This window comes from Osmerus eperlanus, chromosome 5 (assembly GCF_963692335.1).
Source record: "Osmerus eperlanus chromosome 5, fOsmEpe2.1, whole genome shotgun sequence".
NCBI classification, from domain to species: domain Eukaryota; kingdom Metazoa; phylum Chordata; class Actinopteri; order Osmeriformes; family Osmeridae; genus Osmerus; species Osmerus eperlanus.
This window is the reverse complement of record NC_085022.1, coordinates 1,768,699-2,026,190: the sequence shown is the minus strand read 5'-3', so window position 1 is coordinate 2,026,190 and position 257,492 is coordinate 1,768,699. Positions and strand designations below refer to the sequence as shown.

Sequence of the window (257,492 nt, the reverse complement as noted above, 5' to 3'; positions counted from 1 at the left end):
CCATTCCTGCTGGTCTGGCTGGGGTGCAACTAGCCTGGCAGGAGGCTCGAAACAAGGTGTTTCTCTCTGATAGGCTCTCCCTGTCTCTTTGCCACTTTCACACACCTGCTGCCGCCTTCACGTGGAGATTGATAGGTCGGTTATGTTAGAGAAGTGCATTTTTGCACGTTCGTGAGTGTAACGAAGTGAGAACCGTGAAACTCACTCCTCAGGTATGTAAGAGGCCAGCCGCGTCAAAGAAGAGCTAGCTTTTCTTTGGCGTAGTTGGTAGTGGTCGCGCTTGGCAAGTCAGAGGTTGTGCGTTAGATCCCAGCGAGTGGCGAACGACACCTTGATATGATGGCGGAGCGAGGCTATGTATGTTACATACCCTCACATGAGACTTTGTCATCCACCGTGTTGTGGCTCTAATCTGTGTGCCCAGTTGGTTTGTTAGTAATTAAGTATCAAGTGTTCTGCTTGGAAATGTCACTATCACTGTCTGTAGTAGCCTAGGCCTATATGTTTTGTACTAACCTATAAGATCTGTTGTAAATATGTGGTAAAAATCTATTAAGTCTCAAAGCCTTTCACCTGACAATAGCTATGCCAAAATGACAATAGAGGACCTGATCTCCAACTTCACGTTTTCAACACTCGAGTTGGAAGGGTGAGGCTGCTTGGAGGCGGGTACAGGACGTGCTCTGCTAACTACTCACTCACGCGCCCGCTCCAGCTCTCGCGCCTCTCATCTTCGGTCCTCACAACCGGCGCTGAGCTCCTTACATCCTTTCTGGCTCGCTCATCTCTCTCTCCGTTACCACCGGACGGCACCGACACACCACCGATTAGTCGAAGCTGTGGAGATGACTCTGTGCTAACACGAAGTCACATGTGGTAATGGTGAGAATTTTTTAATGATTGTTGTTTTAGTTAATAGTGCGCGTTTCGATTTTCTTTTCTCTCACATAGAACTATGTTGCTTGACTCGCTGTACAGCATTAGGAAAGACAACAGCGCAGATGGGTGATGATAACGGATAAATAACCGTCTGAAAAAAAATTATTTCTATACTGTCACTGTCTGTTTATTAATTTTATTCTGTTTGAAGTATATGCGGACAAGGCTCATGTCAAAACAAAGCTGACATTTCTAGACGGTGTGCACTTTTCTTAGGGATTCAGATGCCCGCTGTATCTGTTAGTCTGATGACAACAAAAAAGAAACAACATAGGCTAACAGTAAACAAAACTGCACTGGGCATCTTTACAGCTCGTCTTTTAGGGTTTCCTTCTAGAATAGCCTACCTTTTTTGTTGTTTTTTCTCACGTTGATTAAAGAATAAAAAGTAATACTGATCTTTCTCAAATTGTCAGTGTACAGTTTAACTGCGTTTCCTGCCGGGTAGTGGAAACATGTGGGACCAAATGAATCTTGTCTATCAGGTCCGTCTGTAGCCTGCAGAAACACTATCTGCGGTCCCTCGCGCGCGGTCCCTCGCTATCTCAGCTGTTCTGCCTGAGGCGATGTGCTCCGCTGTACTATGACTTCAAATCCCGAGCATGATTGTTTGTGCCCCCGTGTAACGGAAAGAAAAAGAAAAGGGACTTGTAGCGTGAGTGGCTGCAAATGAAAAGTGTGTGTGTGTGTGAGAGAGAGAGACAGAGAGAGAAGGAGATATAAAAGATAATGAGTAAGAAAGAGAGAGAAGGTTGGAAGAGAGAGCAAATCAGAGAGACAGAGACAGAGAGAGAGAGACAGAGAGAGAGAGACACAGAGAGAGAGAGAGAGAGAGAGAGAGACACAGAGAGAGAGAGAGAGAGAGAGAGAGAGAGAGAGAGAGAGAGAGAGAGAGAGAGAGAGAGAGAGAGAGAGAGAGAGGGAAAAGAAAAGGATCAGACAGATAGTGCTCTACAGTAGATACTACATGTGACTTATCCCTGGAGGACAGTGAAGACTGGACATTCACGATCCTTCAGGGGTCACAGCGAAGGAGCCGTCCAACTCTCCTCTCCTCCCTGCACTCACTTCAGACCTAATCTCCAGCCTTCATGTTTCACTACAGCTATTCCCCTTTGAGCACCTCGCGCAAAAGTCATTATCTTTCATTGTTTAGCTCTGGCAGCCAAACACCTGCTCATGTCTCTCTATAATTCACAGCCCTTCAGAAACAGGCGCCCAGATCCCCACACAGAGCAGGGCAGAGACAGTCGCTGAGGCTGTGGGCCCACTAACGTTGTTACTGTATGAAACATGGATGAGGCGATGGAAACACGGCCTGTTTGGAGCTGTTGACAGCCTCGTCTACAAGGACTCTTTTGGTGGTATCCCAGGATGACAGAAACGCCAGAGTATAACTCAGAGGGAGAAGATTAAAAAACCTACTTACATCAAATTGTTTCAGACAGTAGATTGGACTGGTTTCTCAGTGTCTGACAGGGTGAGGGGATGAGGGGGAGGAGTCACAGGCCTGGAGTAATCCCCCCCCCTCAGCAGAAGATATCATCATCTTCAGCAGATACAGTAGCCTAGATGTTTTCCCTCTCAAGTTCAGGATCAAAGCTATTACAGTCAGAAGACCTGAGAATATGTTCCATCATGTGCTGTAATTCACCCTCAGATGTTCTCCAGTTCCTGTTTCGTAAAATGGCCTAAAAACGATCAATGGATCCGGTTAATAGCTGTATTTTGTGTTGTGCTGTTGTGCTATTAGATCGTGGTGTCCGTGGCAACAGCTGAAGAGAGCATATCCATTGTTGCGATCCTGTCTGTGATTAATGGAACATCAAACGCATACAGCCCCTCTCTGTGTGATGTGTTCCTGGGAGATGAGCCTACTATAAAAAACATAAACATCATTAATGATCCGCAGACAGGAGGAGGGGAGTGGGGGGGCAGTCCTATTCAGCGTGTCTTTGATGGTCCATGTAGTCCCACATGGCAGCTATTTCTTAAGATAGGCGCTGGTAGTTGTGGTGAGGCTGAGGGGGGGTTAGGTTTGAGTTGTGGTGAGGCTGAGGGGGGATTAGGTTTGAGTTGTGGTGAGGCTGAGGGGGGGTTAGGTTTGAGTTGTGGTGAGGCTGAGGGGGGGTTAGGTTTGAGTTGTGGTGAGGCTGAGGGGGGGTTAGGTTTGAGTTGTGGTGAGGCTGAGGGGGGGTTAGGTTTGAGTTGTGGTGAGGCTGAGGCTGAAGGGGGGGGTAGGTTTGAGTTGTGGTGAGGCTGGTGGGGGGGTTAGGTTTGAGTTGTGGTGAGGCTGAGGGGAGGTTAGGTTTGAGTTGTGGTGGTCTGGCTGAAGTGAACAGATCGAGGCTCCTCACTTAGAGGAAGTCACCTCTTCTTTACTTTACCCCGGCTCTTTCAGGCCCAGGAGTTGAGAGTGCTACTTTGAGATCACATCATCACAGACTAGACGGAGCCGCAGTCGGAGCAGGGTTTAGATGTTTGGAGCTTTTCAACATGATAAAGTGTTGTCTGTTAGCTGGTGAATTCAGGTGTGGTTAGACCAGCACGCACAACAGATGTTCTGTAAGTGCACGCAGTCTGTTCTGTACAGCTGTTTATGTAGCTGTGTGTGGACGTGTATGAACTCGTTTACATGGCTCTGTGTAAATGTGAATCTGGCTCTGTATACTGTATACGTCTCTGCAGTTACCCTGTGCTTCTATCATCTTATTGCCTGAGTCTCTCCCTGCATGCACAGTTTAAATTGCTGATCTTAGTCTCCCTGGAGTCATCAGATAGTGGATGAAGAGGAGCCAGGAGGGATCTTCTCTGTTTTGCCCTGCAGGGGGATAGCACCCCCTCCTGGCTGACTGTCTGCATGTGTCCCTGGCAGCGCTGTGGAGGATGCAGGTTTGGAGGCGGCAAGATGGAGTGTTCCTGGAAGACAGTGCTGCTGCTGGTGTGTGCGTCTCTGGGGGTCCAGTACACGGCCATCCGGACCCTGAGGGAGTCCCTGCACAGCCCCTGTCAGGACGTGCACCGCTGCCAGACACACACACCCCGAGGTAGGAAACCACTTTCAGAGTCAGAGTCAGAAACTGGTTCATTACCAAGTCTGTTTTCACATACAAGCAGTGGGGTTGGAGTGGGGGGGAAAGTGGGGCTGACTATCCGGGGGGGGGGAGGGGGGAGGGGGGAATAAAACGGAGTGAAGAGTGAAAAAACGGACATAACATAAATAAGGAGGGGGGGGGGCTGTCAATCTCTTCATGGGCCCCCTGAATACAATGAATTTGCTTCGGTATGGTGGTGCTTAACAAGAAACATATAACGCAAGGACAGAAAAGGCAAGAACAAAAAGTGACAAATGAACAGTCGAAGAACAGTGTTATCAGAACAGTGTTATTAGAACAGGTGTACCAGTCAGTGTCACTTTCAGGCCCTTGTTGATGAGACCGCCTGCAGTCGTGAAGAACCTGCTCTCTAGAGAAAGTCTTCTCCAGACGCTAGAATACTATCTACTGTATTCATGATACTGCACCAGCATACACTTACACAGTAGGAACCATGGCAACACTGAGCAACAGAAGCTCTTGAAGAATGTTCACCTGGCGGTTATTGTCCACCGACACAGTAACAAACTGAACACGCCACGTACAGCGTCCGCTAAACGGCGCCCGGCGTCGACGCCTCTGACTGCCCCGGCGTTTCTTGACCATCACCTTTCCCCCCAACTCCTTCATTTCCAGGAGGTGGTGAATGCTTGATGGATTGTGAGAGAAAAAATACACTTCCTTGAAATGGGTTTTAAGCATAGATATATATATATATATATATATATACCGGACAACGGAGTCGAACGTCCGCACATGGCGGCCATCTTTCTCACCCATAACATTGTGTTGATGCTACATGTACTTTTTAAATAACCATAACTTGCTCAATTTTCAACCGATTTTTAAACGTTTTGGTTTGTTATCAACGTCAGAGATGTCGTTATGCCACTGCATACTTATGAATAATTATGTTATATATTTTTTTAAACAATAGAAGTATGCAGTGGCATAATGACATCTCTGACGTTGATAACAAACAAAACCGTTTAAAAATCGGTTGGAAATTGAGCAAGTTATGGTAATTTAAAAAGTACATGAAGCATCAACACAATGTTATGGGTGAGCGAGTTGACTGTAGCAAGATGGCCGCCATGTGCGGACGTTCTAGACTCCGCCATAAGACATCTAGTCTTTATATATATTTATGGTTTTAAGTGTCTGTTGGTGTCATTGTGATGTAATTGGGATGTCATTGTGAGCTATTCTGTTTTATTTTTGTGACAGCGTCTTTTGTCATTCACGTATATGTCCTTGCACTGCCCAGAATGTCTTCTTTGGAAACTTCTTCTGCTTTTCATTGAAATTATATTCTTTGCTTCTATTCTTTTGTTATTTTGTTTTGATGCTGTATGCTATATGTATATATATATTTTTTTTTACTGAATGTTTTTTAGATTTGTTGATGCTGCTATGTAGATGCTGCTTGCCAGGTCACAGGCATGCATCTATCCTGATGACGCTCTGCTATTCAGTGCATGTGACAAATAAACCACTCTGATTTGGACTTAGACTTGAAAATCTGATATATCCATTGCTCAGAGTAAGATGCGATACCATAAGGTTGAGAGTGGAAGTGGCTATAAAAACATCATCAAGTCAATCCACAATAAACATCAACACAGACATTTTCCTGAGGTAGCTGTTTAGGACGAATCACTGTTTATGACCTCAGGCAGAAAGCACCAGAAGGGGGCACACACACTCGTACTCTGACCAGTGTGGACTCTGCTCAGTACACCTGGTAATGAACCTCTCCTTCCAGAATCAGGGGCATTAGGATGGAGTTTGTTCTCTCACTTTGATTCTAAACTGGCTCAACTAACTTTTGGAACTATACTATATCTCTGTGTGTGTGTTTGTGTGTGTGTGTGTGTGTGTGTGAGTGTCTATGTGCTTGGTGTTGGTCTTGACTTTGAGTGCGTTCATGGGAGTTGTTCAGATGGTGTTGACATGTTGGTTTTGAACGAGACTTCAGACTGATACTTCAGAAGGGCATCAAAGTCAGTGTGGAGTGAGATCCAACTGTGGCTCTCCACGGGGAAGGGGGAGAGGGGGGAGAGGGGGGAGAGGGGAGAGAGGGGAGAGAGGGGAGAGGGGGGAGAGAGGGGAGAGGGGGGAGAGGGGGGAGAGAGGGGAGAGGGGGGAGAAGGGGATGACGATCCTTTCACAGCAGAGGATTTCCTTCATCACAGTGGGAGGGATGAGTAGGAGAAATGAGAAAGATGTCACATCTGTGGTTCCTTTCACAATCATCCTCCAATTTATCACGACTAATCTGATCTCACACACTGACTGTGCAGCCTCCATTAATCCGCTCTGTGAAAAGTTAATGTTGCTTTTGCAATCAAGTCCTCCTCTGCAGTAATTACGCTTGTTAGCTATCTGCTCTATATTTGGAGCTGCTGTTTCATAGCTCCCAGGGTAAGACCGTCAGACCTGGTTCATGCATGTTTATTATCTGAGTTATTTAAACTCATTGACTCTCTCCATCCTCTCCAACGGTTTCAGTTTAATGAACTTCCCCCCCGTCTCTGAGAAGGGTTTCATTATTTCCCGCGGTGTAAGTCAGGAAGGTGCCCAATGGGTAGTGCTTTTTACTGGTATGTTGAACCATGGCTTTTAAACTGGTGTATTACTATCAATAATGAATACAGATCTGCAGAGCTCATGTGGTTTTACTCTTATTAAACTTGTAAATTACTATCAATAATGAATACAGAGTGGCTGATCTTACATAGATTCGGTGCTATTACACTAGTATATTACTATCGATAATGAATGCAGAGAAGCTGGGTTATGTAAATCTTGTTGATTTAGTGGACGTGTCCTCTCTCCTGTCCCCAGACCACAGGGGGAGGGTGTTGTGTGACGACGGCACCCCAGCCTCGTCCCCCAGCTCGCCTCCTCGCCGCCACATCCTGCTGTTCGCTACCACCCGCAGCGGTTCCTCCTTCACCGGGCAGCTCCTCAACCAGCACCCAGGGGTGTTCTACGCGTTCGAACCGCTGTACCACATCCAGCAGGCCTTCACCAACTCCTCTAGCCGCCTGCGGCGCAGCCTGGACCGCCGGGCCCTGCTGGGGGCGTACCGCGACCTCCTCCTCAACCTCTACTCCTGCGACCTCACCTTCCTGGAGAGCTACATCCGCCCCCGACCCCAGGACCACCTGACCGGAGCCTTCTTCCGGCGTAGCTCCAGCCAGGCGCTGTGTTCCCCGCCCGTGTGCCCCGAGGCGTGGGAGGCAGGCGCGGGGGGCCTCCCTGACGAGGCCTGGTGTCCCCGGAGGTGCGGAGCTCTGAACCTGACGCTGGCCTCCGCCGCCTGCCTGGCGCGGAGACACGTGGCCATCAAGACGGTCCGCGTGCCGGAGGTGGGGGACCTGAGGACGCTGACGGAGGACCTCCGTCTCGACCTGCGGATCGTCCACCTGGTGCGTGACCCCCGAGCCGTCCTGGCCTCCCGCATGGTGGCCTTCCCCGAGCAGTTCCGCCCCTGGAAGATCTGGAACGCCACTGGCCGCCGACCCCACTACCTGGACCTGTCCCAGATCACGAGCACCTGCAGGGACATGGCGGTGTCGGTGGAGACGGGGCTGAGCCGGCCGGCGTGGCTGCGGGGGCGCTACGTGCTGCTGCGCTACGAGGACCTGGCCCTGCGGCCCGAGGAGAAGGCCAGGGAGCTGTACCGCTTCCTGGGCCTGGAGATGGAGGAGAGCGTGCGGGCCTGGATCTCCCTGAACACCAACGGAAGCGTGGTGTCGCCCTCGGACTGGAACTACCGCTACTCCACCTCCAGGGACTCCCGGGCCACGGCGGAGAGCTGGAGGCTGCGGCTGGGCTTCCACGTGGTCCGGACGGTCCAGACGTTGTGCAACGACACGCTCTCCCTGCTGGGGTACCGGACGGTGCTCTCTGGGGACGAGCTCAGGAACATGTCACACAGTCTGGTGGAGAGCAAGAGCTTCCAGCCAGACCTGTGACTGGGACCTCGGCGGGGAGACGAGGAGGCTACAGATCTGAACTGAGTAGCTGGTTATGAAACACGTTGAGCTGAACGGAGTATTTCATCTGGTGGTGGTTAGTCTGGAGCCTCTAGTGTCCTGCCCTCTCCGTTGGGGTCACATGCCATCACAGGCATCTCAAAACCTTTATGGGTTCTTGCCTCTTGACTTTTGGAAGTCTCTTAGTGAAGGGTGGTGGCTGTGTTTGCTGCTGCAGGACTGTAGCAGTGGTATAATGCTGTGTGACCACTGTCAAATGATGCTGCCTTTGGGATTTTATGCTCATATGGACATTTTTCCAGAACTAAGAGTTGTTTGCTCTCGTCTTTCTTTTTTAAAGATGAGGCGAAAGTCCTTTTCAGTCTGACCTGCAGTTAGACAGGTGTGAGGGAGACAGAGCTGTCGGAGGGAGATGAGGAGGCAGGGGGTATCATTTATGAAATGAAGATTACAGTACTTTCTCACCAATACGTTTCTCTCAGTGTTTGTAATACCAGAGGCTGAATATGTCACAGGTAACAACATCACAGGACTGCTTCTGCTTTGAACGCATCTCAACCCCATGAAGCCCTTCTGTCGGGAACATGAACTGGTCAGGTGTGAGGCACTATAACCGACTTATAGTTCAGTCACTTGCAGTGTTTATCATTATAATAATAATATATTGTTATATTATATTATTATAAAACGTTGTTTTAGTGACTTTGTGAAAAGTGCTAACATGTTTCGTCTATAAATATTGTTTATGTATATTTATAATTTTTACATATCCTGAAGTGAATTAATAAAACAGTCTTGTCCTTCAAAACCGACAGAGAAGGGCTGATCAAATAGTGAAAACTGGTTTTACTTTGTTCTTTGTCTTGAAACCAAACCTAAATCTTGTTGATGTAAAAAGAAAACAATCAATAGTTTTGCTCTTCCAAAAAAAACGGAAATGGAAAATTCTGAGATGATAGAATCGATGTTTGTGGTTTAAGAATCTCTGTGTGGTTGTCAGGCTTTGAAGACTAGCTGCAGGTGAGCCCTGTGTGAAGACTAGCTGCAGGTGAGCCCTGTGTGAAGACTAGCTGCAGGTGAGCCCTGGGTGAAGACTAGCTGCAGGTGAGCCCTGGGTGAAGACTAGCTGCAGGTGAGCCCTGTGTGAAGACTAGCTGCAGGTGAGCCCTGGGTGAAGACTAGCTGCAGGTGAGCCCTGTGTGAAGACTAGATGCAGGTGAGCCCTGTGTGAAGACTAGCTGCAGGTGAGCCCTGTGTGAAGACTAGATGCAGGTGAGCCCTGTGTGAAGACTAGATGCAGGTGAGCCCTGTGTGAAGACTAGCTGCAGGTGAGCCCTGGGTGAAGACTAGCTGCAGGTGAGCCCTGTGTGAAGACTAGATGCAGGTGAGCCCTGTGTGAAGACTAGCTGCAGGTGAGCCCTGGGTGAAGACTAGCTGCAGGTGAGCCCTGTGTGAAGACTAGCTGCAGGTGAGCCCTGGGTGAAGACTAGCTGCAGGTGAGCCCTGTGTGAAGACTAGCTGCAGGTGAGCCCTGTGTGAAGACTAGCTGCAGGTGAGCCCTGGGTGAAGACTAGCTGCAGGTGAGCCCTGTGTGAAGACTAGATGCAGGTGAGCCCTGTGTGAAGACTAGCTGCAGGTGAGCCCTGGGTGAAGACTAGCTGCAGGTGAGCCCTGTGTGAAGACTAGATGCAGGTGAGCCCTGTGTGAAGACTAGCTGCAGGTGAGCCCTGGGTGAAGACTAGCTGCAGGTGAGCCCTGTGTGAAGACTAGATGCAGGTGAGCCCTGTGTGAAGACTAGCTGCAGGTGAGCCCTGGGTGAAGACTAGCTGCAGGTGAGCCCTGTGTGAAGACTAGCTGCAGGTGAGCCCTGGGTGAAGACTAGCTGCAGGTGAGCCCTGGGTGAAGACTAGCTGCAGGTGAGCCCTGTGTGAAGACTAGCTGCAGGTGAGCCCTGTGTGAAGACTAGATGCAGGTGAGCCCTGTGTGAAGACTAGCTGCAGGTGAGCCCTGGGTCTCTGGCCTCACAGACTGGAGGTGATGTGGACGCGCTACTCAGCCAATCATCTCATTTGTAATGGACCTTTTATGTCTAAACAGAGTGAAACTCTCACAGATCAGTAAAGCTGAAGGCTTTTCCCAGGAAGAACTCACACCATAAATCAATGCGGTGGAACTATTGATTGGCTGATATTTCTAACCCCTTTGAATGCTTACCTCACATCTTTTATCCTTCTGTAGGTGTACAATACCTCTCCCCTGGGAGCGTAAATAAGCCGACTGACACGCCACAGCAAATCATACGCAGCGGCAGGAAGGCCCCCACAAGGCCCTCCGCCCTCACGGCTGCTCCAGGGCTCCAGAGGCTTACACAGAGCCAGATACGACACATCTGCACCTCCCTCATAGCTGTGCTTCAGCTGCTGACTCCAGGGAATCGTCCAGGGAAACAGCGTCTCCAGATGCCACTAAATAGAAATAGGATTGGAGAAAAGAGGGGCGGTCTGTCTGTGAACCTAATCTGTGATGGCAACACAAGCGGCCATAAAGCAGGTTTATGAGACGCTGTGCGATGTGTCTCCGCCCTCGCTGACAAGCCGAGCTTCCTGTGGTCCACGCCGGCCGTGCACTAATCACCGTCTCCTCACACAGAGACCCTCTCACTCCCTCTCTCTCGCTCCCCCTCCCTTTATCTCACCCTCACTCCCCCTCTCTCCCTCCCTTTCTCCTCCCCCTCCCCCTCTCTCCTCACCCTCTCCTCCCCCCCCTCTCCCTCCCTCCCTCTCTCCCCCCCCTCTCTCCCCCCCTCTCTCCTCCCCTCTCTCCCCCCCTCTCTCCTCACCCTCTCTCCCCCCCGTCTCTCCCTCTCTCTCGCTCCCCCTCCCTTTATCTCACCCTCACTCCCCCTCTCTCCCTCCCTTTCTCCTCCCCCTCCCCCTCTCTCCTCACCCTCTCCTCCCCCCCCTCTCCCTCCCTCCCTCTCTCCCCCCCCTCTCTCCTCCCCCTCTCTCCCCCCCTCTCTCCCCCCCTCTCTCCCCCCCTCTCTCTTCCCCCTCCCCCTCTCTCCCCCCTCTCTCCCTCCCCCTCTCTCCCCCCCTCTCTCCCCCCCTCTCTCCTCCCCCTCTCTCCCCCCCTCTCTCCCCCCCCTCTCTCCTCACCCTCTCTCCCCCCCGTCTCTCCCTCCCTCTCGCTCTCTTAACCCTGCTGACACGTCGGAGGCTTATCGACGCTGGCCACAAATGCTACCATCAGATGCACTGCTGACATGGTAAAATGCCAGTGTGAGTGTGTGTGTGTGTGTGACAGTGTGTGCGAGAGTGTGTGTGTGCTAGCAGAAAGATGACTAGCAGCAGCTTAAAGGGAGAGAGAAAATTATTTCCTTTCTTCAGCAAACAACACAAATTACCTCCTTCTGGTAAAACATTGATCATCGAAAGGTAAAATTGGAGGTATATTGACCGTAAACCTCAACTGGTTAGTGACATAAACTGGCTAAGAGCTTCAAGGAAAATGGTGAGTCCTGCATTCCACACTGTTCAGCTCTCAAACAGGAAAAGGAAGACATGTGCGTCATGTTTCATGTTGGCTGGTGGCTGAAACAGCACACCGTGTTTGAAGCAGTTTAATCATAACCCGTCTATCTGGGCTCTCTGTTCAGATCCCAGTGGTGCTGAGACAGCCCGCGTGGCTCTCGCCCTGCGCTCTCTCTGGGAGCACAGGGTCGTTAACTGGATATGGAGTGTTTAAGGGAGCAGCTCTGTGCTCCGGTATCTTTATTACGGGGCCTCACAGGCCCACAGCACACATCAGCTGCTGTCACTCACATCACTCAATCGCTCTTACTCTGCTCCACCCTCCCCTCACCTCTTACTCTGCTCCACCCTCACCTCACCTCTCACTCTGCTCCACCCTCCCCTCACCTCTTACTCTGCTCCACCCTCACCTCTTACTCTGCTCCACCCTCCCCTCACCTCTCACTCTGCTCCACCCTCCCCTCACCTCTTACTCCACCCTCCCCTCACCTCTCACTCTGCTCCACCCTCCCCTCACCTCTTACTCTGCTCCACCCTCACCTCTTACTCTGCTCCACCCTCCCCTCACCTCTCACTCTGCTCCACCCTCCCCTCACCTCTTACTCTGCTCCACCCTCACCTCTTACTCTGCTCCACCCTCCCCTCACCTCTCACTCTGCTCCACCCTCCCCTCACCTCTCACTCTGCTCCTTCCCTGACCTCACCTCTCACTCTGCCACTCTGCTCCACCCTCCCCTCACCTCTCACTCTGCTCCACCCTCCCCTCACCTCTTACTCTGCTCCACCCTCACCTCTTACTCTGCTCCACCCTCCCCTCACCTCTTACTCTGCTCCACCCTCCCCTCACCTCTCACTCTGCTCCACCCTCCCCTCACCTCTTACTCTGCTCCACCCTCCCCTCACCTCTCACTCTGCTCCACCCTCCCCTCACCTCTTACTCTGCTCCACCCTCCCCTCACCTCTCACTCTGCTCCACCCTCCCCTCACCTCTTACTCTGCTCCACCCTCCCCTCACCTCTCACTCTGCTCCACCCTCCCCTCACCTCTCATTCTGCTCCACCCTCCCCTCTCCTCTTACTCTGCTCCACCCTCCCCTCACCTCTCACTCTGCTCCACCCTCCCCTCACCTCTTAGTCTGCTCCACCCTCCCCTCTCCTCTTACTCTGCTACACCCTCACCTCACCTCATACTCTGCTCCACCCTCCCCTCACCTCTCACTCTGCTCCACCCTCCCCTCTCCTCTTATTCTGCTCCACCCTCCCCTCACCTCTCACTCTGCTCCACCCTCCCCTCACCTCTCATTCTGCTCCACCCTCCCCTCTCCTCTTACTCTGCTACACCCTCACCTCACCTCTTACTCTGCTCCACCCTCCCCTCTCCTCTTATTCTGCTCCACCCTCACCTCTTACTCTGCTCCACCCTCCCCTCACCTCTCACTCTGCTCCACCCTCACCTCTTACTCTGCTCCACCCTCCCCTCACCTCTTACTCTGCTCCTTCCCTGCCCCCTCTCCCCTCTCCCCTGCCTCTCACCCTCCTCTCAAACTGGTTCATGAGCACATCCCTCTCTCTGTCTCCCTCCCTCCCCTCTCTTTCTCACAAACACACAATCCCACACATGCAGAAACACACACTTCAAAACGTACGCCGATCCTAACAGCGCGATCATTTGAGGCAGAGAATTCATCACAAACATCAGATAACCTTGCATATTTATCATCTGGATGAGTGGTACACCCTTACACCTTCCATCTGCTAAATCATGTATTGACTCACATAAGGGTTGTTCATTGTCAACAGACAGATGTCTAGAATACTGCTCCTTAAAAATAGATTAAAGCAGAATCTCTCTCTTAGATCTCCACTGTCAGCAGTACCCATGTACTGTGGACTCAGTATATCAACCATGGATTTCCTCATACAGACAGCCACAAAGAACCTCCAGTGCATGCATGTCTAACAGCTATCCTTAAAAAGACACAAGCAGGTTTACTGAGGACAGAAGACCTGCATCCGCAGGTTCGCATCCTCGAAAATATGTTGTTGTCTGATGTCATCACTCAGTGACTGGTGAGTGGCAGACAAGGGGGGCACAGAGACGGCTAAACTGCTGTGAAGTGAGTGTGATTAGGAAGGCAGGAGGCAGACTGAACAGGCATCCTGAAGTGTAATATGTACACTGGAAGGTTTTGCTCCCTCTTAATCTTGGTTCTCTTGTTTGTTTGTTTGTTTTATCTTTTACTGATCTAGATGAGTGTTTTTTTATTAATACATTCTAGGTTTTCCATTTTCTATTTTCGGGTTGATTGTAATTTTTTGTTGATGACTTTCACCTGCCGCTTGTTGGGGCACTCGATTTATTGGGTGTGCTCCAGCCTTCGGCGAGCCCACCTTCAAAGGGGGTTCAGCTTGTTTCAAAGGGGGTTCTTAATGAATTATGCAATATGAGTAGGCTAAATACTTAAATATCACTAGAAGGGAAAAACGTAAAGGGACGGACCCACCTGCAACCGACTCAAGCAAGCACACCCTACAATGTACCCTCTCTAGTTCAGTTCAGTTTCTCATGTTTTTTGCGAGGTATTGTCTTCTGTTACTAAGCCTTTGGTTCCAGGCAATGTTTTATGACCATTCCACGTTCCGACCTTCTAGCTTGTTTCTGATCAACCGAGTATCTTGGCCTGAGTCCCTCCCTGTACTTTCGCTCTGTGTTCTGGATTTACCGGTCATGATATTCACCCCGGTCACGACTCTGGTTTTTGCCTTGCCCTTGTGTACTTTCACCTTGGATTTTCCTGCTGCCAAAATAAATGATGCGCACTGTGTAAAGATACTCCTGGGATGCCCCCCCAGGAGCAGAGTTCACCTGCTCCTGGGTGAACTCCAAGCTGGGGCCAGGTGTACTGTTAGAGTGGCCAGTTACAGTAAACATGATTGTTGTCATATAGTTTTCTACACTGCATTGCAGGCATTAACAGGCAAAATACCATGTTTGTATTCAGACTCTACTTTGTATTCAGACTCTACATTTAGGGGGCCACAAGGGGGGCAGGGTCCAAGCTTGTTGCCACAGGGGCACTGCCCCCCCCCCCTCCATCCCCTCCAAGAACTGCCCCGGCAGGGGACATGTGACACATCCGTGTGCCTACCCGTGTTGCGTTCATTACAGGTCATTGTTGCGCTTCACGGTCATACACACAGAATACATGAACACTGTAACTGCTAGCAGCATGGGGGCTGCAGCACTGCAGGCTGCAGCGCTGCAGTGCTGCAGCGCTGCAGTGCTGCAGCGCAAGTAACACAGGGAAACCCAGTGAGTTTCATAAAACAGCCTTGTTATTGTACATACATTTAAGGCTCAAGAAGCTACTGAGGATCACGTCTGGGCAGACATGCTGAACTCAGTTGTCCTTGTTCTGTAAATGGAGAAAGTGTTGGTAACCAGGCAGGTCTGGGTTCTGCTGATCCATTTTCTCTCCACGTCTGTCAGTGTTCGCAGCTAAGTGTCTCTTGTATTGAAGAGAAGCATGATGTGATTATGAGAGACAGTGTCGATCCTTCCTCCGTGGAGGTGTTTGAATGATACCGCCTTTGATTGAAGAACCAGGAAGTACATTTGAAAGTCAACACCTCTTGTCAAAAATGACTGTGTTAGCATGTTGCATTCCTGCAGGTATAAAAAAATAAAAATAAAAAGTACTTTATTTGTCATTGTCACAAAAACAACGAGACAGTAGAAGCAGCAACAGACAGAAAACTTAAAACTTATGTCAAAAGACATAAAAACTTAAGTTGCTGTGGACATTAACTGCCACAGCTAAATAATAATAAATAGCAATTAATAAATAGATAAATACATATACATTGAGGTGCATCAATAGTTGCAGGATAGAGTGTTAAGAGTGCAGTCCATGGGGGCGGGCCCGGTGGGTGGGAGGTGGGTGGTTTTGGGTAAGCTGTTGAGAAGCCTTATTGCACGAGAATAGAAGCTCTTTGCCATTCTGGAGGTGCGCGCTTTTGTCGATCTGAACCTTTTCCCTGACGGGAGTAGCGGGAACAGATAATGGGCAGGATGGGAAGGGTCTGTGAGGATGCGATTTGAACGCTGCAGGCATCAGGAGGATGAGATGGAATAGATGTCGGGCACCGATGATCCTTCCCGCTGTTTTAACCCTTGTGCTGCCTTCGGGTGGGGGGTCTGAGACAGCCATACGGTTAAAAGAAATGCTTCACAGAATGCTTCACTTTGTTTTTGTATGCGGTAAAGTTGTCCCCTAACCCTAACCCAACTTTCTCCATTGTTCTCTGTGCCTAGTGAGTCACACCTCTGTCCAGGGGGGTGACTCTTCTGAAGAGTTTTAAGATATCCATTTCAGTTAAGACACTCACGTATTAATTGGACCATTAATTGAAACCACAGACATGGAAATAGGTTTGACTCAAGAGTATAAGTGTAGATGAAGGTGAAGTGGATGCATCTAGGGAAGCACTCCCTCTAGCACAGCGAGCAAGTTTACGAGGCAGGGAGCAAATGGACTACTAATCTGCCTTGATGGACAGTGACATACAGACATCAGCAGCAGCCCAGTAATACAACAACTAGGAGTGAGTATACGAGCATCTATGCTGCATTATATTGCCACCTTATCGGACGTGGCCCAATGGGCTTGAAGCAGGCTAACACAGGTGTAGTTGATGAGAGGAATAAGGCACGCTGCCCGAGTCTGAACTAGGCTTCGCTCACAAGTCCATAAAACCTGGTCCTGACCCCCTCTGGTCCTGACCCCCTCTGGTCCTCCTGACCCCCTCTGGTCCTGACCCCCCTCTGGTCCTCCTGACCCCCTCTGATGCTCCTGACCCCCTCTGGTCCTGACCCTCTCTGGTCCTGACCCCTCTGGTCCTGACCCCCCTCTGGTCCTCCTGACCCCCTCTGGTCCTGATCCCCTCTGATCCTCCTGACCCTCTCTGATCCTGACCCTCTCTGGTCCTGACCCCCTCTGATCCTCCTGACCCCCTCTGGTCCTGACCCCCCTCTGGTCCTCCTGACCCCCTCTGATCCTCCTGACCCCCTCTGGTCCTGACCCTCTCTGGTCCTGACCCCCTCTGGTCCTGACCCCCTCTGGTCCTGACCCTCTCTGGTCGTGACCACCCTCGGGTCCTGACCCCCCTCTGGTCCTGACCCCCCTCTGGTCCTGAGCCTCTCTGGTCCTAACCAACCTTCTGGTCCTGAAGGTCCTGGGGTTCGGAACCAACATTCACGCCCCTCTGCAGTCTATGACCAGACCCCCCAGAGGACTGTGCTAGGCCTCAGATGTGGCTGTTGTTTCTTATTGACGTCTTAAACCCCCTCTCCATCCCCCTCTCTCTCTCCCTGAATTCACAGATGTGTCTTAACAGACCCACCGCTGGGAGGGGGAGGGAGTGAGAGGAGGGTGTTGGAGGGGGGAACACAACATGCTGCGTATCACCACCCACCCCTGCTGCTGTTTCTGAGGGTACCACCCCCTTCATAAAGCTTCTATTGTGAGCACTGAGGAAGGGAGACTCACAAAGAACTCCATGCTCTCTCTCTATCTCTCTCTCTCTGTGTCTCTCTCTCTTTATTTGTCTCTGTCTCACCCTGTCTCTCTGTGTATCTCTCTCTGTGTCGGTGTCTCTCTCTCTTTATGTTAATCTTCCTTCCTGCTGAAGGGGCTTGCTTTACTTTGGGCTTTTCCTTTCTTCTTTGTCCCCCCTCTGGATAAAGGTGCACCAGAACTGTCAGCAGTTCCTCAATTAATTCCACACTGGCCTCGTCTTCACAAGGAACTCATACATAATTCACAGACAAAGGGCACTGGAACAGGACTGTGCCTAACTGGGTAAAATACCTCGACCGGCTTTGCTTCTTTGGTTTAGTAGACCTGCCGTACGGTGAAAAGGCAGGGATGCCTCATTTGAATAAAGAAATAGGTTTACAGGTAATGAGAAAGACTTGAAGACTTAAAGAAGAAGGAATGGAAGTCAGTCGTGAAATAATGACTGGAACAGTTTGAGTCTCTTCTTGGATTCTGAAACATGCCAAGTTGTGTTCTTGGATTGAGTCTCTTTTGATATCTTACATTCGCCAGATTCAGCAAGTATGATTTAAGTTTCCAAGATGTTTACTTTTCTGAGAAATGGCTTCCGTCCAGTCGTATATGTTCCTCAGTATTGTCATGGCTCAGTAATGATCAAGACATACAGGATGCAAGAGTAAGATCAATGCTAGTTTATTCATGCGTGGAGAGAAAGCCCCAAGAGGGAATTAAACCTGAGACCTTCTTGCTGCAAGGCAGCAGTTCAAGACACAGAGCCACCAAGCTAATACATGTAGCTGACAGGAAGGCACAACGTTGGCAGGCTCTCATGCTATTACACAAACAAGGTCACACTACCTACAGCTGGTCATGATGAAATATCCACAATATCCTGCACTATAGTTTGATCTTCGGCTGAGCTTCCACTGGACTGGGTTGCAAATTAATAATCTCCTTCTCCTCCTCTCTTCTTTTCTCTGGCTCTCCTCTCCTGTTCTCCTTCTCCTCCTTTAGCCTTCTCCTCTCCCCTCCCCCTCCCCCTCTCTCCTTTTCTCCCCTCCTATTTACTCCTCTCGCCTCCTCCTCTCCCCTCCCCCTCCTCCTCTCTCCTTTTCTCCCCTCCTCCTCTCCCCTCCTCCTCTCCCCTCCTCCTTTCCTCTCCTCTCCCCTCCTCCTTTCCTCTCCTCTCCCCTCCTCCTTTCCTCTCCTCTCCCCTCCTCCTTTCCTTTCCTCTCCTCTCCCCTCCTCCTCTCCTGTCCTCACCTCTCCTTGGTTTATTCTCATGTTTCCAGTCACAGTCCTGGCCTCGTCCACACCTCTGCCTGCCGTGTTCACTGATGCCAACAGACGACACCGTCCCTCCCGACAGCAGCTCCATCCGTCTGTGTCACAGTAATAGAATTTCATAAATATAATCAGTGACTGTTGTGATGCAGCTCCTCCATCGTATCCCTCTCTTTAGCTCGGTGTCCAGCCCCAGGGGAGGGGGCCCCTGGAGGTGGCCGGGGAGGATGAACGCATGCAGCTGTTCATCCATCAGACGGATGTGGCATTTGAGAGAATAATGAAGCGCGAGATGATTCACGCGTCCGTTAGATGGGCTGATGGGAGGAAGATGGAAAGAGTGATAATGTCTCAGCCTCAGTGATTGGCTAATGGGAGGGTATGTCCTCTTTCCTTTGAATCACGGTGATTTGTTTTAGTTTGAGAGCGGTGCTCCCGACCCTAATTGACGTTGATCGTGCAAAACATGGCAGGCAGCATTGTTGTTTTGGAACCACCGCAAGAACCTGATGGAAATTTAACCTGAGTTGATGAACTCATCTATTAGCATTAGCATGCCAGACCATAGCTGTGGCTGCTGTTAGCATTAGCATGCCAGACCATAGCTGTGGCTGCTGTTAGCATTAGCATGCCAGACCATAGCTGTGGCTGCTGTTAGCATTAGCATGCCAGACCATAGCTGTGGCTGCTGTTAGCATTAGCATGCCAGACCATAGCTGTGGCTGCTGTTAGCATTAGCATGCCAGACAATAGCTGTGGCTGCTGAGCATCCAGTCCCTCTCTCCTCTTCAATCCGCAGGACACTCAGAGACAACTTCAGAGAGTAAACACAATATTATGTGCTTTGCCGGGAGTTTCTTTGGAAGTCCACAAGCCCAGGAGAGATCAGGTAATTATCTGTGAAAGAGCCTGTAGGGTCGGTCGGTAAAGCCCTTTCACAAGGATAATCCTAACTGAGGGAAAACATTGATCCAGATGCCCCTGCCAGCTTTTGTCCATGAGAACACTATCGACCAGGCCTCCCCAGCGTCACTCAGTCCTTGACTTCTACCCCTCAGATTTAGAAGACCATCGCAGTGCAACAGTGGGTGTACATGATCAGAACAAAGACCCTATTGATGGATCGGCTGTCTTCTCAGAGGTTAGGTGTCTAATTAGCTCAGATGAAGGCCGAGGAGATGCCAAAGCTGCTCTCTGGATGGCTGTTCTCCTGACAGGGATGATCTCTAACGGCCCGTGTAGCTCACCAAGGGAAGGAAGCAGGGAAGACCAAGACTTAAAGGCAAGACGGCTTTACTGGTTCTGTACTTTACTGTAGCTGCTGATAGCAATGGCTGAGATCACTCCCATGAAACAGTGAAGAGTGAAAGAAAGACAGGATTTATTAACGTTTGTTTTTATTTATTTTTAAATTGTTGGTTGTTTAAAACCCTTGTGTTATCTTCGGGTCATTGTGACCCATCAGTCATTGTGACCCCCCCACGTGTTGTGACAACTTCACCTCATACAGAAATAAAGTGAAGCATTTTCTTTTAACCGTCGGGCTGTCTCACACCCCCCACAGCGCAAAGGTTAAAAGAAAATGCTTTTTATTTGTTTTTGTATTGAGTAAAGTTGTCGCAGCACAACGATGGGTCGTTGTGAACCTTCGGGTCATTGTGACCCGAAGGCAGCACAAGGGTTAAGGATTAATTTATTCATTTTCTCCGCGGTACAGAAGGGATTCTGAGAAAATAGAATAGTACATCAGAAGAGTTTTCAGTCGCCTGAAGGACAGTATGTAACGCTGTGCCTTGAAAATCAAAGCAACGCATGAGGACAGTTCAATGGACGCCAAACATCTAGCATCTTCTCTGTAAATGCACGGACATGAGGCAACATCCATTCCACTAACATGGAACACACCCGCAGCACTAGTCTGACTGGATGATGTTATCCATTCTGGAAGCAGAGTGGTTCATGTTCACGGTCTGTCCTCTGTAAGTCCTGATTGCTTTAATTTGTTAAACAATGGATCGTTTCAGGCAGAGCATCTGGCATGCATGGGGAACCCAGGCCTGTCTGTGGGGAAGGAGCCAACATCTGTCATGTTTAACTAGTGTGAGCCTTCTCATCTGGCCCCCCAGGGGGGCACGTCACAGAGGTGGACCCCCCATTAGAGGAGCCCCTGATGAGCTGGAGGTTCAGGCCTTCGCCTCCAACCATATTCACACTGTTGGACTCACCCGGCTGTCTGAATTAGCTTGCTTCCTAGCCACCTGAGAAGAAGTGTGCACAAGAAAAATGCACAAGAAGTACACACAATAAGTACACACGAGAAGTATGGACCTCGTACAGACAGATGGGTGTGTCCCTTGTACAGGGGTGCAAAGATAACCTTGCCTTAACAGGAGACACCTAGTCTTCCACTTGTGCTGAGCTATACAACTCCAAGATCTCTCACTGTTCAGAGAGACACTTTATGCTTTTGGAGTGGTTTTTCTCCAATGCTGCCATTGAACAGTTGTTAGAGAGAGAGTTATCTGTTGTCGCATTTTTTCTCACCTGACAGATACACTTTTAAAAGCGTTCTGTGGTGTTTCCATGACAACGTTAACAGGATCTGGTTCGTCCACAGATCCTGTTGTGTGTGTGTGTGTGTGTGTGTGTGTGTGTGTGTGTGTGTGTGTGTGTCTGTGTGTGTCTTTTTCAGCAAACCCCTTTTGGTCATGAGAATTCATATTACTCTGCTGCATCTGGGCATTTAATCTTTGAATGTATGGTCTTATGTGGACACAAAGCAGATTATTTAACCTTTTAGAATCTAAGTGCCTGTCAGTAATTGGATGAACACAACGGTCTTGTCTCAGAGCTAGACTGTTTAGATCCCTGCCAGAATGAAGGAAGCATTTTTAAATGATGGCAGCTGCGTATGCTCTTTCTCAAATCTGATTAAAATGATAGAACCTTGAGCCTTTTGGCAGGGAAATGCTAACCCATTATATGCCAATTGGAAATTAGGTTTAACAATCTGAAGAGATGGGTGGTGTATGTGGAGTATATACAGTATATGTTCTAGGAACCCAAGACTTTTTACATTGATATTGTCTAAACATGTATTTTTTGGATTTCTTTTGGCTTATTTGTGTAGCAGTATAAAAGTGCAACGCTGAGAAAATTAATTGTTGTTTAGTATTTTTGATTATTTCTTAAAGCATTTTTGCTTTACATAATTTTTTTTATTTTTTGTGACTTTTGGACATAACTGTATATGGTGACAAGAAATATAATTTTCATCTTGCTGCACCCATTTTTCAATGTATCAAACAAGCAGTCGGTCGAAAGTCTTAAAACCATTGAAATGAAAACAAAGCGGAGGTAGAGAATACCACAGTCACTCCTGAAAACCAGTGAGACTCACCAGCAAGATCTTTAAATAGCGCAACACCTTATTCAAGTAACAGAAATGGCAGAGATGGACTGAGAGACAACAAAGAGACCGATTGCGGGCAAGTTTTAATGAGTCAGGTCAACTTTCAGAAGGTATCCGAGTTCTCTCTCCCTCAAAACACTGCAGAGACGAGGCCAGGCAGGCCATGCAGCACTGCTTGAGCCTTCCTTGCCTGTGTTAGTAATTGATCAAGAAACTGGGAGAGGCTTGTGGCCATTCACAAGCTGAAGCGTCATAGATATCACAGATGTTCCAGTCCTGTCCTGTCTATTCCAGGATGGCTCTTCAGTCACAGGGTTTTATAAAGACGAGTAACTGTGGTGTCTCATCGGTTGGGTTCAGTTATAGGAGATGAATGCTAGCCATGAAAAGAGTTATATTACTTTCTTTAACACCGAGCTGACAGGATAGAAGGCTACACATTTACTGGCCCTCAAAATCTCCATGATGGTCAAGCGTAAAATCACATTTACAACATTATCTCTCTCATGGGAAACACCAGGACCCAGGAAGAAAAAAGGAGAAAAATCTTGAATCACATGTGCCTCTGTATGAAGAGCTAATGGGATTATCGGAGGAAAGGGATGGAAGAAATAAATCACACACCATTTACTGACACTCTTTTACAATGTTCCGTGGGCACGTTTTAAATCCTTTTTTATTCTTAGAAGTACAAAACTCCCAATAATTTATTCAAGCTATGAAACATTGGAGATTGATTTATAGCCTACTCCTTGACTTAGATAAAGTCCATTTTAATCCAGCAAATAAAGGGACTCCATCTGAGAGGGATGAGTCTGAATCCTGACCGCTGTAACATCTCCACGTAGCTCTGTCCCTCCACTGTGCTTGCACTGGACACGGAACTTCTCTCCTGCAGATTCCCAACATGACGGTCACATTAACCTTCTATGCATTAACAGACATTGTCGTTAGCATGTAGTCTCGTTGTGACACCCCTTCTGCCTCTCCCAGGCTGTAAGCCTCTTCGACAGCCTTCGCCCAGTCCCTCTGATGACAGGCTGAGGCCCTGGACCGGGGGGCCACAAATCTAGCGACTTTCCGGTACTTTGACAATCTCCGTTTTTGTTGTTGAGCAGCAGCAAAATAACCTTCTACCGATTTGTGGATGACGTCTCGTTTGCCTTTGTGGTCAAGCGTTCCCAATGTTTATAGAAGTAGCCTAGGCTGTAAGATCTGTACGACGTCATCCCGTAATCTAGCAAGTATTATCCAGATTTCAGATAGCCACTAGCAACTTCTGGTGATATTTTTCTGGCAACACTGGGTGACGACTGTGACACCCTCACGACCTGTCTGCAGAGGGAGAACCCTGCGGTTCTCCTCCAATTAAACCTCCTCACCCGCTGGCCTGCACAGGCGAGTCACGCAGGCTAGAGTCTCCCCATGCAGCCGGTGAAGGCAGGCCTGTGATCATCTGGCGATAACACCATATGGACGTGTGGAGGCAGCTTGTCAGATACGCAGAGCTGTGCACTGCTGGGGCAGAGAACTACTGTCCATCACTGCAGTAACGGTGTTGTTCAGAGGGAAAGAAATGATGAGATGTCTCGACCTTTTAGGGGGGGTGAACACACATCTTTTCTAAGTAGCCTAAATTAAAATTATTTTTTAAAAAAAATCAATATAAAAGCCAACAGAAGCCTGATCCATTTCAAACCCTTCCCCCTACTGAATTGCAGATTACGTAAAATAAATATTTTCGCTTTATTGACAGTCTTCCGTGTCCAGGACATGTCAAGCCTCTAATCCTCCGACTGGAATAACAAGCATCTCTCAACAGCATTTCAAGCACAGCAAGAACGAAAGACGGCTAAACGAAGGAATACAGAAACCAGAGGATTCTGGTTTTCCTTCAGGGTCCATCCATTGCTGTGGTAGCGCAATGTAAAAAACATTTCTGGCTGAAGCATTCTTTGTTTGTAGTTTTCATGATGTGCAGGTTTTGTCAACAGGTCTAATGGAATCTGTACGATCCTATCAGATCTCAGTGCAGGATTGCATTTCTACTACCTCTTATCCATCATCTGTTCTTTTATTACAGAAAGGAGCACCTAGGGGACCTCTCATCGGGTTCTAGAAAGCTGTTGTAAATATCTTGACAGTCTTAAAGATGTTCAGCAGGTTTTGACTGCTAAAAAACAAAAATTCAGCAGAACTGTTTCATGTCAAACCCCTTTCCCGCTGGATGCGTCATCTCAGAGTAATGAGTGGTCTTGGCTGGAGGGGATGAATCCTGAGGTGAGGCCTGATCTCCCCGAGCTACAGCGGCAACTAAAGAATATATTGTGCTTATTAAAGTTATGCATTGTGCTTATTAAAGTTATGAACTTAGAAGTGTGCTCAGGCTTAAACATTGGGTCTCACACTGGGTGTGGGAAGCAGGCTGTTCTTTGTGTCTCTATCTCTTCATTTTCAGAAACAACCTTGAAACCGGGTGGAGACGGCACCCGAGCAGGTGGGACGCGCGTAGGCAAGAACAACTCCCTGACGCACGAGAGAACAAGCTGAACCCTTTTTTGATACTTGTGTTTCAATTGCACTGTATAAATATATGCTGGGGAGGGACAGATAGCCAGTTGGACTTCGTGAACCAGCCCAAACTCTGTTGCGGGTAGGGAAACTTAGACAACTCCAGAGCTCTGTACTTAGTTGATTTCCAACTGCTGCATTAAAGCTGATATTATCGGACCTCTGCGACTCCAGACCACTCTTTCTAGAACACAGATTTGTGTCATTGGATACCATCATTACATATTGGAATAGACACATAGAATTAGAATCCTTCACAACCTTTTAAGGAGTGAGTTATTTTTCCAAAACGGAAGCTAGCTAGTTTTAGTTAGCTTCCGTTACCTAGCAACCTAGCATAATACTCGTAGCAATGCTACTACCTGCTAGTGTTACTTGTTAGCCTCCTAATTGTAAATTTTGAAGCCATACTATAGCGTTTGTCATATAGTTTTTGTCTATCGGAAAATAGTCGGTTGGAATGTTCAGAATCACATATGTGTGACGCTACTCCTTAACGGGTTAAGAGAGAAATCCACCACATAACAACTACATCTGACAGAGATGAATGCTGTACGGTAAACTCAGTATCTTTCTGGTAACAACCACAAGAACACCAGCTGAACTTAAAGTCCCATTCTGTAGGATTGGCGCAATACACTTTAAAGCAATGAAATTGACTGTAATTTTACATTCATGGTTTTAAACCACAGGGATGAGAAGGGATGAAACAGCGAGATCTGTTTCAAACGAAACTGTTGGGTAGCTGTCAGTCCAGTTACTGTGTCACATGTCTGTTACTGTGTGACATGTCCTGGTAGTCCAACCCGACCTGAAACCACACTAACTAGATCATGTATGATCATTGTTGACACTTAATTATCACTGCCGTGTATGAAGGCCACAGTTAATTCATTGGATACATTTACAATGTGTTCTCTGATGATTCCCTATCAGCCCCCCACGGTGAAGAGACAAGCTGGATGAGGATCCCAGGGCACCACCAAGGGGGTTCTGCCTCCTCGAACAACAACATCCAACAGACCTGACAGGATCTTTTCTGTAAAAGAAAGAAGAAAAAAAATCAATAATAACAGAAGACCTACACCAGATAATCCGAACACATCACACCGACTCTTATCCAGCTCCACTGGCTTCCTGTGCAACACCGGAATACACTCAAGACTCTTCTCCTCACATTCAAAGCCCTCCACAACCTGTCACCCTCCTACCTCTCTGACCTCCTCCCCCTCCATCACCCCTCACGATCCCTCAGCTCCTCCTCTGCCAGCCTACTTGCCAACCCCCATCTCACCTCTCCACCATAGGAGGCTGTGCTTTTAGCTGCTCTACAGCCAGACTCTAGTCTACCATAGTCTTTCCTGTCTTTAACAGTTTTATTTGTTTGATCTGTTCCTGTGATTCCTTTCTTTTTAACCTCCACTGGTGTGGCTCATTCTCTGTAAGGTGTCCTTGTGTGTTCTGAAAGGTGCTGATACAATATATTATTATAAATTATCATAAGATATTTGTGTTAGAGACATTTAACAACATCTCGTCAGTAATTACAGTTGCCATAGATTCAAGCCTTTAGAGATTCTTGTTTTGAGAGTCGTTAAAAAAACATATGCTCTCCTCTCCCCTTCTTTCTTTCTACTCTACAGTTTAACCTTCAACCGGAGCTCCCTATGTTTTCTTCTCCAATACACAGAGATACTCCTCTCAGACGAGGTCTCTCCACACAGAGATACTCCTCTCAGACGAGGTCTCTCCTCACAGAGATACTCCCGTCAGACGAGGTCTCTCCACACAGAGATACTCCCGTCAGACGAGGTCTCTCCACACAGAGATACTCCTCTCAGACGAGGTCTCTCCACACAAAGATACTCCTGTCAGACGAGGTCTCTCCACAAAGAGATACTCCCCTCAGACGAGGTCTCTCCACACAGAGATACTCCTGTCAGACGAGGTCTCTCCACACAGAGATACTCTCGTCAGACGAGGTCTATCCACACAGAGATACTCCCGTCAAACGAGGTCTCTCCACACAGAGATACTCTCGTCAGACGAGGTCTCTCCACACAGAGATACTCCCGTCAGACGAGGTCTCTCCACAGAGATACTCCCTTCAGACGAAGTCTATCCACACAGAGATACTCCCGTCAGACGAGGTCTCTTCACAGAGATACTCCCTTCAGACGAGGTCTCTCCACACAGAGATACTCCCTCAGACGAGGTCTCTCCACACAAAGATACTACCGTCAGACGAGGTCTATCCACACAGAGATACTCTTCTCAGACGAGGTCTCTCCACACAGAGATACTCTCGTCAGACGAGGTCTCTCCACAGAGATACTCCCGTCAGACGAGGTCTCTCCTCACAGATATACTCCTCTCAGACGAGGTCTCTCCACACAGAGATACTCCTGTCAGACGAGGTCTCTCCACAAAGAGATACTCCCCTCAGACGAGGTCTCTCCACACAGAGATACTCCTGTCAGACGAGGTCTCTCCACACAGAGATACTCCCTCAGACGAGGTCTCTCCACAGAGATACTCTCGTCAGACGAGGTCTCTCCACACAGAGATACTCTCGTCAGACGAGGTCTCTCCACACAGAGATACTCCCGTCAGACGAGGTCTCTCCACAGAGATACTCCCTTCAGACAAGGTCTCTCCACACAGAGATACTCCCTCAGACGAGGTCTCTCCACACAGAGATACTCCCGTCAGACGAGGTCTATCCACACAGAGATACTCCTCTCAGACGAGGTCTCTCCACACAGAGATACTCTCGTCAGACGAGGTCTCTCCACAGAGATACTCCCGTCAGACGAGGTCTCTCCTCACAGATATACTCCTCTCAGACGAGGTCTCTTCACACAGAGATACTCCTGTCAGACGAGGTCTCTCCACAAAGAGATACTCCCCTCAGACGAGGTCTCTCCACACAGAGATACTCCTGTCAGACGAGGTCTCTCCACACAGAGATACTCCCTCAGACGAGGTCTCTCCACAGAGATACTCTCGTCAGACGAGGTCTATCCACACAGAGATACTCACACACACACAGTGACTTACACACACACACAGTGACTATCACACACACACAGTGACTTACACACACACACACACACAGTGACTTACACACACACACACACACACACAGTGACTTACACACACACACACACAGACTTACACAAACACACACACACACAGTAACTTACACACACACACACACACAGACGCATGGAGCACTCCCTCTGTAGCTGCTGCTCACTTGGGAGTGATGACGGCACCCTCTTCTTGTCTCACAGTTGCTTTTGTTGTTTCTGTTGGGGGGAAAAACTTTTTTGTTAGGGTTTCCCCCCCCCTAATATTGGAGTTCCAGTGTACTGTGGCAAAACATTACAACAAAGAAGTGGAGCGTTTCATACAAAAATGAACTTGAGAGTCGCTCTGCTTTCCTGTCCTCTGTGTCTCTCCCTGACTGACTCTCAAGTGACAAGTGAGATGTGTGTGAGGAGGTGTGCTAGGTGTGTCAAGTGTGTGGGGATGTGCTAGGTGTGTCAGGTGTGTGGGGGTGTGCTAGGTGTGTCAAGTGTGTGGGGGTGTGCTAGGTGTGTCAAGTGTGTGGGGATGTGCTAGGTGTGTCAGGTGTGTGGGGATGTGCTAGGTGTGTCAGGTGTGTGGGGGTGTGCTAGGTGTGTCAGGTGTGTGGGGGTGTGCTAGGTGTGTCAGGTGTGTGGGGATGTGCTAGGTGTGTCAGGTGTGTGGGGATGTGCTAGGTGTGTCAGGTGTGTGGGGATGTGCTAGGTGTGTCAGGTGTGTGGGGGTGTGCTAGGTGTGTCAGGTGTGTGGGGGTGTGCTAGGTGTGTCAAGTGTGTGGGGATGTGCTAGGTGTGTCAGGTGTGTGGGGATGTGCTAGGTGTGTCAGGTGTGTGGGGGTGTGCTAGGTGTGTCAGGTGTGTGGGGGTGTGCTAGGTGTGTCAGGTGTGTGGGGATGTGCTAGGTGTGTCAGGTGTGTGGGGATGTGCTAGGTGTGTCAGGTGTGTGGGGATGTGCTAGGTGTGTCAGGTGTGTGGGGGTGTGCTAGGTGTGTCAGGTGTGTGGGGGTGTGCTAGGTGTGTCAGGTGTGTGGGGATGTGCTAGGTGTGTCAGGTGTGTGGGGGTGTGCTAGGTGTGTCAGGTGTGTGGGGGTGTGCTAGGTGTGTCAGGTGTGTGGGGGTGTGCTAGGTGTGTCAGGTGTGTGGGGGTGTGCTAGGTGTGTCAGGTGTGTGGGGGTGTGCTAGGTGTGTCAGGTGTGTGGGGATGTGCTAGGTGTGTCAGGTGTGTGGGGGTGTGCTAGGTGTGTCAGGTGTGTGGGGGTGTGCTAGGTGTGTCAGGTGTGTGGGGGTGTGCTAGGTGTGTCAGGTGTGTGGGGATGTGCTAGGTGTGTCAGGTGTGTGGGGGTGTGCTAGGTGTGTCAGGTGTGTGGGGGTGTGCTAGGTGTGTCAGGTGTGTGGGGGTGTGCTAGGTGTGTCAGGTGTGTGGGGGTGTGCTAGGTGTGTCAGGTGTGTGGGGGTGTGCTAGGTGTGTCAGGTGTGTGGGGGTGTGCTAGGTGTGTCAGGTGTGTGGGGGTGTGCTAGGTGTGTCAGGTGTGTGGGGGTGTGCTAGGTGTGTCAGGTGTGTGGGGGTGTGCTAGGTGTGTCAGGTGTGTGGGGGTGTGCTAGGTGTGTGTAAAAGCACCGAAGTAGAGACTGCAGTGTACAGCCCTGAGGTCCTGCCATCGACTCACACCACAAAAACAGTCTCATCTGTTAACCAGCTCCACATCTGATGCCCCTCATCTGTTAACCAGCTCCACATCTGATGCCCCTCATCTGTTAACCAGCTCCACATCTGATGCCCCTCATCTGTTAACCAGCTCCACATCTGATGCCCCTCATCTGTTAACCAGCTCCACAAGCTGATGCCCCTGGAGAGGACGTAGGGATGACAAAGACACTGACTGAGAGTGAAGAGGTCTGTCATTAACCACTGATCAATTAACAATGAAAGATTACCACTAATGGTTACTTTATTACTTTTATACTGTTTTGAATGTTCTGAATATAATAAACAATGTTTGATCTACACCCTGCTATATCAGCTCATGAGAACATGACACTTGGTGATGTCCAGGAGAGAAATATGCTTATTGAAGACATTAGATAGTACCCAATTGCTGTAAAAGTACCAAGTCAATTAAGTGAATTGCCATGTAAATGTTCAAGACAAAATCTACATATTTATTACAGATCTGTAAGGTGATTACAGAGGTAAGGTGCAGGTGTCTGATACACAGGGGCGGTTCTACACGGGGGGCTACAGGGGTCAGTGCCCCTGTAAAAATGTCCCTGGCCCCCCCTGTGGCCCCCCTGAGCTGACTTACACGTTTTTCTTCTAGTAGTCATCATGAAACGAGGAAGGGACTTTGCAGCCTTTTTTGCCCCAGTAAATAAAAAAACATATCAAGGTATTGAGTGAGCTGAGAAGCTGGAAGAGGGAGAGCCAGAGCCGTTTTTATGAGTTTAATGTAAAGCAAAATTAAAGTATTTAATGTTAAAATATCATTTGTTTCCGTTATTTTATGTTGCCCTCTGATTAAACACTGGCCCCCCCAATAAAATTTGTCTAGAACCGCCACTGCTGATACACTCAAGCTGAGCATCTCAGAAGACTGGACAATGAATACAGGAATGAAGGTCAGTTAAATAGTATCACAATATGTTTTTTTTTACTCTCACAAGAAACGTCAGGGGGTGATAATCAACATAGCCTTTACAAGCACAGAAAGAGGATGCTGCATGTTAGATAGCTTTTGTTTAGGTCTTTAGATCGGGCTCCTAGAAATGGCCTTGACACTGCTCCTATTTTTCCTCGTTCAGCTTTGTTGATTATCACCCCCCTCCCATATTGTGATACTATTTAACTGCCCTTCATTCCTGTATTCTTGGTCCAGTCTTCTGAGATGCTCAGCTTGAGTGTATTAGACACACACCTTACAGATCTGTAATAAAAACGTTGATTTTGTCTTGAACTTGTATTTGGCAATTTACTTCATTGACTTGGTACTTTCACAGCAATAGGGTACACTAAGAGACGTCTTCAAGAGGAAGAATCCTGGGTTAGTGAAGGGACGTCAAAAGAAAGCATTATTTAACTTTTATTTTTTTCGTTTATAAACCATGTTTTTATTCTGGCATTTAAGAACAGTCAGTGCTGGGCTGGTGTCCATATATGAGGAGCAGGAGACAGGTCTTGTGCCCTCCTCAAACAGTCAGCCAGCCTTCATGGTAAGCTGGGCAGGATCTGGTCGTCACTTCATGACAAGCGTGGGTCCGGCACGTGGAGGGGCTCACAACCACAGGGAGATTGCCGATCTACTTGGACCTCTGCCTCATCTTTCGCCTTTTACACTTCAGGCTGCGCATACGCTTCTTCCTCCACTTGGCTCTCATCTTGTGTAGATGTGTCGCTAAAGTGAGGACACCAACTGAAAGAGCAAGCATTATTTAACTTTACACACCCAACTAATTAAATAGAAAGTCATCATGTCCTTGTTCCACTACTGGTTTGTAAAAATCAGTATTATCTAACAGGAAAGACAACAAGGGGTCCTTGTTAGAGAGGATTCCAGGGAATCAGTCAACACTAGCTAATTGGGTCTGATTTAACCCAATTTTTAATTACTGTGCAATATCATCCTCCCCTCCTGTTGGCTGGCATTGACCCAGACAGAATGAGCATTAAAATTATAACCTACTCATAACTGCTCTTCGCCTCTTGTTCAGCATCAGGCATAGGAGGCTGTCTACAGTATATAGGACACAGACACACTGTTGTACACACATACACTCACACAGTACATAAACACACACAACCTCAAACTGCTCTTATACAGCTCACTGTTCTGTCTGTCTTAGTAGTACATGTCTTTGCCAAAGGCAATCGTGCCTATGGTTTCTGTCTATAAAGCTGAATTAGACTTCTGAGAACTGATGACTTTCTTGCCCCCCCCCTCCCCCCAACACACACACGCTACAATACTCTACATAGTGCAGGGTAAGAAAGCCAGTGTTGGTATAATATGTCTCTCTGTTTGGTGCAAAGAGGCTGACAGGTTCACAGAGATAATATGTGTTGTATGATGAAAACAACAACGTTCTTTTGGCTTACACTGTGATACACAAGAAAACGTCATTAGGCTCTACTGCAGCTGTGCCAAACCATCCAACGATGGGTTTCAACCCTGTTACACACATCAGTCATCCAACTGACAACACATTTCATACCGTGCAGTTCAGTTCACTTCAGTTGGGCCTAAATGCCTCACACTTCCATTTATTCCAATCCAAAAAAGAGAACATTCCTTTCTGAAATTTCAAGCTGTTCACTCACAGAACAAATGCAACCAGAGCGTTATTGTAAGAATGAGAAAAATAATAATTATGAGCATGATATTAGACGTTTGTTTTTCGTACCTCTGAATCTGTTTCAACCTAATTAGGACCCAGGCATATCGACTGAGACAACCATTTTTTCCCACAATTCTCTCTTGCATGATGGCAGAAAGCGATCTGTATCTTTAGGGTGTTTTATCAGGCTTGACACTGTTCAGCGCGCCCTTCCCCAGAATAACTTTTTAATTGTGTATTTGCATAAAATTGATCAACTGAAAAAATTATACTCAACTGAATAGTTAGTAACACAGGAGCAACCATGGGGCACATCCAGTAATTTGTTATCAATTTCCTTCAGGAGATGGGTCATATCCCTTTCTTAGAGTGATCCCTTGGCAAAACGCACGATATCCCTTCCCAAGATCAAAGCCAAGTGCATTCTTTGATTGTTTTACAGCTCCCTCGATCGAATACAGCAATAATTAAAAAGGAAGAAAATCAATTCAGGATGGCTCATTGTTGTGGGCTACATTTATCAGAGGGAATGGAAACTCCTAATGAATTATGCTCTTCACAATTCTCTCCCAGGGCTGCCTCTCTGCACCCTGCAGTGTGATTTGTCTTATGAAGCTCGACATGTTCAGAAGCAATCTCAAACCTCTGATCTGGCGCCCAGGGGGAATCTACTGTTGCACATGCAGGAGTCTGTTTTCGTGTCTGGCTTGATGTTCCTTTAAGTGTTTGTGCAGTTGTTCCTGAAGAACACAGCTTTCCAAGGGCTTTTCTACTTCCCAGAGTTTCTGATCTGTCACCTCAACCATACCCCCACCGGGACGCAATTATATTACCATGACTACGCAAGAGGGTAAGACTTTCACTTAGCTTTTTGATGATGCATAACCTTATTACGGAGCCTTTGATCCTATCAGTGCTGTCTACCCCTGCATGCCGGCCCCTGCATGCCGGCCCCTGCATGCCGGCCCCTGCATGCCGGCCCCTGCATGCCGGCCCCTGCATGCCGGCCCCTGCATGCCGGCCCCTGCATGCCGGCCCCTGCATGCCGGCCCCTGCATGCCGGCCCCTGCATGCCGGCCCCTGCATGCCGGCCCCTGCATGCCGGCCCCTGCATGCCGGCCCCTGCATGCCGGCCCCTGCATGCCGGCCCCTGCATGCCGGCCCCTGCATGCCGGCCCCTGCATGCCGGCCCCTGCATGCCGGCCCCTGCATGCCGGCCCCTGCATGCCGGCCCCTGCATGCCGGCCCCTCCGCCCAGGTACGGACTGTCTGCTGTGTGACCCTCTCATCTCCAGCAGGGGCCTGTACATCAGACGGGCTCCTGTCAATCTCAGCTGAATGTTTTGTTGGCGGTCCCTGGGTGGATGGTTGTGACTCGTTTGTCATCATTGTATGAGTTTAGGCCACACAGCCTGTTGTAGGTATTTAGTCATGCGACGGTGAGTCAGATTCCAACCAAGCGGATCTCATTAGCTGGGTCATGTTAATACACGGCTGAGGATGTGATGGCTTGGACCATGTCATCTTGGTATGGACCATGTCATCTTGGTATGGACCATGTCATCTGGATCCTGGATTATCCGGACAACTAGTTGCACAACATTGCACTTTTAAACTGCCACTCAAATACAGAAGACACATTTTAAATACATTTCAGACAATATTCATGTAAAAAATCTTGGTGCCTAAGCCTTTTTCCCAGCACTGTGTGTATTTACTGATGAATCCCAACAGGGAGGCACAGCTATGACAGGTGTGAGTGAGTGAAGCCCTCAGGCAGGTGTGAGTGAGTGAAGCCCTCAGGCAGGTGTGAGTGAGTGAAGCCCTCAGGCCTGGACAGGTGTGAGTGAGTGAAGCCCTCAGGCAGGTGTGAGTGAGTGAAGCCCTCAGGCAGAGGATTCAGCGCCCGGAGAGACTGCGCCAGAGGAAACACTTATGACACAGAATGTCAAATACAAGTGCAGACTCATCTGTCACTTTTTAATCCTAGCATCCTAAGAGCTCCAACGCTCGCTGGCCCTGGGCTCATAGCTTCACTTGATAACAGCCTTGGGCTGAGGAACACCTCATCACAGAGCAAGGCCATCACGGTCTCAACAGAAAATCTTTCTGCTGATAGCTTCTTCATTGCGAGGGCGGTATAAACTAACAATTTACTGAAGTAAAGCCAACCTACTTCCTATTGGATATTTGTCAGCATAAAAGCACAACATAGCCTGGGAATACTATCTGATCTCATTCTGTACTGTCGAAGATCAGCCTATCTAAAATAAATTGGCCGTAAAGAATGATGATTGAATTTGATGTCATACTTATCTCTGGTTGTGGTAGGGTGGAGACGGTCATGAAGGTAAAATCATTTAGTTGTGGCCCAATCCCACACATCATCCTCTCAGCAGACAACCACTTAGAATGTTTCTTTGAAGTGCAAAACCTCAGGTTGCTAGCAACACTCACACAAACCTCAACATTGATTTTTCAGAAGATTGGCTTGTTGGTAGAGAAGGAAAAGACCAACAATTTCATCTTCTTTCTTTACTTCTGAAGTGTGTGAAACCTGGTCGCCAGTGACTCATGCTTCAGGGTAAAGGGATCTTCTGTGAAATTGCAACCACCCTCCCAGGTTCAGCCAGGACAAGGAGAACAAGGAACAAGGTTATAAAACTCTCATTTAAAGAATCTGCACCCAGACAGATTGGTTTTGATGGGCCTGGTCCAAAATGCATAAGGTATGCTCTTATACACTTAACACATCTAGAAATGTACCAAAACACTGTTATTGTGTGTGCTTGCCAAACGGCAAGGCTCAACCTATATTCTCTCTCATATAATAAAAAAAAAAGTTTTATCATTATTTATTTTCCCACCCTAACTCATCCTTCAGTTTTTGAACTACATAGACAATGTCTATGAAACGCACAATTACCTATAGTAGAATAGCTGCAGAAACGCAAAGGCCAGGGTGATAACATGTAGTTATCTACAGTACCAGTCAAAAGTTTGGACACATTTTCCCATTCACAAATATGTGTCCAAGTATCAACACCCTGTATTCTTTGGCTGCCTGGCTACCTATCATGGCCCGTATCAGATTCAAGACCCTGGTATTGACCTTCCGAGCAGTGAACGGGACTGCACCCGTCTACATCAAGTCTCTCCTGCAGCCTTACACCCCCACCCTTCACCTACGGTCTTCTTCAGACAACCGCCTGGTGGTCCCACCGCTCAAGACCGCCCGGTCCCAACACAAGCTCTTCTCCTGTCTGGCCCCCCAGTGGTGGAATCAACTCCCCACCTCCATCAGAGACACTGACTGTCTCTCCACCTTCAAGAAAAGGCTCAAGACGCACTTGTTCCGGGAGTACAACGGTACTTAGGAATGGTTCGCTTGACCCGATGTTAGTTTCCTCAAGGATCACAATGACTCTTGCTCAGAGACTTGTTGCTCTTGTGGTTAGTGGTAACTGATTTAAAATTGTTTGTACTCGCTGTGATATATTGTTTTTATTATTGTTGCTTGTGCCTTTGTCACTTACTTTGGTTGTTCACAATGTGTGCTTCATGTTTTGGCTACTCGCAATGTTTTGTGGCTATCTCGTTGTTATGATCAGTGACCTATGCACTTTGTAAAGCTCTCTCTTGGAAGTCGCTTTGGATAAAAGCGTCTGCTAAATGAATAAATGTAAATGTAATGTAAATTCTTTCAGTTTGCAAAGGGTAATGTTTGAATCGCAATTCAAGATACTGCCAGTGACATTGTTGGTAGATATAGGTTAGGACCATTTTTAAACAGGATTAAAAAAATGTATTTTTGATGCAATTGTTTCAACTATGTGAGGCAGCATCATAGCCTATCACCATTCCCTCTTGCACTAAGGGAATGACAACAGAACCCTGTTTCATTCTACACTTCACTCTCAGTATCTTAGTAGTAAGTAGTCAGTATCTTAGACATTCATTCATTCCTTATTTATTATAAGTCCATCTAATGGCAATTACACTATGCATAAGCCACCTTATCTTAGTATCTGATTGCACTATGTTGACCACTTCTGACTGCTCATTCTTATTCTTATATATATTTTATTTTATATTTAAATTGTTTTATTCTTATATTGTTTAGTTCTTAGAAATAGTTAAACTTTTGTACTTTTACTTAATTTAATATTCGTATATGTTTATTGTTTTGCACCTCCCTGCAACAGTAAATTCCGTGTTTGTATAACATACATGGCGAATAAACCGAATTCTGATTCTGAAAGTGTAAATGAGAAGCAAAAATGTAGGATTTTTAATCTATGCCATCTTCATAAATAATAAATATTCATACTTACTTAAAATATACAGAAATATCAGTCGTAAAATGTCACCCAAAAAACGGACCAATCTGCAACCCGACGCGAGCCCACCCTACAATTTACCCTGAAAATGTACCCTTAAAACAACAATACCGATAACAAACCAAAGGCACACAAAAAACAAAGCGAGGATGCTGGTGCACCACAAGAGGGCACTATAGCCTAGCGTGCAGAGCAAAATGGTTGTGGACAGTTTTGACATTGAGCGACTGCTAATAGGTACGTTCGATTTCATGCGTCGCCGGCGTCGCCTGCAGCCGCCTGCAGCCCGGCTGACTAGAAGCAACCAATGGCATTCTCAGCTTACTTTTTTTAACAGCCCAGTATTGAAAATTTGCTATGCTGTTGTCATTTCAAACGGAATGATTATTGGCGAGGGTCTGTAGAGCGTCGGGGACCATACACAAACGTTGCACATTGTGTCCGTTTTCATTTACTGTCGTGTGGAAACTGACTTTTACGACCTCTGATCCGGGGCGTTCAGCGACTAGATCAATAATTGTACTCACTACATAACTAGACTATCTGTTTTTAATGCAAAAAGGGTCTCACCATTACACAGACAGAACACTTTTGTGTATTTTCAATGGATTTAGTTCACTCTTTATTGGACAATTGCGAGCCCGAAAGTGCAGGTTATGTCATGTCAGCTGGCTCGCAGCAACAGCGAAATGATTAAGAAGCTTATTGGAGTTTTGAACCCTAAACACTTTAACCTTGTTGAAAGGACCAGAGCATTCAGCACAACCATATTTTTACAAGGCTGTCAGTCCGAAATTAACGATATAAAAAAGTTCATTGTCGAAAACACAGAGATCGTCAGAGAGAACAATTTGACACCAGAAATCCAATTGAGATTGTTCACCCCAAACTGTTGGTTCTGGCACGCGAGACCAGAGCTTTGGCCTTTCTCGGATCCTTTCTGGGCCATCTACTGGCCAGGCGGACAGGCGCTCACCAGGTACCGTATATAAACCAGTGTTTTTTCTTCCTAATGATCCTGAAATATTGAAGTACAAACCAATTAGTCAACTAGTGTGATGGCATTTTTTGATATAGTTACTAAGAATGTATTTTTAATAGACTGAGGTTGTGTTTAAACAAATGGATGTTGCAGTTGGTCTTAAGGTATTTATGGTGTTGGGTTATGATGCCTGATTGAGAAGCTAGGGGCACGGAGGTTGGGGGATGTTTGAGTTCTGTGGCCTAAAGGGAGATGGGTCAGTTGATCTAGCAGCCCTGACCTTTTGGCCGAGGAGATTGTGTCCTGTGTCCTGTTTGTGTTTCATTAAGGGTATCTTTACTGTCCTCATTTAGAGAAAGAGCCGTGACATCAAAAGACTTTGGTCACTTGACCTGGGGGGTTATATTGTCTTAACTGTCACTGAGCAGTGCTGACCAATCACAGAGTTCAGAAAAACCATTTGATCTAAAGTTTATATAAGGCAGGGTTTTGGGGTTGTTCTGTATCACTCTGGCGAACGACCTGTGGCTAGCACCTCCTTCGTTATGACTGATCACAAAGTACTTTGTTAAATCATGATCTGTATAAGCAAAATAAATTTATTGTAACCGCCATCTCTTGACTATTCAAATCTACACAGTGCCGCTTGAATTTCTACCATTACAACTAGACAAATTGCGAACCCATACTGTGACGTACGTCTCCAGGTATGTTCTAGGAAATCCTCTGGTTTCAAAGGGTAAGAAAGTGTTGGACCTCGGCAGTGGCTGTGGGGCGTCTGCTATTGCTGCCCAGCTCTGTGGAGCTGCTCATGTGGTAGCAAACGATATAGACCCGGGTAAGAAATCCCCACAAGCCTTTACACATCCTCAACCTAATGACCTCTTTACCAACTGCCAATCTCTCAATCATGATCAGAAACAAGGGTGTAGGTTTCGTTATGTCATACCCCCCCCCCCCCCCCTACATCACACACACACTTTTTTGTAATAAAATTATATTTAACAGCGCCATCGTCAGTGTTGTGGAAAATCTGAAGACACTGTGTGGTTAAATATTCAGGATGCCGGATTAATACAAATGATTTATTCGATACCATAAAGTACCTAACAGAGCGCTCTGTGGTCAATCCACTGGATGACACGTAACTCGGCAGAGTGATAAAGATCCTAACACATACCATGCCACAGCATCTGGTCATTCTAAACAACAGTTAATCAATATAAATGTCAGTCACATCATCCTACGCAATGATCTCCTGGACTAGAAAACAGACACGCATCTGGAGCCCACTCCTAAAACAATACAAGCATAGTTGAAACCACACAGCCTCAGAACCTGCTAACCCAAAGCTCCTTCCCCCCAGGTGATAAGAACTCTCATGCTGCAATTCTCTCAAAGTCAGGAAGTCATAAACCTCCAGAAGGTCCAGTCAACTGACCTTTGTGGGGTCATCACCTTCAGAAATAAATAGTACAGATAGCCATCTGTCCTATCATAAACAATCCCCCAACAATTCCTAACACTTTACAACCCCTCAACCTTCTACAAACTCAGCTTAATTATCTCCCCTTCCTGAAAACTAAATGTTTCTTATCAATGAACCACATTTAAAACACATTAATTTGACATGAATCCTAAAATTCTATCACATCAGTTATTTAAAAAAAATGTCCCACCCACATTTGAAAACAAACCTACGCCTCTGATCAGAGAGCATATTGGAATCATAACCCTAACTCTTGATCTTGGTGTAGTTGCAGCCGTGGCGACCCAGATCAACTGTGAGCTGAACGGGCTGGATCCCCTCCTCTGTGTCACAGACAACCTGATTGGTTCAGACTCCGGGGGATATGACCTCATCCTCCTGGGAGACATGTTCTATGAGGAAGCCCTGGCTGTCAGCCTCCGGCACTGGTTGGACCGCTGCATCCAAACCCAGGGGACCGAGGTTCTGATAGGAGACCCAGGAAGGGCCCAGTTTGAGGACCAGCGAGGCAGGAGACGGCTGCAGTGCCTGGCGCAGTACGAGCTGCCCCTTGCTGTTCAGCAGGAGAACTATGGACTCACCTGCTCCTCTGTGTGGCAGTATCAACCTCGGCTCTGACCAGTAGATATCTAGGATTCTCTTCTATTTGTTCACTAACAACACAACTATGTACTGTCTCACTGTCGATAGTCCTCTTCAAAGGTGTATAACTCAGACTGTTCTGTGAGTGATTCCTTTAAGTGCCATGACACCAGTTTGGAAAAAATACACAAAGAGCCCCTCAAGATGTTTATAAGATCAACAATGCAAACAGTACAGAGTAGATCTGTGTCATTAAACTTGTAAACCAATCAAGTGTTTGGTGGAAATTTGCCTTTAAGAAAGGCTCACAATTCAGCGTTGTCTATGAACCTACAAGCTGACACATACAAACGCAAGCAAAAGTGCTTCTACCCCATGTGCAAAGATCCTTCATCTTGGTTCTCCTTCACTCTGGTCTGATGGATGAGGGGGTCCCCCTCTAGTCCAGATGAAAGGAACACAAACATGGACTCCTTATTTCTGTCATAAATTCAAATAGAAACCCCCATTGAACCATGGTTGCCTCCCTTCAGCTCATTCCAGAGTCAAGGACTGATACACGATAACTCACTGGGTTTGGACAATAGAGCATTCATTCATTGGGTTTTTCCAGTACACAATTATTTTTGGGACTTTCTAAGATGGGTTTTTAAAGAATACAAAAGTCCATTGTATCATATCCTCTGACATTCACCAACTACTAAACCTGTGTTTCTGCTCACTGGGACCCACTTTGTCAATCACAGAAGTCACGGTGGATCATAGAACAGTATGACAAGACTGTCCGTCACCCAGTCACCTTTCAGACGTTTTGAGAGAGAGCCTCAAGTTTCCTCCCCTCACGTCCTCAGTAAACAGTCCAGGACACTTGTTGTATCTTGTCAGGGCCGGTGAGGTTGTGGAGGGCGTCTCTGGAACGATCTTAGAAGCAGAAAGAAGCAGAAAAATATTGGTCTGGTTGAGGTGGACAATAAATACATCATCACCATTTCTAGGTTTGGATTTCAGAACTCATAGGTGGGTTTCCATCACACAGGGAGTCATCACTCTGGCTGTGGAGGAAATTACATTAAAACCCCTCCTTCCCAGCCCTTCTCACGTGTCCTCTGGACACTGGTCTATAGAGACACTCAACATTCTACATTAACCTGCATGTTCCAATTTATTCCTTTAGCAGATGCTTTCATTTAAAGTGACATATGTACAATGTATTTAGAAAGTACAGCAGAAGACCAAGGATCAGAAGTGCAGAGTTCTTACAACAGCAGAGTATAACCAGAAGTCCACGTACTATCCCCTTCAGCGTGTAACTACAGAACTCCAGGAGGCGACAGACTGTGGAAGTGCACCTGTGATGTGAGGACATCCATGGAAGTTGAAGATGCGGATGTTGGGGCAGTGTGTGAGGACAGCCGTCACGGCCCGGTCAGTCAGGTTACTACACCGAGCCAGCTGCAGTTCCTGCAACCACAACAGAACATCTCAATTCATAATCGTAAAGACACAGGCACAGTACTGCAGAGGCACAGTACTGCAGTCACAGTACTGCAGGCACAGTACTGCAGAGTCACTGCTGATCAGGATAGACCCACCAATACACCTTTCAACCTTACAGCCCGACTTCCAAATTAATCATTCCCCCCCCCCCCCCCCCACACACCTTTCTATACATATTGACAAAGCTAAAACATTAACTTATTGACATTCCTTTGATCAAGCTTGATATTGTTAGTTCTAAGGTTTTCTGACAGACGTGCCCAGGAGTGCAGAGGCATGATCCAGTTTAATACAAGCTTGCAGGCAAGAAAAAACTGTGGCAACAAACTGTTGCCAAGATAGAGGTACCACATCCTCTTCTCAAAACACATCCAGCAGGCTTGCGTGTTGAAAATTTCAAGGTTCATTTTCTCAGACCGCATAGCACAGTTCTAAGTATTGGGTTGCGTTCGAATATCTGGGCTTTCGGCCAAATCTAACTTCTGTAACCACAGCTGAAGGTCTTTAGTCTTGACATTTTAAATCCGGTTCCTGCTGTGTGGTTTAAAGCTTGAGCACCTCTGCTAAGATACTTCCTCCTCCATCTGGGCAGGAAAGCGTCTAAATCATGTCACGTCAGGCCCTGTCATGATCTTGATCTCGCACACACATACTCACAAACTGACAACTCTCCCTGGCCCCCCTTTCTCCGCTTTGGCAAGACCCCTGTTCCCATATTCCTTGCCAGAGACTAGTTCAGGACATGTTTCTGCTGTGCAGATAACACAGTCCAAACCTAGGCCTTTCTTCCTCACCATTGAGTCGTCCACATGCCTGCCTACCTGCCCTATAATCAATAAACCACAACACTTGTAACAACCAATACAAATTTAACTTGTCAACCAATAAAGTGTTTAGTGGAAATTTGCCTTTAAGACAAGCTCACAATTCAGTGTTGTGTATTAACCTACAAGCTGACACATACAAATGCTAGCAAAAGTGCTTCTACTCCATGTGCACCCTTCATGTTTGTTCTCCTTCAACTTTAACCCTTGTGTTATCTTTGGGTCATTCTGACCCATCAGTCATTGTGACCCACCGTCGTATTGCGACAACTTTACTGCATACAAAAACAAAGTGAAGCATTTTCTTTTAACCGTCGGGCTGTCTCAGACCCTCCACATTGCGAAGGTTAAAATAAAATTATTTTTATTTGTTTTTTGTTTGGTAAAATTGGGTAAACACAACGATGGTTCGTTATGAACCTTTGGGTCATGTGACCCGAAGGCAGCACAAGGGTTAAATCAAATAAAGGGTATAATCAGTCACTTTAACTACAAACAACATTCACCACAAACACTCTTTTACTAACAAAAAACGTATATATAACATAACTAGAGAGGGTACAATTTCTGGGGAAATTGTAGGGTGTGCTTGCTTGCGTCGGTTGCACAGGGGTCCGTTTTTGAATGACATTTTTACAACTGATTTCTGTATATTTTATATGAAAATGCATAGTTATTATTTATAAAGATTAAATAGATTTTTAAAAAAAACAGACAAAAATGCTGCTCATTTACAACTGAAAATACGAGTGAAGTGTAGAATGAAATAGATGTCTTCTCATTTCCCCTGCAAGAGGCAGCCTCATCGTTGAATCAAAACGAATACATTTGGCAGACCGGTGTAAAAATGTACCTAATCTCTATGACTTAAACGTCATTTTAAGTTTTTCCCTTCTCATGATATTTTCAGGCATTTAGCCTACTCATTGCATTCATTCATTAATAAAGAACCCCCTTTGAAGATTATTCTACGACGTTAGCCGGCAGTAGAAGATGGAATCGCGATTCAAACAGTACCATCTGCTAACTGAAAATATGCCCCCCAAAACGTAAATAAGCTTGACATTTATTTAGTGGAAAATCACTCATTCATAAAAAGCTCACTGGTAGCGATCATTGTCAGTAACAACGCAAAATGCGATATAGCCCTGTGTGGAGAAGCTGCCCCGGTAAATTGTACTACTACGGTACAGTACTAGACTACTGCTGTGTTCGTCTTGGTAGCGATTGCGTTGGTTGAATTGGATTTAACGTTCCGTTGTACGGTTTAATCTGAAATTAATTATTTTCATGAACAGATTGACAACGTTTAGGCTGTGGCAATGAAGTTCAGGTTAGTAGTTAGATAGACTTTTGATTTAAGTAAGGGGAGTGCCGAACATGTTCTGTCGCCGTTTGACTTCCTACAGCTGTGTAGATATTTTTGTAGTGTCTCGCGTAGGCTACAGCGTTGCAGTGATACACTGGATTGAAACCACAGGTAATGATAATTTCACCCACAAATCGTTTACTTGTAATCTAATGTCATAATAAATCCTACAACGAAAATGTATATGTGAGGAATTTTTATTTTAACGATTGAAAACAGATACATCATAGACCACTGTAGTATGTGTTGCCCGGGCAACACAGGCTAACGTCATGATGCTAATACTTCAGTGAAATAGTAGACTACTGTTTCCGAAAGTAGATGTACTTCCTTAATAATATCAGCTTATATTGTACATTACACATCACAATTGTGTGTCATATCACAAAGTAAAATGAGTAAATAGTTATCACCCTGGCCTCTTTGCTTGTGGCGTTTCTGCAGCTGCCTTGCAGTAAAGCTATAGTTAGCCTAGCTATCCCCCAAGTTAACAGATGCGAAACGAATGTTCTGCCAAAGGTAGTCACGCGTGTTTTCGTGACGTTAGTGACGTAGTGACGTTAGTAACGTTAGTGACTGTGGCTAGCAAATTAGCCACCGTTAGCTTCACTTTTCGCCACAAAAACTTAACTTCAGCCTAAACCATGCAAAGGAACGTAAATTCCAATAGAAGCAACTCAATCGCTACCAAGACGAAACTTTTGACACCTACTTTGTCTATGTAGGCCAAATATTGACTGAGTTTTAGGGGGGCAAAAAGAATAATAATAATAATATATATGTGAGAGAACAAAGGTTGTGCTCTCGCCGAAGGCTTGAGCACACCCAATAAAAGATTTGTTGTAAATGACAGTACATAAGTTTCTTACTTTAAGGTTGTTGGAGCAGAGTCCTGTAGCAAGCCCAGTGACACCCACATCCGTGACCTGAATCAAAAGACCATCAGTTCATTTAGTCAGCTGTATTATCTGTGTACATGTGTGGACAAGAGAACACGAGTGCAGACAGAAGTGCTTTCACAGGCAACTTAATGGGTAACAAATTCCATAAAGTGATGCAATCGAATCAACTACTTTTTTTTATTACAGTTCACTGTGGTAGTTACCTGTGTTCCAGACAGGTACATTTAGTCATTTAGCAGACACTCTTATCCAGAGCGACTTACAGTAAGTACAGGGACATTCCCCCGAGGCAAGTAGGGTGAAGTGCCTTGCCCAAGGACACAACGTCAGTTTGCATGACCGGGAATCGAACTGGCAACCTTCGGATTACTAGTCCGATTCCCTCACCGCTCAGCCACCTGACTCCCAGGTACAGGCTGAGGTAGTTGCCTGTGTTCCAGACAGGTACAGGCTGAGGTAGTTGCCTGTGTTCCAGACAGGTACAGGCTGAGGTAGTTACCTGTGTTCCAGACAGCTACAGGCTGAGGTAGTTACCTGTGTTCCAGACAGGTACAGGCTGAGGTAGTTGCCTGTGTTCCAGACAGGTACAGGCTGAGGTAGTTGCCTGTGTTCCAGACAGGTACAGGCTGAGGTAGTTACCTGTGTTCCAGACAGGTACAGGCTGAGGTAGTTGCCTGTGTTCCAGACAGGTACAGGCTGAGGTAGTTGCCTGTGTTCCAGACAGGTACAGGCTGAGGTAGTTGCCTGTGTTCCAGACAGGTACAGGCTGAGGTAGTTACCTGTGTTCCAGACAGGTACAGGCTGAGGTAGTTACCTGTGTTCCAGACAGGTACAGGCTGAGGTAGTTACCTGTGTTCCAGACAGGTACAGGCTGTGCAGCAGCCCGCAGCTCCCGGCCAGCGCCAGCAGCGAGGCATCTCCCACGGTGGGGCAGTCCCCCAGGGAGAGCACCTGCAGGGCGGGGCAGCAGCGAGCCAGGGCCAGGACACCCCGGTCTGCCACCCCAGCACACTCCGTCAGGTCCACAACCTGCAGGCGGGGGCAGGAGGAGGCCAGGGCCCCCACCCCTACACAGGGTCAGAGCAGGTCGTCACGTGTTGCTCGCTATGCCAGCCATGCTCAGTCCTGGTACTCAGGACCCACTGCCCTGCATGTCCACCTCCCTCAGCCCTGGTCCTCAGGACCCACTGCCCTGCATGTCCACCTCCCTCAGCCCTGGTCCTCAGGACCCACTGCCCTGCATGTTCACCTCCCTCAGCCCTGGTCCTCAGGACCCACTGCCCTGCATGTCCACCTCCCTCAGCCCTGGTCCTCAGGACCCACTGCCCTGCATGTTCACCTCCCTCAGCGGGTCGTTGTCAAACTCTGCTGAAGTTTGATCACGACTTTGTTTGTTTGAATCAGGCGTGCCTGTTGTGGAAGATTACTACATTGTGCCTGATTATTTTGTCTTCACATACATTTCTGAACTGCATATGAACTTTGTCTGTTTTAATGGAGTCAGCATGTCTAGGTAATTCCTGCCAGGTTTGGAGACTGAGGAAGAATGAGGACTGTTTTTCCAAACATATGTCTGTTCCTCTGTTCGTCTTGAGGTTTAAGACGGATTGTCAAGAATTCCTCTGTAGTGGAATTTATGCAGTAAATGTATGAGAAAATAATCAGGATGCTGTGTCAAACCAAATATTTATTAACACAGAAAGAACTTTAACAAAGATCTTTGTGCTCCGTCTGTCATGAGGCAGCACACTTATCGACGTGCCTCAGGATAGTGTTGTGGTTTACTGATTATTGGGCAGAGTGGCAGGCACATGTGTGGTACTCAGGGGTGAGAGAAAGGCCTAAGTCTGACCTGTATTGTCTGCACAGCAGAGAACATGTCCTGAACTAGTCTCCATAAAGGAATGTTGTGGCAGGGGTTGGAGAGTTCAACAGCAAATAGGAAGCCAGAATAAAGAGAAAGGGCTCGAAGCAGACAGGGGGGCCAGGGGGAGTTGGCAGTTTCTGAGACCATTATGTGTGTGTGTATCTCAAATAGGCTGTTATGGGTTCAGAGATGGTAAACATGGCTCTCTAGGACAGTGAGGAAGGGAGGTGCCAAGGGCTAGCAGCTGGGAAAACTCATGATTGAAAGCCTTGTGGTTTGGTTGCCTCTGATTCCAGGATCTAGGTCCTTAAGAGTGGCAGGTCAAGCTGACCTAGCCAGGGAAGTGAGGATATCGAGGTCTCATTAAGGGTGATGCATATTGGTGTGGTGAAGGGGTGAACTAGGGTTTGAGGAGAAAAGGGAACATAGAGAGGGGGTTTTGAGTGGACATTAGAGATAGTGAGTGGGCACGCATGTTGGCTTTATCGAAGATAGTTTGGCCTTGGCCAAACGTGGGAAGAAACATCAGGAACCTTCTAGAACATTGTTTAATCATCATGCAGGGTGGGAGATATTCCTCATATCAGCCTATATAATAAGATGTTTGTGTGTCTGATTGCTTTTTGTGTCTTACGTGTACTGCTGCTGCATTGCTGAAATAAACCATCAAGCCGCTTTGACTTTGAAAGATATTCTTTCTCCAAGACTCCTTGACCTAAATCCTTCTGAACAAACTCCTACAATAGAGTGATGCCTCAGGATAGAGAGATGCTGGTCACAAAACATACAGTCTTATATAGGCGGTGTATTCTATACATCTGGTCATTCTAAGCAATAACCCATCAGTAAGAACGTCAGTCACATCCTTCCCCATAGTGATCTCAGTGAACAGATATGCAGATGCCTTATGGCCCTTTTTATCATTAGCTCACTCCTAATACAATCTTTCAGTACAATCAGAGTTGAACCATCATTAACCATCAGACCAATGGCCCCAAACAGTCTCTGGTTTTCCCTTGAATCACCATTTAGCAGATCATCACATCATAAACTCCATAAAATGTCTATCTATATCTTAAATATTTAACTTCCCTTGTAGGGTCGCCACTCTGAGTAATACTATCTATACTGTTAGCCATCTGTCCAACCACAACAACTGTTCCATTGATCAACTCTTATAACCCTTAACTCAGCTTTATTGTCCAACTGTCCAATTGTATAGGATGTCTATAAACAAATGGACACAGAAGCTTTACAGATCAAACCACACTTAAACATATAATTTTACACTCCCTTTGTTTAGTGAGAAAAAGCAGAGCTGGACCCACCTTCTGAGGAGATAGAGAGGCAGCCTCGCAAGAGAATTGTCCGGAGCTCAGGGCAGTGAATCTGTCTCAGGGCAGAGTCCGATACCGGGCAGTTCTGCAAGTCCAAATTGTGTATCCCAGCATGCAGAAGCTGAAGCCACAGGGAGAACAGGAGCATCTCTGTTCTTGTGTCTACATCATAATTTAAAAACTGACAGGGTTTTATAAGATTTCAGAGAACGAGATGTAAGCTATCAGAAATTAACCCGATACCTGACTGATGTTGAGGTCGGTGACTGTGCCATGAGATGTCATGATCCGCACCAGTCTGTCCTTGATGTGCACGGGTAAGGCGATGATGTCTTTGTGGAAGTGGTCTGCATAGGTTGCCACAAGACTTGCACATCTGCAAATAAGATCAAATGAAAATATGCATTGCTATTGTGGTGTTTTACATATTCTCCGGATCTAAGAATTAGTCAAGCCAAAAGCCAATTGTAAGGATGATTCTTTGTATTGAGGAAGAAATGCTAGAGCTATATACGAGGAAGAACGTCTTAGATGCTGTTGGGAAAATCTTTTCTCAAGGAGTGCACACAGTCGATGGAGTCAAGAGAGTTCGATAGTTTATTCTTGCAGCAAGGAGACAAGTCTATCTCTAACCGAGTTGTCCAGGTAAAAGGAATAGTTCTATAAATTAGTATAGACAAAAGCCAATTGTAAGGATGATTCTTTTTATTGAGGAAGAAATGCTAAAGCTATATCGGAGGAAGAACTTAGATGCTCCCTCAAATGGTTAATACATACATTTATTAGTGTCGAGCTGGGATCATTATAGAATCAGGCTACATTCAGTTTAGTAGAATGACCAGGTATGCATCTTGCGTTACAGTAGCCTTACACTAGGTCGTAAACAAACAGACATCTGGTTTATGGTCTCCTCCTGCCGTTGCTAACCAGCTAAGCATAGAGGCGTTTGGTTCAGAAGTCCTACTGGTACAGTACTCACATATTCGAAAGCGAGTCCACTGCCATGATATAAATTCTGAGATAACCTGTGATTGATTATTGAAGGATTGTATAACGTTACCTTATTTTTTACGTGTTTTAAGTGATAACGCCTTACTGTAGTAGCTACAAGACTGGGATTGAAATGTGAAAACAAACCGAAGGGCAATCAGGGAATCTTAGCTGCGTGTCAGATGCGCATAATTCTGGTAGGAGCGCGTTCAGTCCTGCCAAAACGTGGGAACTCGTTTACTTAACCCTTGTGTTATCTTCGGGTCGTTCTGACCCATCAGTCATTGTGACCCACCGTCGTATTGCGACAACTTTACCGCATACAAAAACAAAGTGAAGCATTTTCTTTTAACCGTTGGGCTGTCTCAGACCCCCCACATTGCGAAGGTTAAAAGAAAATTATTTGTTTTTGTATTGGGTAAAATTGGGTAAACACAACGATGGTTCGTTATGAACATTTGGGTCATGTGACCCGAAGGCAGCACGAGGGTTAAACGGAAACGATGGTGGGATTGAACCAGAGCCCGTTTACGGAGTATGGAGGATTATCGGGTCCAAAACTAAATACATAAATAATAAAATAATTGAATGGCTAAAGATTTGAGTAAATACATAATTATATAATAAAATTACTCAAATGAGACACTAACTATATAAATGGTACCTGTGTGTATATATATGTGTATGTTTTTATTTGTTCATATTTATTTATACCTTCATTTATAAATCTGTCGTCAGGGGGCGGGTTAAAGCCTCTGATTGGTTGGTATCTATAGTATCGATACCAACGTTGGTATCAGTATTGATTGACATGGCGTAATGAGATCGATACTTAAGTTTCAATTAATATCTTCTCTACATTCAGTACACAACTCCCTTTACATTAAAGTGGTTGTGCAAACACCGCTCCTCTCACTTCGCTCAAGCTCTCTTTGCCTCTCCCCCACCTCCCCTGCTATGCTGTGTATTCATCTCCCCCACCTCCCCTGCTATGCTGTGTATTCATCTCCCCCACCTCCCCTGCTATGCTGTGTATTCATCTCCCCCACCTCCCCTGCTATGCTGTGTATTCATCTCCCCATTGCATTTCCATTTTGACACCCAGCTCGTTCTGGTTATTTTATTCTATTCAATCTGATATCCAACCACTTATTTAGGTATTTTCTTTCTTTTTCAAAACTTTCCTTGTCGGATGTTAATATTGTGGTGGCGAAACTGTCTGATATTCCTTAAATAAACTCCAAAACCACGAGTTGACACAATAGCTGATGACGTGTAGTTAACAAGGGAACATTGGCCTGACAACAGGATCTAAACTTTAGACTTTAGACCCACACCCTGTTAACCACATGATATGCAGCAATATAGACTTTAGACCCACACCCTGTTAACCATATGATACGCAGCAATATAGACTTTAGACCCACACCCTGTTAACCATATGATACGCAGCAATATTAGACCCACACCCTGTTAACCATATGATACGCAGCAATATTAGACCCACACCCTGTTAACCATATGATACGCAGCAATATTAGACCCACACCCTGTTAACCATATGATACGCAGCAATATTAGACCCACACCCTGTTAACCATATGATACGCAGCAATATTAGACCCACACCCTGTCAACCATATGATACGCAGCAATATATACTTTAGACCCACACCCTGTTAACCATATATTTGATACGCAGCAATATTAGACCCACACCCTGTTAACCATATATTTGATATGCAGTAATAAAACAGCGGCACATGTTTCCCCCGTTTTTAAAAACGAATTGAAACTACTTCAATACAATATTGTAACGAGCTGAGTTAATGTGTTCCTGTTATTGTCAATCGGTTGTGTTATGCATATCAGCAAATTGATGTGGTTCTGTGTTAAGACCTATTGCGGGGGGAGGGGGGGGTTGTCTCGCGAGAGACAATCGAGACAACCGGGAAGTTTTGGGGGAGTTTTGGGGAGCGGGGTTCTGTTGGTGGCGTGTGAGCGAACTAGGAGAAGCACGGCGTGGTCACGGCCAACAGTGATCAAGTATGGAAGCAAATCGTTACCAAAATTCTAATGCAAATGCATTTCCAGAAATGCATTTGCATTTTAAGAATGTGGCTGCATTATTTGACTCATAAATGAAATTAGTAATCAATCATCCTATTTGCATTTTAATTTTCTTCTTCAAGAGTGCTCAATATTTCACTTAATTAAAATGAAAAAGAAATAGACATTTGAGATTTAATTTTCAAAACATGCCCCAGCAAATAGACACCAAAATTCAATTTGAAATGTAAAATTTGAAAATTCAAATGCATTTCCAGAAATGCATTTTCATTTTAAGAATGTGGCTGCAAAATCGTGACCACAATTCAAATTCAAATGCATTTCCAGAAATGCATTTTCATTTTCAAGAACGTGGCTGCAAAATCGTGACCACAATTCAAATTCAAATGCATTTCCAGAAATGCATTTTCATTTTAAGAACGTGGCTGCAAAATCGTGACCACAATTCAAATTCAAATGCATTTCCAGAAATGCATTTTCATTTTAAGAACGTGGCTGTAAAATCGTGACCACAATTCAAATTCAAATGCATTTGCAGAAATGCGAAATGAACGAAAAAGCATTCTGAGCGGCGCAGCAGAGTGACGTCAGTAGCCGCTCTTCTTCAGCTCCCTGCTGACCGAGCTACCCATCTTGTTCGGTAGGGAGCGGTGTGCACATCTGCATTGCATTACATTGCAAATGTGCCGGGAAATTGATTGAATTGCCGGGTCTTTAGAGCAGCGTTCCCCAACCAGTGCCCACCGGTCCGCGGACCGGTACCGGTCCGTGGGTCATTTCGTACCGGGCCGCACAAAAAAGAATTAATAACATTATTTCCTTTTAATTGATTATCAGAGTCTTAATGACGTTTTATTCTGAAAAATGACCTGATTCTCTCCTTCTCCGCGGGCCTTTTCCCCTGAGCAAAAAAGCTCTGCAAAGACGTGTGTTTACTCATTTTTTAGCAAGTTTGTGGGCTTTATTGAACGGTATCATGCGCGTCTCCTCCTCTTGACACATGACAAGTGATAGTTACCACTCAATGAAGCCTGTTTGAGACAACAACTCTATCGGTGTTTTGGATGAAGGCTATCCTGAGATCGCCACTAAAGCACTGAAAACCCTGCTTCCATTTCCAACATCAAGCGGGATTTTCTGCCATGACAGCAATCAAACAAAATTATTGAATAGGCCTGAACTGGATATAAGGAACGCACTTCGGGTGTCACTGTCGTAGCTTATAGTCACACACAACAGTGGGACTGACACATCGAAAGCTAGATAGTAACAATATAACGATGGAAAACCAGGCTAAGAAACTTAAAGATGGGTCAATTGAAAAAACGGCTGTTTATTTTACATAAAACTCCAAAAACTATTTTTCGCTCAAATCAGCTAAACTATTTTTCTCGCGCGCTCTGCGCGCTCGCATTAGGTGTGGAAGTCACTAACTAGGATCAAACCCAGAATGTACATGCATTAGCAGCGCAGCTGTCCAGGGCCTATCTTTCCTCCCAGTCCGTTCTGCCGGTCCGTGAAAATATGTCTTACATGAAAGCGGTCCGTGGCGCAAAAAAGGTTGGGGACCGCTGCTTTAGAGGACGCATCACAGACCATGGCGCTCCCTCAAATTGTGCAAACACTGTTAGAATTAGCTGAACAGGTAGAATCTAATAATATATCTGAGTCTGATGCCCGTGACCGAGTAGAACAAGTCATAGAGAGCTTGGCTGCATACTCTGCCGTCACAGATTTACACATTAATAGTAGCTCTGCCACTGTTTTAGTCATTGTTTGACATCAAGTTGCTCAGTCTGTGATGCGTCCTCTAAAGACCCGGCAATTCAATCAATTTCCCGGCACATTTGCAATGTAATTGCAATGCAGATGTGCACACCGCTCCCTACCGAACAAGATGGGTAGCTCGGTCAGCAGGGAGTTGAAGAAGAGCGGCTACTGACGTCACTCTGCTGCGCCGCTCAGAATGCTTTTTCGTTCATTTTGCATTTCTGCAAATGCATTTGAATTTGAATTGTGGTCACGATTTTACAGCCACGTTCTTAAAATGAAAATGCATTTCTGGAAATGCATTTGAATTTGAATTGTGGTCACGATTTTGCAGCCACGTTCTTAAAATGAAAATGCATTTCTGGAAATGCATTTGAATTTGAATTGTGGTCACGATTTTGCAGCCACGTTCTTGAAAATGAAAATGCATTTCTGGAAATGCATTTGAATTTGAATTGTGGTCACGATTTTGCAGCCACGTTCTTAAAATGAAAATGCATTTCTGGAAATGCATTTTCATTTTCAAATTTTACATTTCAAATTGAATTTTGGTATCTATTTGCTGGGGCATGTTTTGAAAATTAAATCTCAAATGTCTATTTCTTTTTCATTTTAATTAAGTGAAATATTGAGCACTCTTGAAGAAGAAAATTAAAATGCAAATAGGATGATTGATTACTAATTTCATTTATGAGTCAAATAATGCAGCCACATTCTTAAAATGCAAATGCATTTCTGGAAATGTATTTGCATTTGAATTTTGGTAACGATTTGCTTCCATAATCAAGATTCATCGGTTCTGCATTTAATAAACACAAGGAAGTCAGAAACCATTCCCTGCCTCCTTAATCTCATACGCAACATCGAGGAGAACATTACAATATCAACATCTGCTAACAAGAAAGCATTAAAGATTTTAGACATTTGTTCTACATGTAACATTCCATTTTAATATTTTTTATGTGCCCAATATTCCCGTACGTGTGGTTGTTGCTATGCAACGGACAAACAGCATTGTGAACTTCACGTTTGTTAGCCTAGCTAGATCTCGCACCATCTCATTCATTCTCAATGCTCATTTTATAAAAGTTGCCTTTAAAATAACAACAATGACAATGGGACACTTTCAATAAAATAATATTTAATTTAAACATTAGGCCTAAACATTCTAAATCATTCAAATGTAGGCACTGGGTATAGGCTATAGCTACTATAGTTACGAGTTACTCGATAGAATAAGGCTGTTGTTAAGATTTGGTTATATTGATTTGGATATCTCCATTAATTGTGCATCCGTGGAACACGTTTCTCATGTCCCCTTCGTCTCTGATGACTTTGCTTCCGACCACTCTTGCTCTCTTAGCCGGTGGCTCGGTGTTGGAACTTGGAAGTGCCTTCTTCAGCAAGGATATTACTCCAACGCTGTCTTTCATTGAGATTTGGTGCCCAGTAACTTTGAAGGGAGCTTTCGGATTTATGTCCACTCACTGACATGATTTCTCTTGCTTCCAACCCAGCATTAGAGAGCGTTAACCATTGATCAAAGTCATCCCCCCCAAAAGATCGAAGTTAACATGAAACATGTTGTTGATGTGATTACTGTCAAGCTTGAAATGACAACTAATAACGGTCGCATTATTTTAATAACGCACCAATATGGAACGCTCCTCAGCTTAATTGTAAACAGGTGTACAGTTACTTTTTGAGTGCGCACTAATATGGAACGCTTCCCTTTTAAGGTAAATGTAAAAAGGCGCACAGTACTTTATCGCTCAATAATGCACACCCCAGAACTCCCTCTCAACCAATCAGAATGCTTGATTTCATCCACCCGTATTATAATGAACTATACTGTTGCTCAGCAGTGGTTCCTCTTCTTTATGGCTAGGTTGGAGTTCTGCACATGCATGATTATCTAACCACTTGTTTTACTAATGTTGTGGGAAATTGATTATTGGGCAGCTAGGCAAACCAGGGAGGGTTACACCAGGTCAGGTTTTGGGGCCTAAAATGTCTGGCTTCTATCTGCGCAGTTAAGAAACCATGCGCAGTTAATAAACTCCACTCCAAACTGGTTTTACCCAGAACATGAGAAAGTATGGTGGGGGAATTGGTTTGGCAAACTAAGTATGGGAAAGGAATTAGTATCCTGAGTGTAATAGGCTGTTGTTGCTCAACAGTGTATGGTAGACTCAATCAATTGGATGGGCCCTGGAAGGAAAGGGAGGGGGTCGAGACAGGTTACAGCTGGTGGGATCAAATCATCTATGAACTTAGTCTTAAGGGACTACAGTCATGCATCCGAAGTGGTAGGTTCGGCCAGAACCGAGAGAGATGGAGGATGTAGGAACGGGTTAAGCATGTTGGGGTGAACTGGGGTTGAGATGAAGCGAAGACATGGGAAGTGAAGTAGAGGGGGCTTTTCCAGTGAGAGATTTGATCAACATTTTAAGAGCCAGAGGATGCGCACGCAGTTGTGATGTGGATAGGAACTGGTTAAAGAACCTTCTAGAATGTTTAAGAAGGTTATGTCATTATATCAGGCAGGGAGGGGGATTGTGCCACATATCTGTCTATATAATGAGATGTCCAAGGAAATGTGGTTGTCTTTTCTGCATGTATTTGTGAACGCACATCTGCCTTGCCGAAATAAACCATCAAGCTGCCTTGAGCCTTTGAAAGATATTTTGCCTTTGACTACTTTTTTCTACTACCTTCTATGGACGTCTGTTTTCTACAACACTGAGAAAGGCCCATCTGAATCAGTGCAGGGGGCCGTTCTCGGTACGTCGCTAACTCAGTTAGCTGGATTTGATTGTTGACGATTTGTCATTATGTTGGATTGTTCGGTTCTTCGAAGCTCATCCTGGACTTGCTGTCATAGCAACAGGTCCGTAAACTTAAACCTGCTTGGGAGCAGGTTTATTTTATGTAAACACGATGAGATTGAGGCTTTACAAGCAGAGGTGATACAGGAAGTCTGTCACAGACATGTCTTGTCCCTTTTTACTACAGGAACCTGTTGCAGAAGGTGCAAGAATAATAAGCTGAATTTAACATGAAACCGAATTAATTGCTCATTGCGTGATAGGCTCCTTAAGCACAGCGCGATATGCTAGCCTATACTTTTTGAGAGGATAGTCTATCGTTTTTTTGTGAAGGTGTCATTTACATAATAAATTTGTTGAAACCACATCATATGACATTAAAGATGATAAATGAAAATATGAAAATTTAAAAAAACATAGGCCTAGTTTACTGTAATAAGCGATAAAACGCGTTGTCACTCCTCTACATTTAATTTGGTCTGCTACTTTTTGCCAGCCCTCTTTCTTGGATTTTGCAGACTTTGAGGCGTTCCCTGGCGTTCTGATAAAATCTTCAAATTCGGAGCAACCTTCGAGCAAGCTGTTGCGCTGTTGCGGAAAAAACAGGGCGCTCATTTTGGCCACGGTGAGCAGCCATAGACTTATGTGAGCAGCCAATAGGAGCGTTGATTATCAAGGTTTCTACTATCGATACATATCCCCTTTTAGACCAAAGCATAACTCAATCCAGCTATACTAATTATAAACAACATGGGTGTTCGAAGAACCAAATTAGCCAGATCATGATTAGCAAGATGATGTCATCTTGGATGTGTCATTTGATCTCGGATGTAATAAGCGACGTACGGAGAACGGGCCCCAGACCTGTGATCAAAAGCACATCTCACACAGCCTGAGGGCATGCACATTTGCAACACAATGATATTTTGAATTCTGGACTACATTCCACCCTACCAGAGCCTCGTTCGTCGTAAGGGTTGAAGCTAAATTAATCAATTGTCCCTTTAGCCAGTTAACATTAGCGAGATGAGTGAGAACAGCAAATATCGGTTCGTCAACGGCTGATCCGCATCCAAATCATGTGGTTAATTTTAATCAGGCTAAACTTATCAGGGAAATTGCACGTGCACGTCCTACTTCAAAAGGCAGGAAAGGTCGATCACCAAAACCGTGATTTTCTAACGGTATGATGGCGGAAAAGACGAAAGAGAGAGCGGTGATAGGCTATTCTCGCCATCCGAGCAAACTATTATAATGAACCTGTCTCTGCGAAGACAAATGCGAAAGTTTTGGGGAAATGTATAGGCTCATCTTAAGTGCCTCATTACCCCAATCAATCAGATCACATTTCTTTAAATGTGCCTGCTGGTATAGGCTTAATGGAAATTAATAATCGAATGATATCTTGCTAGCGAAAATAATGATCTCAACTCTTTCAGAATAAGTAGACTAGATAAAAACAAGGCCAAAGAGTATCTAATTGATACGAATTCATAAGACAATTATGAGGATATAGGCTACTGCGCTTATATCATGTACTATATATGTGTATGCATAGGCCTATGTGTAAATCCCTCTTTGATTTCATTGACTGGGACATGGCCAGGGAATATGATGAATTGATTCATCAGCTGGTTAAGCGCCAAGTACACTTTTCTTACAGCAACGCATGCTGCGGCTTTGCCAATGTTTTCTGCATCGCCAAACTGTATAAAATTTTTGCTAGCCTACCTGACGCAAAAAAACTCAAGGCTATGCAGTCTGAAGCAGTTAAAGTTTCAAGTAGCTTGTCAATTTCTTCACATGTCAAGACATAAAAAGGAATCGATATGACGTTTCCCACTCTCCCACAGTGAAACATATAAAAAGCACAGGCACAACAGATAAGACAAGACATTTCGTAAAACATATAGCGTTACATATTCACATACAGCAGCATAAGCTCATAATAAAGCATAAAGCTTGCTGCGTCGTGTGATATTTGCAATGTACGGCCCGAGAAGGTCTTGCAAATAAATGAGTCCTTGTCGGCTGAATCGATATCGCTCAAACAAGAACTCATCCGTGTGAAATAAAGGATCTTGGTAATCGCGAAGAACTCTATTGGTATGGAAAGCTAATCGAACTAAAATATAGCTCCTTGGTCAACTGGGTCTCTCAAAAAGGGAGCTGCCATGTTATTTTCTGGGGGTGTGGCAAACTTATCCAGCTACACTTACGTTAGCCTGCTCTGGAGCAGGTTAGTGCTAATTGATATGTTACTATGGTGATTTATCGAAAGTTGCTTCCACGAACCAAAAAGAGGGGCGTTTTTTTTATCTTAGCCTGAAAATTAGCTCGCTAAACCGCTTAGCGAGCTACGACGAATACCACCCAGGTGTCAGAAACGACTGAATAATTGAAACCTTGTTAATGTTTATTAAAAAAAATACAATTCACAAATTTGAAAAAAGTATGTTTGTCAACATTCAATGTTTACATCGGTGCACATACATTCATTCTGTATAAAATACCAAAATATAACAGAGGAACAATTGTGATTCTAGAAAAATAAGTCACATTTACAGTTAGGTCCATAAGTATTTGGACATTGACACAATTTTCATCATTTTGGCTCTGTATACCACCACAATGGATTTGAAATGAAACAATCAAAATGTGCTTTAAGTGCAGACTTTCAGCTTTAATTTCAGGGTATTTACATCCAAATCAGGTGAACGGTGTAGGAATTACAACACATTTTATATGTGCCCCCCCCCCCCCTTTTTAAGGGACCAAAAATAATTGGACAAACTAACATAATCAAATCTAATTGTCACTTTTAATACTTGGTTGCAAATCCTTTGCAGTCAATGACAGCCTGAAGTCTGGAACCCATAGACATCACCAGACGCTGGGTTTCGTCCCTGCTGATGCTCTGCCAGGCCTCTACTGCAACTGTCTTCAGTTCCTGCTTGTTCTTGGGGCATTTTCCCTTCAGTTTTGTCTTTAGCAAGTGAAATGCATGCTCAATTGGATTTAGGTCAGGTGATTGACTTGGCCATTGCAGAACATTCCACTTCTTTGCCTTAAAAAACTCTTTGGTTGCTTTCGCAGTATGCTTCGGGTCATTGTCCATCTGCACTGTGAAGCGCCGTCCTATGAGTTCTGAAGCATTTGGCTGAATCTGAGCAGATAATATTGCCCGAAACACTTCAGAATTCATCCTACTGCTTTTGTCAGCAGTCACATCATCGATAAATACAAGGGAACCAGTTCCATTGGCAGCCATACATGCCCACGCCATAACACTACCTCCACCATGCTTCACTGATGAGGTGGCATGCTTTGGATCATGAGCAGTTCTTTCCCTTCTCCATACTCTTCTCTTCCCATCATTCAGGTACAAGTTGATCTTGGTCTCATCTGTCCAGAACTGTACAGGGTCTTTTAGATGTTTTTTGGCAAACTCTAATCTGGTCTTCCTGTTTTTGAGACTCACCAATGGTTTACATCTTGTGGTGAACCCTCTGTATTTACTCTGGTGAAGTCTTCTCTTAATTTTTGACTTTGACACAGATACGCCTACCTCCTGGAGAGTGTTCTTGATCTGGCCAACTGTTGTGAAGGGGTTTTTCTTCACCAGGGAAAGAATTCTTCTGTCATCCACCACAGTTGTTTTCCGTGGTCTTCCGGGTCTTTTGGTGTTGCTGAGCTCACCAGTGCGTTCTTTCTTTTTAAGAATGTACCAAACAGTTGATTTGGCCACACCTAATGTTTTTGCTATCTCTCTGATAGGTTTGTTTTGATTTTTCAGCCTAACGATGGCTTGCTTCACTGATGGTGACAGCTCTTTGGACTTCATATTGAGAGTTGACAGCAAGATTCCAAACACAAATACCATACTTGAAATTAACTCTAGACCTTTTATCTGCTCCTTGTCAATGAAATAACAAACTCCCATGAGGGAATAACATACACCTGGCCATGGAACAGCTGAGCAGCCAATTGTCCAATTACTTTTGGTCCCTTAACCCTCGTGCTGCCTTCGGGTCACATGACCCAAAGGTTCATAACGAACCATCGTTGTGTTTACCCAATTTTACCCAATACAAAAACAAATTAAAATAATTTTCTTTTAACCTTTGCAATGTGGGGGGTCTGAGACAGCCCAACGGTTAAAAGAAAATGCTTCACTTTGTCTTTGTATGCGGTAAATCTGTCGCAATACGACGGTGGGTCACAATGACTGATGGGTCAGAATGACCCGAAGATAACACAAGGGTTAAAAAGGGGGGGGCCACATATAAAATGTATTGTAATTCCTACACCGTTCACCTGATTTGGATGTAAATACCCTGAAATTAAAGCTGAAAGTCTGCACTTAAAGCACATCTTGATTGTTTCATTTCAAATCCATTGTGGTGGTATACAGAGCCAATATGATGAAAATTGTGTCAATGTCCAAATATTTATGGACCTAACTGTATATCAAAACAACTGTCTGCTAAGTATTCTTCTATCCTTGGCACAAGGAATTATTGGATTCTGTTGAATAAAAGTGACTTTTAGGATTGTCAGTCAACAATAATTATGTGTTGTTATGTCTTTTTATTTTATTGCACGTAAGGACATGTATTGTGAACTAGGGGTGGAATCCTGATTCAGTCTTCTCGTGATTCATATCGATTCACACATTTCAAAAAAAGAAAATAAACAAAACCTATATATTTTTTTATAACTATGAGTTAACTAAAATGCAAGAAAAACAATACATTTCAAGGTTTTGAATGCTGATGTGTGTGTGTGTGTGTGACATCGCGCTCAGAAAGAGAAACCACTGCACCCAAATGTGGTTGAGCGGAAGCAGGTGTCAAAAACTGTTGCAAACGAAGCATATACCTTTCCACAAGCTTTAGACTAACTAAACTGACATTTAAAAGTGACAGACTTCCACCTCCACATGAGGCAGGCGAAAAGTCTTGTCTCCATCCTGTAACTTGTTTAAACCGTATAAAAGAACTGCCTATTACTGTGAAGCTTTTAGACAACTCTAAACCGACACAGCCTTGTTTCCTTGCAAGAAATAAACCATTGAACTTTCCTTGAACCCGACGACTCTGTGCACTTCTTGGTAAAGAAATATACCGAACAGGAACAATCAGTCCACCAGAGGGAACAACTGTACATTCTCTGTGACGTTGACAAGGCACATACTGACAGTGTCATTTTTATTTTATAATCCTTTAATAACCCCAACAGAAATAAGAGTATACATTCCTCCTTCCAACGTAGAATGGATAAAAAATAAAATATAAATAGTAATAATAATCTATTCAAGAGGACTGCCTTCTTGCTGTCGGCCAAGGACTGCCTCATCCCTCCTGACCCACCTCGGGGTTTCCCCCTTGAGACCCTGGGAGGACACATCTCCATTTCTGGAGGTCTGGTGTGTGGGATCCTTTACATCCACATCCAGTTTTTTAACCTTACAAACCGGTTTTGACTTTTTTTCCCACTGTTGGTAAAAAACGATCCTTCCAGTCTCTAAAAAGCCGCTCTTTGACAGGACTTCTGGGCTAGGGGCTCCTTGACCTGAGAGTGAGGGTTTGCGGGGGCACCAAAGTCTAGTCTGTGAAATGATTGTGTCTAGTTGATTTAAAGGGTTCGTCTTTGCTTCGGCTAGTTTGTACATCTCCATGGTTATTCCGTGAAGAACCAAACAAGGCCAGTGTGATCATGCTCCCTTGCAAGCTACTGTTAACACCGCCAGGGCCTGTAAGCTTTTGAGAGCTGTTAGCCTCTGCTTGGTTTACCTCCGGTGACCATTTGGGCTCTGATTTGACCGGTTGAAAATCCTTGAAAAGCCAGTATTCAGACAGATCGGGCTGAAGAAGAGAGTTGGACCCAATAGTTAAGGCTCTCTTACTCATTTTACTCTTACTACTTTTTGGGACAAGTTCTGAATTTTCCAAACATAGTTTCCTCTTTCCTCTTTCAACATGGTTATTATCTAAAGGAGGTCTTGCAAGACCAAGGTTAGTCTCGCACTGGCAGGCATTGTTCCGGCCACACATTTCGCTCATTAACTTCAAGAGACAGCAATACTTTTCTATTTGACCTTCCTCCTTATTCTCTGACGTCCACTCCTTCGACTCCACATCCATCTCCTCAGATGACTCCTCCTTCACGGGGCAATTTTGCAGAGATCCATCCTCTTTCTCCTGGTCTGTTGTCTTTTCACTTTGCCCCTGCACACATTCATAAAGTCGTTTGGCCTCCTCTGGAGCCAGGACATGGATTTCTATGGACGTGAATGGATCGCTTGAACTACAGTCTTCAGAACATTCCACCTCGTCAGGCGATGTTGTCTCTGTACTGCTGTCTGTGAGACATAACTCTTGAATTTCTTTCGCATCTTTGGATTCAGGCCTGGGCGGTACATTCTCTGGCGGGACCATCACTGCATCTTGCATCTGGCCATGTGGTTGTTCAGATGTCATGGTCTCTTCGGCGCCGTGCTGCTCTGGTTGCTTCAGCTCAGGATGCTCCTCCATCTGAGAAGTTGGTTGGGTTCTCTTAAGGCAACATGGAAAGCCAAAATCGTTATCTATGTCATCTAGCTTCTCATTGGTATTCAACCACAAAGACTTATGCACCTCCTCAAAATAGACAGCACCGTGTCCGAGAATATTGAATTTGTCTTTAAGCCTATCCATGTGTTTAGGGTCGACTTGGGAAAATATAACGTGTGGTGACTTCATGTTACCACAGGACTTTGTTACAAATTCCATAAACTTTTTGTAATAGTCTGATTGCAGCATGAATAACAATCTATCGTAACTTCCACCCCAATAATGGGTTAATATTGTGCTAGCAACATCTTTTTCAATTGCACTGTCCTTCTCTGAAAAGTTTTGGCACAACTTCAGCAAATCTGTACATTTTTCTAGTGTCCAAGGGATTGTAGGAATTGGGGACAGCTCTAAAACACCCTCAGCTGAAGTTACCGAGCAATCGGTTTCCTCACTGCAAGGCACAGGTACCTCTCTCTCCTCCCCTTGCCCCTGAGCAGGACTGAGTGTGTGTTGACCTTTGGTAGTAGAATACAGTTTTAACGGTTCAGAGGCACTTGTTGTTTGGGTTGTCTTCTGTGGAGTTTTGCTTGTCATTGTATCAGTAGCCATGACCTGCTGTTCTGTTGATAGTGGTTGTACCACTGCAATGGCTTTTTGCCCATGCTGAGCAGATGGGCCTGATGCTGAATACTGTTTGAAATTAAAATGATTGTGTGTGACTAGCTCATACATGTTCATTGTTTGGGATTCATTACTTGCTGAAGGTCCTTGCTGTTGTTGCCCCTGGATATTCTCAACCGGTTTACATCCAACATTTTGTGCTTTAAATTCATTCCCACTTTGGTCATTTGTCACATAGAGCGGTGCACCATTTGTCTTCTGCTGTTCTAGTGCATGACTGTAAAGGTTACTGTTAGTAATTCTGCATTCCCTCATTGCCGTTTTGTAAGACGGCAAAGCCTCGTCTTGCCCTGCAAATTGTACATTCCTCTGGGTGCCTCCATTTTGTTCAGCATTTGCTGTGCAAGGCTGATTTGGGGTGGCATGTCCAATTATATGATGCATTTGGGGATGGTGTGTGTGTTGCAGACCTACATTTGTCCCACGAGCAACAATGCTTGCATTGTGAAAGCCGGGTATGCTCTGGAAGGAAATATAACTGGCCGGGTTGGATTGCTGTTGTTGGTTCGTGCTTGGCTTTGGCAGTATTTGTCGACTTGAAGCATTTTTAGTTGGTACACCCCGGTGGCTGTGATTGTTGGTATTAAAAGGTTGATGGTGAGATTTCTGACTTGGTAGCATGGATGGGCCACTAACAGCAGACATACCAGACTGACCGCTGCTCATTCCGTTTCCACAGCTGGCTGGCTGGTTCTGAGGCAGACACATCCTTTGCATATCAGTGGGGAAAGACATTGAACATGCTGTTGGTGTCACAGGACTGGAGGTCTGTGCACTTTGGACATGACTGTCATAGTTTGAGGAACCCCGGGATTGTGGATTATATTGAGGTGGAGTGTTTGATTGTAGCAGAGACAAAAGTAGCTGCTGTCTGTGAATCTGGTTGTTGCCATGACCAACTGTCGTAGCAGGAGTTGCCTTCAGATTTTCTCTGCAGCGTACCTGCTGTTCCCCGTGTTGTCCCCCATGCGTTGGGCCTTGCAGGCAATAAGCATTTGTGCTGTGGTGTGTGTTTATTGCTGAGGGGGAGATTTGAGGAGACCCTCGGCTGTTCACTGGCTGTGCTTTAAAATCCTCTCTGTGTTGGCGAGGAAAGTTCCCACCACAAGGCAGGGGGTGGTTTCCATGTGCTTTATCTACACAAGTGGTTTGTGAATTAGCTTTCTCCAGCATCGAGGGTGTCCTCAAAAAATGGTTTACGTTTGTATGTCCCCCTTGAGATGAAGTAGTGACCCATTTGCTTGAAGCGTTTTGATTGGATAACTGTTCAGTGGCGTAAGCTCCAATAGGGGAAGGGCACTGGCCCTGTGGCGCTTGTGTGGCCGATATCATCGGTAAATACTGTTGGAAATTGGTGGTTGGATTCCAACTATTTTGACCTCTGGTTCCATCCTGTTGATCTTGTCTGTTGACAAAAGGTTTGGAGTGTTGTCCAAAATATGCTTGACACGATCCAGCGGTGGCCCATGTAGAAGTCTCCATCCTGTTCCCCGGTCTTGGCTTGCCAGTCCTCCCTTTGCTTTGGGCTTGGGGTGGAGAGACATTTATTTCTGAAATAACCAGACAAATAACAAACACAAAATGAACTTTTGATTTTGAATGAAAAGGCAAAAGGCCTAATGTGACATTAGCCCAAATTAGATATTGACTACAAACTCAGACATATTCCCGCTTCCCCAAATTATAACCCTCACATCATTTTATGCATGTGCAATATAAGCGTAAAAATAGCAGTTTTCTAGCTCACAACCATGTGAACCAGACACAACACATGTGTTGTGTAATTTTTGTCTAAGTTTCGATCAGGTTCTGGCTCCAAGTCCAAAAACTGCTCAGGAATAGCAGTGGAGTTGGATGCAGAGAGTTTGAGCTCACAAAGTCCAAACCAACAAACTGAGCCTGGCCCCGTGTCTCCAAACTGAGGACCTGCTCTCTGGCTCTCACCTTAAATACTCTCAAAATGTCTGTCCTTGCTTTACAAGTCCTAGCCCTTTATGAAAAAAATTAACAACAAAAACAACAAAAAAAGAGTTATGGAAAACTATTTCTATTATTTTATGAAGATGGCATAGATTTAAAGCATACTTGTTACTGATGAAGAAAGATTGTAGAATGTTCTTCATAGCTTAAGTTTCCGTTTGCTGTTAGAATTAGAACCCGAAGCCATTTGTTTTGAGAATAATGTCTGGCTGATGAAGTTATTGGCTGGCTAGCCAGCTCAGCCAAACCTAAATGGCTGCTGCAGCCGCCAAATTGTTCATAGCTACAAATGGCTGAAGCTGCCACTTCATGTCTACAGATGTGTATGTTATACTGATTTACTAGATTTTTTATATTTCCAAGTCCTAAATTATTTCCAAGTACAAAAATATCGATAAAACACTAGTCCTGACACAACGACAAAACGGCATTCTAGTCCTGACAAAACGGCATTCTTACTTCCAAAAACTGAAAATCAAACAAAAGCCTGAGTATCCAATGTAGAAAATTAGGAAAGTATGTGAAAACAACACAATTACCTTTTCTGTGGGTGGTGTGCAGTGTGGGGTGTGTGTGCAGTGTGGGGTGTGTGTGCAGTGTGGGGTGTGTGTGCAGTGTGGGGTGTGTGTGCAGTGTGGGGTGTGTGTGCAGTGTGGGGTGTGTGTGTGTAAGATGTATATTAAAAAAACAGAGCCGGAGGAGGGGGGGTAATTTTTGTACATTTGCGAGAAACAACTCAGAGATTCTCAGAGATTATCAAGTCACAAATTTGCGAGAAATAAACTAGTAATTTTGTGAGAAAAAAACTGACTGAAAAAACTATTTGTGACATTATAAAGTCGCAAATTCGATTTTGTTTTAACCTACAATGGCCCTAATACACCGTTGTAGATATCTGTGGGCATCGCAGGACTGTAATAAACACAACCCCATCATTAAGGTCAGACCGGCACTAATTGGACAGCATTTTGACCGAATGTATTGGACGGGATACCTACCTACCTCCCAGTAGTAGTCAGGCAGCGCAGTGTTGCCTTTAAAGAAGGGGGTGGGATATTTTGGGATGAATCCTTTTGAACTCAAGGTAAAATTGCTAGGTTCAAAAATCACCCCTTAGCAGCCAATCACATCATAAACTCCATGACATTTCCATATATTTAATGTTGCCTATATATATAATCTATACTGTTAGCCATCTGTCCTACCACAACAACTGCTCCATTGATCAGTTAACTCTTATAACCCTTAACTCAGCTTTATAGTCCAACCCACCGCATCCTGTAAGCAGCTACAATTAGCCACAGGATGTCTATAAACAAATGGACACAGAAGCTTTACAGATCAAACCACACTTAACCCTTGTGTTATCTTCGGGTCATTCTGACCCATCAGTCATTGTGACCCACCGTCGTATTGCGACAGATTTACCGCATACAAAGACAAAGTGAAGCCTTTTCTTTTAACCGTTGGGCTGTCTCAGACCCCCCACATTGCGAAGGTTAAAAGAAAATTATTTTAATTTGTTTTTGTATTGGGTAAAATTGGGTAAACACAACGATGGTTCGTTATGAACCTTTGGGTCATGTGACCCGAAGGCAGCACGAGGGTTAAATCACATTCATTTCACACACTATCTAAAATTCCATATCCCCTCCCTTTGTTTAGTGAGAAAAAGCAGAGCTGGACCCACCTTCTGAGGAGATAGAGAGGCAGCCTCGCAGGAGAATCGTCCGGAGCTCAGGGCAGTGAATCTGTCTCAGGGCAGAGTCCGATACCGGGCAGTTCTGCAAGTCCAACTTGTGTATCCCAGCATGCAGAAGCTGAAGCCACAGGGAGAACAGGAGCATCTCTGTTCTTGTGTCTACATCATAATTTAGAAACTGTTGTGGGGTTTTATAAGATTTCAGAGAACGAGATGTAAGCTATCAGAAATTAAGCCGATACCTGACTGATGTTGAGGTCGGTGACTGTGCCATGAGATGTCATGATCCGCACCAGTCTGTCCTTGATGTGCACAGGTAAGGCGATGATGTCTTTGTGAAAGTGGTCTGCATAGGTTGCCACAAAACTCACGCATCTGCAAATAAGAGATCAAATGATAAATATGCATTGCTATTGTGGTGTTTTACATATTCTCCAGATCTATGAATTAGTCAAGCCAAAAGCCAATTGTAAGGATGATTCTTTGTATTGAGGAAGAAATGCTAGAGCTATATCCGAGGAAGAACTTAGATGCTGTTGGGAAAATCTTTTCTCAAGGACTGCACAGAGTCGATGGAGTCAAGAGAGTTCGATAGTTTATTCTTGCAGCAAGGAGACAAGTCTATCTCTAACATAGTTGTCCAGGTAAAAGGAATAGTTCCTTTTATGATAGGATCCACCGGTTTTCCTTCTATGGCGTGGAAAGTTTCATGCTTCGTTTGCAACCGTTTTTAACACTAGGGGATAAACACCTGCTCCTCATTAGAATCAGAATTCGGTTTATTCACCATGTATTTTACACAAACACAGAATTTACTGTGGCAGGAAGGTGCAGACAATAAACATATACGGATCTTAAATTAAGTAAAAAAGTACAAACTTAAACTAATTCTAATAACTAAACAATTAAAAAATAAAACAATTTAAAATATAAAATATAAGAATAAGAATTTGAATGAGCAGCATGAGTGGGCAAAAGGTGCGTAGTGCATAGTTAATTTCAGTGGGAGTCCTTGGCCTTGTTGAAGAGGCCAGTAGCAGATGGAAAGAAACTGTTCTTATGGTGTGAGGTTTTAGTTCTGATGGGCCGCAACCTTCTGCCAGAGGGGAGTAGCTGGAACAGGGAGTGTCCAGGGTGGGAGGAGTCAGCCACAATCTTCCTCGCTCACCTCAGGGTCCTTGAGGTGTGCAGGTCCTCGAGGGTAGGCAGATTGCAGCTGATCACCTTCTCAGCAGTGCGGATGATACGCTGCAGTCTGCTCTTGTCCTTGGCAGTGGCAGCAGCGTACCAGATGGTGATGGAGAAGGTGAGGATGGACTCAATGATGGCTGTGTAAAAGTGCACCATCATTTTTATGGCAGGTTGAATTTCTTCAGCTGCTGTAGGAAGTACATCCTTTGTTGTACTTTCTTGGTGAGGGAGCTGATGTTCAGCTCCCACTTGAGGTCCTGGGAGAGGATGGTGCCTAGGAAGCTGAAGGACTCAACAGTGTTGACTGGGGAGTCGACACAGGGTGATGAGTGGGGCTGTATTCTTCCTGAAGTCCACAACCATCTCCACTGTCTTAAGAGCATTGAGCTCTAAGTTGAGCTCTAAGCTCACCTGGCTGCACCAGGTCGTCAGCTTCCCACCTATAGTCAGACTCATCCCCGCCAGAGATGAGCCCAATGAGGGTGGTGTCGTCCGCAAACTTCAGAAGTTTGACGGACGGATGACTGGAGGTGTAGCTGTTGGTGTACAGGGAGAAGAGCAGAGGGGAAAGGACGCAGCCCTGAGGAGATCCGGTGCTGATACATGCAATGCAAAGACCGAACAATAAAGGTCAGCATATTTAAGCAAGGGTTGAGGTTAAGACAAAGAGGATCATTCCTTGGGTGTTTCGCTTCTGCTTAACCACATTTGGGTGCAGTGGTTCCTCTTTCTGCACGCGAAGATGTCTTGCACAGCAGTATTCTTTTCAGCCTGTATAACAACTCACACAAATATTTATAACAGTTGCTCACTCAAATAGTTAATACATATATTTATTGAGAGGCAGTTACAAACGAAACTGTACTGTACTGTTGCCAGTGGTACGTGACAGCGCCTCCTGAAAAATAGTTTCTGGTGGTGGGGTTAGTTCAAAACACTGTGGGAAGTCCGGTCATAACTTCGTGATATAATGCAGGGTTCCAGTGATCAGACGGTTGTATCCAAAAAACGTATTCTTTATTCATTAAATGACAGGATTGGAGCTGGGATAGTAGTTTATCTCTCAGATGATTTTTTAGTGAGTGTCTGTGTGTGTTTCTGTAAATACAAACATAGATATAACTAATGCAGAATAGAAAATATACACGTTATCCTCAAACCGAAACTAAACAGCGCTAGCTCCGTTTGTAGCATTGAACTGTAAACCATACATTAACACTTTCACTTAGGCTATATAATACATTTCGCTTAACAGATAGCACAAGAGGCAACTTACATTTCGGTGGACGCACACAATTCTACTTCTCCTAAATAACTTAAACTTAGCAACTCTACAATCCTGTCGATTTGTGCCTGCCAGGCTTATAGCGGGCTGTAATAAAAAAATAACCGTCACTAATGCTAGTTAGACGCTCACGCAGTAATTCTTCTTAAAGGGGCATGCCCCCTTTTCAACACCTCCACTGGCACATGAAAGTTATGGTTCTTTTGATAGTGGTAGGAAACAGTGTCTCGTGGCAGTTGCATTGGGTGTCTTGCAGAATTTTTGTTGACTGTTGCATAACTGCCCGCGACAATTTTAGAATGGGAGGACTGGCTGTAAACTTAGATTTTCTAAATATAAGTTAAACTGTTTGTGCTAACAGACCCCAAACCATTCTTTTGATGTCTAACTACAAGCTTAGTCAATTTAGACATTATGTTGCATTGGCCTATAGTGTTATGGAGTGAATGTAATGTAAAGCAGACTTGTACACACGTAATGACTTAGTAACAACTTCTTATACTCAGAGTAACTGAATTTAAGCATCTATTAGTTGAATATTCAACATCAATCCATATATACACTTAAAAAAATATGTAAAATAGTTTCAGTATCCACTTTACGAAACACACAGGATTCAGAAAGATCCGTTTTATATCTTAGTAACTGTTGTACAATGAATGTATTTTAATAGTTGTTTTAAAGTAGTTTACCGTTGGCAGAAAAGGATTTGGGTCAGGCTTGATACAATGGAGATTAGTTTGACCATTTGGGAGAGATGCCACCTGTAGTTTTATGACACCTAACTAGGAGACGTGAAGTCTAGAGACGGGAAGTCTGGGTGACCTGGGAGAGTTCTTATCACCTTGGGGGAAGAGACAGTTGGTCTGAAGACAATGCTGATTCAACTTTGATTGTTGTGAGTGAGCCAATGACAGAAGAGACATGGGACAACTGCATGTCTGTATGGTGATTGTAGATGGGCCAATGACTATTGAGAACTGTGTGTTATAGTCTATAGAAGGATGTTCTGGGGGGTTCAGGGCCATCAGCTGGGTAGTGCTGGTCTCTGCTGTTCCATTTTAGAATGCTAGATGGAGCTGTATGGAATTGTCTTTGTGTTATTGTCTTGTTTGTGTGTCGATTATGTTATGTTGGTAACGTTATTATGTATACGTCAAACTTCAAATAAACATTAACTCTGTACTTCACACAACTTCAGCTTAACGATTGACTCTCTTCAAAACTTCCACGACAAGGGCTATAATTTTAAAGAAGGCTATCCTTCATTAACGTGTCTCGTGACACTCAGTGTGTCCTAGTGTCTCGTGCCAGTGTGCCTCTCTCTGAGTTCATTTACATTTACATTTATGCATTTAGCAGACGCTTTTATCCAAAGCGACTTCCAAGAGAGAGCTTTACAAAAGAGCATAGGTCACTGATCATAACAACAAGATATCCCCAAACATTGCGAGCAGCCAAAACATGAAGCATACATTGTGGAAAACCAAATAAGTGCCAAAGGGAAGAACCATAAGAGCATGCAGTTAAACAAGTTACAAGTTCATTGGTTGAAACCAGACCACTGTTGGGCCTTACAGTTCAAAAAATACTGGTGCAATCAATGGCGGGTAAGCTGACATTCTGATTCAAACTATCAATTTGGTTTTGAAATAAGGTCAAACTAATTAGATATTTGACTGTATGACTGTATTTTACCAGCAATTGTATATTTGTCGATAGAAAATGTATAAATCTATGTAAGAGCACAAATAGTCGCTTTCCTGTTATTGTTGTCTGCCACTGCTGCGCAACACTCACATAATGTCTCCAACTGTCTCTGACATCTTTTGAGCAGAAATTGTATTTGTTGATTGAAAATGTATTTGGGTTAATACCAGAAGCGCTGCCTGCCATTTGAAGAGAAAAACATATTCACACTCAATCAAATTTCAGGAGCCTGCTTTCTTGACTTTTCCTAGATATGTGTTTTATCATCCAGTATTTTTACATGATGATGCCTGAAGTAAGGAAATATCAAGTCAATTTTGTTTACACCTTTAATGTAATGTATATACTTAAATTGGCCCTGGTCAAAATAACTATAATAATAATAATAATATCTTCTGTTCCTGTTTAATTGTTGATGTCTTTGTTAAGGTCACCATCCACATCGTCAAGAAGACTGCTGCGTTTGCTACATGGCTGAGATGTGTCTTGCCTTAGGATCTGTATTTGAGTACAACTATATATAGGTCATACAGTGTAGGCCTATGTGTAATTTTGAGATTTTAAGTTGTATTTTTTTCGTTTCTTAAATACATGTATTTTTTTATTGAGAATATTAATGGGATGCTTTGGTTCTCATTGTATGAGAGAAATGCTTGTAAGCAATCAATAACACTGTAATGTAACCTGGCGGTGCTGACTGAGAGGGAACTGCATTTTAGCCAAGTGTCATGGAAAATGGAAATCCTCAAGTTGTTGTAACCACAATCATACCTTTATTTATTTATTTTAAATTTAAAAATGACATAGTTCTTCACTGGAAAATAATGAATAAATGACACCCCTTGAATGGAAATGTAGCTGTGTAGCTAATGTTACTTATATGTTGTCTTCAGTTATTACAACTAATGATAATCGTCACGTAATCCGAAGGTTGCCAGTTCGATTCCCGGTCATGCTAACTGACGAAGTGTCCTTGGGCAAGGCACTTCACCCTACTTGCCTCGGGGGAATGTCCCTGTACTTACTGTAAGTCGCTCTGGATAAGAGCGTCTGCTAAATGACTAAATGTAAATGTCACGTCACCAGGCTCTGCTTAACAACACAATGATACATGTCAATAGAGACGTAGAAGGAGAGTCTACGACGGTGGCTTATGCGCACGCTTAAATTCAGTCACTCTGACTAAAATAAGTTGTTACTAAGTCATTATACGTGTGCTTTACAAGTCTGCTTTACATTACGGTCACACCATAACACTAAATGCAATGTCTAAATTGATTACTTTGTATGGTAAGCTTGTAGTGAGGCGTCAAAAGTATGGTTTGGGGCAGAGGCGTTGTTAGACATAACACTCTACTGGGGCACAGGCCCCTAATTCATATCCTTTTTTTTCTTTCAAGCTTGCTGCGCACAATGCATTACTAGGCTATAGAAACTCCCCTTGCTTAACCCACTATACAACAGTTCAGGGACGCAAGTTTGATATCAGCTTTGGTAGGGACATTATTTGGTTAAAGGGAGTGCGCACATTTTTTTCGCATTCATTTCAGCGCAAATACTGTTTTTTTGAGCTTCATGTAATATTGTTTTTATGTTTTATTCAAAATAAGATGAACGGTAGGCCTATCATTTAGAAACTCTTTAGTTTTGTAATGTTTCTTAGCCTACCTCAATTTTGACTTGTGTGCCGAGTCCGACACCTGGGGGGTATTCCAGAAAGCAGGTTATGCAACATAACCAGGTAAGTTAACCCACCAGCTGATTCACAATGTTGCAGCAACCAACTGGCAATGTTGCTACAACTGGGTGTCAGCTGTGGAGTTAACTTACACCCCTGGACCTGCTGCAGTGGCTATTTGGCAAGCTCAGAAGAGCACGCTGACATGGAATTCTGAATGCATATAGGTTTGGGTTTTCGGTTAAACACTTTTATAAGCGTTGATTGATACTGCGTTAATTTTCCGGGATTATCATTCTAAATTAATGCACTGACTAATACATTGTTAAAACTCAAACTTTAGATTTTACTGTGGCACAGCAGATTTATACTGGGGCACGTGCCACAGTAAAAAGGGTCTAACAACGCCCCTGGTTTGGGGTCTGTTAGCACAAACAGTTTAACTTATATTTAGAAAATTCTCCCATTCTGAAATTGCCGCAGGGCAGTTATGCGACAGTCAACAAAAATGCTGCAAGACACCCAATGCAACTGCCGTGAAACACTGTTGCCTACCAGACAACAGAACCATAACTGTCACGTGCCAGTGGGGGCGCTGTCACGTACCATTAGCAACAGTATAGTACAGTTTTTTTGCTCCTACTGCATTAGTGTCGAGAAGTCTTACAGTACTCACATATTCGAAAGCGAGTCCACTTCCATGATATAAATTGTACACGTGATTGATTAGTGAATGGTTGATAACAAACGGTTTGGTTTGTTATCAACGTCAGAGATGTCGTTATGCAATTGCATACTTTCTATTCTATTTAAAAAATAAATAACATAATTATTCATAAGCATGCAACCAAACCGTTTAAAAATCGGTTGAAAATTGAGCAAGTTATGGTCATTTAAAAAGTACATGTAGCACCAACACAATGTTATGGGTGAGCGAGTTGACTGTAGCAAGATGGCTGCCATGTGCGGACGTTCTAGACTCCGCCGTAAGACATACTAGTCTTTATATATATCTATGGGGAGAACTGCCACTCTCGGAAAACTTCCGGCTTCTGAACTGGTTGCAGTTCCACTCGAGGTTCCATTCGAGGGCGCTCATAGGCGCGTGCAGAATGAATGGAGGTCTATGGTAGCCTGGCTCTGCCCTCCTACGTACTTCCGCTCAATTTTCATTTTGCTTCTGTACTAGGTCTGGGCATTCGTACATCAGTTTTTGCCAGATACATTTTTCAGCAAACAGAGGGAGTGGCTGAGAACGATGACGTTGATGTCGCGCTTTAGTTTGCATTGTAGTCAGGGCTGGACTGGCCATCTGGTATACCGGGCATTTTCCCGGTGGGCCGATGCACTTTTGGGCCGAATCAACGGTATAATAGGTCTTTTTTGGGGCGGGGCCACGCCGGCCCATAAAGAACTGACAGCGGACCATTGGTTAATTTTCTTTATTGCACTGGCCTGGCCTCAAATCCAGGAACCCCCTTCCCCACTCCCGGCCGCAAAGGTTACGTTACCTTGCCTGAAAGCCTCGCCAATAAATGCTATTGAAGGGCGGGTCTTGGCGTGGCCATAGTGGGATTCATAATATCGCCTCCCGCCGGCCCTGAGACACGAGCTGTAGTAGGCTAATGGTGGAAGTTTAGCATCGTTAAAATGGACAAACGACCACCAAAGCGTAAGGGAGGTGCAGAAAAATTACGGGAGAAAAAGATTAAAAATCTACAGGCGAACGCCTCAAAATATGCAAAAATTTCGGACATGTTTGGGGCTGTAGCTGCTTCAACATCAGCATTACCTGTAGATAGGGTGACCAGACGCCCTCTTTTACCCATTTTTTTTTTTTTTTGTGTCCGGCAGGGATTCCAAATTTGTCCGGGATTTTGCCTCGTCGGATATTTGTGTTTCTCTGGGTCTTTCACAAACTATTATGCCCTTACAAGTTTTGGAAAGGGTATCTCCCTTACATGCCACCTTCTTGCGCGAGCTCTGACTATAAAGAGAATTTTAATTTTGATCAGATAGTGCGGCATACAATACACGACCAGAACCCCCCCCCCCACCCACCCACCGACGCAACGAAGTGTGGCAAACTCAAATCTGGTCACCCTACCTGTAGAGGATATAATTATCAAGATATATTTATAAATTATCAAGATATAGTTAATTATCAAGATAAGTTATAAAGATATAACCAATTTATACGCGAAAGTTTCCCACTTTGGCAGTATGCTCCCTGGGCGATTCAGTGGCACACCGGTACAGAGCGTGTACCACATGGGCTGAGGCCTTAGCGCAACTTCCTGGTTTACTCTGCCTTTCCTGTCTACCTAAAACTGTCACTATCCAATAAAGCAAAAATTAATTAGAAATTGGTAATAACATAAAAGTACTTGTATGTTGGATCAAAGAGTCTGATATATGACTACATGTTATTGTAATCTTGGGTCTTTTAGGATTATATGAGTAATATTTGCCATTTAAAGAGCCAGATGATTGGAGTAACATTTTAATGAACAATACTGTTGCTCAGAAGTGGTTCCTATTCTTTATGGCTAGGTTGGAGTTCTGCACATGCATGATTATCTAACCACTTGTTTTACTGAGAAAGGCCCATCTGAATCAGTGCAGACTTGTGATAAAAAGCACATCTCACACAACCTGAGGGCATGCACATTTGCAACACAATGAGATTTTGAATTCTGGACTACATTCCACCCTACCAGGTGTCAGAAACCACAGACTAATTGAAACCATTAATGTTTATTAAAAAATATATAATTCACAAATGTAAAAAAAGTATATTTGTCAACATTCAATGTTTACATCGGTGCACATACATTCATTCAGTGTAAAATACCAAAATATAACAGAGGAACAATTGTGAGTAGAAAAATAAGTCACATTTATATCAAAACAACTGTCTGCTAAGCATTCTCCCATCCTTGCCACAAGGAATTATTGGATTCTGTTGAATAAAAGTGACTTTTAGGATTGTCAGTTAATTCTATTTATATGTCATGTTTTTGTTTTTGTATTGCATGTAAGGGAATGTATTGTATTCTTAGATTAGATTCTTAGATGTATTGTATTCTTAGATTGTTTAGTTCTTAGAAATAGTTAAACTTTTGTACTTTTACTTAATTTAAGTTCTGTATATGTTTAGTGTTTTGCACCTCCCTGCCACAGTAAATTCCGTGTTTGTATAACATACATGGCGAATAAACCTGATTGTGATTAAGTCATGGCGAAAACTAAAGTAAAAAATCCAACAGTAAAATTCAAATGGGAAGTTATTAATACAAATCAACCTGTGATATACTTGTCAATATCAGTAAACTAATGGCTGCTTTTTCTTTGCTTATGATTGAAGGCATTTCTTAATGGCAATGTTGACCTTGGGAACAATCAGTCCACCAGAGGGAACAACTGTACATTCTCTGTGACGTTGACAAGGCACATACCGACAGTGTTATTTTTTATTTTATAGTCCTTTAATAATCCCAACAGAAATAAACGTATACATTCCTCCTTCCAACATAGAATAGATACAAATGTTGCCTGTGCGTAGAATTTAGTCCTCGCATTCTGAGGTTTCCCCCTTGATAGGGCCATCCATACCTGATAACAGAGGGTTGGTCATTAACAATGAATCACACATTATTGATAGGGCAAACCTCAAAGTTTGATAACTTACCCACTGTTAAATCAGTTGGCGGCACTTTGAGGTTCCAATTCTTTGAAGATAAAAGTCTTTGGTTGCAAACTGTACTCCAGAACACTGTTTTCCTTTGTAGGGTTGAAAACAGGGTTCTGACATTTACTCTTGGTTTCCTCAGAACTACTGATTGTTGCTGCATGAATCTTCGACTTCTCAAGTCTTAATTTCAATTTTTTCAAGAGGTCTGCCTTTTTGCTGTCGGGCAAGGACTGCCTCATTCCTCCTGACCCACCTCTGGGTTTCCCCCTTGAGACCCTGGGAGGACACATCTCCGTTTCTGAAGGTCTGGTCTGTGTGGGCTCCTTTACATCCACATCCAACTTTTTAACCTTACAAGGCCTGCCCCGTTTAGACTTTTTTTTCACTGTTGGTACAAAACTATCCTTCCAGTCTCTAAAAAGCCGCTCTTTGACAGGGCTTCTGGGCTCGGGGGTCCTTAACCTGAGAGTGAGGGTTTGCGGGGGCACCAAAGTCCTGTCTTCGAAATGATTGTGTCTAGTTGATTTAAAGGGTTCGTCTTTGCTTCGGCTAGTTTGTACATCTCCATGGTTATTCCGTGAAGAACCAAACAAGGCCAGTGTGATCATGCTCCCTTGCAAGCTACTGTTAACACCGCCAGGGCCTGTAAGCTTTTGAGAGCTGTTAGCCTCTGCTTGGTTTACCTCCGGTGACCATTTGGGCTTTGATTTGACCAGTTTAAAATCCTTGAAAGGCCAGTATTCAGACAGATCGGGCTGAAGAAGAGAGCTGGACCCAATAGTCAAGGCTCTCTTACTCATTTTACTCTTACTACTTTTTGGGACAAGTTCTAAATTTTCCAAACATAGTTTCCTCTTTCTTCCAACCCTTTTCTTTCTGCCCTTGTCCTCACATTTTCTTTTAGAAGTGACGCTCTCATGTTTCTGTATTAAGGAGAGAGAAGCAAGATAGTCCACTTTCTCACTTGATGGTAACTCCACTTTTTCACTTAACGGTAACTTCAAAATAACCTTAAGCTCTACCGGATTTTTACCACTTGTGTCCTCATTTACATGAATTTGAGAAGACGCCTGTAGTGCCTGTATTTCTTGTTCGGTCAATAGAGTGACCATGACATCATCATCATCCGAGATATTCATAGTGAGATCTGGTACTGGAGCTCTTGAAGGAGAACAACTTGACTGGGATTCAACGTAAGCCTCCAGGTCTTCATCCAGGTCCACAACAATGCTGTTTGGTTCATTCTCAGTTAAAACTGAAGACACAGGAGTGTTGTCAGTTTCAACATGGTTATTATCTAAAGGAGGTCTTGCAAGACCAAGGTTAGCCTCGCACTGGCAGGCATTGTTCAGGCCACGCATTTCGCTCATTAACTTCAAGAGACAGCAATACTTTTCTATTTGACCTTCCTCCTTATTCTCTGACGTCCACTCCTTCGACTCCACATCCATCTCCTCAGATGACTCCTCCTTCACGGGGCAATTTTGCAGAGATCCATCCTCTTTCTCCTGGTCTGTTGTCTTTTCACTTTGCCCCTGCACACATTCATAAAGTCGTTTGGCCTCCTCTGGAGCCAGGACATGGATTTCTATGGACGTGAATGGATCGCTTGAACTACAGTCTTCAGAACATTCCACCTCGTCAGGCGATGTTGTCTCTGTACTGCTGTCTGTGAGACATAACTCTTGAATTTCTTTCGCATCTTTGGATTCAGGCCTGGACGGTACATTCTCTGGCGGGACCATCACTGCATCTTGCATCTGGCCATGTGGTTGTTCAGATGTCATGGTCTCTTCGGCGCCGTGCTGCTCTGGTTGCTTCAGCTCAGGATGCTCCTCCATCTGAGAAGTTGGTTGGGTTCTCTTAAGGCAACATGGAAAGCCAAAATCGTTATCTATGTCATCTAGCTTCTCATTGGTATTCAACCACAAAGACTTATGCACCTCCTCAAAATAGACAGCACCGTGTCCGAGAATATTGAATTTGTCTTTAAGCCTATCCATGTGTTTAGGGTCGACTTGGGAAAATATAACGTGTGGTGACTTCATGTTACCACAGGACTTTGTTACACATTCCATAAACTTTTTGTAATAGTCTGATTGCAGCATGAATAACAATCTATCGTAACTTCCACCCCAATAATGGGTTAATATTGTGCTAGCAACATCTTTTTCAATTGCACTGTCCTTCTCTGAAAAGTTTTGGCACAACTTCAGCAAATCGGTACATTTTTCTAGTGTCCAAGGGATTGTAGGAATTGGGGACAGCTCTAAAACACCCTCAGCTGAAGTTACCGAGCAATCGGTTTCCTCACTGCAAGGCACAGGTACCTCTCTCTCCTCCCCTTGCCCCTGAGCAGGACTGAGTGTGTGTTGACCTTTGGTAGTAGAATACAGTTTTAACGGTTCAGAGGCACTTGTTGTTTGGGTTGTCTTCTGTGGAGTTTTGCTTGTCATTGTATCAGTAGCCATGACCTGCTGTTCTGTTGATAGTGGTTGTACCACTGCAATGGCTTTTTGCCCATGCTGAGCAGATGGGCCTGATGCTGAATACTGTTGGAAGTTAAAATGATTGTGTGTGACTAGCTCATACATGTTCATCGTTTGGGATTCATTACTTGCTGAAGGTCCTTGCTGTTGTTGCCCCTGGATATTCTCAACCGGTTTACATCCTCCAAAATTGACATTTTGTGCTTTAAATTCATTCCCACTTTGGTCATTTGTCACATAGAGCGGTGCACCATTTGTCTTCTGCTGTTCTAGTGCATGACTGTAAAGGTTACTGTTAGTAATTCTGCATTCCCTCATTGCCGTTTTGTAAGACGGCAAAGCCTCGTCTTGCCCTGCAAATTGTACATTCCTCTGGGTGCCTCCATTTTGTTCAGCATTTGCTGTGCAAGGCTGATTTGGGGTGGCATGTCCAATTATATGATGCATTTGGGGATGGTGTGTGTGTTGCAGACCTACATTTGTCCCACGAGCAACAATGCTTGCATTGTGAAAGCCGGGTATGCTCTGGAAGGAAATATAACTGGCCGGGTTGGATTGCTGTTGTTGGTTCGTGCTTGGCTTTGGCAGTATTTGTCGACTTGAAGCATTTTTAGTTGGTACAGCCCGGTGGCTGTGATTGTTGGTATTAAAAGGTTGATGGTGAGATTTCTGACTTGGTAGCATGGATGGGCCACTAACAGCAGACATACCAGACTGACCGCTGCTCATTCCGTTTCCACAGCTGGCTGGCTGGTTCTGAGGCAGACACATCCTTTGCATATCAGTGGGGAAAGACATTGAACATGCTGTTGGTGTCACAGGACTGGAGGTCTGTGCACTTTGGACATGACTGTCATAGTTTGAGGAACCTCGGGATTGTGGATTATATTGAGATGGAGTGTTTGATTGTAGCAGAGACAAAAGTAGCTGCTGTCTGTGAATCTGGTTGTTGCCATGACCAACTGTCGTAGCAGGAGTTGCCTGTGGATTTTCTCTGCAGCGTACCTGCTGTTCCCCGTGTTGTCCCCCATGCGTTGGGCCTTGCAGGCAATAAGCATTTGTGCTGTGGTGTGTGTTTATTGCTGAGGGGGAGATTTGAGGAGACCCTCGGCTGTTCACTGGCTGTGCTTTAAAATCCTCTCTGTGTTGGCGAGGAAAGTTCCCACCACAGGGCAGGGGGTGGTTTCCATGTGCTTTATCTACACAAGTGGTTTGTGAATTAGCTTTCTCCAGCATCGAGGGTGTCCTCAAAAAATGGTTTACGTTTGTATGTCCCCCTTGAGATGAAGTAGTGACCCATTTGCTTGAAGCGTTTTGATTGGATAACTGTTCAGTGGCGTAAGCTCCAATAGGGGAAGGGCACTGGCCCTGTGGCGCTTGTGTGGCCGATATCATCGGTAAATACTGTTGGAAATTGGTGGTTGGATTCCAACTATTTTGACCTCTGGTTCCATCCTGTTGATCTTGTCTGTTGACAAAAGGTTTGGAGTGTTGTCCAAAATATGCTTGACACGATCCAGCGGTGGCCCATGTGGAAGTCTCCATCCTGTTCCCCGGTCTTGGCTTGCCAGTCCTCCCTTTGCTTTGGGCTTGGGGTGGAGAGACATTTATTTCTGAAATAACCAGACAAATAACGAACACAAAATGAACTTTTGATTTTGAATGAAAAGGCAAAAGGCCTAATGTGACATTAGCCCAAATTAGATATTGACTACAAACTCAGACATATTCCCGCTTCCCCAAATTATAACCCTCACATCATTTTATGCATGTGCAATATAAGCGTAAAAATTTTCTGGCTCACAACCATGTGAACCAGACACAACACGTGTTGTGTCATTTTTGTCCAAAAACTGCTCAGGAATCGCAGTGGAGTTGGATGCAGAGAGTTTGAGCTCCACAAAGTCCAAACCAACAAACTGAGCCTGGCCCTGTGTCTCCAAACTGAGGACCTGCTCTCTGGCTCTCACCTTAAATACTCTCAAAATGTCCGTCCTTGCTTTACAAGTCCTAGCCCTTTATATGAAAAACAAAAAAACAACAAAAAAAAGGGTTATGGAAAACTATTTATATTATTTTATGAACATGGCATGGATTTAAAGCATATACTTGTTACTGATGAAGAAAGATTCTAGAATGTTCTTCATAGCTTAACTCTTGTGCCTTCGGGTCACATGACCCGAAGGCACAACGAACCATCGTTGTGTTGCGACAACTTTACCCAATACAAAAACAAATAAAAAGCATTTTATTTGAACCTTCGCGATGTGGGGGGTCTGAGACAGCCCGGCGGTTTAAAGAAAATGCTTCACTTTGTTTTTCTATGCGGTAAAGTTGTCGCAATACGACGGTGGGTCACAATGACTGGTGGGTCAGAATGACCCGAAGATAACACAAGGGTTTCCGTTTTCTGTTAGAACGCCTGAACTGCCTGACCTGAACCACAAGTTCCTGTGTTTTCTTGAGACCTTTTTACACCTTCTAACTCAAACTCCTCTCTCCATCTCTTTTTCTTGGCATTTTCTCTCTTTGTGGTTAAGCACCTGTGTTCAACCCCACGTTACTTTTGTATAGGTGACTGTCTAGATCTGTCTGAAACAGAAGGATAAAAGGGAGTGTTCAGCTGGATAATAATAAAAATAGTTTGACAATCTCTTGATTGTCAACCCTAACGGTGTCATCAGATTCTAGTTCAGGTCTGTACCTGCTAGGCGTACTGAAAACAAATTCTACTCTTGGTTTTCTATACCAGCCGGGAAGGCCTGCGTCAGCACCCAACATTATCTTAGAGATTTTTTAGAAGTTCCTTATAGCAGATACAAAGTTTAACTTTTCAACGTTTAACATTCAGTTTCTACAAAACGTATCCCGACGCCCATTCTATTTCCATTTTATATCACAAACAATATAACAAATCATGCAAGATGTATATGATATAAGATATGAGAAGTGCGAGTATGTATGTGTGAGATATACAGTTAGGTCCATAAATATTTGGACATTGACACAATTTTCATCATTTTGGCTCTGTATACCACCACAATGGATTTGAAATGAAACAATCAAGATATGCTTTAAGTGCAGACTTTCAGCTTTAATTTCAGGGTATTTACATCCAAATCAGGTGAACGGTGTAGGAATTACAATACATTTTATATGTGGCCCCCCCCTTTTTAAGGGACCAAAAGTAATTGGACAATTGGCTGCTCAGCTGTTCCATGGCCAGGTGTATGTTATTCCCTCATGGGAGTTCGTTATTTCATTGACAAGGAGCAGATAAAAGGTCTAGAGTTCATTTCAAGTATGGTATTTGTGTTTGGAATCTGTTGCTGTCAACTCTCAATATGAAGTCCAAAGAGCTGTCACCATCAGTGAAGCAAGCCATCGTTAGGCTGAAAAATCAAAACAAACCTATCAGAGAGATAGCAAAAACATTAGGTGTGGCCAAATCAACTGTTTGGTACATTCTTAAAAAGAAAGAACGCACTGGTGAGCTCAGCAACACCAAAAGACCCGGAAGACCACGGAAAACAACTGTGGTGGATGACAGAAGAATTCTTTCCCTGGTGAAGAAAAACCCCTTCACAACAGTTGGCCAGATCAAGAACACTCTCCAGGAGGTAGGCGTATCTGTGTCAAAGTCAAAAATTAAGAGAAGACTTCACCAGAGTAAATACAGAGGGTTCACCACAAGATGTGAACCATTGGTGAGTCTCAAAAACAGGAAGACCAGATTAGAGTTTGCCAAAAAACATCTAAAAGACCCTGTACAGTTCTGGAACAACATCCTATGGACAGATGAGACCAAGATCAACTTGTACCAGAATGATGGGAAGAGAAGAGTATGGAGAAGGGAAGGAACTGCTCATGATCCAAAGCATACCACCTCATCAGTGAAGCATGGTGGAGGTAGTGTTATGGCGTGGGCATGTATGGCTGCCAATGGAACTGGTTCCCTTGTATTTATCGATGATGTGACTGCTGACAAAAGCAGTAGGATGAATTCTGAAGTGTTTCTGGCAATATTATCTGCTCAGATTCAGCCAAATGCTTCAGAACTCATAGGACGGCGCTTGACAGTGCAGATGGACAATGACCCGAAGCATACTGCGAAAGCAACCAAAGAGTTTTTTATGGCAAAGAAGTGGAATGTTCTGCAATGGCCAAGTCAATCACCTGACCTAAATCCAATTGAGCATGCAGTTCACTTGCTAAAGACAAAACTGAAGGGAAAATGCCCCAAGAACAAGCAGGAACTGAAGACAGTTGCAGTAGAGGCCTGGCAGAGCATCAGCAGGGACGAAACCCAGCGTCTGGTGATGTCTATGGGTTCCAGACTTCAGGCTGTCATTGACTGCAAAGGATTTGCAACCAAGTATTAAAAGTGACAATTAGATTTATGATTATGTTATGTTTGTCCAATTATTTTTGGTCCCTTAAAAAGGGGGGGCCACATATAAAATGTGTTGTAATTCCTACACCGTTCACCTGATTTGGATGTAAATACCCTGAAATTAAAGCTGAAAGTCTGCACTTAACCCTCGTGCTGCCTTCGGGTCACATGACCCAAAGGTTCATAACGAACCATCGTTGTGTTTACCCAATTTTACCCAATACAAAAACAAATTAAAATAATTTTCTTTTAACCTTTGCAATGTGGGGGGTCTGAGACAGCCTAGCTGTTAAAAGAAAATGCTTCACTTTGTCTTTGTATGCGGTAAATCTGTCGCAATACGACGGTGGGTCACAATGACTGATGGGTCAGAATGACCCGAAGATAACACAAGGGTTAAAGCACATCTTGATTGTTTCATTTCAAATCCATTGTGGTAGAGCCAAAATGATGAAAATTGTGTCAATGTCCAAATATTTATGGACCTAACTGTACATGTGTGTGGTGTGTAAGATGTGTATACAAGATGTGTATATAGTGAATATATGTATGAGATGTGTGTGTGTGTGTGCGTGTGCGTGTATGTGTGTAAGACTCGTATAACTAACCGAGGCTAAGCCTTCAACCAGTTTCCAAGATGTTGCTATTGTTTTGTGGAATGTTGTATGGTTTAGGAAAAAGTTGTTGGTAAAAGGTGGCCTTTGAAATTAAGGAATGGAGCATTGATGATTACAGCATGGTAGCTGGTAATATCAAAATAGTGATGTCATTTTTTTTTTTTGACTAACTGATACCAGGGCACCAACACTGTGACCCTTTAAAAAAAACTGTGGCTTTTAAAATGCCATTGCGACCGTAATTTTTTAATGGGTCGCAAATGTATCACTGATTATTTTTGTGCTTACCTTAGGTTTTAGGCAATATGCTATGATTTGTTAAGAGCATCTATTAAAACAGTCATTTGAATTTTAAGAATACGTTTTATAACGTGCACTGAGCATTCAACACATCCAGTTGGCTTCAGCCCGGTGACCCCCCTGACCCCCTCCCGGAATGGTGTAGCCTAACGTTGATAAAAAGTATAAATAAAAACTCGTCAAGACGCACCGGGCAATCGTATATGGCCCAATCAAATCTGACGTGTTAAAATGAAGCGGACATGTTTTGAGAAGGGACGTTGAATGCTAATCGAACCATCACTTGATGTCGATTCGCCATGTCAAACAGAGCCTGTGAGTGAGAATGACGAGCCTGAGGAAGATTTGTCAGGGAAAACACACGCTGGAAAAACGATACGGACATGAATGTCGACACCAGTGGCTCCAAAAATACCAGTGGTCAGAGGTGCCATCACCAGCGTATATATTGCCAAAGTTTTTCACCAGTGCAAGGCACAACGTGTAACAGCCCATTTAAAAGTCTAATGTTTTCGTATCGCTTCAGATTCCTCATTACATAAAATGAGGTTGTCATTACAGTTTACTTAAGTTTTCTAAATTAAATAAACCTCATAAAATCTCAAATAAATTCATTTTGCACTTCATAAATGTAGGCCCACTGTATTTGGTATTGCAGTAAAACTATCCCAATCAATGTTAAAGAAAACAAGAAGGCATGTGGTTTAAAAGATGGAAAGTAATTAAAGTGCACATCTGTATGCAATACAGGTTCATTATTATCCAGAGCGGCTTACTATAAATCATTTGTGCTCCCAAATCATGTTTTGCACCAGTAACTGAAAAAGTTAGTAGCGCAAGTGCCACCAGTGGAAAAGGTTAGTGTAGAGCCCTGGATACGCAGAGTTTTTGTATAAGAGAGGCTTGTCTCCTTCTGAGGTCAAGAGGTCATGTTGTGAGGCTTCCAGTCCACCTGGATCATCTGTCCAGACTCACTGGAGACAGGGAGGAGGAAATATGTAGAAACAGGCTTCTATGAGTGATATGCAAAGTTTGTGTACATGCAATTCCTTGTACATAGGGATCAGTCAGACTTCCCTTGCCCGTCTGCAGCTTGTGCAGAACTCTGCTGCACGCCTGCTAACCCAGACCCGCAGGCGTGAGCACATCACTCCCATCCTGGCATCCCTACACTGGCTCCCTGTGTACTATAGAATACATTTTAAACTTTTGTTATTTGTTTTTAAGTGCCTGAACAACCTTGCTCCACCATATTTAACTGATCTGCTTCAGCCCTACTGCCCATCTCGATCCCTAAGATCAGCTGACCAGCTGTTGCTGACAGTTCCTAAAATAAGGCTGAAACTCAGAGGTGACAGAGCATTTTCCGCTGCTGCACCCAAGCTTTGGAATAAGCTGCCGTTTAATATCAGACAGGCCTCCTTTTTTTATTGAAAAGAATAAAGTGAAGCATTTTCTTTTAACCGTCGCGCGGTCTCAGACTCCCCACAGCGCGACGGTTAAAAGAAAATGCTTCACTTTATTCTTTTCAATAAAAAAAATTCTCTTAAACAAAAGGCAATTAAAACAGTAACAATCTGATACTACTTTAAATATATGTATGTAAACTTTTATGTCCCCTAGCGTTAATTTTGGTTAATTTAATTTATATTGATACATGTTTACTCTTAATGTAAAGTTGTGTTATATACTCTATTTCTTGTCAACTCAAATGTATTAGACATTGTTGAAATTTCTAATCATTATTAAAAAATTAAAAAAATATTTTTTTTAAGTCTCGGAGCTAGGAGCAAGGCGAGCCATTGTTCTGCGCAAGACCGGACGAGCCGGAACTGGAAAGCTGGTCCGTTTTACGCTCTCGCTTGCCTCACTGAGCACTTTCCATAGAAATGAAGATTTAAAGAGCAGGCTCGCTGTTTCTACTCTATACAAGTCTATGGCATGAACGCGCAATTATCAACTTACAACTCAACCCAGCTATACCAATCATGTAAGGTATTTTATTGTGTAACCTGTTCAAAGGACTTAATTAGCCAGATCGTGATTAGCAAGTGATGTCATCTTGGCATCACTTGTCATTTGATCTCAGATGTAATAAGCGACATGATAACCACCAGAGAATATCTAATATGGGGAGAACTTTCACTCTCGGGAAACTTCCGGCTTCTGAACTGGTTGCAGTTCCACTCTAGTTCCATATGAGGGCGCTAATGGGCGAGTGCAGAATGAATGGGGGTCTATGGAGCTATACCCCTCAAAATCCACTTTTCTCAGGCTATAATTTTTTGTCTAGTAATTTGAATGTTGAATTCGAAAAGAGGCAAAAAAATACACTGCTGGGTGTTAGATTTTTTTTAAGTCAGAAAGAGACATTTAGCCATCTAGCTCCATAGACTTAGCCTGGCTCTGCCATCCTACGTACTTCCGCTCAATTTTGATTTTGCTTCTGTACTAGGTCTCGCCATTCGGTAGGCAAGTCAGATTTTTCAGGTTGAATTTCAACCGGCCAATCAGCGAACAGAGGGAGTGGCTGAGAACGATAACGTTGATGTTGTGCTCTAGTTTGTGTTGTAGTTCCGTAATGGCGGCGGAGAAAGATGCGAGCGAAGCCATTCGGTCCGTTGTGGCAAAGCTGCCGAATATCCAACAGCTAAAGCCGGAGCAAGAACAAGTTTTGCTGAGTTTTGTTGGTGGCCATGATGTTGTGGCCCTCCTCCCCACGGGGTTCGGGAACAGTTTGATTTTCCAGCAACGGCAGCTAGCTGTTACAGTAGTGGTGAAGGAATTGGCTAAGGCGAACGCTAGCGATTGGTTATGGCAGATCAGAGTGGCTCTGGGCAACTTTTTTCATGGAACGAAGATGCACTGTGTCGTCTGTCGTATGTTCCCGTCTAAAGCGGACAAAAGTATATATTTTTACACAGGCACCGACAATTTTCGAAAACAATCCCTGACCAGCCATGCTAGCAGACAGCACCTGGTTTGCGTGACAGCTAAGCGGATGGTTGACAATCCATTTTCCAGGTCGTTGACCATGCTGGTGGTCAGGAATTTAAATGTAGATGCCCATCGTTTTATTGCACGACTTATAACAACGGCATATCACGTAATTAAGACGGGCCAGCCGTTCGCCTCGTTCCCCCAGGCTATCGAACTGCAGCAGAAGAATGGTGTCGACTTGGGTACTTAGTATCATACTGATGAAATGCTATGTAAGCTTTTATATATTAGCATTGAGGGATGTCTTCTGTATTGATGTATTCTTTCAAACTGTCACTGAATTGAGTTAGCCAATCATAGACTTGGTTACATTGATGGATTGACCTTATAGAATGCCATTTGATCTAACGTTTATATAAGGTAGCGTTTATGATTGTTCTGTATCACTCTGGCGAACGACCTGTGGCTAGCACCTCCTTCGTTATGACTGATCACAAAGTACTTTGTTAATTCATGATCTGTATAAGCAAAATAAATTTATTGTAACCGCCATCTCTTGACTATTCAAATTTACACAGTGCCGCTAGAATTTTTCCATAACAGGGACCAGAGGTTTCAGTTTCTGCCAGACAGAGTTGTGCAGAGATGGCTGTCAGCAGGGAAGAGAGCACGTCATGTTTGAGGTTAAAAGTCAATTGTTTTTCTGACTATAACATAAAAAAAAATTATCACTAGAAATGTGATTTCATTGTTGTTATTTTTATATCCAGGATATGTTTAATAAATGGTTAAACATGTTAACAGAATAACACAATTTATAAGTCTTTGGTTTTGTTGTAACAATGATAAATTACAACTTTTGGAGGGGGGGCCAGTAAAAATTGTCTTGGGGCCAGTAAGTTTCAAACCCACTGGCCCGGTGGGGCCAGTGCCAAAAAATGTTAATGTTGAGCCCTGGCTTGTCAATGGAGCGAGGCCAGTACAAATGAAATGTACGAGAGTCTGGTTAGGACCAGGCTACCATAGACTGCCATTCATTTTGCAATTTGCACTCGCCCGCGATCACCCCCAGTGGAACTCTTGGGGAACTGCAACCAAATTCGGTACAATCGGGGTTAATGGGGTGCGGACAGGCTCTTCGTAGACGGGCTCTGACGGACCCCAGACATGTAGACATCATGCATGGATGATCCCACGTAAACTACGGGCCTACATTTGGCAACATTTACATTTAAGTTTACGCCGAATTAAAATTAGAAACGTCGGGTGTCAAATAAAATGCACATTTATGCAAACAGTAAATGTTAAAATAATTTTTAAAGTTATTGTTGGCCATTAAACTACAAATTTGCACACTTGGCCAGTGTTGCAACTCTTATGAATCGGAATAAAATAGATTACATCATGATGTTTTATGCAAACACATGTAGGTCTGGGCTCTGATCACACGCCATTGCCAAGCTGCAGAGCCAAGGCGCTGTAAGGAAGAATGGGAACGACCTTGTAGAAGCACCCACAGTTTACTTCTTGGAGGACGACTGGTGACGATTTCCCGGTGAAATCGCTCTCTTCGGCCAGAGTAATATAGTCGGCACCAGGCACATAGAAGTTTGCTAGCTAGCAGTTGTGTGTGCTCCGGTTGTCGTAGTTAAACTGCTGCTGATGCAGCCAGCCAGCTAGCTCTCCAATGTTTGGTAGCAAACAGCTAAGCTGTGCGGACAACTGGGGGAGCCGTAAAACTCAACAATTTACCCAGAAAAGTTAGCTTTACCTTTCTAGTTAGTCTAAGACATTGTCTCACATGTATGCCCCGCATGCAATTCAAGTTTAAGATTCTTAGCTCTAGCACTAAGTATATGGAAAAGTGTGGGTGTGTTCCACCTACTAGACGCACTGCCAGTTGACTCCGTTGACACAGCGCTATTTTCTAGTATCTCTAGCAGTACAGCTCTGGCAGATAAGTGCCACCAGCTGGCTCAATAGCAAATCACAGAGAAGGTAGGCTAGTAGGCTTTAATTTTAAAACGGCAAGAGCTGGTTGATGCGATAGTAAGACTGCAGAGCGACCGACTTTGGGAAATCCTGTTTTCGCTTTTGGCCGTAAAACAAGGAAATATCAGTGTTTTTGACATTTAACGAACTAGAAAATCTAACAGGATATGGTTATTTGGGTGAAAATAAATCAAACCATTTATTATGCAGGAACCGACTTCAAGTATTAGAGCTAGAACTAGCCTACATTTGTTAGAGCCAACTAACATTGACAAATTGGCCCGTCCGTTAAAATTCGTAAAAATCCCTTTCACATCAAAGTTTGAGACTTGTAGCTAATGACGGAAAATACATCTTGCAGCAATGCCACAATTGTATCGTATTCTGCAGGCCATGCAAGTTAGTAGGCTACGTACTGTATCCTACCCCATTTACCAACTGTTTTTTATATTTACTTACCGATAATGCAATTTCAGGTTAAACTCTTGTAAAATCCATTGTTTTGAAATAATCTCCTCCCGTATTGGCTTCTCAAAATCCTCTTCGCAGTTAAGGTAACATTTTTATCAAACTTTTCTATTCTTACCTCAAACACTTAACAACTAGCCCTGTTTCTGAAGCCAGTAGTGGCCTAACTGCTCCACGTCGAGTCTAATCTAAAAACGAAATAAAAAATAAAACACTGAAAAGGAGGGCGTACGGAGGTCCTCCCCCTCGTGCTACGATGAGGAAGACAACAGTCTTCATATCTAGTAGGCTATGGGAGCGGACCATGTGGTGAAGAGATGGAGTAAGGTCAGGCAGGTTTCCTGTCTCTGAACCTGAAAACAGCTGGTATTTTGTGAAATATTATGGATTTTAATGGGTAAGCTGACCTAATGGACAAGCTCCAGACATAATAATGCAATCTTAGGATCTATTAACTGAGTGAATCCCTCCTTTTCTTTGTCATTTTATAAAGGTCATGTTATTTTACCACTGTATGCACGTTTGTTCACATTCCTCCTTCAGTTTACAAATTAATACATATACAGTATATTTATTCACTCAAGACCTTACGCCCTTGGTGTAGGGGCAGTGCTAGACTACAATGTGGAGGAAGTAAGACCTAACCCAAGAAGAGGCAGAGAAGGAGATGAAGTTTTTCTGACACATTATTTAATCAAACAAAACGTGACGCATTATTTGTTGATAGCCCATGATTATTGAGGCATCCTAAGCACATCCCTAATACTGCTATGGGTAGCCTGAATTACTAGTTTTATTTCATTAGAAATCCTGTTCGGTCCGCTTAGTATGTTGACTTATCAGCCATGTGGTGACTTATCAGTCATGTGGTATGTGCTATGTCCTGTAGTAAATCAGTAAAGTTAGGCCTATACAAAATAGAATGAAAACAATGATGTTGAATGTTTTGTCTGTCATCTAGCCGGTGCCAATCAAGCAATATTTCAAAGTAAGAACTGTGGTGGAATTTTTGTGAATAAAGGTCTGAGTTCAGAATAACTTGTCTTTATCTGTTTATTTTTGCAAGGAGCAGTTCTAAAACAGTACTATACGGCGTCTGGATGAGAAGGGCTCTGAACTCTTAACATTATCTGAGCACTATTTTAACCAGTAGTTCCAGACAGTTATGTAATCAGTTCAATATGTCATGTCTAACACATAGAGGAACTCCACAATGTGCAAGGAGAGAAGGGAAGCCCAAAGGAAACAGGTTGTAAAATTTAATACAGATGTTCACCACTAGAGAGAACTTAAGAGGAACTTGTGGGAGAATCTCTGTTTATGTGGGCAAAAAAGAGGCTAGTTAGTAAGCGAAAACTTAAGCAATTCTTAGGCCACAGAACATTCTAGCTTAATGGAAGTTAAAACTTAAGCGATAACTGTTCTGGGCCAAAGAATATTATAGACATCTTAAAGAAAGTAATTTTCTATCACAGACCCAATGTGAGAAGGCAGGAAACGAACACTTTAAAAGAACCTAGATTGTGGACTTATTCTGAATAACTCTGTTATTCTGCACAACGTAGATTGTCAAATTAAACTTAGTCTAAATTATCTGAGCTCACTACTAAAACTCTGTATGTAAGGATGATATTTGTATGTAAGACTTAATTATGGAAGTAGGTAAGATAGTTTATTTAGGAGCTCGGTTCATCAGACAAGCACTGCACAGAGGCATAGATTGTACAAATAACAGACTGAATGGAACAAAGCTTTTTGTCAACTAATCTGTACTGCTGGTAATCATGTTTATTTTTTATTAAAAGTACATGAAATTATACAAAGTTTCACAGAAATACAATTAAGTTACATTTATCTTAAATACCCAGCATGCCACTCAATTTTAAAATAAGGGTGTGGAATGCAACTGTAATCTACTTTCCCAAGAGGTCAAATACCAACCGACACTTTGAAACTACTTTTCTAACCCAAACTTCTCTTCAGCTACGATAAAACTGCAAACAAGTATAACATAACATGGAGTAACAAAAACACACTAATCTAAAGACATAATACTTTATGAAAAGCCTAAACAATCTCTGAAAACAGCCAAAGAACTGGCTGACGGTATGACTCCAGTCCAACCAATGACTGACCAGAGCACAAATCCACTCTCTCCTTCCTCATCTTGAGTTTGGGACGTTCAGCCCCTAACTTTCCCCTTTGACCTGAGTGTTGATAGATGCAGGAACCCTTTCCTCATTTCAAAAGTGTTATCCAGCACCTTCCAGGAACTCTTGACATCATCCTGTAAACTGGATCTGCTGTACACCAGGGATCTGGAGGAAGCAGAAGAGGAGAATGTATCAACACACAGTAGGAGGCCCGTGCTATGCTGCTGCCCAGGTGACATCGGGGAAGGTGTGTGTGTGCTCAGGTGTGCCTGGTACCTGTTGGTAGGAGGTTGTGTACACCATGACGTTCTGCTGCTGACCATCTGCAGTGATGATTCCAGCCGGCAGCTGGTTCGCTGTGAGGAGATAAGGGAGGAAAGATTGAATGGAGAGAAAGGGGGAGATGGACTGAACTCTACTGACGTGAGTAGAGGACTGAACTCTACTGATGTGAGTAGAGGACTGAACTCTACTGATGTGAGTGGAGGGCTGAACTCTTGCACTTTTTGAGGTTCATGTTGTCTAATTGTAACTTGTTTAACTACATGCTCTTATGTTTCTTTCCATTGGCACTTATTTGCTTTTCACAATGTATGCTTCATGTTTTGGCCAGCCGCAATGTTTTGAGGCTATCTCGTTGTTTATGATCATTGACCTATGCACTTTTGTAAAGCTCTCTCTTGGAAGTCGCTTTGGATAAAAGCGTCTTCTAAATGCATAAATGTAAAATGCTGTAGAAAAGATCCTGACGGCTCAACCACATGTTCACAGCAGGCTCCCCTCACAGTACCACACCCCTCCCCACCTCACACATACTCATTGTTAACCAAATGCTGGGGGTTAAACAAACACTTGAAACACCCCCAGCATTTGGTTAAAGTAGTGTTCATGTAAACTTTACATGAACACTACTTTTTATCCAAAGCAACTGTTGGAGATATTAAAATATCTCACCTGTGTGTATGCATTCTTCCCTTTTATGTTTTGATTCCGAGCAGTACCGTAACGGAAACACATGAGCCCCCCCCCCGCAGAATAACCCTGAGCCCCCCCCCCCCCCCCCCCTCTAAATGCAAGATATCGAAACTCAAGCTTTTCTTTTGAGGGAAATGTATTCGATCGGAAAAAACAGCTCAAACAGAGAACACGTATTCCAACAGAAAAACAAAAACAAAGGCTAGGGCCTATCAAACAGCTCAAATAGAACATATGTTACAACAACATAACAAATATACCTACATATAGTCGATACACCGGTAGGCTCTTTCTACAGGTTTGCAGGTGAATACACGTGCGCGTCTTTTAGCAAATCTGTGTGCAAAGTCTTTAACCACGCTCTTTACATGTAAACTGCGCCCACGTTTATTCTCTATGCTAAGGATGGCCAGACCTGACAGCCTCTCTTGTGACATGGAGCTTCTTTGATGTTTTTATCAGTTTTAGCTTGGAAAATGACCTTGACGGCCCAACAATAACACCAGTCCGCGTTGCAGGATCCGAGCTACGCTACAGTTAGCTACCTATTTGCTGCGGGCTCGCCGGTGTGTGTGACCATCTGACCTATTTCGTCACGTCACTTACCTTGCTAACAAAGAAAGCACAATTAAATATACTTTTCTTTATTTTTATATCAACTCTGGAAACACAGACAAGACAATAAGACCATAGTGTGCATCGCATGTAATTCAAATTGGATTAAACTTTTTGCCACGCGAGGCCCCCCGTCCCTGCAAGGCCCCCCCCCCCCGCAGTGAGGGGGCTGCGGGGGTAATCTCTACGGGCCTGTAATAAAACCTCTCAATCTGACTCGGAAGACGGAGGCTGTTTTGATGAGTGTGTGGTCACATTGGCCTGTGGAACCCTGGCAGAGCTGCACCGTGGCTGAGAGGAATGCTCAGGCCTGCCAAGGTTCTGTTCCGAACCAGAGACAGCTGGGTCAATTTGACATTGAAAATAAGTCTTGTGATTGTGTGTGGGCGGGGGAGAAACATGTTTGTAAGCAAAATATAATGTGTGAAGTTGATCATTCTGCTGGCTTTTTGCTTACCGTCTGTACCCCGCAAGAAGCTTCAATACAATTATATTTTGTTGATTAAAGAGTCACTCTCTGCATCTTGTTTAAAACGTTCTTGTTGTGTCTGATTAGCGACAACAAGATAAGATTGTGACGGCTCACCAAATCTTCACAGCAGCTGTGGAGTGGTGTGATCCAATAAAGCTCCCTCACCCTCACAGCAGGCTCCCTAACCCTCACCCTCACCTCATCTTCACAGCAGGCTCCCTAACCCTCACCCTCACCTCATCTTCACAGCAGGCTCCCTAACCCTCACCTCATCTTCACAGCAGGCTCCCTAACCCTCACCCTCACCTCATCTTCACAGCAGGCTCCCTAACCCTCACCCTCACCTCATCTTCACAGCAGGCTCCCTAACCCTCACCCTCACCTCATCTTCACAGCAGGCTCCCTCACCCTCACCTCATCTTCACAGCAGGCTCCCTAACCCTCACCCTCACCTCATCTTCACAGCAGGCTCCCTAACCCTCACCTCATCTTCACAGCAGGCTCCCTAACCCTCACCCTCACCTCATCTTCACAGCAGGCTCCCTAACCCTCACTCTCACCTCATCTTCACAGCAGGCTCCCTCACCCTCACCTCATCTTCACAGCAAGCTCCCTCACCCTCACCTCATCTTCACAGCAGGCTCCCTAACCCTCACCCTCACAGCAGGCTCCCTAACCCTCACCCTCATCTCATCTTCACAGCAGGCTCTCTAAACCTCACCTCATCTTCACAGCAGGCTCTCTAACCCTCACCTCATCTTCACAGCAGGTTCTCTAACCCTCACCCTCACCTCATCTTCACAGCAGGCTCTCTAACCCTCACCCTCACCTCATCTTCACAGCAGGCTCCCTTCATTGGATCAAACCACTCCACACCTCACCGTTACTCATTGTTAACCATCCAAATGATGGGGGCCAAGTCTTTTTTACAACTAGATGAACACTACTTGGAAGGTGTCATTCACATGCATTTTATCCAAAGCGGCTTAAAATGAATGACTGAAAACTGAACACTTAAACTAATGGGTTGGTAACCACTGCTCTACATTTACATTGTCATTTAGCAGACACTCTTATCCAGAGCGACTTACAGCAAGTACAGGCACATTCCCCCCCGAGGCAAGTAGGTGAAGTTCCTTTCAGAGGGACACAACGTCATTTAGCACCTTTGACATGGCTCAATATACCAAAACTAAGAAAAACATACCCACATTGTTCACCTGTGGAGGAAATCTTGGGCTTATGTATGTAAAATTCATGTGTCTTAAATAACTTCTGAATATAAGCTTCTATGTTAATTGGTAAGAGACAGGAAGGGGAGATAATTAAGTTGAGTTCAAAGGAATGCGAGGTGCTGACGGCTCTGTGGGACGGTTTACCCTGGAGGATCGGTGAGGCATCTTATATAGCCTTCTGTGCTCTATAGTCATAGTAAGGGGCTATTGAAGCAGATGTTTGATCTTTTACCATTTGAGATGCTCATCTCATGTAGCTCTATTATCTCCTAATCTGGGGAGAAATGTAACATCAAAGGAGCCTGGGACACCAAGGTCCTGAGGCTTTGTTGTCTGAGCTGTCACTATATTGATACATTGTATTCTGTAAGGGAGTGAGCCAATCACAGAAGAGACATGGGACAGCTACACTGATTGACCATATAAGATGACCATATGTTAAACGTTTATAGTGTGTATGTGATGTTCTTCACTACTCTGGCGGACAACTCTGATCGGGTCCTCCGGTATAGACGGGTCACAGAGTACTGTTTCCTGCTGTAATATTCGAATAAATAATTTGTATAAATCCGGCAAATCGTATCAATCTACAAATACAGTGTCGTCGGAAAACTTCCTTTACAAGACTCAAAGTAAATGTATGACTTGCTTCGTGGTTGGCGGGCAGCGAAAAGTATTTTTTGCCCTCCAAGGGGAGTCTCTTGGAATGTGACGTGATATGGAAAAATTCTAGTGGCACTGTGTAAATTTGAATAGTCAAGAGATGGCGGTTACAATAAATTTATTTTGCTTATACAGATCATGATTTAACAAAGTACTTTGTGATCAGTCATAACGAAGGAGGTGCTAGCCACAGGTCGTTCGCCAGAGTGATACAGAACAACCCCAAAACCCTGCCTTATACAGATCATGATTTAACAAAGTACTTTGTGATCAGTCATAACAAAGGAGGTGCTAGCCACAGGTCGTTCGCCAGAGTGATACAGAACAACCCCAAAACCCTGCCTTATATAAACTTTAGATCAAATGGTTATTCTGAACTCTGTGATTGGTCAGCACTGCTCAGTGACAGTGACTTCATATCAAGTTCCCACGGTTCTTTATTGTGGCCTCTCTCCCCAAACCAGTAGATAGTAAAACCACAGGGGTTCACCAGTCAAATGGTCAACTGTCCTTTGTGTGGGCCACTTCAAACAAGTCTACAGGAAGGGTCAGAGCAGCAGATCATAATAACAATACAGTTGAATCCACATTTGTCTCCAGACCAACTGTCTCTTCCTCCCCAGGTGACAAGAACTCTCTCAGGTCACCCAGACTTCCCGTCTCCTAGTTATAAAACTGCAAATGGCATCTCTACCAAATGTAGTTGACTCTTAATCAACTTTAGACTTCCGTTAAAACACAGTCCTCATATATGAAACACACACATTATAACTGTATTCCAAAATTTCCATGACAGACGTCACGTGAAAACTATGAATAAATGGTTTCAAATGATTTGGTCACATGTTAGCAAGACTGCTCCTACATTGCCTGAGCCAGGCCTCTGGGCGCTAGCATGTTAGCAGCAGCAACTCACCAAAGCTGTCATCTGTAAGCTCCTCCCCCAGTCCTTCTGACACAGACAGGCCTCCGAGCCCCTTCTCTCCCTTCATGGCCTTGAGACAGAACACATCACACACACGAGACGTTACACACGACAACACACACACACAAGACATCACACATACAATGTAGTGTTAATCAGGAGGGCGATTTCAGTCCATTCTAAGACAAAAAGTTGATCCTTTTCTCAAGTGCGGGTAATTGTAGCCCAGCAGTGTTTGGGTGATCTGTGGTTCTTCTGTCAGATAGACTGCTCACACGTAAGGGCTGATCATGCCTGTCTCCTGCTGGTTTTGGAAGGTGTCTGTGTCTGTGTGTGTGTGTGTGTGTGTCTGTCCATCCATCAGGCAAGTCTCAAAATTCCTTCAGTAGGATCTTGTGTGTGTGTGTTAGACTCACCTCTCTGAACTTCTGCAGGTATAGCTTCAGGGGCTCAACATACATGTCGAAGCCCAGCGTCGACATGGCAAACAAGATGTCCTCTCCGTTGATGGTCTTCCTTTTCTCCTGGTGACAGCGCTCACTCGCCTCAGACGTGATGAAGCTGATGAACTCACTCACACACTCCTGCACACACTCCTTGGCGTCCTTCGCTATCTGTTTGATGGGCAGTATGAAAAGCAGAACAATTAATCAAATAATACAGTAAAAGTCAGGAAATGCATACATTGATATGGTTTGCTTTACTTAAAGGTTGTGTAGGCAAGTTGTGCGAGGCTAGCTATTTTCCTTTTTTGCTTCAATTCCAAACCATAATATCCCTCCCTTCAAAGTCGCTCCCACAAAACTATAGTAACACGCATTGAGTGCAGGGGCAGAGTGCACACTGGTAGGTAGTGTAAGGTTTTTCTTCAGACGAGTCGGAGACGGAATATCTTTCAAAGTCAAGGTGGCTTGATGGTTTATTCAGCTATACGCAGTTGGTACATGAATGACACAAAAAGCCACACAAAAGCAACTTCATTACACACCTCATCATATTATCATGCGACATCTCATCACCTCCCGGCCTGATGAGATGTCGCAACATTTTAGCAGGTGCTTCCTATGTTTAATCAAGGCCATCCAGCCCTTCATAGAGCCAACATAAAGCGACTCACTCTCCCTGACTGTCCTCACACTCCCCCGCTCTGTGTTCCCTTTCCTCCTCGAACCCCAGTTCACCCCTTTCTTTTCAGCACAACAAGCATCATCCCCCAATGAGATCCCCATATAGATCTCCTTATCAACCAGACTTAGGTCAGCTTGACCTGCCTGTCTTTGTCCTCATTACCTCCCACGGGTAAACATTGATTTCGAAATCAGTAACCTAGACACAAGGCCGTCAAATGTGATTGTTCCCAGCGGTTCAACCCTTGGCACCCTCCCTCTTCAATGTCCTGGGATGCCATGATGTGTAGCTACTGAAGTCATAACAGCCTTTAGCACACACATTAGCCTCACAAACAGGCTCTTTTACTCCTCTTTTAGAGACCACTCTCTTGACCTTGGTACTATCGCTGCTGCTATCCCGCCTGCTACAACATTCCTTACTGAGACTTTAGTTCAGGTCATGATTCAGCTGTACAGCCACAGGCCACAAGCCAAACTCAGGCCTTCGCCCTACACATCATTAGTCAGGGTACGGCTTAATGATTGGCTGTTTATTACAGTCTTGCGACGCCCACAGGTGTCGGATTAATTTAATATTACCGTCAAACCTTTATATGTATTGATTGCTATCAAGATGTTTGATAGGTTTATTTTGGCAAATATGACAGTGCTTCTCAACAACATTGCCTACCCTGCCTTTAATTGATATCTGTAAAGATGATATTCGTAGTGAAGTTCACGGAAGTAGGTATAAACACGATTAAAAGTTTGATAGTTTATTTAGGAGCTCAATTCATGCTACAAGCACTGCTCAGAAGCACAGATTGTACAATAACATGCTAGGCCAAAAGAGCATTCTAGAATTTTCCCAGTTTTCCACAACTTCCCCAGCAACTGTCAGAGAAATTAAGGATGTAACCTTTTATTCTGTATGAAATGATAGTGTTCAGCATGCCTTGCCTACAGAAAGGGGAACCTTACCAAATGAACTCTAGGTAACACCAAGCTTATCTTTATTGAGCATGCCATAAACATGCTGATAGTCAGATTTTCTATGCATATGAAGCATGTGTCGACCTCTTGACCTCACGTAGAAGTGCACATATAGATTTAGGAATGTGCTTTGTGCAACTCTTGGAGAAGAGGAGAAGCAGCTGAGGGTCTCCAAACTCAGTTATAATCTGTTGTGGAATGTGTACTGTTTAAGGGCATGTTTTGGTGGTTACTATATCTGTACTGTCCAGCTCATGTATATAATGGCCATCTGAGAGACATGTTTTTCACTCATGCCAACCACTCTTCCTGACGTGGTGACGTGATCCGGGCAGCTCGACTAATAAACACAGTCAACTCTTTTTCATTATGGTGTTTTCCTGGGCCTCTTCTGACAGAAAATCATCTTAACACATGCTGACCCTCTGGTAAGCCTGGCAGAGTAAAAATTGTAATTTCCACCACACGCACAAACACGCGAGAAACTTCAGGATAAGCACTCTTATCCTAAAGTTGACGGATCTACGCCACTTTGACCGATCTACGTCAGATCACTGCATGGCTCCTCCTCTCACCCAGTGAAACGGTATAAAAGCCTGGAATTCATTTGCATAAGAGGTCTAGGGCTGCAACAACATTTAGTCATTTACATTTAGTCATTTAGCAGACGCTCTTATCCAGAGCGACTGGATCCACAACGAATCGATTAAATTGATTAAAATCGATTATTAAAAGCGTTGGCAACTAATTTCATTATCGATTTGTTGTGTCGCGCGATTATTACGCCACTCAATATGTCGCGGAGATGTTTGAGTATAAAAAAAGTTTAGTTGAACACTGGTTCAACTGAACACTGAGAACAAGGCTTGAGCACACCCGATTATATATACTGTATTAGAGGCTACAGTGTGAATTTGTATAATTTTTGGTCGGTGGTGTGCCGCAAGAGTTTTCCAATATAAACTAGAAAGGCATTTCCTGCTGAAAATGCGTTGGAATGCTGAAAGATGAAATTATTTTTCTTAAATTGCAGAAAATACAGAAATGAGAAAAATACCCGCAAGCTGAAATGAATGTCAAAAATGTGTGAGTCACACAAAAGAGGCAGTGTGGAAACTGAACTGCATCATCTAACAACGCTAAGAGCTGAAATACAATGCGGGAGAAGCTGAAAGCTGAACTGTTAAACAGAAGAAGAAGTAGGCCTAGGCTAGCTAAGAAGACAAAGAATATTATAGTCTTAACAGCTGAAATTATAGTTGGGATAGTAATAGCAGTAGCAGATGTAGCCTACCATTGAGTGCGTTTACTCGGCTTTCTTAGTAGGATTCAATGTGTTGATGGAATGAAACATACACCAGTAGAGCCGATACAGGAAGACACGGCGACACTTTGTTGCAAAAGGATGATGGTGCAAGTTTTGTCCGTGGAGCATACAACGATTAATAAAAAGAATCATGTAGACGCGCTTATTGAGTAATCGCATAACTAATTACACATGTAAACGGAGTAATCGTATGGCATAAACCGACAATTGCTAGTAATCGGGTTTCTCATGGTCAAGTAAACACTCAGTGGCGTAATAGAATAAAAAAGTTCCATTAGCAATAGTAGTAAAGGAGATATTAGCAGCACCTGCAGAGTCACCGCTTGTAAATTGTATTAGGTTGAAATACTATTAAACTCTGTCTTGTGACTCCACTAATCAGCTAATACCAATCACCTGCGTGAGACTGAGTGGTGCGTGTCTGTCGTTGCCACGGTGATGGTGCAGCTATGATTGCTAACGCGGTGAGGGGAGAGAATAACGCTGCGTTCACACTGCAGCGTTTTTTAACGCTCTGCATCGCTTGCCTTCTCAGTACACCACGCACAGGGGCGTGTTAGACAAGTTAATACAGAGTTGTAGTTCTCTAAGGTCACTGTTGTAGTCATGGCCAAGCGTGCAGATTTGGGTTCATGTACTCACAATATCGATCAAAATACCACTTTTACACAACATTTATGTAAGTGCAAGATTTTACTAGTGCAAGATTACAGTAGAATACATGTTACGCCACCGGTCACTCAACCAGTCGTTTGTAGGCTGGGCTAGCGAGCTAGCAGTGGCACAGAACAGTCACGTAATGTGACGAGACTGAATTTAAAAGTAGGCTATAAAAACACAGTAGGAACAATGACGACATCGGCAACCATGCACCATGCATTATTAGTTTATGTAATCTTTAAATTCAGGCTCGTCACATTAGTAACTTTGTTCTGAACAGAACTGGGTGTGCAGACACATACGAAAAGTTTCTCCTCCATCTTGAAATTGTGAAACCTAGAAATGTTTATCATGACCAACGGTTGCTACGTTACAAGAAACAAGAAACCAATCCGATTGGCCAACGCTAGCGTTTTCACGCTCCTCATTTACATAAAGTTGAGAAAATCCAACTTGCAACGCTCCGCTCCGCTCGCCTTCCCACACTGCCCTACACGAGCGTCAACGCCTGGTTTCATTGAAAATGAATTGGAAGCAGACGACGCGCGCCGCCCGCTCCGCTGCAGTGTGAACGCACTGTAACAGAAATTTAGCTAGAATCCACACCTCAAACAAGTTAACCTAGACGCAAAACTATACGTCCAATCCAAAAAATAAGGATATTTTCCGAGACCCGAGACTCTGCCGAAACCAGAGATGTCCTTTATATTTCTGTGCGGTCAGAAATACGACTCTACCGGCAGTTTCAAAATCTTGTTCTTTTTGCTTTCTCTGACGATTTTGTCACCAGATTTGCATTGGTCTCTATGGGGCGAGAGTTGGACTTTGTCTCGCTTTCGTGGGGCTCTGAACAAATGTGTACGTCTGTTGTATTCAACAGACAACTGTCTACGACCAGCACAAAATTAGCTATCTATTGAAAATTGTCAAAGGATCCTCAAGGCTCCTTTGTTTGAATGCACCTTGGAGAATTTTTTGTTATGAATTAGCAACTTCTTGCTGATGTGCATCTAAGATAAGATGTGTTAAACCGTCTTGCGGAAAGTTTCAGATAGGAGGCCTCTGTATGACAGCTAGACACTGTTTGCGTATGATTTCTTATAAACTGCCTGCATAGGATGTGGTTAGAGAACTTTCATAGAGGAAGCCACACTTTACCTTTTAGAGAGTGCAGGTTACTTGGAAACATGCACGATACCTGGATACGTGCGTCATAGCACAGTCAAAAGTTACATTTGTCATCAGTTTTGAAGCATATAAAATGATTTGTATGTCTATGTGTGACGGAGAACACGAGACTTCAGAGACAAGAGCAAGAGAAGAGAGCACCTCGAGTGCTGCCCCATCTGGGGCAGCGGGCTCACAGAAGAAGTCAGTGCGATAGACAGGATATAGCTGTCGAAGTCTTACTCTGTTAACATCCATCCATCCATCATCTTCCGCTTGTCCGGGGGTCGGGTCGCGGGGGCAGCAACCTAAGCAGGGAAGCCCAGACTTTCCTCTCCCCGGCCACTTACACCAGCTCTTCCTGGGGGACCCCGAGGCGTTCCCAGGCCAGCCGAGAGACATAGTCCCTCCAGCGTGTCCTGGGTCTTCCCCGGGGCCTCTTCCCAGTGGGACGTGCCCAGAACACCTCACCAGGGAGGCGTCCAGGAGGCATCCTTATCAGATGCCCGAGCCACCTCAACTGGCCCCTCTCGACGCGGAGGAGCAGCGGTTCTACTCTGAGCCCCTCCCGGATGACCGAGCTTCTCACCCTATCTCTAAGGGAGAGCCCGGACACCCTGCGGAGAAAACTCATTTCGGCCGCTTGTATTCGCAATCTCGTTCTTTCGGTCACTACCCACAGTTCGTGACCATAGGTGAGGGTAGGAACGTAGATCGACTGGTAAATAGAGAGCTTCGCCTTTCGACTCAGCTCCTTCACCACAACGGACCGACGCAGAGCCCGCATCACTGCGGACGATGTTGCAGAGTCGTGTCAACCAAGACAGCCCTACAACATCCAGAGCCTTAAGGAACTCCGGGCGGACCTCATCCACCCCAGGGGCCCTGCCACCGCGGAGCTTTTCAACCACCTCGGCGACCTCAGCCCCAGAGATAGAAGGGCCCCCCCCAATGTCCCCAGACTCTGCCTCCACGTCGGAACGCGTGTTGGTGGGATTAAGGAGGTCTTCAAAGTATTCCTTCCACCGATCCAGGACGTCCCCCATCGAGGTCAGCAGCGCACCATCCCCACCATATACAGCATTGACAGTGCACTGCTTCCCCCTCCTACTTTGTTAACAGTTTTAGTCAATTATTTTCATATATCCTGAAAATAATAAAAAATAAAAAATATGTAAAAGACAAGTCGTTCTCCGTCCTCCCTTGTGCGCCCCTCGCCGGACCCGGGAGATTCGCAAAGCGCCACACGCCTGGAACCGTGGTGAGTCCCCGGGAAGTGTTCAGCTGTTCAGGCTCACTCTCTCTCAAAAAACAATAGGTGCGGTGTTGTGTCCTAGAGACAACGAGTGGAATAAGAGCGAGAAGAGAGCTCTTGATCGTTTTGTCTGTAAGGAACTGTTAACTGGGAGAGAAATATAACAAAGGAATAAGTGATCGACAAAGAGTGATGTTTGCCAGGGAAGGCCAAAAACATTTGCTGTAATAAAGATCTCTTGATGTTGTATTCAAAGCCCAGCGCAACACCGTGGTTGGGTGCAGGGATTCTCGAAAGGGAGCCTCTGACCAACTCAGAACCAAACGTGCGTTCTCCGCGCACGCAGCCTATGTAAATTCGAGAGACCCCGAGCGCCGAGTGCGTAGGGTCACGCGCGAGATAGGTGAGGGCGTCGGAAGGGCGCCGTGCATGCATGCTCGCAGTGAGCCCGGCCTCGTTCCTTCGACAAAATGAAGCATGAAGAGCGAAAATTGTGGCAATGCTGGCAAACTATAAATATTCTTTCAACGACATCCGAAGCTGCCCTCCACTCTAAGCGTTTCAGTCTGCACTCTAGGGGTTAGTAACCCTAGAGTGCAAACCCTAAATGATTGAGAACACTATCACAATTTAGAATACTACAGAGTTTAAGGTATGAAAAAAACAACAACAAAAAAACTAGGTAAATAAACTCTTAAGTGGCACAACAGATACTCGTTATAGACATTATTGCAAGGTGTCCATCGATGGACCCGACCAGGAGGCTTTGGACTACAAGGAGTTCCTGAACTTGGGTACGGTGGACCGTATATCCGGCCACAAGACAGTGGAGGCGGCGTGATATGTAGCGGAGGAGGAAGTTATCTCTGACCTTCAGAGATAACTGCAGGAGCCTGCAGTTATCTCTGACCTTCAGAGATAACCGTAGGCTCCTGTTTGTTTAGTATGACAAAATTTAACTGTAACCCTTTGTTCTTTGCGGTTGTAAACCTATTAGCCTAGAAATAAGATTACTACCTATTCTATTAATTAGTATGGAAGTTTGGCAGAACAAACTGATATATGAGCAAGAGGGCCAAAGTTCAAGGCATGATGTGACAAAGTGTGTCCCAATTGTAGGCACACTGCATGCAACAGTAGTACTTTGTGAGTGCAGCTGCAGTATACTAGTACAAATAGTACAGTACAAATAAAATAAATTTAAAAATATGCGATTGAGATGCAGGGACAGTAAAGTTGTATGAGGAGCGGATTTAAATACAGTAAGTAGATTTTAATGAGTTAATTGATGGTCTGATGGGGCAGTGAACTCACCTTGCCAGTCTGAGGAACGGCGTTCTTCATGATCCGAGCCACATTAGCAATCGGAAGGTAGATATCCTGCTCCCGAAAGTTCTCTTTACTGCCACTGCCGTCCTCGTGGTCATTCAGGCTGTCGTCTCCATCATCTTTACAAGAGGAACACACAGGTGCAGGCTTTGACTGTGGAGGTGTGTCAATCTCAAAACTATCTAGTGTGGATGATAATATAATCAATACTTCTTTTGGATGAAAATACAATCAATGCTTCAGATATATCAATATGTAATGATAAGGTTGAACATATATTCCAAATATATCATTATGTCACCAGGACGTAAATGTCATTGTCTTAACCCTTGTGCTGCCTTCGGGTCACATAACCCAAAGGTTCACAACGAACCATCATTGTGTTTACCCAGAGCAAAACGGTTAAATCTAGGATTTTTTGGACCTCATGTTTGAGGTCTCTCACATTTTGAAAATCTTATGAGATTTAAAAAATATTTTAGCGTGTACCCAGATTAACCTACAAATCTATGCATGGATTGGCACCACTATACGTCTCAGGTCTTCTTGCACCCTATCACTCCGTAAGGTCACTGAGATCCCAAGATGCCAGCTATCTGGTGGTTCCTAATTTTTTTTTTTTTTTTTTTAACTGCTGGAGGCACGGTGTTCTCATATAGAGAACCTCTTCTCTGGAACAAATTACCTGTCTCAATTAGGCTGACACTGTTTCGACATTCAAAATTAGGTTAAAAACGTTTTTGTTCAGTCAGTTCTACGACTGCTTAAGTGTGTTGATGTGGAAAAAACATCATACTGTTGTAATTATGAAGATGGTTAATGATTATGGACTTAAACATATTTGTAATCACTCTTTGGTATATGCTATATTATTGGAAACCATATTTGGGTGTGCTCAAGCCTTCGGCGAGAGCACAACCTTTGTTCTCTCACATATATATTTATTATTATTTATTGTTTATTTTCGCCCCCCTAAAACTCAGTCAATATTTGGCCTACATAGACAACGTAGGTGTCAAAAGTTTCGTCTTGGTAGCGATTGAGTTGCTTGTATTGGAATTTACGTTCCGTTGCATGGTTTAGGCTGAAGTTAAGTTTTTGTGGCGAAAAGTGAAGCTAACGGTGGCTAATTTGCTAGCCACAGTCACTGACGTTACTAACGTCACTACGTCACTAACGTCACGAAAACACGCGTGACTACCTTTGGCAGAACATTCGTTTCGCATCTGTTAACTTGGGGGATAGCTAGGCTAACTATAGCTTTACTGCAAGGCAGCTGCAGAAACGCCACAAGCAAAGAGGCCAGGGTGATAACTATTTACTCATTTTACTTTGTGATATGACACACAATTGTGATGTGTAATGTACAGTATAAGCTGATATTATTAAGGAAGTACATCTACTTTCGGAAACAGTAGTCTACTATTTCACTGAAGTATTAGCATCATGACATTAGCCTGTGTTGCCCGGGCAACACATACTACAGTGGTCTATGATGTAGCGTTATCTGTTTTCAATTGTTAAAATAAACATTCCTCACATATACATTTTCGTTGTAGGATTTATTATGACATTAGATTACAAGTAAACGATTTGTGAGTGAAATTATCATTACCTGTGGTTTCAATCCAGTGTATCACTGCAACGCTGTAGCCTACGCGAGACACTACAAAAACATCTACACAGCTGTAGGAAGTCAAACGGCGACAGAACATGTTCGGCACTCCCCTTACTTAAATCAAAAGTCTATCTAACTACTAACCTGAACTTCATTGCCACAGCCTAAACTTTGTCAATCTGTTCATGAAAATAAATTTCAGCCTAAACCGTACAACGGAACGTTAAATCCAATTCAACCAACGCAATCGCTACCGAGACGAACACAGCAGTAGTCTAGTACTGTACCGTAGTAGTACAATTTACCGGGGCAGCTTCTCCACACAGGGCTATATCGCATTTTGCGTTGTTACTGACAATGATCGCTACCAGTGAGCTTTTTATGAATGAGCGATTTTCCACTAAATAAATGTCAAGCTTATTTACGTTTTTGGGGGCATATTTTCAGTTAGCAGATGGTACTGTTTGAATCGCGATTCCATCTTCTACTGCCGGTAACGTCGTAGAATAATCTTCAAAGGGGGTTCTTTATTCATGAATGAATGCAATATGAGTAGGCTAAATGCCTGAAAATATCACGAGAAGGGAAAACTTAAAATGACGTTTAAGTCTTAGAGATTAGGTCAATTTGTACACCGGTCTGCCAAATTTATTCGTTTTGATTCAACGATGAGGCTGCCTCTTGCAGGGGAAATGAGAAGACATCTATTTCATTCTACACTTCACTCGTATTTTCAGTTGTAAATGAGCAGCAAAAAAAAATGCTTTTAAATCTATGTAATCTTTATAAATAATAAGTATGCATTTTTATATAAAATACAGAAATATCAGTTGTAAAAATGTCATTAAAAAACGGACCCCTGTCCAACCGACGCAAGCAAGCACACCCTACAATTTCCCCAGAAATTGTACCCTCTCTAGTATTACAAGTTATATTATAGGAAACCAGATGCAAAGCTGTTTGCTGATTATTGTTATTCCTAAACAATAGTAGGAGACAGGAAGCCCAAAAATAAGGTTTAAATAATTAAAGGATGAGTGGGGGAGAGGAGCATGTGTATGCTTTCATAAAGGACCAGGACGCATAGCTGTAACTTATGAGACATACAGTTAGGTCCATAAATATTTGGACATTGACACAATTTTCATCATTTTGGCTCTGTATACCACCACAATGGATTTGAAATGAAACAATCAAGATGTGCTTTAAGTGCAGACTTTCAGCTTTAATTTCAGGGTATTTACATCCAAATCAGGTGAACGGTGTAGGAATTACAACACATTTTATATGTGGCCCCCCCCTTTTTAAGGGACCAAAAATAATTGGACAAACTAACATAATCATAAATCTAATTGTCACTTTTAATACTTGGTTGCAAATCCTTTGCAGTCAATGACAGCCTGAAGTCTGGAACCCATAGACATCACCAGACGCTGGGTTTCGTCCCTGGTGATGCTCTGCCAGGCCTCTACTGCAACTGTCTTCAGTTCCTGCTTGTTCTTGGGGCATTTTCCCTTCAGTTTTGTCTTTAGCAAGTGAAATGCATGCTCAATTGGATTTAGGTCAGGTGATTGACTTGGCCATTGCAGAACATTCCACTTCTTTGCCTTAAAAAACTCTTTGGTTGCTTTCGCAGTATGCTTCGGGTCATTGTCCATCTGCACTGTCAAGCGCCGTCCTATGAGTTCTGAAGCATTTGGCTGAATCTGAGCAGATAATATTGCCAGAAACACTTCAGAATTCATCCTACTGCTTTTGTCAGCAGTCACATCATCGATAAATACAAGGGAACCAGTTCCATTGGCAGCCATACATGCCCACGCCATAACACTACCTCCACCATGCTTCACTGATGAGGTGGTATGCTTTGGATCATGAGAAGTTCCTTCCCTTCTCCATACTCTTCTCTTCCCATAATTCTGGTACAAGTTGATCTTGGTCTCATCTGTCCATAGGATGTTGTTCCAGAACTGTACAGGGTCTTTTAGATGTTTTTTGGCAACCTCTAATCTGGTCTTCCTGTTTTTGAGACTCACCAATGGTTCACATCTTGTGGTGAACCCTCTGTATTTACTCTGGTGAAGTCTTCTCTTAATTTTTGACTTTGACACAGATACGCCTACCTCCTGGAGAGTGTTCTTGATCTGGCCAACTGTTGTGAAGGGGTTTTTCTTCACCAGGGAAAGAATTCTTCTGTCATCCACCACAGTTGTTTTCCGTGGTCTTCCAGGTCTTTTGGTGTTGCTGAGCTCACCAGTGCGTTCTTTCTTTTTAAGAATGTACCAAACAGTTGATTTGGCCACACCTAATGTTTTTGCTATCTCTCTGATAGGTTTGTTTTGATTTTCAGCCTAACGATGGCTTGCTTCACTGATGGTGACAGCTCTTTGGACTTCATATTGAGAGTTGACAGCAACAGATTCCAAACACAAATACCATACTTGAAATGAACTCTAGACCTTTTATCTGCTCCTTGTCAATGAAATAACGAACTCCCATGAGGGAATAACATACACCTGGCCATGGAACAGCTGAGAAGCCAATTGTCCAATTACTTTTGGTCCCTTAAAAAGGGGGGGGCCACATATAAAATGTATTGTAATTCCTACGCCGTTCACCTGATTTGGATGTAAATACCCTGAAATTAAAGCTGAAAGTCTGCACTTAAAGCACATCTTGATTGTTTCATTTCAAATCCATTGTGGTGGTATACAGAGCCAAAATGATGAAAATTGTGTCAATGTCCAAATATTTATGGACCTAACTGTATTTGTGGCCTTACGCCCAGAAGCCTAATGCAGCTGGCTGTTCAAGGTCAGAAAGAGCCTAATTGGAAGAAGTGTCTATGTAGGAAAGTACCTGTTTTGAATCCCCTGAGACAAGGGATCCGCTTTGTAAGATTACCTAATGTCTACGAAACCAACAAATATCGTACCATATTAACCCTTGTGTTATCTTCGGGTCATTCTGACCCATCAGTCATTGTGACCCACCGTCGCATTGCGACAAATTTACCTCATACAAAAACAAAGTGAAGCATTTTCTTTTAACCGTTGGGCTGTCTCAGACCCCCCACATTGCAAAGGTTAAAATAAAATTATTTTTATTTGTTTTTGTATTGGGTAAAATTGGGTAAACACAACAATGGTTCGTTATGAACCTTTGGGTCATGTGACCCGAAGGCAGCACGAGGGTTAACATACAATGGGGAGAAGACTATATAAGTTAAATTGTCCGGAGAAAACTTCAGTCTGATCCCGGGATCACGCTCACGTTCTATTGGGAATCTTTGTTACCTGAGAACCAATAAAACACTATGCATCAACCCTGCTGAGTTCCAGTGCTGTTTTTAAATCTTGAGAATTGACTGAAGACGTACAGAACTTTTGTTTCATCAGTGTGTGTGTGTACTTTAAATGTAAACCTGAAGTGTGTGTTTGTCTGTATATGTATCATATATAACTTTTAAATTACAAATAAAGCTTCTATATGTTCACGTTGTTGTGGGAAATTGATTATGTGATAGCAAGGCAAACTAGGAAAGGTTACCCCAGGTCAGGTTCTGGGGCCTAAGATGGCTGACTTCTAACTGCGTAGTTAACCCTTGTGTTATCTTCGGGTCATTCTGACCCATCAGTCATTGTGACCCACCGTCGTATTGCGTCAACTTTACCGCATACAAAAACAAAGTGAAGCATTTTAAAAGAAAATTATTTTTATTTGTTTTTGTATTGGGTAAAATTGGGTAAACACAACGATGGTTCGTTATGAACCTTTGGGTCATGTGACCCGAAGGCAGCACAAGGGTTAAGAAACCCTGCGCAGTTGATAAACTCCACTTCAAAACGGTTTTCCCCAGAAATAGTAGAAAGTATGGTGAGGGAATCGGTTTGGCAAAACTAAGTATGAGAAAGGAAATGGTACCCTTAGAAAAATAGGCTGTTGTTGCACAACAGTGTATGGTGGATTCGTTCAGCTTAAGAGGGCCTGTCAGAAAGGAAGGGGGGAGTGAGACAGGGGGCAGTGAGTAGGAGCGAATTCTCTGTGAACTCAGTCTCAAGGGACTACTGTCATTGCCAATAGTGATAGGTTGTTGCTGAACAAGACCCCAATTAGGAGTGATAGAGAGAGAAGGAAAGTCCTGTTATGATGGGATCCAAGGACACAGGCATGGGACATTGGAGGGGGAGTACGTGAAAGATGGGGGTTTCAGCTGTGGAGAAGTTCATCAACAACCTTACCAGCCAAAACAACGCATGCAAGGTGGAGGGGGAGGAAGTCAGGTTACAAGAAAGTCCAGAACTTTCCGAGATGGTGCCGTCATTATATTATACAGGGCGGGGGATTATGCTCATTTAGCCTATAAAACATGAGTGTTGGGGCATTGGTCTTTGTCTTTTTCTGTATGCGTTTGTGAATGCACATTTGCCTTGCCGAAATAAACCATCGAGCTGCTTTGTGCCGTTGAAAGATATTTTGTCTTCGACTCCTTTTTTCTACTACCTTCTACGGACGTCTGATTTGTACAACGTCGCCCCATCAAGATTTGACAAATAAAGTATACCTGTTACTGTATATTTGATACGCAGATTTTCTATACATGTGTGAGGTTGTCTCTTGCTGTGGTCAAGAGGTCACTTAGCAGGCCTTGGACAATACACATATAGATCAAGGAATGTGCTCTGGTCAACTTAGGTTAAGTGCAAGATGCAGAGAATAGTACAAGCAATGATTGATGACCGCATCACCTGTGTGTTGTTTCTTCTGTGCATCAAGTTGTGGAATGTGTACCGTTTAAGGAGATGTTGTGGTGGTAACTATATTTGTACAGTCCAGCCATATATAAAGGACTTCTGAGAGACATGTTTTCTCACTCATGCTAGCCACTCTGTTGTGGATTGGTGGCATGATCCGACGTCGAGCTAATAAAACCGAGTCAACCCTTTTTATAATTGTCGTGACTCTTTCCGGCCTGCCTGCTGAGAGATCTCATCCTTACAATATTGTTACTGTTATTGTTTCTGTTACTAGTTGGAGACGACAGGGGGCGGGGCTTCTTATTCGTATAATGATACGCAGATTTTCTATATGTGAAGCTGTCCCTAGCATGAGGTCAACAGGTCGTGCCGTGGGCCCCTGGAAGGACACATATAGATCTGGGAATGTGTTTTGTGCAACCTCTGGAGAGAGAGGATGCAGATAATAGTCTCCAAACTGAGTTATGACTATCACCTGTGTGCCATTTCCCATGTGCATCATTCGTGGAATTTGTGCTGTTTAAGGGCACGTTTTGTGTTTACTATATCTGTACTGTCCAGCCATATATAAAGGGCCATCTGAGAGACATGTTCTTCACTCATGCTGACCACTCTGTCGTGGGGAAGTCACATGATCCGAGCTCAGGCTAATAAACCAAGTCAAATCTCTCCAGCATCCCGCCTCTCTTTTCGGCCTGCCTGCCTCCAGATAGAAATACATTTTATCATACAAGAATAACGTATTTTAGAGTTTCTCTTCCCTGGAACAGATTTCATGTTCCAACCGAGGGGGGCTGGTGCTATCTTAGTGTCTAGGGCTGCATCAAATACCCTTTTTGCACTGCTAAATTGCTGCACTAGTCCACACTTGACCATTAGGGATCTCATTCTAAAATTACTGTAACTGTTAGCTGCTCCTGGCATTCTCTAATTCCTGCTCTCCTCTCTCTGTCCCCCCTCCACACATCCCCTGTGGTGTGGGGGGTTTGAGCTGTCAGCATATACCTGGCCTGCCAAAGCTCGATCTAGTCACCAACCGGAAACCAGTCTCCATGACAGACGACAGCGAGTTCCAGTCCCGGTCCCTTTCCTCACCCTTTCCGGGAGTTGTTCCTTGTCTTCCTTGAGGGTTTAGGTTGGTTGAGGGGCAGTTCTATTGGTGTATGTGAAGCGCTCTGTGACATTGCTTGTAAAAAGGGCTATACAAACACATTTTGATCTGTGTGCCTTGCGGAGCCCAGGCAGAACTTGGCTAGGCAGATAAAGACTGATAAAGACTTCTGACAAGACTGTTCTCACGAAAGCTTTTGTATTCTCTACTCTATGAAGCGAGACTGGTAAAATTGACTGGTATCGCTGATCTGGACTGAGACACCGCTGTGTATTAACTGTTTGATTTGCATCAACACTAAACTACAAAGAACTTGCACTGGCATTAACCTGGCATTCTTCTCCATCCAATTAGAACGCGACACTAGCCAGCCTATTACCCTGCAGCAGCCAGGAGGACACAGCAGTCAAGACTAGAAAACCATAGCTTAACCGTTGGTTATCAATAATAGGCCATGCCATTCATAACATACGTTTATATATTCATCTCATACACTGTTTCAATTTACAACGACTGTGGAGGAATGAAATCTATACTGTTAATCCAATGCTGCTATAACAATCAATACCTCAATTATACAAAATGTGTAATGACAATGCTGAACATATATTCCAAATGTAATCAATGCTTCAATTAGAACAGATGGACTTATGCAAACATGATGTTTCTAAGTCTGTGAAAAGTGAACCATGTTCTGAGTGTAACATTTGGTGTGAGGAGGAATGCAGAAGGTCAGCACGCTGACTAGGGAGGCGAAATGGTAGAGCCCAGGGACTGGTGCGAGCACAATGGGCCTCTCAGCTCTGGAGTAAAAGTGTCAACATCAGGTGATAAGAAGATGCATTGGGCCATGAAGGATGTAACTCTTTGCTCTTGGATGTCATCAGACAATCTGGTCTGTTCCCCCATTGGATATACTACCCACCCTCGGAGGCCCCCCCTCCACCTTGGAGACCCTGCCCCCCCTTCCCCTGAACATCTTTGACACCTAATAGGATGACCACATCCCCTCCCCATTGTCTTCTGATCACCTAACAAATACCTCCCTCTCAGGAGGGGTACAAGACCTGTGTCCCCTGGACAGGTAGACAGAATTAGGACTGGGCAGAACTCTCTGACTTCTGTCAAGACTATTCTTACGAAGACCTTCGTTTGCTGTACTCTGTGAGAATGTGACTCTTTACTCTGTGAAGCAAGGCTGGCAACATTAACTGGTATCACTGATCTAGACTGAAGACATCCTGGTATGTTATATTCATTGTTTGATTGCATCATATCTTATTAATAAACTACAAAGAACTTGGTCCGGCATTATCCTTTGTATCTTTATCCACCTATATTAACAACACTTTACAAAACCCAGCGATATCGTTCTAGTGAGCTTCACCTACCATCCTGAGTTTGGAGAACATAGTGACCGCCGGTCAGGTACTCCCCGGTAATACCCAGCTGAGAGGCGTCTGTGGTGGAACCGTCTCCATCCATCTGCATAATAACACGAGCATATTGAGGTGAATCTCACATAAGCAATCATAGGCAAATAAGAAACACGCCTTGTTACGGAAGTCGGCCATTGTGAGTTCACACTGACAAAACACAAATGTCCACGGATTTGTAATCCTTATTCCCAGTTTCCACAAACTACAGTATCGCATCCTTTGTTTCATGTCTTGACTTACAACTCGCTAGCTGTCTGACTAGCTAGCTAAAAAACATTAGTTACCGAGCCAGTCAATGCAAAACACCAAAAACTAGCTGCTAATAAAACACTGCCTTGTTTATAATGTTTGATACTGTGGCTAGCCTACCGCGCTATTATTGTGGCTGGACTACCTACTAGTTGACCCGGTCTGGTGCTTTTCAACTAGACTACTGTAGACTAGCTGGCTAAAGTTGCGCTACAGTAGTAGCTAGCTAGTTAGCAAACGAATACATTCACTAGCGACAACAAAGCAAAACAGATAAAGAAATAATAACTTACAAGTTAGCTAGCTAGAGGTAATCAACACGTGTTGTACTTGACACATTTCATTTAACTCAACCATGACTAGTATCGTCAGCCCTGGTTGAGTAGTAACATGCTAGGTAAGTCGTTTGACATTAGACAGCAGCTTATTGTGAATTTCACACAGCAGTAGCAAATGTATGTTGTGCGAAGGCCTAGTACCTAGTACAAGAGACGTCGTGAGGTCTCAAAATGTCAAGTCTGAATCCCTGCAGTCTTTATTTCATTACTACTTTCGCGCCTGCTAAATCACACTACAATCACAAAGAGATACAGTCTCAAGAGGAGATTTCGATTTGAGGTAACGAGAAATCGGATAGCAATCATTGGCCAGAGCAAGGCACAAACCTCCGATACAGCCCTGGTTGGTTAGCTTCTTGAAACGGCCGTGTGGTTGGACAGAAGATGGCTGCGAAAGAACCAGTCCCAGCGCAAAGGCGAACCTCCCCGAGTCCTGGCTGTATCACCGCTTCCTGCTTCAGCCACCAGAGGGCAGCGATGAGCCGGCCCTTCTTATTCTTTCCAGTTTTTCACCAGATTGCAAATGTTCATCACCGCCATCTACTGTTCTGGAGTGTGAGGCCAGCGTCAAATTCATACAAAATCAATAAATCATAACTCTAAATATATATATACATAACAAAACATGTCCTTAACCCACACCTTCCTGCCATCAACTCACCATCCCACTTCCTTAGCAACAGTCCTATATTTTATTTTATTTTCACAAAACAATACAGTTACACAACATTTAAAGCACAGAAACAATTTTTTGGGGGTGAAACTGGAGTTCATCGTCTATCGATTCAATATTGAACTGTGTTCCTACACACGTAAAGACAAACACACACAATCCAGACACTGACATTTAATCTGGGCATGGCATCCCTTTTATACATCCGAAAACACTTTGTACTGAACATGATGATCCTGTTTATGTTTTCTTTATATTGTAAAAAAATAAAATAAAAAGTGCATCCATTATCAGGGATCAGTCTTACAGGCTAAGTAGTGGCAGGGTCTCCAAGGAACCAGAGGAGCAAGAAGGCCAAGGCCAGGAGCCCAGTCCCCAGGAGGTCTCCCAGGGCTGTCAGGTAGGGGATGGAGTAACTGTCTGGGTCTTTGCCTCTTCGCCACAGACAGTGCACCATCCAGTCAGCTATGCAGAGCAGAGAGAAAACCTGCAACAAGACAGGTGCACAGGTGAGAGGAAGGCATCGTTCAAGGCATCGTTGGCAAAGGGAAAAAAAGGAAAACAAAGGGAGAGGGGTGAGAGAGATGAGAGGTGAGAGAGATGAGAGGTGAGAGAGATGAGAGGTGAGAGAGATGAGAGGTGAGAGAGGTGAGAGAGATGAGAGGTGAGAGAGATGAGATGAAGATTGAAATAGATGAGATGAAAATGAAAGAGATGAGACTGATGTGACTTATTTGGGGGGGACAAATGAGGACAGGTGCCCATGACACCTGAGAAGCAGTTTGAACTCTGACCTGAAGGAGGGCAGCGGTCAGAAAGAGAGCAACGAAAACAGGTGTGGGGGTGGTGTTTCCGCCCATCAGCAGGTGGATGGTGTACAGGAAGATCAGGTGACCCGGAACGACCAATAGGAGGAGGACTTGGGCGGAGCGATTATTGGGTCCTAAAGCAACAGACACAGGTATGAGGACAGGTATATGTGTGTGGGGACGCATGTCTGAGAGAGGGAGGGGGGACATTCACCTGATAAGCAAAAGGTGTGACAGGGATTGTAGCAGCTCTGCAGAGGAGCGTCTCCAGGGCTGAAGTGGAGATGCAGGTGAGTGGCAATGCGACTGGACTGAATAGCAACCAAGTTTCCCCCGATCCCATTAATAACGGGAGCGTAGACTATGATGCCTGCCATGTTGGGGTCTGAGAGCGTCTTGTCCAAGATGAGTCCTCCAGTGCTGCAGAGAGGTACAGGTTAAAGGTTGGTCTTTCCGGGGGTAGCTTGGGGAACAACATTGACAGACCCGGACATGTTGGGTCTTTGTAACACAGACGGTTTCATATTCATTTAGTTTCAGAACGATGATGACTGTCCCAGTATTTACAAAACAAAACACTTTAGCAGTATTATTAGGCATGTTTTCCCAGTGAGGACCAACCTGCTGATGACCATGGCTGTGATGATGGGCTCCCAGCCCAGGTACAGCAGGATGCGACTGTCCGGATGTCTGTAGGAGATGATCACCCACAAAGGGGTCATACCCAGGAAGAACACACCTACCAGGTAGGTCAGGTAAGGGTACTGCTCTGTAGGAACATGGGGACAGAACCACTCATCAGTCAATCCTCCAGTAGAGAGTCAGACAAACACCACCAACACCAATGTAACTCAAATTTCTGTTTAGTGGTTTGAAGCAGAAACATGGCTTATCTGATGGCCAAATCTCTTTCTGTCTCTCTTCTTTCTCCCTCTGTCTCTCCTCTGTCTCTCCTTTGAGTAACCGGTGTGAATCGGTGAAACTCACTCCTCAGGTATGAAATAGGCTACCCACGTCAACGAAGAGATAGCTTTTCTTTGGTGTAGTTGGTAGTGGTCGCGCTTGGCAAGTCGGAGGTTGTGCGTTAGATCCCAGCGAGTGGCGAACGACACCTTGATATGATGGTGGAGCGAGGCTATGTCTGTTACATACCGTCGCATCTGTCTCTCTATCTCTCTCTCTCTCTCTCTCTCTCTCTCTCTCTCTCTCTCTCTCTCTCTCTCTCTCTCTCTCTCTCACCTATACACTCGTAGAGGCCCTGACTGAGGCAGGCCAGGATAGCGAGCGTGATGAGGTCACCGAAGCTGGCAGCCATGGGCGTGGCCACGTTGTCAGGGTTGATGCCGACCCTCTTAGAGCCCATGATCACCCCCACCATGATCACACCTGCCGAGGAGACACAACCACACACTCCGACAGTGTCCCCACGCTGTTCCCTCCTCATGGCCTCCCACAGATGCAGATCAAACAGACACACAGTGTTTGAGAGAGAGAGAGAGAGAGAGAGAGAGAGAGAGAGAGAGAGATAGAGAGAGAGAGATAAGTCAGCAGGCACACTGCACTTCAAGAAGCGGAATGATCGATTATACAGTCCTTGATCACTATCTAAGTCTCACATCACACACTGCTTGGTCTTTCAAAGGGAATTTGTTCATAAGTCAAACTAAAAGAAACTAGCGTAACACTTGTGTAATACATCCTCAGGGCCTATACGGGGACAGCGTGAGTTAGGGTTGTGCAAGGTCTTATAAAGTACAGTATGTGGAAAGACACACCTTCCCTATAATTAGTCCACTGTAGCCTCACACAGGGACGCTAGCGAGGAGCGCACCAACGTAAGGAACAACACACACTCAGACAACAGAGCGGGAGAGGAGGGGGGGGTGTGTGGAGAGGACGGGGGGGGTGGAGAGGAGGGGGGTGTGGAGAGGACGGGGGGGTGTGGAGAGGGGGGAGACGAAGGAGAAGGAATGTAATGGGTTGAAAGTTTGTTTGATTAGGTGCGACAACAGTAGTGATATGGTATTTTAGGTTGTACGTAAAATGTATGTGTTTTAAGTGTGGTTTGATGTGTGAAGCTTCTGTGTTCATTGTTAAGAGACACAAATTGTGACTTGCAGCTTACAGGAGAGGGGGACAATTCAGTAGAGTTCAAAAGGTCTTAAAGTGTTAGAGAATGTTGGGGGATTGTTTGTGGCAGGAAAGATGGCTATCTATTTAATTACTTCTAAGGTTGGTGACCCACAAGGCACAGTTGGCCATTGGGGATGGTCATCCCCTGGAGTTATATGATGTGGTTTTACTGTCGCTGTTAAGGGGGGTCCCGTGGAATGGAAGCATGATAAAGACTGTTTTGAGACAGTAGGTCTGAGACTTTCTGTGGTTTTAACTGATTGTATACAGATTGTTTTGTTTTAGGAGGGAGCAGATGATAGGAAGATACATGAGACAGGCTTCATGTCTGTTCTTTAATCCAGGAGTTCATTGTGGGGAAGGATGTGACTGACGTTTATACTGATTGATTATTGCTTAGAAAGACCAGATGTTAGGAGTCTATATGAGATTAGATATTTTCTTATCAGGATCACTCTGTCGAATGACCTAGGGTTAGCATGTTGTCCTTCCATAGATTGATCACAAATATCTTTTTTATTTACCATTGGTGCTAATAAAAATTGGTTTTAATATGGCTTCCTGACTATTTTATCATACAGTTACTGCAAAATTCCACCACAGTAGACAGGTGTGTGTTTGTATTTGTGAATCAGTATCTCTGTTTACCCTGCAGCAGTGAGGCAGTGAAGGCAGTCGCCACGCTGGCTGTACACAGGAGAGCGGCGTGGCTGAGGGTCATATCTCCCTCCAGGATCCAGCCCAATATCACCGCCACCAGAGCAGCCAGTAGCCCCAGGACCGTGGCCTGGACCTGCTCAGGGACAGCAGGGGACAGTCAGGCTAAAGGAACCAGCAAAGGCTGAATGGGAGGATGGCAGGTTTTGGTTTAAGGTTTACATGCCTGCTTTAATGCCAGGTTTCCAATGACCAGGCTCCAGTCCATCTTCCCCATATTGACCTGGCAGGAGTTAACAAGAAAACATCAACATAATCCTAGTCTTCCTCATCCAGATATCATGGTGTATTATGGTGCATGACAGCTTAAGACAAATGTTGCTGCTCTGCTCAAGGGAGTCAGGTGGCTGAGCGGTTAGGGAATCGGGCAAGTAATCTGAAGGTTGCCTGTTCGATTCCTGGCCGTGTCAAATGACATTGTGTCCTTGGGTAAGGCACTTCACCCTACTTGCCTCGGGGGGACCCTGTACTTACTGTTAGTCGCTCTGGATAAGAGCGTCTGCTAAATGACTAAATGTAAATGTAAGTTCCATCCCAGTCATGTGACTGAGGTGTTTTGAGTTTCACACCGGGAATGAAAAGCAATGTTGCATAGTGGAAGACGGTGTATGTTTGTAAATGTACCAGGTTTACTCACTGCTGTTGAAAGTCTAGAGGCAAGGGTCATCTCCAGGTTCCCTTTCAGACCCAGAAGAGCAGGAACCAAGATGAAGATCTCTGTGACTTCGTGGAACACCTCCCAATGCTGTACAGGTCCACCACACAATACCATGTCGTTCATCGGCTACAGGTCTGCATGTGTCAACAAATCTGAATGTGTAATTTGAATGTTAACCAATCAAAATCATCCACATTATTTTCGCCTTCCATCCATCACTGATTCCCAATCACCTACCCCCTCCTCCCCTCCTAGTTCCTCCCCTCACCTCCTTCTCCCCCACCTCACCCCCACTTCACCTCCAAGTCCCCCATTTTCTCTGTCCCTGTATGCTTTCTTCTCTCCCCCCCTTCTCTCTCTCTCTCTCTCTCTCTCTCTCTCTCTCTCTCTCTCTCTCTCTCTCTCTCTCTCTCTCTCTCTCTATCTCTCTCTCTCTCTCTCTCTCTCTCTCTCTCTCTCTCTCTCCCTCTCTCTCTCTCTCTCTCTCTCTCTCTCTCTCTCTCTCTCTCTCTCTCTCTCTCTCTCCCCTCTCTCCCCTCTCTCCCCCCTCTCTCTGATTAGACACACTTGCACAGACAACCTCTCTTTTTTTCAGTCTATCTATGTTCTCTTTGTTTGTCTCTAACAATCTCTCTATCAAACTTTCTCCCTGTCTATCCTCCTCTCCCTGTCTCTCCTCCTCTCCCTGTCTCTCCTCCTCTCCCTGTCTCTCCTCCTCTCCCTGTCTCTCCTCCTCTCCCTGCCTCTCCTCTTCTCCCTGTCTCTCCTCCTCTCCCTGCCTCTCCTCTTCTCCCTGTCTCTCCTCTCCCTGTCTCTCCTCTTCTCCCTGTCTCTCCTCTCCCTGTCTCTCCTCCTCTCCCTGTCTCTCCTCTCCCTGTCTCTCCCCCTCTCCCTGTCTCTCCTCCTCACCCTGTCTCTCCTCTCCCTGTCTCTCCTCCTCTCCCTGTCTCTCCTCTCCCTGTCTCTCCCCTCTCCCTGTCTCTCCTCCTCTCCCTGTCTCTCCTCTCCCTGTCTCTCCTCCTCTCCCTGTCTCTCCTCTCCCTGTCTCTCCCCCTCTCCCTGTCTCTCCTCCTCTCCCTGTCTCTCCTCTCCCTGTCTCTCCTCCTCTCCCTGCCTCTCCTCTTCTCCCTGTCTCTCCTCCTCTCCCTGTCTCTCCTCCTCTCCCTGTCTCTCCTCCTCACCTGCACACGTCCAGTAGAGTTCCTGCAGACACGGTCCCCAGCCCGGCCAACAGGAACGGCACCAGGATCTGTATCACCATGGAGTGTGCCGACTCGCTCCTCTCCCCTGGAGGACTTCCCCCGGCCTCGCCGTCCTCAACGTCTCTCTCGCTCGCCTCATCGATGACCTTTGACCCCGGATAGTGTCCATTGAGGAGCAGGGGGTCTGTCTCGGTGCATGTGGCGGAATCTAGGGCCCGGGGGCCGTCCTGTGGCCCGGTGAGAGCCATGAGTGTGCAGTCTGTTGCTGGGCCCCGACAACACTCGTCCCTGCCAGACCTGATCACACCCGCGGAAACATCCGGGTCAAGGGACACCAGCAAAACTGAGCCCACACTACACAAATAGATCCTGTCGAAGCAATCAATTATACTTTTTCTAAATTGATTAATCTAAGGGAGATAAAGTATGCTATCTGTCATTTTTGTTGTGAGCATCACAAGATACTCAGATGGCATCTCACTTGTGAAGCAGAATGAGATGATGTGTCGCAAGGGGTGAGTCCAAGGTGTGATTTCAACAGAAAACACAGAAATGTGTTAGGTTAGCTGATGTCTGAACACTTAGATACAAAGCAGCCATGCATGCAGGGGAGGCATGTCCAGAGCATGGCTCTCACATGGCTGACATATGGCCCAGTCGTCTAATGAGAAGATGTGTTTGCATTTTCCTCCACCTCTCATTACTCTCGTACATAATGGCACTTTGTGCGGCATAGAGACAGTTTGACTACCTATTACTGTAGTCAGAGAAGTTAACTAAATGTCCCACATTTTGAGGAAAACGCTTTTCAGGAAATATTTAAAAAGATGTCGACTACTGAGCAAGGCACACATCAGCTATAGTAACTCTTCAGGATATATTCATCAAACATATCTAGTATTACCTGAAAAAGTAAACGCAAACAGTTGCTTCAGGAAATATGATATGGTTGCTTACCTGAAGCGAGGGAACATATAATGTTAAAGGACAAAAAAAGGTTTTTCTCTCACTTCTCTTTTCTGCCCATCTGTGTTCTCCTCCTGAACGGCTGAAGTCTCGTCATGTCTGTGGAGTCGATCTCCCTCCCTCTCTCCCTCCCTCCCTCTCTCTCTCTCTCTCTCTCTCTCTCTCTCTCTCTCTCTCTCTCTCTCTCTCTCTCTCTCTCTCTCCCTCTCTCTCTCTCCCCTCTCTCCCTCACTCCCTCTCTCCCTCTCTCTCTCTCTCTCTCTCTCTCTCTCTCCCTCTCTCTCTCTCTCTCTCTCTCTCTCTCTCCCTCTCTTTCTCTCCCTGTCTCTCATTCTCAGGCATGCACCCACCCTCTATCTCTCTCTCTCTCTCTCTCAATTTGACACATTTGCACAGACAACCTCTCTTTCAGTCTATCTATGTTCTCTTTGTCTGTCTCAAACTATAACATGCACAGCCTTTATTTACCTCTCCCACACACACACACACACACACACACACACACACACACACACACACACACACACACACACACGTATAGATTGTACATGGCTTTGACAACAACACCCTTGTCCACTTGAAAACTACAATTCCGTTTATACGGTTTTTATGTTTATTTAAGGTAGTGTTGGACCCTGCCTTACATTCCCGAACAGTAGGTGGCGGTGATGCAACTCTTAAACGTTAGTTGCAATCTGCCATAACACCAAAAGAAGAAGACGAAGAACTACATTTCCCATGACTGCGTGATCACGTGAAGTCATGAGGTAAATCATCAGATTGTCGCCGAACCTGCGGTTCTCAAGTATTAGCTAGCCTGCAACGCCAGCGCAGTGCAGTGGGGCAGGAATACAGTACAGTACGATGGCGGTGGACACTATTTCTCCTGATTGGGAATTTGATCGATTTGATGATGGATCTCAGAGTAAGTATGAGGATAAAATCGTAAGGAGCTGAACAACTACTGTGCATGATTTACCATCGCAATGCCTTTGCTGTCAAGTTATAGCTAGGGCTAACTACAGAAGGAACAGCAAACTTACTAGCTAGTCCTAGCTACTGTAGCTACTAGGACTGGCTGACTCCTGCCCTGGTTTGTCTGACTGGTTTACTTCATAATCTTGGATGTCGATTTCTCACTTTCCAAATAAAAACTTGGCTGTCGACGTATTCCAATTATTTTCACAGGCTAGCTTTACAGGTTGTTTACATGCTAGCTAGTACTGTCAGTGTCACGCAAGCATAGCAAACTGGATAACTAAACAAGCAAACTGCCTCAACAATTATCATCCACAGAGAGTAATTACGTTGTTAGTTTCACTCAAAGTAGTCTAATATTAGCAAGTGTTTCATTTTCTTGTTTTTGAATTTATCGTGAAAAAATTGCCAGAAATCACTGCTAATACAAAGTCCGACAGAGTTGACATCCCTCAAAAGGATCTTGCTTATCGTCTGCATTTCCCCAGATGTAGCCAAACTCATGTTGTATTCTGTCAATGCTCTCCGTCCTCAGAGATCCACACTGAAGTGCAGTTGAAGAACTATGGAAGGTTCCTGGAGGAGTACACCCGTCACCTGAGGGGCATAGAGGATGCTCTGGACGATTCCATAGGAGACGTGTGGGACTTCACCTTGGACCCCATAGCCCTGAAGGTCAGTATTTACAGTGGGCGCTGTTCAGATACATGCAGTCCAGTTACCATTTATGCTTCACCTGTAATACTATTCTCACAAGTGATGCTTCTCCCCTCTAGCTCCTCCCATATGAGCAGTCCTCCCTGTTGGAGTTGATCAAAACAGACAACAAGGTAAGATGGAAGCAGAATCCCTCTTAAATCCATTATTGCATCAGAGCAATGGAGATGAATCGAGAATCATAACACATTCAGCAGTTAATGTGCGCCTGGTGTAATCTGTGTTAATGACGCCTGAGAAGTGTGTTGAAAATGCCCATAACTGTGATCTGGCCACCGTCCAACTTCCTGTAATCACTTCCTCTGTAGCTGGAATACTAAACAGGAACTCCTCATTTTACAGGGGAGGCTGGGGCATGAGATACTCCTGAACAACATTAGGGCTCTTTTTCAAATGATCATAATGTGATGTCTTAAAGGCAGGGTTGGTAAATTGAGAGCTTAATGATTTGTTGTGTTTATTACTGTCCTGCGATGCCCACAGATATCCTATAGATTTAAATTTCCTATAAAAAATAAAAAAAATTATTGGTTGCTATCAGAATGTTGTTTTTTTTGTCACAAATATGGGAAAAAGTGCATCTCAGAAACGGGACCTACCCTGGCTTTAAGGTGACGTTTGGCTTCTCCTCTCAGGTTCTGAACAAAGTCATCACGGTCTACGCAGCGCTCTGTAGCGAGGTGAAGAAACTCAAATATGAGGTAAAAGACAAAGCTTTCAGCTTTACGTTGTTTATCAAGCATCGTTTTCAGTTAATTGGAGTCGGGTGGCTGAGCGGTGAGGGAGTCGGACTAGTAATCCGAAGGTCGCCAGTTCGATTCCCGGTCATGCCGACTTACGTTGTGTCCTTGGGCAAGGCACTTCACCCTACTTGCCTCGGGGGAATGTCCCTGTACTTACTGTAAGTCGCTCTGGATAAGAGCGTCTGCTAAATGACTAAATGTAAATGTAATTGAAAGACCTGAAGAATGCTAGTGATTTACTTATGGAATGCTAATGTTGTCTGAAGAATGCTGATGTTGTCTGAAGAATGCTAATGCTAATCTGTGTCTCCCCCTGTAGGCAGAAACAAAGTTCTACAACGGTCTGCTGTACTATGGTGAAGGAGGTGTGGATATCCTTAACTCAGTGTTTTTATTTCCATTGGTGTGGAAGGTTACATGACCCTGTGGTGACCTTAGGTGGTGTGCTCACTGTGTGTGTTCTGTGCCAGTGTCAGACAGCAGTGTGCTGGAGGGGGAGCTGCAGGTGCAGATGGGCAGGTTCATCTCCTTCCTCCAGGTCAGTCGGCAGAATATACACTGTGCAGAGGTCTTGGTCCCCCAAGGTTTTTTACATGAATATTGTCTAGGATTTTGTCTTCTGAATGTGTTCCGCAGTCCAAAAAAATGCAATTTTGCTGAAAATGTTGTTTGGTCTTTTCATGTACTTATTTCTCCAAGTGTTTTTGCTTCACTTGAAAATATATATTTTTTGTACCTAAGACTTTTGCACAGTACTGAAGGTTTATGGCAGAATAGTGAGTTTTATACGATCCCAGTTGGGATGGTGTGCTCACCGTGGTACCATGTGTGTGTTTCCCAGGAGCTGTCCTGCTTTGTGGCACGGTGTTTCGAGGTTGTGGTCAACATTGTTCACCAGCTGGCGGCCCTCTACAACAGCAACAAGTGAGAAACAGGGGTTGGTCACTTCCGCTCTGGAAACTAGACAAGCCACAGAACTGACTGCTTGACTCTCTTCTATCGGTAGGGGTGCAACCAAAATCATCGAGTCTTCAGGGGTTCATTTTCAGGTATTGGCTGTTTTCTTTTCCTCCACTTTTCATATCACTTCTCTCCCATGCAATAGTTTTGATATGTGTGTGCGTGCCTGCGTGTGTGCATGTGTGTGCCTGCGTGTGTGCCTGCGTGTGTGCCTGTGTGTGTGCCTGCGTGCCTGCGTGCCTGTGTGTGCAGACTGTGTATGAGCACCTGGGAGAGTTGCTGGTGGTTCTGCTCACGCTGGATGAGATCATGGAAAACCACACCACCCTGAAAGACCACTGGAAGATGTACAAGAGGTACACACACACACACACACACACACAATGACACAATGACACACATGTGGAGGTTGAGGGCAGTGCTGAATCTGCCCCCTGCAGGCTGCTGAAGTCAGTGCACCACAACCCTGGGAAGTTCTCCATCCCGGAGGAGAAGCTGAAGCCGTTTGAGAAGCTGCTGTTGAGGCTGGAGGGACAGCTGCTGGACGGCATGATCTTCCAGGTGTGGAGAACACGTCTTCTGAATGCCACAGCCAGCGTTTGTGTCCCCTGTGTGTCAGAACCAAGGCTAGGACGAGTGTGTAGGGAGTCAGGTGGCTGAGCGGTTAGGGAAGCGGGATAGTAATCAGAAGGTTGCCAGTTCGATTCCCGGCCGTGACAAATAACGTTGTGTCCTTGGGCATGGCACTTGCCTCGGGGAGAATGTCCCTGTACTTACTGTAAGTCGCTCTAAATGACTAAATGTAAATGTGTGTGAGCACTCGAACACAGTAGGAGCAAGGAGTGTAACCAAATGTAGAAAACCAGACCACCTACCAAAATACTACTTTACAGTATTTTACGAGGCAAAAGGGGGCCTCTAGTAGCCAATGTAGGTTTATCATCCTGACCCTGTGTTCCTGACCCTGTGCGTGTGCGTGTGTGTGTGACAGGCGTGTGTGGAGCAGAGGTTTGACGACCCAGGAGAAGGAGTTTGCGTGTCGAAGAACAGTGCCTTTGCAGAGGAGTTTGCCCTCAACATCCGCACCATCTTCACCAACGTCGAGTCCAAGATCGGTGAGAATACGTCCTCAACAGGAGGAGCACTGATGTTCGTGTCATGAGCTGTCCTGTGACAACAGTCTGTTTCAGCCTCTGAATGTTGACCGCTGTATTTGTGGTGTGTGTTTGTGGTGTGTGTGTTTGTGGTGTGTGTGTGTTCCAGGCGAGCCCTCAGAGATCGACCAGAGGGATAAGTACGCGGGAGTGTGTGGTCTCTTTGTGCTTCACTTTCACATCTTCAGGACGATAGACAAGAAGCTCTACAAGGCTCTGCTAGACGTCTGTAAAAAGGTACACCAGAGTGACTCCTCTCTTCCTCTCTCACTTTTTTATTTTTCTCCTCCTTTTACGATACACACGTACAGCGCACACACACACACAAACAGTACAAACACACATATACAGTACACACACAGAGTACACATGGTGCATCAGGCAGCGGAATTCCTCAGGTGTGTGTGTGTGTGTGTGTGTGTGTGTGTGTGTGTGTGTGTGTGTGTGTGTGTGTGTGTGTGTGTTCCTACCTCTCCCAGGTTCCTGCTGTCACCTTGACCGCCAACATCATCTGGTTCCCAGACGCCTTCCTCATCGCTAAGGTCCCCGCCGCCGCCAAGCTGATGGACAGGAAGAGCCTGCAGGCCATCAGAGCGCAGAGAGATGCCTTCCTCCAGCACAAGGCCCAGACACTCACCAAGTCAGTCAGCTGGGACCCAGCTCACTCTGTCATCCAGTCAAACACGGGGATTCAAACCTGTGAACTCCTGATCTGTAGTCCACTGCTTTACCAGTCTAGCAACCAACTAATCAATCTCTTAACGTTATGAATAATAATAATAAAATAATATTATTATAAATGAAGAACCATTGCAGAAGAATGTAGTTCTGCCATCTGTACTGGTGTCCTAGTGAGTCCATGTCTCCGGTCTGACCTCCAGGGACGTCCAGTCGTACTACGTGTTCGTGACATCCTGGATGATGAAGATGGAGGCCATCTTGTCTAAGGAGCAGCGTAGCGACAGGCTGGCAGAGGACCTGAGCGGGCGATGCAACATCTTTGTCCAGGTGAGAAGGGGAGGGAGGGACAGGGCTGGTGGGATGGAGGGAGGGATGGATGGAGGGAGGGATGGATGGTGGGATGGAGGGAGGGATGGATGGTGGGATGGAGGGAGGGATGGATGGTGGGATGGATGGTGGGATGGATGGTGGGATGGAGGGAGGGATGGATGGTGGGATGGATGGTGGGATGGAGGGAGGGATGGATGGTGGGATGGATGGTGGGATGGAGGGAGGGATGGATGGTGGGATGGATGGTGGGATGGATGGTGGGATGGAGGGAGGGATGGATGGTGGGATGGAGGGAGGGATGGATGGTGGGATGGATGGTGGGATGGAGGGAGGGATGGATGGAGGGAGGGATGGATGGTGGGATGGAGGGAGGGATGGATGGTGGGATGGATGGATGGATGGTGGGATGGAGGGAGGGATGGATGGTGGGATGGATGGTGGGATGGAGGGAGAGATGGATGGTGGGATGGATGGTGGGATGGAGGGAGGGATGGATGGTGGGATGGATGGTGGGATGGAGGGAGGGATGGATGGTGGGATGGAGGGAGGGATGGATGGTGGGATGGAGGGAGGGATGGATGGTGGGATGGATGGTGGGATGGATGGTGGGATGGAGGGAGGGATGGATGGTGGGATGGAGGGAGGGATGGATGGTGGGATGGATGGTGGGATGGAGGGAGGGATGGATGGTGGGATGGATGGTGGGATGGATGGTGGGATGGATGGTGGGATGGATGGTGGGATGGAGGGAGGGATGGATGGTGGGATGGAGGGTGGGATGGAGGGTGGGATGGAGGGTGGGATGGAGGGAGGGATGGATGGTGGGATGGATGGTGGGATGGAGGGAGGGATGGATGGTGGGATGGAGGGAGGGATGGATGGTGGGATGGAGGGAGGGATGGATGGTGGGATGGAGGGAGGGATGGATGGTGGGATGGATGGTGGGATGGATGGTGGGATGGAGGGAGGGATGGATGGTGGGATGGAGGGAGGGATGGATGGTGGGATGGATGGTGGGATGGAGGGAGGGATGGATGGTGGGATGGATGGTGGGATGGATGGTGGGATGGATGGTGGGATGGAGGGAGGGATGGATGGTGGGATGGAGGGTGGGATGGATGGTGGGATGGATGGTGGGATGGATGGTGGGATGGAGGGAGGGATGGATGGTGGGATGGAGGGAGGGATGGAGGGAGGGATGGATGGTGGGATGGATGGTGGGATGGAGGGAGGGATAGAGGGAAGGATGGATGAGAGTCCTGATGCTGTGTTGGTCCCCAGGGCATCCTGTATGCCTACAGTATCGGCACCATCATCAAGACCACCATGAACCTGTATATGTCCATGCAGCGGCCCATGACCAAGACCTCTGTCAAAGCTCTCTGCAGGCTAGTGGAGCTTCTCAAGGTTAGTGTGTGTGTGTGTGTATATCGTCAATGTTTGTGTATCGTTAATGTGTGTGTGTGTGTGTAATGGAAGAATTCTGTAGACACTGTATGCTCAAATAGTCAAGATGCAGTATTAATACATTATTTAATCGATACCGAAAAGTACTTGAACAAAGATCTTTGTGACTGATCTGATCTGCTGGAGGAAACGTAACAGCCACGTGATACCGGATGTAAACACAAGGGATGTAAACACAAGGGATGTAAACACAAGGGATGTAAACACAAGGGATGTAAACACAAGGGATGTAAACACACCGGGATGTAAACACAATGGATGTAAACACAATGGATGTAAACACAATGGATGTAAACACAATGGATGTAAACACAAGGGATGTAAACACAAGGGATGTAAACACAAGGGATGTAAACACAAGGGATGTAAACACACCGGGATGTAAACACAAGGGATGTAAACACAAGGGATGTAAACACAAGGGATGTAAACACACCGGGATGTAAACACAAGGGATGTAAACACAAGGGATGTAAACACAAGGGATGTAAACACAAGGGATGTAAACACACCAGGATGTAAACACAAGGAATGTAAACACAAGGGATGTAAACAATGGATGTCTTAACAGGAAAATGTCAACCAGCTGATTCAATAGCGCATACTCTAGTCTCCAACTGACCCTTTGAAGTACTACACCCTTAGGTCATAAGTCTTAATTGGGAGGATGTAGAAAATGCCCACCTTTTGTGGGTAAGCTGCCCCACAGGGTGATCAGAAGCCTCATGACAAACATTCCCCATCATCCTCCACCAGGGGGGTGTTCCAGGTAGCGGGTTTAACAAAGTCTGAGCCTAACTCTGAGCTCTGAGTGAGTGAGCCTAACTCTGAGCTCTGAGTGAGTGAGCCTAACTCTGAGCTCTGAGTGAGTGAGCCTAACTCTGAGCTCTGAGTGAGTTACTCTAAAATGGGAAACTACGACTTTTCGGTTCCAGAAAAACTGAAAAAACTGTAGGTCGGACTGATCAAGTGAAGGGGAGATGTTTGACTGATCAAGTGAAGGGGAGATGTTTGACTGATCAAGTGAAGGGGAGATGTTTGACTGATCAAGTGAAGGGGAGATGTTTGACTGATCAAGTGAAGGGGAGATGTTTGACTGATCAAGTGAAGGGGAGATGTTTGACTGATCAAGTGAAGGGGAGATGTTTGACTGATCAAGTGAAGGGGAGATGTTTGACTGATCAAGTGAAGGGGAGATGTTTGACTGATCAAGTGAAGGGGAGATGTTTGACTGATCAAGTGAAGGGGAGATGTTTGACTGATCAAGTGAAGGGGAGATGTTTGACTGATCAAGTGAAGGGGAGATGTTTGACTGATCAAGTGAAGGGGAGATGTTTGACTGATCAAGTGAAGGGGAGATGTTTGACTGATCAAGTGAAGGGGAGATGTTTGACTGATCAAGTGAAGGGGAGATGTTTGACTGATCAAGTGAAGGGGAGATGTTTGACTGATCAAGTGAAGGGGAGATGTTTGACTGATCAAGTGAAGGGGAGATGTTTGACTGATCAAGTGAAGGGGAGATGTTTGACTGATCAAGTGAAGGGGAGATGTTTGACTGATCAAGTGAAGGGGAGATGTTTGACTGATCAAGTGAAGGGGAGATGTTTGACTGATCAAGTGAAGGGGAGATGTTTGACTGATCAAGTGAAGGGGAGATGTTTGACTGATCAAGTGAAGGGGAGATGTTTGACTGATCAAGTGAAGGGGAGATGTTTGACTGATCAAGTGAAGGGGAGATGTTTGACTGATCAAGTGAAGGGGAGATGTTTGACTGATCAAGTGAAGGGGAGATGTTTGACTGATCAAGTGAAGGGGAGATGTTTGACTGATCAAGTGAAGGGGAGATGTTTGACTGATCAAGTGAAGGGGAGATGTTTGACTGATCAAGTGAAGGGGAGATGTTTGACTGATCAAGTGAAGGGGAGATGTTTGACTGATCAAGTGAAGGGGAGATGTTTGACTGATCAAGTGAAGGGGAGATGTTTGACTGATCAAGTGAAGGGGAGATGTTTGACTGATCAAGTGAAGGGGAGATGTTTGACTGATCAAGTGAAGGGGAGATGTTTGACTGATCAAGTGAAGGGGAGATGTTTGACTGATCAAGTGAAGGGGAGATGTTTGACTGATCAAGTGAAGGGGAGATGTTTGACTGATCAAGTGAAGGGGAGATGTTTGACTGATCAAGTGAAGGGGAGATGTTTGACTGATCAAGTGAAGGGGAGATGTTTGACTGATCAAGTGAAGGGGAGATGTTTGACTGATCAAGTGAAGGGGAGATGTTTGACTGATCAAGTGAAGGGGAGATGTTTGACTGATCAAGTGAAGGGGAGATGTTTGACTGATCAAGTGAAGGGGAGATGTTTGACTGATCAAGTGAAGGGGAGATGTTTGACTGATCAAGTGAAGGGGAGATGTTTGACTGATCAAGTGAAGGGGAGATGTTTGACTGATCAAGTGAAGGGGAGATGTTTGACTGATCAAGTGAAGGGGAGATGTTTGACTGATCAAGTGAAGGGGAGATGTTTGACTGATCAAGTGAAGGGGAGATGTTTGACTGATCAAGTGAAGGGGAGATGTTTGACTGATCAAGTGAAGGGGAGATGTTTGACTGATCAAGTGAAGGGGAGATGTTTGACTGATCAAGTGAAGGGGAGATGTTTGACTGATCAAGTGAAGGGGAGATGTTTGACTGATCAAGTGAAGGGGAGATGTTTGACTGATCAAGTGAAGGGGAGATGTTTGACTGATCAAGTGAAGGGGAGATGTTTGACTGATCAAGTGAAGGGGAGATGTTTGACTGATCAAGTGAAGGGGAGATGTTTGACTGATCAAGTGAAGGGGAGATGTTTGACTGATCAAGTGAAGGGGAGATGTTTGACTGATCAAGTGAAGGGGAGATGTTTGACTGATCAAGTGAAGGGGAGATGTTTGACTGATCAAGTGAAGGGGAGATGTTTGACTGATCAAGTGAAGGGGAGATGTTTGACTGATCAAGTGAAGGGGAGATGTTTGACTGATCAAGTGAAGGGGAGATGTTTGACTGATCAAGTGAAGGGGAGATGTTTGACTGATCAAGTGAAGGGGAGATGTTTGACTGATCAAGTGAAGGGGAGATGTTTGACTGATCAAGTGAAGGGGAGATGTTTGACTGATCAAGTGAAGGGGAGATGTTTGACTGATCAAGTGAAGGGGAGATGTTTGACTGATCAAGTGAAGGGGAGATGTTTGACTGATCAAGTGAAGGGGAGATGTTTGACTGATCAAGTGAAGGGGAGATGTTTGACTGATCAAGTGAAGGGGAGATGTTTGATGTTAACAGAATTGTCCCAAAGATGCCCCTAAACACAGACATGTGATGTCATTTCCTGTGCAGGCAGTGGAGCACATGTTCCACCGGCGGTCCATGGTGGTGGCCGACTCCGTCTCCCACATCACCCAGCAGCTGCAGTCCCAGGCCCTGCACGCCATCGCCATCGCCAAGGTACCGCCTGGACTCACCGCCAGCACACTGACACACACTAACACACACTACTATTACACTGACACACACTACCAGCACACTGACACACACTAACACACACTACTATTACACTGACACACACTACCAGCACACTGACACACACTAACACACACTACTATTACACTGACACACACTACCAGCACACTGACACACACTAACACACACTACTATTACACTGACACACACTACCAGCACACTGACACACACTACCAGCACACTGACACACACTAACACACACTACTATTACACTGACACACACTACCAGCACACTGACACACACCGCCAGCACACTGACACACACTACCAGCACACTGACACACACTAACACACACTACTATTACACTGACACACACTACCAGCACACTGACACACACCGCCAGCACACTGACACACACTAACACACACTACTATTACACTAACACACACTACCAGCACACTGACACACACCGCCAGCACACTGACACACACTACTATTACACTAACACACACTACCAGCACACTGACACACACCAACACACACTACTATTACACTAACACACACTACCAGCACACTGACACACACCGCCAGCACACTGACACACACTAACACACACTACTATTACACTAACACACACTACCAGCACACTGACACACACCAACACACACTACTATTACACTAACACACACTACCAGCACACTGACACACACCGCCAGCACACTGACACACACTAACACACACTACTATTACACTAACACACACTACCAGCACACTGACACACACCAACACACACTACTATTACACTAACACACACTACCAGCACACTGACACACACCGCCAGCACACTGACACACACTAACACACACTACTATTACACTAACACACACTACCAGCACACTGACACACACCAACACACACTACTATTACACTAACACACACTACCAGCACACTGACACACACCGCCAGCACACTGACACACACTAACACACACTACTATTACACTGACACACACTACCAGCACACTGACACACACTAACACACACTACTATTACACTGACACACACTACCAGCACACTGACACACACCGCCAGCACACTGACACACACTAACACACACTACTATTACACTGACACACACTACCAGCACACTGACACACACTAACACACACTACTATTACACTAACACACACTACCAGCACACTGACACACACCGCCAGCACACTGACACACACTAACACACACTACTATTACACTGACACACACTACCAGCACACTGACACACACCGCCAGCACACTGACACACACTAACACACACTACTATTACACTAACACACACTACCAGCACACTGACACACACCGCCAGCACACTGACACACACTAACACACACTACTATTACACTAACACACACTACCAGCACACTGACACACACCGCCAGCACACTGACACACACTAACACACACTACTATTACACTAACACACACCGCCAGCACACTGACACACACTACTATTACACTGACACACACTACCAGCACACTGACACACACTAACACACACTACTATTACACTGACACACACTACCAGCACACTGACACACACCGCCAGCACACTGACACACACTAACACACACTACTATTACACTAACACACACTACCAGCACACTGACACACACCAACACACACTACTATTACACTAACACACACTACCAGCACACTGACACACACCGCCAGCACACTGACACACACTAACACACACTACTATTACACTAACACACACTACCAGCACACTGACACACACCGCCAGCACACTGACACACACTAACACACACTACTATTACACTAACACACACCGCCAGCACACTGACACACACTACCAGCACACTGACACACACCGCCAGCACACTGACACACACCGCCAGCACACTGACACACACCGCCAGCACACTGACATACCCAGGAACACCCAACACCCCCACAGAATGATTTCCTGTGTTTCCTGTCCCCTGCAGAAGCGCGTGGTGTCGGATAAGAAGTACAGCGAGCAGCGCCTGGACGTGCTGTCCTCCCTGGTCCTGGCAGAGAACGCCCTGAACGGGCCCAGCACTAAAGAGCGCCGCCTGGTGGTGGCTCTGGCCCTGAGCGTGGGAACACAGATGGTGAGGAGACGCCCTGTCACTCAGCCGCTCTGCTGCACTCTGAAACACAGCACCTCCCAATGTCCACAGCACCGTTATGACAGAGAGACTTCCTGCTCTGACAGAGAGACTTCCTGTTCTGACAGAGAGACTTCCTGTTCTGACAGAGAGACTTCCTGCTCTGACAGAGAGACTTCCTGCTCTGACAGAGAGACTTCCTGTTCTGACAGAGAGACTTCCTGCTCTGACAGAGAGACTTCCTGCTCTGACAGAGAGACTTCCTGCTCTGACAGAGAGACTTCCTGCTCTGACAGAGAGACTTCCTGCTCTGACAGAGAGACTTCCTGCTCTGACAGAGAGACTTCCTGTTCTGACAGAGAGACTTCCTGCTCTGTCAGAGAGACTTCCTGTTCTGTAAGAGACTTCCTGCTCTGACAGAGAGACTTCCTGTTCCCTCACAGAAAACCTTCAAGGACGAGGAGTTGCTTCCTCTGCAGCTGGGCCTGAAGAAGCTGGACCTGATCAGCGAGCTGAGGGAGAGGTTAGAGGAGCACACACACACACACACACCCTCAGACACACACACACACAGATTACTACATTGCCAGAATAATGCATATTGAAAGAAGTCTTTTACAGATGAACATGTTCACTGTCTTATGAGTGTTCCTGAGTGTGAACTGCAGTGTTGCTGTCACGCTCCGCAGGGTCAAAGTTCAGTGTGACTGCAGCTTCCTGTACTGGCACAGAGCAGTGTTCCCCATCTACCTGGACGACGTGTATGACAACGCAGTGGACGCTGCTCGCATACATGTACGCCCCGGCTTAGGGTTCCACTACCCCACACACCCCTACCACACACACCCCTACCACACACTACCACACACACCCCTACCACACACGACCACACACACCCCTACCACACACTACCCCACACACCCCTACCACACACTACCACACACACCCCTACCACACACTACCCCACACACCCCTACATCACACTACCACACACACCCCTACCACACACTACCACACACACCCCTACCACACACTACCTCACACACCCCTACATCACACTACCACACACACCCCTACCGCACACTACCACACACACTACCTCACACACCCCTACCACACACACACGTACCACACACTACCACACACACCCCTACCACACACTACCTCACACACCCCTACCTCACACACCCCTACCTCACACACCCCTACCTCACACACCCCTACATCACACGACCACACACACCCATACCACACACCCCTACACTACCTGCTACCCCACACAAGCCATTTCCTCTGTAACCAGGTCGTGTTTGGTGTGTGTCCTGTCTCAGTACATGTTCAGTGCCCTGAGGGATAGCGTACCCACCATGCTGTACGCCAAACACATGGAGTCATGTGACCAGCTTCTGGACAGCTACGACCAGGAGATCATGGAGGTGTTCAATGAGGTGAGGGGGAGGCAGGTGGGTGAGGTAGACAGGGGAAATAGGAGTGCAATGGGGCGGTGGAGAGGGGTGGGGGTGGGTGGAGAAGGGGGGATGGTCTAGATTAAAATACTGCTGTCTGTGCATGCATGACCCCTACTGAGGCCCTCCTCCCATCCCTCCTCTCCTCCACCCTCCCCCCCTCGCTCCACCCTTCCCCCCCTCGCAGCACCTGCTGGATAAGCTGTGTAAGGAGATAGAGAAAGACCTGCGTCTGTCGGTGCACACTCACCTGAAGCTGGACGACAGGAACCCCTTCAAGGTGGGCATGAAGGACCTGGCACAGCTGTTCTCCCTCAAACCCGTCCGCTTTTTCAACCGCTTCATCCACATCAAAGGTACGCTGCCCTGCACACCTGGCTGCTCACCTGACTGTGTGTGTGTGTGTGTGTCACCTTGTTTAAGCTCCCTTGTAGGGACCAAATGTCCTCACAAGTATAGTTAACCAGGACAAACTTGACCTTGTGGAGCCCTTTTGCTGGGCCCCATAACTGCAAATGTTTTGTCAGGGAGTTTAGCGGTTAGAATTACATTAAAGGTTAAGGTTAGTGGTTAGAGATAATAACACCGGTTTGAATGGGAGCAAATGGTCGGGCCCCACCAGGATAACCAAGCTGTGTGTGTTTCCAGCCTACGTGACCCACTACCTGGATAAGACCTTCTACAACCTGACTACTGTGGCCCTGCATGACTGGGCCACCTACAGTGAGATGAGGAACCTGGCAACCCAGCGCTACGGCCTGGTGATGACAGAGGCTCACCTGCCAAGCCAGACCCTGGAACAGGTGTGTGTTTGTGAGGTGTGTTAGGCGTGTGTTTGCGAGGTGTGTGTTGGCGAAGTGTGTGTGTGTGTTTGCGCTGTGTGTGTGTTAGGCCTGTGTGCGAGGTGTGTGTGTGTGTTTGTTAGGCGTGTGTGTGCGAGGTGTGTGTGTGTTTGTTAGGCGTGTGTGTGCGAGGTGTGTGTGTGTGCGAGGTGTGTGTTGAATCCTGCGTGTCTCCACCAGGGGCTGGATGTTCTGGAGATCATGAGGAACATCCATGTGTTCGTGTCTCGTTATCTCTACAACCTCAACAACCAGGTAACCCCCCCCCCCACACACACACACACACACCTCAATACACACACACACAGCTGCTGTACACACTCCTCTGTGTTCCTCCCTCAGATCTTCATAGAGAAGACGAGCAACAACAAGCACCTGAACACCATCAACATACGACACATCGCCAACTCCATCCGCACCCACGGCACGGGCATCATGAACACCACGGTGAGGGAGGAGGGGTGTGTGTTTAGAGGAGGGAGGGAGGGAAGTGATGTTGAGATTTTTGATCTGTGTGCATCTGACAGAGATCACCTGTGTGTGTGCACTACATACACAACATACAACATCACCTCACTGTCTAGAACTCACCTAGTACTCTGGTTCTCCTCCTCTCCACCTCCACCAGGTGAACTTCACCTACCAGTTCCTCAGGAAGAAGTTCTACATCTTCAGTCAGTTCATGTACGACGAGCACATCAAGTCCAGACTCATCAAAGACATCCGCTTCTTCAGGGAGACAAAGGACCAGTCAGACCAGAAGGTAACAGTCTAGAACAACCAGTCAGACCAGAAGGTAACAGTCTAGAACAACCAGTCAGACCAGAAGGTAACAGTCTAGAACAACCAGTCAGACCAGAAGGTAACAGTCTATAATAACCAGTTAGACCAGAAGGTAACAGTCTAGAACAACCAGTCAGACCAGAAGGTAACAGTCTATAACAGTCTAGAATAACCAGTCAGACCAGAAGGTAACAGTCTAGAACAACCAGTCAGACCAGAAGGTAACAGTCTAGAATAACCAGTCAGACCAGAAGGTAACAGTCTAGAACAACCAGTCAGACCAGAAGGTAACAGTCTAGAATAACCAGTCAGACCAGAAGGTAACAGTCTAGAAGGTTCCGCAGTCTGGATTGGTCTCTCAGCTCACTGAACCTCAGAGATTGGACCCCAGCTCCTGCAGGTGTCTGTGTGTTGAACGGAGTGTGTGTGTGTGTGTGTGTGTGTTGGTGGGTGTGTTTACCACGGTCCAGTACCCGTTTGAGCGGGCGGAGAAGTTCAACCGTGGCATCAGGAAGCTGGGCCTCACCCCTGAGGGACAAAGTTACCTGGACCAGTTCAGACAGCTCATCAGCCAGATCGGTGAGACACACACGCCCATACTCACACACACACGTATATTCATGGTGTCAGATGGGTTTCCTGTTTGTAATGCAATCAACACATACCTCTGTCTTTCCCACCCCCCTCTCCTCCTCTCCTGTCCCTCCTCCACCACACGCCCCTCTCTCCTCCTCCCCTCCTCTCCTCTCCCTCCTCCACCACACGCCCCTCTCTCCTCCTCCCCTCCTCTCCTCCCTCCTCCACCACACGCCCCTCTCTCCTCCTCCCCTCCTCTCCTCTCCCTCCTCCACCCCGCGCCCCTCTCTCCTCCTCCCCTCCTCTCCTCCACCCCACGCCCCTCTCTTCTCCCCCCCTGGTGGTCCCTGCTCCCCCAGGTAATGCCATGGGCTACGTGAGAATGATCCGGTCAGGAGGACTGCATTGCTGCAGCAGTGCCATCAGGTACGGCAGCTCTGTCTCTGCTCTGGGGGCTGGGGTGAGTCTGTATCTAACCAGTGTGTGACGGGGGCTGGGGTGAGTCTGTATCTAACCAGTGTGTGATGGGGGCTGGGGTGAGTCTGTATCTAACCAGTGTGTGATGGGGGCTGGGGTGAGTCTGTATCTAACCAGTGTGTGATGGGGGCTGGGGTGAGTCTGTATCCAACCAGTGTGTGATGGGGGCTGGGGTGAGTCTGTATCTAACCAGTGTGTGACGGGGGCTGGGGTGAGTCTGTATCTAACCAGTGTGTGACGGGGGCTGGGGTGAGTCTGTATCTAACCAGTGTGTGACGGGGGCTGGGGTGAGTGTGTATCTAACCAGTGTGTGACGGGGGCTGGGGTGAGTCTGTATCTAACCAGTGTGTGACGGGGGCTGGGGTGAGTCTGTATCTAACCAGTGTGTGACGGGGGCTGGGGTGAGTGTGTATCTAACCAGTGTGTGACGGGGGCTGGGGTGAGTCTGTATCTAACCAGTGTGTGACGGGGGCTGGGGTGAGTCTGTATCTAACCAGTGTGTGACGGGGGCTGGGGTGAGTCTGTATCTAACCAGTGTGTGATGGGGGCTGGGGTGAGTGTGTATCTAACCAGTGTGTGACGGGGCTGGGGTGAGTGTGTATCTAACCAGTGTGTGATGGGGGCTGGGGTGAGTCTGTATCTAACCAGTGTGTGATGGGGGCTGGGGTGAGTCTGTATCTAACCAGTGTGTGATGGGGGCTGGGGTGAGTCTGTATCTAACCAGTGTGTGATGGGGGCTGGGGTGAGTCTGTATCTAACCAGTGTGTGATGGGGGCTGGGGTGAGTCTGTATCTAACCAGTGTGTGATGGGGGCTGGGGTGAGTCTGTATCTAACCAGTGTGTGTCGGGGCTGGGGTGAGTCTGTATCTAACCAGTGTGTGTCGGGGCTGGGGTGAGTCTGTATCTAACCAGTGTGTGTCGGGGCTGGGGTTGGCAGGTTTGTGCCTGACCTGGAGGACATAGTGAACTTTGAGGAGCTGGTGAAGGAGGAGGGCCTGTCTGAGGAGACACAGAAGGCTGCCAGGTACGCCACTGCCACATGAGCTAGAGCCTCTGCTGTGGGTTAGAGGAACGGGACAGTCAAAGGTGTGTGTGTGTGTGTGTGTGTGTTGCAGCCTGCTGGACAGCGTGCTAGGAGACCTGACCAGTAACTCGGCTGAGGGGACTGAGTATTTTAAGATGTTGGTGGGAGTGTTTGCCCCGGAGTTCCGCAGTGCCAAGAACATGCACCTGAGGAACTTCTATATGATCGTACCTCCACTGGTCAGTCTCTCTCTTTTCACTTTTACTCTAACACACACACACACACAGATATTTTCAGACAGACGATATTATCTCCCTCTGGTCTCCAGCGCCAGACTCCACCCCTAACTGTAACGTTGTGTTCTCCAGACGGTGAACTTCGTGGAACATTCCATCGGCTGCAAGGAGAAGCTCAACAAGAAGAACAAAGGGGGAGCAGCCTTCACGGACGACGGCTTCGCCATGGGTACGCTGGGACGGGGGGGCCCTGAACCTCAATCCTCCTAAATGTCTCTCTTCTGAGAAGTCGATTCCTAAAAATCACTGTCTGTTGTCTGTCCCCCCCCCCTCCTCCCCCAGGAGTGGCGTACATCCTCAAGCTCCTGGACCAGTACCTGGAGTTTGACTCGCTGCACTGGTTCCAGGCGGTCAGGGAAAAGTACCTGAAGGAGATGAACGCCGTGGTGAAGGAGCAGAGTGTCCAGGCCACCAGCCAGGACGAGAAGCTGCTGCAGACCATGAACCTCACCCAGAAGAGGCTGGATGTGTACCTGCAGGTAGGCAGACCATGAACCTCACCCAGAAGAGGCTGGATGTGTACCTGCAGGTAGGCAGACCATGAACCTCACCCAGAAGAGGCTGGATGTGTACCTGCAGGTATGCAGACCATGAACCTCAAGCGGGAGATTTGTCTGTCCGCCCGATCGTTCGTTTCGCAAGTTCGACGGTATTGATTTCAAGGGCTGCCATTACCACGGTAACCTGCTGTGGATGGAAAATCGTGAATGTGTCACTCTTGGTTTTATATATTTTTATATATACTCTTTTGTTAATTTTTATTCTTAATTTGTGTTCTTAAAAAAAACTGAAGCCTTGAAGTTGAGCATTTCAATTTGAGCAACTTCTATCAGTGTGCGAACTTGACCTTGACGACCCTTGACCTTAGACCTCGACCTTGATGAAGCATGACGTGTTGTGACGTTGCTGTCCTGCAGGAGTTTGAGCTGCTGCACTTCTCCCTGAGCAGCGCACGCATCTTCTTCAGAGCTGACAAGACGGCCGCAGAGGAGACACAAGAGAAGAAGGACAAAGGTCAGGGGTGAGGGAGGGGTTCAGGGGGGGGGGTGAGGGAGGGGATGAGGGAGGGGATGAGGGATGGGGTGAGGGATGAGGGAGGGGGTGAGGGAGGGGATGAGGGAGGGGGTGAGGGAGGGTGTGAGGGGTGAGGGAGGGGGTGAGGGAGGTGGTGAGGGGTGAGGGAGGGGATGAGGGAGGGGGTGAGGGGTGAGGGAGGGGGTGAGGGAGGGGGTGAGGGGTGAGGGAGGGGGTGAGGGGTCAGGGAGGGGGTGAGGGAGGGGGTCAGGGAGGGGGTGAGGGAGGGGGTCAGGGGGTGAGTGAGGGGGTCAGGGGGGGGTGAGGGAGGGGGTGTGAAGTGTTTATAGTACGACTCTTAGAGCACCAAAGCTTGCATGTGAGACACTGACATCTTATGAGTGAAAATGCAAACAGTTGTGCTGGCCTGAACCCTGGAACGGTCAGTGCGACCGTAGAACTGGGACCAGCATTTCTAATCCTGCTGATCTTCTGTCCTAGCAGACGCTGCTGGTAAGCTAAGAGCTGGACCCTCCTCTGATGGTTCCTCCCCCTCTGACTCTGCGGGGAAGTGACCCGCCTGAGGCTGCAGGTCAGAGTTCAGTTATCAGTCATGTGACACAACTTGAGGAAGTTCTTCAGAGCACACCTGGAAACACCTGAGAGGAGGTTCAGCACGCTGACGTCGGCTGTCTCACGTTGGGATCTCCAGCAACCGCCAGCGTGTCTGAGAGACACTGTGTTCTAGAACCAAGAGACTGTTCTGGAACCGAGACACAGTGTTCTGGAACACAGAAAGACTGTTCTGGAACACAGAAAGACTGTTCTGGAACTCTGAGACTGTTCTAGAACCATGTTGACTGGTTCCGTGTGTTTCTGGTTCTGTGTCATCACAGCATCACATGACCACCCTCTGAATGACAGCAGTGACTCTCAAGAACTCCCCAGTGTGCTGCTGGCCAGGCGGCGCAGTTAGATATTCCTTTTTTTCTTCTTCTTTCTCAAATCAGTGAATGAGAATTTGAAATCCAGGTTATGCTCAGTAGTCCTGGGTTGACCTGCAGGCAGCATGGAAAGTTCTCCACCTCTGGGATTCAGACGACGATGAGTGTGCGTCTTTTTTGGATGCACACCAGACCTTCACTGCTCATTGTTTATATCTGTGTGTGTGCACGTGTGTGTGCACGTGTGTGTGTGCGCGAGCATGTGTTATTGATCCTGATTCCGCTGTCGTGAGCAGCCCTAACTTGCTGGCTTGTTTCTCTGACAAGAGGCTTTGCGGTTTAATCATAAAGATTTCATGAATGTTTAGATTGTGTGCCATCTTGTTACCGTCTACTAAATACCTCATGTCTTACTTCCTGTCAAGGCCAGGACCCTTTTCATCTGGTTATGATGATTTATTGAAGTATATTTGTGTATGCATGACATTAAGTGACATCATAATGGAATAACACAGTGTTAAGTCAAAATGTCGTTCCATAATATCCTGCCAGCGCTGGTTGTGTGTCCCACTTGGGTTAACACGTCGGTCCTGATGACATAATGCCCTTTAAGATGGATACGAACATTTTTAAACTGGATATCAGAAGTCTACTTATGACATTGTCTTTGCTTTCGTGCCTTGTTGAGTACAGTGTTTCATATTTAACTGTTAAGTGATGAAGCAGGGTCTATAAACATGCTCAAGTCATAATCAGCCTTTGTTGGCAGCACTTTGGATGCAGATATGTGGGTGATGGTTAATTTAATTTCAAACTTGATCTGGAAATGATCTAATTTCACGGTAACGTGGACTAAATCGCTGTGTGATTGGCCCCGTTGGCTCACTGGTTGAGTTCTGATTCTTCATCCAGAGATCAGATGGAGACCTGTACTAGACCAGTGATGAAGATCTGTATCGTTTCAGGTTTGAACTGACTAGATGATGTGCGTTCTGATTCCTCCGTGCTTCAAGTCGTTCTCACCGCTAATCAGATGTAAGACCCTGTACTGTTGTTTTATATTTACTTTTTCTAAATCTAAGGCATTTGTGAGTGTTAAGTGGTGTGTAGTAGACATTTAAATGTTGTGTTAATAAATAGTTTTAAATAAACTAGGTTAAAAAAATAAGGGTTTCATTGTGAATTACCTACCAGGCAACACCAAGTTTGATGTTTGTCATTTTGTAACGAGGACAGGAAAATAGGTGTTCTATGGTCCTGCTCCTCTACACTATCCTAAGATCTAAACCTGTCATAATAAGAACCTAACCTATTAGGGGTGGGGCAAAAATCGATTCACAATTGACTCGCAATTCACAAATGTAAAAAATTATATTTTCTTTTGATTGAAAAATCTGAAAGAATCTTGAATACATTTTTTTATCGATTTTTGACCCCGAATCGATTCGAATCGTGAGGTACCAAAAGATTCCCACCCCGATAACCCCGATCTCAAGCACCCCATGTTTTTTTTCTCCATGAAAATGAAGTCTTCTGTATTTGTGTGGCAGTGTGAAAGTGCAAAGTTGAGAAAATATTTTCATTGTGTTATTTCTTCAAGCATTTCTGCTTTTTAAAAAGTGATTTGTTCCTAAGATGTTTGCACAGTTCTGTAGTTGTGCCGGTTATTCTGATGCCACGCTACTGGGTCTGACCCCTGCATGGGAGACAAGCTACTGGGTCTGACCCCTGCATGGGAGACAACCGCCTGAGTCCGGTCTGACTGAGTCCCCCAGCATGCACCTCACCAGTGTGTTCTGACGTCCAGGAGACACAGGAAGACAGCGAGGAGGTGGAAGGTGGAAGACAGAGAGGAGCAGGAAAGACTAGACTGCTTTATTACAAAGAAGCTTTGAACCTCCGAAAATACAAGATTGGTCAATCATAATTTCTTTTTTTGTCATCAAATTATGTTTTTCCTTTTCCTATGAAACGCTGCCGTTTAAACAGCTTGAGAGCCTCTTCCTCCGTCCCCACGGTCTGACAGCTGTTTGAAGGGTGGATGTCTGTGGTTGGAGTCAGGCCTCCTGGTTTTGTCCTTTGTATTTGTCTTGTTGTATTTGGCCAAGCGTTAAACCTGGTCCAGCAGATCCAGAAATGTTGTTTAATCCACACTGCTTCCCCACTCACCTCCTGAAAACGAGGTGCAAGAATAGGCAGCACTTTTTCCAAAATAGATGTAATATATATATATATACATACAGACATATATATATCATATATACACACATTCCTACATACATCTTTATGTGATGTCCAAAAAATTAAAAAACAAAAATTTACACATTTATTACAAAATAGTAACAAAGAGTGGAAAGTGTTTAAACAACGAAGCTTGGTCCTCTCAGCCCAGCAGAGGCTGACCACCTGCTGACAGAACGTTCACCACAGTCTCTAGTCTGGGTCCACTGAAGCCAGGAAACATCTATGAAGAGAGAGGAGGGGCTGAGTGGCTGTTTCACGAGACAGGGAATGTACAGGAGGAGGAGGAGACGTGTGAACTAGGTTGGTCGTCTTTCTAAGAACAAAACGGGGGGAGTGTTTTCACATAAAAATCACAAACAATTTTTGTGTTCTTTTATTACTAAATATAGTGCAACAATGAACATTGCATTTCTTCGGCCTTGACGCTCTCATGAACGGTTGGTAGTCCTTTGTGTAACACTTTTTGGGGGAGGAAAAAAATCGAGGCATACCCCTTGTCCTGTCACTGCAAGTGTTGTTTGTGGGTTGTGGGTTGGCGGCACCAGGCCTCTGGTGCCAAGATGTAAACTTACCACAGATCCTCCAAACTAGACGAGGAAAATGAAAACGAAGAATAAAAAGGAACCAAATGGGTATTTGGGCAGCACATAATTTGGAAAGGAAAGGCTCTGTTCCAGTGGGACCTCCTCTGCAGTCAATGAGCCAAGATCCTCAAGGAATAAAAACGAGCCGTCTGGGCCCCTGCCCCCCTCAGGCTGGGAGGGAGGTGGGCGGGGCCCCGGGGGGGGGTGGGGCTCAGAAGGCCTGCTGGGCTGGGTTGTAGTTGAAGGTGGAGGGCACGTGAGGCCTCTCCTCCAGCTTGTCGTACTCCAGGTGGAACTCCTGACGTAGAGAGAGGGAGAGAGGGGGAGGGAGAGAGAGGGGGGGAGAGAAGGAGGGAGGGAGGGAGAGGGAGAGAGACAGAGGGGGGGAGGTAGGGAGAGAGAAGAGAAGAGAGAGACAGAGGGAGTCACTGTGTGAGAGCTGACAGGATGTGGAAGTCCTCTGAAGTGTTGACTGTTGGTGACGAGTGAGGGAAGCAGATACTGAAGCCAATACCTTTACCTTGGCTACCTTCCTCCAGTTCAGACAGTCGAAGAAGTAGTATGTGCCCCTCTCGTAGGCGTTGGTCTTCAGAGAGGGCTCCATGCCCGGTGCCCGCGTGATCCACACCCGCTCCTCCTTGTGGTAGCGCCAGTCCCGGTTGAAGCTGGAGGAGGGACAAGAAGTGGAGAGACAGGACGTGGAGAGACAGGAGGTGGAGAGACAGGACGTGGAGAGACAGGACGTGGAGAGACAGGACGTGGAGAGACAGGACGTGGAGAGACAGGACGTGGAGAGGCAGGAAGTTGAGAGACAGACCATTAATCATGTCTTACTGTAAATCTGTCTTCCTAACACATTTACAACACAAGAATCATGTTTTTTTTTCTTCTCATCTGTCCTTCTTGGGTGTGTGTAACTGGAACAGCGGTAGACAAGGGCAGAGGCAGGTGAAGGTGAGGGCAGAGGCAGGTGAAGGTGAGGGCAGAGGCAGGTGAAGGTGAGGGCAGAGGCAGGTGAAGGTGAGGGCAGAGGCAGGTGAAGGTGAGGGCAGAGGCAGGTGAAGATGAGGGCAGAGGCAGGTGAAGGTGAGGGCAGAGGCAGGTGAAGGTGAGGGCAGAGGCAGGTGAAGGTGAGGGCAGAGGCAGGTGAAGATGAGGGCAGAGGCAGGTGAAGGTGAGGGCAGAGGCAGGTGAAGGTGAGAGGGAAGAGGCAGGTGAAGGTGAGGGCAGAGGCAGGTGAAGATGAGGGAAGAGGCAGATGAGGGCAGAGGCAGGTGAAGATGAGGGAAGAGGCAGATGAAGATGAGGGCATAGGCAGGTGAAGATGAGGGAAGAGGCAGATGAAGGTGAGGGCAGAGGCAGGTGAAGGTGAGGGCAGAGGCAGGTGAAGGTGAGGGCAGAGGCAGGTGAAGGTGAGGGCAGAGGCAGGTGAAGATGAGGGCAGAGGCAGGTGAAGATGAGGGCAGAGGCAGGTGAAGGTGAGGGCAGAGGCAGGTGAAGGTGAGAGGGAAGAGGCAGGTGAAGGTGAGGGCAGAGGCAGGTGAAGATGAGGGAAGAGGCAGATGAGGGCAGAGGCAGGTGAAGATGAGGGCAGAGGCAGGTGAAGATGAGGGAAGAGGCAGATGAAGATGAGGGCAGAGGCAGATGAAGATGAGGGCAGAGGCAGGTGAAGATGAGGGCAGAGGCAGGTGAAGATGAGGGAAGAGGCAGGTGAAGATGAGGGCAGAGGCAGGTGAAGATGAGGGCAGAGGCAGGTGAAGGTGAGAGGGAAGAGGCAGGTGAAGGTGAGGGCAGAGGCAGGTGAAGATGAGGGAAGAGGCAGATGAGGGCAGAGGCAGGTGAAGATGAGGGAAGAGGCAGATGAAGATGAGGGCAGAGGCAGGTGAAGATGAGGGAAGAGGCAGATGAAGGTGAGGGCAGAGGCAGGTGAAGATGAGGGAAGAGGCAGGTGAAGATGAGGGCAGAGGCAGGTGAAGATGAGGGCAGAGGCAGGTGAAGGTGAGAGGGAAGAGGCAGGTGAAGGTGAGGGCAGAGACAGGTGAAGATGAGGGAAGAGGCAGATGAGGGCAGAGGCAGGTGAAGATGAGGGAAGAGGCAGATGAAGATGAGGGCAGAGGCAGATGAAGATGAGGGCAGAGGCAGATGAAGATGAGGGCAGAGGCAGGTGAAGATGAGGGAAGAGGCAGGTGAAGATGAGGGCAGAGGCAGGTGAAGATGAGGGCAGAGGCAGGTGAAGGTGAGAGGGAAGAGGCAGGTGAAGGTGAGGGCAGAGGCAGGTGAAGATGAGGGAAGAGGCAGATGAGGGCAGAGGCAGGTGAAGATGAGGGAAGAGGCAGATGAAGATGAGGGCAGAGGCAGGTGAAGATGAGGGAAGAGGCAGATGAAGGTGAGGGCAGAGGCAGGTGAAGATGAGGGAAGAGGCAGGTGAAGATGAGGGCAGAGGCAGGTGAAGATGAGGGCAGAGGCAGGTGAAGGTGAGAGGGAAGAGGCAGGTGAAGGTGAGGGCAGAGGCAGGTGAAGATGAGGGAAGAGGCAGATGAGGGCAGAGGCAGGTGAAGATGAGGGAAGAGGCAGATGAAGATGAGGGCAGAGGCAGGTGAAGATGAGGGAAGAGGCAGATGAAGGTGAGGGCAGAGGCAGGTGATACTTACAGCTCCACGGCCGCCAGCAGTTGCAGCAGATCTCCTCCATTCATGTAGTACAGGTAGAAAAGCAGGTCCTCCCCGTACCGAGCCAGCTTGATGGCTGCCAGCTGACAGGAGAATATACCACTTACTTTATACACACCCAGATTACCACTTACTTTAATACACACCCAGATTACCACTTACTTTATACACACACAGAATACCACTTACTTTATACACACACAGAATACCACATACTTTATACACACACAGATTACCACTTACTTTATACACACACCCAGATTACCACTTACTTTATACACACCCAGAATACCGTTTACTTTATACACACCCAGAATACCTCTTACTTTATACACACACAGATTACCACTTACTTTATACACACACCCAGAATACCTCTTACTTTATACACACCCAGATTACTGTTTACTTTATACACACCCAGAATACCTCTTACTTTATACAAATCCAGATTACTGTTTACTTTATACACACCCAGATTACTTCTTTCTTTATATATATCCAGCTCAGACATACCTTGTCCCTGATATGGATGTTGGTGAGGTACTCCGAGGGAACATGGAAATCTGGGGGAGATGGAAACATGGTTAACATGAATGTTGGTTTTGGCTGTGCGTGTGTGTGTGAGCATGCCTGTGTGTGAGCATGCGTGTGTGTGAGCATGCGTGTGTGTGAGCATGCCTGTGTGTGAGCATGCCTGTGTGTGAGCATGCGTGTGTGTGAGCATGCCTGTGTGTGAGCATGCGTGTGTGTGAGCATGCGTGTGTGTGAGCATGCGTGTGTGTGAGCATGCGTGTGTGTGAGCATGCGTGTGTGTGTGTGGTCTTACCGATGTCTTGTGGTCGACATGGAGCTGATGCCCACGGGGAAGCAAACTTGGGGTAGAGGTTTCTGTGGAGGGAGATCATTACACTCCTTATTCACACTGCAGCAGGAAGACACCTCCCTGCCATCACCCACAACTGTAAACAGCTGTTCTCTGGACAGTAAGAGTGTGTGTGAGTGTGTGTGTGTGAGCCTGTGTGAGTGTGTGAGCGTGCGCACTCAGGTGAGTTGAGGTTGAGCCCCAGGGTGGTCAGGTCGCTGCCCAGGGCCAGGTGCACCATGCCAGGGTCCGTCTCCGCCGCTCGGATGAACGTCAGCAGGCCGATCATCCCAAACTGGTCCGTCACCATCCCCGAGGGGATGTTGGTCACTCGGCCTGCAGGGGGAGGAGGGGCAGTCAGGAGGAGGAGGGGCAGTCAGGAGGCCTCTCAGGGACACGGCCTCTCAGGGACACGGCCTCTCAGGGCCGTGTCCTCTCAGGGACACGGCCTCTCAGGGACACGGCCTCTCAGGGACACGGCCTCTCAGGGACACGGCCTCTAAGGGCCGTGTCCTCTCAGGGACACGGCCTCTCAGGGACACGGCCTCTCAGGGACACGGCCTCTCAGGGACACGGCCTCTCAGGGCCGTGTCCTCTCAGGGACACGGCCTCTCAGGGACACGGCCTCTCAGGGACACGGCCGTGTCCTCTCAGGGACACGGCCTCTCAGGGACACGGCCTCTCAGGGACACGGCCTCTCAGGGACACGGCCTCTCAGGGCCGTGTCCTCTCAGGGCCGTGTCCTCTCAGGGACACGGCCTCTCAGGGACACGGCCTCTCAGGGACACGGCCTCTCAGGGACACGTCCTCTCAGGGACACGGCCTCTCAGGGACACGGCCTCTCAGGGACACGGCCTCTCAGGGACACGGCCTCTCAGGGACACGGCCTCTCAGGGACACGGCCTCTCAGGGACACGGCCTCTCAGGGACACGGCCTCTCAGGGCCGTGTCCTCTCAGGGACACGGCCTCTCAGGGACACGGCCTCTCAGGGCCGTGTCCTCTCAGGGACACGGCCTCTCAGGGACACGGCCTCTCAGGGACACGGCCTCTCAGGGCCGTGTCCTCTCAGGGCCGTGTCCTCTCAGGGACACGGCCTCTCAGGGACACGGCCTCTCAGGGACACGGCCTCTCAGGGACACGGCCTCTCAGGGACACGTCCTCTCAGGGACACGGCCTCTCAGGGACACGGCCTCTCAGGGACACGGCCTCTCAGGGACACGGCCTCTCAGGGACACGGCCTCTCAGGGCCGTGTCCTCTCAGGGACACGGCCTCTCAGGGACACGGCCTCTCAGGGACACGGCCTCTCAGGGACGCGGCCTCTCAGGGACGCGGCCTCTCAGGGACGCGGCCTCTCAGGGACGCGGCCTCTCAGGGACGCGGCCTCTCAGGGACGCGGCCTCTCAGGGACGCGGCCTCTCAGGGACGCGTCCTCTCAGGGACGCGTCCTCTCAGGGACACGGCCTCTCAGGGACACGGCCTCTCAGGGACACGGCCTCTCAGGGACACGGCCTCTCAGGGACACGGCCCTGAGAGGACACGGCCTCTCAAGGACACGGCCTCTCAGGGACACGGCCTCTCAGGGACACGGCCTCTCAGGGACACGGCCTCTCAGGGCCGTGTCCTCTCAGGGACACGGCCTCTCAGGGACACGGCCTCTCAGGGCCGTGTCCTCTCAGGGACACGGCCTCTCAGGGACACGGCCTCTCAGGGACATGGCCTCTGAGGGACACGGCCTCTCAGGGACACAGCCTCTCAGGGACAGACCGGGCCAAGAACTGGGTCCTAAAACCCACTCTGTGTTCCCTGGTGAGGGCGGGAACAGATTAAGTTAGGATTGACAGTGTTTGGCGGCAGCAGGGTGGACGTCTCACCGTCCGGCAGCACCTGGATGCCTTTCCTCTGGTTGTTCTGGCCCAAGCTCGTCTTGTCTCCAGGAAACTTGGGTCCATCGATGCTGGATGAGTTCTTACCTGTGGAATTGAGGTTCTGAAGGAGGAGAAGAGAGAGTGAAGGAGGGAGGAGAGATCGGAGAGTTAAGATGAGAGGAAGTCAGCCTCTCGGCTGTGTGAACTGCACGTGTCCAGGGTTGTCCTGTCCTGCAGCACGTGACGTCACTCACAGCTTTGCCCTCGTCTCCCCCCAGCGCGGGGTCCTTGTGGTTGGCTCCCGGCAGCGCGGGGAAGTCCTCGTTGTGGATGGAGAAGTCCTGATTCTGGTCGTTCGATGGCTTCGTCACCATGCCGACTGAAGGGGGAGGAAAAAGCAGTAGCAGATTCTAATAAATCTGGCTTCTACTGAGCTTGAGAACCACCCATTCATTATGATCCGGTGTGTTGGGGCAGGGAAACATCTAGAACATTCAGGACAGGGGGGTCCCTGAGGACCAGGGTTGGGAGCCGCTGGTGTGGAGGAGGAGCAGGCTCACCGTAGGGAGCCCTCCCAGCCAGGGGGTTGAGCAGCGGCGTGGGGTTTCCTCCACCCTCCCTCCGGCTCCTGTCTGCCAGCGCTGGGAAGTCGGACAGGTCCAGCCCAGTCACATTCTCGCTGCCGTCTGAGGGGGGAGACGTGGAGACAGACAGGTGAGACACACGGAGACAGACAGGTGAGACACGTGGAGACAGACAGGTGAGACACGTGGAGACAGACAGGTGAGACACGTGGAGACAGACAGGTGAGACACGTGGAGACAGACAGGTGAGACACGTGGAGACAGACAGGTGAGACTGGCTGCCAGGAGACAGCTCCGAGTCCACTCCTTCACACGGTAGCAGGACCGCTAACCTGTGCCGTTGAAGATGTTGTTCATCCCGAACGCCTGGTTCCGGTTCATTCCAAACCCCGACATGCTGCAGACAGCAGAAGAGATATCGTCATTCCATGTTTATCCAGCAGAGGACGTTAATCCATGTTTATCCATATACATAGGAACGTCTGCTACAACACGTTACATCTACATAACCAGATGATCCGTTTGATGGTCAGTGGGCTACTGTTACCTTCTCATCTACCTGTAATGACCACAACTGTCCTGAAGCACCTCTTAAGGGTTCAGGACTAGCTCACCTGGTGATGGTTCAGGACTAACTCACCTGGTGATGGTTCAGGACTAGCTCACCTGGTGATGGTTCAGTACTAGCTCACATGGTGATGGTTCAAAACTAGCTCACCTGGTGCTGGTTCAGTACTAGCTCACCTGGTGCTGGTTCAGTACTAGCTCACCTGGTGCTGGTTCAGTACTAGCTCACCTGGTGATGGTTCAGGACTAGCTCACCTGGTATTGGTTCAGTAATAGCTCACATGGTGATGGTTCAAAACTAGCTCACCTGGTGATGGTTCAGTACTAGCTCACCTGGTGCTGGTTCAGGACTAGCTCACTTGGTGCTGGTTCAGTACTAGCTCACGTGGTGCTGGTTCAGGACTAGCTCACATGGTGATGGTTCAGTACTAGCTCACTTGGTGCTGGTTCAGTACTAGCTCACGTGGTGCTGGTTCAGGACTAGCTCACCTGGTGATGGTTCAGTACTAGCTCACCTGGTGCTGGTTCAGGACTAGCTCACGTGGTGCTGGTTCAGGACTAGCTCACCTGGTGATGGTTCAGTGACTAGCTCACCTGGTGATGGTTCAGTACTAGCTCACCTGGTGCTGGTTCAGTACTAGCTCACTTGGTGCTGGTTCAGTACTAGCTCACCTAGTGATGGTTCAGGACTAGCTCACGTGGTGCTGGTTCAGGACTAGCTCACCTGGTGATGGTTCAGTACTAGCTCACCTGGTGCTGGTTCAGTACTAGCTCACTTGGTGCTGGTTCAGTACTAGCTCACCTGGTGCTGGTTCAGTACTAGCTCACATGGTGATGGTTCAAAACTAGCTCACTTGGTGCTGGTTCAGTACTAGCTCACCTGGTGCTGGTTCAGTACTAGCCACCTGGTGATGGTTCAGGACTAGCTCACCTGGTATTGGTTCAGTACTAGCTCACCTGGTGCTGGTTCAGTACTAGCTCACCTGGTGATGGTTCAGTACTAGCTCACATGGTGATGGTTCAGTACTAGCTCACATGGTGATGGTTCAGTACTAGCTCACCTGGTGCTGGTTCAGTACTAGCTCACCTAGTGATGGTTCAGGACTAGCTCACGTGGTGCTGGTTCAGGACTAGCTCACCTGGTGATGGTTCAGTACTAGCTCACCTGGTGCTGGTTCAGTACTAGCTCACTTGGTGCTGGTTCAGTACTAGCTCACCTGGTGCTGGTTCAGTACTAGCTCACATGGTGATGGTTCAGTACTAGCTCACCTGGTGCTGGTTCAGGACTAGCTCACCTAGTGATGGTTCAGGACTAGCTCACGTGGTGCTGGTTCAGTACTAGCTCACCTGGTGATGGTTCAGTACTAGCTCACCTGGTGCTGGTTCAGTACTAGCTCACCTGGTGCTGGTTCAGTACTAGCTCACATGGTGATGGTTCAGTACTAGCTCACCTAGTGATGGTTCAGGACTAGCTCACTTGGTGCTGGTTCAGTACTAGCTCACCTGGTGCTGGTTCAGAACTAGCTCACCTGGTGCTGGTTCAGTACTAGCTCACCTAGTGATGGTTCAGGACTAGCTCACGTGGTGCTGGTTCAGTACTAGCTCACCTGGTGTTGGTTCAGTACTAGCTCACCTGGTGCTGGTTCAGTACTAGCTCACATGGTGATGGTTCAGTACTAGCTCACCTAGTGATGGTTCAGGACTAGCTCACTTGGTGCTGGTTCAGTACTAGCTCACCTGGTGCTGGTTCAGAACTAGCTCACCTGGTGCTGGTTCAGTACTAGCTCACCTAGTGATGGTTCAGGACTAGCTCACGTGGTGCTGGTTCAGTACTAGCTCAACTGGTGCTGGTTCAGTACTAGCTCACCTAGTGATGGTTCAGTACTAGCTCACCTGGTGCTGGTTCAGGACTAGCTCACGTGGTGCTGGTTCAGGACTAGCTCACCTGGTGATGGTTCAGTACTAGCTCACCTGGTGATGGTTCAGTACTAGCTCACCTGGTGCTGGTTCAGTACTAGCTCACCTGGTGCTGGTTCAGGACTAGCTCACCTGGTGCTGGTTCAGGACTAGCTCACCTGTTGATGGTGAAGGGCTGGCGTGCCGGCTGCTGCTTGGGCATGCAGATGATGCTGGGCGAGCAGCGACTGGGGCTGCCCAGGCCGGAACTCCCCATGCTGCTGCTTCTGCCACTCAGGGCGATGTTCTGGCCCACCTGGCCACTCAGGGCGATGCTTTGGCCCACCTGGCCACTCAGGGCGATGCTCTGGCCCACCTGGCCACTCAGGGCGATGCTCTGGCCCACCTGGCCACTCAGGGCGATGCTTTGGCCCACCTGGCCACTCAGGGCGATGCTCTGGCCCACCTGGCCGTGGTTCAGCATGTTCCTCGTGTTCATCGGCAAGGAGCCCCTGCAGACACACTCAGTTACCTCCTCAAGCCTTCCTCTCAGAGGGGTCTTCATGCTGCTAGTGAGCGATCGTGCAGCAGTGTGGCTGCTGTTGTAAACTTGGTGATCATGCTGACAGACCCTGATGGTCCTTATGGCTGATTAAGCGGGGTGGACAGTTCTGGTTCACACTCACTCTCTCCCTCAGATTACCTTCCAACACATACAAACACACAGGAAACGAGCAACGTCCGGTTCACACACACCTGCTTGGCGATGGAGGGGTGTGAAGGGACATGGTGGGCCCCCCGGTGGTGGGGGGGGTGTGGCTCTGCAGCTGGGTGCTTTGTGTGAGGCTGCGGGTTAGCTGGGGCGTGTTGTTTCCCAGGCCTCTTATGGAGAAGCCCAGTGCACCTGCAACACCAGAGAGGAGTCAACATTCAGCTCTGATAGCAAGTTTCAAACAAACCCCTATATCCTTGTACTGACACGTATGTCCTGCTGCTATACAGCTTGAACTGACCCCTCTGTTCGACGCTGGATCCTCTAGATCAGGACTTACAACTGACAGTGTTTGGAGTTCTGTTTTGGTGTTACGTGTCTCCAGTTATCTTTAGCACTCAACACACTTTATGCACCTCTATCAAACATTTTATCAACTTAAAGTTCCTTATCAGAATCCGGTTTATTGCCAAGTAAGTTTACACATAAAAGGAATTTGTTTTGATAGGTTGGTGCAACAATTAACAGTAGAGAAAGATAAAACACGTACTGTAAATAAAAGGCATAAACATAACTGATCCGAAATTACTCAAAACTACAAAAAACTTTCAACTGCAACGCTCAACTACAAGGTAAGTGGATAACGAGTTTTGTCATGTGACCACATCCGCTCCCCTAGACTCCCCCTAGAGGTGAGGGCAGACTGGCAGAGCGGAGGTGAGGGCAGACTGGCAGAGCGGAGGTGAGGGCAGACTGGCAGAGCGGAGGTGAGGGCAGACTGGCAGAGCGGAGGTGAGGGCAGACTGGCAGAGCGGAGGTGAGCGCAGACTGGCAGAGCGGAGGTGAGGGCAGACTGGCAGAGCGGAGGTGAGGGCAGGACTCACTCTGTGGACCGTAAAGACTGGCACCCAGCTGGGACAGCTGTCCCGACGACGAAGACGAAGGCGACGACAACATCTGGAGGAGACAGACAGACAGACACAGAGGGAGATGTCAGCCACAGCGCCGCAACACGTGTCACATCCTCCCAAACAGCCCGGTCGCAGATCGGTGTCTTACCCTTCTCCAACCGAATGCTAACTAAGCATGGTACAGTGTAAGTGTTAATGATGGAGTGAATCTTAGTGACAGCAGAGAGCAGGTGTCTCTTCAGGTCAGATACAGTGGAGGGAACTCACATCTTTGTCCGACCGATGTGGGAACATCGACGGTTGGCTGTAGTACATACTCTCATCTGGAAAGTCAGTGTCCACCACCTCTACGATCTCTACAAACTTCTCTAACGTACCACCGTACATGCCGTTTGTCACCTGTGGTCAGAGACACAAAATGAGAATGACACAACAACACTGATGCTCCACGACTTGACAGCTCAGAACCAAGACATGCAGCTTGCAACACTAGTACCGTGTTGCAAGAAGTCCACACACAGGTTCAGCTAATTCAGTCTCCTCTCATCCATGAGCACACACACACTACAGCCACACTGATGTACATACACAGACATGCTCACAAGATAAATTGATGGATCAGGCATCTGGTCAGCTCTCATTAATGACGCAAGTAGGAACACACAGGGCTAAGGATGAGTCCAGATGACACAAATTCCTGTCTTGGTAATGGTCCTTTAGCAGCAATATATGACCCATTCTAAATACCTTCCCCTAACTTCTATTATCACACTACGCTAAGAAGCCTGCTGGTAATTCATAATGCATGCTGCCGCAACGCATTGTAATCATTCGCGACGTGTAACTGGACCCCTTTTGATAAGTACATTTGTATGCAACTACAAATAGCTACAGTAGCCTTGCCTAAGCAGTAAGCAAGTGGGCTAACTAGCAAGCAAGATCCTGCAATTCACCTATTCCAGTTTGTTTATACCCTACATTTACGAATGGTCGATGCTAGCTAGCCTAAATGTCATTTGTGAGGATGATTTCCAGCTAGCTATGCTACCGTAGCTATACTAGCTACAACACGCTAGCATCACCAAGGGGTGCCTCCTGCAACTAAACAAGCTTCGGTTCGGCCAGCTGACTGCTACTAAATGTAACGAGCGGCGTGCAGGTTGGGCCTGCGATGCCTCCGAACCAGTTCCGTCCACACTTTCCCGTCCCTCCTCTTTGGGTCTGAGATGTAAGCCAGCTAATGTTACTAGTCTAGTAGCACGAAGTACTGTAGCAGCTCCTACAGTCAAACAAAACAGAGACAGGTGACGGCTCGAATTAAAATCCGTAAAGTCATCAAAAACACACCAGAACCAACGAGCAATGACTACTAAGAAACGCGTGTTGAAGCGATATAGTTTTAGTGGTACCGAACGTTTTATATAGGGTGAAAAATAAATAAAAAGGCAATCACCGCATTAACTTCCCTTCTCCTCTTAGATCCAAGATGGCTGTGTACAATCGAGAATCCTGGGTGAATAGTCCTTTACCCTCTGACCTCACCCTAACCTCCTATGCCTCCTACCCATTTCCCTTCACAAACTGAACGAACTGCACAGCTTACAATAACGCTCACCATCGTTGCTTTTGTAAAAGAAAAAATATATATATTAATGAAGAAAAAAAGAAAAGTGTTTCTCATAACTGTTTGCAAGACCAACTAAAAACACTTATAAATAAAGAGGGAAGGTGGCTGTATGGCCAATTATCATAAAATACATTTTTTAATAGATTATACCAATACTGTACATCGAATAATAATTAAAGGCAAACATCCCAAAACCATAACCGAATGTCCATCACTGGACAAACTACCAAACTTTGGTTGTCCTCTCACTGTCTTATTTTATGATAGAGACAGAACTGCTGAATATGATTAAATATAAGGTAGGATAGGAAGGACTAGGTAATATAGTAAAATATAAAACAGCACTCTTTTAGTGTGAGTGGACTTAATCCACAACAAAAGTTTAAGAAAACAATTTAGTATAAGTTACACATTTTACATAACTAAACATTACATGTCCTAGGTGATGATGAGGCAGGGGTGGTTTTCTTCATTGTTTCCATGGATGGACAATGATCAGTGTCATCATAACTCATTTTCCTCTCTTCAGGCAACATGCATCAGCCTGCCAGAGGCCCCCAGATGGGGAGAGAGAGAGAGAGAGAGAGAGAGAGAGAGAGAGAGAGAGAGAGAGAGAGAGAGAGAGAGAGAGAGAGGAGAGAGCAAGACAGAGAGAAGGAGAGAGCAAGACAGAGAGAGGGAGAGAGAGAGAGAGGAGAGAGAGAGAGAGAGAGAGAGAGAGAGAGAGAGAGAGAGAGAGAGAGAGAGAGAGCAAGACAGAGAGAGGGAGAGAGAGAGCGAGACAAAGAGAGAGGGAGAGAGCAAGACAGAGAGAGGGTGAGAGAGAGAGAGAGAGAGAGAGAGAGAGAGAGGGAGAGAGAGGGAGAGAGCAAGACAGAGAGAGGGAGAGAGCAAGACAGAGAGAGGGAGAGAGAGAGAGAGGGAGAGACAGGGAGAGAGGGAGATGCTAAAAACAGTCTATCAGTAACCAGTATACTTGCTACTGTGCACCCAACACTCGTGCAACACCGATAAGGGATGGGAAATTCCTGCCCTGTATCTGGTTAGAAAATAGCCCTAATGAAGGTACACCTGATAACACAGACGTCACACCTCAGAGTGTCCTAGCTAGACAGGGCGATGCTACATCACTGCTCTTGGGCTGTGTGAGATACATGTGACAAACCTTTTTTTATTTATTGGCAGGTCACCAAAATACATCTTCAGCTGCAGCTGCCTTCATAATGTGCAAGCCAGCAATGTGATGACGAGACGTGATGTAAGAAGTAAGCCATTACTCACAAGAATAATCTACACTGATTAAATCTGGTTTTAGAGTGTCCATATGGTGTCATTAATTGAAGCTCAATCTTTTTTTCTTTTTTTTTTTTTTTACCCAGCCCACCATGGAATAATACCCTGGGATCGAGGGATGAGGAAGTACACAGATAAGCAGGACACTTTATCCACTGGTCAGTTGTTCAGACCTTCTGCAAATCCCACAGTCCTTCACGCTCGCACACAGCACCCCCAGTCTACATGTGAAGGCTGGACTCCTTCACGCTCGCACACAGCACCCCCAGTCTACATGTGAAGGCTGGACTCCTTCACGCTCGCACACAGCACCCCCAGTCTACATGTGAAGGCTGGACTCCTTCACACTCGCACACAGCACTCCCAGTCTACATGTGAAGGCTGGACTCCTTCACGTGAGGTTGACAAAGCACAGCCCTGCGTTGGCATTCACAGCCCCCTGACACGCCTCGTCACTTTTGGAGAAGGCTGGGACGTCATTTTCCACTGCCTCTGGCAAACATTTCAAACCACCCAATGATTTACCACTGTTTCAGTTTGTTTCAGCTTGACTAACACACTCACAGGCACACGGGCAAGGCTTCAGCCATGAAGCAACACTGCAACAGCCTCTGCTAACAGTTACTAATTTCTGGTCATATGTTTATTTTTGTGTTTTTTTTGCAGAAGCCCACTTGAGTGTCAGTGATAGGGGCTTTGACGCAGGGCAGAGTGAGGAGAAGGGAGGAATGTAGATGACCTCCTCTGGTCTTTGATCACCGGGCAGCTCTTGTGCTTATCCGTGAGTCCTGCTCCCGGCCCCCACCACCCCGCTCTCGCTCTCTACCACTTCTCACGTTTGGAAAAGGAGGAAAAGTCATTAAGCACAACTGGGAGGAGAGAGCAGTTCGAGTCCTGCTGAAGCTCAGAGCCACAGTCAGACAAGAGCTGGCGGGTGTCTGAACAAGAAAAAGAGAATCTCTACTATTACACGTCCCTCAGCACATGAGGGGAGCTCAATACCATGCCGAAATTATTGGTATTTGGCAAATATTGGCAAACATGGAAACCTTAATGGGAAAGACTTCACTCCCTCAGGAAGTCACACACAGGTCTGTTTTGACGATGTTAAAAAGGATTTACAGTGTTGCCTGACATTCGTCTGTAAATGTTTTGCTTCAAGAAATCTTTTTTTATGATCAAGGAAAACAAGGAATGTACCAACTGAGAGTTTCATCATGACCTCCGTCATGTTCCTCTGTCTGCTCCCCCTCGTGTCCCACTGACCTGAGGCGCAGGGGACCGAGAAGCTGTCACGGGTGACAACATGGGGAATGTCATTCGAGGAGTGGTGGCTTTCATTCCCTCAGAACGCTGCCAGAAGTTCCTAGTCGGGGACCTGAAGGAGATGCCCCTGGACCGGACGCTCGACCTCAGCAGCCGGCAGCTCCGCCGCCTCCCCGTGTCAGCCTGCGTGTTTAACGAGCTGGTGAAGCTGTACCTGAGCGGGAACCACCTGAGCAGCTTACCTGCCGACCTGCACGCCCTCAGGAAGCTGCAGCTGCTGGCGCTCGACTTCAACTGCTTCGAGGAGCTGCCGTCGGCCGTGTGCCGACTCCCCCAGCTGAACATCCTCTACCTGGGCAACAACAGGCTCTACAGACTTCCCAGAGAGCTGGGGCAGATGAAGGAGCTCAACACGTTGTGGCTGGAGACCAACTGCTTCACAGAGTTCCCCCAAGTGATCTGCGACCTCCCCAATCTCAAGACTCTTCACTTCGGCTACAACCAGCTGCGCAGCCTGCCGAAGGAGCTTGGCGGGCTAGCGGAGCTACGTAGCATCTGGCTAGCCGGAAACCAGCTGAACGAGTTCCCCCCCGTGTTGCTGGCCATGCACTTTCTCGCCGTGATCGACGTGGATCGGAACAAGATCCGTCGTTTCCCGGGCCTAGCGCACCTGCAGAACCTGAAGCTGGTCATCTACGACCACAACCCTTGCGTGAACGCACCGGTGGTGGGAGAAGGAGCCAGGAGGGTGGGCCGCTGGGCGGACAGCTCTGATGATGAAGAGGAGGAGGAGGGCTCCAAAGTGGAGGAAATTCCAGCTGAGGCTCAGGCACTACTAGGAGACGAACGGTAACAGTTGTTATAGATGTGAATGGCATTAGAGTCTGACTTTGAGTTGTGGCAAGGCCCGTTGGTTTCCCCGGGATGTGCAGAACTCACTGGAGAGGCCGTTTGTTTTGGCATGTTACACAAGCAGTTGGGCCTGATGATGTTTGGTTCCAAATATGGTCAACTCAATGATGTGAACTTACAGAGATGGCCAAGCCACCAGCTGTTACGTTTGGGTTTCTGTCACAGACAACACAGACCTCCTGAGTGTGGTCAAACATGTGCAACGGAGTTCTTATTATTACACTGTTGATCTGTTCGTTTGAAATAGGCCTAAACGTTGTAGAAATGTAAAAAGCACATTGTTAAATTGGTCTGTGGGTCTGTTTTCAATCACCCGCACATTGTTTAAAAATGTAATATTTCATAAACTTCTGTCTGGAAAAATGTGTGTACCTGGCAGGGCCAACACCAATGAGATCATTAATCTATGTGATTCATGGCTGCCGCCATCCATTTGCCCTCCTCATCCAGATCACTGCATAATTCATCTGACAGACTGCGGTCCGAGACTTGATTAAAGACCTCTAATGGCTTTTAATACCACCGCCAACGGAATAAGGATCTGACCTCACATGCAGTAGGCTACAGATTCCTTTTCTCTCTCTCTCTTAAGAACATCGTTTCACACGCACTAATTCGGATCACAGTCACTGTATAAAGAAATGATGTCCGACTTTGAAGTCAGGATTCATTGAAAAGGAAGGCCGCTGAATATGTGAATAACACCGAGTACTGGCCAGCAGTTCAAACTTTGCCAACAAACAAGCTTGACGATGCGTCTTCCTCAACCCAAAAGCACTGCCACAGCTAAATATGTTTAGGCGCCGATAACTTTGTCTCCAGTTCAACGTAAGGATGTTCATGACTGATCTGATATAGCCCTGTCCATTGAACTTGACAGGGCTGGGAAGTGTGTGAGGTAAAGGATTGTTGAAAGTGTAAACCCATAACAGACTCAACTATGTGTTTTGACCTATGTTGGTAAGAACACACCAGCCTTAACTGGACATACTGTAGCCTATGTTACTATTCAGTCGTCACGTCATTGAACAAACGTGTTATGGGGCGCCGTTTGTACAAGGTTGCACGTCCGTTATTCCTGCTCAGTTTTCGCACATTTAGCACAAATAAATGCATCAGAATTTTCAACGGTCACTTTTTTAAACATTTAGGGAGAAATTCATCTAAATACATGTCATAACTTATTTAGAGCAATGTTCTGCAGTATGCAAAATAATAAAATAATATTTTATAGAACTGTTCAATTTAATGTAATACATTTACATTAAACATTTACATTAAATTTAATGTAATGTAATTGAACAGTTCTATAAAATATTATTTTATTATTTTGCATACTGCAGAACATTGCTCTAAATAAGTTATGACATGTATTTAGATGAATTTCTCCCTAAATGTTTAAAAAAGTGACCGTTGAAAATTCTGATGCATTTATTTGTGCTAAATGTGCAAAAACTGAGCAGGAATAACGGACGTGCAACCTTTTACAAACGGCGCCCCATAACGTGTACCATATGATAAAGAGATAGCATAATTAATATAATTCGTTTTGTATTTTGATCAGGTCTGAAGACAAATGATTTTGTTGTTCAGGCTTGCCGTACTGTTCAGCAAATGTTCGAACCCTAACCCTCCCTCTAACTAACATTGGCAAGCCAATAGAACAGCGAGCCCTGGTCAGTCTTCGAAAGCTCACCGATTTCGGTACAACACCGTCTGCGAGCGTGGCAGAGCTGGCCATTAAAGGAAGGGTAGGTAAGTTTTGCTAACCTAGCCATTTTAGCTTGAGTTTGAAAGGATTCAAACCTTCAAAGCCATTCATCCAAAACAGATGAACGAGTCAGGCTAATGGACGGATAGCGGACGACGGCGAGGCGAGAACGGTCCAACGCGTAGCGGAGGCATGCTATCCAACGCGTAGCAGATGCATGCTATCCCACTGTTTGCATGGTCACTTGCCCAGTTAAATTTTAACGAACATTAATTTAATTTATGTTTTTTAAATATGTCACAGATTTTGGTACAACACCTGTTTGTAAAGGCGAGAACGGTCCAACGTAGCAGAGGCATGCTATCCCGCTGTTTCCATGGTCACTTGATCAGTTAACTTTTTACAAACATTAATTTATGTTTTCAATAGGTCACAGATTTTGGTACAACACCTTTGTAAATCTCAGCGCCTGCTTTACCAGACAGGGTGTCCTTTGAGCCATCAGGAAAGACCTGAAGTTGAAGAAAACCAGCTTCAGTTCAGAGACGTTCTTGAATACGTCGGCGTGCTCGTTGTTAGTATCCTCCGGCATAGATGCACAAATTCTAGACTGGGGATCCCATTGAGAAAAAGACAAGATGGTAGCCTATTATTCACGTAATTATGATTACAGAATTGTTAAACATATCACAATCATTACTCACACAGAAAACATTGAATACGAATTTTTATTAAATTTTAAAATAGTACACAATAGTAAGACTGAAATATATACATATGCACTTAGACAATTTCCTTTGGAAACAAAGTAGAGAAAATAAAAAGACAAAACCAGCCCATCTTTCTAACACACGGTCCATCACTGAGGTCTTGTCTGCTGATAAAACTGCATTGATCTGAATATGGGATGTTACCGTGCTCAGGGATTCTTGACTCCAACCAGACCAACAGCCATGAGAAGACAAAGCACTGTCCAGGTCTGCAGAGACCAGGTCTGAAGAGACCAGATCCAGGTCTGCAGAGACCAGGTCTGAAGAGACCAGGTCCAGGTCTGCAGAGACCAGGTCTTCTAAATCTATCCACACACAAGGCCTAGCGACTGCAGCTGTATATTCCTGTCACATCTGTTGTGGCATTTTGAGCCCTTTACTACTGTTCAGGAACACCATCATCTTCTCTACGGTTCAATATGCTTCCGTCTGATGAAAACAGTTTAATGTAAACATTTAAGACAGTGGCATATCCGTTCAGGCACTCCAGTTACCTGCTAACAGCAGAGTACAATAACCACTAGGAAGTCTGACCCAAACAATAATATCTCTGCTCTGTTGTGCTCCTAGTCTATTTGGGACAGGAAGAGACTGTACAAATGAATGTCATTCATACAAAACAATGGCTTAAATCGTACACTGGATGAATGCTGGTTTGTTTGTGTGTCCTTCCTACTTCCTGTGTGTCCTTCCCACTTCCTGTTCTTCTCTGTCACTCCCACTTGTAAATCTTCAGCATCTTCTCTGTGAGCGAGGCCAGGTAGCTGTCCTGGTTCACCTCGAACGGGCAGATGTCCAGCACAGGCAGGTCTGCCGGGAGCTTCTGGACCAGGGCGCCGCTGCTGGCATCCCACACCTGGAGACCGACGGGGGCGGGACGGGAAGGGGTGGGATCAGGGGCACAGGTTTCATTATACATGGGTGGGGGCATGCATCAGACACTTTCTGAAAACTGCAAAATCTCCCCCCCCCCTCCACACACACACTTTTTATAATTAATCACGTATATTTGATCAATGCTGTTAGTTAAGTGTCTATATGCGCACTCATTTCCTGCCCCCCCCCCGCCCCTCCACCCCCCCGCTAGCACCCCTTGTTCAGAACACATTCATGATCTCCTACCATGGTGGAGCTGGAGGCCTCGTCTCCTGCACACACCAGGGAGGAGCCCCCCCCTGCCGGGCTCCTGAACACGGCGTTCTTGGTCAGCAGCTTGCAGGAGGCGCCGGCGTTGAAGGTCTGGACGGGGTAGCAGGAGCAGCTGGGCTCCTGGGCCGAGTCCAGCTGGGGGGTCCGGGCCAGCTCCATCAGAACGCAGCGCAGGTACGCGCTGGAGCGCCCTGGGGGAGACCAGCACAGACACAGGTGAAGAGACAGGTCATAGGACTCACCTTTCACTGCAGCTGGTTTCAGACATGCTTGATCCTCCTCTACAGGATTGCTTAAATAATCAACTTAATAACAACTTATTCATTTAGCAGTTTTTTCCCCAAAGCGACATACAGTAAAGGGAGGGATTTGTACCTGCAACCTTTTGATCTACTGGCCAAACACTAACCACAAAGCTGCACCCCCCCCCATGCTCCACACCGTGGTCCTCCCTCTACTGACCTGGCCTGTAGGTGACCAGACAGTGCCTGCTCTCGGCCTCCACCTGGATGTCTGTACAGCCGCCGGTCTCCAGGGGCAACAGGTGTGGTCGGTAGGTGGTCCCGTCCAGCTGCTCCCAGAAGCAGCCCCCCTCCAGGGAGCCGGCGATCAGGCCTCCACAGGGGAAAGAGCTAGAGGCAGCACGAGGCACGTAGGACAGGGATGCAACGGGACACCTGTGGGGAGGGAGGGGTGAGGGAGGGAGGGGTCAAAGAGCTCCATCTGTGTTTCGGCTGAATGCTACATAACCGTCTGTGTGTGTGTGTGCAGTATATGATTTGTGTGTGTGTGTACAGTATATGATCTGTGTGTGTGTGTGTACAGTATATGATTTGTGTGTGTACAGTATATGATCTGTGTGTGTGTGAGTCTGACCTGGAGCGTAGGGGCTGCAGCTCGTGCACGTGTGTGCTGGTGTCTCTGGTGTCGTACACCAGCACAGAGCCGTTACTCAGGCCTGCGTACACGTAGGTGCTGTTGTCCAGGCACCAGCAGCAGCTCCACACCGGCTTGCCTGTGTTGTATGTCTGCACCACCGTGTTGGTGATTAGGCTGGAGGGTTAGCATTAGCATGTTAGCCACTACAGACAGGGTCTATACAGATGGTCTCCCAGCTGAATAATGGTCAAAGTTGTTCCTTACGACCCATCTGACTGTTGGATGTTGTGCTGCCACAAAATGCATCCTGTGTAACAACAAGCCACTCTATATTTACAGAGCTAGCTGTAAACTTAAAGTTGTTGTCCAGGGAGAACTTCATGGTTACTTTGATGGTGTCCTGAGCTAGCTACCTGGTTAGTTTGATGGGTTGTCCTGAGCTAGCTACCTGGTTAGTTTGATGGGTTGTCCTGAGCTAGCTACCTGGTTAGTTTGATGGATTGTCCTGAGCTAGCTACCTGGTTAGTTTGATGGATTGTCCTGAGCTAGCTACCTGGTTAGTTTGATGGATTGTCCTGAGCTAGCTACCTGGTTAGTTTGATGGATTGTCCTGAGCTAGCTACCTGGTTAGTTTGATGGATTGTCCTGAGCTAGCTACCTGGTTAGTTTGATGGATTGTCCTGAGCTAGCTACCTGGTTAGTTTGATGGATTGTCCTGAGCTAGCTACCTGGTTAGTTTGATGGATTGTCCTGAGCTAGCTACCTGGTTAGTTTGATGGATTGTCCTGAGCTAGCTACCTGGTTAGTTTGATGGATTGTCCTGAGCTAGCTACCTGGTTAGTTTGATGGATTGTCCTGAGCTAGCTACCTGGTTAGTTTGATGGATTGTCCTGAGCTAGCTACCTGGTTAGTTTGATGGATTGTCCTGAGCTAGCTACCTGGTTAGTTTGATGGGTTGTCCTGAGCTAGCTACCTGGTTAGTTTGATGGATTGTCCTGAGCTAGCTACCTGGTTAGTTTGATGGGTTGTCCTGAGCTAGCTACCTGGTTAGTTTGATGGATTGTCCTGAGCTAGCTACCTGGTTAGTTTGATGGATTGTCCTGAGCTAGCTACCTGGTTAGTTTGATGGATTGTCCTGAGCTAGCTACCTGGTTAGTTTGATGGATTGTCCTGAGCTAGCTACCTGGTTAGTTTGATGGATTGTCCTGAGCTAGCTACCTGGTTAGTTTGATGGATTGTCCTGAGCTAGCTACCTGGTTAGTTTGATGGATTGTCCTGAGCTAGCTACCTGGTTAGTTTGATGGATTGTCCTGAGCTAGCTACCTGGTTAGTTTGATGGATTGTCCTGAGCTAGCTACCTGGTTAGTTTGATGGATTGTCCTGAGCTAGCTACCTGGTTAGTTTGATGGATTGTCCTGAGCTAGCTACCTGGTTAGTTTGATGGATTGTCCTGAGCTAGCTACCTGGTTAGTTTGATGGATTGTCCTGAGCTAGCTACCTGGTTAGTTTGATGGATTGTCCTGAGCTAGCTACCTGGTTAGTTTGATGGATTGTCCTGAGCTAGCTACCTGGTTAGTTTGATGGATTGTCCTGAGCTAGCTACCTGGTTAGTTTGATGGATTGTCCTGAGCTAGCTACCTGGTTAGTTTGATGGATTGTCCTGAGCTAGCTACCTGGTTAGTTTGATGGATTGTCCTGAGCTAGCTACCTGGTTAGTTTGATGGATTGTCCTGAGCTAGCTACCTGGTTAGTTTGATGGATTGTCCTGAGCTAGCTACCTGGTTAGTTTGATGGATTGTCCTGAGCTAGCTACCTGGTTAGTTTGATGGATTGTCCTGAGCTAGCTACCTGGTTAGTTTGATGGATTGTCCTGAGCTAGCTACCTGGTTAGTTTGATGGTGTCCTGAGCTAGCTACCTGGTTAGTTTGATGGTGTCCTGAGCTAGCTACCTGGTTAGTTTGATGGATTGTCCTGAGCTAGCTACCTGGTTAGTTTGATGGATTGTCCTGAGCTAGCTACCTGGTTAGTTTGATGGTGTCCTGAGCTAGCTACCTGGTTAGTTTGATGGTGTCCTGAGCTAGCTACCTGGTTAGTTTGATGGATTGTCCTGAGCTAGCTACCTGGTTAGTTTGATGGATTGTCCTGAGCTAGCTACCTGGTTAGTTTGATGGTGTCCTGAGCTAGCTACCTGGTTAGTTTGATGGTGTTGTCCAGGGCAGCAGAGAGCAGTAGGCTGTCGGCCTGACTGTTGAAGGCCAGGCCTCGGATCTGCTTGATATGGATGGGTACATACTGGCAGGCCTTCATGGTGACTGTGCTAACCTTCTTAACCCCGCATCCTGAGGGAGGAGGGGAGGGAGGGGGCGAGAGAGAGCAGTGAGAGAGGGAGAGGACAGATGATCAGTTAGGGTTGATTCAGTTCTGAAATATCCCTTTCATGTCCTGGAGTGCATTTCAGTTCATTCACACCCAGTTCCCAGATGTTTCGAAAACACGCCTTCAGAAATATTTTCACATCCATGAAAACTAACAATGTAAAATTCAATAAATCATGATGCAGCTTTAACGGTAACTCATGAAGCGAAAGTGTTTTGATGTCACAGATTACACTCCATTTTTCAACACCTAGACGCATCATTCCTCAGTGAAGTGTGGTTATGGGGTGGCGGTCCAGACAGGCTCACCAGGGACCAGGGTGGCCTGGGGGGAGGGCTGCGAGGCCAGCAGGCAGCTGAGGGGCTCACAGTAGGACAGGACCCTGCACCCCCCCGCCTGGGAAACCAGCACGGCCTTAGAGAACACGTAGTGGTGGCCTCCCTGGCTGCCGTCCTGCCTCTGGCCCTGGAGGGAGGCCCCGGGGGTCTGGGATGACCGGCCTCCTGTCTGGGCCATCAGGGTCCTCAGCTCCTAAAGGAGGAAGGACAGAGGAACCAGGAGATGTTTCTGTGGAAGGACCTTTAGGACAGCATGGGAGACCATGTCAGGAATGATGACAGTCTCCACGCTCCATGGTGCTGGTAGAGTGGAGAGTGAGGTTCTGGAACAGGTGAACCAGGGGTCAGGTGAGGTGGTCAGGTGAAGTGAACCAGGGGGTCAGGTGAGGTGAACCAGGGGTCAGGTGAGGTGAACAGGGAGGTGAGGTGAACAGGGAGGTGAGGTGAACAGGGAGGTCAGGTGAGGTGAACCAGGGGTCAGGTGAGGTGAACAGGGAGGTGAGGTGAACAGGGAGGTCAGGTGAGGTGAACCAGGGGTCAGGTGAGGTGAATCAGGGGTCAGGTGAACAGGGAGGTCAGGTGAGGTGAACCAGGGGGTCAGGTAAGGTGAACAGGGAGGTCAGGTGAGGTGAACCAGGGGGTCAGGTGAGGTGAACAGGGGTCAGGTAAGGTGAACAGGGGTCAGGTGAGGTGAACAGGGAGGTCAGGTGAGGTGAACAGGGAGGTCAGGTGAGGTGAACAGGGGTCAGGTGAGGTGAACAGGGGTCAGGTGAGGTGAACAGGGGTCAGGTGAGGTGAACCAGGGGTCAGGTGAGGTGAACAGGGGTCAGGTGAGGTGAACAGGGGTCAGGTGAGGTGAACAGGGGTCAGGTGAGGTGAACAGGGGTCAGGTGAGGTGAACAGGGGTCAGGTGAGGTGAACAGGGGTCAGGTGAGGTGAACAGGGGTCAGGTGACCTACCTGCAGCTGCCTGCGTAGTTTTCCGTTCTCGTCCGTCACCACCTGCAGCTGCAGACGGAACTGAGCTGATTCCAGCTCCGCCTTCCTCCGCCGGGACTGCTCCTGTTCCAGAGACCTAACCACGCAACACACAGCCAACAGGTGTTTGTTATTATAGACAGGTGGATCCTATATCATAGAACTGTGGCTGTCATCAGCACACAGTAGGCTACAGGAGGAGCACATATTTATGAATGGCTAATAAGTCCGAATATATGAACAGATGATAATGTAACAGCTGATTGTAACACGAGCAAACTGGAAATCCCATTTCTTCTCCCGGCTACACGGGAGGAGTGAAACCCAGCCGGCAGCGGGCGAGTGCGGAGCAGCTACGTACTTCTTCATCCCCTCCTGCTCAGTGTTGTCCAGCGCTCTCAGCTTGCGCGCGTACAGCAGCACGATGTCTGACCGCTTGGCCTTCTTGTTGCACTGCAGACACACAGCAGAGTCTTTTCATTTCGGTACACAGTCAGCGGGTGTTAACCGTGCCAAGTCACAGATGTTTATCTCATCTGCTTTAAGTAACTTGGGTTTAACATTGAGTAGTTGATTACATTTTAGTTTATAGTTTAAGGTCGTATTTAACATATTTTGGGGTATGCTGTTCATTTTGGTTCCAAATTACTTCAGGAGGATTATTTAAACTGAAGATTGTAACTGCTGCTATCTTGCCAGGTCACCAACCTCCAGACCCCCTCTCGTCTGCAGAGCTTCCAAGGCCCAACCCCTCCACCTCCTAGCTCAGCCCCTCCTCCTCCCAGACCGTCCTCCTCCTCCTCCCAGCCCCTCCTCCTCCTCCCAGCCCCTCCTCCTCCTCCCAGCCCCTCCTCCTCCTCCCAGCCCCTCCTCCCAGCCCCTCCTCCTCCTCCCAGACCGTCCTCCTCCTCCAAGCCCCTCCTCCACCCAGCTCCTGACCTGAGGACACTTGGCCTCCTGGCCTTGGCTCTTCACCCAGCGCTCGATGCAGGTTTTGCCGAAGAGATGTCCGCAGCGCAGCGTAGCCAGGCGGTGGTCCCCGGCTGTGGTCCAGGGCTCAAAGCAGATGGAGCAGGTCTCCCCCTCCCCCTCCTCCTCCTGCCTCGGGGGAGCCCCCACCACAGCCAGCGGAGCTAGCACAGACTGGACACCGGACATTGAGAAAACTTCTGATACTAAACAAAGACACATTCAACTTGATGTACTTTGATGTTTGTCCTGTGACAAAGCCCTGTAGTAGAGGACGTTGGACCTTCATGGATATTCCAGATCGTCTTACCTCAGAAGATACTTGACCTCTAGCCTCTGCCCTCTCTGCCTCTGTCCTCTCTTCCTCTGTCCTCTCTTCCACTGCCAGCAGAGAGGACAGTGTAAACACTGTGTTTGCAGCTGTGGGGATGACAGGATGAACACTGTGGCATGTAACTCTCTACACTGACATATATTTGACAAGCATTCGACCCAAGGGGCCTCTGGAAAACCTTCAGTGTATGCAGTAAGGTGTGTGTACCTGCGTGGCTGGGCTCCTGTGGAGGGGTGGCAGCGACGGAGGGGGGTAGACGGGGGCTTGTGGGTAACGTGGGATCTGGAGGCTCCGTCGGCGCCGGAGGCTCCGCCTCATCTTCTGATTCGCTGATCTCCGTCGTGCTTCCTGAGTCAGGCTCCGCCGCACTGGCTGCTGGGACTCGTAGTAGGAAGTCCCTGAAGCGGCCGGAAGGAGCAGTGGTCTGGCTGGGGTAGTGGACTCTGAGACCAGGCCTTCAGAAACACACACAAGGTAAAGGTTTGAAGAGACCTGGTTGACGTTGCCTAGTTGATGTAGACGCCAGCATACATAATCACAAACAGCTTGTGCTTGTAAAAGGGGTGTGGCCGTTCTGAAACCAAGACCGGTGATTGGTCGACCTCCACACGTTCACGGTCCCGTGTCGCGGTTCCGGAAGTTTAGTAAATATAACACATAAACAATTTTATTGTCTTCCAACGGGGTGTGTCACGTGACTATTTTGATCCAGTCATGATCGAATGATTGGTTAAGACCAGGGCCAGTAAAATTAGCTCAACATGGATTTCAAAAAAGTGGTCTGAACCGAACCATGGATTTTGAGAATCGTTACACCCCTAGCTTGTAGCAGTGCTCAAGGCTGGTCAACAGAGCAAACATGCGCTGAGTTCCAGTCGTTCTGAGCTCCAGTCATCCAGTACCTGGCTCTCCTGTGTGTCCTCACTCCCTGGCTGGCTGAAGCAGTGGCCCGGGCTGCCAGGCCCCCTTCGGCCCTTCGGCTGAAAGCCCAGGTGGTCAGTAGCCGGGGTGGGTCACGGACAGCAGCGTCTCTCTCGTCCTCATCTTCGACATCCGTGCTGCTGCCAGAGTCGGGGATGATGATGGGGGCCTGGTCCTGCTCTGGTGCTGCAGCAGGTGACTGGACCCGCGGCAGGACGGCTGCGTCGGTCTGCCTACTGGAGCCCTGCAGCTGGAAGTCAACTTCCATGGCCTCCATGAGCTCCATCACACGATGGTCTGGTTTGGTGGATACTGAGGATGGTAATCAAAAGACAGAGCCATGCGGTTACTGGTTTGGTGGATACTGAGGATGGTAATCAAAAGACAGAGCCATGCGGTTACTGGGCGCAGCTCTGGGGTACGTTTAACATAGACAGATTCTTCCAACAGTAATTCGGTGGTCGGAGTATCCAGTAGGGTTAGCCAGAATATCAAGCCAGAATATCAAGGCTCAGCTGATATTCTGCTGTACTTTCTATTTACGATTTGTACGTCGCTTTGGGGAAAATAAGCTGTTAAATTAATAAAATGTAGTGTTTTGGGGGAAATGCTGAACTGTGGTAGAACTTGCACTATATTACTGGTGTAATGAGAAAATTAGCTAGCGAGATCATTTGGCTTGCTTCCTACTACTATCCACAACACAGTGGCCAGAACTAGCAAGGTTTGATGCAAATCAGAACGTGATCACAAAACAAATAACATCACTAATAAGCTTGCACAGTACTAACTTAACTAGCTAGACAACGTTTCATATTAAAACTAGCAAAATGTCATCGTCAAGGAAATTGTTTGGCAACGTAGGATAGCTTACCAACTAGCTAGCAAGTCTAGATACTGTGTTCTAGCTAGATGCAACAGAAATTTGTCAGGAAAAAAACAATCCACACCATGTGGGCATTGTGTCGTATTTGTATTTAGTTAGGTTAACGACGTTACCGGAGGGAAATGCAATTCACATGTATAGTCAGGTAGCTATTTACCGTCTACCAACTCTATCTAGCTAGCACCACTGTTGGTACTGTGTAGGCTAGAGATAGTGCTAGCTGTCATGGCACTAGCATATGGCCTTAAATTCATGCTGAATGTTGTGGAAATCGTAGCTAGCTGATGCACTACCAGCTAATCTAACTAGTTATCGAGCCTTCTATGTGCACCTTCAAGCCTTTGCTGAAAAAAAAACTTAGCTTGATACTCCGACAATAACTGGCAAGCTTGACGCTAACTAGCTACCTGTTAACCTAGACAGCTATTAGACCAGCACAGCCAGTTAGCTAGCTAGTCTAGCAACGTTAGTGCTGTGAATAAGGCTTCTGAAAGCGAAGGTTAGCATACAAGCTAGAGCTGCTTACTTGGAAATAGGCGTTTCAGTCAAATTCCATATAATGCCATGACCCACTACATGGTTTAGCCAGCGTGTTAAATGAACTGACAAACTGGTTTATTGTGATTGCTAGTTCATCGCTTTCCTTCCAGCGTCATCGTGTTTGCTGGTTCAGGTCATTCGGAAAGGAAAGCTCGAACTCCCGCGCTGGTGTTCATTGCCCGCCCAGTCAATGTTTCACCATTATTATTGGTGCTGAGCCAAACTTCTAACTCGGGGTTGCAACGTGTGCCACGCATTTTTTCTTTCACAGATGAATACTTTATAGAATTACTAAAACAGTGGTTTGAATAAATCTTTTTAATGAATCGTAGTGTAGTTTGTATCACATGCTGCACAATAATCAACCAACGTAGTTTGTGCTGACAGACAAGGTGAACAATTGCTTTAAAATAAAATATATTTACACTGACGGTATTACCCCGACCCCAGGCTTTCAAAATCTTCCTTGAATACTGATCAGTAAGACAGTAGGCAACATCATTCATCGTTCTTACCTGTAATCGTAAATATTACTTTACGCCCTTGAGAAGAAGTTGACCCCCTCGATTATCATTGTATCACACTCTGGGCAACATACGTGTAAAATATGAACGTGTGTGTATAATATTCAGATAAGACAACATTATTTATCTTTCTTCAACATTGCTTTCATTGCAGTTTATCTTCGTTTATTGTTTCCCTGCTCTTCCAGGTCCAGCCGTTTAAGAAATGATGATCCGTTGCATCAGTCTTCGAGATTCTCCAAGACTTTAAGAAGTTTGTCTGCAAGCACTGTGGAACAAAACAGCATGATTTAACCTTTACGATTAAAATATACCTTCTACATTCCAAGGCCAAAGAGCATTTAAGAAACACAAGAAAAAAATGATTTTCTGTTATTAGAAACATCCTATCCTGGGTTACCTCCAGCTGTTGGTCTGAAGAAGCCATCATAGGAGCGACATGCGTCAATCAATTCTTTCAGATCCTCAGGACAATCACCAGGCAGTCGCTCATTCATTTTGTCAACACACACCTTCTGGTAAATCTCCTCGACTGAGGCATCTGAAATTACATTTTTGAAAAGACAGTCACCACAAGAAACTGAAAAAGTTTCCAGTAGTCATCATCTATATATACACTATTTTTTAAATCATACAATAATATGATACATATACCTTTGAATGGAATCATGCGGGTTGCAATTTCCCACAGGACAATGCCAAAGCTGTCAAGTAAAGCGAGCAGAGCAGATATCAATTTAATTCATAAAGTTAGAAAAAAAAATTAGAATTCATTCACTTTATGTCGCACACTCTCACACTCCCACTCACTCGATCCTTCATCTGTGTCTGGCTCTGTTAGAGCGTGCTGACCTGTATATCTCACAGGCCTTGGTGTAAGGACAGTGTTAGAGCGTGCTGACCTGTATATCTCACAGGCCTTGGTGTAAGGACAGTGTTAGAGCGTGCTGACCTGTATATCTCACAGGCCTTGGTGTAAGGACAGTGTTAGAGCGTGCTGACCTGTATATCTCACAGGCCTTGGTGTAAGGACAGTGTTAGAGCGTGCTGACCTGTATATCTCACAGGCCTTGGTGTAAGGACAGTGTTAGAGCGTGCTGACCTGTATATCTCACAGGCCTTGGTGTAAGGACAGTGTTAGAGCGTGCTGACCTGTATATCTCAGAGGCCTTGGTGTAAGGACAGTGTTAGAGCGTGCTGACCTGTATATCTCACAGGCCTTGGTGTAAGGACAGTGTTAGAGCGTGCTGACCTGTATATCTCAGAGGCCTTGGTGTAAGGACAGTTGATGCTCTCCAGGTGCTCAGGGGAGCTGTAACATAGCATGCTGCTCTTTCTGGTCTTCGATTTCTTCAACGACGTCTCTGTCTTTGCCAACTCAAAGCCACCAAGCTGAAACACACACAGACACAAGGTGTGTCAGAGACAGGCCAGGTGAGCGAGCATGCAGCACAACACACCTGAGTTGTGTCTATACCCGTACCTTCACGATGTATCCAGAAGCCACCAGGAACTTGCTGCTACTGATGCATCCGTGCACTTTGAACTTCTCTTCTGATTGGTGCAACCTGCAGGGGTAAAACATATCTTAACTTACATGAGCACTCCAATAATTTCATTCAAATGGAAAACATATTTAAAGTAGGTATACCAGGGGCGTAGCCACGGGTAGGCACAGGCCCAAAAAATGAAAATATCTCCGAATTTTTTTTGCACCGGGTGCACATTGCAAAGTAAATAAGTAAAAAAATATGAAAAGATTCCTATCCATATTTTTCTATGCCTACACAAAAAGATTATTCTGGCTACGCCCCTGAGGTATACAGTAGGTGTACGGTTAATAAACACTAGGGTACTAGTGAACCGAATGGAAGTCATGACTGGTAGCTTTATCCTACTTCATCTTCTGACAACTTTTTACCATCCTCTAGTGCTCAGAGTACAGCAGCAGGGGTTGTTCCTACGGTTAGGTCGTCATGTCAGCTCAATTTCTGTGATTCCATGTTACCTGTAAAGGCCTTGAGCTGCTCCTCTACACATGTGAGCCTTGCGGTACCAGCACAAGTTAGACTGGGAGTCCAGCACCTGCCTCAGACTGCCCCTTTCACAGTACTCCATCACAATCAGGTAGTCTGGGGACGGCCCTGCAGGGGGCAGGAGGGAGGGAGGATCATGTGATGCAGTGTGATCATGTGATGCCATGTGATCATGTGATGCTTGTCTTGTAGTCGTTATGTAGTTCCCTCACCATCTTGGACACAGATGCCAAACATTCGCAGGATGTTCGGTGACTCAAAGCGCCTCATAGTTTCAACTTCCTTTAGAAAGATGCGTCTTATTTGACTTTGGGAGGGATTTATTATTATTATTATTTCTTTATTCCGGACACACACAAAATTATATACGACAGTTAGGAAAAAAAGCAGTTAGATGTAATTTGTATATCAATATTAAAACATTGTTGTTTTCACATGCTGGCATATTCATAACCGTATTCATCTGTCAGGACATGTTAACAAACCTTGGGGTATTACACATCGGGTTGGAGTATCTTTTGACAGCCACCGTAAATTTATTGTACTCTGCTTTGAAGACTTGTGAGCAGGCTGAAGTCATGAAGGGCTCTTTAGGATGGTCATAACGGATCTCCTCTGGTTTGATTTCTCGGATGTTTGGAGAAACGCAAGGTTTCTTCACTGCAAATAATAATCAAACAACACAAAGTAATATAGTACGTATGGACATGGAAGAGAATCTGAATCTAAGAATCTGGTTTATTGCCAGGTATGTTTACAAGTATGAGGAATTTGCTTTGGTTGGTGCAACAATAAACATATAGAAACCAAGGAGGCTTGACTCTGATCAGTCGATTCTGAAGCACACAGCTAAATCTGTTCTAAAACACAGCATCTACTGCAGCACTGTAGCTATGTTGGTCTACTGGAATTTCACCAAAGATTACCCTAACATGGCTAGCAAGAAATGTTATCACTAAGTCTATGGAGCGCGGTTACAATACGTACAGGATTCCAGCATGGCTTTGATATCTTGCACATCTTTCTGAGTGGCGTCCACGCTTTCCTTAGTGTCCTCCACTGTCTGTAGCACTGTGGTATAAATACACATGACCTTGAAACTGCAACCAGTCAAACCTTGAGGTGATGTACTGAGAGACTTCACCATCCCCGTGAAGACAAACCAATCCTAAATGTGAAATCGTTTTTACTATATGGCAACTTACACTTTGGTTGGGTAAACAACTTTCCAGACAGTTTAGTAAAAGTAAACTCACTTTTCTCCAGCTCCATTCGATCAACCTTGGTGTCTTTCTCATCCTGTGTCCTCCGAGTTTCCTCCCTGAAACTGTCCAGATGCCTATCCCTCTGTTCCACCTGCAGAGCGAGGGAGAGCACTTGGGCTGCGTCGTTCAGCCGCTCGTTCAAACTTCCAATCTCCTCTCCGTGGTCATAAGCCCGCACGATGCGCTTCAGGAAACGTGAGTCAACATATTTCTGCACCAAGCCTTGCGCGGACTCGAGCGTGATTTTGAGTTCGTTAAGACCTTTCTTCACGATGTCAGGGTTAGGTCCAAATCCACTCTTCTGTATCACTCTGACCAGCTCTGCCAGAGCAGAGACACGAGCGGCCAAGCGCTGACAGCGTTCCTTGTTGGCCTTCACTTCCTTACACAAATCATAGAGCTTCTCCGCTATGGACAAGATGGGTTCAATAATATCCATGTCTGCCTGGAGAGAGATGAATGAGGGGAAGGAGAATATGAACGGAGTTTGACTTGTCTACGGCCAGACACAGAGAGGACCAAAGTTACATACAGCAAAAGGAAACAGCAAAAATATTTTTCTTTCATAAGTCTGCAGGGATATAAAACATACAATATAATGTCTACAAAATAGATTTTTTTAAACTTAAGAGTCTGTTTAGAACTTAACACACCGTGACCGATTTATCACTTAATAACATGGGCATGACAAAGAAACCGAAATGACACTGAAAACTGTGAATGTCTGTATTACACTATGTTAGAGAATCCCTGGTAAACCCTAGAAAAACGTCAAATAAATTGCCAATACGAAACTAACAACTTCCGTATAACCAATAACGGAACTGATTTCCATTTCCTGAGCAAGTTGCTCGAAACTCCCCTCTACAATTTTTGAGATGTCCTATCAAATTAACAAAGCCCTGTTGTACGGTATGTTAAATTAACTTTCTCATAAGAACATAAGTGGGTAAAATATAGAATAATCAATTTAAAAAGCAATTTGTATATAAATATGAATTCAAAGTAAGTAAATATTTTATATATATATATATATATTTACTTTTCATTCATATTTAAAAGCAAAAGATCGTTGCTTTCAAAACTCTGAAAACAGTTAAATTATTAGCAAACATACCTGTTTTTGTACGTCTGGTACACTGAACGGCTGTTTAATTATAGCCTCAGAAGAATTGAGTACAGTTTAAGAAACACTATCTGCACTGCAGGTTATTTTATGACGGAACTGAAACGATGACACGAGGCTCAGTAGTTCCTCTCAGCAGCCATCGTTCCGCTAATCAGAGAGCAGCTCCAGACTACCTCTCCGCCTACTGTCAAGGGCCTTGTGGCAGAGGTTGCTCCTCACACTGCTGATTGGATGAGTCCTGCTGCCTTACCTGATTGGTATTCCAAGCATCACTTAAGATGTCATCCACCTCAACAAATCAATAGGAACAGTAAATCAATACTTTTTAATTTGGTGACTGCATTATAGATTTATGAAAAGTATTTATTGTTGCTCTAAAACCAACCATCTTACAATTATGAATGATCACATCGTCACAAGGTAGTAGTGTAGCTAATATTTAAAAAAATATATAGGGTGATTTCAGGTAATGTGGGAAACTTTTTGGTAGAGGCTCCAGTAGACTTACAAAAAAACTGTTAACTCACCCCAGTGGTGTTTCTGTAAATCGTTTTAGGGCTTAGGAACATTTTCATGATGGAATATAATGGGAATACACAATATTTTAGAAGCTACACACTTTCAAACATAACATGACCCCTTCACTCAGGCAGCATTTTCAGGTAATGTGGGCAGGGGCGTCTTAATAGCACTTGAGGCCCCTGGGCTATGGACTTTTTTTTTCTCCATTTTTTGAGGCCCCCCACACGCTAATCGCACGAGTTGCTTGTATTGTTATTTACATTCCGTTGCACGGTTTAGGCTGAAATTCAGTTTTTGTGGCAAAAGTGCCTTGTGTCAACGAAGGGAACTCACAACGTCAGCACACGTTAGCAACGACGCATGGATACAACGTGCATTGCTGTTGCACAGCAAGTATCGTATCGTGCCGTGGTGTACTAGCAGCATTATACATTTAAGCAATTCAAGACTTGCATATACAGTAAGTAATGTCACAATAAATTATGTATTTAAACTCAAGCTTGTGTGGTGCGTCCCTGTATTCAATGCCACAGCCTAAACTTTATGTCAAAAGAAACGTTTTTAATTTCTGGCGCATTCAAACAATCCCCTCAGTGAAGTTTGGCTAGCAACAGCAGCTAGGCTAGCTTGCTCGTAGCATAATTCAGCTTCTCCACGCAGGGCTCTAGACTGAGACTAAAAAGTCGCGTTTGAGGGCATATTTTCAGTTAGCAGATGGTACAGTACCGTTTGAATCGCGATTCCATCTGAAAAATACTGCCGGTGACAACGTTGTTAGAATAGCTTGTCTCAAAGGGGGTTCAGCTTGTTTTATATTAAATGGACCCATCTGCAACCGACGCAAGCAAGCACACCCTACAAATTGTACCCTCTTTAGTTTTTGTTACATTTTGTTTAGATAAGGGGGAGGGGGGGCCTGCCCTCCCTCCACATACACCACCAGATGCCACTGTAGAGCAGAGTAATGACACCGCGAATACGGACGTTTATCATCATTATTATTTTGTATTATTTTTTATGAGGCCCCTGATTGGTCGAGGCCCCGGGGTAAGCCCAGGTAAGCCCGCGCATTAATCCTCGTGCTGCCTTCGGGTCACATGACCCAAAGGTTCATAACGAACCATCGTTGTGTTTACCCAATTTTACCCAATACAAAAACAAATTAAAATAATTTTCTTTTAACCTTTGCAATGTGGGGGGTCTGAGACAGCCCAACGGTTAAAAGAAAATGCTTCACTTTGTCTTTGTATGCGGTAAATCTGTCGCAATACGACGGTGGGTCACAATGACTGATGGGTCAGAATGACCCGAAGATAACACAAGGGTTAAGGCGCCACTGAATGTAGGACAGCTTGTCTGGTAGTGGGACAGTCATTTTTAGATAATAAACAGGCTTCTTTACTTATTTGCAATGAATACAAAACCTTTTATTAAACAATAAACCATTTCATTCAATAAATAAATAATATAGTCATGTTCATTTGGAAATTTTTACAATTTCATCTAAGTAATATAGCATACCCCAGCCTACAATATTTTATTGAACGATAACAATTTAATGTGTACACATAGGAGCTATTTATTTAAAATGCTATCTTTAGCCATTGGCACTATATGCTATTTAAGTTTAAACAATTTAATACCATAAAAACACTATAATAATGTTAATTATTTAACATTGCATTGCATGTTAACATGTTAATCATATAATCAGTTTTTCTTTTGTTAAATCAACAATATTAAGTCAAATCAAACTAATTTCATGTAGTGATGTCAATCACTCTTGTTTGTATAAATCAGGTAAAAGAAAATGTATTTAATTATATACGCTTTTTAAATTCTTAATGTTCTGGCAGTGGCTATTTTTTATTTACATTGTGAAGCATTCCTTGCAAGTACAAGATGCATCGTCAAGGAGTCCGTTTTCTTCGGCACAAGACTCGTGGTACCATAGCTCGCACATGTTACATTAAATCCAGTCCTCAATATTTTGGGGGTCTTCTTTATCCCCATAGGCCTTCTGACAGCCGGTGCATCTAGTGTTGTCGTTCGCGACCACCTTTCCTTTTTTCTGTTTTGGAACAACTTTTCCTTTTCCTTTTCTGGCTCTATCCGTGTAGAGGAAATGCTCCTGGCTGGTCAAATGGTAGGATGGCAGCTTGGCATGGGGCTTTCTTGTTGTCCTCTCACGTTGTGGTACCGAAATCAAATCAGAGAAGCTGACTGAGGGCCTCATAGGATTTTGAGTGGAGGGATGGGCAGTTACATCAAGGCCAGTTGCAGGTGGAGTGAATGGCAAATTGTTAGGCTGCAGCTCTCCAGGCTGTGGTCCACCAACATTTGTAACCTCCAGGGTATCCATACCCTGCATGCTGATGTTTTCTCTTGCAGGGGCTAGAGGCTGCTGTGCCCTCTCAGTTGTTGTACTGGGTACAAAGAAGTCAGCAGAGATCATGTTCATGTTTACAGAAAACATCCTTGTTGCCCTGAACCCAGACTGGGCATTTTCCACAGTGGCAGTTTTCTTCCAGGCTTCCGTAAACACTGAAAAAAACTTGATCTTGGGCAGCTTTACACCACAAGACTCTCTGTTCCACCTTCGACCCCCTCAGACCAATGATGCTTTAGGCTTTTGAACAGAGACCTGTCAGCTGGCTGAAGAGCATGTGTGGTGTGTGGTGGATAGCTCACCACATGAACATTGTGTGACATGTGTGTAAGGAACTCAATGTTGTAGACATGGCTGCTATGCCCATCAAGGAGGAGAAAATACGGCAATATGTCAACTTTAGGTAGCTCCGCAACAAAGGTTTTCCCCCACTCAAAGCTCTGTATTAATCCACCCATTGTCAGATACCCTAACGAGTGCTTTGCCAGGAGACCCATACAGCCACTCATTCTGAACCCTTTTCCCCTTGAAAATCACCATCAATGGGGAGTACGTCCCAACAGCATTAAAGGCTGCCAGGATGGTGGGCTTCCCAACTTCCCCTATTGCACTGCTCAAGGTGAAGTTGTCCTGCAAACCCGACTCATCGCAGTTCCAGATGTGAGAGGGTAGATTTTTAAGGCCCAATTCCTCGATCAGAGCCTCGTGGTCACGGAACCATTTATTTACAATTTCTGGGTTCATCCCAGCCGCCCTTGCAACAGAGAGAGATTCAGGCTTACGAATGCCCAGGATTGGGTTTCATTTCATGAACCCCTGAAACCAATAGTACCCAGCCTTTTGTTTGGTTTGTGAGAACCCATGGATGCCATTTGACAAATCAATAGGAACAGTAAATCAATACTTTTTAATTTGGTGACTGCATTATAGATTTATGAAAAGTATTTATTGTTGCTCTAAAACCAACCATCTTACAATTATGAATGATCACATCGTCACAAGGTAGTAGTGTAGCTAATATTTAAAAAAATATATAGGGTGATTTCAGGTAATGTGGGAAACTTTTTGGTAGAGGCTCCAGTAGACTTACAAAAAAACTGTTAACTCACCCCAGTGGTGTTTCTGTAAATCGTTTTAGGGCTTAGGAACATTTTCATGATGGAATATAATGGGAATACACAATATTTTAGAAGCTACACACTTTCAAACATAACATGACCCCTTCACTCAGGCAGCATTTTCAGGTAATGTGGGCAGGGGCGTCTTAATAGCACTTGAGGCCCCTGGGCTATGGACTTTTTTTTTCTCCATTTTTTGAGGCCCCCCACACGCTAATCGCACGAGTTGCTTGTATTGTTATTTACATTCCGTTGCACGGTTTAGGCTGAAATTCAGTTTTTGTGGCAAAAGTGCCTTGTGTCAACGAAGGGAACTCACAACGTCAGCACACGTTAGCAACGACGCATGGATACAACGTGCATTGCTGTTGCACAGCAAGTATCGTATCGTGCCGTGGTGTACTAGCAGCATTATACATTTAAGCAATTCAAGACTTGCATATACAGTAAGTAATGTCACAATAAATTATGTATTTAAACTCAAGCTTGTGTGGTGCGTCCCTGTATTCAATGCCACAGCCTAAACTTTATGTCAAAAGAAACGTTTTTAATTTCTGGCGCATTCAAACAATCCCCTCAGTGAAGTTTGGCTAGCAACAGCAGCTAGGCTAGCTTGCTCGTAGCATAATTCAGCTTCTCCACGCAGGGCTCTAGACTGAGACTAAAAAGTCGCGTTTGAGGGCATATTTTCAGTTAGCAGATGGTACAGTACCGTTTGAATCGCGATTCCATCTGAAAAATACTGCCGGTGACAACGTTGTTAGAATAGCTTGTCTCAAAGGGGGTTCAGCTTGTTTTATATTAAATGGACCCATCTGCAACCGACGCAAGCAAGCACACCCTACAAATTGTACCCTCTTTAGTTTTTGTTACATTTTGTTTAGATAAGGGGGAGGGGGGGCCTGCCCTCCCTCCACATACACCACCAGATGCCACTGTAGAGCAGAGTAATGACACCGCGAATACGGACGTTTATCATCATTATTATTTTGTATTATTTTTTATGAGGCCCCTGATTGGTCGAGGCCCCGGGGTAAGCCCAGGTAAGCCCGCGCATTAATCCTCGTGCTGCCTTCGGGTCACATGACCCAAAGGTTCATAACGAACCATCGTTGTGTTTACCCAATTTTACCCAATACAAAAACAAATTAAAATAATTTTCTTTTAACCTTTGCAATGTGGGGGGTCTGAGACAGCCCAACGGTTAAAAGAAAATGCTTCACTTTGTCTTTGTATGCGGTAAATCTGTCGCAATACGACGGTGGGTCACAATGACTGATGGGTCAGAATGACCCGAAGATAACACAAGGGTTAAGGCGCCACTGAATGTAGGACAGCTTGTCTGGTAGTGGGACAGTCATTTTTAGATAATAAACAGGCTTCTTTACTTATTTGCAATGAATACAAAACCTTTTATTAAACAATAAACCATTTCATTCAATAAATAAATAATATAGTCATGTTCATTTGGAAATTTTTACAATTTCATCTAAGTAATATAGCATACCCCAGCCTACAATATTTTATTGAACGATAACAATTTAATTTAATGTGTACACATAGGAGCTATTTATTTAAAATGCTATCTTTAGCCATTGGCACTATATGCTATTTAAGTTTAAACAATTTAATACCATAAAAACACTATAATAATGTTAATTATTTAACATTGCATTGCATGTTAACATGTTAATCATATAATCAGTTTTTCTTTTGTTAAATCAACAATATTAAGTCAAATCAAACTAATTTCATGTAGTGATGTCAATCACTCTTGTTTGTATAAATCAGGTAAAAGAAAATGTATTTAATTATATACGCTTTTTAAATTCTTAATGTTCTGGCAGTGGCTATTTTTTATTTACATTGTGAAGCATTCCTTGCAAGTACAAGATGCATCGTCAAGGAGTCCGTTTTCTTCGGCACAAGACTCGTGGTACCATAGCTCGCACATGTTACATTAAATCCAGTCCTCAATATTTTGGGGGTCTTCTTTATCCCCATAGGCCTTCTGACAGCCGGTGCATCTAGTGTTGTCGTTCGCGACCACCTTTCCTTTTTTCTGTTTTGGAACAACTTTTCCTTTTCCTTTTCTGGCTCTATCCGTGTAGAGGAAATGCTCCTGGCTGGTCAAATGGTAGGATGGCAGCTTGGCATGGGGCTTTCTTGTTGTCCTCTCACGTTGTGGTACCGAAATCAAATCAGAGAAGCTGACTGAGGGCCTCATAGGATTTTGAGTGGAGGGATGGGCAGTTACATCAAGGCCAGTTGCAGGTGGAGTGAATGGCAAATTGTTAGGCTGCAGCTCTCCAGGCTGTGGTCCACCAACATTTGTAACCTCCAGGGTATCCATACCCTGCATGCTGATGTTTTCTCTTGCAGGGGCTAGAGGCTGCTGTGCCCTCTCAGTTGTTGTACTGGGTACAAAGAAGTCAGCAGAGATCATGTTCATGTTTACAGAAAACATCCTTGTTGCCCTGAACCCAGACTGGGCATTTTCCACAGTGGCAGTTTTCTTCCAGGCTTCCGTAAACACTGAAAAAAACTTGATCTTGGGCAGCTTTACACCACAAGACTCTCTGTTCCACCTTCGACCCCCTCAGACCAATGATGCTTTAGGCTTTTGAACAGAGACCTGTCAGCTGGCTGAAGAGCATGTGTGGTGTGTGGTGGATAGCTCACCACATGAACATTGTGTGACATGTGTGTAAGGAACTCAATGTTGTAGACATGGCTGCTATGCCCATCAAGGAGGAGAAAATACGGCAATATGTCAACTTTAGGTAGCTCCGCAACAAAGGTTTTCCCCCACTCAAAGCTCTGTATTAATCCACCCATTGTCAGATACCCTAACGAGTGCTTTGCCAGGAGACCCATACAGCCACTCATTCTGAACCCTTTTCCCCTTGAAAATCACCATCAATGGGGAGTACGTCCCAACAGCATTAAAGGCTGCCAGGATGGTGGGCTTCCCAACTTCCCCTATTGCACTGCTCAAGGTGAAGTTGTCCTGCAAACCCGACTCATCGCAGTTCCAGATGTGAGAGGGTAGATTTTTAAGGCCCAATTCCTCGATCAGAGCCTCGTGGTCACGGAACCATTTATTTACAATTTCTGGGTTCATCCCAGCCGCCCTTGCAACAGAGAGAGATTCAGGCTTACGAATGCCCAGGATTGGGTTTCATTTCATGAACCCCTGAAACCAATAGTACCCAGCCTTTTGTTTGGTTTGTGAGAACCCATGGATGCCATTTGCAGTGGCATACTCAAAGGCATACTCTCTTATGTCAGGAGAGGAAAACCTCGCTGTGACAACAAGGTCAGCATGTCAGGTGGCTGAGCGGTGAGGGAATCGGGCTAGTAATCTGAAGGTTGCCAGTTCGATTCCTGGCCGTGCCAAATGACGTTGTGTCCTTGGGCAAGACACTTCACCCTACTTGCCTCGGGGGAATGTCCCTGTACTTACTGTAAGTCGCTCTGGATAAGAGCGTCTGCTAAATGACAATGTAAATGTAAGCATGTTGGCAAGTTCTAGCTCGGCTTCAGCGGACAGGGCTTTCTACCGGAGGCATGGTTGAATCCACTTACTGACCCTCTCACTCTTCTCTGTAGAGTCGATTTGGGGACATCCCAAAATCTGGACAAAAAACGAATATTCGCCTTCTGTCCTGATTCCACCTGCCTTTTATGCTCATCAATTGCCCCTTTTATTCTTTTTTCAGACCACATGTCGTGTTTCATTCCTTTTCTTCCTACCTTTCTTCCTCCCTGACTTTGTCCATCTTCCTTTCTTCTTCTTTTCTTCCCTTTCTCTGCCTTTCTCTGCCTTTCTCTGCCCTGCCTTTCTTGGTGCCATTATCTGTAATGAGTCGTTTTGAAAATGATTAAAAATGTGTGTAAATCTGTGTTATATTGGTTTTAATTCATTTGCAGTGTTTCGCCTGGGAATTTCCAATGGTGGGGCATCTTGGCTGAGCAGGGCTGTGTGTGCAGTTGTTCAGCAGTGGGGGAGGGCCTGTCTGTCAGCCTAGTCTGCTAATATCAATAATAATAGTTTAGAGTCTAAAAGCGTTGGTTCAATGCCAGTGTAAGGTGTTATTTAGTTGCGAACTTCAGTGCAGTGTGATCCATTGGTATAAAAAATGTGAGAACTGTCTAATTTAATTACTTTTATAGCATAAACAAAGAATTACTAGATGTTAAAGAATGCATTGTGCTTATTAAAGTTATGTCTTATGAGCTTAGAAGTGTCCTCAGGCTTAAACATTGTGACTCACACAGGGCGGGGGGGGTCATGGGTGCAGGCGGAGAAAGAGGAACAATCCAGAAGAGTCTCGACCACAGAGTGTGGGAAAAAGGCTGTATTTTGTGTCTCTATCTCTTCATTTTCAGAAACAACCTTGAAACCAGGTGGAGACGGCACCCGAGCAGGTGGGACGCGTCGGCAAGAACAACTCCCTGCTGCACAGGAGAACAAGCTCAACCCTCTTCTTGTGTTTTTTTTTTTTTTTTACTGCACTGTATAATATATGCTGGGGCAGGGACAGATAGTGAGTTGGACTTCGTGAACCAGCCCAAACTCTGTTGCGGGTAGGGAAACGTAGACATCCCCAGAGCTCTGTAGCCTACTTGTTGATTTCCAACTGCTGTATTAACCCTTGTGTTATCTTCGGGTCATTCTGACCCATCAGTCATTGTGACCCACCGTCGTATTGCAACAGATTTACCGCATACAAAGACAAAGTGAAGCATTTTCTTTTAACCGTTGGGCTGTCTCAGACCCCCCACATTGCAAAGGTTAAAAGAAAATTATTTTAATTTGTTTTTGTATTGGGTAAAATTGGGTAAACACAACGATGGTTCGTTATGAACCTTTGGGTCATGTGACCCGAAGGCAGCACGAGGGTTAAAGCTGATATTATCGGACCTCTGCGACTCCAGACCACTCTTTCTAGAACACAGACTTGTGTCATTGAATACTATCATTACATATCGGAATAGACACAACAAATTAAATCCTTCAATGTCCCACTTTACCTGAAGAATGCTGTCCCACAAAAGTTTTTTGTTTGCTAACAAAGCATAATTTTACACATTTTTGTGTGTTTCAATCAGTGGTTAAACCCCTTCATTATGCTGCAATAGTACTTATTTTAACTTAATTTAAATTAATTTGCCAGCCTTATTGAGAAATAGAATGTCATATGCCGCTGAATTTACAATGCATTTTTTCTGTACGGACCTGTCAAGCCAGACCACGCCTACTCTGATGATGTCAGACAAATCAAAACCACTGCATAGTCATAGTGACTCGAAGTGTTAGTTAAGAGTCAAGATCAGCTTTGGTGATTGACTGTCGGTTTTATACATATCAAATCATCAAAATGCATAGCTGTCCCACTTTACCTGATGTCCCACATTACCTGAACTCACCCTATATAATTTTTTTAAACTATCTTCCCATAAGGATCACACGGTGTAGTGGCCATTATTATTTTTTATCGTTTTAACCCTTGAAACAATAATTATTATTCTTCAAACATGAACAAAAAGGCTATTTGACGCAAGATGCCTTAGCAGCGCGGTCTCTTGGTGTCTGTGTGGAAGAGCCTCTTCAGGAAGAACAGCTGCAGGCAGCCTGCCAGGACGATGACCGCGCTTTGCGCCACGGACCACCAGGTCACGTAGTTGAAGTTAGAGAGCAGGAGATAGTGATCCGCTCCTCTCCTCATTCGGGCAAAGTTGTAGAGCCTCCACATCTGGTAAATATGTCCTTGCAACTTCTTGGTGCTCTCCTAGACAAGATACGCAGACTCGGTCAGGTTTTTTACTACACGGACTGGAATGAAAAAACAAATCTTTTTCCCAAATACAGACATTCGTTAAAGTTGATTTGACAGAAAACCTCCCATCTCTTTTTGATACCTCAATGTTGGACAGAGTGCTGTTAAGGACCCTGTATCCTTCTTCTGTCTCCTTCCTGGCTTCCTCAAAGCCTTCGTAGAAAACTCCGAAACTGATAAAGACTCTCATTCCCCCAAAGTTATTGTTGTAATTGCCCAGACACATCTTATAGAAACCTATTGAAAGGAAATCAGTGAGGGATACATTATTCAAGGCACCCCAGATTGAATGGAGTCTGGACTTATTCAGTAAGGCCAACACAGCCACAACCAATCAATCAATATTTTAAGAAGTGTAATATATTTTTATGATGCGCATGTTAAGAGTAACTCAGATGAAATTAATGGCTGCCCATACCTGTGACCTCAGTGAGGAAGTGGATCTGTCCGATGGTGTTGCTGCTAGAGGCCATGAGGGTGCCGTCTGGGGCAGTGACAGTGGCAAAGAGCTGGTGGTTACTGGCAATCCCTGTCACCCACTGCACCTACACACACACATACACACATGTACACACATACACACAAATACACACATGTACACAGACACACACAGATACAGACACACACAGCCTTTAGGTAACCGAACCACTTTATTATATTTCCATCAAATTTCTCCTCTCCTCCCTTATATCTTCCTTTTACAGGAATGCAAAGTGTTGAACTTGGCACACATTGTTAAGGGTAAGATCAGAAGAGGAGGGCTAGAATCACCCACACTGTAAGTGCTGCTGATAAGCCCAAGGAGACCAGACTGTGGAGGTCAGACAGTGTTTCACTGTTATACCAAATTCCACAAACTCATAGGAAGATTATCTCATGACATTGTACGGATTCACTCATCTCTGGCCAAACGCATTGTGTACAAACGGTACACATGCTTGACGCACATACAGGCCAGTACTCACCATGTAGGTTAAGTAGAAGTTGCCACTCTGATGGGCAAAGTGCCAGAAGCACTCTCGTCCGGAGGCTGGAACCACGATGGCAAAGTCGTACTGGTCCGACCCTCTGAACGCGCCGGGCTCCAGATGTGCCTCTGTCTTCTGCCCTGAGCCGTCATGACTCAGGAGGAGCAGGAGGGCTGGGAACCACAGTCCAGCCGGCATGGTCTGCATCCAGACACTGACTGGCTGCTCTCACTGGGAAGGTAAGATGGAGGGAGCCAGTGTTGCCTTATGCCGATTATTAAGATATGGAGACAAGGAGAATGATTAACCACTCGCTCTCTCGTGATCCCAGAACTGCACTGAGGCTGTAATCAGTGGTGCGCTACTGTACTGTCTGTAAACATCACGCAAACTCAGAACAAAAGAGGCATTGTACTTATGTTTTGTATGTTTAGTCAAAAGTATGATATTTTATTGAATTTCAATTATTGTATTACAGTATTATTGGTACTAAAAGAAAAGCAATATAACAAATTAGCCAATATCAGCTCTGGGTAGTGAATCTGTCTAGAGGGGAACTCCTGATCATCTCTCTGGGTGTGGAACCTGACTGGGTCCCAGTCTGGCCTCAGCATCGTGGTTTCTCTGCCTCCGTGGTGTTCTTGGTGTGGAACAGCCTCTTGAGGAACAGCAGCTGCAGGCAGCCTGCCAGGACGATGACCACACTCTGCGCTGCAGACCACCAGGTCACATACGTGTTGTTCGACAGCAGGAGATAGTAGTCTGCTCCTCTTCTCATCCGGCCAAAGTTGTAGTGCCGGAACATGTGGAAGACGTAGTTCTCCAGTCGGTGGGAGGTCCCCTGGTGGTGTGGAGGAAGTGAGACGAGAGAAGACAGGTTGTCATGTCAACACGAATTCCAAACTGATTATGTACAGTTGTCAATACTGTGCATGAAAATTAATTGAGGTTACTCTGTATGTGTTACGCTGCAGTGCATTTTGTTCACACGCAGAACATGATACCACCCTGTGCTTTGTAGATGTTAATAAACAGACCACATTGATTCATGCTTGCACACAGTCTTGATGAACAACCACAGTTTGGTGACATGGACGATGTGCAACTAAAGGACATGTTTCTTTTCCTACCACTATAGAAGACAGAGTGTTGTTCAAGTCTCTGCTGAGTTCTTCCTTGGTCTTGAGCTCTTCCTCCTTCTGCGTCTGGCCCTCGTAGTACACACCAAAGTCCAGGAACACCTGCATGCTGCCAAAATGGTTGTGGAAGTTGCTGAAGCACATTTGATAGAAACCTGGAATTCAAAACAAACTATTGTAGAGTCCACGTTGCAAGACAACATATAGCATGAAGGCTACAGTGAGGTACACTCCAAAACTGTGTTTAGGTTTTGAGCTATGTATTCATTCAGGGTGTGTAGAATGATACAGCATGTGTGCTAAGATTATGGACATTAACACAGTGACCTGTTTCTTCAGCTGCAAAGCTGATCTGACCCTGAGCGTCATCAGCTTGGCCCACAATCAGGCTGCTGGGAGCGTTGACAGTGACCGAGAGGTGTCTGTCGTGGCCAACGCCTGTCACCCACTGGACCTGGGGAGGAACACACACACACACACCATACACACACACACACACACACACAGCACCATACACACACACAGCACCCCACACACACTCACAAACCTCACCCCCCACACACACACAGCACACCCCACACACACACAGCGCCATACACACACACAGCACCCCCCCCACACACACACAGCACCATACACACACACAGCACCCCCCCACACACACAGCACCCCCCCCCCACACACACACATATACACACACATACACACATAAAGCACCACACACATACACAGCACCCCACACAGCACCACACACACACTCAAGCACACAAGGCATCGCACACAAACGCACACACACAGCACCACACAAACATTGAAGTGTACATGAAGCTGAATTAATTTTCATCATAATCTCTGAGAACACTGCCCTTCCCCAAAATATTGCACAACACTGTACAACACTGTATGGTTCAGGGCAGCTGTGTGTACCCTGGTTCAGGGCAGCTGTGTGTACCCTGGTTCAGGGCAGCTGTGTGTACTCCTGGTTCAGGGCAGCTGTGTGTACGCCGTATGTTGCCTGCTTTCTTGACTCAGTGACTACATCTTACAGCTTAGTGTTAAAGTCATTACAGTCTCTCGGTGGTCAAACAACACGTGTTTCAATGCACCAGTAAGGTTGGGCGACTACTGACTCACCATGAACGTCAGGTAGAACCGCTCCCCATGGTGAGCGAAATGCCAGAAGCACTCCAGGCCAGCCGCAGGGACCACGATGGAGAAGTCGTACTGGTCCGCTCCCCAGAAGAGGCTCTGGTCCGACGGGTTGGTAAAGTCCTTGGGCTCCTCCCCCCCAGCCTGGCCGGGCAGGACCAGCAGAACCGCACACAGCAGCCGACACCACATGGCAATGATCATGTCTCCGTGGAGTAGCTAGCTGAGTGATGTGTTGCAGAGGGAGTTTGGTCGTGGGGCAGGAAATGATTAACCCAGTCTTCTGGTCTGGGTGGTGGGTTTGGGATGGGAACAGCTAGGTCTTGTAACAGGTGGTGTTAGGCCTCAGGCCTGTTCAAATACTTCCCTGCTGCATCATTATCAATGCTTGATGTGCTCACTGATCAGGCCTAGTGTGATAGGTAAATGTTATGTTTAACTGAAATAATGTTCTATCATATTCTGTTAGACTAGTGATAACCAAAGTAGTTGACATAAGACTGGTAACTCACATAGATGTGTTTCAGTTTATTCAAGGTACCTTGTATGGGCTTGTTCAAGGCATAGGTTTAGTCTCAGTAATACCTACAATCAGATAAGGATAATTAGAGGTAGCAATGAAGTTCATTTAATAGCCATTCAAACAATGCTTGCGAAACCACCGAAAAATTATTTGAAAACAAGGAAAAAGACAGACTAATAGTCCAAAACCTTTTATAAAACATTTCTACTTTGTGAAACATTCCTGGACAATGTATCCAGCTTCCTTGCACATAAATCCTGAAGAAACAGGAGACATGTTCACCGTTAATTACTAAATCAGTAAACCAGTACAGACTCTGTGAGGGGAAACGAAGCACAGGAAGCCAGCTGGACATCCAAGTGTTAACAGTTCAGTTTCTGGTCTTGCGAAAACCATGTCCCAACAATGCAGGGAACTGAAATTTCAATGATTGTGCTGAGGTAATACACACACACACACACACACACACACACAATCATACGGTCTATTCCAATAGAAAAGCAAGGTCAAACCAATTTAAACCGGCTCATTCACAGCACAGATTTCAAACAGGACAAAAGTTTCTTTAGGATTGCTTCTTGTTGATTCAGAACAGCTGATTCTGGTGTTTTATTATCCGTTCAGGCAGCTGTAGTTTTGATCCATGATTTCATCCACTTCTCTAAACAGATTTACCATCTATCTGAGGTCAATAACAAATCCAGCAAGGATACACTCTCACAGATCGGGGGGTATAGAATTCTCCAGCAGGATACACTCACACAGATCGGGGGTATAGAATTCTCCAGCAGGATATACTTAAAAACAAGATGATATCATAGGCATACATTATGAGTGGTAAACTCTCTTTAACGCTCTCAATTCTGTTTTTCTGTTTGTGCAGCCAGAATAGCGCTCCCCCTCGGCAAGGAGATCAAACAAACAACAAACAAGCATAGAAACGAATAAATAAAAGAATCTGAGTAGTGCTTCCCTCTGTTTCCTGGTTGACTTCCAAACGCGAGTGAAGTCAGAATGAAGCTCAGTGAACGTCGTCGGAGCATGTAGTGGTTTCATCTGCTACACCACGGTAGTCTCCTGTCCATCTGATCTACAACAACTACTAAGTAAATACTTTGATTTATAATCCATTTCAGCTACATGGATGGAATACCCCAGAGCACCAAGTCCATGCAGTTTGGTACGCCTCGTTTCCCTGGCGATCCATCTGTCCAGTGCGTGGACCCAGGACGTGTCCCCGGGTCCTTCAGACGGAGAACTCGGCCCCGGCCTTTTTCGAGCGCCTGGGGAGAAGTCTGCGCAGCCGGAGGCCTGCGAAGGGGTTGATCCACAGCAGGGAGGGCTGCCCCCCGAACACACTCCTCATGCCCTCCCAGCGCGTGTGACGCTCCCAGGTGGGCTTCTCGTTCTTCAAACGCTCAATCTCCTGCAGAGCACACACACCCGTACACACACCCGTACACACACCCGTACACAACTGTGTGAGGTCCACGCTCTACATATTCTCTGCTCTACATATTGCTGTACATATTCCCAATCTCTATATTGACCCTACCCTAGGATCAATATAGCAACATTTGGCTGACAATGTGTTACTGTACATGGCAAGATTCAGTGGCACTGCCAGGGGGGGCACGGGCCCCCCTCTGAGCCGTCTGCCGTCTCCTCACCGTCTCGTCGTTGCAGATGGAGTGCACCTGCGTGCCGAACATGACGGCCGTGAAGGTGAGGAAGAGGAGGCCCTCCAGACACAGGAAGATCATCAGCATCACCGTCACAGGCGGAGAGAAGTCACTGCACTCTGCAGCGGACCAGCACACACGTCGGCAGAAAGGGAAGTGAGTAAAAGCCGATCTTTAGGTTTTCTTAAAAATTACATTTAGGTGCCAAGCAACGCTGACTTGTGAGTTTAACGTCAAACGTCAACGCCGTACAATAATATATATAATATAATATATAATAATATTTAGCAAGTGCACCAATATTAAAAAGGAAGGAAAACATGATGTAACTTGAAACAAGCTGCTATTTTTATCAACAGAAGGAAATATAAACTGTGTATCAGGCAAGCTGTAATATTCTTCTGAGATATCGCTTACCGCTCCACTGGACTTTGACACAGGTTACAAACTGGTAGCCACTCAGAGCCAGGGCGTGGGTGGAGATCATGGCTATATACATCTGCAGAGAGGAAGGACAAGAGGAACCATCACTCACGCTACAACCATACTTACATTTGGTTCATCAACAACAATATGAATATTCAATGCTACAACTAGCACACAACTAACAACCACAGCCTAACTATACCTAAAGGCCTCTACGCTAGTTTAGCCACATCACCAGTGTGTCTCCAATCTGGTCTCTTGCCATGGAAATCACTAATCAGGGTTCCTGGCTTTCAGGCAGTTGAGAACATACAAAAAACAAATGTTACATAAAAGTTCAAAATGTTATTGTTATGAACCCAAAGCGATACGAAGTGTTCAGCGCTCACGAGGTGCAGAGAGCTGTGGAGACTCACAGTGAAAAGCACGAAGAAACGCTGGTTGTTCTCCCCCACACAGTTGTTGACCCAGGGACAGTGGTGGTCCATCTTGCGGATGCAGCGCTTGCAGATGCTACAGGGGGACAACAGGGAACGGGTCAACATCAACCGCACCTTACATCTCTATTGAGCGAGCCGTCCGAGCCCCAGTCTCTGGAGGAGTAACACCAGTCTCTGGAGGAGTAACACCAGTCTATGGAGGAGTAACACCAGTCTCTGGAGTCCTGAACAATATATGGATGTTTTTTTTCACAAACTAGTTGTGCCTCTGCACGGCACAGGATGTGAGGCTCCTCACTTGCCTGCAGTGGTGAGCTCTCTCTGGTTTGATGCTGCAGCATTTGGGACATTTGTAGATGACCTCTCCAGGCTTCAGCTGCAGACTGTCCATGTACTTCTTGGTGGCGTTGCCTTTGGGTACGGCTCCCTGAATCAAACACACAGCTGGTCTCAAGTCATGTTCCCCACAAATATCTGTCTGTTCCCAGACCTCTTCCTCAAAGTATTCCTAGAGATAGACCAGTCTATAAAGACCCAAAAGACATATACTGTACAAAAGACTTATAAAGTGATCTTTCCGTATATATATTTTTATTTCCAGTATAAAAATATATATACTGCATAAACATATATAAAGTCTGGGGCTCAGGTTTAATTATACATGAAACCTCTTTAAATAATTTATTAAGAAAAGGATTTTAATGGCCGCATCCTCAGCTGCCCCCTCTCCCCCCCCCCCCCCCCCCCCCCCCACACACACACACACACACACACACACACACACACACACACACACACACACACACACACACACACACACACACACACACACACACATGTAAAAAGGAGCGCCTGGCACTGCTGGTACAAGGCTGGTTCCCTCACCGGGTCTGTCAGCATGGTGCGCAGGTGTGACGCCAGCGCCAGCACTGCCAGACAGTTGAACAGAACTCCGTTCACCACGGCGTACCACACGTTCTTGGAGGGCAGCAACATGACGAAGGTCACCACAAAGTCGGCGTACAGCACCAGAAACCAGGTGACGAAGGCACACACCATGCCACAGCCATCCTGGATGAACCACCCACGCTCCCCAGCGTCGCCTCCTACCGCCCCCACGTCCTCCCCTTCCAGCAGAGGGTGGTGCTGCTCCACATCTCGCAACCGGTGACCCGAAGACATGGCGCCCTAGAGGAAGAGATTCGGGGAAATAAGGAAAACATAGCAGAGATGGAGAATATCTGATGAGTCACTGACTGTTGATTGATTGTAGAAACCCACAAGATGTTACATGCATTAGCTTAAACCATCTTTTCTCCAGAATTGGTGGCTGAACTTTGATTTCAGCACAGATTCATGTTGGGAGTTACTCACTTTGCTGCTTTACAGTAACATTGCCTGCACTTCAAAACTATTTGGGGAATGTCCTGGTCGATTGTCCTCCAGCAACATAGCTCACCTGAAACAGGTGTGTCGATAAATATGACAGAAGACAGTATTAAAGACCAAATAGCTACTACTACCTCGCTAACAAACCAGGATAGCTACATCCCTGACATGTTTTATATAAAATGTTATTGACACTTTACTGAAACATACAGAGGTGCATACATAATTTTTGTACTAGCTAGGCAGTGTTGTCTATAATCCTGATGTCAACTGAATCTGCAGCAAAAAGCTAGGTCTAACGTTAGCTAGCTGAACGAATACCCTGCTCAAGAGTTAGCACTAGCTGGCTAACTATAAACTAACCGAGCAAGTAAAGGTAACAACATGTCAGCATACACGTTACGCTACTATAAAGAATATAAACAAGAATATGAATATCTTAATATCCACTTATATCATATAGTATTTTAATGAAGCCTTTGTGTACTGGCTAGCTAGCCAGTTAGCCTAGCTAGACTAGCTCTTGTGAAGGGTGGGCCACACTGATACTCCTTGTTCTACCTTGGTCAGGATTCGCTTTACAATTTAAACATAATTAAAAGTCTTACCAACTTTAGAGTCTCCAGTTGTATCCTAATATAACCTTCCTAGTATTTTTATTGAATTGAATTTATAATAAAAAAATCCATGCTCACTCATGAACTTGCGGGACAGCTGGATCAAAACAATATTTCGAAAGGTTCGTTTCCGGTGGCAGTCAAGCCCCGCCTACACACTGCTGCTGGCATCAAAACCTCATTCAAAAGAGTTTTGAAAACGGATACAAAAAAAATTAAGAAAATACATTCAGTCGAGAAAAATAAATCCTCCAGACATAACTCTTAAATTTACATACAAACTCATACAGCAAATAACGACACTGGGACGTTGATTCTTTTGATAGTGAGTTTATTAACATATTATTTTCACATGAATTAAATAAGGCACATTCACTGTATCTTCAAACATTCAAAATGAAACACGAGTACAAAAATAATTAAGATTATTAGACATGGTGATTGAACTTGCCAGGTAATTTTACCAAAATAGCAATCTTGAAAAAAAGACAAAAAGCTGATGCTTGGCTGGACACTAACGATTTTACTGAATGAGCTTCTTGGCAAAATGTCCCAACAACAACAACAACAACAACAACAACATCACTGTGTGGAGAGATTTAAGACTGTGGATGGGAAACAAGTGTGTTGTCACGGGGATGTTCCACAGAGAACCAGGAAGACCTGCGTGGAACGGGAACATCACAGACACAGAGGAGACGGGACAGACACCAGACGGGACAGACACCAGACGGGACAGACACCAGACGGGACAGTGTTTTAAAGTCAAAGAAATGTGGGACACCCACAACTAAATGCTTCCGTTTTTTGTTTTAAAGGTAGGAGACGTGCCTCTGTTTCAAGGTGCCACACACAGGTCTACAGGTGAAAGAGTAGGAGTTAAGAGTTTTATCAGACGTCAGATGCATTGTAATACAACCTACTTGCATACTGAACAGATGTGCATTTTGTGCTGTAGGTCTCACTTGCTACAATTATCTTTTACATTCACTGGGATTAAATGTTTACCTTTCTAAACACAGGCATCAAAATGCCACTATTCTGGAGGTCACATGCCTTAAATGTTCAAATTAAAACAAAATAAACCTTGAGTAGTATGATGTAATTGAATGCAGCCAAAACATGAAATCAAATATTAGGAGTAGGTGAAAATCTAAGGCCAGTTAATCAAATAAACAATGAAATAAAAAATCTGTGCTACAAACCACAGTTTAAGACTAGCATTATTTTCATAGTGTAAATGACATCACGTCACTACACTGTTAAAATATTGTGTACAGTACAGTCTGTCATAGGTGAGCAACAAAACAAAATTAAACTACAAAATCAAAGTGACGTTCGTATGGAGTTTAATGACCATGTTTTGCATCCCTTTTTTGTGAAGGAAGAAACAATGAAGAAAAAAAGTGCTTTGAAAATTGATGCCAGAGAAACTGAGGTCCTTCCTAAGCAGTTCCCTAAACCAGGCGGCCATGTTGGCTCTGGTACCCCTGCAGAGGCTCGGTTCCTCAGGCCGTCTCTGACACCAAGTCTTCCTTTTCTTTGGGTGGGTTCTCCTGCCAGTTCCACACAGGCAGGGCGTCTGTGTGCTCAGAGAACAAGAGGACGCCTTCCTCTCCCTCTACATCTCCATCCCCCTCCTCTCCCTCTCCGTTCATGTTGCTGGGTGTGTTAGAAGGAAGGGGCTCCCTGGGTAGTTGTGTGTCAGAGGGCTGGTAGGGTGTGTGTGTAGGGGAGGGTTCGTTGGGTGTGTGAGGGGGTTCGTTGGGTGTGTCTGTATGAGAGGGTTCGTTGGGTGTGTGAGGGGGTTCGATGGGTGTGTCTGTATGAGGGGGTTCGTTGGGTGTGAGAGAGGGTTCGTTGGGTGTGTCTGTATGAGAGGGTTCGTTGGGTGTGTCTGTATGAGGGGGTTCGTTGGGTGTGTCTGTATGAGGGGGTTCGTTGGGTGTGAGAGAGGGTTCGTTGGGTGTGTCTGTATGAGGGGGTTCGTTGGGTGTGTCTGTATGAGGGGGTTCGTTGGGTGTGAGAGAGGGTTCGATGGGTGTGTCTGTATGAGGGGGTTCGTTGGGTGTGAGAGAGAGTTCGTTGGGTGTGTCTGTATGAGCGGTTTCGTTGGGTGTGTCTGTCTGAGAGGGTTCGTTGGGTGTGTCTGTATGAGCGGGTTCGTTGGGTGTGTCTGTATGAGGGGGTTCGTTGGGTGTGTCTGTATGAGGGGGTTCGTTGGGTGTGAGAGAGAGTTCGTTGGGTGTGTCTGTATGAGCGGTTTCGTTGGGTGTGTCTGTCTGAGAGGGTTCGTTGGGTGTGTCTGTATGAGCGGGTTCGTTGGGTGTGTCTGTATGAGAGGGTTCGTTGGGTGTGTCTGTATGAGAGGGTTCGTTGGGTGTGTCTGTATGAGAGGGTTCATTGGGTGTGTCTGTATGAGGGGGTTCGTTGGGTGTGTCTGTATGAGGGGGTTCGTTGAGTGTGTCTGTATGAGGTTGTTCGTTGGGTGTGTCTGTATGAGAGGGTTCGTTGGGTGTATGAGAGGGTTCATTGGGTGTGTCTGTATGAGAGGGTTCGTTGGGTGTGTCTGTATGAGGGGGTTCGTTGGGTGTGTCTGTATGAGGGGGTTCGTTGGGTGTGAGAGAGGGTTCGATGGGTGTGTCTGTATGAGGGGGTTCGTTGGGTGTGTCTGTATGAGCGGTTTCGTTGGGTGTGTCTGTCTGAGAGGGTTCGTTGGGTGTGTCTGTATGAGCGGGTTCGTTGGGTGTGTCTGTATGAGAGGGTTCGTTGGGTGTGTCTGTATGAGAGGGTTCGTTGGGTGTATGAGAGGGTTCATTGTGTGTGTCTGTATGAGTGGGTTCGTTGGGTGTGTCTGTATGAGAGGGTTCGTTGGGTGTGTCTGTATGAGAGGGTTCGTTGGGTGTGTCTGTATGAGAGGGTTCATTGGGTGTGTCTGTATGAGAGGGTTCGTTGGGTGTGTCTGTATGAGGGGGTTCGTTGAGTGTGTCTGTATGAGGTTGTTCGTTGGGTGTGTCTGTATGAGAGGGTTCGTTGGGTGTATGAGAGGGTTCATTGGGTGTGTCTGTATGAGAGTGTTTGTTGGGTGTGTCTGTATGAGAGGGTTCGTTGGGTGTGTCTGTTTGAGAGGGTTTGTTGGGTGTGTCTGTTTGAGAGGGTTCGTTGGGTGTGTCTGTATGAGCGGGTTCGTTGGGTGTGTCTGTTTGAGAGGGTTTGTTGGGTGTGTCTGTATGAGAGGGTTTGTTGGGTGTGCCTGTATGAGAGGGTTCGTTGGGTGTGTCTGTTTGAGAGGGTTCGTTGGGTGTGTCTGTTTGAGAGGGTATGTTGGGTGTGTCTGTATGAGAGGGTTCGTTGGGTGTGTCTGTAAGACAGAGCTCAATGGGACTGTCAGTGACGTTTGTGTGAAAGATCTCGCTGGACGGGTTCATAACAGACAGCTCCTCAGGTGTGTGGGTCTGGACCTTGCTACCATATGTTTGCCAGTCCTGCACAAGGGGGTCACATGCGTGGACTCCCCAGTGTGGCGAGGGAGGCATCTCAGGGTCCACGGTGTGACACCGACCCAGGGGTCTGGCCCTGTCTCCGGCCCTGTCTCCGGCCCCCTGCACGGGGCTCCCTGACCGGCTGAAGGGCCCGCAGCTCTCCAGGGTCTCCCCCCTCCTCAGCCTGCCTCTCTCCCCTCGGCCGTCCACCTCCTGGGGAACAACACACCGGGATGGATGCCCGGAGGACCAGATATCAGCTGGCTTACATCCAAATATGAAAACTAGCAGTAACTTTATGAGTTCTGCTACAAACAACAACAGCAGTTGAGAGGTGAGGGTGTGAGGGGTGTGAGGGAGAGGTGAGGGGTGTGAGGGAGAGGTGAGGGGTGTGAGGGAGAGGTGAGGGGTGTGAGGGAGAGGTGAGGGTGTGAGGGAGAGGTGAGGGGTGTGAGGGAGAGGTGAGGGGTGCGAGGGGTGTGAGGGAGAGGTGAGGGAGAGGTGAGGGTGTGAGGGAGAGGTGAGGGTAGAGAGGGAAAGGTGAGGGTACCTGAGGGCGAGCAGTGGAGGGTAGAGAGGGAGAGGTGAGGGGTGTGAGGGAGAGGTGAGGGTGTGAGGGAGAGGTGAGGGTACCTGAGGGCGAGCAGTGGAGGGTAGAGAGGGAACACTTCTCTCTCTGGGAAGACCTTTCTTCATCTGCTGGATCCTAAAAAACAAACGTCATTCATATCACTTTAACCAGACGCTGTTATCCTCAGCGAGGTGCAAATACTGATCCGCAATCAGGAGGGTCAGTTCTAACAGTGTTGCGGTCGGACTCAAGGAGCGGCCTGTGATCATGTGACAGGGCCACGCCCCCGTCAGAGGTACACTCGGCGGACATTCGCCCTGACTCGGGATCGAACCCGCCACCTCCAACATCTCAAGCTTTAACACTTTCAGCTACGCCAACGAAAAGCAAGCTCTTCGCTGGCGCGGGTGGCCTGTTACATACCTGAGGTGAGTTTAAGACGCGTATATAGGTTAAGACTAGTTTAACCAATCTACCTCGGATACATTGACTTGCCACATCGTAAAAGTGACCTTATATCAGCTCCCAAACTAAAATAAGTGAGTTATACTGGAGGAGTGCTGGCTCCAGAGGGCTGGCTCACCTGCTGATGGAGTGAGCCAGCTTCTGCCGCCTGGCCTGGTCCTGATCCTGGGGCTTCAGTCTCTGGACGAACGAATGAGCTGGAGAGACAAGACAACAAGGTTGTACGATAGCACTTATCTGGTGAGCTACCAGGGTCCCTGTTCCCTATAGTGTTGATCTATTTCTACTGCCACATTAAGACAGGAAATGGCATCATAGCAACAGTAGCTGGCAGGAAGCAGTCTTACCCAGAGTGCCCTTTGGCACAGAGAGCAGTTTGATTGGTTCAGCGTCGGGGGAGAGTCCAGACGCTTTCTGAAGAATCCTCAGGATTTCAGTGTTCTTAAAAAATAATGGATTTTTTTTTATTTTTTACGTGACTTTTGATATCTCTTGTCTAAGACACGTAGCTTTATCTGATGTTTAGAATGTAATGGACACGTGTGTGTGTGTGTGTGTGTGTGTTACTTTGCCGCCTGTCTCCTGGGCACAGTCCAGGGGGGTCCTCTGCCTGTTGTTCCTCAGGTGGACCAGGGCTCCAGCCTGCAGCAGCTGCTGCACCAGCCCCAGGTGGCCCCCCCTCACTGCCTCATGCAGCGCCGTGTTCCCCTGCTGGTTAGCCAGGTTCACCACTGCATCACTCTACAAAGGGAGACATCATCACTCTACACAGGGAGACACAGTCACTCTACACAGGGAGATACAGTCACTCTACACAGGGAGACAGTCACTCTACACAGGGAGACACAGTCACTCTACACAGGGAGACACAGTCACTCTACACAGGGAGACACAGTCACTCTACACAGGGAGACACAGTCACTCTACACAGGGAGACACAGTCACTCTACACAGGGAGACAGCATCATTCTACACAGGGATACACAGTCACTCTACACAGGGAGACACAGTCACTCTACACAGGGAGACACAGTCACTCTACACAGGGAGACAAAGTCTCTACACAGGGAGACACAGTCACTACACAGGGAGACACAGTCACTACACAGGGAGACACAGTCACTCTACACAGGGAGACACAGTCTCTACACAGGGAGACACAGTCACTACACAGGGAGACACAGTCACTACACAGGGAGACACAGTCACTACACAGGGAGACACAGTCACTCTACACAGGGAGACACAGTCACTACACAGGGAGACACAGTCACTCTACACAGGGAGACACAGTCTCTACACAGGGAGACACAGTCACTACACAGGGAGACACAGTCACTACACAGGGAGACACAGTCACTACACAGGGAGACACAGTCACTCTACACAGGGAGACACAGTCACTACACAGGGAGACACAGTCACTCTACACAGGGAGACACAGTCACTCTACACAGGGAGACACAGTCACTACACAGGGAGACACAGTCACTACACAGGGAGACACAGTCACTCTACACAGGGAGACACAGTCACTACACAGGGAGACACAGTCTCTACACAGGGAGACACAGTCACTACACAGGGAGACACAGTCACTCTACACAGGGAGACACAGTCTCTACACAGGGAGACACAGTCACTACACAGGGAGACACAGTCTCTACACAGGGAGACACAGTCACTACACAGGGAGACACAGTCACTACACAGGGAGACACAGTCACTCTACACAGGGAGACACAGTCTCTACACAGGGAGACACAGTCACTACACAGGGAGACACAGTCTCTACACAGGGAGACACAGTCACTACACAGGGAGACACAGTCACTACACAGGGAGACACAGTCACTCTACACAGGGAGACACAGTCACTCTACACAGGGAGACACAGTCTCTACACAGGGAGACACAGTCACTACACAGGGAGACACAGTCTCTACACAGGGAGACACAGTCACTACACAGGGAGACACAGTCACTACACAGGGAGACACAGTCACTCTACACAGGGAGACACAGTCTCTACACAGGGAGACACAGTCACTACACAGGGAGACACAGTCACTACACAGGGAGACACAGTCACTCTACACAGGGAGACACAGTCACTCTACACAGGGAGACACAGTCACTCTACACAGGGAGACACAGTCACTCTACACAGGGAGACACAGTCTCTACACAGGGAGACACAGTCACTACACAGGGAGACACAGTCACTACACAGGGAGACACAGTCACTCTACACAGGGAGACACAGTCACTACACAGGGAGACACAGTCACTCTACACAGGGAGACACAGTCACTCTACACAGGGAGACACAGTCACTCTACACAGGGAGACACAGTCACTACACAGGGAGACACAGTCACTCTACACAGGGAGACACAGTCACTCTACACAGGGAGACACAGTCACTCTACACAGGGAGACACAGTCACTACACACAGGGAGACACAGTCACTACACAGGGAGACACAGTCACTACACAGGGAGACACAGTCACTCTACACAGGGAGACACAGTCACTCTACGCAGGGAGACACAGTCACTCTACACAGGGAGACACAGTCACTACACAGGGAGACACAGTCACTCTACACAGGGAGACACAGTCACTCTACACAGGGAGACACAGTCACTACACAGGGAGACACAGTCACTCTACACAGGGAGACACAGTTACTCTACACAGGGAGACACAGTTACTCTACACAGGGAGACACAGTCACTACACAGGGAGACACAGTCACTCTACACAGGGAGACACAGTCTCTACACAGGGAGACACAGTCTCTACACAGGGAGACAGCATCACTCTACACAGGGTTATGTGTGTGTACCTGGATGAGCAGGACTGCGGTGTCCAGGTGACCTCTGAGACAAGCCTGGATCAAAGGGGTGTTGCCATAGTGGTCCTTCTTGTTCAGCTTGGCGTTGCACTCCAGCAGTGATGTCACTACCTGCAACACAGCATCATCATCATCATCATCATCATCATTCCCTAGCAACAACACGCTCCACACGTGACATGGGCACCAGCGTGCATCAACAGGACTGTTCAGGAGAACGCAGGGTCAGCGTCTCACTGCTGCCATGCTAGAGATATCTTCTTCTTCAGCTCCAGTTGACCTCTGACCCCACGGGTCCACCTGGGAGCTCTTCCACTAAGGTGAGTATTAAAGCTGAGGTAGATATAATGACTAACCAGGTTGACCTAACATTTACACTGACAGAGCGATGAGTAGCTTCCGTTAGCTTGCCAGCTAACTTAGTGACTTATATTATCGCCACAGATGACTATCCCCGGCCCTGTGATAACCAGCAGGCTATCCCCGGCCCTGTGATAACCAGCAGGCTATCCCCGACCCTGTGATAACCAGCAGGCTATCCCCGGCCCTGTGATAACCAGCAGGTTATCCCCGTCCCTGTGATAACCAGCAGGCTATCCCCGGCCCTGTGATAACCAGCAGGTTATCCCCGGCCCTGTGATAACCAGCAGGTTATCCCCGTCCCTGTGATAACCAGCAGGTTATCCCCGTCCCTGTGATAACCAGCAGGCTATCCCCGGCCCTGTGATAACCAGCAGGTTATCCCCGTCCCTGTGATAACCAGCAGGTTATCCCCGTCCCTGTGATAACCAGCAGGTCTTCCTCCCACCTGAGTGTGGCTGTTCTGGCTGGCCAGGTGGAGGGGCGTGGCTCTGTGGCGGTTGCGGCCGTTGACGTTGGCTCCATGGCGTGCCAGCAGGGTGACCAGGGAGGCGTGGCCGTGCAGGGCAGCCACGTGGAGGGGAGTGAAGCCGTCCGCGCTGCTGCTGTTCACACCCACACCTCCAGCCTGCAGGCAGGCCAGCTGGGGGCACAGGCAGGAGTCACACACACACACCATCACACACCTGGTCACGCACAGATGTGTGTCATATATCAGACCTTCTGAGTGGGCGCACAGCGTGGGCACTGGCAGAGTGGATGACACAGCTCTGTCTGAGAGAGCATCTCTGCATCCTCCTCCTCCTCCTCCGGCTCCTCATCCACCCACTCCAGCAGGTAGCGCACCTACACACACACACACACACACCACACACAAACATACGGTTTTACACGAGGTGTTAGGACAACACTGTTGTGTTAGAGGTTTAGAGTGCCAGTAAAACTCACCATCTCTATGTCGCCGTCGGCAACAGCGCGAAGCAGCTTCTCCACCTGCACATTAAAGAGTCGAAAAAGAAATACTTTTTCTAAATAACTGATGTGTTTTTCGCCACAGGAGGGTTCCTCACGGGAGGGTTCCTACCTGCCGCTGGCGGCCCCTGTCTCCCTCCGGCTGGGCGTCGGGGCTGAAGGAGGAGCAGCTGGACTGGGACGAGCGCCGGCTGCCGGAGTCTGAGGCTGGGGGCGAGCGACCTGGGGACTGGCCACCAGGGGGCGGCAGAGAGCTACATCACACTGGGACCAGTGCCAACACTATCACATGCATCCTACACTCCTTCCTGCACACGTTATGACTAGTCATGTTCTATGAAATACATTTAAATGATAATAACTTCTCACTGCATTTGATGGATAATGATCCCTAAACCTGATAGTTCTACAAAATGAAACCTAAAATCATTACAAACTTGATGTGACCTACAGTATTTCTCTCCGTTTGATGGGTTCCATTGCGCGTCGACTCCAACAGAGTCAGAATCTGCAACAGAGACAAACCCCTTGATAGTTAGAAACTCCCGTTCCTGTACAAACAACAACACTTGCATTTAGTACACCAAAACAAAAAAAAAGCATTAGTTCATAAATTTGCGCTCGGAGGCAGCGTCTACGAGGCGGCGCGGGCCTCTTCCTGACCTTGGAGTTCAGAGCGCAGTGCAGGGGGGTTTCCCTGGCCTTGTTGCAGACGTCCGTGCTGGCTCCGTTCTCCAGCAGCACCTGGAGGATGCCCTCGTAGCCCCAGCAAGCCGACACATGCAGACACGTGTCGCCCTTCTCGTTCTGGATGTTGAGGCGGCAGGTGTGGAGGTCGTAATACACCAGCGCCTTGACGCACTGGGGGAGCCAAGCACGAGGAGTTAGGAGTGCAGTGCAGGATGTGGTGGGATCTGACTGGACAGGAAACAGGAAGCAGGGTGTCTCCACTCACATCCTCGTGTCCGTACATACAGGCCAGGTGCAGGGGGCTGTTCCCATTGTTGTCCTGAGCATCTGTGTTGGCCTTGTAGTGCAGGAGCAGCAACTGGACAGAGACAGGATGAGAGGGGGGGGAGGGAGGGAGAGACAGGGGGAGGAGAGAGGGAGGGAGGGAGGGAGAGACAGGGGGAGGCAGGGGCAGAGAGAGAGAAGTAGCGGAGGATTAAACAACAACGAAATTAATGTTCCGCCACAGAAGAATGCATCCTTGTCTCCTCCTCTGTCCATCCAGGTTGTGTAGTTCCCTCACCGTGACCCCCTGGTAGCCCTTCTGGCAGGACAGGTGCAGAGGCGTGAGGGCGTGGTAGTCTGAAGCATTGACCACCGCTCCCTTCGACACCAGCAGGTCGATCAATCCAGACTGACCTGCAGGAGCAGAGGGCTGGCGTTAGAGGAAAGAGTCTGGAGGGTGACAGTGGTAGAGGGCTGGGGGGGAGAGAGGACTGGGGGAGAGAGGACTGGGGGGAGAGAGGACTGGAGGGGAGAGAGGACTGGGCGGAGAGAGGACTGGGCGGAGAGAGGACTGGGCGGAGAGAGGACTGGGCGGAGAGAGGACTGGGCGGAGAGAGGACTGGGGGAGAGAGGACTGGGGGGAGAGAGGACTGGGGGGAGAGAGGACTAGGGGGGAGAGAGGACTGGGGGAGAGAGGACTGGGCGGAGAGAGGACTGGGGGAGAGAGGACTGGGGGGAGAGAGGACTGGGGGGAGAGAGGACTAGGGGGGAGAGAGGACTGGGGGAGAGAGGACTGGGGGAGAGAGGACTGGGGGGAGAGGACTGGAGGGGAGAGGACTGGGGGAGAGAGGACTGGGGGAGAGAGGACTAGGGGGGAGAGAGGACTGGGGGAGAGAGGACTGGGGGAGAGAGGACTGGGGGAGAGAGGATGGGGGAGAGAGGACTAGGGGGGAGAGAGGACTGGGGGAGAGAGGACTGGGGGAGAGAGGACTGGGGGAGAGAGGACTGGGGGGAGAGAGGACTGGAGGAGAGAGGACTGGGGGAGAGAGGACTGGGGGAGAGAGGACTGGGGGAGAGAGGACTGGGGGGAGAGAGGACTGGGGGAGAGAGGACTGGGGGAGAGAGGACTGGGGGAGAGAAGACTGGAGGGGAGAGGACTGGGGGGGAGAGGACTGGGGGAGAGAGGACTGGGGGAGAGAGGACTGGGGGGAGAGAGGACTGGGGGGAGAGAGGACTGGGGGAGAGAGGACTGGGGGAGAGAGGACTAGGGGGGAGAGAGAACTGGGGGAGAGAGGACTGGGGGAGAGAGGACTGGGGGAGAGAGGACTGGGGGGAGAGAGGACTAGGGGAGAGAGGACTGGGGGAGAGAGGACTGGGGGAGAGAGGACTGGGGGAGAGAGGACTGGGGGAGAGAGGACTGGGGGAGAGAGGACTGGGGGGAGAGAGGACTGGGGGAGAGAGGACTGGGGGAGAGAGGACTGGAGGGGAGAGAGGACTGGGGGGAGAGAGGACTGGGCGGAGAGAGGACTGGGGGAGAGAGGACTGGGGGAGAGAGGACTGGGGGGAGAGTGGACTGGGGGAGAGAGGACTGGGGGAGAGAGGACTGGGGGAGAGAAGACTGGAGGGGAGAGGACTGGAGGGGAGAGGACTGGAGGGGAGAGGACTGGAGGGGAGAGGACTGGAGGGGAGAGGACTGGAGGGGAGAGGACTGGAGGAGAGAGGACTGGAGGGGAGAGGACTGGGGGAGAGAGGACTGGGGGGAGAGAGGACTGGGGGGAGAGAGGACTGGGGGAGAGAGGACTAGGGGGGAGAGGACTAGGGGGGAGAGGACTAGGGGGGAGAGAGGACTGGGGGAGAGAGGACTAGGGGGGAGAGGACTAGGGGGGAGAGAGGACTGGGGGAGAGAGGACTGGGGGAGAGAGGACTGGGGGAGAGAGGACTGGGGGGAGAGAGGACTAGGGGAGAGAGGACTGGGGGGAGAGAGGACTAGGGGGGAGAGAGGACTGGGGGAGAGAGGACTGGGGGAGAGAGGACTGGGGGAGAGAGGACTGGGGGAGAGAGGATGGGGGAGAGAGGACTGGGGGGAGAGAGGACTGGGGGGGAGAGAGGACTGGGGGAGAGAGGACTGGGGGAGAGAGGACTGGGGGAGAGAGGACTAGGGGGGAGAGAGGACTAGGGGGGAGAGAGGACTGGGGGAGAGAGGACTGTGGGAGAGAGGACTGGGGGAGAGAGGACTGGGGGGAAAGAGGACTGGGGGAGAGAGGACTGGGCCTCACCACAGAGAGCAGCTACGTGGAGGGGGGTGTACCCTCGGTCGTCTCTAGAGAAGGGCGTCACTACTGATGGGTCGTTCAGCCGCCTGCAGCAACACAACAACAGCTCAGCCCTTCAACAGCACACACTGAAGACACCAAACACAGATTCTGTTCTCTATTCAGTCTACCGTTTCCTGTTCCAGCTCATTTGAGTCAAATGAGATCTTTCACAAACAACACAAGAGGGGAAGTGACCCGACCAGGACACTGGCGCAGAATCATGAAGAGAGAAGTGCTTCATGAGAATAATATGGTTCAGGTGTTCTTGTGATGTGTGTGTGTGTATATGTGGGTCAGGGTGTGTGTGTGGTGTACATGTGTGTGTGTGCGTGTGTGTAACTGTGTGTGTGTGTGTGTGTGTGTGTACTGACCCAGACAGCTGGAGCTCACAGCGGGCACAGGAGCAGAGAGGATGACACATCCTGAGTTCCTCCTCCTCTCTCTCAGCCTCACCCAGCAGACGCTCCACCTCCGCCTCGTTACCGCCGGCGATGTGCTGCACACACACACACACATTTCAACATGTAACACAATTACAAAACAGGCCCTAAAAATGGATGGGGCCTACATGAGGAATGCATCAAACCCAGCAAGCATCAAACCCAGCATGACCCCTGGGAGGGGCAGGGGCTCACCTCAAACAGACAGTCTATGGGGGTAGCAGCATTCTGAGAGAGCAAGCTCATCTTCTGTCTGAACACAGTCTTATCATTCAGGTCCCCACAACTCTGTAACACACACACACACACACACACACCTAATACAAGGCTACAGTCTGAGACGTGTGTATCTCAACAAGGGGACAGATAAAAACATTTTGTACACGGGACTCTGCGGTGGCGTAGTTCAGCTAAGCTACAGACGGCCGAGCGTGGGCAGGGTCTTCAGTACGTACCGGCCGGCCCTGCAGGAGGTTGCCCTGGCTGATGAACTCCACCGCCGCCTCGAAGGAGGTCAGACAGTAGCTCAGGTCGTCCTTGGCACTCTGACTGAAGCGGAAGTTCTTGATGTAGCTCAGGTTAGCCATCCTGAAAGAGGCAGCTCGTTAGCACGGCTACACTACCGGACGACGCTAAGCCAACTTCAGCGTCAACAAATACCTTTCTTAACTTCAGGGATCAAATATAAAAAAATATATCTATCCTGGTTGGTCATATGGTGCTTTTCCACTACATGGTTTCAGGCTTTTCATTACGCAAATCTGGTACCTGGTGCCTACCTGGTACTTATCTAGGAAACTCTAAGTCGAGGTTCCAAGCCAGTTGAAGAGCGACACCAAAGGTGAGAAGAAAACATAGACTAGAGTGGTCAGAGAGAAGTACAACTTTTTTGTATTCTTGTGGTTGCTGACAAAGGATTTGTGCAGTGGCGCTATATGACACCCAGCTACACAAAGGGAGTATCATCTTCAGTGGGAAACAAAAACCTAGCGAGTCGAGCCGCTACTGTGCTCTGGAAAAGCACCAACAGTCACAGTTCAGGGAATGTGTGAAAGCCAGGTCTCTCTAACCAGGCCTAACCCTAACCAGGCCTCTCTAACCAGGTCTCTCTAACCAGGCCTAACCCTAACCAGGCCTCTCTAACCAGGCCTAACCCTAACCAGGCCTCTCTAACCAGGCCTAACCCTAACCAGGCCTCTCTAACCAGGTCTCTCTAACCAGGCCTAACCCTAACCAGGCCTCTCTAACCAGGCCTAACCCTAACCAGGCCTAACCCTAACCAGGCCTCTCACTCACCAATTAGGGATTTCCGTCTTCACCAGTAGATACAGAATGACAGAGAGAAGGTCGTCTGCACACACTGCCTCGATGCTCACTGCAGAGGAACACAAGGAATGGCAAGATTAAGTAAAGTGCCTGCTAGCTGAAATGTGGTTACTTTGCTAGTAAACACAGACTGTTTCTTGACTCTGACCTACAGAAACACTGTAGAACTGTGCACTTCTGATCCGTGATCTTCACCTGTGCTTTCTGTATGCAATATTTGGACTTCACTTTGGGTTAGAAGAGTCTGATTACTTAATAAAATGTCAAAAGTAAGCTTAAAGCTTTTGTAATTATTATAAACTCAGTCTTGACGTGGCTAACAGCCAAGTATTCCTTCAATAGTGCCACACTGGCCTCCCTGCTCTAACCTTAACCCTCCCTGGTCTAACCCTAACCCTCCCTGCTCTAACCCTAACCCTCCCTGCTCTAACCCTAACCCTCCCTGCTCTAACCCTAACCCTCCCTGCTCTAACCCTCCCTGATCTAACCCTAACCCTCCCTGCTCTAACCCTAACCCTCCCTGCTCTAACCCTCCCTGTTCTAACCCTCCCTGCTCTAACCCTAACCCTCCCTGCTCTAACCCTAACCCTCCCTGCTCTAACCCTAACCCTCCCTGCTCTAACCCTCCCTGCTCTAACCCTAACCCTCCCTGCTCTAACCCTCCCTGCTCTAACCCTAACCCTCCCTGCTCTAACCCTCCCTGTTCTAACCCTCCCTGCTCTAACCCTAACCCTCCCTGCTCTAACCCTAACCCTCCCTGCTCTAACCCTAACCCTCCCGGCTCTAACCCTCCCTGCTCTAACCCTAACCCTCCCTGCTCTAACCCTCCCTGCTCTAACCCTAACCCTCCCTGCTCTAACCCTCCCTGTTCTAACCCTCCCTGTTCTAACCCTCCCTGTTCTAACCCTCCCTGCTCTAACCCTCCCTGCTCTAACCCTCCCTGCTCTAACCCTCCCTGCTCTAACCCTAACCCTCCCTGCTCTAACCCTCCCTGCTCTAACCCTAACCCTCCCTGCTCTAACCCTCCCTGCTCTAACCCTCCCTGCTCCAACTCTAACCCTCCCTGTTCTAACCCTCCCTGCTCTAACCCTCCCTGCTCTAACCCTAACCCTCCCTGCTCTAACCCTCCCTGTTCTAACCCTCCCTGCTCTAACCCTCCCTGCTCTAACCCTCCCTGCTCTAACCCTCCCTGCTCTAACCCTCCCTGCTCTAACCCTCCCTGTTCTAACCCTCCCTGTTCTAACCCTCCCTGCTCTAACCCTCCCTGTTCTAACCCTCCCTGCTCTAACCCTCCCTGCTCTAACCCTCCCTGTTCTAACCCTCCCTGCTCTAACACTCCCTGCTCTAACCCTCCCTGCTCTAACCCTCCCTGCTCTAACCCTCCCTGCTCTAACCCTCCCTGCTCTAACCCTCCCTGCTCTAACCCTAACCCTCCCTGCTCTAACCCTCCCTGTTCTAACCCTCCCTGCTCTAACCCTAACCCTCCCTGCTCTAACCCTAACCCTCCCTGCTCTAACCCTAACCCTCCCGGCTCTAACCCTCCCTGCTCTAACCCTAACCCTCCCTGCTCTAACCCTCCCTGCTCTAACCCTAACCCTCCCTGCTCTAACCCTCCCTGTTCTAACCCTCCCTGTTCTAACCCTCCCTGTTCTAACCCTCCCTGCTCTAACCCTAACCCTCCCTGCTCTAACCCTCCCTGCTCTAACCCTCCCTGCTCTAACCCTCCCTGCTCTAACCCTCCCTGCTCTAACCCTCCCTGCTCCAACTCTAACCCTCCCTGTTCTAACCCTCCCTGCTCTAACCCTCCCTGCTCTAACCCTAACCCTCCCTGCTCTAACCCTCCCTGTTCTAACCCTCCCTGCTCTAACCCTCCCTGCTCTAACCCTCCCTGCTCTAACCCTCCCTGCTCTAACCCTCCCTGCTCTAACCCTCCCTGCTCTAACCCTAACCCTCCCTTTTCTAACCCTCCCTGCTCTAACCCTAACCCTCCCTGCTCTAACCCTCCCTGCTCTAACCCTAACCCTCCCTGCTCTAACCCTCCCTGTTCTAACCCTCCCTGCTCTAACCCTCCCTGCTCTAACCCTCCCTGCTCTAACCCTCCCTGTTCTAACCCTCCCTGTTCTAACCCTCCCTGCTCTAACCCTCCCTGTTCTAACCCTCCCTGCTCTAACCCTCCCTGCTCTAACCCTCCCTGTTCTAACCCTCCCTGCTCTAACACTCCCTGCTCTAACCCTCCCTGCTCTAACCCTCCCTGCTCTAACCCTCCCTGCTCTAACCCTCCCTGCTCTAACCCTCCCTGCTCTAACCCTAACCCTCCCTGCTCTAACCCTCCCTGTTCTAACCCTCCCTGCTCTAACCCTAACCCTCCCTGCTCTAACCCTAACCCTCCCTGCTCTAACCCTAACCCTCCCGGCTCTAACCCTCCCTGCTCTAACCCTAACCCTCCCTGCTCTAACCCTCCCTGCTCTAACCCTAACCCTCCCTGCTCTAACCCTCCCTGTTCTAACCCTCCCTGTTCTAACCCTCCCTGTTCTAACCCTCCCTGCTCTAACCCTAACCCTCCCTGCTCTAACCCTCCCTGCTCTAACCCTCCCTGCTCTAACCCTCCCTGCTCTAACCCTCCCTGCTCTAACCCTCCCTGCTCCAACTCTAACCCTCCCTGTTCTAACCCTCCCTGCTCTAACCCTCCCTGCTCTAACCCTAACCCTCCCTGCTCTAACCCTCCCTGTTCTAACCCTCCCTGCTCTAACCCTCCCTGCTCTAACCCTCCCTGCTCTAACCCTCCCTGCTCTAACCCTCCCTGCTCTAACCCTCCCTGCTCTAACCCTAACCCTCCCTTTTCTAACCCTCCCTGCTCTAACCCTAACCCTCCCTGCTCTAACCCTCCCTGCTCTAACCCTAACCCTCCCTGCTCTAACCCTCCCTGTTCTAACCCTCCCTGCTCTAACCCTCCCTGCTCTAACCCTCCCTGCTCTAACCCTCCCTGCTCTAACCCTCCCTGTTCTAACCCTCCCTGTTCTAACCCTCCCTGCTCTAACCCTCCCTGTTCTAACCCTCCCTGCTCTAACCCTCCCTGCTCTAACCCTCCCTGTTCTAACCCTCCCTGCTCTAACACTCCCTGCTCTAACCCTCCCTGCTCTAACCCTCCCTGCTCTAACCCTCCCTGCTCTAACCCTCCCTGCTCTAACCCTCCCTGCTCTAACCCTCCCTGCTCTAACCCTAACCCTCCCTGCTCTAACCCTCCCTGTTCTAACCCTCCCTGCTCTAACCCTAACCCTCCCTGCTCTAACCCTAACCCTCCCTGCTCTAACCCTAACCCTCCCGGCTCTAACCCTCCCTGCTCTAACCCTAACCCTCCCTGCTCTAACCCTCCCTGCTCTAACCCTAACCCTCCCTGCTCTAACCCTCCCTGTTCTAACCCTCCCTGTTCTAACCCTCCCTGTTCTAACCCTCCCTGCTCTAACCCTAACCCTCCCTTTTCTAACCCTCCCTGCTCTAACCCTCCCTGCTCTAACCCTCCCTGCTCTAACCCTCCCTGCTCTAACCCTCCCTGCTCTAACCCTAACCCTCCCTGCTCTAACCCTCCCTGCTCTAACCCTAACCCTCCCTGCTCTAACCCTCCCTGCTCTAACCCTCCCTGTTCTAACCCTCCCTGCTCTAACCCTCCCTGCTCTAACCCTCCCTGCTCTAACCCTCCCTGCTCTAACCCTCCCTGCTCTAACCCTAACCCTCCCTGCTCTAACCCTCCCTGTTCTAACCCTCCCTGCTCTAACCCTCCCTGCTCTAACCCTAACCCTCCCTGCTCTAACCCTCCCTGCTCTAACCCTCCCTGCTCTAACCCTAACCCTCCCTGCTCTAACCCTCCCTGCTCTAACCCTAACCCTCCCTGCTCTAACCCTCCCTGCTCTAACCCTCCCTGCTCTAACCCTAACCCTCCCTGCTCTAACCCTCCCTGTTCTAACCCTCCCTGCTCTAACCCTCCCTGCTCTAACCCTAACCCTCCCTGCTCTAACCCTCCCTGTTCTAACCCTCCCTGCTCTAACCCTCCCTGCTCTAACCCTAACCCTCCCTTTTCTAACCCTCCCTGCTCTAACCCTAACCCTCCCTGCTCTAACCCTCCCTGCTCTAACCCTAACCCTCCCTGCTCTAACCCTCCCTGTTCTAACCCTCCCTGCTCTAACCCTCCCTGCTCTAACCCTAACCCTCCCTGTTCTAACCCTCCCTGCTCTAACCCTCCCTGCTCTAACCCTCCCTGCTCTAACCCTCCCTGCTCTAACCCTCCCTGTTCTAACCCTCCCTGCTCTAACCCTCCCTGCTCTAACCCTCCCTGCTCTAACCCTCCCTGTTCTAACCCTCCCTGCTCTAACCCTCCCTGTTCTAACCCTCCCTGCTCTAACCCTCCCTGCTCTAACCCTCCCTGCTCTAACCCTCCCTGCTCTAACCCTCCCTGCTCTAACCCTCCCTGCTCTAACCCTCCCTGCTCTAACCCTAACCCTCCCTGCTCTAACCCTCCCTGTTCTAACCCTCCCTGCTCTAACCCTAACCCTCCCTGCTCTAACCCTAACCCTCCCTGCTCTAACCCTAACCCTCCCGGCTCTAACCCTCCCTGCTCTAACCCTAACCCTCCCTGCTCTAACCCTCCCTGCTCTAACCCTAACCCTCCCTGCTCTAACCCTCCCTGTTCTAACCCTCCCTGTTCTAACCCTCCCTGCTCTAACCCTCCCTGCTCTAACCCTCCCTGCTCTAACCCTCCCTGCTCTAACCCTCCCTGCTCTAACCCTCCCTGCTCTAACCCTCCCTGCTCTAACCCTAACCCTCCCTGCTCTAACCCTCCCTGCTCTAACCCTAACCCTCCCTGCTCTAACCCTCCCTGCTCTAACCCTCCCTGCTCTAACCCTCCCTGTTCTAACCCTCCCTGCTCTAACCCTCCCTGCTCTAACCCTCCCTGCTCTAACCCTCCCTGCTCTAACCCTAACCCTCCCTTTTCTAACCCTCCCTGCTCTAACCCTAACCCTCCCTGCTCTAACCCTCCCTGCTCTAACCCTAACCCTCCCTGCTCTAACCCTCCCTGTTCTAACCCTCCCTGCTCTAACCCTAACCCTCCCTGCTCTAACCCTCCCTGCTCTAACCCTCCCTGCTCTAACCCTCCCTGCTCTAACCCTCCCTGCTCTAACCCTCCCTGCTCTAACCCTAACCCTCCCTGCTCTAACCCTCCCTGCTCTAACCCTCCCTGCTCTAACCCTCCCTGCTCTAACCCTCCCTGCTCTAACCCTCCCTGCTCTAACCCTCCCTGCTCTAACCCTCCCTGCTCTAACCCTCCCTGCTCTAACCCTCCCTGTTCAGCTTCACTTGATTCTCTCAGTCCTGGTGAACATGCTCTGCTTGCTCGGGGGGGAAACTGCTAAATTGGATGTAAATTAGAGAGGGTCAGGCCACTCTGCACATACAGAGGTGTGTTGTTCTGCAAGGAAGAACTTAGAAAAACATTCTGGACAAACCATTTAAGCGGTGACAGTTGCCGTATTGTTCCATGTGTCCACAACAGTAAATCATATTACAGAGAGAGTGAGAGGGACCGTGCAGGATTCAGACTGACAAACACCTCATTCATAGTAGGCCAAGGTTATTTGAGCTTGTATGCTTTAAACAGTTGTTCACCTCTTTCAGCCTTTACTACAGTGTACTGCTTTGGGGGTGACGCACGTACACACGCACACACACACACACACCTGTGCGGCTGGGAGACTGCGTGATGGTGAGGGCCACCTTGCGGAGGCAGAGAACCTTGTGGAGAGGAGAGGTGCAGTGGTTCAGATCCCCCAGCGCCCTCTTGGCACGAGGAATGTTGATGCTGGAGACAGAAAACATCTCAACTTGAGATATACAGTACTGGGTAAACATGTTAGCTTGAGATATACAGTACTGGGTAAACATGTTAGCTTGAGATATACAGTACTGGGTAAACATGTTAGCTTGAGTTATACAGTACTGGGTAAAAGGCAGGCACAACAGTACAGCAAACATGCTTTGACAAATAATGAAATGAAACAAAAATTCTCTACGCTGCACTTTTATACTGCCGCACAAATACAGAAGAGAAAAAAATATTGCTTGCCTCAGACTTTTGCACAGTACTGTAGGTCAAAGTAGCATAGCTGAGAGCGACGTGACTACTGTCCACCCACTGAGGATCTGTAGAGTTCATGAGTGTTTGTGAAACTGACCTGAATTCAGGTTTCACGCCCAGGTCTTTCAGCTGCAGGTCCTGAAGGCTTCTGGTGGTTTTGTTGAAGGCAGCATCCTGTTTGGGTTCAAAACAACAGCAGAGCTGTCAGCAGGGCATGTTCAGCCATCACGTTCACTCTTACCATCAACAGTCTACAGAACCATGCATGTGTAAGGAGCTTACATAAGTTAGAAGTTCATACCTGGCTGGCTTCAAGCGTTCCCACAAAGTTAAATATTAAATCATGGATACCATGATGAATATACATCTGAAAGACAAAACCATTATTTTTTTACAATAATATTAATAATAAAGACATGGAGCAGATGACATCGCTGGTCGCAGGTGAGAGAGGAAGAAAAATAAAGAAGAAGGAACATCTCAGATGACGCGTGTGATCCCGCCCACCTCCACCGCCTGCTTCAGGAGAGTCATCTGGAGCTCCTGTTTGGCCAGCAGTTTCTGAAAGACAGGCCGTTCCACCAATCAGATCTCCCTCACGGGTATGCACGGTATGCAGCAGCGAGCTTCACATCCAGGCTGTACTCACCAGGCGCGAGTCTCTCAGCAGACACTGAACACACTTCGTATAGAGGGCGTTCACAGAGTCCTGGAAGGACACAGGACGTCTTCATGTCAGACTGTGTTCAGCTGGAACACACACCTTCAGGTGACACTTTATGACACACATGGCCTCAGCATATGATAAAAAGGATCATTTGATTCAGGGATAAGAGTATTTCACTACATGTCACCCTTAATTTCAAAAACACATTAAAACAGTAAGCTGAAGGAATGGTGGATTTAGGTGAAGGTTGGTTTGGATGCAGTTATATGGGTTGTGCGTGAATCCCTGTAACATCGCTTGTGAAAAAGGGCTATAAAATAAAAAAGTGATTTGAATGTGCTGAGGTTGTTTAAATGGCTCGGGACGAGTGGGAAGGTCTCACGATGTGATGGCGCAGTCCCCTCCTCTCCTGCTCCCTGAAGGAGTGACAGAAGCTGGAGATGAACCTGTCCAGCTTCTCCGTGTGACGACCCAGGAACTCCTTAACGTCCTCCACATTTCTCAGACAGAAGAGCGCCGGCCCAGGACTCTGTTCAGCTGGGGGAGGGGAGGAGATCACCCAGGAGGGAGGGATGAGGGGGAGAGAGAGAGGGAGGTAGAGATGTATACATATAAACAGATCCACAGAGAGTGATAGGACAAGAGTGAAAAAGATTTACAAACGTTTTGGCATCTTTGAAATACTTTCAACTGTCTCTGGAGGAGAGGATCCCCCACTGAACTGCTCCTCCAAAGGTTTTCCCATTTTTTCCCCTTTATGAGTTTTTCCTTGAGGGTTTAGGTTGGTTTAGGTGCAGTTCTACGTGAAACCCTGTGTGACACAGGAATGCAGGCGAGGGTACCTTGGCTCTGGTCTGTGTGGATGGGCCTGGAGATGCACAGGATGCTATAACTCTGCTCCTTGTCGTTGTAGAAGGTCTCCTCAAACAGGATGGGGACAGAGGCTGGGGCCTGAAACCCTGCCCCCAGCCTCACCTGCCGGTCCTGGATACTGATCTCCTGGACCACAGCAAGCAGCACACACCACACACACACACACACACACACACACACACACAACACAGTCAAGACCTAGCTTTGAACGTTTAAGAGCATGACACGTTATTCTCAGGGCTGTAGGTTTCATTATACATGGGTGGGACATGTGTTATACTAATCGTGTGAATGACTGCAACAATCACCGTTTTTCAACTGTGTTAACACGAGGGTGTTTTGGGAATTTGATTTATAAGAAGTACGGTAGAATCCAAATGCTTAGCATTGCCGACTGTGCTGTTGGAGCACCTTGGCGAGTGTTACCTTTCCATCTAGAGTTTTATATCCTTCTCCAGCAGGCTGTAAAACGTACGTGTTGAACTGGGCTGCTGTGTAAGCAGGGAGAGTCAGGCTTCCTCGACAGGGCACTAGGACCTGGGGCACGACAAAGACAAGACCCGCACATATTGTAATCAACTGTTTTACATGACTTAGAAATTGGCTTTGATAAAAGTTTTTTTGTGTATTTCTCAGATACCGTGATCATGAAAATATAGATACCGTGAAAATATAGTTACTCTGAGATGTGTTTCTGCTTCTACCAAAACAATTTTTATGATGAAGCAAACTGGCTGTAAACCGACAACCGTGACAATGTGATTGGCTACAGCCATCCACAATGACGGGAAAGTAAACTGGTGTGGTGTCTGTGTGTGTGTGTGTGTGTGTGTGAGAGTGTCTGTGAGAGTGTGTGTGAGCCCTATCAACTCACATGATCCAAAATAAAAGGTTATTTGTATAGCCCTTTTTACAGGCCATGTCAGCCAGACATAAAACGTTGTTACCAGCCAGACTACACAGAACCTACACTACACACAGAGACCTTCTGAACTAGCATTAAAAGCTGCTAAAACCATTTACTGAGGCTGATACATATACAATCAGTCCAGTATATCTGAGTTTAGGGCCAGCTGGTACTCACTATTCCATGGCTCTCTGCCACTCGAACACAGAGGTCTGGCCTCTGCTTCTCCAGCGCTGCATAGAAGGGATTCTTCAGGAGGTCCTCATCATACACAGCCATAAGGACCTGGGACTCCTGGAGAGGAGAAGGGAGGAGAGGAGTTTAAGCTAGGCTAACTGTGTCATCAAACACAGCCATAAGGACCTGGGACACTGGAGAGGAGAAGGGAGGAGAGGAGGTTAAGCTCGGCTAACTGTGTCATCATACACATCCATAAGGACCTGGGACACTGGCTCCTGGGGAGGGGAGGAGGCGTTTTATGCTAGACTAACGGTGTACCATGGGAGGGGCAGACTATCCCATCAGACTGTTAGTCCACTCAGGGGACAGAGAGAGGCCTGTCATGATGGCTGCACAGCAGACAGAGTTTAGAGAGATACTGAAGTTTATGAGGTGGCCTGTGAAGGTGAGGAGTGGTTGAAGTTAAAGATTATTGGGGTCTGGCTGGGTTGGCTCAGATGAAAAACAAGCAAATTCTCTTTCCCTTTGATTTTCTGCATATCTTGTTGTCTGCATGAGATCTCATCCCCTGCCAGACAGCTGCCTCTCAGCTGAGCTTGTTAGTGTCTTGGGAAATTAAATTAACAAAGCTGGTTCACAACGTAACTGCATCTTCACTACCAGGGGTTATGGGTTGGGCAGGGAGGATGACAGACCGCCCACCATCACACTTCAGACGAGGGTTGGTCATTCTGGGGCTTGCTTAGATCGTGGTTGGACAAAGGGCACCCCGACAGATAAACTAGGAAGGTGACTGTGTACACTGTAAACGAGAACATTAATGAATCTGACTAAATGTATATTGATTTCACATTATAGCCCTGGTATTGTTATGAGCATTCAAAGCCTTGTTTTGTTCAGCAACAGAATATCACTCAAATAACCTTCATACGAGCAGTCCAGTTAATCCAGTAGTCAGGGATCCCACACCTTATAGTTGACATAATGTAGAATACCTTTTGGAAATATTTCCTCAAATTGTAGGAGTAAACATGGAAGGTTTTGCAGTGCGAATTACGATAGTTGTTCATGTCATATGTAGAGGTCTTATTAGACTCACTATGCAGACTGCGTGATTGGAGGTTTGATATGAAAGACACTACGGTACATTCCAGCACAGATGAGATGAGACTTAGCCTGTTACTGAAACCAGTCAATATGAAACCTGGATGTGGTTGTTATGACATTAATAATTTGAGAAAGTATTTGAAAGGTACACAGCAATAACATTACTTTTAACCTGCATTGGAAAATCAATACCAGGTTAGAAATAGTTTGTAACGTTGTCCTTTAAACAAATGTTCAGATGAACTACACAGAAGTAAGCAGTAAGCATGTAAGCAGTTAGCAGTAAGCATCCATTCTCATATTTCCTTTTCTGGAAAGAAAGATGCCAAGATCCGATCAGTCCACTGAGGAGCTGTACAGTAAACAAACTTAGTCTCCTATTCCAGAACAAGCTACTCACTTCTTTGCATCGCATAAAGAGGACTTGAGATGCAGATATCAGCGTCATCTTGAGAAATCACAAGAACGATGATGCCATTATGTTTCCAGAGCAGCAGAGCCAGGGCAGGGCAGGGTCTAACATGGCCTCTGGGCAGGGCAGGGTCTAACATGGCCTCTGGGCAGGGCAGGGTCTAACATGGCCTCTGGGCAGGGTCTAACATGGCCTCTGGGCAGGGCAGGGTCTAAAATGGCCTCTGGGCAGGGTCTAACATGGCCTCTGGGCAGGGCAGGGTCTAACATGGCCTCTGGGCAGGGCAGGGTCTAACATGGCCTCTGGGCAGGGCAGGGTCTAACATGGCATCTGGGCAGGGCAGGGTCTAACATGGCCTCTGGGCAGGGCAGGGTCTAAAATGGCCTCTGGGCAGGGTCTAACATGGCCTCTGGGCAGGGCAGGGTCTAACATGGCCTCTGGGCAGGGCAGGGTCTAACATGGCCTCTGGGCAGGGCAGGGTCTAACATGGCATCTGGGCAGGGCAGGGTCTAACATGGCCTCTGGGCAGGGCAGGGTCTAACATGGCCTCTGGGCAGGGCAGGGTCTAACATGGCCTCTGGCTGGGATCATGGTGAGGCAGGCTAGGATGGAGGGGGCATCACTCCACCCCCATCTCTGACCGCAGCTATCAGATGTTGGACTGAAACTCTGAAGAATGTGCCTTGTGACCAGCCGTGCAGGCCTCCCACCCAGAGGAGGGAAACCCTTCCTCCCTCGTGACCACAGAGGAGCGGATGGCTCACAGCACTTTTTCTGGAGCCAAAGATGCTAACCCGGTTTAGGTCAGAGACTGTGTTACCGTGGGCGATCAACACTGAGGGCGGGCTTGATGTCTGGTCTTTCATACCTGTTAGTTAGATTCAACCTAACCTACATCTGTTTTTCATAAGTGACTAATTTGTTTGAGTTTGAGGTTAAAATCTATTTTTTCTTAATTTGATGTGTGTGTTGCCCAGTTCTCGTTAAATAACAATATAGGCCCAAAGTTGATGGAAAAACCGAATTCTTTTTTGAGATCAGGTAGCCTAGTTGCTGAAAATCTTTTTTTTCTTCTTTCTTTCTGGAAATCATTTAAAACTGTCATTGTATTGACTAGTTCAGACTCATCGCAAGTCAAGTCAATCAGGACAGAGCGAAAAAGGTGTCTTCAACCGCTTTAAAACACACCTGGCACCACTATAGTTTACTGCAGTATGCACTACAAGAAAACGTGGTTTCAAATTTCAGTGTACAAGTCCATTATGCATATTTATATTCATGTGTGACAGGAAAACCCTGGCTCGCAAACGCCATCTAGAAACCCAACCCTCTCTTTTACAAATCTGACCCTCGATTATCGCAAGTTAACTAAGTAGTAGCCATTACATTAACTTACCTGCCTAGCAAACAAACCTGGAAACTCACATTTAAATAACTGGGGACTGAGACAATCCTCTTAACCAAGAGTACTTCAGCATCTAGACTACCTCTGAATCAAACCACTTGACTTGCAGTAGCCTCCTGTCGTCTTTTGAAAGTACTTGCGAAGCTAACTACAGTAGCTAGACCACCTAGCTTCAACTAGCTCACAGCCAATGCCACCCAAAATTCCTGCGGCTCGAACGCTTGATAATATTTACCCAAATAAATAACCACATTCCAAACAAATCAACATAGAAGATTATAGAAAGCCAACTTCAGTCTTTCGTAATTGTAGCTAGAAGAACTAGGCTGGCTAGCCGTTTAGCGGTGACCAGCAGCAAGCTAGCTAAAAACTGAATTTCGCAAGTCGATCACTGTTATAATGTAAACGATTACATTCAACTCACCTTTTCATCTAGCTGTACATGTAAACACTCCGGACTTGCATCACATCACCCACTTGTTACTAGCTGAGTCTAACAGTAAACATTCACGCTCGCTAATATGGGCAGCTGTCACTTCTAGCAGAGGAAGGTGTCGTCATTAGCGGGACTACTGGGCTCTGTTCCGTTTCATACACTTACCACGTGCCCTCGTTTCCTTCCTGCACGGCCTGATGGGACTGTAGTGATCGGCGGAAGGCTGTAAACCAGGGCTCTTCAATTAGTTTGGAGCTGGGGCCGGTTCTTGAAACTGAGGCAAAGTCAGGGGCCGGAGCATATAAGTAATCACGGTAACAAATAAAGAAATTACAACAACATACTGAAGGACTCAATATATTCTATTTTGTAAGTGCATATAACAACATATGCCCAAGAGGCCGCATAGGCCCAAGGATTCAAAAATCAAACCAGGTGAGCAATAACCAAGCCATATTAACAGACAATTGGAGAAAATGCAATTAACTAACAAAAATGGAAGACTAAGGGCTTGGGTCATTTTCGGGCCCTATCTACATCACTTTAAATAGAACAAAATGATACATACACAAGCTATACATATTTAGAGCTGCACGATTCTGGATAAATTGAGAATAAAATAGAGATCACGATTCTGAACAAACAACTAAACAAAATAACATAATTTATGTTAATTGCTGAAATCTATTTAAAATGTTTAATTAATCTGAATTATTAAAAAAACTTGGTTTGAATGCATGATTCAACTACATTTACATTTAGTCATTTAGCAGACGCTCTGGATAAGAGCGTCTTACAGTAAGTACAGGGACATTCCCCCGAGGCAAGTACAGTGAAGTGCCTTGCCCAAGGACACAACGTCATTTTTGACACGGCCGGGAATCGAACTGGCAACCTTCAGATTACTAGCCCGCTTCCCTCACCGCTACTCCACTACTCAAATACTTCACTTGTTTCATGGAATAATCAGCATTTTAGAACGAATCTCCTGAATTAACGAGTCAATGACTAAATGTTCCCCAATGACAATTTTTTTAAAGTTATTATACCATGGTCTGGGTGAATACTTGATTCTGATTGGCTGCAGCCAATCAGCCAAGTATTTCCAGCAAAACTGTTCACCGTTCTAAATTATTGAGCTGGCTACATTGTATGAGCAAAGAACATCTTTCCTTGGTATGAGCCTGTACAAAGTGTCTGAAATAAGTAACAATAACATCAGGGACGCAGTCACGCAGTCAAAACCTCCGTTTACAATATTGAGAAACTTTACCAAGCTAACATGTAATTACAACAATGAGTGACTTCAATATTTCTTTTAACCTATTTGGAAAATGTTACTTTTCTGAATTTACAGTGTCAGTGTCAGTGTCACGTAACCGCTCATCTCACGTCCCATTCGATTCACCTCGCTAGTCAACCTAGCTCTACTTCAGACATGCTGCGGCCAACACATAAAAATCTTGATTTGATTTGGGGACAATGACATGGCTAGATTGCTGGCTAGTCTTGTTGTTAAACATACTGTCAAATTATAATTACTGTTTGGAGAATACGTCAACTTTGATGCGATCATCTCACACCCATTTGCTATTCAACCCGCTACACAGGCTGCGGCCGTACTGTAGCCTAGTACTAGTATATGGCCGATACCTTCGTGATTTGGGGACAATGACATGGCTTGTTAGCTAGCTAGCTAGTCTTCTTGTCAAACATATTGTCAAATTATATTTACGGTTTGTCAACCGTACACAATGTTCTTGTCTATGAATCTTGCTACCATAACTTAGCTTTCTGGCTAATAGCTCAGTCCTCCGCTGCACGTAAACGGGCGGGGCCCCCTACAGGACGGGGCCCATGGGCTGGAGCCCAGTCAAGCCCAATGGTAAGTCCGGCCCTGGTCACGAGTGATTTTTATTTTATTTTTTGTCACAGTCACGAACTGAATGAGGTTACCGGACCACACTCCGGGGCCCGGTCCAAAGCTGCTCGGGGGCCGGATCCGCTTTGTCGCCTCGATTTGTTGTTTTAACAAATCTCGGTTTACAAAGGCGTTTGCAGACCTGTCGAGGAGTAAACATTTGCAGTTTGTTACCGGCCAGTTCATGGCAAACACGACCATGACATGACATCTATGACTCTAGAGCAGTATAAGTATAATATTAAGTATGCAATGCCTTTTAAAATTAAAAACATGTTGTCACTGATTTGCTTCTATAGATATGTAGGATACTGTAGTATCTGAGAAAGCTGGAAACCGTTTGTACTATAAGAGAAATGAGGAATGCTGACTGCGGTTAAACGTTGTTGGTTGACCTTCTATTGTTGTTTTTCGTCATTCAGACCAAATTGCGTAGAAAACAATTCTTAAGATTAAGATCATATAAAAACTTCTCGAAAGGCCTACATTGCGAAAAGACACGGAAGGCCAAGTGGGTGGTGCCCCTTCGTGTCGACAAACTGCAATAACCGCCACAAAAATGTTTTAGTGTAAAATGTGTTTTATTTATTAATAATTTCGACATGTGACAGCCATGTTACCTCATAGATAATTTATTAACAATAAATAGTTTTATCACAATTAGTGAAATAAAAGCTTTTTAGAGCAGTTACCTACAGAGAACATGCTCACGTATACACTTGTGCTACGGGTGTTATCTAAAGTGCTTTTTGATACATGAGTGTGCTTTAATAGTCTATCAAGGGCTAGTGAGCCACCAGGTGTTGTGATAATTTAATGAAAACATGAAAGATGATCAAATCTTTATCTTCTATCTTGTCCAGGGACATTTCTGCCCTCCGATAGGATTTGGGATAGCCCCTATACTTTCCTTCTTAGTGATGTGTTAAATATCAGTTTACAATCTTGGAAATTGACCCCCAAATTCTGACTGCCCTCTCAAAATACCTACCCTGATCTCATTGCTCATGAATGGAGTATTATAATCCATCACTGCATAGACAATAAGCTGACCAACCGTCTATTTTATTTTTCACTTGACTTCCACACATTAACTGTCACTGCGCTATATGGGAGCACATCCCATACTACTATATTCTGTATATATCACCACACCAGACAGTTGAGTTCTTGTCAGTTGTCACCGGACATCTGCCTTAGCCAAATAAAATACCCTCTGACAGTTCATCAGGTCGTTTGAGTCTCTGGGATGAGTGACATGTGTTCCTTGGGTCATCAAACTCAACCCGATGATCACTTCCGTCAGTTTGACCCCTGGTGAACTGTCCCGGAGAACGTCAAATGGTCATGAATTTATGAAAACTTTGCTTTTTCATCCAATTTGTTTTTCACGCCACTAACAATAAGATACAGTGCTTTTTCAGAATGATATGTTGTATTGTATTGAATGTAGATCATGTCATAAGCGCATACATTATTGCGACAAATATTTTGTCATATTGTGCATATAATCTCAGTGCAGATTGTGACAGGTGTATTGCATGAGCTACCTGTTTAACTCTGTTAAAGGGACAATAAGCATAAGCAACTAGTACTTTATTCGTTATATCTACCTATCAGAGATGCAGTTGAGGTGAAATATGTGAGAAAAAGCTTCTAACAGTATGCTCATTCAACCTCATCATCCATGGGAACCTTTATTTTGTTTCTTGATAGGAGAACAGGAAGTCTGCATCTTGTTTCCTGATCTGGTGGACGAGTGTTTGCAAGTTGACTCTCGATCTAAATGAAGCTAGCCCACCCAATAGCAGCCTGGTAAATCCTCCTCTGCCGAGAGGTAACCAGCCTTGTTGTTGATTAGCGAGCGTTGCCTCCCTTAGATGAACGTTGATGACTGAAACCTGTCTCACGGGTGTTTCATCCTGACCTACGACTGACTGAAAACACCAACCAAAGGCTCTCCAGCTCTGTATGTGTTATTGTTGTTCCTCGCCCCGTCACAGCAGTACGTACGTGTGCGGGCGGAGGAACCTGGAGGAGAGGTTGCTACGTGCTGGGGGGTGACTGGGATGGAGCAGGTGTGTGCAGGTGTCTGCAGGTGTCTCCTCAACACTCCCCAGCAGTGATCAACTCCCCGGGTCTCTCTGCCAGCCTGTCTCTCCTCCCCGCCTCCTCATCCTCCTCAAACAGGGTGTGGTGCATGGCTAGCAGCTGGTGGGCGGGGGTTCTGGTGAAGGACTCTAGCTTGGTGTCTGGCGCCTCCTGCTGGGGAAGGAGGTCCTTAGCGAGGGGGGCGGGGCTCAGGGGGTCACCTGAGGAGGGGGGGTTGGGGCTGATCCCGTTAAGATAGGTGCTGGTGGGGAGGGTGACCGTGGAGAAGGCTGTGTTGGTGGACTCTGGGCTGCCGTTCGTCTTCTCTGTAGAGGAGAAGAATAGACAGCGGTAAGTTCCGACCAAGTCATTTGATTGGACAAGAGGCATTCCGTGATTCCATGATTGTCTTCGACCGTGCTGACGTTGAGCAGAAATGCACACCCTCTCGTGTGATATTGCTGGAATAATAGAACCGGGAGAGGCTAGAGGTTAAATGAAAGACCAGTGGACTCTTTCCCCTGTTCTTTCAAACTATCGGGCAACAGTCAGGGAAACTAAAGACAGACATGGTCAGGTTCAGGTTTCCATGGTGATAACCCCCCCCCTGAGACAGGGAACTAAGCTACCTGTGATGGAGGCCGACACGTGTACGATGGTGTGCGTGCCTTCTATGAAAACAGCGTCCAGGGAATGTTCTGGAGGGAGGGCCTCTGCGATGACCGCCTCCACCTTGGGCTTACGGATGGTCAGCATGTAGGGATGCACGTCCAGGGAGAAGTTACGAGTATGCTTCTTCTCCATCGCACTCAGATCTGTACGTTGAAAAGAACAAGTTATCAGTGACAAGGAAAATACAAAAACAAGTTCAGTCAAGGAGGGAACATAATGCTCAGTTTTGTGTTAATAGCCTCTGGTTAACATTCAATAACGTGCAGGGCGTGACCTGTTGAACCTTCACAGGTTGGAGATTAAGTTCAACAGTGCGGTGACAGTCCTGAGAGATGCTAAGGTGTCATACTGTAGGTGATGAATACGGTTAATATTCTTCAGTACTGCCTTATCGGACGGAGATCTGAACACTATCTCGGCCCGAGCAGAGTTACGAGTTTCAGAGACGTAAGAGACTAACGTTACAACATCATGATGACAATTTGAGGAAGATTCAGAGACGTTTTCACAAGTAAAGAAAAAAAAAATGTGATGACTCAGTAAAGATGGCTCTGTACCCTAAATGCCCTGCAGTCTGACCCCGCAGCATGACCCCTGCAGCATGACCCCGCAGCATGACCCCTGCAGCATGACCCCGCAGCATGACCCCTGCAGCATGACCCCTGCAGTCTGACCCCGCAGCATGACCCCTGCAGCATGACCCCGCAGCATGACCCCTGCAGCATGACCCCTGCAGCATGACCCCTGCAGCATGACCCCCGCAGCATGACCCCCGCAGCATGACCCCCGCAGCATGACCCCCGCAGCATGACCCCGCAGCATGACCCCCGCAGCATGACCCCCGCAGCATGACCCCCGCAGCATGACCCCCGCAGCATGACCCCCGCAGCATGACCCCCGCAGCATGACCCCGCAGCATGACCCCGCAGCATGACCCCGCAGCATGACCCCGCAGCATGACCCCGCAGCATGACCCCCGCAGCATGACCCCCGCAGCATGACCCCCGCAGCATGACCCCCGCAGCATGACCCCCGCAGCATGACCCCCGCAGCATGACCCCCGCAGCATGACCCCCGCAGCATGACCCCCGCAGCATGACCCCCGCAGCATGACCCCCGCAGCATGACCCCCGCAGCATGACCCCCGCAGCATGACCCCCGCAGCATGACCCCCGCAGCATGACCCCCGCAGCATGACCCCCGCAGCATGACCCCCGCAGCATGACCCCCGCAGCATGACCCCCGCAGCATGACCCCCGCAGCATGACCCCCGCAGCATGACCCCCGCAGCATGACCCCCGCAGCATGACCCCCGCAGCATGACCCCCGCAGCATGACCCCCGCAGCATGACCCCCGCAGCATGACCCCCGCAGCATGACCCCCGCAGCATGACCTTCTGCTGTGAGACTCACCTTTAGCTGTGGGAGGGTACTGGGTACCCTTGCTGTCCAGCAGGGGAGCCATAAAGGTCTCGGCCACCGTTTTCCTGCGAACCGGTTTGGGTTTGTCAGGCTTGGTGTGGTTCTCCAGGCGAGTCAGCGTCAAGGGTTCCTGTCCATCAGAGGAGACACATTAACATCACCCTAACCCATCACCCTAACCCATCACACTTACCCATCACCCTAACCCATCACCCTAACCCATCACCCTAACCCATCACCCTAACTCATCACCCTAACCCATCACCCTTACCCATCACCCTAACCCATCACCCTAACCCATCACCCTAACCCATCACCCTAACTCATCACCCTAACCCATCACCCTTACCCATCACCCTAACCCATCACCCTAACCCATCACCCTAACCCATCACCCTAACCCATCACCCTAACCCATCACACTAACCCATCACCCTAACCCATCACACTAACCCATCACCCTAACCCATCACACTAACCCATCACCCTAACCCATCACCCTAACACTCCCAGCTCTGGCTCACACACAATAAATCATCCCACAGCCCTGTTTACAGCACATAATAACAGCATATTTAGCTGTGATTCAAGCAGATTAGGTTACACAAGTGTTCTCTGTCTTTAGAGGGTTATAATTGGATAACTTTCTGCCATCTCAGGCTGTCGCTGGCCGAAGGGCCTGTTCTAATGGAACAACACACCGAACCCACTCAGCAAAACTCACATGTGAGTTGCTGAGTGCTCTGCTGAGCAACCTGAGCAACCTCTGCTGAGCAACCTCAGGCACACACGTGCTGCTGTGCTGAGCAACCTCAGGCACACACGTGCTGCTGTGCTGAGCAACCTCAGGCACACACGTGCTGCTGTGCAGAGCAACCTCAGGCACACACGTGCTGCTGTGCTGAGCAACCTCAGGCACACACGTGCTGCTGTGCTGAGCAACCTCAGGCACACACGTGCTGCTGTGCTGAGCAACCTCAGGCACACACGTGCTGCTGTGCTGAGCAACCTCAGGCACACACGTGCTGCTGTGCTGAGCAACCTCAGGCACACACGTGCTGCTGTGCTGAGCAACCTCAGGCACACACGTGCTGCTGTGCTGAGCAACCTCAGGCACACACGTGCTGCTGTGCTGAGCAACCTCAGGCACACACGTGCTGCTGTGCTGAGCAACCTCAGGCACACACGTGCTGCTGTGCTGAGCAACCTCTGCTGAGCAACCTCAGGCACAAGTGCTGCTCTGGTCGTTTAGAACAGCAGTTGAGCTAATCAGTTCCTACATTCTCACTGATAAGCTACCTCGAAAGTACAAATTAAGATGATGATTGATCCATGATCACCCGCAAAGGCAGGGAGAGAGAAAGAGAGAGAGACATGCAGCACATGGCCAAGGACTCCGTGGCTTCTGTGGCGCTCCAAACGATCCCTTTCAAACAAAATAAATATACAAAAACACATTTTTGTCTCCATCAAAATAAGGGGAGAGGTTTCAGAAGCCACACACCTTGAAGGGTTGAGGTAGGGGGTTGGAGGAGGGGATCCACTTGATCTTCTTGCGAGGGCGCTTGATGACGAGGGGCTCCCCCCCGAGCTCCCCGACCCCCAGCACGGACGGGTCCAGGCCAGGGTCCACGGTCTGGATCCCAGAGTCCCTCACCGTGGGCGTGGCGTCGTGGTTGGACTGGGCCAGCGCGGCCAGCAGCTGGCGCACCACGTTGTCGTACATCAGGTCGCTCTCGTTGGTGATGAAGTCCAGCCGGTTCAGGGACTTGATGTGGTCGCGGTTCTCGTTGCAGAACATCGCCAGGATGTTGATGTCGCAGAACTGCGACTTCTGCCACCGCCGCCGCGTTTTGATGCCCACCTTGTGGAGCTTGTCGAACACAAAGTTGGACTTGCGCACCACGAACAGGTGCAGCAGGTTGATGAGGATGATGAAGTTCATGGTGCAGAGGAGAGAGATGTCTACTGCCGCCATGATGCGCTGCAGCTGCACGGCGGGGACCTTGCAGTTGACGCTCAGCCGGAGGTCCGGGATGCTGCTGGTGTCGGGGGGCTCTCCCAGGGCGCAGGTGAACTCGTCCTGCCGCTGCCGGTGGTAGTAGGAGCTGAGGTAGGAGATGGGGATGGAGCTGAGCAGGATGATGGCCAGGTGACGGCCGAGGTACAGCTTGGCCAGGAAGTTGCTCTGTCCTCGTCTCTCCAGGTATTTCTCAAACAGGTTCTGTTCTGGGCTCTTCTCCTTCACATACGAAAACAAACCAAACTGGGTTGGAAATGCTCGCGCCAGGTTCGCTTTCGTGAAGAAATCTGTAACTGTTAAACTAAGACAGGACTACTGTAACTGTTAAACTAAGACAGGACTTCTGTAACTGTTAAACTAAGACAGGACTATGTGCACGGCATCAACACAACAATGGCAAACAGTTCGGACCTTCTCTGCGTTTTCGATGATCTCCCGGCGTTCCTGCTCTGTGATCCCCGGACCTTTGGACTGGATCTGCTTCTCGATCTTGGGGGCCCGCCCCTCAGCCGCTCGGTGGTAGCAGTTATCGATCTCGTGGAGCAGGAAGTTGAGCTCGGAGGTGAGGCGGGTTGACCCGAGGAACTCCCAGCCCAGTGCCGGGATGTACATGATGCCCGCGAAGGCCAGCAGGGCGTAGGGCAGGAACTTGTGCTCAAACAGGGAAGGTCGGAGGTTCTGTTCGATCCCGGGAGGGGCGTCGCGGAGCTCCGTCCAGCAGTAGCCACGCGCGTACAGGGCCTGATCCCTGGTGAAGTTGTGGGGGGTGTAGCAGTAAATAGACTCCTCTGGGATCAGAAAGGGAGACGATTAGTCTTCATTCCACACAGTGAACCACTTCAACATTCACCTAGCACACGACTAGCATGTACAGTGGTCCACCCCTCCATCTCCCCTAGCAAATCTCATTTCATGAAATGACCAATAACTGGACGGTTTATCTAGCTCTACTTGGTTTAAAACCATGTGACAAACATGTTCTCTTTGAGGTCTGCATCCCATGCCAGTGACACAAAGTGAAACCACATGCTTCTGCTCGAACTCGTTTTTTGTGATGATTACACTCTGTCTAAGGTCAATGACGATGTCCTCAGTCCAAACGGAGGTGACAGGACCGAGAGGAGAGACGGGGGGAGATGTGGGGTGGTTCCTCTCTGGCAGCGCCCAGCAGGAGAGTCACAGCTGGGTGCTGCTGCTATGCAGACAGTCTGACTCAGCATCCAGCTACCCCTCTCATCCTCCTGTTCCTCCCCCCTGTTCCTTCCCCCTGTTCCTCCCCCTGTTCCTTCCCCCTTTTCCTCCCCCTGTTCCTTCCTCCTGCTGCTCATCTACATTCCCCTCCTCCCCCTTCCTTTCCCCTCCCCCCTCCCCCCACTCACTCAATTCAACTCAATAAATCTTTATTGTCCCTGGAGGACAATTTGTCTCCTCCTTCCCCCCGTGTTTCCAGACACTCTCTTGATCTCCCTCTGACACGTTTCCTACCCAACCCTCCCAACGTGCCTCAGCAGACACGTCCCAGTCCGGCCCAACACAGGGACCCTCCGGACTTAGACTAGACCCAGTCCGAAGGAGAACCAGCCTGCCTGCCTGCCTGTTCGGATCCGCACACTGACAGCGCCCCCTACTGTCCCTCCGCCAGCACTGACCTGCAAAGTTCCTGGTGAAGACCAGAGTGACCAGCAGGATGGGGATGATGACGGTTCCTATGGTGACGACCCGGTCGAAGGGCAGCTCCAGTTTGAGCTGGACCAGCAGTCCGGCCAGCGCCCCGTTCTTCTCGTCCTGGGAAGAGCCAGGAAGGATGAGCTCCTTCAGCTTCTCTCCTGCCAGCAGAGCCGTGGCCATGTCCAAGTTCTGCTCTAGAATGTTCTGCATCCGGGATTTACCTGGGCAGGGTTGGGTCCCCCGGTGACCCTGCCTGCCTCCTGCCTCCGCACACACACACCACACACACACACACACACTCACTCACAGGCAGACGCTCACATGCACTCAGGCTCTCGCTCGCTCGCACAAACGCACACGCTTCAATATTCACCCACAGCCTCTCTCTCTCGGTCTCTCTTGGGGGCGGCTCTCTGAGGTCTGTGGTTCCGTCTCTGCTGGAACACACAGAGGAGAGTCTTGGTTCTGAGTGAGTCTACCACTATGTGTTCTGGGCGTCCACCTCACTGCAACAGGACATGATGTTCAGTAGTCTGGCAGCGAGCACAGCTCCGGAGCTCGCAGCATGCTGAGCTGCCACTGGCCTACTGTCCCCTCCCTCTCTTCTGGGTCTCCAGCAGGATGACAGGGCCCCTCCGGTGGGGAGTGAGGCGTGTGTGTTGGGCTCCAGGGATCTGTATGTTGGGGCTGAGATATCAGCGTTCTGTGCCCACCGCATCCACTTCCCAGCTTCACTTTCCTGCAAGACAAACATTGAGCCATCGGGTCTCTTTCAGCACACAAACAGAAACCAGGGGTTTTGAATGAAAAGAGTTCAGGAAAGGGTGCTAGTGCTTGTGGTCATCACGCCTGCGGTCAGGCACTTCTCCTTGCAGTCCAGGAGTGCCTGTGTTCCTGTAAACCCCCTCAGAGAACCGGAGGAATGTGGTCAAACGTCTCGAAGCAGGGAGGGGGGGGTTGCCTTCATCGAGGGCAGTGAGGAACAGCCCCCCCCAAGCCCCCACCTCACAGAAAAATAACTGTGGAATTCTAATTCCTATCTGTGACATTATTGTTAAGGTGACTGGATGATAGTACCGTGCCCTGGAGATTGACGGTGTCACAACAAGACCAGTCCCTTGAATCTAAGAGGATGGTCTATTAATGAACACCATGCTCACACTATGGTTCCAGCTGTCAGTCAGGGTAAGCTTTCTGTGTGTGTGTGTGTGTGTGTGTGTGTGTTAAGGACTGCATACACATTAGAGGAAGGTTATGTGAATGTCCTTCTCAGGAGAGTGAACGCATGCACCGTCCCTGCTCACTCCTTCTCTTGCTCTCTCTCTCTCTTGCTCTCTCGCTCTCTCTTGCACTCTCTCTCCCTCTCTTGCTCTCTCTCCCTCTCTTGCTCTCTCTCTCCCTCTCTTGCTCTCTTTATCACGCTGTCTCTTTCTCTCTTTCTCTCTCACTTATTATTTATTTCTCTCGCTTACCATCTCTCTTAACGTCTCTCTCTTCCTCTTCCTCTCTCTCTTTCCCTTTATTACTTTGTCTCTCTCCCTCTTTCTCCCTCTCTCTCTGTATTGCTCATGATGTCTCCCTCACCCCTTCATTGGTCTTTTAAAAATCACATAATGTTCCCTGAACTAGACACGTGCATGCTGGTGTATGGAGAAGAAAGAGAGGGAGAGGAGATCAGAGCATAGCAGAGGGTGAGAGAGCAGAGGGAGAGAGAGGAGAGTGAGAGAGAGGAGAGGGAGAGGATAGGGAGAGAGAGGAGAGTGAGGTCGAGGAGAGAGGGAGAGTGAGAGAGATGGAGAGGAAGAGGAGAGTGAGAGAGAGGAGAGTGAGAGAGAGCAGAGTGAAGGAGAGGATAGGGAGAGAGAGGAGAGTGAGAGAGAGGAGAGTGAGAGAGAGCAGAGTGAAGGAGAGGATAGGGAGAGAGAGGAGAGTGAGAGAGAGGAGAGTGAGAGAGAGAGGGCGAGGAGAGAGGGAGAGTGAGAGAGAGGGAGAGGAAGAGTGAGAGGAGAGAGGGAGTGAGAGGAGAGAGGGAGAGCTAATGAGGAGAGGTGTGTATGAATCTCTTATCGGAGTGTTCTGATCAATAGAATAAATAACCAAAGCTGCCCCTGCTGACCTCCAGGCTGGGCCCAGAGGTGGAGCGTTGTCTGCCCCTGCTGACCTCCAGGCTGGGCCCAGAGGTGGAGCGTTGTCTGCCCCTGCTGACCTCCAGGCTGGGCCCAGAGGTGGAGCGTTGTCTGAGGGAGGACCTTCACAAGGATACAGTGTGTTTCTCCTAAACGGTATAGTATCACAACTATGCAGCATAACACCGACATGGCCATCAAACAATGTATATGATAACAATTCACAACCCAAATCAAATGACAAAGTCTACGCACAAAAACTCTGAAACTCTGGCTACATTTAAACGGGAGGAAATGTACGTCAGAACATCTCATTTTAAAGAGACAATGTCATATTTCAACCACTCGTCTTTTGGCAGTGATGAGAGAGAGAGCCCTTGGCACCGGTCCAGTACTTCAGATTATACCCCCCAGTTTCAGAGTGCTACAAGTGTTTAACAGGGAAGCCATGTCACTGGGACACTATAACCCCGGTATGGTCACTGACAGCAGTTAGCCTAACGAAGAGCGCCAGATTCAGTTATTAGAACCGACACATTTCCGACAGCGGCATGAGAGAGTGCTCGAGGAACTGTAAATAGCGAGGAATTTTACGGTAATGTCACCGTTCTCTGACCAATCCTTAGTACCCCTAAGCACAAAACACCGGGGTTTTAGTGTGTTCACGTTACGAAACCGCTCGTTTGTAGTAACTACTCGCTGACTGAGATCCCTGCAAAACACGAAACTATAAAACAGAATTGGTTTTCTGACACAGCGGTCGGGGTGGGGTGAATTCTTCCAAGTCACATTTAAGTAAAACCACACAAAACGTTACGATTAAAAATCAAGTCAATAACACAATAGCTTTTCAGCACCAGGGCCGGTGACAGCTCCGGTAAGAGGGCGGGATGGGGAGCGTCTGTCGGCGTGAGAAAGAGAGGGACAAAAGGGGGTAAAGACTTGAGTCGGACTCTCGTTCTTGTGATATGTAATACCTGTATCACCTGCTCTCCTGTCAGAGACGACACGAGACATCTTCGGTCCGCCATTCACGCAAAACCTTTAGGCTAAAGTCGAGATTCCTCAAAGACAAAAATACACGAATTTTCATTCAGAGGAAGGAAATCTAATGTACTTACAAGTCCTCAGCATCCCCGGCGAGGTAAGAGTTAATCTGCAGTGCGGGCGAGCCGTTACACCGTGTATCCGGGCACACCGGTTTGTTCCGCCTCTACCCCTCCTTCCCCCCCCCCCCTCCCCTCCCCTCCTCTTGGTGTAATGACACAATAGGAATCAAGTGTATTGCATCGCATCCACGCTCTTTGCTAAATCGAAACGCGAGCAATCGTATCAACCTATTACGAATTGAAGAGAACCGCTTGAGTTTGTTGGGAAATGATTGACTCTCGCAATTTCAATCATCAACGGATTCAGTTTCTAGAACACGTAATTATGATGAGAATATCTTAACATGTCATCATTTCATGAGGCGCTCAAGCCTCAAACTCATAACTGTGCTGCAGGTCTGAGCTGAACGATGCAAGCCGGTTACCCAGCGGGAGAACAGCGTTCGGTCCGCAAGCAGGCAGACCCCTCTCTCCGGGTCCTAATGTCACCCTCGCCAGATGTGCTCTGTAGGTTCAGGGGTGTGGTGCATTGTTGCGACGTGCATGATTATCGTTAGTTGGAATATACTGTACCCACACGTCAGCGATTTCTATGTACATATGTTAATATAAGTTTTCTCTTTGAGCTTCCCGCATTACCCGAGGCGGTAGAATGAATGCGCACCAAAAGGTCGGACACAAGTCTCCTCAAGCCGGTTTCCGCCGGTTATGTTGCCGCGACTACTGACTGGTTACTAACACGCTGGGCAACACCACATCGTTTGTCGCTGGATGCTTGATTTGTACCATGATGTACGGCTAAAGTCTGAAACTTAACTTCATGTTAGAGTTAGGCATCTTGTCTTGGCTATAGGCTACGATACTGCCGAAAGAGACAGTCGATAAGCAGGGATCGATTTGATGAACCAGCACTTGTAAACCAGATCATATTAAAAAGATCACACGTGATCTCGAGAGTAATGACAGTTTTATTGGCCTTGTGAAGAAACGCAGTTTATCAAAATATTGTACATTGACCTATCTTACATCATTGTCAGACATGCAGTGTTTACTTAAAGTGGTACCCTGTAGTTCTATATTCATGGTTTCTGGAACTTGAAATAGGAAGTTATGAGAACAGTGAGTTTAGAAGTATGTCTACAGTTGCTTACATGAAGCAGATTGTTAAAGTATAAAAGTATCAACACACAGCATGCATCAAAGAGAACATCTGATAACATCTACATCTGATATCTTATCTTCTCCTCCTCCCTCCTCTTCCTCCTCTCTCCTCCTCCTCCTCCTCCTCCTCCTCCATCTCTCTCCTCTCCTCCTCCTCCTCCTCCTCCTCCTCCTCCTCCTCCTCCTCCTCCTCCTCCTCCTCCTCCTCCCTCTCCTCTTACTCTTCTTGTTACTGAGCCATCTGGACCACCACAGCCCTCCAGGCCTTGTCTTTGTCAAAGTCTTGCAGCGTTCCGTTGGAAGCCTGTTGCTGAGAAACAATAAAGAAAGTTTGTCATGAACTACTACACTGTTTACCACCATCATCATCACCATCATTATTATTCTGCCTATCAGATTCTCCGTCACTATTTGTGTGTGAGTGCAGGCACCTGTGTGTTAGTGTGTCCTGTATGTGCACAATGTGTACATCTGTTTATGCATCTGTGTGTGCACACGGGTGGTGACAGTGGTGTGTGTGTAAGTGTGTGTGTAAGTGTGTGTACCTCTGACAGTGGTGTGTGTGTAAGTGTGTGTACCTCTGACAGTGGTGTGTGTGTAACTCTGACAGTGTTGTGTGTGTACCTCTGACAGTGGTGTGTGTGTAAGTGTGTGTGTGTGTGTACCTCTGACAGTGGTGTCTGTGTAAGTGTGTGTGTGTGTGCCTCTGACAGTGGTGTGTGTTCAAGTGTGTGGGTGTGTGTGTACCTCTGACAGTGGTGTGTGTGTAAGTGTGTGGGTGTGTGTGTACCTCTGACAGTGGTGTGTGTGTAAGTGTGTGTGTGTGCACCTCTGACAGTGGTGTGTGTGTAAGTGTGTGTGTGTGTGTACCTCTGACAGTGGTGTGTGTGTACCTCTGACAGTGGTGTGTGTGTAAGTGTGTGTGTGTGTGTGTGTGTGTACCTCTGACAGTGGTGTGTGTGTAAGTGTGTGTGTGTGTGTACCTCTGACAGTGGTGTGTGTGTACCTCTGACAGTGGTGTGTGTGTGTGTGTGTGTACCTCTGACAGTGGTGTGTGTGTACCTCTGACAGTGGTGTGTGTGTGTGTACCTCTGACAGTGGTGTGTGTGTGTAAGTGTGTGTGTGTGTGTGTGTACCTCTGACAGTGGTGTGTGTGTGTACCTCTGACAGTGGTGTGTGTGTGTGTGTGTGTGTGTGTGTGTACCTCTGACAGTGGTGTGTGTGTAAGTGTGTGTGTACCTCTGACAGTGGTGTATGTGTGTGTGTGTACCTCTGACAGTGGTGTGTGTGTAAGTGTGTGTGTGTGTACCTCTGACAGTGGTGTGTGTGTACCTCTGACAGTGGTGTGTGTGTGTGTGTGTGTGTACCTCTGACAGTGGTGTGTGTGTAAGTGTGTGTGTGTGTGTGTGTGTGTACCTCTGACAGTGGTGTGTGTGTAAGTGTGTGTGTGTGTGTGGGTGTACCTCTGACAGTGGTGTGTGTGTACCTCTGACAGTGGTGTGTGTGTAAGTGTGTGTGTGTGTGTACCTCTGACAGTGGTGTGTGTGTGTAAGTGTGTGTGGGTGTGTGTGTGTGTGTGTACCTCTGACAGTGGTGTGTGTGTGTGTGTGTGTGTACCTCTGACAGTGGTGTGTGTGTACCTCTGACAGTGGTGTGTGTGTGTGTGTGTGTACCTCTGACAGTGGTGTGTGTGTAAGTGTGTGTGTGTGTGTGTACCTCTGACAGTGGTGTGTGTGTGTGTGTGTGTGTGTACCTCTGACAGTGGTGTGTGTGTGTGTGTACCTCTGACAGTGGTGTGTGTGTGTGTGTGTGTGCCTCTGACAGTGGTGTGTGTTCAAGTGTGTGGGTGTGTGTGTACCTCTGACAGTGGTGTGTGTGTAAGTGTGTGGGTGTGTGTGTACCTCTGACAGTGGTGTGTGTGTAAGTGTGTGTGTGTGCACCTCTGACAGTGGTGTGTGTGTAAGTGTGTGTGTGTGTGTACCTCTGACAGTGGTGTGTGTGTACCTCTGACAGTGGTGTGTGTGTAAGTGTGTGTGTGTGTGTGTGTGTGTACCTCTGACAGTGGTGTGTGTGTAAGTGTGTGTGTGTGTGTACCTCTGACAGTGGTGTGTGTGTACCTCTGACAGTGGTGTGTGTGTGTGTGTGTGTACCTCTGACAGTGGTGTGTGTGTACCTCTGACAGTGGTGTGTGTGTGTGTACCTCTGACAGTGGTGTGTGTGTGTAAGTGTGTGTGTGTGTGTGTGTACCTCTGACAGTGGTGTGTGTGTGTACCTCTGACAGTGGTGTGTGTGTGTGTGTGTGTGTGTGTGTGTACCTCTGACAGTGGTGTGTGTGTAAGTGTGTGTGTACCTCTGACAGTGGTGTGTGTGTGTGTGTGTACCTCTGACAGTGGTGTGTGTGTAAGTGTGTGTGTGTGTACCTCTGACAGTGGTGTGTGTGTACCTCTGACAGTGGTGTGTGTGTGTGTGTGTGTGTACCTCTGACAGTGGTGTGTGTGTAAGTGTGTGTGTGTGTGTGTGTGTGTACCTCTGACAGTGGTGTGTGTGTAAGTGTGTGTGTGTGTGTGGGTGTACCTCTGACAGTGGTGTGTGTGTACCTCTGACAGTGGTGTGTGTGTAAGTGTGTGTGTGTGTGTACCTCTGACAGTGGTGTGTGTGTGTAAGTGTGTGTGGGTGTGTGTGTGTGTGTGTACCTCTGACAGTGGTGTGTGTGTGTGTGTGTGTGTACCTCTGACAGTGGTGTGTGTGTACCTCTGACAGTGGTGTGTGTGTGTGTACCTCTGACAGTGGTGTGTGTGTAAGTGTGTGTGTGTGTGTGTACCTCTGACAGTGGTGTGTGTGTGTGTGTGTGTGTGTACCTCTGACAGTGGTGTGTGTGTGTGTGTACCTCTGACAGTGGTGTGTGTGTGTGTGTGTGTGTGTGTACCTCTGACAGTGGTGTGTGTGTGTGTGTACCTCTGACAGTGGTGTGTGTGTGTGTGTGTGTGTGTGTGTGTACCTCTGACAGTGGTGTGTGTGTGTGTGTGTGTACCTCTGACAGTGGTGTGTGTGTGTGTGTGTACCTCTGACAGTGGTGTGTGTGTGTGTGTGTGTGTGTACCTCTGACAGTGGTGTGTGTGTGTGTGTACCTCTGACAGTGGTGTGTGTGTGTGTACCTCTGACAGTGGTGTGTGTGTGTGTGTGTACCTCTGACAGTGGTGTGTGTGTGTGTGTGTACCTCTGACAGTGGTGTGTGTGTGTGTGTACCTCTGACAGTGGTGTGTGTGTGTGTACCTCTGACAGTGGTGTGTGCAGGTTGTCGTCCCACTCGGGAGCCTCCATGCGGAGCTGGGTCTTGTAGGAAGCACAGCGCAGCACGGTGGCCAGAGTCAGTACTGCCTGCACCAGCAGCAACACCATCAGCATCACCAGCAGGATGTCGTACGACTGCTGCGATGCGCACACACACACACACACCATCAGTCCTCTACTGACTCCAGACCTGCAGAATGTCATACTGCATTCTGTGATAATGTCTAGCCTGGAAAACCCGACTGCAAGCTACAACCCTGGAGCCTGGTATAATCACTGAGGGGACGTTTTGCTCACCTTGTCTGCAGGCACCTCGTGCAGGAAGATCTGTACCACGTTCAGGACACTGCAGGACAGGAAGGCAGCAGCAGAGAAGAGCAGGGGAGAGGTGACACTACTGATGGCTATCAACATCTCCACCTGGAGAGGAGGAGTGGAGGGGAGGAGGAGGGGAGGAGGGGAGGAGGGGAGGGGAGGGGAGGGGAGGAGGGGAGGAGGGGAGGGGGGGGAGGGGAGGATGGGAGGGGGGGGAGGGGAGGGGAGGGGGGGGAGGGGGGGAGGGGAGGGGAGGGGAGGGGGAGGATGGGAGGGGGTGGAGGGGAGGGGAGGGGAGGAGGGGAGGGGGGGGAGGGGGGGGAGGGGAGGGGAGGATGGGAGGGGGGGAGGGGAGGGGAGGAGGGGAGGAGGGGAGGAGGGGAGGAGGGGAGGAGGGGAGGAGGGGAGGGGGGGGAGGGGAGGGGAGGATGGGAGGAGGGGAGGAGGGGAGGAGGGGAGGAGGGGAGGAGGGGAGGGGGGGAGGGGAGGGGAGGGGAGGGGAGGAGGGGAGGAGGGGAGGAGGGGAGGAGGGGAGGAGGGGAGGGGGGGGAGGGGAGGGGAGGATGGGAGGAGGGGAGGAGGGGAGGAGGGGTGGGGAGCAAAGGGCTGGTAAATGATAAAGAACTGAAGAGGTTGGACAGGGAGAAGCTAAAGAAGACAGACTCACCAAACATCTGCTGGGGTACTCTGCCACCACATGACTGGCAATGGCGCTGGGGAAACACTGCAGGAGACACAGACATGGAGATGTGGACAGAGAACACTGTCACCTCCACATGATCTCACAGCCAGTATACTGTCACCTCCACATGATCACACAGCCAGTATACTGTCACCTCCACATGATCACACAGCCAGTGAACTGTCACCTCCACATGATCACACAGCTAGTATACTGTCACCTCCACATGATCACACAGCCAGTATACTGTCACCTCCACATGATCAAACAGCTACATTATGTGGAAGCCACAGCATCCTAATGCCAGTTTAGTTTCAACTTCTCTTCTCCCTCTGCAGACCCGGAGCAGCACAGGGCCCAGTGGTGACAGCAGAGCTTTGGGAGTGACAGGCTGTGTGACGCTGCAGACCACGTACCGCCACCAGGACCCAGAAGAAGGTGACAGACAGGTAGGGTCCAGGGAGCAGGATGTCTATGTTGAGAGCGATGATCCCTCCGAACACGGCAGCGATCCCCACGATCACCTGGATCACCTGGAAGGGACACGTCTCTGGTCACTCCAGGTGACGTCTGTCTAGTGCATTTTCCTCAGCGTCAGTCTCTGGTACAGCGAGTGTACACTACCTGACGTTAGAGAGTCAGGTGGCTGAGCGGTTAGGGAATCGGGCTAGTAATCTGAAGGTTGCCAGTTCGATTCCCGGCCGTGCCACATGACGTTGTGTCCTTGGGCAAGGCACTTCACCCTACTTGCCTCGGGGAATGTCCCTGTACTTACTGTAAGTCGCTCTGGATAAGAGTGTCTGCTAAATAACTAAATGTAGCCATTCTCACGTGTCTATGAGATGATTAAATCCTGCATAGAGGAGGTGTTTGGTAGCTTGCAGAGTGTCCGTACTCACAGAGTAGGCCTTCAGGACCCGGGTGGGGAAAACAGCAGGAGTCAAAACCACAGGCCTGTCATACACCAGCTGAGACGGAGCAGGAGAGAGTGAAAGAGAGAGAGAGAGAAATAAGGGAGAGACAGAAGAGTAATAATGAACAAAGGAAATTTAATTGGAGGATCTCGGTAGATAAAGCCATGTCTTATAATGAGGTCACACACACACACACACACCTTCCTGTGGCTGCAGCAGTTGTTTGCAGAGCGAGCTGACACACACACACACACACACCTTCCTGTGGCTGCAGCAGTTGTTTGCAGAGCGAGCTGACACACACACACACACACACCTTCCTGTGGCCGCAGCAGTCGTCTGCAGAGCGAGCTGACAGGATGACAGTGCTGGCCATCAGCACCTCCAACACGATCATCAGGAGGAGGTTGAAGTTGATCTGAACAGAGAGGAGGAGGGTGGAGGGTGGAGGAGAGGAGGGTGGAGGGCGGAGGGGAGGAGGGCGGAGGGTAGGGTGGAGGAGGGGTCACAGGTGAGGGAGGAGGGATCCATGATGAGATGACTACAGCCAGCAGACTGGAGGGTGACTACAGCCAGCAGACTGGAGGGTGACTACAGCCAGCAGACTTGAGGGTGACTACAGCCAGCAGACTGGAGGGTGACTACAGCCAGCAGACTTGAGGGTGACTACAGCCAGCAGACTGGAGGGTGACTACAGCAAACAGCAGAGGAGACATGCTGGACTCACGTTGACTGCAGACGGGCTGAAGACCAGCTTACAACCAAACCACACCAGGCAGGTGGTGCTCACCGCGAACGCTGACACATACACCACCAGGAAGTCTGACACCTGGGAAAGACATGGGTGGAGCTTTACAGGTGTTGACCTGAAGCAAACATCTCCAGTGTTCACCTGTAGCAGAGACCTTCAAGCTCAAGTCTTGTATTGTCAGGTACACAGAACAACACAAGGTCAGACTGGTGATGCACAGAACAACTCAAGGTCAGACTGGTGATGCACAGAACAACTCAAGGTCAGACTGGTGATGCACAGAACAACTCAAGGTCAGACTGGTGATGCACAGAACAACTCAAGGTCAGACTGGTGATGCACAGAACAACTCAAGGTCAGACTGGTGATGCACAGAACAACACAAGGTCAGACTGGTGATGCACAGAACAACACAAGGTCAGACTGGTGATGCACAGAACAACACAGGGTCAGACTGGTGATGCACAGAACAACACAAGGTCAGACTGGTGATGCACAGAACAACTCAAGGTCAGACTGGTGATGCACAGAACAACACAAGGTCAGACTGGTGATGCACAGAACAACACAAGGTCAGACTGGTGATGCACAGAACAACACAAGGTCAGACTGGTGATGCACAGAACAACTCAAGGTCAGACTGGTGATGCACAGAACAACACAAGGTCAGACTGGTGATGCACAGAACAACACAAGGTCAGACTGGGCACTGAAATTCTTAAGACAAGACAACGCAAGCACCTGGCATAACATATAAGTACACAGAACATAAATTCCATCTATGCTAAGCTTAAATAAGTAAACCTCCTAAATATACAGATAAATATAAATAATACAATATACTAAACCCTAAAAACACATAATAACCTATTGCTAACCCTATAAACCTATTCTAAACTAAGTTAAGTACAGTGACCTTGTCCAGAGTGGTGTTTTTAGAACATTAATGAAAGATTTTCAGGCTGACTCCCTGACCTGTACTTGTTTGTAAGAGTTTTTTGTTTCGTTATTTTATTAAACTCCAGTGCTTGCGTTATTCTTTTACTAGATTATTAGCCCTTCCCTGTCAAAGAGTGCAAGGCAAGTTGGAAATACATACACAAGCACTGATATACTGATATAGCACAGGTGTGAAGTCTATGGGGGGCTGAAACAGGGCCAAAGGTAAAGCCTGAAACGGATCAGACCGGATCACGGCTGTTCCCGGTTCCAGAAATGTTCCATGAAAAGAAAAGCCCAGTGGTGGAGTGTTGAGTCTGAGCTGGACTCACCGCTGCATGTCTGTTGTGGGCGATGGCCAAGCAGGCCACGGCAGCAGGGAGGCTCTGAGACACAGACACACGGGCAGGAAGTCAGAGGGCATCCTGAACAACGAGCAACAAGACACCAGCGCTCCCGTCAGCGCTCACTTACCGAGCCAGCCGCACAGCGCAGGTAGTCCATGGCAACCGGAAACACATTGCCCAGGTACAGAGAGAATCCGGCTGTGATCAGCAAACTGCCCTGGAGACACACACACGCGCACCCCCCCCCCCGCACACACACACACACAGGAGTCAGATCGAAGCACTGAAACCGTACTAAATGGCGTCACGAGGCGGTCACGAGGCGTTTTGCCTTTGACCCTTCGTCTTACCCCCAGGAGTACGCTGTAGAGCCAGGCACGGCAGCTGAGGCAGGATTGGAGGCAGGGGTGGAGGCGAGGCGAGGCCGGGGCGAGCTGCAGGTCGCTGGCCCGGACATCCACCGTGTAGCTGTCCCTTTCCGGCCGGCCCCCGTGCCCCCCCTCCGACCCCCCCTCCGACCCCCCCTCCGACCCCCAGTCCCCCCGCTGGCTCAGCACTCCGGCCCCCCTCTCCAGGGTGATCATCTGGGCGTAGCTAAACTCCTCCCTGGGGGAAAGCTCTCTCTGCATCCCCCTGGAGGCCCTTACAGCTTCCCTGGAGGCCCTTACAGCTTCCCTGGAGGCCCTTACAGCTTCCCTGGAGGCCCTTACAGCTTCCCTGGAGGCCCTTACAGCTTCCCTGGAGGTCTAGACAGCTTCCCTGGAGGTCTAGACAGCTTCCCTGGAGGCCCTTACAGCTTCCCTGGAGGCCCTTACAGCTTCCCTGGAGGTCTAGACAGCTTCCCTGGAGGTCTAGACAGCTTCCCTGGAGGCCCTTACAGCTTCCCTGGAGGTCCGGACAGCTTCCCTGGAGGTGCTGAGGTGGGCTCACCTGGTTGGGAACACAGAGGTTGTCTCAACCAGGCCTGGGTCAACACACCAACCCTACTGTACCACTGCTGTACACTGTCGACATGCTACCAAGCTGAATTTACACTTCAACACTCAGCTGTGTTGAAGTGAACGTAAAGCACTTCTAGTATTTGATCTGCAGTCATAACAGATCTCTTCACTGGATCAGTTCCATCACTCACAAAGTTTCTCGAATTAACATTAAGCTGCTGTTAAAATGAGTTTGGCTGATCATCAAAACCTGGTCTCCCTAAGCTGAGAAAGCGGCACTTTCAATAAACAGGCTTTGTTACAGTCTAGTTATATTCAGTCAGTACTAGCAGGCATGGAAGCATGAGATGTCTGCCTGACTTCATAAACAACCCTCCCTCACCCCTCCCCCCCTCCCACACCCCTCCCTCCCTCCCCTACAGGGAGCCTCTGATTCACACTTTTATGACTTTCTTTGTCAGGTCAGCTGAGGTCTGACCAAGTTCTCCCCCTCCTTGTCACTCACCTGTTCAGCTGTCAGACTCTCTGCACCTCTCCAACGTCCAGACTCCCAGAGTATCCCTCACACTCACACAGTTCTCCCAGCCACTAATAGTTTCTTCAGATCCTTCTCTCTCTCTTAGCCTCTCCCTCGATCACACTCTCTCTCTCTCTCTCTCTCTCTCTCTCTCTCTCTCTCGCTCTCACCCTCTTCCTCCCTCTCTTCTTCTCTTCTGCGTTGTTCCAAGGAGAGAGAAAGAGGTTTTGGAGTTTGTTCAAAGAGCAGAACAAACGTCCATGTCTTGGCTGTGGCAGTGCTGTGTGTGCGAGAGAGAGACAGACTGAATCACAAAGAGAGAAGGGGCTCTCTCAGGGGGCAGAGCTGCCCTGGGCAGTCCCTTTCCCTCCCACCTGCTCAACACGCACTCACAGTGTACAAACACACTCAATATGCACTTATACAAAACACACACACACAACACCTTTGTGCACACAAACACACACACGTACACAGAGATACACACACATGCATTTGTGCACACAGAAACACATGCACATACTTTAGCACACCCATAAAGTATGCAAACAAATCGACACGTGCATTAACTGACACATGTACACACACAAACACTTTCCGATACAGAAAGACCAGGGAAACACCAACACTTCCTCTTCTCTCCTCCTCTCCTCCTCCTCTCGTCCTCTTCCTCTCCTCCTCCTATTCCTCTCCTCCTCCTCTCCTCCTCTCCTCTTCCTCTCCTCCTCCTATTCCTCTCCTCCTCTCCTCCTCACCCTGCATCCCTGCTCTCTCTGTCCTTCTCCCCCAACATGGAGACAATTGTATAATGTAAAAGTAGTATGGTGGTGTCTTATATGTTATTAGCTGTCTGTACATGTTGTTAATAAGTAGAGTAGGTGGCTCTAAGGGAGTCAGGTGGCTGAGCAGTTAGGGAATCGGGCTAGTAATCTGAAGGTTGCCAGTTCGATTCCTGGCCGTGTCAAATGACGTTGTGTCCTTGGGCAAGGCACTTCACCCTACTTGCCTCTGGGGGAATGTCCCTGTACTTACTGTATGTCGCTCTGGATAAGAGCGTCTGCTAAATGACTAAATGTAAATGTAACAACATAGTATTGTGTGACCAGTGGATCAGCTGAGTTTGTCTGATGTTGCTTCCTGCCCGTCTCCTCCACCCTACTTTTACTAAATGCGATATTCCTGTCCTCTTCATTGTGTGTGTGTGTTTGGGCTGTTATTGACTGTGTGTGAGAGTGAGTGTGTGTGTGTGTGTGTGTGTGAAACTGAGGATTCCATTCAGACTCTCAACACAGCAGTACACAGACTAAATTCTTCCTGTGCAGCCGTAACCATGGAAACTCTCTAACAACTCACCCCCATCACTCCTCTACCCATTCCTCTGTCCTCCAGAACACATGCACACACACACACACACGCACACACACACACACACACACACACACTCGCTCAAATACACACGCTCAAATACACAGACGCTCAAATGAACCCTCATACATACACACACTTAAATGACCACACACTCACACACATGCACACACACTCAAAAGAACACACTCAACTACACGCACACACTCAACTACACACACACTCAACTACACGCGCACAATGCATTATGTAAATCAGCCCACTGGGCTGCTGTCGTTCCAGATCCTTATTGGGCCGTTTCCAGAGCCGTCACTGCCGGATGTTGTTCAGTGTGGATATTCTTTAAATCGGTCGCACCTAAATCCCTGTTGACGGGAGACACAGGTCCAGACACAGGAACCAGACACAGAAACCAGACACAGGTCCAGACACAGGAACCAGACACAGAAACCAGACACAGGAACCAGACACAGGAACCAGACACAGGTCCAGACACAGGAACCAGACACAGGAACCAGACACAGAAACCAGACACAGGAACCAGACACAGGTCCAGACACAGGAACCAGACACCGGTCCAGACACAGGTCCAGACATAGGACCCAGGGCAGCCTGGGTTTGGAGTCACCCTGCTCCTGGAGAGGCGTCTGGGCGCAGGCCCAGGACCCAGGCGGCGAGGCAGAGCAGGCCCAGGGCCCAGGCGGCGGGGCAGAGCAGGCCCAGGGCCCAGGCGGCGGGGCAGAGCAGGCCCAGGGCCCGGGCGGCAGGACAGACACTGCCAGGATCAGACTGAACGAGCTGGCAGAGCTGAAGGTCTCTGGAGCAGCCGAATGCTGCTGTTCCTCTGGTAGAGGAGAGCGTGACCACTCTGGAGGCGAGGAGAGCTGGAAACAAGCAGCCCTCTGTTCCCCCACGCGGCACTCACAGTGGCTGATTCTCTCTGCTTCTCAGACTTCCTTTCACTCACTCTCTGTCTCTCTCTCTGTCTCTCTCTTTCACTCTCTCTCTGTGTCTCTCTGTTTTACTCTCTCACTCTGTCTCTCTCACACTCACTCACTCTCTGTCGCTGTTTCTTTTCTTGTTACACTTGCTCACTCATTAAAAATCTCTCTCTCTTTCACTCAGTCACCCTCTCTCTCTCTCTCTCTCTCTCTCTCTCTCTCTCTCTCTCACTCACCCACTCTCTCTCTCTCACTCACTCACCCACTCTCTCTCTGTCTCTCTCTCACTCACCCACTCTCTCTGTCTCTCTCTCTCTCTCTCTCTCTCTCTCACCCACTCTCTATCTCTCTCTCTCTCCACCCGAAGGTCTTTCTCTCCATCAACCCTCCCTCTCTCTGCTTGGCTTCACTTCCAGAACACTGGGTGGCTTGTGTTCCCACTAAGTAAAGTGTCAACAACTGAAACATACAGCTGCCAAAGCTGCATCATTCATATCTAATACTGGGCCTGTAGCCTTGGGCACACTACCAGCGCTATGGAGAGCTCCAGGCTGGATCACTACTCACTGTCCTTCAGGTTCTTTGTTCTCAAGTCTTATGGTTTCCTGTTAGGCTGTTTACAATACCTCCACCTCCTCCTGCTCCCCCTCCTCCTCCTCCTCCTCCTCCTCACCTCCTCCTTCTCCCCTGAAAGCCTGCCTGGGAAAAAGGCTGGGAGAACTGGACCAGAGCGACACAGCAGAGAAGAATTTTCATAACCAGGTGAGAAAAACATGCAGAATATCACACCAAGGATTCATGAGGGACAAAGATTATTTGTTTAAATTAATCTTTATAGAGGAAACATACATGATGTCAAGTCTCACAGTATCGTCTACATGGTGTTACGTCTGGACACAGTCTCCTGCAGGCAGGCTCAGGGGAGGACATGTCCAAAAACTTTGCAGAGAAAAGACGAAACAAGTACTTTTTTTACACAACAAACAAATCCTGTTCAAGTTTAGCCTGCATAAGACTCCCAGAGCTGAATGAATTAAAAACATTTTATCTGTGTAATTTAAGTTCTCTTTGTACCACTATGCAGCTAAGCAGGAGTTTGGGCCTGTCATCTGGTCTCTCCTGTCTCTCCCGAACCAGAACCAGGATGCTGTTCTAGAACCAGAACCAGGATGCTGTTCTAGAACCAGAACCAGGATGCTGTTCTAGTTCCCCCAGATGCCCCCCCCCCCCCCCCCCCTGACCAGACCTCAGACCACCAGACCTCAGACCACCAGACCTCAGACCACCAGACCTCAGACCACCAGACCTCAGACTACACTCTACACACGCTGGCAGAGACATCTAGAGAAACTGAAAAACCCATATCAGTGTGACATGCTCTTAGCACATGGAACAGGGACATTTGTTTTTACAGATACATCATATTACCTATGCGAGTACTCAAGATGAGATATCTGTCGGTATTTACATTAACTTACAGGGGGAGTGCGAGGGGAACTCCATATTCACAATATTTACAACAGTTGCCACAGTGGACAAGGGACATGACTGACTGTATCCCATTAGGACCTAGATGGCAGCACAATATATAAATATGACGATGGTGAGACCAAGGAAATGTAACTGATTACTGCAGAACTATAAAGAGGTTTGTGTGTGCGTGTGTACATGTTGTGTGTGTGTGTGTGTGTGTGCATCCATTCCACTCTGCAGCAGAGGGCAGGTCTGCAGGCAGGTCTGCAGGCAGGTCTGGAGCAGAGGGCAGGTCTGCAGGCAGGTCTGCAGGCAGGTCTGCAGGCAGGTCTGCAGGCAGGTCTGGAGCAGAGGGCAGGTCTGGAGCAGAGAGCAGGTCTGCAGGCAGGTCTGGAGCAGAGGGCAGGTCTGGAGCAGAGGGCAGATCTGCAGGCAGGCTTCCCTCAACATTCTCCTCAGAACGTCACATCTGCAGCATCACATCTGTGCCATGACTAGTGTTGGCTTAAACCTCTATGGGACTCCACGCCACTCCACGCCACGCTGCAACAGCAAACAGCCCCACAACCCCGTGATCTACATCCCTGACCCTGCTGACACAGCCCCAGGGCTGCCCTGCTGACACAGCCCCAGGGCTGCCCTGCTGACACAGCCCCAGGGCTGCCCGGAGACACAGCCCCGGGGCTGCCCGGAGACACAGCCCCAGGGCTGCCCTGCTGACACAGCCCCAGGGCTGCCCGGAGACACAGCCCCGGGGCTGCCCGGAGACACAGCCCCAGGGCTGCCCGGAGACACAGCCCCAGGGCTGCCCTGCTGACACAGCCCCAGGGCTGCCCGGAGACACAGCCCCAGGGCTGCCCGGAGACACAGCCCCAGGGCTGCCCGGAGACACAGCCCCAGGGCTGCCCGGAGACACAGCCCCAGGGCTGCCCGGAGACACAGCCCCAGGGCTGCCCGGAGACACAGCCCCAGGGCTGCCCGGAGACACAGCCCCAGGGCTGCCCGGAGACACAGCCCCAGGGCTGCCCGGAGACACAGCCCCAGGGCTGCCCTGCTGACACACAACAGCAAGGATGACCGACGGGCACCAGGCGATGGGGCGAGGGAGCGATGAAAAGCTGTCCGGGTAGCAGGCGCTGATATGGGGGCGCAGGTGGAGGAGGGAGGGCTCAGAGCAGGCGCTGGTCTGGGGGCGCCGGCGGGGGAGGGAGGGCTCAGACCACAGAGCCCCTGGACGAGGACAGGTGGATGGACTGGATCCGGAGCGCCAGGGTCTTCTCCAGGTCCAGCAGCACGCTGGCTCCGGGGCTGTCCGGCGGCGTGTCGTACAGCAGCTGCTTGAAGGGCTCCAGCTCGATCAGCAGCACCATGTTCTTCAGGAAGTAGCCCTCCATGTAGGCCGCCAGCTCCGGCACGTCCAGAAACTGACCGGGAGAGAGGGAGCACGGCAGGTCAGAGCAGGGCCGCGGGCACACAAAGATACACTCACACACACACACACACACACTCACACACACACGCACACACACGCACACACACACCTTGGTGTGGTGGTAGATCTCCACGCAGGTGTCTGTGTTGATGTTCTTGGTGCAGATGATCTCACAGTGTCTCTGCAGCGCCTCAAGCTGGAAGAACTTAGCGGCCGACAGCAGCTGGAGAGACGGAGAAACATCTCAGGAGGAGGACACACCCTGGTCCTCCACCCCACTCCACCCTGGTCCTCCACCCTGGTCCTCCACCCCACTCCACCCTGGGCCTCCACCCTCCACTCCACCCTGGGCCTCCACCCCACTCCACCCTGGGCCTCCACCCTCCCTCCACTCCACCCTGGGCCTCCACCCTGGTCCTCCACCCCACTCCACCCTGGTCCTCCACCCTGGTCCTCCACCCCACTCCACCCTGGGCCTCCACCCTCCACTCCACCCTGGGCCTCCACCCCACTCCACCCTGGGCCTCCACCCTCCCTCCACTCCACCCTGGGCCTCCACCCTGGTCCTCCACCCCACTCCACCCTGGTCCTCCACCCTGGTCCTCCACCCCACTCCACCCTGGGCCTCCACCCTCCACTCCACCCTGGGCCTCCACCCCACTCCACCCTGGGCCTCCACCCTCCCTCCACTCCACCCTGGGCCTCCACCCCACTCCACTTTCCCTCCACTCCACCCTGGTCCTCCACCCCACTCCACCCTGGTCCTCCACCCTGGTCCTCCACCCCACTCCACCCTGGGCCTCCACCCTCCACTCCACCCTGGGCCTCCACCCCACTCCACCCTGGGCCTCCACCCTCCCTCCACTCCACCCTGGGCCTCCACCCTGGGCCTCCACCCTCCCTCCACTCCACCCTGGTCCTCCACCCCACTCCACCCTCCCTCCACTCCACCCTGGTCCTCCACCCCACTCCACCCTCCCTCCACTCCACCCTGGTCCTCCACCCTCCCTCCACCCTGGGCCTCCACCCTCCCTCCACTCCACCCTGGTCCTCCACCCTCCCTCCACCCTGGGCCTCCACCCTCCCTCCACTCCACCCTGGTCCTCCACCCTCCCTCCACCCTGGTCCTCCACCCCACTCCACCCTGGGCCTCCACCCTCCACTCCACCCTGGGCCTCCACCCCACTCCACCCTGGGCCTCCACCCTCCCTCCACTCCACCCTGGGCCTCCACCCTGGGCCTCCACCCTCCCTCCACTCCACCCTGGTCCTCCACCCCACTCCACCCTCCCTCCACTCCACCCTGGTCCTCCACCCCACTCCACCCTCCCTCCACTCCACCCTGGTCCTCCACCCTCCCTCCACCCTGGGCCTCCACCCTCCCTCCACTCCACCCTGGTCCTCCACCCTCCCTCCACCCTGGGCCTCCACCCTCCCTCCACTCCACCCTGGTCCTCCACCCTCCCTCCACCCTGGGCCTCCACCCTCCCTCCACTCCACCCTGGTCCTCCACCCTCCCTCCACCCTGGGCCTCCACCCTGGGCCTCCACCCTGGGCCTCCACCCTGGTCCTCCACCTCACTCCACCCTCCCTCCACTCCACCCTGGTCCTCCACCCCACTCCACCCTGGTCCTCCACCCTCCCTCCACCCTGGGCCTCCACCCTGGGCCTCCACCCTGGTCCTCCACCCCACTCCACCCTCCCTCCACTCCACCCTGGTCCTCCACCTCACTCCACCCTCCCTCCACTCCACCCTGGTCCTCCACCCCACTCCACCCTGGTCCTCCACCCTCCCTCCACCCTGGGCCTCCACCCTGGGCCTCCACCCTGGGCCTCCACCCTGGTCCTCCACCCCACTCCACCCTCCCTCCACTCCACCCTGGTCCTCCACCCCACTCCACCCTCCCTCCACTCCACCCTAGGCCTCCACCCTCCACCCTCCCTCCACCCCGGGCCTCCACTCCACCCCAATCCACCCCAACCCACCTCCCCACACCCTCCCGTGATGCTGGCCCCCTGGTCCGTGCTCTGCTGTCCAGTGACTCACCTCCATGACTTCAGTGTTCCTGATGTGCAGAGCATCTGTTCCTCCACAGTACAGGTACTGCATCACCAGCTGAAGTCAACAACACAGACACGTCAGCTACAACACACACACACAGCCCAGACACACAGCCCAGACACACACACACACACAGCCCAGACATACACACACTAGAGCCCGACCAATAAAGAATTGGCCGATATCAATACAAATATTTGGTGATTTAAAAATCCGATATTTTGATATATCGGCCGATATATATATATATTTTTTATAATAATCCAGAAACGCGTAACAAAACATAAACAGATTTCCCTAACAATTGCCCGACTCAGCTGGTTGTAGGGTTTGTGGCGTTCTAAACACGAATGTTGCAAACATGGACGTTGTAGAGGGCCCTCTGGTGGTCAAACTATGCAACGCCAACACTCATAGCATGGTTGAAGGGTGTTTCGTTTTCGTTTTTTAAAAATATTTATTTATCAGCCATTATAAATGCCGATACCGATAGTTTGGAAAATGCCTAATATCGGCCGATAATATCTGCCCGACGATAAATAGGTTGGGTTCTAAAACACACACACGCACAAACACACAGACAGCCAAGACACATCAGCTACAACACACACAGTCCAGACATATCAGCTACACCACACACACTCAGAGATGGTACCAGTTCAGATGAAAGACCCCCTGCTGACTCCTACCTGAAAGATGTTGTACTTGACGTGGCTGATCTCAATACATGTGTTCTCTGCTGCTGGCCTGTTTGCCAGGAGAGACTTAAACCTTTGGGAGGGATGGAGGGAGGGATGGAGGGACAAACAAACAAACAAAGAACATTTCATAAAAATGGATAGTAAAACTTAGATTCAGAATTTCATACACTTTACAATCTTTTGTATGAGTTGTCAAACCCTGCCACCCTCTACTAAACCCTGTAGTTTATTAATGTACATCCTATGTAACAGTACTGACAATGTAATCTGATAGTCTTCTCTATGAGGTGAAATTGCCTCGTGTCAAAAACACGTTTTATACTGAAGAATCAACCCCTCCTCCCGGCCTGCCTGTCTCCCCCAGGACTGACACCCCGCCTCATCACACTGACAGCCCTCTCAGGGGGCAGGGAACAGAGGAAATGACCTCCTAGATCAACACGGCTGGTACTGACAGACAGCTTGTCAACATGCAGCCCTTTGGGAATCAATCCAGTCCATCATCTAACACACACACACTGATGGGAACTCACAGTGGATGCTTCAGCATCAGGTGCTACATGCTGTGACTAATGACAAGCCTCTGAGTGTGAATGCTGGTGAAACTGTGTTGGAGATGGCCTGGACATGACATGAGTGACCCACTGATTCATTAAATAAATTGTGGTATATTCTGTCAGTCATACCAGTGGTGTGTGCGTGCGTGTGTATGTGTATATGTGCATGCATATGTGTGTGTGTGTGAGTGTGTGTGTGAGTGTGTGTGTGTGTGAGTGTGTGTGTGTGTATGTGTGTGTGCTGACCTGTTGGAGGCGGTGAACAGCAGGACTTTATGAGCGTAGAACGGCTTCCCTTCCACCAGGAACGTCACATCAGACATCTCTTTATTATTCAGGAAGTGGGGATCTGCCCACACACACACACAGGAAACAGAGAGACTAGCATCATCCCTCAGGAGATCCGTGTCTGACGGGTGATTACTGTGAGCAGTAGCAGTGTGTGTCCAGCAGGGGGCATGCTGCCTCACCCAGACGAGCAGACTGCTTCCTCTTGATGTCTCCCAGCTTGGGGATGGGGTACGGCCCGTAGCACTGGGTGAAGATGACGCTCAGCTGCTGACTGATCACCTCGTTCTGGAGGGAGAACCACGTCACCATGACATCCTCAGCGTCATCACCCCGGTCACCATGACAACCTCAGGATCACCTCCCCGGCATCGCCCCGGGAGACAACAGCAAGACCTCTACCCCCCCCCCTCCGTCCCTCCGTCCCTGAAGTACCCTGACCAGCTGTAGCTAGGCCCATTAAACAGGCATTAGGAGTTAAGTGTCCCATTAAAAATAATGCAGCACTGTGACGGGTGATAAAGACAGCCATGCATCTTAACTGTGTTTTGTTATGTTACACTAGAGGATCACTGAGCTGTCATGGCTGTCTGTCTGCCTGCCTGTCTGTATGCCTGTGTGTGTGTGTGTGTGTGTGTGTGTGTGTGTGTGTGTGTGTGTATGTATGTGTGTGTGTGTGTGTGTCCTGCTCACCTTGCTGGCTCGGAGGATCTGGAACATGAGGGGCAGACCGTGTGTGATGATCTCCTCTGTGTACTCGTCCTCCTGGATGCAGCTGAACTCCTTCAGCAGACCCTGGATCAGCGGGCGGCGCTGCTGCAGGAAGCAGCTACGCAGAGACTCCAGCCAGGTGTGCAGTGTCCAGGGAACACCTGGGAGAGTACACACACACACACACACACACACACACACACACACACACACACACACACACACACACACACACACACAGACAGACACACACACACACACAGACACGCACAGACACGCACACACAGACACACACACACAGACACACACACACATGTAGACACACACACACAGACATATTACATTATATGTAATTCCTCGATGATAACTAAGATCACACTCACAGCTACATGACTCTGTCCAGTCCTGATAATGGCTGTGGTCTGGCACTGTACCCAGAACCCAAAATACAAGACCAGGACCAGGACCAGGACCAGGGCCAGGACCAAGACATCTCCAGGCGTGTGACTGACCGAGGCTGCGCAGGTCGAGGGTGATGTCGACGTGGCCGTGCTCTGTGCTGTGGTACATGGCCTCCCTCAGGGCCTTCAGCCTGGTCTTGCCGCTCCGCAGAAGCTCCAGCTGGGAGGGGCTTCTCTCTGCCAGCTCCGAGCCCTCCGCCAGCATCTCCTCCAGGGACAGCACCTCCGCCTTCCCCCCTGCCTCCACCGCCTCCACCTGGGACACCAGCTTCCGGAACACGTTCCTTCAGAGGCCGGACGACAGGAACGTCAACAAAACAGGAGCTGGAAAACGTGGGATGTTTTATGTGTGACCAGATGTCCCTCAAGGAGAGATGGACCTGGCTCCTCTGGTCCCACACCTTCAGGTGCTACTGCTAGGGGTTTAGAGGTTTTAGAGTGAAGGTTAGATTCAGAATGACAGAATGACAAGATTAGGGTTAAGGTTAGAGATTACACAATTGTATGTGTGCATACGTGTGTGTGAGTCTGAGGGTCCTATTTTAACGATCTGAAACACAAGTATCAAATGCGAAACGCAAGTAACTTTGTGGGCGGGACTCCGGCGCTGTTGCTATTATACCGGCGGGATAAATGACTTTGCGCCTGGCGCAAATATAAAATGGGTTGGTCTGAAGTAGCTACATTACTCATAGGTGTGGTTTGGGCGTAACGTGCAATAAACCATCAGAGCGTCATCTCACATTTCCTTTAAGAGCAGGCGTACTTGTTCAATGGCGGATTGCTATTATAACGGCGGATTTGCCAGGCGCACGCCAGGAGCGGTTCACAGCCGAGGAGACCGACGTTCTCGTCAGGGCCGTAACAGATAGAGAAGTGACATTGTGTGGGGATGGGAGAAGAAACCCACCCAAATTAGCTTTGGTTAAACAGGCGTGGGAGGAAATTGCCACAATTATTACAAATCAAATTCACATACATAGAGACTTCTCATGAAAAGCTTTTTAATCATTGACATGAAAGAAATGTAACACAGCCATACAATAAATCAAAACAATGTAACATAGCTTCGCAGGAAGAAGACCCTGGCCTCGCCAGCAGTGCGCACGGGCCAACCATGCGCCCTTAAAATAGCATCTGAATAACGTGCCACTGACTTTAGACATTTTCCTGGTCTATGGCGGAATTGTTTTTCTGAAACTGCAAAATATCACCAGGGAATGTTTGCGCCGGAACACGCTTCCTCTTTTCTCTGAACCGCCCCGGGAGCGCAAGGTCATTCTCTAATTTACCGACGTGCGTCTGTGGAGGGAAAAGTCCGCTGTGCGTCGGGTGCGAAATAGGAATGATGCACAAAGTCAATTGCGCTGGGTGCAAGATAGGACCCTGTGTGTGTGAGCATGTGTGTGAGTGTGTGTGTGAGTGTGTGTGTGAGCATGTGTGTGAGTGTGTGTGTGAGCATGTGTGTGAGTGTGTGTGTGAGCATGTGTGTGAGCATGTGTGTGTGTGTGTGTGTTACCTGTGTCCGTGAGCAGCTGCCAGGCTGTATGAGTTCATGTCTCCCTGCAGGGCGGTGGAGATGCCGTTCCGGTATGTGGTGCCCAGCAGGGGGTCGGCCCCCCGCTCCAACAGCAGACTCACCAGCTCAAAGTTACCTGGGGGGAGTCAGGACACAGTTACAGCAGGGCTGGGTGGAGACACCGTTACAGCCAGTGTGTGTGTGTTTATGTGTGTTTATGTGTGTGTGTACCTGCAGCAGAAGCCAGTTGTAGGGGGGTCTCAGTGTAGTTGTCCATCCCATCCTGTAGAGAGCCCTCCACACTGGCCCTGGCGTCCAGGAGCAGCTGGGGGGGGGGGCAGAGGACAGGGGGGGGCAGGGGACAGGGGACAGCAGAGGAGAGATGGGGGGGTATGGGGGGAGCAGAAAAGAGGTGGGGGGGTATGGGGGGGCAGAGGAGAGATGGGGGGGTATGAGGGTATGGGGGGAGCAGAAAAGAGGTGGGGGGGTATGGGGGGGGCAGAGGAGAGATGGGGGGGTATGGGGGTATGGGGGGGGGCAGAGGAGAGATGGGGGGGTATGGGGGGGCAGAGGAGAGATGGGGGGGTATGAGGGTATGGGGGGGAAGAGGAGAGATGGGGGGGTATGGGGGGGCAGAGGAGAGATGGGGGGTATGAGGGTATGGGGGGAGCAGAGGAGAGATGGGGGGTATGAGGGTATGGGGGGAGCAGAGGAGAGATGGGGGGGTATGGGGGGGCAGAGGAGAGATGGGGGGTATGAGGGTATGTGGGGGAAGAGGAGAGATGGGGGGGTATGGGGGGGCAGAGGAGAGATGGGGGGTATGGGGGGGCAGAGGAGAGATGGGGGGTATGGGGGGGCAGAGGAGAGATGGGGGGTATGGGGGGGGCAGAGGAGAGATGGGGGGTATGGGGGGGCAGAGGAGAGATGGGGGGTATGGGGGGGCAGAGGAGAGATGGGGGGTATGGGGGGAGCAGAAAAGAGGTAGGGGGTGGAGGGTTAAGTTGAGGTTGAGTCAGGGTGCAAGACCATTACATTTTATTTCACCATTCAGTGGAAAAATCCTTGTAAATGAGCTGGGTTAGTTAGTAATGAGGACGAGACTGTTTCCACATCAGCCGCTGTGCCTCATCTCCTCTTTAATGCTTATCGACTAGGAGGGAGCCGGGGGCGGAGCTATAGGATTTATCCAAAATAAGCCGTTCCGGGAAAAAACACTCCACAATCTATTGTTCCCGTTTCAGAAGTGCTTCCCAGCCCCCGCAGCATGGGCTGACAAGCAGGACGTTCGATAATGACACAAACGAAAACAGGAGAAAACAGATTCCCCACGGTCACCGTCATCAGACGGAGCGGTGAGGAAGACGAGGATGAGGATGGCGATCACAGTGATGACATGAGGATGGGGGCGTGAGGCAGTGGAGACAAAAGCAGGGGTGTCTACCTGGACGACAGGAATGTGTCCCTGCAGCACAGCGAACGTGATGGCCGTTCCCTGCCTGGTCTCGGGGAACACTGAGGGGTGTCTGTGCCCTGAGTTAGGCACCTGGGGAGGCAGGATGGGAGGGTGGAAGAGGAGGGGAGGAAGGGGGGTGGAGGAGAGGTGGTGGGGGAGGAGAGATAAAGCCATTAACATCACTAGTCCGCAGAACTGAGGCACACACAACAAGCAGCCATGGAGGAAATGGTTTGGGGGAGTGGGGGGGGGGGGGTGAGGGGGGAGTCGGGGGGACAGCCTTGTGGATCAGGAGCCACCATGAACGATGCTAAATGTTCCAGGATGTGACAATTACACTCCTGCAGTCAGGAACAAGTGAGACGCTATAAATTGTGACCATCTTACTGACACAACTGCCCATGTGCATGGCCCAGCGATGGGGGGGGGGGGGTGACTGGGGGGCAGTTAAGGAATCTGCCTCTGTAGGCAGTTGACTGAGTGAGGGGCTCAGGGAGGACATCCTTTAACTGTGATTGATTCCTAATGAACAAGATTGATCTGTTCCTGCCCTGATTACACCTCAGTCTGTCTCTCTCTCTCCTGGCCTGTCTGACTCCACATCTCTCCTGGCCTGTCTGTCTCTCTCTCCTAGTCTCTCTGACTCTGTCTCTCTCTCCTAGTCTCTCTGACTCTGTCTCTCTCTCCTGGTCTCTCTGACTCTGTCTCTCTCTCCTGGTCTCTCTGACTCTGTCTCTCTCTCCTGGTCTCTCTGACTCTGTCTCTCCTAGTCTCTCTGACTCTGTCTCTCTCTCCTGGTCTCTCTGACTCTGTCTCTCTCTCCTGGTCTCTCTGACTCTGTTTCTCTCTCCTGGTCTCTCTGACTCTGTCTCTCTCTCCTGGTCTCTCTGACTCTGTCTCTCTCTCCTGGTCTCTCTGACTCTGTCTCTCTCTCCTGGTCTCTCTGACTCTGTTTCTCTCTCCTGGTCTCTCTGACTCTGTCTCTCTCTCCTGGTCTCTCTGACTCTGTCTCTCTCTCCTGGTCTCTCTGACTCTGTTTCTCTCTCCTGGTCTCTCTGACTCTGTCTCTCTCTCCTGGTCTCTCTGACTCTGTCTCTCTCTCCTGGTCTCTCTGACTCTGTCTCTCTCTCCTGGTCTCTCTGACTCTGTTTCTCTCTCCTGGTCTCTTTGACTCTGTCTCTCTCTCCTGGTCTCTCTGACTCTGTCTCTCTCTCCTGGTCTCTCTGACTCTGTTTCTCTCTCCTGGTCTCTCTGACTCTGTCTCTCTCTCCTGGTCTCTCTGACTCTGTCTCTCTCTCCTGGTCTCTCTGACTCTGTCTCTCTCTCCTGGTCTCTCTGACTCTGTCTCTCTCTCCTGGTCTCTCTGACTCTGTCTCTCTCTCCTGGTCTCTCTGACTCTGTTTCTCTCTCCTGGTCTCTCTGACTCTGTCTCTCTCTCCTGGTCTCTCTGACTCTGTCTCTCTCTCCTGGTCTCTCTGACTCTGTCTCTCTCTCCTGGTCTCTCTGACTCTGTCTCTCTCTCCTGGTCTCTCTGACTCTCTCCCTAGCCTGCCCAAGCCGTACAGTGCTGGCCGAATGAAGTGATGCATGGTTGTGCGAGCTGCCACATGACCAGAACACTAGGGCTCCTCCCCTCCCCTCTCAGTGAGCCCCAGGCACAACACAACACTCACTCAGATTCCCTCTGAGGACACCACCCTGGGCCACATCGCAGCAGACACTAACAATGACTCCATGTCTGCTCTGGTAAGAAAAGATGAGCTTTAGGGACGTGCCGGAGGCAGCCCCCAGGACCCTGGAGCTCGGTCAAGCATATCACAAGTTGTTTTCAATTAATCCTTAACCGGGTGAATAATTCCACCATTAAAATAGTTACGGCCTAGTAGCTTGAAACAGTTAACAGGCGACACACCAAGGGGAGGAGCCTATAGTGCTGTGCATGCTCAGTCTGACACAACTTCTAGACTCCTTGAAGAAGCTCTTCAGATCGTCCCCGCAGCTCACCCGGGTAAAGTGCACACCACATGAGCCAAGGCATTACTGCAGCGGACTGGGTTCGAATCCGACCTGGGCCCTTTGCTGCATGTCTTCGGTTCTCTCTTCCTGTCCAATATAGTGTGATAAAGAAGGGCTCTTCCCCAGGAGTCTGATGTGTGAACTGTGACACGGCAGCTGATGGGATGAATAACCACGTGCTCAGGAGGGAGCCCCCCTCCCAGCCCCCCCAGCCTATCCTAGTGCCACTGGAGGTGTCCAGACGTTCTTCACAGCCCTCAGGGAACATGTATCTAACTAGGACCTCAGGGAACATGTATCTAACTAGGACCTCAGGGAACATGTATCTAACTAGGACCTCAGGGAACATGTATCTAACTAGGACCTCAGGGAACATGTATCTAACTAGGACCTCAGGGAACATGTATCTAACTAGGACCTCAGGGAACATGTATCTAACTAGGACCTCAGGGAACATGTATCTAACTAGGACCTCAGGGAACATGTATCTAACTAGGACCTCAGGGAACATGTATCTAACTAGGACCTCAGGGAACATGTATCTAACTAGGACCTCAGGGAACATGTATCTAACTAGGACCTCAGGGAACATGTATCTAACTAGGACCTCAGGGAACATGTATCTAACTAGGACCTCAGGGAACATGTATCTAACTAGGACCTCAGGGAACATGTATCTAACTAGGACCTCAGGGAACATGTATCTAACTAGGACCTCAGGGAACATGTATCTAACTAGGACCTCAGGGAACATGTATCTAACTAGGACCTCAGGGAA

At 47.6% G+C, this 257,492-nt stretch overlaps 18 protein-coding genes across 44 annotated transcripts in view; 4 read left to right on the top strand and 14 right to left on the bottom strand.

The window, feature by feature from the left end:
• The first annotated feature begins 702 nt into the window (after positions 1-702).
• Positions 703-8,868, top strand: si:ch73-62b13.1 (Carbohydrate sulfotransferase 1-like). Its single transcript, XM_062460982.1, has 3 exons — positions 703-882; positions 3,815-3,986; positions 6,882-8,868. The coding sequence occupies exons 1-3, from the start codon at positions 880-882 to the stop codon at positions 8,015-8,017; spliced, it is 1,311 nt and encodes a 436-aa protein (XP_062316966.1). The 5' UTR covers positions 703-879; the 3' UTR covers positions 8,018-8,868.
• Positions 8,869-36,572: 27,704 nt separating this feature from the next.
• etfbkmt (electron transfer flavoprotein subunit beta lysine methyltransferase) lies at positions 36,573-39,319 on the top strand. Of its 2 annotated transcripts, none has more exons than XM_062461018.1 (3): positions 36,573-37,129; positions 37,840-37,970; positions 38,896-39,319. In XM_062461018.1, the coding sequence occupies exons 1-3, from the start codon at positions 36,807-36,809 to the stop codon at positions 39,237-39,239; spliced, it is 798 nt and encodes a 265-aa protein (XP_062317002.1). In that variant the 5' UTR covers positions 36,573-36,806; the 3' UTR covers positions 39,240-39,319. The 2 variants fall into 2 exon arrangements, with proteins under 2 accessions (XP_062317002.1, XP_062317001.1); XM_062461017.1 differs by having other exon boundaries at positions 36,577-37,129; positions 38,890-39,319.
• Positions 39,320-39,397: 78 nt separating this feature from the next.
• Positions 39,398-72,180, bottom strand: amn1 (antagonist of mitotic exit network 1 homolog (S. cerevisiae)). 8 transcript variants are annotated; one of them, XR_009930444.1, is made up of 8 exons: positions 47,979-48,197; positions 47,243-47,375; positions 46,991-47,120; positions 44,645-44,862; positions 43,763-43,819; positions 40,553-40,664; positions 39,995-40,124; positions 39,398-39,640 (listed from the first exon to the last, which is right to left on the bottom strand). XR_009930444.1 is itself a non-coding variant. In XM_062461019.1 (8 exons), exons 2-8 carry the CDS (start codon positions 48,002-48,004, stop codon positions 40,051-40,053), a joined length of 750 nt encoding a protein of 249 aa, XP_062317003.1. In that variant the 5' UTR covers positions 48,005-48,236; positions 48,486-48,572; the 3' UTR covers positions 39,398-40,050. The 8 variants fall into 8 exon arrangements, 7 of the variants coding, with proteins under 7 accessions (XP_062317003.1, XP_062317005.1, XP_062317007.1 ...); XM_062461019.1 differs by adding an exon at positions 48,486-48,572 and having other exon boundaries at positions 39,398-40,124; positions 47,979-48,236; XM_062461021.1 differs by having other exon boundaries at positions 39,398-39,642; positions 40,003-40,124; positions 47,979-48,198.
• A 2,002-nt stretch (positions 72,181-74,182) lies between these two features.
• Positions 74,183-88,544, bottom strand: si:ch211-106e7.2 (uncharacterized). Of its 5 annotated transcripts, none has more exons than XM_062460998.1 (4): positions 88,326-88,539; positions 79,595-79,640; positions 75,133-79,237; positions 74,183-75,056 (listed from the first exon to the last, which is right to left on the bottom strand). In XM_062460998.1, the coding sequence occupies exon 3, from the start codon at positions 79,167-79,169 to the stop codon at positions 75,144-75,146; it is 4,026 nt and encodes a 1,341-aa protein (XP_062316982.1). In that variant the 5' UTR covers positions 79,170-79,237; positions 79,595-79,640; positions 88,326-88,539; the 3' UTR covers positions 74,183-75,056; positions 75,133-75,143. The 5 variants fall into 5 exon arrangements, with proteins under 5 accessions (XP_062316982.1, XP_062316981.1, XP_062316983.1 ...); XM_062460997.1 differs by lacking the exon at positions 88,326-88,539 and adding an exon at positions 87,760-87,774; XM_062460999.1 differs by lacking the exon at positions 79,595-79,640 and having other exon boundaries at positions 75,137-79,237; positions 88,326-88,544.
• Positions 88,545-90,104: 1,560 nt separating this feature from the next.
• Positions 90,105-113,187, bottom strand: nfybb (nuclear transcription factor Y, beta b). Of its 4 annotated transcripts, none has more exons than XM_062461028.1 (7): positions 113,052-113,187; positions 112,090-112,183; positions 103,198-103,331; positions 95,789-95,986; positions 95,364-95,442; positions 90,764-90,843; positions 90,105-90,652 (listed from the first exon to the last, which is right to left on the bottom strand). In XM_062461028.1, the coding sequence occupies exons 2-7, from the start codon at positions 112,181-112,183 to the stop codon at positions 90,617-90,619; spliced, it is 621 nt and encodes a 206-aa protein (XP_062317012.1). In that variant the 5' UTR covers positions 113,052-113,187; the 3' UTR covers positions 90,105-90,616. The 4 variants fall into 4 exon arrangements, with proteins under 4 accessions (XP_062317012.1, XP_062317014.1, XP_062317013.1 ...); XM_062461030.1 differs by lacking the exon at positions 113,052-113,187 and adding an exon at positions 112,866-113,005; XM_062461029.1 differs by lacking the exon at positions 113,052-113,187 and adding an exon at positions 112,680-113,002.
• Positions 113,151-120,025, bottom strand: slc41a2a (solute carrier family 41 member 2a). Its single transcript, XM_062461037.1, has 11 exons — positions 119,927-120,025; positions 118,902-119,213; positions 117,694-117,808; positions 117,223-117,279; positions 116,988-117,132; positions 115,446-115,592; positions 114,828-114,975; positions 114,421-114,626; positions 114,192-114,340; positions 113,705-113,884; positions 113,151-113,272 (listed from the first exon to the last, which is right to left on the bottom strand). The coding sequence occupies exons 1-10, from the start codon at positions 119,977-119,979 to the stop codon at positions 113,708-113,710; spliced, it is 1,509 nt and encodes a 502-aa protein (XP_062317021.1). The 5' UTR covers positions 119,980-120,025; the 3' UTR covers positions 113,151-113,272; positions 113,705-113,707.
• Positions 120,026-120,649: 624 nt separating this feature from the next.
• On the top strand, positions 120,650-141,157 carry washc4 (WASH complex subunit 4). Of its 4 annotated transcripts, none has more exons than XM_062461001.1 (33): positions 120,650-120,807; positions 121,396-121,535; positions 121,637-121,690; positions 122,213-122,278; positions 122,640-122,685; positions 122,791-122,858; positions 123,162-123,244; positions 123,327-123,369; positions 123,533-123,636; positions 123,721-123,841; positions 124,272-124,395; positions 124,544-124,671; positions 124,914-125,074; positions 125,316-125,442; positions 126,727-126,852; positions 130,286-130,393; positions 132,415-132,561; positions 133,002-133,081; positions 133,248-133,353; positions 133,890-134,006; positions 134,212-134,380; positions 134,673-134,827; positions 135,047-135,121; positions 135,209-135,313; positions 135,495-135,629; positions 136,120-136,228; positions 136,585-136,651; positions 137,640-137,726; positions 137,818-137,965; positions 138,095-138,191; positions 138,305-138,501; positions 138,940-139,036; positions 139,541-141,157. In XM_062461001.1, the coding sequence occupies exons 1-33, from the start codon at positions 120,747-120,749 to the stop codon at positions 139,609-139,611; spliced, it is 3,522 nt and encodes a 1,173-aa protein (XP_062316985.1). In that variant the 5' UTR covers positions 120,650-120,746; the 3' UTR covers positions 139,612-141,157. The 4 variants fall into 4 exon arrangements, 3 of the variants coding, with proteins under 3 accessions (XP_062316985.1, XP_062316984.1, XP_062316986.1); XM_062461000.1 differs by having other exon boundaries at positions 135,495-135,631; positions 136,098-136,228; XM_062461002.1 differs by having other exon boundaries at positions 135,495-135,631; positions 136,098-136,228; positions 138,940-139,037; positions 139,605-141,157.
• Positions 141,158-141,840: 683 nt separating this feature from the next.
• On the bottom strand, positions 141,841-160,291 carry cnot2 (CCR4-NOT transcription complex, subunit 2). Of its 4 annotated transcripts, none has more exons than XM_062460976.1 (15): positions 160,167-160,291; positions 153,147-153,278; positions 152,853-152,925; positions 152,013-152,160; positions 151,436-151,768; positions 149,126-149,190; positions 148,770-148,895; positions 148,464-148,588; positions 148,216-148,330; positions 146,522-146,678; positions 146,307-146,368; positions 145,994-146,043; positions 145,460-145,560; positions 143,323-143,473; positions 141,841-143,106 (listed from the first exon to the last, which is right to left on the bottom strand). In XM_062460976.1, exons 1-15 carry the CDS (start codon positions 160,278-160,280, stop codon positions 143,020-143,022), a joined length of 1,839 nt encoding a protein of 612 aa, XP_062316960.1. In that variant the 5' UTR covers positions 160,281-160,291; the 3' UTR covers positions 141,841-143,019. The 4 variants fall into 4 exon arrangements, with proteins under 4 accessions (XP_062316960.1, XP_062316961.1, XP_062316963.1 ...); XM_062460977.1 differs by having other exon boundaries at positions 143,329-143,473; XM_062460979.1 differs by lacking the exon at positions 160,167-160,291 and adding an exon at positions 154,333-154,433.
• lrrc10 (leucine rich repeat containing 10) lies at positions 156,607-158,307 on the top strand. Its single transcript, XM_062462853.1, has one exon. It carries the CDS (start codon positions 157,106-157,108, stop codon positions 157,916-157,918), a length of 813 nt encoding a protein of 270 aa, XP_062318837.1. The 5' UTR covers positions 156,607-157,105; the 3' UTR covers positions 157,919-158,307.
• A 111-nt stretch (positions 160,292-160,402) lies between the features above and the next one.
• On the bottom strand, positions 160,403-170,002 carry rfwd3 (ring finger and WD repeat domain 3). Its single transcript, XM_062460973.1, has 13 exons — positions 169,814-170,002; positions 168,383-168,713; positions 167,688-167,935; positions 167,457-167,566; positions 167,117-167,320; positions 166,539-166,630; positions 166,160-166,274; positions 165,171-165,393; positions 164,675-164,825; positions 162,484-162,660; positions 162,070-162,284; positions 161,581-161,798; positions 160,403-161,314 (listed from the first exon to the last, which is right to left on the bottom strand). Exons 2-13 carry the CDS (start codon positions 168,685-168,687, stop codon positions 161,171-161,173), a joined length of 2,202 nt encoding a protein of 733 aa, XP_062316957.1. The 5' UTR covers positions 168,688-168,713; positions 169,814-170,002; the 3' UTR covers positions 160,403-161,170.
• On the bottom strand, positions 169,865-174,907 carry LOC134020757 (mixed lineage kinase domain-like protein). 2 transcript variants are annotated; one of them, XM_062460975.1, is made up of 11 exons: positions 174,770-174,907; positions 173,644-174,097; positions 173,375-173,458; positions 172,873-173,047; positions 172,600-172,694; positions 172,360-172,495; positions 171,835-171,919; positions 171,604-171,743; positions 171,006-171,055; positions 170,752-170,892; positions 169,865-170,619 (listed from the first exon to the last, which is right to left on the bottom strand). In XM_062460975.1, exons 2-11 carry the CDS (start codon positions 174,089-174,091, stop codon positions 170,573-170,575), a joined length of 1,401 nt encoding a protein of 466 aa, XP_062316959.1. In that variant the 5' UTR covers positions 174,092-174,097; positions 174,770-174,907; the 3' UTR covers positions 169,865-170,572. The 2 variants fall into 2 exon arrangements, with proteins under 2 accessions (XP_062316959.1, XP_062316958.1); XM_062460974.1 differs by lacking the exon at positions 174,770-174,907 and adding an exon at positions 174,306-174,435.
• Positions 174,908-184,368: 9,461 nt separating this feature from the next.
• On the bottom strand, positions 184,369-185,940 carry LOC134021748 (transmembrane emp24 domain-containing protein 6-like). Its single transcript, XM_062462852.1, has 4 exons — positions 185,619-185,940; positions 185,072-185,198; positions 184,736-184,890; positions 184,369-184,605 (listed from the first exon to the last, which is right to left on the bottom strand). Exons 1-4 carry the CDS (start codon positions 185,826-185,828, stop codon positions 184,384-184,386), a joined length of 714 nt encoding a protein of 237 aa, XP_062318836.1. The 5' UTR covers positions 185,829-185,940; the 3' UTR covers positions 184,369-184,383.
• Positions 185,941-186,027: 87 nt separating this feature from the next.
• LOC134021747 (transmembrane emp24 domain-containing protein 6-like) lies at positions 186,028-188,159 on the bottom strand. Its single transcript, XM_062462851.1, has 4 exons — positions 187,895-188,159; positions 187,088-187,214; positions 186,752-186,915; positions 186,028-186,462 (listed from the first exon to the last, which is right to left on the bottom strand). The coding sequence occupies exons 1-4, from the start codon at positions 188,111-188,113 to the stop codon at positions 186,229-186,231; spliced, it is 744 nt and encodes a 247-aa protein (XP_062318835.1). The 5' UTR covers positions 188,114-188,159; the 3' UTR covers positions 186,028-186,228.
• A 258-nt stretch (positions 188,160-188,417) lies between these two features.
• LOC134020755 (palmitoyltransferase ZDHHC7-like) lies at positions 188,418-193,125 on the bottom strand. Its single transcript, XM_062460972.1, has 8 exons — positions 192,978-193,125; positions 192,355-192,439; positions 191,866-192,168; positions 191,283-191,407; positions 190,957-191,053; positions 190,532-190,613; positions 190,103-190,233; positions 188,418-189,858 (listed from the first exon to the last, which is right to left on the bottom strand). Exons 3-8 carry the CDS (start codon positions 192,160-192,162, stop codon positions 189,679-189,681), a joined length of 912 nt encoding a protein of 303 aa, XP_062316956.1. The 5' UTR covers positions 192,163-192,168; positions 192,355-192,439; positions 192,978-193,125; the 3' UTR covers positions 188,418-189,678.
• A 176-nt stretch (positions 193,126-193,301) lies between these two features.
• On the bottom strand, positions 193,302-219,032 carry ankrd27 (ankyrin repeat domain 27 (VPS9 domain)). Of its 2 annotated transcripts, XM_062460970.1 has the most exons (29): positions 218,835-219,032; positions 215,484-215,600; positions 214,826-214,936; positions 214,369-214,525; positions 213,909-214,063; positions 213,509-213,568; positions 213,367-213,420; positions 213,161-213,226; positions 212,957-213,033; positions 212,462-212,583; positions 206,703-206,781; positions 205,862-205,994; positions 205,602-205,694; positions 205,338-205,462; positions 204,928-205,010; positions 202,950-203,065; positions 202,653-202,745; positions 202,361-202,558; positions 202,149-202,205; positions 201,810-201,926; positions 201,674-201,718; positions 201,446-201,571; positions 201,174-201,368; positions 200,357-200,476; positions 198,072-198,245; positions 197,852-197,945; positions 197,623-197,701; positions 197,102-197,174; positions 193,302-196,681 (listed from the first exon to the last, which is right to left on the bottom strand). In XM_062460970.1, exons 2-29 carry the CDS (start codon positions 215,583-215,585, stop codon positions 194,495-194,497), a joined length of 5,091 nt encoding a protein of 1,696 aa, XP_062316954.1. In that variant the 5' UTR covers positions 215,586-215,600; positions 218,835-219,032; the 3' UTR covers positions 193,302-194,494. The 2 variants fall into 2 exon arrangements, with proteins under 2 accessions (XP_062316954.1, XP_062316955.1); XM_062460971.1 differs by lacking the exon at positions 205,602-205,694.
• A 2,815-nt stretch (positions 219,033-221,847) lies between these two features.
• panx2 (pannexin 2) lies at positions 221,848-231,991 on the bottom strand. Its single transcript, XM_062460969.1, has 7 exons — positions 231,891-231,991; positions 228,625-229,382; positions 227,387-227,763; positions 226,457-227,194; positions 224,944-225,082; positions 223,488-223,673; positions 221,848-223,184 (listed from the first exon to the last, which is right to left on the bottom strand). Exons 2-7 carry the CDS (start codon positions 228,851-228,853, stop codon positions 222,874-222,876), a joined length of 1,980 nt encoding a protein of 659 aa, XP_062316953.1. The 5' UTR covers positions 228,854-229,382; positions 231,891-231,991; the 3' UTR covers positions 221,848-222,873.
• Positions 231,992-233,232: 1,241 nt separating this feature from the next.
• On the bottom strand, positions 233,233-242,334 carry mlc1 (modulator of VRAC current 1). Of its 4 annotated transcripts, none has more exons than XM_062460966.1 (12): positions 241,725-242,329; positions 240,629-241,208; positions 240,406-240,495; positions 240,264-240,317; positions 238,969-239,070; positions 238,558-238,659; positions 238,227-238,295; positions 237,744-237,860; positions 237,313-237,369; positions 236,628-236,676; positions 236,313-236,468; positions 233,233-233,349 (listed from the first exon to the last, which is right to left on the bottom strand). In XM_062460966.1, the coding sequence occupies exons 2-12, from the start codon at positions 240,905-240,907 to the stop codon at positions 233,315-233,317; spliced, it is 1,110 nt and encodes a 369-aa protein (XP_062316950.1). In that variant the 5' UTR covers positions 240,908-241,208; positions 241,725-242,329; the 3' UTR covers positions 233,233-233,314. The 4 variants fall into 4 exon arrangements, with proteins under 4 accessions (XP_062316950.1, XP_062316948.1, XP_062316951.1 ...); XM_062460964.1 differs by having other exon boundaries at positions 236,628-236,750; positions 241,725-242,324; XM_062460967.1 differs by having other exon boundaries at positions 233,254-233,343; positions 241,725-242,334.
• A 3,995-nt stretch (positions 242,335-246,329) lies between these two features.
• Positions 246,330-257,492, bottom strand: part of LOC134020750 (ankyrin repeat and BTB/POZ domain-containing protein 3-B-like) — a 60,899-nt gene continuing 49,736 nt past the window's right edge. Inside the window, 11 exon segments of the mRNA XM_062460963.1 lie at positions 246,330-246,939; positions 247,057-247,170; positions 248,994-249,062; positions 249,698-249,779; positions 250,513-250,615; positions 250,737-250,842; positions 251,248-251,426; positions 251,778-252,010; positions 253,246-253,381; positions 253,477-253,570; positions 254,687-254,788. Of these exon segments, the coding sequence (XP_062316947.1) occupies positions 246,730-246,939; positions 247,057-247,170; positions 248,994-249,062; positions 249,698-249,779; positions 250,513-250,615; positions 250,737-250,842; positions 251,248-251,426; positions 251,778-252,010; positions 253,246-253,381; positions 253,477-253,570; positions 254,687-254,788 (1,428 nt within the window). The 3' untranslated portion in view covers positions 246,330-246,729.

Bases quoted from the DNA above. Each gene is read 5' to 3' on its own strand.
- ankrd27 (XM_062460970.1), bottom strand. From the start codon at position 215,585: ATGGCTGTGTATGATGAGGACCTCCTGAAGAATCCCTTCTATGCAGCG. The intron at 214,937-215,483 runs GTGAGTACCAGC...GTCGTGCCCCAG, and splicing joins TGGCAGAGAGCCATGGAATA to GTCCTAGTGCCCTGTCGAGG. The intron at 205,995-206,702 runs GTGAGTGAGAGG...TGCCTCTTTCAG, and splicing joins AAGACGGAAATCCCTAATTG to GATGGCTAACCTGAGCTACA.
- LOC134020757 (XM_062460974.1), bottom strand. From the start codon at position 174,338: ATGCCCATGTTATTAAGTGATAAATCGGTCACG. The intron at 173,459-173,643 runs GTGAGTTTACTT...TTTATACCACAG, and splicing joins TCGAATGGAGCTGGAGAAAA to TGCTACAGACAGTGGAGGAC. The intron at 170,893-171,005 runs GTATATGTATCA...ATGTAATTTCAG, and splicing joins CCGCATGATTCCATTCAAAG to ATGCCTCAGTCGAGGAGATT.
- lrrc10 (XM_062462853.1), top strand. From the start codon at position 157,106: ATGGGGAATGTCATTCGAGGAGTGGTGGCTTTCATTCCCTCAGAACGC.
- rfwd3 (XM_062460973.1), bottom strand. From the start codon at position 168,687: ATGGAGCTCATGGAGGCCATGGAAGTTGACTTCCAGCTGCAGGGCTCC. The intron at 164,826-165,170 runs GTGAGCCTGTCT...CTCCTCCCTCAG, and splicing joins CCAGGCCACCCTGGTCCCTG to GATGCGGGGTTAAGAAGGTT. The intron at 162,661-164,674 runs GTAGCTAGCTCA...CTAACCCTCCAG, and splicing joins AACACCATCAAACTAACCAG to CCTAATCACCAACACGGTGG.
- slc41a2a (XM_062461037.1), bottom strand. From the start codon at position 119,979: ATGACGAGACTTCAGCCGTTCAGGAGGAGAACACAGATGGGCAGAAAA. The intron at 117,133-117,222 runs GCATGTAAACCT...GTCCCTGAGCAG, and splicing joins GAAACCTGGCATTAAAGCAG to GTCCAGGCCACGGTCCTGGG. The intron at 114,976-115,445 runs GTGAGAGAGAGA...ATGTTCCTACAG, and splicing joins GGGCCTCTACGAGTGTATAG to AGCAGTACCCTTACCTGACC.
- LOC134021747 (XM_062462851.1), bottom strand. From the start codon at position 188,113: ATGATCATTGCCATGTGGTGTCGGCTGCTGTGTGCGGTTCTGCTGGTC. The intron at 187,215-187,894 runs GTGAGTCAGTAG...GTTCCTCCCCAG, and splicing joins GGTTCTACCTGACGTTCATG to GTCCAGTGGGTGACAGGCGT. The intron at 186,463-186,751 runs GTAGGAAAAGAA...CCACACCACCAG, and splicing joins ACACTCTGTCTTCTATAGTG to GGGACCTCCCACCGACTGGA.
- nfybb (XM_062461027.1), bottom strand. From the start codon at position 112,189: ATGCAGATGGATGGAGACGGTTCCACCACAGACGCCTCTCAGCTGGGT. The intron at 95,443-95,788 runs GTGAGTCTAACA...TTCTGTCTCAAG, and splicing joins ACCTGCAGAAGTTCAGAGAG to GCCATGAAGGGAGAGAAGGG. The intron at 90,844-95,363 runs GTGAGTTGCTGC...ATCTCCTCACAG, and splicing joins GCTTACAGATGACAGCTTTG to CGAACCAGCTGCCGGCTGGA.
- amn1 (XM_062461020.1), bottom strand. From the start codon at position 72,143: ATGGAAGTGGACTCGCTTTCGAATAT. The intron at 65,953-72,117 runs GTGAGTACTGTA...TCTTATTTGCAG, and splicing joins GTGGACTCGCTTTCGAATAT to ATGCGTGAGTTTTGTGGCAA. The intron at 65,696-65,819 runs GTATCGGCTTAA...CTGTGGCTTCAG, and splicing joins CCGACCTCAACATCAGTCAG to CTTCTGCATGCTGGGATACA.
- panx2 (XM_062460969.1), bottom strand. From the start codon at position 228,853: ATGCAGAACATTCTAGAGCAGAACTTGGACATGGCCACGGCTCTGCTG. The intron at 225,083-226,456 runs GTGTGTGGCTTC...TCTGATGGACAG, and splicing joins CCCTACCTCAACCCTTCAAG to GAACCCTTGACGCTGACTCG. The intron at 223,674-224,943 runs GTGAGTCTCACA...TTCAACGTACAG, and splicing joins GTACCCTCCCACAGCTAAAG to ATCTGAGTGCGATGGAGAAG.
- cnot2 (XM_062460976.1), bottom strand. From the start codon at position 160,280: ATGCCGGAGGATACTAACAACGAGCACGCCGACGTATTCAAGAACGTC. The intron at 146,679-148,215 runs GTGAGACGTCCA...CTCCCCCTGCAG, and splicing joins CATCCAGGTGCTGCCGGACG to GCCGAGTGACCAACATCCCC. The intron at 143,107-143,322 runs GTATTGGCTTCA...TCTCTACGTCAG, and splicing joins GGAAGGTAGCCAAGGTAAAG to GAGTTCCACCTGGAGTACGA.
- washc4 (XM_062461000.1), top strand. From the start codon at position 120,747: ATGGCGGTGGACACTATTTCTCCTGATTGGGAATTTGATCGATTTGAT. The intron at 124,672-124,913 runs GTACACCAGAGT...TACCTCTCCCAG, and splicing joins TGCTAGACGTCTGTAAAAAG to GTTCCTGCTGTCACCTTGAC. The intron at 130,394-132,414 runs GTACCGCCTGGA...TGTCCCCTGCAG, and splicing joins ACGCCATCGCCATCGCCAAG to AAGCGCGTGGTGTCGGATAA.
- si:ch211-106e7.2 (XM_062460999.1), bottom strand. From the start codon at position 79,169: ATGGAGACTTCCACATGGGCCACCGCTGGATCGTGTCAAGCATATTTT.
- mlc1 (XM_062460964.1), bottom strand. From the start codon at position 240,907: ATGCAGAGAGAGCTTTCCCCCAGGGAGGAGTTTAGCTACGCCCAGATG. The intron at 240,496-240,628 runs GTAAGACGAAGG...GTGTGTCTCCAG, and splicing joins TCTACAGCGTACTCCTGGGG to GGCAGTTTGCTGATCACAGC. The intron at 238,296-238,557 runs GTGTGTGTGTGT...GCTCCGTCTCAG, and splicing joins ACTGCTGCGGCCACAGGAAG to CTGGTGTATGACAGGCCTGT.
- etfbkmt (XM_062461017.1), top strand. From the start codon at position 36,807: ATGTCATGTCAGCTGGCTCGCAGCAACAGCGAAATGATTAAGAAGCTT. The intron at 37,130-37,839 runs GTACCGTATATA...GTACGTCTCCAG, and splicing joins GGCGGACAGGCGCTCACCAG to GTATGTTCTAGGAAATCCTC. The intron at 37,971-38,889 runs GTAAGAAATCCC...ATCTTGGTGTAG, and splicing joins AGCAAACGATATAGACCCGG to TTGCAGCCGTGGCGACCCAG.
- LOC134021748 (XM_062462852.1), bottom strand. From the start codon at position 185,828: ATGCAGACCATGCCGGCTGGACTGTGGTTCCCAGCCCTCCTGCTCCTC. The intron at 184,891-185,071 runs GTATGGGCAGCC...TCCTTTCAATAG, and splicing joins CTTCCTCACTGAGGTCACAG to GTTTCTATAAGATGTGTCTG. The intron at 184,606-184,735 runs GTATCAAAAAGA...TATCTTGTCTAG, and splicing joins GCACTCTGTCCAACATTGAG to GAGAGCACCAAGAAGTTGCA.
- LOC134020755 (XM_062460972.1), bottom strand. From the start codon at position 192,162: ATGTCTTCGGGTCACCGGTTGCGAGATGTGGAGCAGCACCACCCTCTG. The intron at 190,234-190,531 runs GTAAGCGATATC...GGTCCGCTGCAG, and splicing joins TGTCAAAGTCCAGTGGAGCG to AGTGCAGTGACTTCTCTCCG. The intron at 189,859-190,102 runs GTGAGGAGACGG...TGTGCTCTGCAG, and splicing joins CCATCTGCAACGACGAGACG to GAGATTGAGCGTTTGAAGAA.
- si:ch73-62b13.1 (XM_062460982.1), top strand. The intron at 3,987-6,881 runs GTAGGAAACCAC...TCCTGTCCCCAG, and splicing joins CCAGACACACACACCCCGAG to ACCACAGGGGGAGGGTGTTG.